General features: G+C 43.5%; 3 protein-coding genes and 2 long non-coding RNA genes across 10 annotated transcripts; 3 read left to right on the forward strand and 2 right to left on the reverse strand.

Moving 5' to 3' along the window:
• Positions 1 to 37,000: 37,000 nt before the first annotated feature.
• CKAP4 (cytoskeleton associated protein 4) lies at positions 37,001 to 46,785 on the reverse strand. Its single transcript, XM_023257399.2, has 2 exons — positions 46,168 to 46,785; positions 37,001 to 39,480 (listed from the first exon to the last, which is right to left on the reverse strand). Exons 1-2 carry the CDS (start codon positions 46,603 to 46,605, stop codon positions 38,158 to 38,160), a joined length of 1,761 nt encoding a protein of 586 aa, XP_023113167.2. The 5' UTR covers positions 46,606 to 46,785; the 3' UTR covers positions 37,001 to 38,157.
• Positions 46,786 to 47,419: 634 nt separating this feature from the next.
• Positions 47,420 to 48,559, forward strand: LOC109501766. Its single transcript, XR_006601059.1, has 2 exons — positions 47,420 to 47,961; positions 48,068 to 48,559. It is a non-coding gene; the product is annotated as an uncharacterized LOC109501766 (long non-coding RNA).
• Positions 48,560 to 83,817: 35,258 nt separating this feature from the next.
• TCP11L2 (t-complex 11 like 2) lies at positions 83,818 to 125,227 on the forward strand. 2 transcript variants are annotated; one of them, XM_006933990.5, is made up of 10 exons: positions 83,818 to 83,957; positions 92,602 to 92,786; positions 95,451 to 95,586; positions 99,215 to 99,335; positions 100,662 to 100,882; positions 103,035 to 103,171; positions 113,982 to 114,166; positions 114,362 to 114,543; positions 116,903 to 117,075; positions 122,777 to 125,227. In XM_006933990.5, exons 2-10 carry the CDS (start codon positions 92,630 to 92,632, stop codon positions 123,016 to 123,018), a joined length of 1,554 nt encoding a protein of 517 aa, XP_006934052.2. In that variant the 5' UTR covers positions 83,818 to 83,957; positions 92,602 to 92,629; the 3' UTR covers positions 123,019 to 125,227. The 2 variants fall into 2 exon arrangements, with proteins under 2 accessions (XP_006934052.2, XP_019691003.1); XM_019835444.3 differs by lacking the exons at positions 114,362 to 114,543; positions 122,777 to 125,227.
• Positions 125,228 to 128,285: 3,058 nt separating this feature from the next.
• LOC123386718 lies at positions 128,286 to 132,582 on the reverse strand. Its single transcript, XR_006601062.1, has 2 exons — positions 132,444 to 132,582; positions 128,286 to 129,798 (listed from the first exon to the last, which is right to left on the reverse strand). It is a non-coding gene; the product is annotated as an uncharacterized LOC123386718 (long non-coding RNA).
• On the forward strand, positions 132,465 to 236,079 carry POLR3B (RNA polymerase III subunit B). 5 transcript variants are annotated; one of them, XM_003989200.6, is made up of 28 exons: positions 132,465 to 132,597; positions 135,377 to 135,409; positions 137,981 to 138,037; positions 138,229 to 138,293; positions 141,042 to 141,117; positions 144,214 to 144,314; positions 146,619 to 146,710; positions 147,851 to 147,968; positions 150,048 to 150,156; positions 158,181 to 158,303; positions 163,072 to 163,191; positions 165,735 to 165,869; positions 174,699 to 174,860; positions 177,550 to 177,750; positions 179,543 to 179,705; positions 180,859 to 181,012; positions 184,569 to 184,643; positions 185,210 to 185,308; positions 189,938 to 190,065; positions 198,010 to 198,219; positions 200,535 to 200,693; positions 202,392 to 202,509; positions 204,393 to 204,535; positions 222,404 to 222,507; positions 223,091 to 223,257; positions 226,795 to 226,908; positions 229,813 to 229,986; positions 235,316 to 236,079. In XM_003989200.6, exons 1-28 carry the CDS (start codon positions 132,526 to 132,528, stop codon positions 235,419 to 235,421), a joined length of 3,378 nt encoding a protein of 1,125 aa, XP_003989249.3. In that variant the 5' UTR covers positions 132,465 to 132,525; the 3' UTR covers positions 235,422 to 236,079. The 5 variants fall into 5 exon arrangements, with proteins under 5 accessions (XP_003989249.3, XP_023113169.1, XP_044918197.1 ...); XM_045062262.1 differs by lacking the exon at positions 132,465 to 132,597 and adding an exon at positions 132,773 to 133,006; XM_045062264.1 differs by lacking the exon at positions 132,465 to 132,597 and adding an exon at positions 133,078 to 133,330.
• Positions 236,080 to 259,619: the final 23,540 nt, after the last annotated feature.

Raw genomic sequence — 259,619 nt, forward strand, 5'->3', positions numbered from 1 at the left:
AATTATGAGTCATCGGTCTTGATGGAGTATTAGACACCCTTTACTAAGTGCACTTAAGAAGAGTTTGTGGTGTGGGATGCCTGGGTGGCTCATTCGGTTGAATGTCCAACTCTTGAATTTGGCTTAGGTCATGATCCCAGGGATGTGGGATCAAGCCCCTCGTCAGGCTTTGCATGGAACATGGAGCCTGCTTGAGATTCTCTCTCTCTCTTCCTCTACCCCTCTTCCCTACTCACGCTCCTTGCTCTGCCTCGCTCAAAAATAAAAATAAAATATTGTTTTTCCAAAAGAAGAGTTTGTGATAATATCTCAAGTGCTTTTCGTAGTTACAGAAAATACAATTATCTGTACTCCACGATCCCAATGACATTCAAACACATTTTGGACAGACAAAAAGGACGCAGGAAAATATGACATAAGGGCCTCGGTCTCTGCCCTTGGCTCTTAGTTTTAGACTAGTGAAGATGTCATTCTTCTTTCCCTATTTTCCAGGTTTTCAGTTATAAGTATGGATCACTTTTGTAATAAAGAGGAAGCACCTAGGTGTCATGTCCAAGGAAACCTGACTTCCAGAATTCCCATCTCCGACAATGAGGACGTGGAACTAGAGCATGCTGGGAAAACTGGGAAATTGGCCCTGCCGAACAGCGGGGTCAACAGTCATGTCCGGGGGGAAGCAGCCACTCTGGGACTAAGGCTCAAAGGGGAAAGCAGAGTGGACGACAGGAGCACGTGCAAGGGAGAAGGATGTGTTTGGGGAGATGGATGTTTGCGGTGAGAAAGGGCGCGGGGCTGGACGAGCGTGGGCAGCTGCAATAACACACACAGCAGGTAGACGGGCATTGACGGAGCACCTGCCTTGTGCTACTGTTTTCTTATCGAGCATTTCCAATGGACAGAGCGCTGTTCATTCACCTTATCTCACGTAACCCTCACTACGAGTCCGCACACAGGTAAAGAAGATAACTGATATGGGGACACCTGGGTGGCTCAGTCCGTTAAGTATTGGCCTCCTGGTTTCGGCCCAGGTCATGATCTCAGGGCCCGTGAGATCATGGGATCAAGCCCTGCATCCGGCTCCATGCTGGCAGCTTGGAGCCTGCTTGGGATTCTCTCTCCCTCTCTCTCTCTTACTGCTCCTCCCCTACTCACGCATTCTCTCTCCCTCAAAATAAATAAACTTTAAAGATTTTTTTAAAAAGGTAACTGGTATGAAATCACCGTAGAGGTGGGAAACACCTGAGAGTTGATCGGCACCAGGGATTTCCGGAACTAACTGTGTATCACAAACTCTGGGGTGATACTTTTTAAAAGTAGGTGATGTCATCCGGCCGCTCAGCTAGCAGAGTGGACGGGCTGAGGCTCGAACCTTCGTGTAACCACTATGCCACACGGTCTTTGCAGGCTATGACATAGGAGCCGCAGCAAGCACTGATTCCCCGGGGTTGCTGTCGTGAAAGAGACCCCCCTGTCCCCAGTAATCCCCGGACCCAGCACCTCAAGCCTGATCTCGCCAGCGGTCCTGAGGTTTTCTTGTGTGTTTGTGAATCCCTACACACACGATAAGCTCATGGTTGTGGGATATTACAGTCAGGAGACAGCTTAGAGATGACGTAGTTCAACCCTCTCTTTGACAAATGAAGACACTGACACCCAGGGAGGTCAAGGGACTTGCCCAAGGTGACACAGCCAAGCCCCAAGTCTGTCTTAGCTCTGCTGGGACGAGAACACAAATGCTTTGGCTTCAAGCCCACTTTCCATTTTTCCCTCCCTACGCTCAATTTTCCCCAGCGCCATTTCATTCTGCTAAGGAGAATCAGCAGTCCCAAATAAGCGAGAAACCAAGCTTGTTTTGTGCCCTAAAGATTTTGTTTCCAATTTTCAAGGGATTATTGCAAATGACAATAATATTAAGTTATTAAAGCAATCCCATGTAAAATGAAAAAGTCACTTCTCAGAAACCAATTCCCAAGTCATTTTTCTGAAATTAGAAGAAAAAAAGAAAGAAAGAAAACAAAACAAAACGAAGGTTAGGACAAGGCAGGAATATCACAGTCGATCCAAACTAAACACAGGTAAGGTCCAGGGCTGAGCCAAAGGAGGCCCAAATAGCCAGTTTCTTTCAATTACCCACATTTTCTATCCCCTAATTTAAATGAAGACTGTCATTTTATTGGCTGGCCACCCTTTAAGAAATTTGACCCCGTTCATTTATTCAGGTGTGTCCCCATCTCCAGCACTCCAGAGGAAAGCAGGTGGTCCAGCGACTCACTTGTTCCCCTGGGCTCCTCTGTTTATATTCAAGGAGCCACTCATTCCTCTATTCGATTACTTTTCACTTTCCGACATCCCTAAAATCCAACTTCTACCCACCACTCCAAGAGCATAAGCTTTGGAGTCAGCCTGAACTTGGGTCTTAAGCCCAGCAGGACCATAAAGTACCTGGGTAGCCTTGAATATTTGAGCTCTCTGAGCCTCTGTTTCCCAATGTATGAAATAAGGATAATAAGCGTATCCATGACCTTTGTGAGAAAGAAATAAGATGATGTGTGTAAAGTAACTAGCACATTGTTAGTGCTCGCTCAATAAATGCCGGTCTTATCCCACACAACTCTTCCTGTGACACACTTATCAATCAACCCTTTAGCTCAGGAAACCTGGCTGGTTAACCACAAAAGATTCCAGGTACTTTAAGATTTAGAGGGCACAAAGGGGAAATAGTTCCCAAAAAATAAAGGGAAAAGTAAAGTTTTCCCTTAAAAAGGAATCAGAATTAGTAAACCTAAGAAACATGAACAGAAATGGAGTTGGACAAGACCCCAGTTAAAGGCACTGAGAAGTCCTGCAGACAGAAATTGATATCTCTTGCTTAACTAAGCGATTCTTAAACTTACTTGGCCACAGAAACTTTTGACAAGTAATACCTATTAATTCCCAAAGAACCTGCGTTTTCTTAACACACATTTGGAACTGGTGTTCATTATTTTAAAAGTATTAACAGCTATCACTGGCAAGTTGACGCCTCCAGTTTAGGTATTTCAATGACTTCGTCTCCACTCACATGTACATGAGGGCCGTTGTCCATATGAGGTGGCGGTCTCTAAGGGCTCACCCAGAGTCAGCAGACAGTAAGGTAGAGTCTATCTCCAAGTCTGCCCAACTTGAAGCCCGTGACCTTTCCCCATAACTGTATGCCCTCCCAATTTTGTCTAATTTCTATCCCCTTCTCCCCAAATTGAGCCGTAGTTAGTTCTCTCTCCTTAAGTTCCACCAGCTCAAACATTTACCCAAACTCCATGATGTAGAAAGTTCTCCTTTAGTGAGCAAATACACACCATGAGCTCACGAGGCGCTGTCCAGACCTCACCTGCCTCCAGACCCTTCTTTCAGAGTATCTCATAGGCCGTGCTTCTAGAAATGCTTCATTGGAGTCTCTGTCAGAAGCCAGAGAAGAGGCCGAATTCTGGTTGTTTTCGCGTAATTGGAGTCTTGATTTTTCTTTACTGTGTGAGTGAAGTCGAAGTCGGGGACCAGGTTCTTACACAGCTCCATTTCCGGTGACGAGTACTGCACATCTCTGAGCAAATCCTCAACACTCCTCTCAAGACTTCTGACGTGCCAGCTATGAAATAAACAGGGCATTCTAGATAGGTAAGCTTTGGCATTCCCGACCAGCACTTAGGCAATGAGATAATCTGAGTTTATTTCATGCAGACTTAGGTTCTAAGGTCCAACTGCTTGGATTGGAATTCAAGCTCAACCACTTACTGGGTGACCTTGGACAAGTTGCTTAACCTCTGTTCCTCGGTTTCCTCATCTGTCAAATGGGGTTCAGTAATAAGACCCACTTTGAAGGATAAAGCAATGGGAACAAGGCCTGGCACGTGTAAGGTGTGATAATTGCTGTCATTATCAGCATGGGCCTTGTTACAAAGTGCTGCCGAGAGGTTACAAATCCCCAAATGCCCTGTTTCTGGACAGAGCCTATCTCTCACCCAAAAGTTTCGTTCACTTCTCCCCTTTCTCCCCGTTCCTCCTCTCCATTCCTCCCCACTCCCCACCCCCAGCCCCCCACTCTGAGTCTGAATCCCTCCAAGAAGAGTTTCTGAGGAGTCTTAAATGGAAGATTCCCTGCCTGAGGGTAGAGAGGCCAACCTCCCACAGCTGGACTGGGCTCACGGTGACCAGTTGAGCCACACAAGGTCAGGGGCAGCAGCAGGGTCACCCAAGATATTGAACGGGTCACCAGCCCACTCATGAAGGCCTGGCCCCTGCCTGTCCTCAAGCCTTAGGGCCTCAGGCCTATGCTGAGCCAGAGTCCCCCTGCTCTGGTGGGCTCAGCCACCTGGGCCTCACAGCACCTGGCTGCCCACAGCTACCCCCAGAAGGGGCTCACGGTGACAGGGGGATTCACTGCTGCATCTGGACCAGGGAAGAGCTGGCAGGGGGAGGAGGGACATGCGTGAGTGGGCAACTGCTAGATGAGCTAGGGATTTCTGCCACAAACAGACTCATTACAGGATGGTAACGCGCAGGCGCTGGGGAGGGAAACAGGTGAGCTCAAACAACCACACCACGGTGCCGCCTACGTGTCCCATGTCACCTAGCCCATCTGTGCCTCAGTTCCCTGAGAGGGAAAAATGAAATCATATGTGGAAGGCTCTTGGAAGGATGGTAAGCTGGCAATAAATCTTAGCTATTTTTATCAACCATTACTCCTTTATTCCTCACAACAATCCTCTTAGAGGCTATGTCCACATCCCCAGTGAGAGAACCAAGGTTCACGGAGCCCATAAGCTTTGGAGGCTGGGTTCAAATGCAGCTCTGCCCCCCGCCCCCAAGTCCATGGTTAGCAATGTCACCACCCACCCTGGGGCGTCCCACTGCCCCTCTGCCCACATTATTCTCCGGTGCAGACAAAAGCTCTACAGTCTGTCAGTGCAGCCAGCATCTGGGATGTGCGGGGCACCGGCCACGGGGCCAGGGAAGCAATGGGAAGGAATCGACATCGTGTCTACCCTGGTGGAGCTTAGGGTCTGTGACCGAGACAGAAACCGATCGAACCAACAGGAGCGAGGGCGTGTTGAACTCCAGCTTTGACCTAATTCAGACAAACTAATTGAACAAAAGGAACGATTCAGTTCTTCAGTCACGCGAGCCAAGTGCCCAACAACCAGCGCGGCCAGTGGCTACCAGACTGGTCCCCACATACATGGAGCGTTTTCATCTGAATTCACGGAGTCTTCTGTCGGAGAGCATTGCTCAAGAGGAAAGGAGCCAAAGCTCTGATCTCCGGGGGCTCAGACACAAAGAACCGGCCTGGGGAAGTGGCATCGGAGCTGGAAATGAAGGATGAGGGGAAATCCAGTGGTGAAGAAGCTTGGGGAAAGGGCAGGAAAGCAAGCTAGGTGGGGGCAAGAGCGCTCATAAAAGCCTGTGATGGGAGGGAACCATGAGACTAGGGTGCGAGAGAGGAAGTACTGTGGTTAAGAACAGCAGCTCCAAGGGGCTGGCTGCCTGGGTTTGAGTCCCAGTCCTCGTCTTCCCAGCTCTTGCTGTGGGCTCTTGGACAAGTGACTTGACTTCTCTGTGCCTTCCTTTCCTCCCCTGTAAAGCGAGGATAACAACAGTACTTCCTGCCCAGCATTGTCCTGAGGACTGAAAGAGCCTGGCACATGTTTAGTGCTGTTGTTTATGTGTTTGCTATCGTTGTTATTATTATTATTGGTATTATTATTCCCGGCACAAGATGAGATTGGGAGAGATAGGCAGGAGTCAGGCTGTGCGGGCTTGTGGGCCATGGGAAGAATGTTGGTCTGTATCCTAAAAGCAAGGGGAAGCCTGAAGGGTTTTTTGAAATAATTATTTAAATCTTTATTTATTTATTTTGAGGGGGAGAGAGAGAGAGAGAGACAGCGGGGGAGGAAGAGAAAGAGAATCCCAAGCAGGCTCCGCACTGTCAGTGCAGAGCCCAACGCGGGACTTAAACCAACCAATCAACTGTGAGATCACGACCTGAGCTGAAACCAAGAGTCTGATGCCGAACCGACTGAGCCACCCAGGTACCCCAAGCCTGAAGGGTTTTAAACAGAGGGCAGAGGGTGGCTGTGGGCAACGAAGAATCCCAGCCCATGTGAATGTGGCAGCCGGGCACGGGAATGTGGGACAATACCTCCAGGCCTTGCAATTTTCCAGAAGAGGCTGAAAATCCAGGCTTTTGTATGTAAAACACCCTAACTTTTTTAAAAGCAGGCCTCTTACTCTCAAATTTTTAAATGTCTTGCGGGACAAACCAACCACCTGCTGGGACCTCTGGTCTACCCACAATCTGCAGATCCCCAAACCCCAATAAGCCAAAGCCTGTAACTAAAGCCCCATCACCTGGTGAGCCAACTGGCTCCAGGAAGAAACCAATAGATTGCCTGGAACAAAAGTGGCACATCAAAAGAGTCGCCAAATGAAACCTGAACCAAACTGCTACACCGTGGGGCTAGAGGCCCTCGGGGCCTGACTACAAAGGGCCCAGTGGTAAAAGTGTGCATTAACAGCACAGCCTTTTTATTTTCACTTTTTAACCTTTTGGTGGTAAAAAAGAAAACTGTAGGAAAGCCAATATTCTCTTCTCTCTGAGGTTGTTAAACTAATGTATGATCGGCCCTTCCATTGAGTTCATCCGTCCTTCCCTTCAAAAAATACAGGGAGCAGGTGTTCATTTGGGAGGTCTGTGGTTCGTGTCATTTCCTGGTGCCTGGTTACAAAACAAAACCACCTAATCAGGACATGGCATAGGGTGGGAGAAAGAGAGGGCGTAAAGAGGAAAGACTGGTGTGATGAAGAAAAACTCGAATGAAAGCCTTAGGTCTGAGCAAAAATTGGGTATTTTGGGTTCTCACTCTGGAGATCTAAACCTTCACGAGAGTAAAGAAACATCTGATGGTCTCTAGCATCTTATTAAGTGCCTCCTTCCCCGTGCAATCCCTCAGTCCGGAAGGAAAGATGGGCCTTGGGTTCCTCGGGGAACACTTGATGAACACCAGGAAAGTGGAAACTGAAGACAGAGGCTTCGAGCACTTCCTCCAAGGGTCGAGCCAGGGAAACATCAATGAGGAAACACTGGATTGCTCTCTCCACAGAGTGGGAACTTTATGGGATGAAGTATGCCAGTTTGGCCTGGCACTGAATCGAGCCGGAGATTGGAGCTGAGGCTGAAGGCTGCCAGCCTCCTTTCCAACCTTCCCCAGCGCCCCCACACCTCCTGTAGAGGACAGAAGGGTGGGTTATGGGCTGGCTTATGGGGCCCATACGTCACGCTCCAGCTTTGAGAGCAGAAGAGGAGAAAGGGTCGTGATAGAGAGACACACACACAGCATGTTTCCAGATCTGCGGTCAGGGGCATCTAAATTAGATTAGGGCAGAGTTGCTAACCCGTGGTCTGTAGATTGAAGTTAAGGGCTCCCTGGAAAGCATAAGAGACTCTTAAAAAATGAGAACAAACTGAGGGCTGATGGGGGGTGGGAGGGAGGGGAGGGTAGATGATGGGTATTGAAGACAGCATCTTCTGGGATGAGCCCTGGGTGTTGTATGGAAACCAATTTGACAATAAATTTCATATATTTAAAAAAAAAAGGGCTCTCTGGACTTGGACGAGAAAAAAAAATTATCTGATTTTCACTAACCTCTAACTGAAATGAAGCATGCCTTTCTATTATGAGTGGAGGCAACAAACCACAGCGGTATTAGCCGTACCTGTGACCTTTCCACAAGTTGAAATCACAGATACTCTAATATCACATTTCATTTGTGGCAGAAACCTTGAAAGAACACCTATGTGCATCATTCCAGCGAAACCATGGTAGTGATTAGACTCGCTGCCGGGTCTTGTTATAAAATACATTAATAAAGAAGCACGTATATGACTATATCACTATTTCATTTTTTAAAAATAGGTTCCAAGGCATAAAAAGATTAACAGTCCCTGGGCTAAGTGATGCAGGTGTGGTCTTTTGAAGGCCTGGTTGCTTAAATTTATTTATGCACTTATTTATTTGTTTGTTTGTTTTTAAAAATTTATTTATTTTGATTTTTTTGTTTTTTAATTTTTTTTTTTTTTTTTTTGTAATTTACATCCAAATTAATTAGCATATAGTGCAACAATGATTTCAGGAGTAGATTCCTTAATGCCCCTTCCCCATTTGGTCCATCCCCCCTCCCACCACCCCTCCCGTAACCCTCAGTTTGTTCTCCATATTTATGAGTCTCTTCTGTTTTGTCCCCCTCCCTGATTTTATATTATTTTTGCTTCCCTTCCCTCATGTTCATCTGTTTTGTCTCTTAAAGTCCTCATATGAGTGAAGTCGTATGATATTTATTTATTTTGAGATAAAGAAAGAGAGCAAAGCAGGGGAGAGAGAGGTAAAGAGAGGAGAGACCGAATCCCAAGCAGGCTCCACGCCATCAGAGTGGAGCCCATCGCGGGGCTGGAACCCACAAACCCAGAGATCGTGACCTGATCCGAGATCAACAGTCAGATGCCTAGCCAACTGAACCACCCAGGCTCCCCTTAAATTTAAAGGGCATGAATTTAAAGAGCAGGCAAAGGACAGGGGTAAGGGAAAGGCATCTCGAGCTAAGGAACAGCATTTGGGAGAGCACATGTTTTTCAGACACTGTAACTATTTGGTGGGAAGAGTTGAGGGGTCAAGAGGTGGACAGTGTGACTGGAAGCCCCTTTGGCTTGGGCCTCACCATCACAGAGGGCCCCAAATTCAGGCTCCTGACCCTGATCATCAAATGAGATTCTATGACCTTGGAAATTTTTTTGCATGTGTTGAAAGTATTCATTAACCAAAACATTTAAAAATGTACCACAATTTTCCCAACCTTATTTTGACATGTCCTCATTTTTCTTTTTTTAAATTTTTTTGTTTTAACGTCATACAAGTGACATAACTAGTATACCACTCATTTGCTGACTTCCCTGCCAACATCCAACCCCTTTCTCCTTGCAATAGTAGCTCAGATTTCTTTTGGAGAACCACCCCTCCACAACTGTTAGAAATGGGGAGGGCAAATGACCCAGACCTGGCCAACCAGATCATAGAATCCCTAAGCCACAGTGATTGATTTAGATGTAAGCCTATCACAATAACTCCATCCCTCTGGTCTTGTAGGGATTGTTTCAGGAATGGATACTCACCCAAGACGGTCCAATTGGAGTAAATCTTGGGATTTGTATAAGCACCACTGCCAAAAGAGTGCCTTTACTAGGCAGGATTGGACCTAGAAAGATTTAAGCCTAGAGTAGGTAGCTAATGTGGTTATCCTACTACCATATAAAGTCCAAGAATGAAGCCAAAGATGGGAAAGCAGAGTCAGGAGATGGACAGAGGTAGGATTCTGGTGATAGCACTCTGGATAAAGCTGGACCAAATCTATTCTGAACTTCTCAGTTAAATAAACTAATCAACTCCTTTTGTTTGTTTCTTTGTTTTGATCTTGTGCTGGTTGAGTTGGGTTTTCTGGAAACTGTAACCAAAAGAGTCTTAAGGGATACAATCAGACCTGATTTGAGAATGGACATGCCATCTGCTGGGAGAGGAATGATCAAGGCCATCCTGCACTGGACGTGAGAGGACCCAGGGTTTCAAAATTGAAGACTACTAATTCACTTTCCCTGGGTAAGGCTGCAATAACAGCCGGCCCCAGCTTCCAATGGCCTAGGATGACAATTTACTTCCCACATTGCTTGTTGACTGTAGGCTGAGTCTGGCTTTGTGGCTCCACTCCAAATCACTTCTCCATCCCAGGATCCAGGCCGGGGAGTAGCTCCTAACTTGGTTTCATGGCAGAAAGTAACAGAACAGTAACTGAACCACACAGTGCCTCTTAAAGCTTCTTCCCATTGGGGTCATATCTGTCATGCCTGCCCATACGCCACTGGCCAAAGCAAGTTATGGCCAATTCCAGTACCAATGGAAGAAACACTGGATACCGTGTGGCAATGGGTGGGGATGTGTAATCCTCTTACGAGAAAATCAGTGACTAACTGGAACCGTAATAAGATACACTGCCAAGACTTTGGGGGTGGTTTGGTTCAAGCACCTCATTACTCAGAGAGGAAACTGAGGCCCGGTTTAGTTAAGCAGCTCACTCACAGTCACATGGGTCACCAGTGGCAGAGCATGGATGAGGACCCCGGTCTCCCGGCTCCCAGACTAGAGCTCTCCCCTGGACCCCGGCTGCTCTCCTGAAGCTCTGCTTTGGCAAGTGAGGAGAGAATGTCCACAGTCCTCTCTGTCCGCCTCCATTCACTCACACAGTATATCTCCCAGCAGAGAGCTGGCTGATAGGGCCAAAGAGAAAGTTCTCCAGAATCTTTATTTGAGCTTGTTTCTCCCTGGCGTCCAGTAAGAAAAGAAAGCTGGTGGGCGGTGATCGAACAGAGCCTTGGAAGCAAATGTAAGAAATTATGATTCTGCAACATATTTGGATTTGGATTTGGAATTGGGGATTTGGGGCTCCTTCCTTTTATTCTGATTTTTTTTTTAACCAGCTTCTAATCCCACAGAGAATAAAAAATACCGGTTAACTGAATATCTAGAAGGTATCAGGCACTGATAGATCTGAAACATACGTAACCTTTGTTACATCATAATTTCTCTGGTAATTTGGAATTTTTAAAAATATTTCTCAAATGCTTCTCTTCCCTCTCTATCCCCTTTTCTAAACACTCCTGAGAATACACAAAATGTAAGAGAAGCCCTGTTATCATGTGGGACTACTATCTAGACTTTTGCTCCGCCAAATATTCCATAAAATATATTTCAAGCTTTTAGTATATAAACTGATTACAGACGCTAAGGATTTTGGAGAAGTCACAGTCTGAAAAACCCATCCACCTTGACTCAACCAGGTCTGAGCTTCAGATCTGGGCAGAGCATTTCGGTTTGTGTTTAGCCTCCCAATGTCCTGACATTCCACTGGACCCAGTGACCTGCATCCTGTCCCAGAACTATTCCCAGTAGGAATTCCCTCAATGGAGTGAGGGGACCCTCTATACCCCAGGCTAAATGGACGAGCCAGGCAGGAGCCTTCACCAGTCTCCCTAGTGGGACCTCTAAGGCTCTGATCCAGAAAGATAGAGTATACTAACTGTCAGTAGTGGTTGCTATTACCACTGAGGAAACGGATGAATTCTACACTCTTCACTGGCCCTCACTGTACCCTCTCCCCTGCCTCCCTCTTCCTGCTCTCATCCCTGTGACTTTACCACCTCTCTATTCCTTTCTCCCAGAATCGCCATGGATTCTCCAAGGGGCTCTCTTTACCAGATTTCTTCATTACCTCGTACATTAGCTTATCCAACCCTCCAGATAAACTCTGTGTGACAGACGCTGTTATCTTCACGATGCAGAGGAGAAAAGTGAGTCTCGGAAAAGCAGATGATCGATTGAGGCCATCTGGTTGTGGAACCAGCATTTGAAACCACATCTGCCGGACTCCAAAGCCACAGACGCTGAAGTCCATTCATTCCCAACTATGACAGAGTACCTACCATGTCCAAGTCCCGTGTGGCACTAGAAATAAATGGTGGATAAGACCAAGCCCTCGTGCAGCTTGTTCAAAACTCACTCGACAAACATTGTCTAAGCTCCTTTCGTGTGCCTAGGCCAGAGTAGTTTACAATCTACTAGTAAATGTGGAAAAATTCACAGGGCACTGACAGTGTGATTTGCTAAGTGCCGCAATACGGGCGAATAAGGGGTAGGTGAGAACAGAGAGGGGGAGTGAGAGACACAATACCTACCACTTGTCTAGGACTGGTTTTGACAAACCTTGGGGCCCACCCAACCCCACTCCCTCTAAATCTAATTAATCATCCCCTTGCTGGATAGCTCATCAAAAGCAGGGACCTGCAGGGATTTATGATATACCGGCCTTTGTCCTGTTCTTTGCAGCTCTAAGAGATGCATCGGAGCAGTGCCTTAGGCCAGAATCAATTTCCATCCAAGCAGACACGTGGATACTTGCAGTTTAATAATGAGGGGGTGCTGGGAGAAAGCCTGAGACGGTTCTGGAGAAGTCCAGAGCTGGTTCTGCAGTCCATTACTGATGGTGAGTGAGAAATGAGGTCAGCTTCCTGACGGCAAGGCCCAGGAGAAGCCGCGAAATACCACAGAACCCCCATTCTCTGTGGTCCCCAGGACACGGCCTCTAAAAATAGACACGCGATACCACTGGATCTGCTGTAGATTTCACAACTGCTGGCCCAGCACAAAATGTTTGGCTTTGGCCAAGGCAGGACGCAATGAAAACCAGCCGGGAAGCTTAGCATGACCGAGATCCACATTCACCAGGACAACAGCCACCCCTCTGTCCATCAGGCCTTGACCATGCAGCTAAGTCACCCACTGCCCTAAGCCCTTGTTCAACTTGCTCTGCAACTTACAGAAAACTTGCCTTGCACGCCAGGGACTTTCTAAAACATTTCGTGTCAGGGACGCTGGGGGCAGAGGTACTTTGTGGAAGTTTGCCCTGAGAACTAGAAAGTTAGTGAGAAATGTCCATGATTTCGGTGGAAGGGGAAACACAACTGCAAGCGTGGGATGTGGGTGGGATGGGATAAGAAAACATTTTAAAGAGAAAATAATTACAAACACATGAGATGGAGAAAGGGCATGGCCCGGGCTCGAAATGTGCAAGAAAAGAAAACGAAAACAAGAAAACACTTGGCATTGTATGTGTGGATTTAAAACCAATTGTAAAGTTGACAAGTCCACTCTACAGGCAGATATCTATTTCTATAATTTATGAGAGAGTATTCACTGAGTAAGTAGCATGTGCCAGAAGCTGCCCTCGACCTTTTGTATGTATCGTTCCGTTTAGTCCTCACGCCAACTCTGCGGGGCAGACACTGAGACTATTCCCATTTTTTAGATAAGGAAATCGATCTGCAGCCCTTAAAGCTGGAACAGAGCTTAGCAATCATCTTCAGCAGTGGTTAGTAGCTGACCCGTATATCAGAACTACCTAGGAAACCCTGCAGAATCCGGAGCCCTATTCTAGACACCACCACCCCCAGTCAGAATGAGAATAAGAATGGGTCCAGGGATCTGTGTTTACAGAGCACCCCAACTGGTTCTCACATACAGCCTGCTCTGGAATCCACTTACCAATCCAACTGACCTCTTTGTTTTCTAGACTAGAAAATCGAAGCCCAGAGTGTTCTGATGGCGTGCCCAACATAACCAGTCAGCTGGTAGCAGATCCGGGACTGGAAGAGCCCAAAGCTTGGAATACGTCACTCTTGCCAACACATCATACATTCCTCACCGGAATTGTACGTGGGGAGGAGGTGGTTTCCTCCTCTCCCACCAAATCACTACACTTACCACTGCGTTCACCCAACTCTTGCCTAAACCTTTCAACTGAACTCAGTGTAGTTAAAGTTTCACTGAGCACTTGCTATGAGCTGCACACTGTATGGGTGCTAAGAATCCCATGATGAATGACACGATCATGGAATCTTGCCCTCATAGGGTAGAACATCTTTTTTTTAATGTTTATTTATTTATTTTGAGAGAGGGAGAGCACACACAAGCAGGGGAGGGGAAGGGAGAGAATCGCAGATGGGCTCCACACAGTCAGCACAGAGCCCGATTTGGGAACTGTGAGATCATGACCTGAGTCAAAACCAAGAGTGGGACGCTTAACTGATTGAGCCTCCCAGGCACTCCCAGAAAGAACATCTTTAAAATGTAACAGCTTACTGAATAAACTGGAATCAGCCAAAAGCAATTTTATTTTCTCATCATTGCCCCTTCAGAACCACTCTATCTTCCCATTCCCTGGAAATCCTAGACATCTTAGATGGATTCTATAGCTATTCTGGTCAGTCTTTGGTGTTAAAGGACAGCCTTATGCTTCCAGTAACTTTCAAAGTCCCATTCGGTCTAATGACAAAGCTCCAACCTCTCATCCAGTTAACAGTTTCTCCCCACTGTGGACTTGGGACTGGCTCAGGCTCAGAAGCTGCAGGGGAGGAGGGGGTTGTGTGTGCTCCTTTGCTGGTTCTTGTCTTTCTCCCTAGCTCATTATGCTTCTTTAGGCTCCTCAGGGAGGGGTGGGGAAGGGAAAGGGGCAAGGGGCTCAGGAATCAGTAAGCAGAAATGGGAAAGGTAAAGAGGTGAGGTCTTATGGAGCCAAGGTCATCTCTACTAGCAGAATTCATACCAAGGTCCAATCTCTGGTTCTTTTCCTCCAAGGACTTCCTCCCCACTCCCTTCTGCCAGTGATGGAATTGGCCTCCTACAATTCCCTGATGAGGACCATGCCTCTCCCTGCTGACCTCTCAAGCCCTGACTTCTGCTATCCTATTCACAGATCCTTTGCTGGGGTCACCTTGTACCTTGCAAGGGATCTCTTGGGTGGGGACCCCTTTCAAAATGACACAAGTCTTGGTCTCCTTCCTGGGACCATATCCTGGTCCCCATTGCCATTGGGAGGACTGTTCACACCAGCATATGGTCCACCTTCCTATCTTTCTCATCAAGGCAGCTCCCGTGGGCCCCTCTCTAGACCCTCCAGTCATGAATTGTACACCAGTCACCGAATCCTTTCAATGCCAGGGATTTTTCCAACTGATTCTCAGAAGTCCTCTTCGTCCAGCTTGGAGGAAGGGAAGAGAGGCACGCGCCTCCCTTCCCCCACTCTGAATATGTATTCTCCAGTGTCTCTCAATCTGATCCTCCCCACCCCACCCCATTGTATGTCCTCTATGTGGCTGATAAGCTAAGAATTCTTTTCAATAAAAACTGATTTCACAATCTCTTAGCATGTACTAAACAGATGGTCTCCACTTTTAGGATTTTGCCAAAACACCAAAAGTCAAACTAAACATCCTGTGACACAAGAAATTATGAATTCAGGGTACCAAGGGAACATAACAGTAAAGGCATTTGAGGCCAGCCCACTTTACCCAGTCCTGAGGAGGTCAATTACCAGTTCCTGCTTTTCTAGAGCCTTTCCAGAGGGCAAGTGAGCAGCTCTTTGTTACGGCTCACAATTCAACCATTCACTTCACCATACTATAGTATATATTTGACACCATTCATGTGTGGATGTTGTACTTCTGTCCCTGGAGGTAGTCTAGGACATCTAGAATGATGAGGATGTGGATGTTGCCAAGGACAGTGATGATGTCAATTAACAATAATGATAATGATTAGGGGTGAAGGAGCAAAGGGAAATTATTAGTTTTTCCCTCTTATCTTTTCTATTAAGACACTGTCCAGCCTTCTAGATCAACTCAAAAATCTATCACTTCCACCAATAACCATTCCAAAGATGTGACATATTTTATCGAGTACTTTCTGTGTGTTAAACAATCTATTGTAGTGGCCAGCCTCCAAGACAGTCCCCAGTAATCTTTGCCTTGTGGTATTCACACCTTTGTGCAGTCTCTGTCCTCACTGAATAGGGCTGAACTATGTTGCCAAAAGAATATTGTAGAAATGATCATGTGTGACATCTGAAGCTAAGTCATTTAAAGAAAAAAAAAACCCACAATTTCCACCTGGCTGTATCTTTGAACATTCATTCACTCATTAGAAAGCCAGCTGCCATGTTGTGAGGGCACCAGGCAGCCTTCTGGAGAGGTCCATGTGGTGAAGAATGGAGGTCTCTTGCCCACAGCCACGCTGACTGCCAGCCATGTGCACGAGCCTTCTGAGAACTGGATTCTCCAGCTTTAGTTAAGCCTTCACATGACTGCAGTCCCAGCTAACACTTTGACTTTAACCTTACAAGAGACCCTGAACCAGAATGAGAGACTCTTTGCGCCCAAGGTAAACAGCTCTCAAGTGCTTACTCACAGACACTGTGTAAGATAATAAATGCTCATTGCTGTTTTAAGCTTATAAGTTTTGGGGAAATTTGTGGCATAGCAAGAGATAACCAATATAACATGATGGTTAAAAGCAGGGCCTGCATTTACATTGCGTGCGCTCAAATCTCACCTATATTAATCATGACTGTGTGATTTTGAACAAATCATTCAATGTCACTGAGCCTCAGTTTCTTCTGAAAAGTAAGGAAACAATGATAGTTGCTTCCTAGACTTTTAAGAAGATCAGATTAAATGTGCCTGTAACACAGACAGTCCAGGGACTGGCGTGACGAAGGCCCCAAATAAATATTAGCTATTATTTTTAAACTCCTCAAAAGCTTTCCTGACATGCCACATAAAATGAGCCCTGCCTTCCCTGAATGCTGAGAGTATTTGCTTTTGTGTTTGCAAAAAACAGAAAGGGAATGGGGGTGGAGAAAACATCATCCGAGCATGAGTCACTATCCTGCGGACCTGCATGTATTATCACAGTTGATCTTTGCACAGTCCTCGGGGTAAGGGACTTGAAGCTTAGGCAGGTAAGTCATGTTCAACCTAGTATTTTTCCATGTGTGGCTTGTCCAGCAGATGGATGAGGCTAGCCTACCAGACATCCATTTGCGTGAGGGACCAGGGAACCCCATTGGGGGAGCAGAAATTTAGCCAATTAAAGATGATCATAAATCCTTTGGTACTCCACCCACTGAGAGGTGGGATCTATTTCCCCTGAATCTGGGCTGGTCCGTGACTGTTTCTGACAAATAGAGTATGGTGGAAGCGACACTGCTCCAATTCTAGATCTAGCCTCTGAAGAAGACTCACAACTTCTTCTTTGGTCTCTTGGAGCCTCCGGATCAGACCAGCCATCAGACAAATGCCACCTAGTGATTCTAGTTAATACCATGTGAGCAGCAGAACCGCCCAGCAGAGCCCTGGCCAAATACCTCTGTACAATTTTATGAGATATAATAGAATATTGTTGTTTTAAGCCACTGAGTTTTGAGGTAGTTTATTTTGCCACGTAAGAGGTGGGACATCTGGGGTCCACTTATTCCTAAGTGCCTATGGATGGAATTCAGGAAGTCTATAAATTTAGAGAAGAAAAAATTATACCTTTATTTATACAACCTATAACTCAAAAATAGCATCATATTTTGATTTAGAATGTAGGCAGAAAACTACAGTAGGTATCAGCTACATCTATGACTTTGACACTGAGAAGGGATTTATAGGCGTTTCCCAACTGTCGGATGGGTTCATGGTGCACGTACACACACACACACACACACACACACACACACAGTGTAAGAATGCTGGAAGAAAGAGTAGAAACACACAAGCGAGAGCCCAGGGCAATGGGCCAGTGTTACATGGTTGAGTCTGAGCATAAGGCTGTATTCACAAACTGTCTCTGACTCAAGCCTGAGCACTGGAATCAGGGAGCCTGCATTGAAAGTGGACCAACAGGCTGTTTTACTGAAATAATGGGGAGACTGAGTCCCAAGTGGCCCTGACGCAGCAGCTCAAGCAGACAAGTCAACAAGAGCCAGGGAAGAAAGGACAGTGTGGCCAACATCTCCAGACCTCTGAAAGGGATCCTGTGAACACAGGCTTGATTCTTCTTGGAGCTATTCAGAAAGGGTTGGGGATAATCGTGAACCTATCTATAGTTCCACAAAGTACAAGGGGGGAAAGAGTAAAGATATTTTGGGGGCACAATTTGGCGATACCATTTTTCCCCCACGTTGAAATGGCTTTGAAAACATGGCTTGTATGACATAGGCAAAATGATCACCGTTTGGCAGGGACTCAACAAGAGTCAGACCAGAAGAGATTGAGGTGATCAGTGGCAGAACCGGGATTCAGATTCATGTCTGCCTGGCTCCAGAGCCCACATTATTTTGGCCAAGTTGGCCCAGTGTCCCCTCCTATCACTCCTTCTCAAGGTTTCTTGGTTTTGGTAACACATCTTGAGTTCCCAAACACCTGTGTCACTGCTCATATGTTCCCTCTGCTGATCATTCTCCCCCAGTTCCTCCTACCCCCACTTGCACTCTTGAAAATCCTTTCCCTCATTCCATCAGAAGAGTTTACCATTCTCTTCTCTGTGTCTCCGTAACCCTTCATTCAGTATAGACTATCACATTGTGAGATTTGACCTCTTTGTCTCCCTGCTAGATTGCTAATAGAATTATTAATAATAATAGCCAACATTTACTGAACACTTACTAGGTTCTATTCCAAAGACCTAAGATTTAAGTCATTTAATAACAGCCCTACAAGAAAGGCACTACTATTATCCCTATTTTCCAGACACAGAAACTAAAACATAGAGCTAAACCAACTTGCCCAAGGACACTCAGCTACCAGAGGGCAGATCTGGGATTTGAGCCCATGTCTACCTGACTCCCCACCTCACATTCTTCACCTCTAGGTTATAAGGCAGAGACCATGTCATATCATTCTCTGCTTTCTCTGCACCCAACACAGGATCTGGCCCTCAGTGTAGACTCCATAAGTAACCACTGGATGAACGATGGCATAAACACATCATCTTTGCTTGTGTACTGCTTCATCCAGCTCCAGGTCTGTTGCCTAGAGCATGGGAACATGGCCACTGATGTCGTTGATTGACTGATCAACGAAATAAGTCGGTTTTCAGCTCTGTGCCTTGTGACAGTGGGGCAGGAACACTGAAAGGAAATCATCCTTCCAGACAAGAATTGTTAGAACTCTTAATTCTGGAGTCTCTGTTCTTCCCTGGGATCATCATCACCAAAAATACTTTTGAAAAGCCTAACCAGGGGTGCCTGGGTGGCTCAGTCAATTAAGCATCCGACACTTGATTTCGGCTCAGGTCATGATCTCACAGTTTGTGAGTTCGAGCCCCGCCTCGGGCTTTGCGCTGACAGGGCAGAGCCTGCTTAGGATTCTCTCCCTCGCTCTCTTCCCCTCCCCCACTTGCTTTCTCTCTCTCTCTCTCTCCCCCCTCCCTCCCTCCCCTCCCCTCAAAATAAATAAATAAACTTTATTAAAAAAAAAAAAAGAAAGAAAAGAAAAAAAGCCTAACAGAACCCAAACCCCTGCCAAGTTCTTGGACTCCCTGATGTCCTGGGGAGCCCAGAGAGCAGAGCGAGAAGCAACTGAACGCGCAGTCCGTGGCGCTCATGCTACACTTATTTTCCAAACCAGACCCAGAGGCCTGGTCTTGAAGCAAGCCAAAACTCATAAAAGGCAGGCTTAGCGTTCTTGAGCCACGACTTCAATAAAACAATAATCATAATGAGTTGAAAGAATCGCTGCTTCTAGGCCATTATTTATGAGTCCCTGGGCCAGCCAGGCGGGTTCGGTGTGAACCCTTTTAGGTGTCACAGGTGACAGGGAAAGGTGAGGTGTGGACACAGATAGAAAAGGAGGCCCATTTGGCTCTCCTGGCGTTGGCCTTTTCTGGCTTTGCTGGAGGTGTTGGTCCCAGCCTGAGCCACATGGCAGCCCACTTTCCCTAACCTGTTTTTCATCACCCACTGTGGTCCCAGGAGAGCCTTTTTACCTGCCAGGTGCACGGCTGAAGCGGGCGCGGGGAGAGGAACGGAGAGGCCCAGAGGAGAGAGAACGTCGGGGTGTGCAATCTGAGTTTATTTTGAAATAAAACGAGATAAGCCGTGGAGTTAAATTAAATAATAGCTATAAAAGGCCCAGCCCAGGACCTGGCACAGCATTAAATGCTAAGAAGCTACGAGTTCCCCTTTCCTCTGCTAATCACAGAGCCATTGGCTCTGGCAAGACCTGTTCCGGGAACGTGCCTGACACACGACAAAACACACTGCGTTATTGTCCCAGTCGGGGCTAACATTTCAGCCAGTGTGCCCATACCAGTTTTTGTACAGTAAGTTTCCATCCCAGTTGGATCGTGCCTGTGCCTACTGGTTATGGCATATTTTGAACATTACAACCCGTTTTCAAATACATACACTTTGAGTCTCTACCACATGCCAGAACCCGGTCAAACAGCAGTGAAAGACTGGGTGAAAAGAAAAATTGAAAATGTCTTCTCTCTGGGCGCCTGGGTGGCTCAGTTGGTTAAGCGTCCGACTTCAGCTCAGGTCATGATCTCGCAGTTCGTGAGTTCGAGCCCCCCCACCGGGCTCTGTGCTGACGGTTCAGAGCCTGGAGCCTGCTTCAGATTCTGTGTCTCCCTCTCTCTCTCCCTCTCTGCCTTTCCCCTGCTTGCACTCTGTGTGTGTGTCTCTCTCTCAAAAATAAATAAACGTTTTAAAAAACTTTTAAATGTCTTCTCTCCTATGGCACTTACATTCCAATGTGAGAGACCAGCAATATAAAGTAGTGTATGTAATATGTCATTGGCTAGATGGTGATAAATGCTATGAAGAAAAAGTGGAAAAGGCATAGCAAGTCTAGGACTGCCATTTTTGCAATTTTTCTTGAAATGTACACACGTAAGGAGAAGTGAGCAAGTCATAAGAGTTCAGCTCAACACATTTTCTTAAAGTGAACCTACCCATGCAGCCTGCACCCAGATCGAGGCACGAAACACGACCAGCGCGTACGGGGTTCCTTCCAGTTGTCAGAGACAACTTCCCTGAGATGTGGGAGCCACTGGGGATGCTGAGCACGTGTGACCAGCTCTCTGCCTCCTGGATTTGAGGTAAGACTGTACTTCTCTGCTTCCTGTCAGGGACAGCCATTCCTTTGCTTCTGGGGGCAGAAGTGACCAAGGTCACTTCTCCAGGGCCCCTACCATGCTGTGGTGATTGAGGAATCTGTGTTGCCATGGAGCCTCCATCAGTCTGGGCCCCAAGGGACTCGTGAACAGCACACCCTTGCCAACCCCCAGTGGGTATGTAGCATGGGCACAAATAAATCATTCTTGGGCGAACCCCTGAGATCAGGAGCTTCTTTGTTACCTCGGCGTAATGAACCCACCCTGACCAATAGTGAAGGTGACCTCTCAGGAGAGATCTCAGGAGACAAAGGAGCAAGCCTTCCAAAATCCTAGGGGAAGAGACAGCCAGGGATGGCGAATTCAAAGAATCTAAAACAAGGGTGCGTGTGAGGAGTGAGGAAGAGTGTCTCAGGATGGAACCCCCCAGAAGCGAAAATTTGAGACAGGAATTTGAAAGTGGCGGATTTGTTTGGCAGTTGATCCCAGAAACCCTGAGAAGGGAATGAGGAAGTGAGACAGGGAAGGAGAGGAAGCCATTAGAGGGAGGCGTCTTTCATGAACAGGTTGCCCCTGGGGCTCCGTTTCACTGGGAACCTCTGAGAGATGGTGCAGAATGTGCCCCAGAGCTGTCCCCCCCCCCCGGGGGGTGAAGGGACTGAGGTGCTCATTCGTCAACATTGGCCAATGGCAGAGGCTGGTCCCCAAGTGTTAGCTCCCAGGCAAGCCAGTAGGCGGGGCTGTAGACGCCCGTGGGGTGCCTCAGGCATGAGGTGGGACGGGAAGTGACAGGGCCAACGGGCAGGACACGAAGAGCATCTGCAACAAAGAGTGAGGAGGCCAATGTGGCCGGAGAACCAGCATAGGTATATAGACACGTGTAAATTACAGGAACCACCCAAAAGCCACTGGCAACATCCCCAGACTAAACAAATTGTTCCGGCTCTTACTCCCTCATCAGGACTCCGCAACCCTCTCCTACCTGCTATCCCGCCTCCGGCCTCCCCTGGTCTAATCCATCCTTCATATGCAACCAAAGTGGCCTCTAAAACATGAGAGGCTGTTTTAATTTTTTTTAATTTTTTTTTTCAACGTTTATTTATTTTTTGGGACAGAGAGAGAGACAGAGCATGAACGGGGGGAGGGGCAGAGAGAGAGGGAGACACAGAATCGGAAACAGGCTCCAGGCTCTGAGCCATCAGCCCAGAGCCCGACGCGGGGCTCGAACTCCCGGACCGCGAGATCGTGACCTGGCTGAAGTCGGACGCTTAACCGACTGCGCCACCCAGGCGCCCCCATGAGAGGCTGTTTTATATGAAAGTGACACATCCCTGCACAAAATCCTTCAGTGGTGTTTCCCATTTCTGTCAGGACAAGCTCTGAGCTCTTGGGGTTGGCAGACAAAGCCCTGTGGGAGCTGGCCCTGCCCGTCTCAAAAACTCGTCTCCTCCGCCCTCCATCTCCAGCCGCATCGGAAGGCTGAGCAACCCCCACTGCCCCAGTTCCCTCCACCTCCCTCCACCCGGTCAACTCTTATTCATTCATTCAGCAAACACTTATTCCGGGCATACAGTGCACCAAGCAAGCTATAAATTATCAGACCGAGTCCTCCTATGCACAATGAAGCCTATCGGGGGGTGGGAGGTGGGGCTGGGGCACAGCCCAATCATAAAAAAGAGTAAATGAAAAAGACAATCAAATAATAGTAAATGCAGTGAAACAAAAATAAGTGTTACGTGACACAAAGTGATGATTCCAAGTGGAAGTGTTGTGGCAATTTTGACTGAATGGTCAGGGAAGCCTCCTGAGGAGGTGATATGTGACGTGGCTAGTCTGAATGACAAGAGGTTGTCAGCCAGGTAAGAACCAAGGCAGTGTGTTCTAAGCAGAGGAGTGACAAGTGCAAAGGCCCTGAGGTAGGAAGGCATTTGGAGTGTTAGCATAACTGAAAGAAGTCCAGTATGGTGAAGTGTACAAGCCAAGGGGGTAGGTAGGAGATGTGCGTGGAAGGCAGGGGCCAGGCCATCATGGAGGGCTTTTCTGGCCATGGGAGTGCTGGACTTAGTCTTACCATCTTCTGTTCAGGTGACACCTCTCTGTGCTTCTCTTTCTGTCCTGTGGAGAAGGTGAAGGAAGGAGGGGCCCCTTCTCCTAGCACCCCTTTCATACCATAAATAATCCTTGACTCAGAGATCCTAACAGTTGGATTGCTTCAGGCACTTAGTCCTGGCCTTACCTCTTCCTGGCCGTGTGGCTTTAGGCAAGTTATTCAACCTCTTTGCGCCTCGAATTTCTCCATAAATTTTTGTTCTATCCTCTGAGTGGTATTGAATTAACTCAGCCTTGTAGGTAAATTGGGAGAAAAATGTATGGTTTTTCGTCCATTTCATTGGGAGAAAACTATACATTTTTCTCCCCTCCCTTCCCCCGGAAGAGCGTGTTTTGAGTCCTTCCTTTGTAGTCGTTAAGAACCTGAGTTCTGAAGTCAGACGGCACTGATGTTGCATCTGGGTTCACTGCTTGCCTGAGCAACTTATTTAATTTCTGTGAGCCTTGGTCTTCTTAGTTGTACAATGCAGCTTATATTTGGCCCTACTGCATAGTGTTTGGGGAATGATTTTGTGAAGTAAAGTCTTTAATCATTTACCATAGTCTTAGCACAAAGTGAGGCTCAGTCTATAGTTTCTATAATTTCTTAACCAATCCTGCTGACCCTGCCTGGGCTTGGGCCGTCTCACTGCCTCCCTTCTAACAAGGCTAAGACATGCATCGCAAGGACCCCCAGCCACCCTCAAAAGTTCACCCTCACATTCTGGTGCAGTGGAAAGACAGGAAGGGGGCCCTAAACCAGGAACTGAGTCCCGTCTCTGTCAGTGACCAGCTCTCCAACTTAAAGCAAGTCCCCTCTGTCCTCTGGGTTTCGCCACATGACTTAAGGCAACTGCCTTTCAAAGGGGTCTGTGGAAGACATGGTCCCCATGTGGCAGATGTGGTCCCCCAAAGATGTTCACATCCTAATCCCTCTAAATAGGTCACCTCCCTTTGCAAAAAGGACTTGGCAAATGTGATTAAGTTAAAGGCCGGAGATGGGGAGATTATTCCAGATTACCTAGGGGAGTCCAGTTGATTACATGTCCTTAGAAGAGTTAGAGAAAGAGATGCAGTGACAAAAGCCAAGTCTCAGCGTGATGCCCTGTGGGTCTGCAGATACCACACTGCTGGCTTTGCAGGTGGAGGAAGCGGCCATGAGCCAAGGACTCTGAGTGGCCTCTAGAAGCTGGAAAAGGCCAGGAAGCAGATTCCCCTCCAGAGCCTCCAGAAGGAACACAGCTCTGCCAATACCACGATTTCAGCCCACTGAAACCAATTTCAGAATCGGACTGCCAGAACCCTAAGAGAATAAGTTTGCGCTGTTCTCAGGCACTAAGGTTGTGGTCATTTGTCACAGCGGCCGTAAGAAACCGATGCACAGCCCATCTGGGTAGGTTCTTCTAAAACCCCTCTCTGCCTGCCATTTATCCCGCCCCGACCTCTAACATTCAAGGTGAGTGACCTGGCATGCCAGCAGGTAGTTCAAAATCGAGCAGGGGGAGAAGTATAAACACAGGGCTTTATTACCCAGGGGCCAGGGTCACTGAACCTTCAGTAGACCACAGCCGGATGTCACCAAAACTGAACCTGGAGCTTCAGGATCACAGCTCCCCAGGACACCCAGGGCCTGAAGAAGGTCAAGGAACTTAATGATCTTTCCAATAAATACACGTTATGCTTTCCACCCTTACTCAGAACCAAAAGATTTTGTCCCGGCCAGATCCAGCCTGGCGGAAAACAGGACCATCCACAGGAATTTAGCATAGTCGTGGCTATTGCACATCCAACGTGAAAAGCGCTAAGAAATAAAAAACACAACAGCTTCTTTTCAACCATCACCCGCAGTACACTCACCCTCTGCCATTACCCTGTGTTATTGTTGGGTTCGTGTGTTTTTCTTTTTCCTCCATAAACAATGTAAGTTGCCTTTGCTTTTGAGAAAGTTCCTTGGATAAAATGCCGAAAAGGCGGGGGTGGGGGGAGCTTTCTCAGGATCCCTCCCCATGGTTTAAAACTGCTAGGCTCCAGGTTTTTCTACAGAGAAGTTCCATAAACATTCTGCCACGCAGAGGGCTCTCACCCAGCATCAGGAGCATTGACCTTGGCAGCCAGACGGGCCACCGGGGCACCTGCTGAAGGCAGCCCTCTCTTGCACTGAGCAGAAGCTGAAGCTGTAGGCAGAAGGGACCAGGATGGGCCCTGGCAGGGGGGCAGGGCGGAAATGAGACCTGGGGGCGGGGTCTAGGGGACCCCTAGGGCTTAATGGGACACACCTGTTAGAAACAGCCTCATCAGGGAGCCCTCTAGTCAGCTGGGTAGTTCCGGAAGCCCACAGACTTTGAAAATGTGGACCAAGAAAGAGAAATAATAAAGAAGAGGGGAGTCTAGTGTGAGGACAAGGGACGGTGGGTTGGTGGAAGTGGGTGGAAAAGGAAGAAAAGGAATGGGAAAGAGAGAGAGAGTGGAAGGAAGAAAGGGAGGGAGGGGGGAGGGAGGAGAGAGAAATGTAGTGTAGGGATTATACATATTAGTTTTCAGAATGTACGGCTGGGAAAAAGATTCACCCCCCACTCCCAAACTCTGACGTATTCTGAGAGATTCAGTGGTCTGTGTCGCCCAAAGTCTTCTCTTTCCTAGGACCCTGGGGCAGGGGCAGCCAGCCCCTCTCTTCCTAGCTCACCCTCCATTGCACCCTCCAGGCTTGGTTGGGAGCCCCCTGCCTCTAACTGCTCAAATGTGCCCGCCCTCTGGAATAGGCTGACCAGACCCCACCATAGCAAGCTGCTAGGTCAACCGACAGTGTTAAATGCCTGGTGGAGGATTTGGGACCCAGCTAGCTTGTAGCTGACGGGTAGCTGGGGAGAGAGGCTTGAAAGGAACATTGGAAGGTAATGAAACTGGTGATCCCTGGCTGGGTGGATTACAGAAAAGGTAAAAGGAAAAAGCGTGGAGGACAGGAGAATTTTGTGACGTTCTGTAAGGAGAAGAAAGGGATGACCAAAGGGAGGGCTAGATACAGAGCCTTTACAAAACCAGACTGCCCGGCTTTATCGTCCCCATTTTCATTCTGGAAAACATAAAAAAAAATGATAAGATGAAAGTGACTCATAATCCTGCCATCAAGAGATACATTTTTTTTTTTATTTAAAAAAATTTTTTTTCGACGTTTATTTATTTTTGGGACAGAGAGAGACAGAGCATGAACGGGGGAGGGGCAGAGAGAGAGAGGGAGACACAGAATCGGAAACAGGTTCCAGGCTCCGAGCCATCAGCCCAGAGCCCGACGCGGGGCTCGAACTCACGGACCGCGAGATCGTGACCTGGCTGAAGTCGGACGCTTAACCGACTGCGCCACCCAGGCGCCCCAAGAGATACATTTTTTAAACAACCTTACTGAGAATAATTGACACACATAAAGGGCATGTTTAAAGTGTACCATTTAGTAGGTTCCATTGGACGTCTACAACTGCAAAACCACCGCCACAATCGGGCAATGATCCTTTCCGTCAGCCCACAGAGTTTTCTCCCACCCTGTTACAACCCCTCCCTTCTGCTCCCTTCACATTCCATCTCCTGTGTTGGCTTACTAGCTATAATTTGACTCTTGGCGTTGTGATTTTAGCGGATGCTCTAGGGTTCCTAACATACATCTTGAACTTACCACAGCCTTCCTCCAGGTGGGATTTTTTTTTTTTTTACATACGTCAGCCTCTGTAATATATGCACGTATGCGTACATGTAGAGATAACTTAAAAATAAAATCATTAGCTGACTAAGATTTAAATTAAAAAAAAAGAAAATCAAATCTTTAAAAAAACAAAGAAATGAGTTAAAGCAAAAAAACAAGAACACCAATAAAAATGTCATAAGCATGTGTTATGTGCTTAATATATAGTTGTTTCCAACAGATGGGTAAAGCCAGTCCCTGCTCCCCACATTAGCCTGACACAGAAGTGAGGATAGTAATTTTTTTAAATGTACTTTCCTTGTGGGATATTTCCCCCTCTGGATACATTAGTTTCTGTAATGTAGATATGAATGCATATATTTCAAAAATCTGTAACAGGCGCCTACTTACAATGTGCTAAGCACTTTAATCTTCCTGAATACTGTGAGGTAGGTCCTGTTATAATCACTCCCATTTTTCAGGTGAGGAACAGAGGCCACAAAGGTTAGGTAACTTGCCCTGAGTCACACGCCCGGACGGTGGAGCTCCAGAGTCTGTGCGTCTAGCCGCTGGACTGTCCCGCCCCCACTAGCTCCAGGAAGTCCAAGGGTAGTAGCAGAGTGAGGCAAGATGTCCACAAGCCAACGGGAATAACCTGGAAAATGGGAGGCATGGTAGGAGACTCCCGAACAAGGCTCACCTACCCAGATTTACACTTTCACAGCTGGCTTTTGGGTGAGGCTGGCAGTGTTAGAGGCCAATGGAGATACATAAAAACCAAACCACCAAAAATACCCATTCATCTTTTTTTTCTTTAATTTTTTTTTCAACATTTTATTTTATTTTTGGGACAGAGAGAGACAGAGCATGAACGGGCGAGGGGCAGAGAGAGAGAGAGGGAGACACAGAATCGGAAACAGGCTCCAGGCTCTGAGCCATCAGCCCAGAGCCCGACGCGGGGCTCGAACTCACGGACCGCGAGATCGTGACCTGGCTGAAGTCGGACGCTTAACCGACTGTGCCACCCAGGCGCCCCCCCATTCATCTCTTAAAGACAAGCTAGGCCCCTAGTGCTCTCTTAAGCACTCACAGCGCTCTCACTGTCCCTGGCTTCCGGGGCATCCACTCTAATGACTCCAACAGAAAAAGACCCTGTCCAAAGCCAGTGGGGAGCCCCAGGACCCGGATGGGGCTTCCAAAGCATAACAAGGCATGTTCGTGGGAGCCGGGCTGAGCCAGAAAGGGGTTTGCCAGCGGGCTTCATCTTGTATCCCTGTCAAGGGGCACCCCAAAGCTACCACAGCCTTGCATCAAGCCATTTCTGGAAGGAATTTCCATCAAGAAACAAATGTAGAGATGGGCAAACCACCAGTGTGTAACTTTAATTGCTTCTTTGGGATTACGCATCTGCCCCAACAAGGGCCCAAGCAGACTATGATGTTGGATTCCAAACTATTTGGGGTGGTTTGACACACCGCCCATCTAGAGCACGTGACCCTAAGAGTTTAAGGCTCCTCCTCCCCACCCCTGCTGGATTTGCTTAGAGAGATTTGAGCCCCTGCAGTAGAAAATTCCAAGCTGCACACACCATCACCCCATCCCTCATTCCTTTCTCCCCCTCCACTCTCCACCCCCGCCCCCCGCCTTCTGGTTTCTGCCTTACATAAATCTATTAGGAGTTCTTGGCCAACTCACTCCAATTCTCTCCGGACAGGATTGCAGAACCTTAGAGCTAGAAGGGGCCATCAGGAAAAATCAGGCCAAGCTTATTCTGCACACCAATGCTACGTCCAAGCAGAGTCTGGACTAGAACCCCCAGCTCCCAGGACCAATTTCTCCTCTGTCCTCTGTGCTACACTGCCCTCTTCTGGCAGTGGAAGGAAATTAATTGCCTTTTTGGTGTGTGCCTCATTTTCAAGACTGTCGGGATGCTCTGACCCACCTCCGCAGGGCCGACTTTCTCTGCAGACTGACTCCAGGGCTTGAGGTTCTAGGCTGTGCCTCTCTTGGCAAATATCACTCACTCTCTCTTGCACCCTCCTTACCTCAGGGAGCCCGGTCCTCCCGGGGAAGGATGGGAGGAGGGTAGACATCCGAGCAAGGAGGTAAGGAAGCACCGTGGAACAGGGGCCAGGCTAAGGAGAGGGACTGCCCTGGGCCTTGGTTCTTGGCTAGAAGACACCCTGTTCTTGGCGGGAGAAACCATGCTGCCCGATGGCAGAACCCAAAGATCTCGTCTGATGGAAAACTGTGAAGTCACAGGCCTTAAAAGAGATTCACAAAGAGCCCGAAATTTCCGTTTCTCAGGGTCAGGATTTCTATTCGGTCATCTCATACCCTGCAAAGATCAAAATTCCAAATGCCTTTGACAGCCAGACAACTGTCCTCAATGGATGGAGAAGCAGCGGTGTGTGCATGGTGGGAATCGTGAGAATCCACAAGACACAGGCCCACCTGAAGGTGCCCACACTCAAATTCTAAACACACATTCTGCTGGCCAACTACAGGCAGGCTCGTGTCACAAACCTCATAGTTTCAACGCCCTGCCTTCCAGTCAGTTTTAAGTGATATTTACTGAGCTCCTTATTATGTGGTGGGCACTGCTCTAAGCACTTTAACTTAGTAACTATTTGAGCCTCACCCAACTCTATGAGGTGGGTGTTCTCATTAGCATCATCCCCATTTATAATGAGAAACTGAGGCATGGAGCACTGCAGTAACTTTCCCTATGTCAGACCGAAAGTTAGGTTAGGATTTGGACTCAGTCTGGCTCCAGAACCCCACCCCTAACCACCAGTATTATATACACAGTAAAAATATATGGAGTTGTAGCCTTGGACATTATGGAGTGCCAAGTTTCTCTCTATAGAAAAGGGGGTGTGATTTTTAGTGGACTGAGAGACAGACAAATGTGAGTCTGAATCCCGGTCCTACTGACTATGTGACCCCAGGGCAAGTTACTGAAGCTCTGTTAGCTGTAGCAACAAGGTCAACAAATCAAAGATGGCCATTATTACTACCTAAAATGATTGCCAGGATTAAGTGAGATAGTATGTGTTCAACCTGACTTGTGATATAAAACACAGAGGGGCGCCTGGGTGGCGCAGAGGGTTAAGCGTCCGACTTCAGCCAGGTCACGATCTCGCGGTCCGTGAGTTCGAGCCCCGCGTCGGGCTCTGGGCTGATGGCTCAGAGCCTGGAGCTTGTTTCCGATTCTGTGTCTCCCTCTCTCTCTGCCCCTCCCCCATTCATGCTCTGTCTCTCTCTGTCCCAAAAAAAAAAAAAAAAAAAAAAAAAAAAAAAAAAAAAAAAACGTTGAAAAAAAAACACAGATACACAACAATGGATGACTACTACTTATGTTAACCACTAAGCGTACAACCCTGGGCTGAGCTGCTGTAAGGGCCAGTGCCTGCCTTTCTGGGCTAGCTGGACATGGGAAGGATAAAGGCCCTTCTACTAACAAGAATCCAATTAGCAAAATCCTTGATCATTATCTAAGTTTTCAGAGGGAGCTAATCAGAGGGAGAGTGGACACATTACAAAGTTGTTTGTGTCATATAGTAATACATTCGTTGGTCTTTTGAATAGTGGGTTTTCTTGGTGTATTTCAATGGTGCAACTGGATTTATCCCTCCTTTCTGAAACACAACAGCTAAAAAAAAAAAAAAAAAAAAAGTTCCTGTAATCCCAATTTAGACACCAGATGGCGCTAAATTCTCATTTCAAGTGGCATCTCTGGCTCCCACAGCCCCCAGAACTACTGATTTGGGGCGACTCCACAGCCGAAAGTTGAAGAGTTTGAGCTACCCCCGATTTCTGGCTGGTGCATCCAGCCATCTTCTAAGAGTCAACAGTCCATATAAGGTTATATGAGACATCAGCCCAGCCCGGCTGACCTCCCCAGTGACAAAATCTAACAAATCACTTGCCCCACCCCAAAAAGAAAGGGAAGATTTGAGCACCCTGTGCATGCCAGGACCATCCCAGCAAATGAGAAAGAAAGACCTATGTTCCCGAGTTTCTAAGAGTGACCTATGTTCCTAAGTTCTAAGTGGGAGAGTAAGCATCTTAACGCCGGGATGTACCCGGTTGCTAACAGGCATTTCAACAGAACATCACCAGGTATTTAAACACAGGCCACGGTTTCCCCATAGCTCATTGCCCAACAGGTACTGCCCCTGGGTGTTGATGAACAACAAGCTCAGCACGCCAAGGTGCCACTCCCCTTCCACCCAGAATGCAGTTCACTGCCTGCAGGAGCTCAGCTGTCCTGATCCTTTGCTTGCTCTGGGCATTTTGGAAATTTGCTTAGGCTTGGGATGGAGCCTAAACAAATACCGGGAGAGAAGAGAAGGAAGTAAGCCCTGCCTTCTTGTTAGCTTGAGAGCAGGTGGGGGGTGGGGAAGGGAGCAATGTTCTCTCTCTCAGATTCAGCCTCCCCATCTGTACAATAAAGGAGTTGGATTGAAACCCCTTTTCAGCCTTTGCTAATACCCGCCACAAGTTATGAGTGAGGAACATTCACTGTTATGAAAAGGAATCACTGGTATGAAAAGGAATTAATAAAACTGAAATAGAGCACTTCGTGAAGTATATGGAGGTCACTGTGTTCTGATTTATGCTATTTTAAACAATAAAAAATGTGACTTTTCCCCCCGTATTTTTCCCCCACCCTTTTTTTCACTTTTTTTTTTTTACATTTATTTATTTTTGAGAGACAGAGCACAAGCGGGGGAGGGGCAGAGAGAGAGGGAGACACAGAATCTGAAGCAGGCTCCAGGCTTTGAGCTGTCAGCACAGAGCTGGATGCAGAGCTCGAACTCACAAACTGTGAGTTCATGACCTGAGCCAAAGTCGGACGCTTAACCAACTGAGCCACCCAGGCGCCCCGTTCCCCACCCTCCCGCCCGCCTTTTGAAAGGTTTTAATTACAAAATATTTTTGGCATACAAAAATGAACCAAGAAAACGGGGAGATGGAGACATACATGATAAACAAATGTAGCAAAGTGTTCCTTGGGCTAAGGTGTACTCACTGGACAATTCTTTCAACTTTTCTGTTGGAATTTTCATAATAAAATGTTGAGAGAGGAAAGGCACTAAGAATAAGATCATGAACACCCAAGTAGCCCCTACTTAGCCTAAGAAATCAAACAACATGAGTATGGATATTCTGTCTCCTGGTCATTTCTTGATAATTTACTATATGATTATTTTACAGGGTTTCTTAATTTTACATGCAAGTTTTCATACTGTGTATTTTCACTGAAGCTCTTCTTCTTTCAGCATTTCAGTTGAAAGATTCATCTGCACTGATGTGCAGGATTCTAATTTATTCATGTTTATTATTGTTCTGAGGTCCATTGTATGAGCAAGTGACAGCGTCATTATTACATCCATTATTGATCAGGATGCCAGACCTTTTAGGTGTTTCTGATTTTTTTAGTCATAAGCTATTATGTCCATTCTTTACATGGCTCCATGTCACCCTGTATACATATGAAAGGTGGCACCACAGTATGGCATTCTGTGTAGTAAAAAGCATGGCCTGTGGAGCTTCAGGCACAGATGGATCCAGGTGTTCCAAGTATGTCATCAGGAACCTGTCTGTTACCATGTCTATGCTCCACTTTCTTCTATGCTGGCTTCATTCTCAGGGGTCTCTCTGTATAAGGTGGCCCCTGGTGGCACTGGGCTTATGTCCTGCCAGCTAGGCAACCCCAATAGACAGAGGGCACTCCTTTCTAGAAAGTCCCCGCAGTAGTCAGCAGGTCAGATGATCACCGGTGTTCATCTTGAACAAATCGGCCTAGGAAAACGGGATTTCTCATTGGCCAAAACTGGGTCATGTGCTTGTGATAGTCATTCTTCTCTGAGCCAAATGGACTCAGAGTGGGGTAGAGGTGATTCTCTAGAGAAAACTAGGGGAATTATTACCAGTCAAAGGATGACTGGATGCTGGGCAGACCGCAACCAAGGTGGAGGACTACGTCAGTCCCTCCCACAGGCACATGTCACACTACATGTGATTACGTACCGTGTCCCCTGTTTGGCTGGGACCCGCATCTTTCATCCCGCCTCCCAGAGCAGATGCAGCTCATACCCAGTACATAATAGTCACTCGCAGAACCAATCCCTTGACCAAACTCAGCCTGCAGAGGGGCAAGGGCAGTCGAACCCTCTGCCTCTGTGGTTTTCATCTTCTCTCCTGTGGACCCAGCCTGAGAGGCGAGCGGAAGAGCCTGCACACCATGCCGCACCCTCCCTTTTCTCTCGGAGTCACTGAGCAGCAAGACGGAGATCCCAGAATGCACTGTCCAGTTCAGAAGTCCACGTGTACTCAAACATCTGCTGGCTATTGAACACCTATGTGCCACACAATTTTCTATATCCAGCAGGGGCAAGATTTATCAGAATAGGAATGTGTCCAGCCTTCTGTGACTATACGAAGAACAGGTGTACATTTTAATAGGGTGGATTTTATGTATGGTATGTGAATTATATCTTAATAAACGTGATTTTTTTAAGGAATAACAAGGGTGATATGGCATGATTTATATGAAATTCATAAATGGGCAAAAGTAGCCTATGGTGATAGCAGCCAGAATAGTAGCTATCTTTGGGGGTTATTGACTGCAGGGCACAGGAAGTTTCTGGAGTGCTGGAAATGTTGTATACCTTGATCTGGTAGTTCGTATGTGATGTGACATGTGGAGAGCTTCATTCAGCTGTGTACTTCGGACGTGCATGCCGGAAAGTGCCTGAAAGCACGCACGCTGTCCTTCAATGAAAAGTAAACTCCCCCAGATGCTAGGTGTTTTTAAGTGGGGAAAAGAAACCAGTCTACAGTAGTACTTCAGAGCACAGGTTTTTAACTTAGACCACTGGGTTCTAAATCTGTCCACTTACCAGCTGTAACTAGTAAGTATCTGGAACAAGATACCTAACCTCTCTGTGCCTCAGTTTCTCCACCTGGAAAATGGGGATAACAATAGTACTTTCCCTAATGACTGCTGTAACAGTTGAATGAGTTTGTCCTTACATACCCTCAGAACAGTGGTTCTGAGTAAGTACTCAATAAATGTTTGTTATTTTTATTGTGACTGATGTGGACGAAGCACAGTGATATCATTGTGGATGCAGAGATAAAAGACACAACCCAGTCATCCGTGGAGTGCAACATCCAGTGGGAAGACAGACAAAAAAGCAGTCACAATGCAGAGGGAGGAGCCCTTTCATAGCGAGGAGCCTGGAACGTAAGAGCCTGTAGGAAAATCTCCCAAATTCAGCCTGGGGTTCAGGTGCAGGGAGGTGGGAGCTCTGAGTAGAAGAAGAGTGTGCAAAGGCACTGAGGTGAGGAATGGTTCCATGGATCGGTGCACCTACCAGCAGAGTACATGGAAGATAGGCTGGATGGCAGGGAGAGAGCAGTCAGAAAGCTCTTTCTCAGCCACACCAGGGAGCTGGAATTTTCCTCCGGAAGCCAAAGAGAAGACACTGAAGGATTTAGTGGAGAAGGGTCATAGGCAGATGTGCTTTTGAGAAAGATCACGCTGGTCACCCATAGGGAATTGCTTGAATGGGAGCCAGGCTGGAGACAGAGAGGCCACTTGAGCTGTTCCTGTCCCTCAGGACATGTACCGCCATTTGCACACTTATATCCGTTTCCTTCCATATTTACTGTTGGTCTCCTCCCAACTGGATCATGAGAATCCTGAAAGCAGGAAGCCTATCTTTTTTTTTTTTTTTAAAGAGAGAGAGAGAGAGCGAGCAAGTGGGAGAGGGGCAGAGAGAGAGGGAGACAGAATCTCAGAATCCCAAGCAGGCTCCACGCCGGCAGCACAGATCATGACCTGAGCCGAAGTCAAGAGTCAGATACTTAACCGACTGAGCCACCCAGGTGCCCCGGAAGCCTGTCTGTCTTGTTCTCAGTCATCTCCTTGGTGTCTGGCAGAGAGCCGTACTCTCTGAAAGTTGTTGAATGACTACTGAATGCACACCTGATGTTCCTGTTTCCAGTTAATACGCAGGGGCGCAGTGAGGGCCCTGCTGGAATTCAGACATCATCCGGTGATGGACTGGAGAGGAGGCTAGGAGAAGTGGGATGGGGCGGCTGTGTCAGGGCTTCAACAGGAGTGGATGTGGAGAGGCAGGGAGACAGGGATCCCCTGAGCTTCTGGCTCAAGCAATTGCAGGGAGCAGTGGCCCCACTTACTCCTGGGGGAAATCATGACTTCTATTTGGAACCCACGAGATGTCTGGTGGGGGGGGGGGTGCCCAAATGTTACTGGAAAAACAGATCGATGATTTGGAGGCATGCTTTGAGGAGGACACAGGGTGATTTCAAAATATTTAGCCACTGGTAAAGCATGGGTGCCCGCTCATCAGAACTAATGCCGGTCATGGGGCTGGTCCCTCAGGACCCTGCTGTGCCAGGGTGTTAACCTATTCGTTGCTGGACTGTATGCCTAGCGGTCCCTAGAGAGAGAATTGAGAGCTCAGGGCCACAGCTATTTACCAAGCAGCACAGAGCTATTTCAGTCTTTTAGCTTTAGGTATGACTGCGCATGAGCGAGCCCCCAGAGCCCTCACTGTGTACCAGATGCTGTGCTAAGCTATACCCTCTCCCCCCGTGCCTTCATCCCGCCGTCACAACCACCCTGTGAGTCGTCCTTCCCAGTCTCAGGGATCAGTGTGCTGACAGTCTTGCCTGGGGAATTTCACCGCAGCCTCTTACCCTGGTGCTGGATCATCTGCAGTCTAATCGATACCGTCAATAACTTGTGCCTATTCCCTGTACAAAGGCTAGTAGGGCAACCGGTTTACTGAAGGTGAGAACCTCTACCCATGAAGGCATTCCAAGAGACTTCCCACTGGCCTGTGGGAACCCTGTTCTAACCATCCCAGCTGAACCCAGGCAGAACTAGGCAATTCCCCTCTGCGCCCCATCATACCTGCTATAGCACCTGTAATTCCCTGGGATGTCTACCAGTTTACATGCCCATCGCCCCCATTGAGCTGTAGGCCCTTTGGCCTATAGGCCCGGATCCAGACAAGGATCCGGTCACGTGCATCCTGAATTCACGTAGCAGAACGTCTAGCTGTGGGGTCAGTAATGTCCACTGAAGGAATGAGCAGGCGTGTGAGCAAGACTGAATTGTGATTGTTGTCTGGGACAAAATCTGCCTCCAGCTGCCCCACCATCAGGAGTATGTGAATTTGTAATACATTTTTTATTTTCACCACCTGAATTTAAATTCGGTTACTTCTCTGACCCTCTGTAGAGGTTTTCTACTACAATATTAAATAAGCATCTATTAAACCACTACACGGTCTGAGATTAAAGACTGAAGAAATGATGGCAAGAGGAAGACGAAGAAAATGCCTGATACAAGAGACCAACCTGAAAAGAAACCAGGACTTAATTTTCTCCATGCATGGAAATTCAGCACCGTCCCCAAATGAAGGCAAAACTAGTTATTAAACTAGTTATACCTTGCAACTCTCCTGTTTTAAAATAAAATCACAAACTCTTCTGTTTTAAAATAAAACTACAAACTGGGGTGCCGGGGTGGCTTTGTCAGTTGAGCACCCAATTCTTGATTTCAGCTCAGGTCACAATCCCAGGGTTGTGGATGGAGCCCTGCATGAGGCTCCGCATGGAGCATAGAGCCTGCCTGAGAGTCTCTCTCTGCCTCTACCACTCATGCTGTCTCTAAAAAAAAATAATAAATTAAATTACAAATTATTTCTAACACCAATAAAGGGTCCATCCTGATTTGCAAACTGCTTTGGAAAAGCATCAGCAGAGTTGATGCTGTGCTGCCTGAGACCCAGAATGACTGACAAAGAAGTTCAGGGAGGAGGGGACCTCCAGGCAGAAAGGACAAGAGACCACATAGGCACTCAGGTCCTCATCTCCCTCTGTACCCTGGGTGGAAGAGAAAGGAGCCCCTGCAGCCCCTGGTTCTGCAACAGCAGCTGCACGGGTCAGCTGGCCCTGCACTGGTGCTGGTGGGGGTGGCGTTCACAGGTTAAGAGCAGGACTGGGTTCAAATCCCAGCCCTACCACTTCCTAGCTAATGATCTTATGTGATGCTTCCCAGCCTGCTGCTCCTCTGTCAAATGGGGAACGATACTGCCTGCCTTCGGGGAATTTAGAAGGAAGAAACAGGGACCTGTTAAGGGCTTGGCATGATGCACAGCACACAGGTACTCCATAAACAGCATCTGATATTAGGTAGGAGGTGGAGAGCAACCTGGGAAGGAAACCCGGGGGCTGAAGGTCACTAAGATGGTCTAAGACCATGGTTGTCAGGCCTGGCTGCACTTTACAATCCGACGGGGGCCTCGGAAATGCTAGTGCCAGCCCTCTTTACACGTACCGTTGAATCAGAATCCCAGGGGGCAGGCCCAGGCTTGGTTTCAAGTTCCCAGAAGATTCTATCAGGGAGTCGGGGTCGAGACCCTCTGCTGTGACTAAAAGTTAGAGTCAAGCAGTGACCTACAACCAAACCTGCTAACAGTCAATCAAAAGTTATGTGCCCAGGCCTAAGAATGAAGCACTCTTGGTTTCAGAATTGAAACAAAGCCTTACAACTGAAAACTTCCCTATCTTTCTAATTAGTGTATCAGAACTGCTAAATCCTCAGAAAGCAACCACTCCAGAAAAGTCATAACAAAGCTCAAGTGTTTATTAAGAATTAAAAATACTGTAAATAAGCCATACAGTTCATTTCACAGTAAACTAAACAAACCTTTTTTTTCTCTGAATTTTTTTTTTCCTTTTTTCTTTTCTGAAGGGCAAGACAGCCGTTAAAGAACAGTACAGCTCGAAGGTAAAGGGAAACAGCAAAAAACTACAGAAAATGCACACCTTCCTCACTGACAGATGGGGGTCTGCCCTGACAGCAAACCTCTTCGCGGACACTGTGGTAAAATAAAAACATTTGGCCTCCATTCCCTGGGGAGACGGCCCAGGCCTTTGTGGACAGCTCTCAGACACATTTCCCGAAAGGATCCAAGGAGTCCCCTTTCTCGGGATTCTCAACCTGCGCGTTATGTGGGGACCCTACCAAGGGATGACACAGGTCGGCCACGGGGGAACTCCGTGGGCTGTTGTGCCTTCACATTCAGAACCATCTGGATTCTTTGCATAGTTACCTTTGAGATCACAGGATGATTCAGGAATGGAAAAGACACCCCACGCCACTGGAGGGGACCGTCAAGTCAAGCAGCTGGTTCTTTTCAACCTAAAGCCCGAGGGGCTTGCTCCCCTCCCAATGGAGAGCTGACACTTGTGAAGCTTAGCCAGTTTAAAGTGGAAGACGAGAAGTGAGTGACAGCTCATGAAAACTTCGGCCAGAAATATTAAAAAAAAAAAAGGAAAAGCAATTTTCCTTAAAGACAATTAGAAAGAAAAGTGCCTCCTCCCCCCACTTTTTTTCCTTGAAATCTGCCAGCCAGGCAGGGTTTTCTGAGGTTACAGTTAATCTGCTTCTGTTAATCCTCAGTTGAAGCCATTCCTCTCTGACACGAGAAACATCCCTTCTAAAAGGCGCCCCTGATTTGCAGGGGCTGGGCCTTCGGCAAACCAACGAAAAGCAGAAGCCGAAAACTTGAGAAACCAACGGTGTGTGGTAATGATCGTAAATAAATTAAGCAGGCATGAGAATAGAAAATGCCTTGGTGTTCGGGGGAGTGTCCACTGCTTTTTAAGAGGGGACAAGAAGATGGTGGGGGGGGGGGGCAGGACACGTGGGAGAAAACAACACAGTTTTTGGTCATGAGAAACTGGACTTTAAATCCGCGCCCTGCAGACACAACTCGCTTAGACTTTTTCATGAATCTTTTCCACTTTCACAAACAACCTATCCAGGTCATTCCTCAGGTCATCTAGCAAGCCCTTGGCTGATTCCAAGTTGTTCTCGTTGGTTTCTATTTTCACCGAGTAGGCGACCAAACTGTCCACGGCAGTCCTGAGCATCCTCAAGTCTGATTCCACTTGGCTGACTGAGGCTTTGAGGTTGTCTAGAGAAGAGAGTCTGTCCAGGAAGTCCTGAGGAGGCAAGGGGGCCGCCCGGGCCGGGTCCCGCCCCAGCAGCGTGTGCACCTGCTCTTGCACCTTCTGGAGAGCCTCCACAGTGCTGGGGAGCTCGCCCATGCTTCTCTTCAGCTCCTCCACGTCGCCGTAGAGCGAGAGCTGGGCCTCGCCCAGGCTCCTCACCGTGCTGGCCAGGCCGCCCGCGTCATCCTCCGAGGGGCCCAGGCCGGCCACGCGCTCCTGCAGGGCGGCCAGGCGCCGCTCCTGCTCCTCGCTCTTGGCCAGCAGGGCCTCCAGGCTCTCGCTGTGCCGCGCAGAGGCCGTCTGCACGGCATCCACTCCGTCTTCCACGGTTTGGAGCCTGGAGTCCAATCCCTGACTCTTTTCCTGGAGCGCTTCTAAGGCATCAGAGTTTTTGTAAACCCCTTCTTCCGGCCTGAGGGCCTCAGTTTCCAGGTGGCGCAGCTCCTCCTTGAGTCTCCTGATCTCCTCAGGGAGGCGGGAGGTGGCCTCCTCCGACTGGAGAACCTTCTCCGTGAGGGCCTGCAAGGTGAGGTGCTCCGAATTGGCTGCCTCCTGGAATTTCTGCTGCTCCTGTTTGAGGCTCACCAGCTCCTTGACCTCTGTGTAGACGTCAGATTCCAAGGTCTGGAGGGTGCTTCTCAAGGCCTCGATGTCCTTCTCTCTGGACTTCACAGAGGACTGGATTTCCTTCACAACTTCCTTCAAGGCTTTCAGATCCTGCTTGTACCCCTCGGAGTTTTCCAGAGAGGCGACCTTCGCCTTCACATCGTTGATTTCCTTCTGGCTCCTCTTCTGGACGTCGGTAAAGATGGCAATGTTGTCGTTGATGGACTTGGTGAGCTCTGTCAGCCTTTCCTCCACCGTGTTCTCGAGAGACGTGAAGTCCCGCTCCCGGGCATCCTTCACCACGTGAATGCCATCAGAGAGGTCTTTGAGAATCTCATTCTGGAGCTTCTGCAGAACTTCACTGATCCGGTTAATCTCACTCTCCCCTTGCTTCACAGCTTTCTCCGTGAGGTCTTGTTTATGCTGGGAGCTCCTCAAGATGGACTCAAAAGTCCCAAATGTAGCTTGAAGAGACAGCACCTGCAACCAAAATCCAGATGTTAACTACTGAGAAGAGCTGAGAAGTTTTATGCAACAGGCTATATTTCTTTTTGTCTGCCCAGCTTCCAGGTCCCTCTTCTGGAACAGAACGATAATTGTCCTTGGAGAAACTTCCTTCCACGCATAGTCCACATGGTTCGGACGCCAACCTGAAGGCCCGTTCCAAGTGCTCCAGAGATGGTTTGTAACCAGCCTGACCAATCGGCACTTTCCGTCTACCTACCCCTCCTTCCCTTCCGAAGCCACAGTGATTAGCCCAGGGATAGGCGTGTGGCCTAAGGCAGGCCAGCAAGTCAATTCCATGACTTCTGTTAAAACTACTAGTAAAGAGAGGCACCTGGGTGGCTCAGTCGGTTAGGTGTTTGACTCTTGATTTCGGCTCAGGTCACGATCTCACAGTTTGTGAGATAGAGCCCTTCCGGCTCTGCACTGACAGTGCAAAGCCTGTTTGGGATTCTCTCTCTCCTTCTCTCTGCCCCACCCCAATTCACACGCACTCTCTCTGTCTCTCTCTCTCTCAAAATAAATAAATAAACTTTAAAAAAAAACAAAACAGTGGTAAAGAAAGCCTTTTTCTGCTGGGATTGCTAGCCATAGGATGAGGAAAGCCTGGAGAGGCTCAGACCACACACAAAGTAGGCCAGTTTATGAGTCAAGGAAGGCAGAACTAGAGACAGCAAGTTCAAGTTCTGAAGACACAATCTGAATCTCTGAATACAGCTACACCTTTAGGAGTCTGCTTTTGAACTTCTTAGTTTAAGCCAATAAATTCTCTCTCTCTCTCTCTCACCCTCCCTCCCCCTTTCAGCCAGTTAGGCTGAGTTTCTGGCTCTTGGAACTGAAAGAGTCTTGCAACTTATCACAGGAAAAAAGCGGAGGCACATGGGAGACAGTGGGCTGGGAGGCAAGAGACGACGGCACAGGCACCTTCTAGCTGGGGGTCCTGACCAAGTCACTGTCCTCACCCGAAAAAATGACTGTGGATCAGGTGATTCCTCAGCATTCTCAGAATTTGTGAGCACATTATGATCCCATGTGTCATGACACACTCGTTCTAAATAAATTCTCTCCTAAACAAAGTCTGACCTGGGAGCCACTCCAGGGAGCGGTTTCATGCACCAAGGCTGACCACGTAAGGACCACTGACCTGGGCTTCATCCTGACGTGGTGCAAAGTGCCACCCAGGACATTTTATTGCAAAAAAAGAAAAAAAAAAAAAAAAAAAAGGAATCTGAATCTCTCAAGTCTCCAGTTCTAACCACCAATTCACAGGAAACGTGCAAGAGGAAAACACAACATGAGGATGCAATCAGCCAAACCCACAACAGATCACCAGGACCTTCAATAATTAAATGGCATTTTTAAAGGCAGAAAGACAGGAAACTGTTACACATTAAAAGAAATTTAGGAGATTTATCATCCAAATGTAATGTGTGGACTTGTACAGATCCTGATTCAAACAAAGCAAGACGTTTTTGAGAGAGTCAGGGAAATCGGATTTTGAACTGGGTATCAGATGAGAATCAAGAATGACCAGTAACTTTGTTAGGTATGATATACTGTGCTTTGCCAAAAGGAAAGGGAAAAGAAGGAGCTCTTATTTGTTAGAAATAAATCCTAAAGTACTCTAGGGGAACTAATGTGTCAGCCAAAATTAGATCCTGGTTCCACATCCACCGCGTCTGCCAGAGCAACGTGGGCCTTTCAGAGGGCTGAGACCTGAACTGCCAGCTTTTTCTGCAGGCTCGCACCTGCCTGTGTCCACTGGATCTTCTGAGTAAGGACAGGCCAGCCTTTCTGCCCAGCCTACGGTCACTCAGCAGACCTGGGCTATTTCCCAAGGCCCAGAGCATCTGAGAACAAGAGAGACCAGGGGGACAGCCGACAAGGGGTGGAAGAGACGGCTTCAGCGTCACCCTGCTCTGACTCCAGCCCAAAAACGACAAAACAAAATGGGAGGGAAGGGGAGGGGAAAAAATGAAACGAGACGAGCAAAAGAATGAGCATTATTAAAACTGGGGTTCATTACATTGATCTCTTCTGTTTAGGCCTAAATACCTCCACGGTAAGAAGTTAAAACATAAAATAGCATGGGCCTCTGGAACCAGACTGCCTATGTTCAAATCTTAGCTTGGACACTTCCTAGCTGTGTGATCTTGGGCAAGTTATTTAGCACATCTGTGCCTTAGTTTCCTCGGCTGCTGGATGGGAACAAAAATAGCACCTGACTCATAGGCTCGTTTTGCAAGGATTAGGTGAATTAATATACACATAGAGCTTCAATTGTGCCGAACACATAGTAAATGATCGACAAACAGCAGATATGGTCTTCATTATTGTTTAATCTTTCTTCTGGAAGTAGCTCAGAAGTCTGGAGATTCTGAGACCATCCTTAGCCCAATGCCAAAGGGAAACACTATAGAAATGAGAACAGGACACCTGGGCTCTAGTCCCAGCCCCACTTATAACCAGCTCTGTGAGCACGAGTAAGTCACATTCACTTTCCAGGTCCCAAGCTCCTCGTCTATTAACAAATAGGTTTCTAAAGTCCCTTGTGGCTTCCAACGGTCTGTGATTTTAACACAGATTAGAATCCAGTTCTCAGGGACTCCAGAATACTAGACAATTTCCCTGTTAAAACAAATATGACCTGAGCCATAAAGGGCACTTTGAGAAGGTACGGGAGAGAGATCACCTCTGAAACTAAGTTATTCATTCAATCACAGTACCTGCCGGTTCTACACAGCACTCAGAAAAGAGGCATGAACGGGTGAGCACAGTACCTGCAACGTAGCAGGCGTTCATTCAGTGTTTTCAGTGTTTTCTGAATGAATCAGGATTTAATTAATCGAGCAAAGCCTGATGAAGAAGGAGCTGGTCCATTTCCCCTCTGATCCCTGTCACCCCTAACCTGGGCTGACTCTTTGCAAATGGCCAGGAAGCGGACTAGATCAGAAATCATGGCGGAAACCAAACCCCCCAACCTCCAACACTATAAAAAGAACACAGAAATCGCCTCCCCTCCCGATGGTGCTGTGCGCTGTTCATCTTTACATGCAAAGACCCCATTATAATCAAGATGCAATGATGCATCTGTTCCCCCAACATATGCGGGGTGTCCACTACACGGTGGGCAAGACACCAGAGAAAAGTAATGGCTAGAAGAGGATCCCTGCACTCAAGGAGCTCACAGCACGAGGGGAGACGGTGGTAGCTGACCTTCAACGAGGCACTTACTGTGTACCAAAAACTATGCAAAGTACTTCCGAGACATCATCTCATTCCACCCTCATAATAACCTCCTGAGTTGGTGGCTCCCACTGATCTCCAGTTTACAAATGAGGAGACTGGGAAGCGGTCATGTTGAGCCATCAAACTCCCAGAATGGGTGACTTCACCACTGAGCTCTTAACCTCCAGGGATGAGCCAGAGCAGAGGCGTGTCCCAAGTGCACCGAGGGCCCAGACGCTGCCTCCGCCAGAAGCCCGGACTCCTGCAGAGTCAAAATGAGAAACAAAGAAATACAACCAGAGGACTCCGTCTTCTACAAACAGCCACTCCTCTCATCCAGCTGTCCCTCGGAGGCCCGTTCCTGCAAGCACCTTACGCCACCCCGGATCTGCCAGGGCAACACTGGCCCTTCAGGGCCTCAGACTGAACCTCCAACATTTCTGAAGTCCCCGCTCAGTCTTCCATGGAAGGACAGACCAGCTTCTCTGCCCAGGCTCCAGGCATCCGGCAGGGCACGTGCAGACGGAGACGAGGTGGGCACCCACTACACAGAGTAGAGGGCTTCAGGTCACACTGCTCTGACTCCAATCCCAGTTCCAATACTTAAGGTCTGCACGTGACCCTGAACGGTAACACGACCGCTCCAGGTCCAGCGGGTCCATCTGTGAAACGGTGCTAATAAAAGGGACCTGCTTCAGAGGGTGGCTGGGAAGCACTTAAAAGGATGCCTAGCCCACAATGGGGCCACCTGGGCGCCTCAGTCGGTTAAGCGTCCAGCTCTTGGGTTCAGTTCAGGTCACGATCTCGCAGTTCCCTGCATCTGGCTCTGCGCTGGCAGCGTGGAGCCTTCTGCCTGCTTGGGATTCTCTCTCTCCCTTTCCCTCTGCTCCTCCCCCACTTGCACTGTCTCTCTCTCTCTCTCTCTCTCTCTCTCTCAAAATAAATAAATAAACTTTAAAATAAAAACGGACGCCTAACCCATACCAAATACTACTTATGAATAATAATATTGCAGGTCTACATTCCTGCAAAGGACCAAACCCCACCCCACACGGAGCATCATACAAAGTTACAAAGGGGCTCACACTTAGGTTGTCAGAGCAGCCAGCACTACTCTCCTCAGAGCAAAGGAACTTCTTCACTGGCCGCCTCAGAGGTGCGGACAGAAATGGCCACACACCGTGTCAAATCCTAATACTGTTCTGGGCACATTCTGAGTTCCACATCACTGGAAGCAGCCTCAGCTGAAGACCTACTACGAACCTGGCAAGGCATGGGAAAGACAACAAGATGAACAAACGGTTGAGGGTGTTGCAGGAGCTAACTGCAGGAGGAACCCTAGCCCTGCCACTTACTAGCCGGGAGACCTTGGCGTTACTCTGCCTCCTGGGTCTCACGCTCCTCATCTGTGCAAGGGGAGCATCCTAGTGCTCACCTCTTGGAGCTGCTGTGAGGGTCAAAAGACAGGAGTACCCAATAAATACGAGGCCTACATGCTAAATGAAAAAGAAAGGTCACTGTTTCAAGAGCCTACGGCCAGGTGGATTCTTAAAACTCTGGACAGAGCCCTCCCCTCCCTGTGTAGATGAGAAAACTGAGCCCCAAAGAGGAAAGTCATCTGCATACAGCTTCCATAAGAGGAGAGGTGGGAGCCGGAAGGGAAGGGAAGGAAAGGAAAGAGGGAGAGGCAGGGGAGAAGCAGAGAGAAAGAAGCCCAATGTCTTCAACATCGATTCAAGACCTCAATTTCATCTGGGCCTCAGCTTCTCTCTCCCGTCCTGCTACAGGCCAGGTAGCCACTGCTGTCCCAACATACTCAAGATAGAACCTCCTGCCTGTGTCTTCATTCCTTGTCTCAACAGTTATTGACCACCAGCTAGATCTAGACTGGCACCACCTTGGCCACTGGGCATACGGGCCTAGGCAAACTCTACACACTCTCTCCTTCGGAACTCGGAACTCACACAACGGTGACCCTCAACTGAGACCCACTTATGTGCTGCTTCGCAAAACCGGATTTGTCTACTGTACCTCTGTACCCCCCACAGGGCCAACACGCAGCCCTATCACTATCAGACTTCAATAAATATTGTGATGGATTGGTAAGTGGGTGGATGAAAGAGAGGAAGCAGAGGCCAGTGATTATCCTCCAGCAGTTTGTCTGCTTCTTAAGAATGACTTGACGTTCAGGATAGGCAAAGCAGCGCTGCCTACTTAAATCCCTACAGAAAGTCACCTCCCTTGGCCTGCAGCATCGAGCAGGCTGACTCATTCCAGTTGCTCTGCCAGTCTTAAGAGGAAATTCCTAGTCCTGCATACTCCACAAAAGTCGATAGCAACTTGGCAGGGCAGGCAGCATGCTGGGAAAAGGAGGCAGCAGTTCCGGGCTCAGAAGTGGTGGCGGGATTTTTTGTTTCGATCATACAACTAACTTTCATTGAGCGGTGACATTAGTGGAGGCCGGAGGAGGAGGTAGGAGGCCAAGAGAGCTGCACTTGGTGTGGAAAAACACAGACAGGGTGGAACGTGAGAAGCTTTGTGGTGAAAGTTGGGTCCATCCACACCTGAGAGAGGCCTCTGTGGACCCCCCCACTGGGCAGTGGCCTAGGCATTCTCATGCAGTTTGCCACTCACCAGCTGGGATCTTTATCAATTCGCTTAATCTCTCTAAACCTCAATTTTCTGGTCTGGAAAAAGGAGTCAAAACTGCTAGTCCTCCCTCCCAGCCAGGGTGGCTATGATGATTAGATAATGAGTAAGCCCTCTTAACATCATGTAAATGTGTCTTGTGATATTACTCACCAGTACCCTCTAGTATTTTGGGCCTTTCCTTTCCTCTAAAGCTGGTATATGCTATTTCAAAGGCCCACATGGAGACATTGGTCCACTAAAAGGCAAGGGGCCTGAAGATATGTAATATTTCATTTGAACTTTGCAAATGAGTATGATTACTTGTTTCTCCTTCCCCGGAGTCTGGATCTATTAAAACCTGGCTCAGACGTCTCCCACGGGGAGAGCCCAGGTGTGGCCTTGCCCGAGGCTTCCAGGGATGCGCTGGCGTCCCTTCCAACCTCCTTTTCAGATAACTGCCCATTCAGCGGTTCCTAATCCAAAAAGAATGGGCTCCCCAGAGCCCGGCGGCTTCCTTACAGGTCACCGCTAATGCCCTGTGACAGGCCCTTGGCCCACCCTGGCTCGTTGGCCTGACCATCCTCGCAGCGGCCCATCCCTCGGGGCCCATTCCTCCGCGGCCATTAACAAAGAGGGTCTGGGGACCGCCCGGGAACGGGGGGGCGGGGGGGGGAGGGACCGGGGACGGGGCATCCCCGGCCGGGGCCGGCCGTGGAGAGGGCCCCGCTCAGGCACCGAGGCCTGGGCAGAGCCAGGGGCCCGGCCGTGGCTCGGGGGCCGCGGGTGGGGGCCCGGGGTACCCACCTTCTGCTCGACGCCCTGCAAGCCCTGGCCCAGCTCCTCCCTCTGCCGGGAGAAGTCCTGGTGGCCGCGCCGGACCTGCTGGACCTCCTCCAGGACGTGGTGGACACACCAGCCCGAGAAGGCGGCCGCCGCCACCAGGGCGAGGTAGAAGAGAAAGTTGAGCGCCCGGCCGAGCCTGCGCGAGCAGGACGCCGAGGACGAGGCGGCGGCGGCGGCGGCGGACTTGCCGCCGCGGTGGCCGCCCTTGCCGTGCGCCTGGTTCTGCGGATGCTGCGGCGGGTGCTGCTGCGGGTGCGGCGCGGGCGGCGGCGGCTGCTGCGGCGCCGGCGGCGGCTTCTTCGCCACGTCATCCGCGCCGCCCGACGGGTGGGCGCCCTTCTCCGAGGGGCTCGCGGCGCCGTGGCCGCCCTTGGAGCCCCTTTGTTTGGCCGAGGGCATGGCGGGCGCGGCGGCGGGTGAGGCCGCGGACTGCGAGGCGAGCGAGCGGGGCGCGCGGCCCGGGAACTTCCTCGGGCTCCCCCGGGGCTGGGCGAGCGGCACGCGGGCGCTGCTGGCGTCGGAGCGGCCGAGAGAGAGCCGGCGGGCGGGCGCGCGAGAAAGGAGGCCGGACGAGGGAGGAAGGAGGAGGGGGCCTGCCTCCGCCGCCGCCGCCGCCGCGGCGCCGACCCCGCCTCCCGAGAAGGAAGGCCGGGAGAGCCGAGCCGGGAGAGCCTGCCACGCACGCGGGGGCCGGCACGGCCCCTCCCCCTGCCGCCACGACCCCAAGGAGGGGGCCGAGCCGGGGGCGGCGCGGCGGGGTCCACGCGGCGGGGGTGGGGGTGGCTACGAGGCCCCGGGTGGGAGGGCCGGGGCGAGGGTGGTGGCCGAGCGCGGTCCGGGGCGGCTGGTGGGAGGGGGGCGGGTGTCCCGGCGGGGTCTACGGAGGCCGGGGCAGGCGACTGAAGTGGCCGAGTGGGAGGGGGCAAGAGGCGCGGACGTAGGGAGGGCGGCTGGCCTGGGTCTTGCTGAGGCGGGGACCGGGAATCGAGGTGGCCAAAGGGAGGAGCGCAGGGCTGGGTCGACCGGCGGCCGAGACTGGCTACTGAGCAGGGGCCACGAGGGCCCCAGGGATAGGCGGCTGAAGTGGCGGTGGTCCAGGAGGATCGGCGGGGAGGAGAGCCGGGGATGAGCTTTTTTGCCTTGGGCCGAGTTCGAGACCCCCTTCCTTCGACCTATTCCGAGAGAGGAAATGAAGCGGGGGGCGGGGGGGGGGTGCGGAGGGGGGCTCCCGGGAGCCGGGTCCCTGGGAGTGGGAGTAAGGAGGTGGAACGGACACCTCCGGAACTTTGCCCCTGGGAGTTGGGGAAATCCCGCCTCCCCATCCATCCCATCCTCTAAACCCGCCACGGGGTTGGGCCTTGACTCTTTCCTGGAGATTGAAGGCGGAGGCAGAAGGAGCTGTCGAGAAACCAGTTGGCTCTGCAGAGGCACGTTTAGGGAGAGTTAGCAAAGATTCTTGAACTGCGGGAAGTCTATTCAGGGAAACATCCCACTTAGCATCCCACTTAGCCTGGTCAGCCCATGTCCATGCTGTTTACTTTTTTTTCTGAAGTCCTTTGCACCCCCATTTTCTCTTTAGGGTTCCTGCAGTCTGTCCATAGCCCAACTACGGACGGGCTCTGTGCTGTGCCCTGGGGAAGTCTGCAGGGAGGAAGATGGGGGCTGCCACCCCTAGTCTGGTAGAAAGAAAGAAAACACATCTCGGCATTTAACAACTTAAATGTGTACTTAAAACCTCACAAACAGCCTTGTCAGGTAAGATTATTTTACCCCTTTTATAGGAAGGAAACTGAGCCCCCACCCCAGCTGATTGGATCAAGGTCACAGAGCCATGACTTGAACCTGGATCTCTTTCTTCCAGAGCCCATGCTGCTTTGGAGTGGGAAGGAAAGGAGAGGGAGCAGGGAAGTTAAGCAACTTGCCTGCTCTCGCTGAGGCTAGTTGGTGCTGGAGCAAGGACAGAACGCCACTGCTTTCCCCCCTGAAGCTGGTGGCTGCTGTATGCCTGGCACTGTGTGTGCCTGACGGTGCTGTAGGAACACTGTTTCCTCTGCCAATTTTGTTTTTAAAATAACATTCCTTGTCCTTAAGGCCTAGTTCAAATGCCACTTCTTTCATGATGCCTTCCCTATGACACCGCCTCTCGTGACACTTAGAGACGGCTAATAGTTGCAAGAAGAGGCATTATATATATTTATATATAATTATATAGTTCAATATAACAAACCTGTGTGGAGGATCCACTCTGTGCCAGACAGACGTCTACAAACTAGCCTCCCCTCCTTGAGGACAAGAAGCAACCATTGCTTCTACTTCTCTTTGTATCTCACCGTATAAAGTGCTTTCAAAAATCTCTAGTGAACCGATGAACACATGGGCCTGCCCTCAAGGGGCCTGAATTGCATTTGGAGGAATGTGCAGAAACACTTCAAGGGCCAAATTATGTACTTGAAAAAATAAATGTAAAGGGAGCTTGGAAAGCATACCATGGGGCTGTAGGTACATGGGGGAAATCTTCTGGGGCAGAAAGGTCTGAGCAAAGCTGTGAAGAATGGATTTGCATAGACAGAGCAGGGAGGGTATTTCTGTGGCGGAAACGGGGTGAGCCCAGGATCCCAATCTGATATGAAGGGAGTGTGTCACGATAATAGGGAAGAAGAAGAGGAGTTGGGTGGAATGGGTCCAAATTGCAGAGGTCAGTAGAAGCCAGGCAGGCAGGCAGAAGAGGCATAGTAGTGTGGGAGGCCAGAGTAAATTACAGCAGGTTCTGAACTAGAAATATAATCATCTGCCCCAGACAGAGGAGCACCCACTCCAGCTAAATACAAGGAGTGATAGTAGGGCTCTCCTAGTTCAAAAGAGCACATGACCTAGGAGCGGGGAAAGGAGATGGCAGAGACTTACTCATCAGAAGGTGCTAGAAAAGCCTTGTTTAAAAACTGTTCGACTGAGTTCAGCTTGTGTTTAAAACCTCTAGCATGCAAAAAAGCAATCCTCCTCCTTCAAGCACTCATCCATTAGGGCAGGGCAATGATAACCTTCAAAGGAGCTCTGGGGACCCAGCCCCACCTTGGCCTGGCAGGCAGGAACGCTGCCCTTTTGACCTTAGTTCTGCCACCTTGAAGAACTTGACCTTGAGAAGTATACTTACCCTTCTCTGTGGATTTCAAGGTCAGCTCTTTGCATCTCTAAAGACCTTTCTTATTCTATTACTTTATTTCCTAGAGAAAAACAGGCATCTGATATCAGAAATAATTGTATATTTTTTTAAGTTGATACAGACCTTAGGCCAGAAAGCATGGAAGGTTTCTCAATTTTCTGCCTCTGCAGAGCACCGGAAGCAAAGCAGGTGGGGGAGGGGAGTGTTACTATTTTCAGCGTTTCCCTCTTCACCCTTTCCTCTGGGAGGCAGTAAAGTATAATAGTTAAGACACAGGCTCCGAGGGGCATCTGGGTGGCTCAGTTGGTCGAGCGTCCAACTCTTGATTTAGGCTCAGGTCATGATCGCCCAGTTCATGGGTTCGAGCCCTCCATGGGGCTCTGCTGGCAGCATGGAGCCCGCTTGGGATACTCTCCCCCTCTCTCTCTAGCCTTTCCCTGCTCGCTGTCTCTCTCTCTATCTTAAAATAAATAAATAAACTTAAAAAAAAAAAAAAAGACACCAGCTCCGAAATAGACTGACTTGGTTTCCAATTCAGCTCCATGACTGACTGGAGAGTGTGACCTTTCTGAACCTCTGTGTCTTCATCTGTGAGAGGTGGGTAATAAAAACGACCTCACCAGGTTGCTGTGAGGGTTAAAGGAGAGACACCATATGATATTAGGCACATAGCAGGGCTCAGTGGCTAATACAACTTGCAGTGTCACTGAGCAAAAGTAGAGCTGTATAGAGCTTCTATGTCTAGATTTCAACCGTTTTCTTTCATCACTATTTCTTGGCACCCCCAGCACCTTATAGACCACAGTCTCTGATGTGTTTGACTTGAGAAAGCGGGCAGTGTTTTCCTCTGAAGCGTGGCTCCACCGTGGTGTTTGGCGAACCCAGAGATCAGTGCGTAGTCGTGGACGTGCGTCTTTTAGGGCCAGAAGGCGGCAGCGGTTCTTGGAGATTTCCGTCCTCCTACCCTATTTTCTGAATCAGCACAGCATGCATTTAAAGGAAGTCTCCCTTCTCCTTTGCCTCCTGCTTTTGTTTACCTCTATCCCTTGTCCTCTTCTTCCCCCCCTAAAGCATATTGGATGGTCAGGAACGTGGGTGGGGAAGAGGAGGAGGAGCTGGAGACATCTCTTCCTTTCCCCCAGCTTGTGCGAAGACACTTCTGAACACCCTCCGACTGCATGGACCATGCATTCTAAGATAGAGATTTGCAGGCCCGCAGCCCTCTTGGTTGTCTGCATTTTGGTTGGAATGCCTAAGGAGAAAGCCCTACCACTTACTGTTGATTGCCTCTTGGTTCCAGGTTGACAAGAAGCCCCCTGAAGCTAGGACAGGTGCCTGAGTGCCCTGCAAACAGGGTGTGAGTTAGAGGTGGGGGCCTCCTGCCTAGTTGGCTCTGGAGTGCTAGGACACAGCCTCAGCAGTTCCCACCCTCAGGAGCTCCCCAACTCCAAACGCTCTAGCCCTATGCCGCAGGGGAGTTCTTTCTTGGAGCTCACAGCACTGTGCGTGGCGTATGGACCACAGGCTTCACCTCACTGAGTCCCAGTTTTGTGGAACATAACCGTAGCACCTACCTTATAGAGGCGATGTGAACATTAAGTCGATTTTCTCCTCCACCCCTGCTCCACTCAGTCTCCCTCGTCCCAGCAGGGACATCCATCCAGTTATTTAGGAATCATTCCTTGACTCTTTCTTTGTCTCTCACCCATCCCCGCCCCCAACATCCAGTGCAATATATTAGTAAACCTTGTTGGCTTTACCTTCGAAATACATCCAGCGTCTTCCGCTTCTCACCACCTGCGCCACTGCCACTGATCCAAGTCGCCACCAGCTCACACTGGCCCCCCTGCCAAAGGACCCGTTGCCCGTGGTCTGTTTTCAAACCAAGAGCCAGAGCAGTCCCTGAAAACATAAGCCGGGTCATGTCACAGCTCTCTCTAAAACCCCCCAATGACGTTTCATGTCAGTCAGAGTAAAAGGCAACATTTTTGCAATGACCTCCACAGCCCCACGATAGGGCTGCTGCTGCCTCTCCGATGTGAACCCCTCTTAGCCCGTGGATCACTGACGTACAGCCACAGCAGCCTCTTTATCACCCCTCAATATGCCAGTATGTTCCTATCATGGGGCCTTCATAATGTCAGAACCTGCGTCTGATGAACTTTACCCCCAGGTATCCCCATGGTGGTGTCCTCCGTCACCTCAATTCAAATGTCACCTGTAGGTGAGTTCGTCTTTGACCATCTCATGGGCAATAACAACTGCCCCACCCGAGACACTGTTCGTCCGTCTTCCCTGTTTTTTCTCTGACAAACTACATATTTGCTTCTTTCTTTATTACCGCCTGCCTCTTCTCATCAGAGTGGAAGTTCCGTGCATGAAAACTTTACTTAGCTCACTCTTGTGTCCCCTATTACCTAGAACACAATGTCCGGCACATAGTAGGAGCTCAATAAATGTTATGAATTTCACATGAGTAAAATCCCTCCATGTAGGGCCTTCCCTTTCATAAGGACCACAAGGAGGGACAGTGGAGGGGAGGAACCCAGTGAGGAGTGACCTCGTAGAATGTCAATATCATTATGATGATCTCAGGAATGGTGGAGGGAGCGGTGATGATGATGGCAACGATGACGACGGCAATGGTGAGAGGGATGACAGAGAGAGTGGTTGCTAACACCGTTAGGCTGCAGGGTACCTGCCATATCACAGCAAGTTCACATTTACTGATCACTTACTGTGTGCCGGGCGTTATGCCAGGGGCTTAACATGTATGACCGCCTTCCATTCTCAGTGAGCCTTTGATGGAGGAGCCACAGTTCACCAATGAGGGTGGGCAACTTGGACAGGGTGACACAACTTGAGAATGGCAGGAATCATGGCTAGATTATTGAGAGCTCACACTCCCATTTAGCACATGAATGTATAGACAGATAAGAAAACAAACCTAGTCTGATGGAGTAATTTATCCAAGGCCTTCGGCTAAAATCCACATGTTTAATAAGCATCATGAATCTTGAACTGGGAAGGAGAGGACAGGGCTATATCACTGGTTATTCACCGCCACAACGGCTCCCTCTCACCATGCTGCTCGTGGATGTGTTTCACCCCTTAGGTGTGCTGTAGGGGAAAAAAATAAAAATTGAAATGAAATGAAATGAAATGAAATGAAATGAAATGAAATGAAATGAAATGAAAATTATATATGTATGAATCCTTCACAATCTGACCCTTGCTTCTCACTCTAGCCTCATTTCTCCCTCAAATCCCTTCCTATTCTCTGCAGCCAGACTGAGCTCTCCTACAGTTGCCCTAATTTGCCATATTCTCTAAGGAACACAGCTTCCTTGACCCTTTTCCTGCACCCCCACCCCCAGCCTGCATACAATGTCCCTCCCTGGTGCTTCTCCAGTTCCTAGAGGGTCATAGCACCTACCACAATGTATGGTGATTGCCTGTTTATGTGCTGTCATCCACACTAGAGCTTTCAGGACGGAGACTAATCTGTTCCTTTTCTTATCCCTCTGCCAGGCGGCTTGCCTGGATTGTAGGAGGCACTCAAAACATGCTGGATGGATAATTGCATGGATATGACAGTATGTAACGTACAATGCCTTCTGATTCTCAGCATCCTGCACTGTCAGACTACCCACTCTTCAGGGGGTGAAATGTTGGGAGTGTCTCAAAGTCTTGAAAGTTTAGTAGAAGTGGGTAATATGTGCAAATGCAGTGTCTTATGATAGGTTCAGACAGCATGTTACAAATGTATGTTGCTAAGTTAGCCAGATAAATATAAGAGGCGCATGGCTATGATGGATTTCTAAGTAAACAGGATAGAAGAGTTGCTGTAAAAACCCAGACCCGCAGAGAACATTTTCATTCCTGCCCCAGTCTTGCTCAAGAATCTACCACACCTCCGTATCACAAAGCGCAGGACAAGGAGTGGGGGGCGGGGAATGAGGGTATGGGAGCTACACCTCCCCTCCCAGCCAGGATTCTATTCGACCCACCTCTCCCTGCCCCACAGCCACCTCCAAGCCTTTGTTCTTTGTTCAAGCTCTTCTCCCCGGCCTTCCAATCTGGAAGTCCCAGCAGCCTCCTTCTAAGGAAAATCTAGTCCCTGACCACCTGTCCCCTGCCCCCATCAGTCCCTCCATCATTTGGGCTCCTCAGAATGAGAGAGAGTGGTAAGGATACAGATTGGGTTTGATCCTATCTGGAAAACATACTAGGGTGTATGGTGCTGGAAAGTTACCTAACTCGTCCTCAGTTTCCTCATTTATAGAGTAAGATGAATGCTTTGCAGGATTCATGGGAGATAACACATATGAAAAAGACCATTATAACTGTAAGCTTCATATACATAATCATCATTCGTGTGTGCCAACTAAATAAAGCTAGCCTTTCTATAATTCCGAGCCTAGCTGGATATTTTCAGCAATAGAAAAAAACCTAAAATACCATCCATAAACTGTGGCTTATAGTACCAATGGCCTAGGGTTGCGGTAAGATTTCAGCGAAATAATATCGCTAAAGCACCCAGCATGCTCTGTTTCAGCAGAATGGAGATTAGTATGTAATTAGTGCAATATCCTATCCCTACCAGGCCCTGAGTCTCTAGAGGGCAAAACCTTGTCTGTCTCATTTCACTACACCATGCTTAGTGCTATTGATGCATAGGTAACTGACCCAAAAAGTATTATTTTCTTCTGATTCATCCCTTGAACAAATCTGAGCATCTGACCTAGGCAAGGGGGCTACAGCAATGATGAAGCAGTTCAAAATCCCCATCCTTGTCGAGTTTTCATGCCAGCAAGGGAAGCCAGGTAATAGCACATCAGTAAAATACAGTATGCCAGATGGTGCTAAGGGGGGAGGGGAGGGAAGTAAAGTGGAGAAAGGGAAACAAGAGGGCTGTGGGATTGGGGTTGCTATTTTATGTTATTTTATTTTATTTTATTTTATTTTTAAATTTTTTTTAACGTTTATTTATTTTTGAGACAGAGAGAGACAGAACATGAACAGGGGAGGGGCAGAGAGAGAGGGAGACACAGAATCCGAAACAGGCTCCAGGCTCTGAGCCATCAGCCCAGAGCCCGACATGGGGCTCGAACTCACGGACCGTGAGATCATGACCTGAGCCGAAGTCGGACGCTTAACCGACCGAGCCACCCAGGCGCCCCGGGGTTGCTATTTTAGATCAGTTGGCCAAAGGGATCTCACTGAGAAGATGACATTGGCGTAAAGACCCGAAGGAAGTAAGGGAGCCAGCCATGCAAATATCTGGAAGAAGAGCCTTCCAGGTAGAGAAAAGAGTGATTGCAAAGGCCCTGAGGTGCATCTGAGCAGAGAGGAAGCAAGTGTAGCTAGGATGAGTGAATAGTTCATCCAGCAAGTATTTATGGAGCCCCTACTCTTTGGGGAATAAACAAATGAGCACAATGTCTGGCACATAGTCAGCTCTTAGCACATGTTACTGTTTTCATCACTGTCGTTATCACTATTTTCTCTGGATCTCTCCCACCGTCACCACTTGGGAGTATCCAGCCCCAAACCTGGCACCTAATAAGAGCTCAGTAACTGCCTAGTGAACTGAATCTCACTGTCCTGTGCAGGCTGGGTCCCTAACCATTAACACCCAGTTATCCCTTGAAATTGAACGGTACCAGAGACTTATTGTTTCCTTACATTGGCCTTTTGCTCTGAAAATCCTTAGGTCTTAAAACGATACCAGAACTGTATGTAAATGCAGTATTCTATTGCTTTGGTTGAATTCCTCAACCTGCAAAAAGGTAGGGAGGGGAGTCCAGTAGTTGAGATTCTGTGACTTCTGATAAGCCCTGGGCCGCTTCATTTCATAGGGACCCCTTAGGGGAACAGCACGGTCCGGGTTTATCAGCTTTGGGCTATCACATGGGACCCAGCGGCCAGAACTAGGTGCCTGCTGTTTACAACCCAGATGAGCCTCGGAAAAGATTTCACCTAGAAGGGGGTGGATGAGAGTGAGGCCACTAGGTGCTCCCCGGAAGCTTTCACACACAATGATCATCACAGTAATTCAGGAGACCTGTCCAGCACGTGGAAGAGATTGAGTCAGTAATGAACTAATGAACTCCCCTCTGAACCTCTGTCAGCCAGGAGATTTCAAGTCTCTTGGAAAGGCAGATCCTTAATGACTCAAGTCCCTCTTGCTCCAATAAGCCTAGGTCCTATTGTTCTTTCTTCAAGTGAAAGAAATCCCACCCTTCTTTTGACCTATTTGTCAGAAGTGAAGGGGGAGCAGACAAGCACTCCACTCGAAGGAAACTTTCAATTCAGTTGCAACACGACTTCGGTGCATTCATCTCCCGCCCAGCCACCCACTCAGAAGCTCAAGCCCCTCTATCATCCAGAAACTTTCAAGACCCCACCTTAAAATCCTGTGCTTTTAGGGTATGACCGGTGTACCAAGCAGAAGTGCCCTTCTTCCGTTGTCACAGTGTTACCTCTCATTCCCAAATACACCCTCCCCGTTGGCAGGCTGGCTTGCTTCTCCATCTCTCTCTCTCTCTCTCTCTCTCTGTCTCTGTCTCCTCTCGGGTACCATGCAAGTTTCTCTCTTTTTTTTTTTAATGTTTATATTTATTTATTTTGAGAGAGAGAGAGAGAGCAGGGGAAGGAGGGACAGAGAGAGAGGGAGAGAGAATCCCAAGCAGGCTCCGCACCATCACTGACACGGGACTCAATCCCATGAACTGTGGGATCATGACCTGAGCTGAAATCAAGAGTCGGCCACTTAACCGACTGAGCCACCCAGGTGCCCCACCATGCAACTTTCTATCTTCTAGACTGAATAAGTTTGTTCTTCCTTCCCACCTACCAAATCTGCTCTTCCAGGAAGAGAGCACTGGCTTAAGAGTAAGAAAGTCACTTTAGAGAAAAGTAAGACCTGGGCCCAGTGTGTTTTCATGATCGACTTAAAGTCACATAGCTTATTCCTATCAAGAGTTAGGGTTTAAGACACATGCTTCTGATTCCAAACTCCTCTCCCTTTCTCCCCATCCTCACTGCCTCTTGGATGGGTGGCCTCCAAAGAATACCGATTAGCCTCCTAATTAGCATTCCTCCAAGGAGTACTAATTAGCACCCAAAAATAAATATTTGGTGTCAACTTATATGCAGGGCAGCATGGAAAACTGTTTTCAAGTGAGTGCTTATAGAGAGGCCGGTTCCAAAGTACTTGTCAAACAGAAGTGATATCAATAAATATTTGTCAAATCGCTGAATGAATACCGATGGTATGAAGTTAAGGCAGGTGGATCTTCGGAGAAGTGATGGCATTTTCCATTCTGGAGAAAGGAGATTCTTTCTCTGTAAACAGATTTGCGTGAGAATTTTCTTTCATAAAAGTGACTCTGCCTGCCTTATTTGCACAACAGCCATCCTTGGTTTATGCTGCCCAGGAGCTGGAGTTATCGTTGCTACTGAGCCAAAATGGCCTACATACAGTGAAGCCAGATTTTGCCTTTGCCAAGTTTATGAAGGCAAGACCCTTGGGAAGTCCAAAGCTTCTCTACATTTCTCTAAGGAAGGAGGGTTTGTCTCCAAAAAGGTATAGCTTCTGGGAAGGCTGCTGAAACGTCTGGAACTAAAGGCCACTTGGACCTCTCTTTGTTTCTCATCCTGACATGTATTTGCATGTTTTCTCTAGAAATATCTTGCATCAGTTCATCTCAAAGGCAGCCATGAGGCAGGCCTGGCATGGGCCAAAGGCTTGGTCAAGAGGAAGACAGGAGACTTAATTAAAATGTCAGGTGCTGAGCCAGGCATTTTATACTTGATTTCCCACTGATTCATCACAATCCTATGAGGTAACTATTAAGTTTGTTTAGGACAGAAAAATAAGATTCAGAGAAGACCAGTGATCTGCCCCAATCACACAGCCTGCAAATGGCATAAATGGGATTAAAACCTGTGTCTGCCTGAGTCCAGAGTCCATGCTCCTTCTACTCTCTCTCAGAGGCTTCCTGGACCTACAGTTCAATTGCGCTTGGCATTGACACCTCCCTCAGTCTGCTCCCTATTCATCTGACTAGCTTTATCCCCTGAAGTTTCCCATATCAGCAGTGCCCAGGGAGCTTTTTAAAAACTAGGTAAACCCTAGTCTCATATCAACCTACCAATGGAAGAGCCTAAACATGGGTACTTCTTTAAAGCTGCCTGGTCAACAGGTATGTCCATCCCTGGTTAAGAATCATTGCAATATATTGGGGCACCCGGGTGGCTCAGTCGGTTAAGCGCCCGACTTCAGCTCAGGTCATGATCTCATGAGTTCAAGCCCTGTGTCAGTCTCTGGGCTGACACCTGCTTCAGATTCTGTGTCTCCCTTGCTCGTGCTCTCTCTCTCTCTCTCTCTCTCTCTCAACAATAAATAAAATTTAAAAAGAATTTTAATAAAAAAAAAGAATCAATGCACTATACGGACCCTTTATTCCAGAAAACCTCTACCCCACGCCCATATATGCCCATACTTCTCTCTTCCTCACCATTTTCCATACATAGTCCTTAAATTCAGCAAATCCAGTTTCCCTTCGACAACCCCCACCTCACCTCTCCAGCGAGCAAAATTCATTCTGTCATCTCTACAAATCAACGGAGAAGGGAAGACTTCATTAAGTCCAATGTTGGCAAAAAAAAAAAAAAAAAAAAAAAAAAAGACCCATTTAGATGCTCAGCTCACCCACACACTACAATAAATTACAAATAAATTAAATCATTCAATACAAAGTTTCAAGCCTAGAAAAACAGGAGATAAATAAAATGAATATTAGCTTAGAATTTGGGTAGGGGAAATGGAATTGTAAGCATGAGAGAAAAAGTTTTTATTAAAGGGAAAGTGGATCCGATTTAACTACACAAAAATGTAAAGCTACCTATTAAAGAAGAAGGATAGCATATAGGAAGAATTTTTGCTGTAAATATGACAGACAAAAGTTAGTAATATTATCTTCTAAAAAGACAGAGCTCTGAAGATGGGAAACTATCTTGTTTGGTCTTGTATTTCCCGTGTCTGTAGACACTTGGCCTATAGTAAGGTCGCAGGTTTTTTTTTTACCCCAACACCCAGGGTTTGTTGTCTCACCGCTTCGAAGAATGAAGAGGAGGACACACAATAAAATGAGCAGCAGGCAAGAGTTTATTAGAGTTTAAGAAAGAATAGAATGAAAGGTCTCTTTGCAGAGAGGTCGTTCGAAGGTGAATACTAGGCACTAGGCACTAGGCACTAGGCAAGGGACCTTGTTTTATAAGGTTTTGGTCAACCCTCCCTCCCCTTTCCCCTTGTTCCTTCTCACGTCCTACACTTATTGACTCGATTGAGCTCTAGGTGCTGGGTTGTCCATTCCTGACTGGCTCAATTCCATTGTATGAGGGGCGGTCTATGGCCATATCCTTCCTTGTGGGGCATGCGTTTTATGGTCTACTTATTTTTAGTCAGGTCTTTTGTCAAATTCCTGAGGGAAACCTGAGGGGGAGTAGGTGGGGCCTGTTACATTCTTAAGAGGAACCTTACACCAGAGGGGGTTTGGCCGGAGTCAGACACTCCCAGCCTTGTTCCAAAATATGTGTTTTTCCCCACCCAGGGACATCAGGTCCTAACCTTTCCCTCTCTGCCTGCTGAATCCTATCTTTTTCTATCATAGTAGTACTTGTTGAAGAAGAGATTTTTTTTTAACCTAAAACCTCAGGAAATTGAGTGAAAAAAAGAAGACATAAAAATCAGTCACAGAAGAAGAAATATGATTATTCAACACAAGGGAGCATATTGCAGACCTCACTTGTGATATGAGAAATAGAAGTATTTAAAATACTGATGGGCTATTATTTTTGTCTAAGAAATTAGCTGAGATTTTTTTTTAACTATAAAATATAATACTAAGGCGAGTAGGATGAAATAGCCCTTTAATGCTGTCATTGATTCAGCCACTTAGAAGACTCGTAGAAATGGGAACCAGGTTCTGATAGTATTGAGATGGGCACTGTAATGGGAATTACTGGTTTTGTCTGACCAGAAACTCAACCTCCCCCTTCTGACAGACCCCATGACCCTCAGACAATGCACCTATCCTGGTCAGCCTTCACTGGGATTCTTCAAACCAGCCCTGTCTGGAAGAGAAGCCCTTTTTCCCCTCTGGACATAGACATGATTGAGGACATGATTCTGGAAGCTGCCAGTAGTCTCTTGTAATATGGAAGGAGTATATCTATAGTAGGAAAAAAATAGGTTGGTTTGCAGGGAATCCTGTTAGCATTAGACTCCCCGGTCCCCGTCATTCCTGAGGTCATTTTCTGTGTCTGGGCTCTTCTCACAGGGTAGTGACCTGAGTCCATCATCTCTCCCACCCTTAGTGTACCAGAGTAGGCTCTTTCTGGCTTTCAGGCCCATGGAAGTCTGAAAACACTGCAGATCGGTGCTTCTAACCACCCCCCGCCCCTGCCGCAGCCCCTATCCAAGGGCCAGTTGTTACACATTTACCAGCACATCACTTTCCTTTAAGGTACCTGGGCTGGATTTTCTGTCACTAGCAATCCAGAGAATATTGGGCAATGCAGCCAGAGACGCTGAAACCCAAATCCCACCTGAGACTTTTATCTCCAGTTTACAAATGGAAAACCCTCCCCAGGCAGTCCCCAAGGGACACAAAAGCCACAGGGAGTTTTATTTTTATTTTTAGCTGGGCTTTAGGCTGTGCATGAAGCTGTTCTGCAAGATCACAGCTAGACACTTAGGATATTGGGTAAGCCATTTTGCAAGGAAAGGTGACACAGTGCATATCTATCCATGCTGGATGAGATGCAGCCACAGAGAAACAGATCCCAAGAGAAAGTCCATTTGCCTCTGAACCCAGCAAGGAGTCCGGGAAGGAGCCAAGGAGGATCCCAAGCCTGCTTGCCACAGGGAAGAAAAGAGAGAAAAATAACTAAATAAATATAAATATAAATAGATAATAAAAAAGCCCATCCAGACCTCCTCCTGGAATTCATGCTCTGGGTCAGGTTTCTCTCAGACTATATTCAACAGATTGGCCGAAAAAAGAGAACGATCTCCATCTCCAGACTTTTTTCTGCCTGGTGCCTCTGCCCACCAGCAAACATCACCCAATGAGTGCCTGGGCCTCTGGTTAATCACATTCCGCCTTCACCTGATGCCTACAAAACTCTTTTGACGGTAAGTGGGAGCATTACAACTGTTGATGCCTTCTACATCAGCGACTTCATTTCTAAGAATTGTTTCTAAAGAAATTATACAAAATAGAGGAAAGGGTTTGGGTACAGACTTGTTTATTACTGAATTATTTAGAATGTGGGGGGGGGGGGTGGCGGGGAGAAAAGCCTGAAATCCACACAAATGTCTGACAATAGGAGAATGACTAAGTAAATTACAATACGCAATCAGAATGCATCACAGTCATTAAAAATGTTTTGAAAGGATTATAATAATATGGAAAAAAATCTTACATTAACTAAGTAAAAATTAAGATTTAAATTTTGTATTCGGAATGGCAATACAAAAAGAGAAAAGGCCAAACTAAATTGTGCATTGACTGAAAACTGGAAAGGTGCTCTAAAGCATTAACTGTGGTTTTCTTCTTTGGGTAGTGAAACTATCAAAGGTTTTTAGTTCTGCTTTTGCCTATATTTTCCAAGCTGTTTAATAAACGTACAGACAAATAGATACCACTTAGTATGTCTCAGTGTTTATCCTGGGCCAGGCCTACTACATAGCACATTTCACAGATTATTTTGTTTAAATCTCCCAACAACTCTCTGAGGTGGGTACTTTCATTATCTCCATTTTACAAATGAAGAAACTGAGGCTCAGATAACTTAATTATCTTGCCCAAAGTCATACAGCTGATAGCCAGGGTTTTAAGCCTGGTCTGTTTGATTTCAGAGCCAAAGCATCTTACCCACCCCACTCTCCTCGATAAGAGAAGAAAATAGATAAATAATTTACATACAACTATATATGGAAATATAGATATTAAACTTCTTTTAAGCAGTAGATCCATTCTTCAAGGTTAATTCAAGACTGATCTCCTTTGTGAGAATTTCTACTTCCTGCCCCTAAGCTCTTACGCTGATGTTTGCTCCCTCCGTTACTCTTACGCTGTCCTACATTATTGGCAGTCTTTCCACACATAGCATTTAAACCTCAGGTAGACCAGAAAGCCTGAGTGAAGGAAAAGCATCTTCTCCTCACTCTGGTTCTTTTCTCCTTTCCTACCTCCTTCATTTTGCACCATACACTTCAGCTGTGATCCCTCTGCATGGTAAGACAAAATAAGCTAGGACTGGGGCGCCTGGGTGGCTCAGTCGGTTGAGCGTCCGACTTCGGCTCAGGTCATGATCTCACAGCCTGTTGGTTCAAGTGCCGCATCGGGCTCTGTGTCTGATAGCTCAGAGCCTGGAGCCTGCTTCAGTTTCTGTGTCTCCCTCTCTCTCTGCCCTTTCCCATACAGCTCTGTCTCTCTCTCTCTCTCTCTCTCTCTCTCTCTCTCAAAAATGAATAAACGTTTAAAAAAATAATAAAACAAAATAAAATCACTGTAACTAAAAAAAAAAAAAAAAATGAGCTAAGACTCCCAAATTTGTGTCTAAAGGGAAGTTGGGAAGCCTTACCCAAGATTTCCACTTACTTTTGTAAGTTGACTTTGTTATGGCTTGTTGCTGCCTCCAACTCCTGGCTCCACTGCCCCAGTTCATTCAGAAAATGGTCTCATCTTTGCTGTCCCTGACCCAGGTGGAAACTCAACCCCTTGCTCATTTCTACAGTGAACCCACACTACAGGCCTATCTGAACATGTAGACTTTATCAAGGATGTTGGAGGGCAAGGACAGGCTTACACTGTTGCAACTCGAACAACTTCAATATGAATATTAAACATCCCTATGAAAACAAAACAAAACAAAACAAAACAAAACAAAACAAAACGCTTTGGCTACCAGGCCCTGGAGAAGTACTATTTATTGTCTGCTTTGCTCTATGAGTATCTCACGTAATCCTCTCCCTTCCTCCCATTGCTTTCCTACCCCACCCTCCCCCCACACCCCACTCCACACTCCTCCATAATGCACAGCTATCCTGCTCACTCAAGCCCCAAGCTCCAGACTCAGCTCAACCTTTCCAGGTGCCCCACCAAACAAAAGAACCTTTCACTGAAACTGAATCCACTCTGCTTGGACTGTTGTGCTGCTGGACAGCAAACATTTTACCCTCCTCTATTACTCTCACATATATAAATTTCATTGAGAATCTGCTTTGTGCCGGATGCTGAAGATACACAAAATTGGAAAAATACACAAACGATAATCCTTAAGAACTCAATGATTAAGTTCCTTAAGAACTCACAGCTTATAGAACAGGTAACCACCATACCAGACCATTGGTGCTATAACTGAAGAAGACGCAAAGGGTCGTGGGGCTCAAGGGGAGGGTGCATCCTGTAAATCTGGGCCTCTTAAAGAAGTGAGAGCCAGACATGAAGGAGTCTTAAGTTCTGAGTTCCTTTCTCTAGCCACGGGTTCAGCTGATGTTCCTCACATTTATTTCCCTTCCAAAAGCTTCTCTTGGGCTGTGGCTGCCATGATTCTTTCCACTGCAATACACATCATACAGCAATTTATGACAGACACTAATCCAACAGCCCTGACTTGCCCTTAACTCCAATTTGAAATGTGCAGCACATTAGCCCTGCACCATCTCTGCCGCACCCTGCCGGGTACCATGGGCACCTGCAAGACCACCTGGTGGGTTGAACAACAGAGGATATTGAGGATTCGTCCAAAGAAAGTCAACATGCGCTACATGTTCACTCAGTCAAGTCAATTTTCAACCTAAGTTTCCTGTTTCCTGTTCTCCCCTCTTCAGAACCAAATGCAAACCAGAGCTCTTCTCTCAGATTCTTTAAAAGCAAAGGGGGACGAGGGAGGGCCAGTGATCTCTGTTATCACAAAGGAGGCTGCCTGTCTTGACACTAGTTTCAAAAGTTCGTTTACAAAATACTGTGACTGAGCTTTATTTTAGCCCTTGCTTGAATTTTAAGCATTGAACATCTGGCTGTCAAGACACTCAAGCTGCTTATCATAGAAGTTCTAATATTTGTGGAACCGTGGGATGTGCTATTTATTGTGCATGCTCATTACAATATCAGGTCTAATCCTCATAATCAACTTACGGGATAAGGGGCATGTCTTTTCTTTAAAAAAAAAAAAAATTGAAGCTCTCAGCATTTTCCCAAGAACACGGGGCTGACAAGTAGAAGGGCTGTGAGTTTTGAAGCCCGCCTCATTGGAGTCTAAACTCACGGTATCGCTCACATGCATTCATCAATGGAAATAAGAATCATAATGATTTTGAGGTCTCTTTTCCTAGTAATTCGAAACGGAAAACCAAATATGTCATCTTTTAAGGGAATAATCAGGATTTGCATTTACCCTAGCATAATATACTGCTATTAAGTTCAAAGTTCAAGTCGTAATTATTGTTGTATTCTGGGTTGAGATATTTTAAATTGTTTTTTTTTTAATTACAAAAGAGATATATGCTCATTGTAAAATTTAAAACTTTATGAAGTGGGGCACCTGGGTGGCTCAGTTGGTTAAGCATCCAACTTTGGTTCAGGTCATGATCTCATGTTTCATGAGTTCGAGCCCTGCATCGGGATCTGTGCTGACAGGTCAGAGCCTGGAGCCTGCTTCAGATTCTGTGTCTCCCTTTCTCTCTACCCCTCCCCTGCTCACACTCTATCTCTCTCTATCTCAAAAAAAAAAAAAAAAACTTTAAGAAGTATAAAGTTAAATATAAATGTCAATAGCCCACAAAAATTTGAATAAACACTTCACCAAAGGAGATCTATAAATGGGAAATAAGTATATGAAACATGTACATTGTTAATCATCGAAGAAATGAAACTTTAAGCCATCCATTAGAAGAGCTAAAATTTAAAACAATTTTTTTTAACGTTTATTTATTTTTGAGACAGAGAGAGACAGAGCATGAACGGGGGAGGGGCAGAGAGAGAGGGAGACACAGAATCGGAAGCAGGCTCCAGGCTCTGAGCCATCAGCCCAGAGCCCCACGCGGGGCTCGAACTCACGGACCGTGAGATCGTGACCTGAGCTGAAGTCGGACGCCCAACCGACAGAGCCACCCAGGCGCCCCTAAAACAATTTTTTTTAACGTTTATTCATTTTTTGAGAGACAGAGAGAAACAGAGCATGAGTGGGGGAGGGGCAGAGAGCGAGGGAGACACAGAATCTGATGCAGGCTCCAGGCTCTGAACTGACAGCACAGAGCCCAACATGGGGCTCGAACTCACGGACCATGAGATCTTGACTTGAGCCGAAGTCAGATACTTAACCGACTGAGCCACCCAGGCATCCCAAAGAGCTAAAATTTTAAAGTCTGATCATGCCAGATACTGGCAAAGATATAGACAAACAGAAATGCTCATACAGTGCTGGCAGGATGTAAAATGGTGCAACCACTTTGGAAACCAATTTTTCAGGTTATTAAAAAATTAAACCTACACCTACCATATGATCTAGACAGTCCACTCCTATGTATTTACACAAGGGAAATGAAAGCATATGAAAACACAAAGACTGGTACACAAATTTTCCTAGTGGGTTTTTTGTTTGTTTTCTGGGTTTTTTTATAATAGCCCCAAGCTATTAATAATCCAAATGTCCATCAGCAGGTGAGTGATAAGCAAATTGTGAAACATCCATACAATGTAATGCTATTGAGTATTAAAAGGAATTAATTATTGATATACTTAACAATGTGGATTAATCTCTAATTTTGTTCAATGAAAGAAGCAAGGCAAAAAACAAGACATATTGCATGATTCCATTTATGTAAAATTCTGGGAAATGCAAACCTTTAGTGACAGAAAGCAGCAAATCCGTGGTTTCCTGGGGATGGGGGACAGGGAAGAATGGCAGGGAGGGCTTACAAAGGGATGTGAGGAAAACTTTTGAGGGCAATGGATATTTTCACTATTTGGATTGTGGTGATGGATTCACAGTTGTATATGTATGTCAAAACTTATTAAATTGTACATTTTAAATATGTGCAGCTCATCGTATGCCAATTATACCTCAATAAAATGGTTACACACACATACACACACACACACACACACACACACACACACACACACTCACTCACAATTAATAGCCCCCAAACCCTCTCTTGAAATTACCACTAATATCAATTTTATCATCATCTTTCTAGAGATTTGCATAGCAAGAATCATATTATACACTATTTTACAACTGGCTTTTTTCACTTGGACTTTTTTTTCACATGAGTGTTCATGAAGCTACTTCATTCTTTTAAATGGTTTCTCAGTCATCCAATACTTGGATGTTTTGTGATAGCATACAGGCTCTCTATTTGTGGACATTTAAGTGACTTCCAGCTTTTTCTAGAGATTTTTTTGTTTAATCAAGACAGTTATTTCCAGAGTTATGAACACCTGACTTAGAAGCTTCCTGCTCTTGAAAACCGTCCCTTGCTGGTGGTCTCTCCTGCTCCACCCCACCAGCCAGCAACCAAGCTGTTCTGGCCTACTTGCTCCACCTGGTGGGCAGTGTAGGAACTGGGCAAGGCTTATTATTTCTCCTGTGCGAGCGGTTCTCCTGGACTCGTTTGCCCTTCTGAAATCCATCTGGCCCTGAATGCCACAGTGATCTTTCTAAACACAAATCTAATTCTCTCAGTCTCCTCCTGAAAACTCATCAACTAAAATTAGCCTGAGCCCCTTATCAGAACATACAAAGTGTTACTACTCTGGCCCCTGCCCAGCTTTTCAGCCTCAATTTCGGTAACTCCCCTCCTGGCACTTTGTACTCCAGAAACACATAATCAGCTGTGGTTCTCTAAATACACAGTGCCGCTTTCTACACCCACATCTTTGTACCTGCTATTTGCTCTCCCTGGAGTGCCACTGTGCCTTCTCCTGTCCAATAGGTGCTTGGTAAACTTCTTTTCACCTTCAAAACCATACTTACTAGTCCCTTGCCTCTCTGCAGTCTTTTCTGTTCCCTCCACATGGAGTTGATCACTTCTTCCAACTGTGCCTGGTATATACATCCAATTCCACGCCTATAACATTTTAGTATAGTTACCTATTTGTATGTTTGCCTCCTGCACCAAACTGGCTCCCTCACTAAACTTGAGAACCACAACTATCTCTTGGTCACCGTGCATCTTTCACGGTGCACAGAACAAAGGAAGGGAGGCTTAATAAGCAGACACTAATAAAATGAACTGACCACATCTGCAGCCTAAAGGGAGTGGTGTCGAGTGCTTCTTTTTCTCACGAATGTAGAGTCTGCCAAAGTTAGGATGCCATTGGTTGGGCCACAAAGTCCAGAGGCTGAGACCAGTCAGAGGGACCACACACTCTAATCTTTACCAAATACATTGTCAAGTGATATCCACCACTTGGTTAAGCCCGAAGATCCTTGGAACTATCCTGAACCTAGCATTCCTCATTCAGTACTTGGGGAACAAACAATGGGGTATGGTTTGCAGTTTACAGCCTGGTGCCTTTGGCTGCCACAGGGAAACTGTTCCAGTAAATGCAGAGTTTCCTGACTTTTTTTTCTTACGCCCCCAGGAGAGAAACTATGGGGCCATCATGACACCCCCATGTGCCTCATTTGAGATCCAAAGGAAGACGTTTCTTTCTTTTACTCATTCATTCAACAAATATTTATTAAGTGCATCCATGGTTTTAGGCACCATTCTAGGCTTTTAGGATACGTAAGGAACAAAACAATAATCCCTGCCCTTTTGGAGCTTAATGCTAATGGAAAAAGAAAGACAATACTAAAAACATAATAAGTAAGTGCATTTCATAGTGCACATAACTGGAAGTTAAGTGTTGGGGGAAAAGGAAGAGTCAAGCAGGTCGTGGAGTACTCTCTATGAAGCTACTGATGGCAAAATGAGTGAGCAAACAGAATACCTCTGGAGGTCCTGTATGGGAGATGATTTCCTCACTGTGTATGTTCATTTGAGTGGGATTTCTGTTCCTCAGAGCTGAAAGCATCCTAACTAAACTGAAGTAGCCACTCTGGCATGCACTCTTTAAGACGAATGATCTTCCACAAGTCCCGCCTGTTTCCTGGACACAGAAAAAGAATTACAAGGCGATGCCAGAGTCTCAGGTCCCACTTGGGGATTTTCCTGAGGGTCTCTGATGACCCTGTGTTCCTACTCATTCAATTATATCCATCCCAGTTAATCTCTTTCTTGCTGTGAGACATGGAAGTCAGAGAGCTGCACCTCAAAGTATACCCCCAGGACAAGATAAAAGGTTCGAGATTCACACTCATTGGCTATTCAGAGGCATGCTCCATCCACAGGGACCAGGCCACCAGCAAGACCCCATCTCCCAGCACCGTCTCCAGCCTGAATAATTGTCACAGCCTCTTGACTGGCGTCCCTGCTTCCCTCCTGCCCAGCCATACCTGGTTATCCTCCCAGCAGCCAGCGTGGTTCTTTTAAAACATCTGCAACAACCTACCCCTTCTCTCCAACTTCTTATCACTTACTTATCCCTTTCTTATCCCTTCTCTCTCACTTCTTATCACTTACAGGCTGTGTGTGATCTGGCTTGGGTTAGCTCTAACCTCATGTCCCACCCCTGACCCTTTCCTTACCAGTCACTCTTCCTTAAGTATGCCAGCATGCTTCCATATCAGGTCTTTTGCATTTGTTATTCCCCCTACCTAGAACATTCTTCCTTCAGACACCTGCAGGCTTATGCCCTCACTTCCTTCAGATTTCTGTTCAAATATAAGTTTAGCATTAAGGCCTTGCCTGACCAAGCTCCCTAACATAGCATGCCACACCCGTCTGTCCATCTACTTACCCTGCTTCATTTTTCACCATAGCACTTGTCACACCTGAAATTATCATATGGATCCATTTATTTCTGTGCCCCCTTCCTCCTCTACTAAAATATGAGCTCCTTGAGGACAATGACTTTGCCTACTTCATTCACTGCTTGGCTCTCCAGATACAAACAGCGCCTGGCACACAGCAGGTGCTCCATAAAAGTTTGCTGAATAAATTAATGATAACTCGCCTGACTCTACCTCACTCGGTGGCCAAGTAGGACATGCACATAAAGACACACATCCCTTTAAAGCCCCTTCTTCCTTTCCACTCCTCTTCTGAGTCTTAACAATATTTTTAGGAAAGCCTGCTTCCCATCTTCTCTTTTCATTCCCTTGAAGAAAATAAGATATAACCCTTTCAAGAGTCATGTCTGATTAGAATCTGATTAGTGCTACAGTTATTGTGTTGCACACTAACAGAACTGTCTCCTGGATACCAAGCTGTGTGGGAACTGATAAAGCCAGACCTCGTGGGGCCTGAAGCATGAGCAACCAAGGTCAGGGAGGGAGGATGGCTTCCACCTCAGCATGGAGCCCAAACAGAAAGTTCAGAAGCTTCAGAAGCATACAGAGTTAATCTACTTGGCATGGATCCTGGCTGTCCTATGGCTTACAGGCAGAGGTGGCCAACCATCTCGGTGAGCATTGGATGTAGACACTCGGGAATCTGAGTAGGAGGGGACAAGCGGGATTAGTGCTGTGTGGCGTCTGTAGGCTCAGAGGCACATTTTGCTGCTCAGGAATATCTGGGCGATGCTTTAAAGGAGATTCATTTCCGGCAACACAGTTGGGAGGCCCCCATGCTGTCATAATTTAAGTACAAGAAGGAAGTGTGACATCATTTTCCACTCCCAAGCTTGTGAGGGCTGGGACTCTAGGCCTATACCTTTAAAAAAAAAAAAAAAGTGCAGAGTTGGAGATCAGAGTTAGATTTAAAAGCGAACCAGATAAATCAAGCTTCAAAGTCATGGAAAAGGTCAAGAAGACTTTAGTAAATATGCCCCCAAATTCTGCTACCACCTCAGTTTTTCTTTCTTTAAATTAGCTTTTTCCTTCACACATAAACATGTTGGAGAAGTTGTTGCAAAAACTCTACTCATTCTTTTTCAGTTTTATTTCATTGCTGGCATTGTATTTTTTTTTTCAATATAACCAATTGCCGTTTTGAAGACATTATTGCTTGAACAGTGTTTTGTGAGTCACCTAAGGAACTTTAACTAGATATCCTTGTAAAGTATCCATTGAAAATTTTTGGAACATTCACCCGTTTACAAATCAAAACTGCTCAACAGTAAGTTGTTTGTTTGAGCACTGATATCTACTATGAGCAGAATGATCTTGGTTAATCCATTTGCTGTGGCCCAGAAACTTCTGCCTTTGGAGAAGAGAAAGTCAGAGAAGGGAGGAGTGTGAAAGGATGGGCTGAGGGGTGACCCTTGTCTGTTTGGAACAACACCATCAATCTTCTCCAGGAAAGTGGTTGTTAATTGGACAGTAGCCATGATAAAGACCATTAATTCTGACTGATGGCATCTGGTGAATTAAGAGCACTTTTGTTCTTTCAGCATTTGGAAGTATCTCTTCCAACTGCTCCAAACTGCTTCAAACCAAATATCACCTAGTTAATAGAAAAGTAGCAAATTAGCAAAATATGCACACGAGTGTGTGTGTGTGTGTGTGTGTGTGTGTGTGTGTGTGTGTGTTGAGGGAAGCAAGCTTATTCATTTTATCATCCCTCCTTGAAAGTCTACGGTGGCCAGAGTAGTTCTGGAAGAGTTGACAGTGGAAGGGTGGGGTGTGGTTATAAAAGTAAGTCAAACTTGCTCCTTACTTTGAAGACAGGAAAAATTCAGAGGAGAAAAGAACATGAATAAGAATAAACTCATAAAGGATGCTGTAAGTAACACTTAAGGTCACTTTCACACCTGAGATTTTATTATCCTGTTCGTTTATCTGTCAACAAATACGTATTCAGATCACCTAAGGGAAATTGAAACAGGGGCCCACTGGGCAGAACAAAGAAGGTGTAATTACTTCCAAGTGTGGGGCTGTAAAACGTTATAATGCAGATGGCATCTAAGTTGAATCTTAAATGGTGAGTAGAATTTTGGGAAGTAAATTTGTGGGCTCAGTGGCCCTGCAAGAAGTATGGAGAAGCTTGGCCACAAATTCAAGGATCAATGGGTGGCTTGATGTCCCTAAAGCATAAGCGGGGTTTGTGGTAGTTTCAAATTGTGTCTACAGGGGTGCCTGGATGGCTCATTCGGTTAAGCATCTGACTCTTGACTTTGGTTCAGATCATCGTGATCTCAGGGTTCATGAGTTTGAGCCCCACATCAGGCTTTGCACTGACAGCACAGAGCCTGCTTGTGATTCTATCTCCCTCTCTCTCTGTCCCTCCCCTCCTTGCTCTCTATCTCTCTCTCTCAAAAAAAATAAATTAAATAAATAAAATAAAATATGTCTACAAATTCTTCAAAGCCCCTCCCACGGTAGGCCTAAGCATGTTATATATTATATATTGTGTATGCTATATGTTATTATATATAATGTAAAATGAAGGCATATAGTATAGTTATATTATTACATAGTATATATATTTATCATATATCATATATAATAAATGAAAGTATATAATTATATTATACATAATACATTACATATAATAAATGATATATTTGTGTTTGTAAATATATGCATAAATATATCACTCATTTTATATATTGTGTATAATAAATGAAGGTATATATAAAATTATATATATATATGAAATAAGTGAAATAATGAAATATGAAATATATATATATGAAATAAGTCAAGGTAAAACCAACTATTCCAAATCGAAATAACAGCTTACATCTTACTGTCATAAAGTCCAAGTGGGTATTTCTGACCAGAAGGCAGTCAGGGACCGAGGGTCCTTCCATCTTGTGATTCCTCTCTTCTAGGCTTCCACATTATCTGCACAGTCCATGTATGGGGAGAGTGGTGTTTAAGAGCCAGTCTAGGGGCACCTGGGTGGCTCTGTCAGTTAAGCATCCAACTTCAGCTCAGGTCACGATCTCACGCTCTGAGAGTTCGAGCCACGTGTCGGGCTCTGTGCTGACAGGTCAGAGCCTGGACCCTGCTTCAGATTCTGTGTCTCCCTCTCTCTGCCCCTCCCCCACTCACGCTCTGTCTCTGTCTCTCAAAAATGAGTAAAGTGTTAAAAAAAATTAAGAGTCAGTTTAGAAAGTGGCACACATCACTCCCCTCCATTCTATTGACCAGAACTCAGTCACGTGTCAATATCTAACCATAAGGGAGGATGTGCAACAGGGGGAAAAGAAAATGGATATGCATGGTTTGTCAATTTCTGGTGCATGTTCATATTACCTACATTTCACTTTGCTTTTGTGGGATTTCTGGGTAATTAGGTATTATTATTTCTATTTTTTTTAACTTTTATTTATTTTTGAGACAGGGAGAGACAGAGCATGAACGGGGGAGGGTCAGAGAGAGAGGGAGACACAGAATCTAAAACAGGCCCCAGGCTCTGAACTGTCAGCACAGAGTCGGACACGGGGCTCGAACTCACGGACCGCGAGATCATGCCCTGAGCCAAAGCTGGGTGCCTAACCGACTGAGCCACCCAGGCACCCCTATTATTTCTATTTTATAGGTAGAGTAGCTCAGATTCTATAAGATTAAGCAGCCTGCCTAAAATCATGTAACTAATAGATAAGACTACAATTCAAATCTAGGTTTATTTTAATAAATCCAGACTCTTTTATGCTAATTTCTCTTGTGCCAATTTCTCCTACCCCTGCTATTCCCTAAAGGAAATATTTAGATTGTTCTGCGTCTTTATAAGTAGTTATAACTGTTTGAAACACTGCTTGATCAAACATCAGTTTTCACAAAGTTCTGTGTAGTCCTAACTGGTCCCTAATCTTTCTTGGTTTGCCTAACATTTATTTCAGCTTATCCTAGCTCCAGAAAATCTATCTATCTAGATTTTCCTCAAGAACCTCTACATTCAGCATTCATGTATCTTTTGTTCTTCTTTAATGGGACAACCAGATTTTTTCCAGTTTAAACAGATAACGGAATACACTTCCTTCTTCAATTTCACAATTAGCTCTCCAATCCCTCTGATTAACTTGAATACTTCCTGGTTTTCTTTTTCTTTTTTTTTAAGTTTATTTATTTATTTTGAGAGAGAGAGAGAAAGCGTGAGCAGCGGAGGGACAGAGAAAGGGAGAGAATCCCACACAGGCTCCATGCAGAGCCCAATGCGGAGCTTGATCCCACAAACTGTGAGATCATGACCTGAGCCAAAATCAAGAGTCAGATGCTTAACCAACTGAGCCATCCATGCGCCCTGAATATTTCCTGTTTTTCAAGCAAAACAAAAAGAAGACAAGAACAGTTATAAAGCTTATCAGAGTTAATTCTCCTCTTAATCATTGATCTTTCATCAACTAGCTTTCTGCCCTCCCAACCAATATTTAGAAGTTTTGCCTCTAAGGTCATCTCATTGATCACTATGCACAGCACTGAATGCCTGCTATGTGACGGGCATTGTGTAAGAGAATACAGACTGATATAAAGATAGATTATTATCTGACAGAGGGTTTGGGGCAAACATCAGCATCACTTACTGCAGGCTTCAATGCACCGCAGGAGTACCTCCTGTCCTCTTAACATCTGAAGAGAGGCGCACTTGGATGAGGGCACAACTCAATGTGCTTCAGAAGAAGAACCCCCATCCCAGGTTCTTATGGAGCAGGCATGGCAATGACCATATTCAGAAGACACAGGGTGGTCTCAGCCATGGCCACCAGGCAGTCTGCGTGTAGGAGGTGGCTGTTCAGAAGACCACCAATAAACACCAGTAGCCCAGGTAGACCTAAAGCTCTAGTGAAATTAAGCACAACCTCTCCTGCTCGTGAAGAAGAACACCTCAAATACCAATCAGTTCACAATCAAGCAACATGGGATGAGCATCCCAGTTCAGTAACTGGATATTCAAACTGCCTGTCTCCATACTTATAAAGATGAATTGGAGGGGTGACTGGATGGCTCAGTCGGTTGAGCGTCCGACTCTTGATTCCAGCTCAGGTCATGATCTCATAGTTTGTGAGTTCGAGCCCCGCATCAGGCTCTGTACTGACAGTGTAGAGCCTGCTTGGGATTCTCTCTCTTCCTCTCTTTCTGTCCCTCCCATGCTTTCTCTCTATTTCTCTCAAAATAAATAAAAATAAACTTAGATGAACTGATTACAGTCCTTAAACACAAGGAATTCACGGTCTAAAATGAGTGACTTTCATGTAATCAAATCATTGCAAGGCACATGTGATTGATACACGCTTTAAAAGTTTGCCTGAAGTCTGTTTTTCCATCTAGTGGTGTTTAGCAAGATTTCTTGGGTGACAATATTGCTAACAGGCTGAGGCGGTGTTTTCTTCACAGAGAGAGCAGATGTGCCTAAAGGCCCAGCGAATCATGCAAATGAGTGAAGTCAGCCACATGAGAGCCCCAGGGTCTGTGGCATGCAAATTCTGACAAAGTGTATCTGGGGGCTGAAACCCACTCCTTACAAGGCCCTCTACACCAGGCTTTTTTCAGTTCTGGGCCCGCGCAGAAATCTCTCAGCATGTCTGCCTCGATCTAGAAAATGCAGTGAACTGCTCATCTCATTTAGCAGGAACGATGAACCTCCCAGTCTGCATGTGGCACCAGAGTGAGCCCTTTACTGCCATTTTTGAAAACCGTAAAAACACCCTTGAAATAGTTTAAACCAATCCACGTTTTTAGCTAAGCAATACCAAGTGTCTTCCACGTCAGTTAGGCCGACTTCAACCAAATTTTTCTACAGTAAATTTAACCCAAATAATGTGTCTATGGGCTTGCATCCAATCCATTGAGTTAACTTGAGAACTTTTTAAAAAAGATTTTTATTGTTCATTTATTTGTGAGAGACACAGAGACAGAGTGCAAGTGGGGGAGGGGCAGGGGGAGAGAGACACAGAACCAGAAACCAGCTCCAGGCTCTGAGCTGTCAGCACAGAGCCCGACATGAGGCTCAGACTCACCAACGAACCATGAGATCACGACCTGAGCTGAAGTCAGACACTTAACCGACTGAGCCACCTGGGTGCCCCAGCTTGAGAACTTCTTATCCCTGTCCCTCCTTAGGTACCACTTTCTCTGGGGAACCCTGCCTGGTCCTCAGCTCTGCACTGTATGCTCCCCCATGGAGGCCTAGATTGACCTTTATTTGTGAAGGGACAATTTTCAAAAAGTTAAAAACGTGACTGTATAAAATGGCAGAAACATAAGGTTTAAAAAAAAGTATTCATTTTATTAATTAAAGGGGTAGCCAGTAAAATGATAAAGCCGATTTAAGGAGCATTTGAGCAACAGAGGTTTACATAAGTCATCACAAAGGCATTAAAAAAAAAATCTTAGAACAAGGTAAGTGGGTTAGGTACCAAGTTGGCTAATGTCTTATAGGGCAATAAGCAGGAACCTCTAGGGTCATCTCTTCTATGGAACAGAAATCATTTCATTCGTATTGGTAATAGACAAAAATCATCTGTGTTGTTATCAGTTTTCAACAAATTAATGTCTTCTTTTCCAAAATTGTAAAATATCTGAACTAATAGTAAATAGAAAGTCCAAAAAAGGTACACAGTGCTAGCAAATCGGTTAATCCTAGAATGGGTCTGCTCTACCACAACAGCACTATATTGAAAAGACATCCAATAATCTGTTTGACTTATTTCTTTTTTAATTTTTTTAACATTTCTTTATTTTTGAGAGACAGAGACAGAGCACGAATGGGGGAGGGGCAGAGAGAGAGGGAGACACAGAATGGGAAGCAGGCTCCAGGCTCTGAGCTGTCAGCACAGAGCCCGATGCAGGGTGTGAACTCTCAAACTGTGAGATCATGACCTGAGCTGAAGTCGGACGCTTAACCAGCTAAGCTACCCACGCGCCCCTTGTTTTGCCTATTGCTAAGGTTTTGGACAATGTTTGGGTACATATCTACATTTGGGGGGAATTGTTCTTCATATAGTGTGTATTATTATTAGCTACAAAGAGCAGTTGCTAACCTCTACTGAGCACCAACTGTACCAGGCATGTGCATTTTCTCACGTGCTTAATACGAAGGAAAAGGCATCACTACTCACCCGTTTCACAGATGACACTGAAACTTAGCCAAATTAACCTGCCCCAAATCACTCAGCTTGTGAAGAGCGGGCATTAGAACCCTGATCTGCCTATTTGACTCTACATCTGTGCTCTTAGCCGCTCATACCTGTTCATAAAATAGCCCATTTATTTACCTGTATTTTCCTCTGGACTGTGAGTTTCATGAGAGCAAAGATCATGGTTTCTTGTTCATTGATATTTTCCTTGCACCTATTGATATCTAGCATATAGTAAGCACTCAATAAGTATTTCTTAAAATTAAATAGTACATGTAAACGCAGAGAATCAGATTCCAATGCTAATACATTTTTCATCAGCTCTTTCACCCTTCTCTTGTAATTAAAATATCAGTTACAGTCCTTATTTTCACCTTTTATTCTCATCAGTAATAATGTCCAGAACAATGGTTGGGGTGAAGTGCTTAACCGATATAGTCTTTATTCATTTATAGAATTGTTTATAAAACAAGCATTTGTTGAGTGCTTCCTACATGCCAGGCTTTCACTAGGCATGGTATAAATTGCTCCCCCACTAAAATGTAGCTTTATGAAATAGAATTGTGTCTTTTTCATTTAACTTTTTTTTTTTAATCTCCAGTACCTGGCAGAGAGACTAAGGCATACTAGGCACTTAATCAGTAGTTGCTGATTGAATAAATGAATAAGTGTTGAAAGAGGGATCACTGCAAGCCCTAGGCATCTTCCTGGGTTATTTCTTGTGTGTCCCAATTAGCAAATATCCATCTAGAATGTAATTCCCCTAATAAAATGCCATTAGATGTTAACTTTTAAAAGTATAAATGATTCTTTCTTACCTTTAATGAAATTTACCAAACTGTTCATCTGGTTTTTTCTCTGCTTGCTCAGAGATCCTTTCTCTTCCCTTCCCCTGCTCTGCTGTGTGTCTTGGGAGCAGGTGGGCAGGGGGAGGGGGGGGAGGGATCCTGGATACCCCATTTCCCAGCCTCCCTTGCTAACTGGCTCCAGGCTAGGTTTGGCTAATGGTGGTCCTGGAGGGAGATAAGAAGGTGAGAAGAAAGGAGACACCTCTACTCCCGCCCCTCCACCCGTCCCTCCTCCTCCCCTCAACCCTCAACCACCAACCATTGGAGGAAACCTCTCCAGTGGTGGCTTATCTCCTCTAGAGTTCTACCTTCTCCTCAGTCCCTCCTTCTGTGATCTCCCCTCCCACTGGGCGGCCCCAACGCCCAGGCTCTGTTTTTGTCCCTTTGCTCCTTTAGCTCTAGGGGTGGATGTAGCTTCCCACTGATTCTATAATATGGGTTGTTTCACCATTCCATAAGAGGACTTTTAGCTCTTCCTGTGTATAATTTCTGCTGCCTATGGAAGTCCCTCAATTGAACTAAGTGGAATAGACTTGTTTTTCTGAAAGGATCCTGACTTACTGGTCTACTGTGTAGAGAATAGCAATATTCACATTGATATGTGAATATTGAGTGATTTGTTAGGCTCTCTCATTAGCTAAGTAAATGGCTCCTGTAACCACCAACTTGGTGGATTCAAATTAGTTCCTTGGCATAGTTTTAAATTATCACATCTCATACCTTTAAGTTGCTCAGGACCAATTAAACCTGTAAATATTATAGCAGCAAATAAAAGAGTGTAATGACAGTAGCTATAGTTTATTGATCCATACAATGTACCTGGCACTCTACTCAACTCTTTATACATATTATCTCTTTTAATTCTCCGACAAACTGTGGGGTATGTGTTCTAGTCAAGATGCCTAATGGCAAATAATAGACACCTACTTTGAATAGACATCTCAAATGCTCCTTGGTAGTTCATGGAGTTTAGATGAAGGCTGAAAAACCAGGCTTGAGAAAGAACTGAAGGATATCACCCACAACTAAGACCACACCACAGGATGATCTGCTAAGGACTATCATTTGGGATGCTGGGCCACCAAAATAACAAACGGCCCCCACAATATCATTGTCCCCACTTTACACCTGTGTAAAGATAGAGACATATGTATAATGAATGCCACAACATGGCTATAAGCCCTCTGGTCTGCCTGAATCCAAAGCACTCCCTCTTTCCACCATACTACATTTGTTTTTTTATATATGGTTAGTTTGTACCTTAATTGATTTGCTCTTGAAAGTTTTGATCTACATAAACTTGTAAATTTTTAAAATTTTTTAACTTACAAATATAACCACTATAGCCTTCCTTTAAATAAGTAATTCGGTTTCAGCATTAATATCTATGTGTACACAGTTATGTTGTACTCAGCTTTTTAGGATTTGCTGATTATGTACATGCAGGTGAACTTGTAACATAAACAATGTCATGGCCAGGAATGCCTTATAATTGTCCTTTACTCCAGATTTTTCTTGTACTATATATATATATATGAAGCAGATTCATATATATGTATGAGAGAAACATAAACAGCTTCATATTTTAGGAGAGTTGGCAGCAATCCATTCTCCTTGCTTTCTGGAAAACACAAGCACCCTTCTAGAGTAATGGAATGTGATTATAAATACTTCAGGCACTTAGTTGATACAGAGCTGGTATGCTTGTTGACATGTCGTTATGGAAATTAGATAATTATGTCACCAATGGGTAATACGTCGCATGTGATACTGCACGCGCGTGTGTGTGTATGTATACGTGCATGTTTGTAGAGTAGCCATGAAATGAGTTCTGGTTTCTATTCTTGACCTGCCAATTCAGTGAGTCACTGAATATCTCTCTGGTCAGTCATAAACCCTCAGTGCCCTCATGTAATACCTTCCAGTAGGACACAAAGGAACTCGGGTAAAAGCTACAGACATCAGAATGTCCAGGGCTCTCATTTTTTCATCCTCAAAAGGTAGTATAATTATTTAAGACTCATACCACTTTGGGAAAGAATGCCTGTCCAGTTTACCATCAAAAGAAGAAAAGCCTTAGAGGTCACATGTTGGGGCACAATATGCATTTTTAAATGAAAGTAAACTCCATGTACCTGGACTATCTAAGAATTGGACTTGAAGGGAAAACCCTAAAAAGTAGTAATTTTTACTTTCACAGCAGAAATAATTTTGACATACCATAGTGAGGGGCCTTTTGTAAATATATTCCTTTCTATAGTTGATATGAAAAGTTCCATATCTTATCACGACTTTTAAAAATATGAATAAGATAAATATGTATTGGGTAGTGTTCATAGCTCACCACCACTAAGGTATATTTAAGAGGACATACAATGATCATCGTATAGCTGTGTGAATTATAGAGCAAAGAGTGAATAAATACATTCTCAGTGTAAAAGAAATAAGCCATTGGTATGTATATAGAATAAATCAGGAACATCTCCCAACTTACTTCCTAAACAGTTTGGAGGGTAACTTTTTAGTCCATTTCCATGCATTTAATAAATACAGAATAGACACATGTTCTCTCACATACAAGCTCTCCCTTAAGCAGAAATGGTATCAATCCCACAATCATTGTTCTATAACTCATGTCTTTATGTTAAACAGTCTGTGTAAGGAGACACATCTCTTAATCCTTTCCTTCATGTCTCCTGGGTTTTGCCTCTTACTTTAGAAGTTCTTCCTGTACCCCACTGGTATTCCAATTTATTTTTAAAGTGGGGGCGTGAGTGTTCATCTGTGGTTGAATGGACTAGGCAGGCACTTAGAGAGTGACAGCCTGCTGGCCCAGAGGTGGGGCAAAGACAGTGGCTGTCTTGGCCAGGGCTCTGTGCCAATACCTCTTTGGTTTCTCAAAGGTGCTCCTTAGAGCCTCACCTCACCTAGGCCCCTCCCACTCCCTGCCCAGCCTTGTCTTCAGTCCTGGTCCTCACTCTCTTTGCTTTCCAGGGGACAGCAGTGGTTTCCAGGTAAGTGAAGGGGGCCCATGGAGGGTGAACAGGAATGCTTTTCCTTTTAGTATGTGAGAGGAGAGGGTCTGGGTCTGTATCTAGATGTGAGGGTGCAAGCAATGAATGCAATGAATGCAAGTGAGAAGCAACCTCCAATTTTATACTGATTCAGTTCAGAGAAGTCAGGGGGAGAACTGTTTCTGGTGCTTTGGAAACTTAATCAAGCACCAACATTTTGATAAACCATCAAAACTGCTCAATGATCTAAATCTCCTTTATCTATAAGACCAAAAGAAAAAGAATGACAAAAGTCGATGAGAAGATGTGGTCAAATTTTGAACATTTAGTCACCAGTTTATATCAATCAAATTGTTTTTTCTTCTTTCTACTTTCTACTGTCTTTCCCCCCAACCCTTACTGCTTTTTAGTCCTTCCCAGCACCTTAGGCTGGAGAGGGGAAAGCGGGGCTCTGACTGAGCGGTGGCTCAGTCAGATGAGCGTCTGACTTTGGCTCATGATCTCACAGTTTGTGGGTTCGGGCCCCGCGTTGGGCTCTGTGCTGACAGCTCAGAGTCTGGAGCCTGCTTCATGTTCTATGTTTCCCTTTCTCTCTGCCTCTTCCCCACTCACACTGTCTGTCTCTCAAAAATAAATAAACATTAAAAAAAATTTTTTGAAAGATGGACAGGGGAGAGAAAAAGAGATGGGATTCCATGTAATCAATTTTTCTACTACAATGGAGTCATATCTTATGTGAGGAGGTTAGTTTCCAAAGGGAGAACCTAAGGTCAAAATCAGGAGCAGTCAAAATTATCTTTCATGGGTCCTTTGGTGGGCCAGTTTTGTTTTGTTTTGTTTTGTTTTGTTTTGTTTTGTTTGCCTGTGGCATTGAAACAGATATGTTTCTTCAACTGAGCACTACAGAAAATAATTGATTTGCATTTGGGAACAGGTGAATGGGAAGTAAGTACCTTTAAACTCTAGACTGATGTTCCATGGGGTGAAATCAGGACCAGCTACATAATTTGCAAGGTCCACTGCAAAATGAAAATGCGGGCTCTTTATTGAAAAATTGTGAAGAATTTCAAGATGGCAGCAGCAGAGCATTAAACTAAGTATAGGGCTCTTCCAAGTGTAGAGCTTTGTGCATCGGCACAGTTTGAGACACCCAGGAAGCCAGCCCTGGGTAAAAAGCTTGGAACCTAATGTGAAGCTTGGAAACTGAGATCAACTCAGGAAGAGAAGCCTCACGACTCCCATGGAGAGAACAAGGGGCAAAATCACTGCCAGTGTTCAAATTATTCTGTCCTGCGCCCTGCACCCTGTCCTATCTGAGCACATATAGTTGAATTTACATGATGCTCAGTCAGCACAAGATGCAGAGCCACAATACAAGGTAAATGGTTGAGACGTTGCAAGTCCATATTAAAATTACATTTGGGGATTTTCTGATTTTTTTCAAGGACTCACTATAATTTAAAACTCAGATTTAAGATGTGTAAAAAGAAAATGAGTATTTCTATGTCTCCACCTAGCAATAATTTTCATCAGCCCTTAGTCATGTGCCAAAGGCAACAGAACAGATTTAGACTATTGTGTAATTTGTAGGTGACAAACCAACTGCATTACTATGAACTTTCCAAGTTGTTCCAAAAGGAACGTTAGAAAAAATCAGGTGTGAAAATAAAAAATGTAATTTACTAAAGAGGTTGCCTCTGACCTTTTTTTTCCAGAAGGTCGTGAACATAACCTGAGCAAGGAGAATTTTATTCTATGACTGCCTGAACTCTCTGAGCAAGAATGTGAAACAAGGCTCAATTTGAATTTTTTTTTTTTCCAACGTTTATTTATTTTTGGGACAGAGAGAGACAGAGCATGAACGGGGGAGGGGCAGAGAGAGAGGGAGACACAGAATCAGAAACAGGCTCCAGGCTCCGAGCCATCAGCCCAGAGCCTGACGTGGGGCTCGAACTCCGGGACCGCGAGATCGGGACCTGGCTGAAGTCGGACGCTTAACCGACTGCGCCACCCAGGCGCCCCAAAACAAGGCTCATTTTGAAGGGAACTGCCTAATATTTTATAGTACTATATTTTTTCAAAGTGTCTTTTATGTACAAGCCAGTATGAGGGCAGCTGGCCAGGTAATTGACCAAAAGGTTTCCAGAGAGCAAGTTATTTAATGTCAAAGTAGCAGTAGATTGTGCTTCCAGGATATTTCCTCTCTGAGCTTGGGTCTCTGATGTTACCCCGCCCTTTCTACCTTAAGGTTCTCACCCCAGCACATGCCGAAACTTGACTCATCTGCTTTGACAAAAAATTGCTTCCTTGTGGCTTTGAGAATTATGTATTTGAGCTTTAAAATAAGTGCCAAGCCTAGGGTCAGGCAGCTGGTCGCCCAGGTAGACTGGACAACTTTCCTGACTCATGCTCACCTGCTCCAAGTTATGTAAAAACACAAAAACAACACTCATCAAGCACCTATCAAGCTAACAAAAGAAGCAAAACCACAATGCGTCATTGTCACAGTGCCCAAAAATTGGGAAAATGTTTTTGGTTAATCTATTGTGGAGTTTTTAGGTGGTGATGGCGGTTGTTGAGTAGCGGTTACTATTTGGCAAGAATCGAAATCAGAGGCTTCTGTCATCCTGACTGCTGATTCCAACAAACAATATAAAAATGAGCATGTTCACAAGAATGAATCTATGGGTGGCAACAGCATTCTCTCCTTAATCTCTTGGTTTGTATCAAGTTATATAATTTAGAAGAAGGGAGGAGAGAGTGGCATAAGGAGACACAAATACAAGTTTATAGATTTCAGCCAAGTTTGTTCAGAGTGATTTGTCTAATAATTTCAATAACTAACACTGACTAGACTTACTGTGTACAGCTCTACGCACTTCACATGCTTTATCTTGTTCCATCTTCACCATAACCGGATGAGATAGTTATCATTGTTATCCGTTGACCAAGATCTCACGGGTAGTTAAGTCAGAGCCAGGGTTGAACCCAAAACAAGTCCATGTTGTAACACCAAATTATTCCATCTAGGATAAATGGCCTTTTTTTTTTTCTTTACATTTATTTGTTTATTTTTGACGGGGGAGGGGCGGAAGGGCAGACAGAGAGAGAGAGAGAGAATCCAATCGGTTTGTTTATTTTTGAGTGGGGGGAGAAAGAGGGAGGAGGGGCCGAGAGAGAGAATCCCAAGCAGGCCCTTTGCTGTCAGCACAGAGCTGGTCCCTGGGCTCAATCTGGTGAGATCATGACCTGAGCCAAAATCAAGAGTCAGAAGCTTAGCCGCTTAGCCCACTGAGCAGCCCAGGAGCCCCAAGGATAACTTTCTATCCTCCTTTAAAATGTTGCTTGTCTGGTTCAGTTTTGCCTCCACAATTCGGACATGATTTCAGCACGAAATTGAAATACTTCAGCCTATGCAAAATTCACTGCATGACACTATATCCCAAGCAATGCCAATTTACAGAAGACACAGTGGTTTTTATGGCTGCGGTTGGGGGAATGTTGTTTCTGTACATCCTGAAGCACATCCACAAGAACTAAACAGAGCCCACCCTGGGACTGTTTATTTACAGTAACCCTTGTCGAACAGAGAGGTGCTGCCAAGCACTCTAGAGGAAGTGAGATGCTTTATCTTTTGCGTGCACACGAAGTTTACGTCTTCAGAGAGCCTGGGTGGGTGTGACTCCCAAAAGCTAATCTTTCAGTCCAACCATATGCAAATCTGGGCCGGTGTTTATGTGGAGGTGCAGACACAAACGTAGGTGACACGGCTGGTTGCTGACGCGCATGGGAGCGCACTTGCCCTGTTGTCTATTGGCTTGTGCTGTGCGGAAGGCGTGATGGTGGGCACCCAATCTGGATCGCCCCGTCTAGATGAGGGGTGTTCGAGTAGAAGTTCCACCCCGCGAGGGTAGCTAGTACCATTATCCACGCAGGTGCGCCCAGGGGCCAAAACAGTCCTGCGCTTCTCGGGAGGAACCACTAGTAGATCAGCGCGCAGCCTCGCCCCGCCCCAACACCCCGCTCCGCCCCGCCCCGGACTCCCCTTCCTAGGCCCCGCCCCCCAGCTCCCGACAGCCCCGCCTCCATCTCCGGGAGCTCCCAGTGGCACGGCTGCCCCAGTTCCGTAAACACTTTTCTCCCCGCCCCTAGCAGTTCCCCGGACTGCACCACTTGAAGCCCGTGGGGGGGGGCCCGTTTCCTCTGGCATGCAAAACACCGTCAACCCAAGCTCTTCTCGACCTCTTTCATGCGAACGTGAGGAAAAATGTTCGGTAGTAAATCAAATCTGTCAGAGCTCTGCTATCGGAGCCTGAAATGACTTGGATTTCCCCCTCTCCCGTGGTCCGTCTTCCCCCTCTCGCGGGTTACACTGCTACGCCTAGGCTGACTCTTCGAAGTCCCTCCCGGCCCTTTAAATACCGCGTGGGGGGGAGGGGGGCGGGGAGGTTGGGGGTTGTTGGACTGGTGAGTTTTCGAGGTGTTTGAGCGGTGTTCGGTGAGGGGACACCCAGAGATCCTTGATCCAGGCTCACTCAGTCGCCTTTCTCCTCCGCCTGTCTCCGCGCCAGACCCGGTGCGTATCCATCCCGGGGGAGGGGGTCGCGGGTTCTGAGGTGCCGGACCCGGGTCGGTGGACGAGGACATCTCGCCACAGGGCAGCCGAGGGCCTCCCCCAACCCACCTCGGAACTCTGTCCTGGGACGCCGGTGCCAGGGGGCGTTAAAGTCCCGCTTCTTGCTCCCCCCCATCTCCTTGTTTGACCTCAAACCGCCATCCCGCGTGGGAGCGGGGAGCGGGTACAGAGTGGCCGCGGCGGGTGTCAGGGTGGCCGCGGGCTTCGGGCCCCGGAGGCTGCGAGGTCGCGGCCCCTTGGCCGCCGTTTACAACCTGCTGGATCCGTGCCAGCGACCGCGCTGCTAACAGCTTTCCACCATCCGGGCCCCGGGAAGGTGCCCGCCTCGCCTGCGACCCCCTGCCCATCTGGGGTGGGCGAGCCGGGCCGCGGTGGGGGCTGGGCGCGGCTCGAAGCGTGTGTTTGGGGTTTGTTGCCGGGGTTTCCCAGGCACTCTGCTCGGCCTTCGCCGTCCCCTCCCCCAAGGGTTTGTTTTGACAGGAAGCGTGCTGCTGGAGGGGAGGGGGGGGCTGGAGGATTGGCCTGGGGGTGTGCAGACTCCTGGGGCGTCCCTCTAGGGTCAGTTGGGGGAAGAGGCGGGAGATGCCAGTCGGGTCCGGGCTCGAACCCCTGGCCTCTCGGGGATGGCTTGTGCTTCCCCAAACTGCTCCTCTGGGTGGCTCCACGGGGTGGGTGGACGGACAGCGCAGATTGGAGGTGGCACGTGGACGAGCATGGTTACGTGTTTTCGTTAGTATTTGGAAAAGCTGTTCCATTAAAGGAGCGATTTCACAATGATCTAAAGTTTCCTTTTAAAATAAAAGTATTCAAATGCAAAAATCTAGTCAACATAGCAGTGATTGACAAATTAGGGTAGAGATGTGGAAACAGGCGTCAACAGTGGTACCCAAATGACTGAAGTTTGGGAAATAATTATCTTAGGTGGTTGTTCTGTTACATTAACCTTGAGAAACCAGACAAGTTGTCCTTGTCCCCAGTGGGCCCCTCAGCCCCCAAGATCCCTATGGGCCCCATGGTCTCCAGCCCAGCCAGAGACCTTGCTCTTTGCTACCGTAACCAGGTTATCGCTGTGGTTCCCACTTTAGGAGGCTCCGTGCCTGCCTTTTCCTCTTGCCTCCAGGGGTTTCATCCATCATTCTGGCAGCCGGTGGAGGTTGCCTCACATGCGGTGGCCCAGGGCTGAAGATACCCAGTCACATGTGGAAGCAGCTTCAATGCCATTTTGTGAGGGGTTGGGGCCCCCAGAGGAGGAAGCACAGGTACTAAAACAGGCCAGCCAGGGGTGTGAGGAAAAGTGTTTCCAAGTGTGAAAAGTGCCTAGAAATCCTTCCCCCGATGCTGTAATGTTATGTGTTGCGTGAACATCTGTTTTCTTAGACAATGACTGGCTTGTTGGCTTTTATCTAGCTCTTTGTTGGCTCTAATTTGATGAAGACCAGCATTCTGTAGCTGAATGGAGCAGGAACCTATCTCTCTGCTCTGTGGTTTATGCCTTGCTGCATATGAATAACTTTTTAGCACTGCTGGCTGGGCCTGGTTCTAAAGCAGCGTTTTGCAGAAGATGGAGATGTTCCTTACCATCTACAATTTTTTTTTTTCCGTCAGAACCCAGTCTTATTCCTCTGACTCCTTGCCCTTTACTACACGTATGTGAATGCCTGTCTTTGCATTTGACCTTGATCTGGCCTTCAAGGATGACATCCACTAGATAGTTGGTGAAATTTCTCATTTCCACCACCCAACCTTGACCGGATGGTCTCCATTCCTCATACAGGGCGTTGTTGGAAAATCTGTGTAGTTCACCTCAAAATGTTTTTGATACTAGTTGTAAGCAGTTAAGACTTCTTTTTTTTTTTTTTTCAACGTTTTTATTTATTTTGGGGACAGAGAGAGACAGAGCATGAACGGGGGAGGGGCAGAGAGAGAGGGAGACACAGAATCGGAAACAGGCTCCAGGCTCCGAGCCATCAGCCCAGAGCCTGACGCGGGGCTCGAACTCACGGACCGCGAGATCGTGACCTGGCTGAAGTCGGACGCTTAACCGACTGCGCCACCTAGGCGCCCCGAGACTTCTGATGATATTTGAGTTTTAACTAGGGATTTTGCAGTGCTTAAAGAACGGCTCCCTGATAGAGGATTTTCCTTTCCTCTAGTGGGGTGGTTGAGAATTGTTTTGGATAATAGACTCTTTCTGTGATGCCCTTCATGGTATAGCACTTTGAGCAGCCACCCCGGGGTAAGGTCAGCTCGTTACCACATATGTAAGTGTCCACGTGGTGTTGGGTAGATCGATTTGGCAGACTGAGAATGGAAAGAATGAACAACACATTACATTTTGTCCAGCCATCCTAGAGTGGTAGAAAGCATGGGCTTTAGGGATCCATGGCCTCGATTAGAGTTGTGCCTCTGCCAGTGCTGTGACCCCTACAGCAAGTAATTTAACTTCTCTGAGCCTCGGGTTCTTATATATAAAATAGGGGTAATAGCAATACCTTAGCTAGCAAGGTTATAATGAAGATTCAAGGAGATAAAACACTTCAAATGCTTATGGGGGCTGGGACATAATAAGCACACAATAGCTATTAGCTCTGATTGTTATTATTTGTTATCAATGAGCATTAAGAGAATGGAAAAACACGCTGTAAACCTTGCTTTAAGCTCCGGAACTGTAAGTCTCTGCTGGTTTGAATTATTGGTGCCTGGAAAATGTGTTTGGAATTGGAAAGGGGAGACAGCCCTTCCTGTAAGCAGCTTAAAATTTAGTGGGGAGCCAGTTATGTAAACAGCAACTATAGTACTTCAAGTGACTGCATAATGGGAATATGAGCAATGTGAGTGAGGCAGGAGAGAAGGAAAACCTAAGTGGTAATATGAATAGGAGTGTGGCCAAATTTGTTCATCAACGATATTCCTTGAGCTCTCCCTCTATCCCAGGAAGTGTTCCTAGCTCTAGTTGGCTGATTTAGATGGAGTGGGGATATCAGGGAAGGCCACTTTGAAGTTGTAACATTTAATTTCAAATCTGAATGACAACAAGGAGCCAATCACGTGGAGATCGGGGAGAACATGCCGGGGCGGGGTGTGGGGGGCACGGGATGCGGAGAGACTCTAGCAGGTGCAAATGTTCCAGAATGGGGAGTTTGGCAGGTCTGAGGAACCTGAAGAAAGCCATTGTGTCTGTGGCAGGAAGGGTTAGGGGGAGAGTGATACGGGATGAGGTGGGTAGAGGCCGGATCACAGAGGAATATAAACCATTGCCAGGAAACTTCTTAAGAAAAGGGAAACCACCTGGAGATGAGCTCTTAAAAGGGATGATTTATGTTGCCTCTTCTGAAGGGCTCTGGCCTATTTCCTGTTTTATTCTCTAGGCACTGTTCAAGAAGGACATTGGGACAAGTCTGTCTAGAAGAGCTTTTGTAATAGAGTGGTATCTAAGCTATCCCAGCGGTGGGAACAATCAAAATCTAAAAACTGCAGGAGCCCAGACTGTTCTGAATTAGACTTGAAGTTTTGGTTTAGTACTTCTCTTTTAATTTTCCGCTTGGAAATAATTTCAGACTTACGGAAAAAGTTGTAAGAACTGTACAAAGAACTCCCTATCATCTACCTTTTAATCATAATCACCTGTTAACATGTTGCTGCAGTGTTTTATTGTTTTCTCTTTTTCTCTCTCGTTAAATTAGTTGAGAGAAAGTTGCAAACATCATGGCCTTTAATTCCTAAATATATAATCACAGTACATGTATCAACTTTAGTAAATTAACATTGTTACACAGACAGTAGGTTCAGGTATTGTTACCTGCTGTCATTTGACCCAGTAATAGCATTTTTTCCCCCTCTGGTACAGGATCCAGTCTGGGATCATCTGTTACACTCGATTGTCAAGTCTCTTTTCATCCGGAACATGTCCTCAGCCTTTCTTTGTTTTTATGACATTGACATGTTTGGAAATCATAATCTCTTCTAGTGGTAATAAAATAATAGTTGGCTGTCAAGCACTCACTAGGAGCTCAAGTACTTGACATAGACTATTTCAGTTCATCTTCACAACAATTCTACGAGGCAGATGTATTAATATCCCCACTTTGCAAATGGCAAACCGGAGTTCCCTCTCTCCAGTCAGTAAATATCAAGCATCAGGATCAAGAACCCAGACCACCTGGCTCCAGAGCCAGTGTTCTTGCCTCTTGGACGTGGCCATTTGCGTTGTCACTGGTGGATCTTTATAATCCTGAACCCATGCAGGACCATTTGCAGATGAGTTTGCTACAAAAAGGAAATAAAGAAGTGAAGTTGGTAGTGTGGACACAGGCTAAGGAATCAACCCATTTCGCCTCCATCTGTGGTGGGACATAGGACTGTCCCCTTCAGGTTCTTGCACCCATTTCCCTCCTCTCTAAAATGTCAGTGACCATATTGCCATTCATTCAACAACAAATGTTTAAGTGTCTGCTGCATCCCAGTCATTGGTCTTGGAAGGAGTTCCATAATATTGAATTTATTATTATTAAATGAAGAACAGTGCAATGAAAAATGTGATTATTCTCCTTGATGGTGACCCACTGTAGTATTGGAGGCTGTGCTTGGAGTTATACTCTGCTTTCACCTTTGACTTTACCTTTGGCCAGTAAGTAAATCCTGCAGGTAGGATGAGATGTGGTGTTTCTGAAAAGCTGTGTGGTTTGCTTGTAATTCCCAGTGGTGCAGTTTAAGTAGATCTAAGTTTGTCGGTGTGAGAAGCATTACCTCTCTTAAAGAAATAGACTGGTTTTATTATCACTGTTGTAAGAATCCAAAATAGTTTTTAAAGCAGTCTAATTACCCTCAAGGCCTTTTGAGTCAAGTAGCTTTGTCCCCAGATGACTTATATGGAAACCCGAGACCAAGAAAAGTAAGAACAGATGTGAAGGAACTTGCAGAAGACCATTTACACTGGGATGGGCCATTTGCTTTTAGCTTTTGTATTTCAGACAAGCGCGAAAGTTCTGTCCTGGGTTAGCTAGCAGTGTTATTGTATCATCATGGGATAAAACAGTTCTCCCCTCTAGAGTAGTTTTTAATGCCTGAAATGATGATGATAGTAACAAGAAAAAATGCAAATAATACTAATAATAGTCATCATCTGTATCCAGTTTTCTCTGTGTCAGCCACTGTTCCAAGCACTCTACATATACTGACTAAATGAAGTCTCACGCTTGCCCTATGCATTAGGTGTTATTAGTATGCCTTAAGAAAACAGAAGTTTCCTTATAGAATAATAATGGCCATTTGGGCTTCAAAGAAAAGCTTCTCCTTGGATGCACTAAAGCCCATTTGTGCTGTGGAGGCTTCTGCCAACCAAACAAGAGTTTCTAAACATTTTGAAGCTTTTATTTTGTGTTTTCTGTTGCATCCCCTGTGCCAGAAACTCTACTTCCAGTGAATTGTTGGAAGGAAGCATAGTTGCACATTAAGTATGTCTGCTGTAAGCACATTTAATGTCTGAGAACTTCCGGTGAAGCTTCATGGAACTCTGGGTTTATAGCATTTTAGCAATTCCTAGTTGAAAGGGACCTTATAGCCAGCCCAACCTGCTCAGAAAAATGAGGTGAAGAGAGCCGATGTGATGTGCGTAAAGTCACACAGCAAATTAATGACAGACCCAAGCCTCAGACTCTAGACTTATAACTCCTAGCCTACATCTTTTTATTTTTGAACCTTTGTACTTTGCTGCCTTGTTAAACATAATTAAGGAACCTACAAAGTGTGCTGTTCGGCTGGAGTAGAAAAATGAAATGGACAGTTATAACTATTAACCTAGTTCATAAATTCCAATGGATGAAAGCTTTTATTCACCTTCACTTGGAAAAACAGCCAAAGTGAAGGAAAATTAAGAGCAGAGCATACAGAGCACAGTTGTTATAGTGGAATGACTGCAAAAAATAATAAGATGGAAACCAAGTTTAAGATAAATAAGAGCGTGGCCAGGACCAGGGAATATGGAGTCTTACACCTAATAAAGAAAGTTTAGGTGGTAGGTTCCCTGCTCCAGTGCTGGAACTTTCACAGTACAAGGCCTGCAAGTGTGTGATATCAGTTTGCGAATGTTCTGGTTGAAGCTGTACCAAATGGGATTCAATGATTCCGATTCAGCTGACACCAAGTGAATACTTGTCACGTACTTGACACTGGCGATGGACGAGACACAGTCCCTGCCTTATTAAGGAGAGTCAGAAGTAGCCATGGGAGGGAAATAACTGTACAAGGGACTCGACTCTGTGGTGGAGGTACGGGACGTGTGTTGCAGATGTACAAAGAAGAGTGTCTGTCATTCAGTCTGGCCAGAGGGTAAAGGCTTCCTGAGGAAGGTAGCATTTTCAAGAAATGCCATCAGTGAGACATAAAATGTTGGCAGAGAAAGAGAGAGAGAGAAATCTAGAGGGAAGGGCAAGTATTCCATTTAGGATTGGGGTTTGGTGGCAGTGGAAGAGTTAGGGCAATCCCTTTCTTCCGTCCTCTATTCCCTTCCCCCCAGCAGATGGGAATTAAAGCTCGAATAGAAATGGGGCGCCTGGGTGGTTGGTCAGGCATCCGACTTCTGCTCAGGTTATGGTCTCACAGTTTGTGAGCTCGAGCCCTGCATTGGGTTCTCCACTCTCAGCACAGACCCTGCTTTGGATCCTTTCTCCTTCTCTCTCTGCCCCTTCTCTCTCTCTCTCTCTCTCTCTCTCTCTCTCTCTCTCTCTCTCTCTCTCCTCTCCGTCAAAAATAAACATTAAAAAAACAAAAAGCTCAAGTAGAATCTAGCTTGCCTGTGGTAAAGGAGGTTATTTCCCCACCGGAGTTGCAAGGGTCCAGGTTATCTTACAGCCTGTGTTCGTGGTAGTTGGCGTTGGGACCCTAGGATAAGGCAACTATCTCTACATGGTAGCTTCCTGGCGGCTTCACTCAACTCCTGGCACAGTCAGCCTCCAATCAGCGCTTTTCTGTTTGTGAAAATGATGGGCCGGGCAAGGGCACACTTTTACAACTGGCAGGACTGAAGAAAGTTGTTTAAGGGAGGCCAGGGGCAAATGCCCTTGGGCATTTGACCTTTTAATAAGTGCCTCTCAGGTTCATCCTTGTCTCTGTTACCACACACGGGATAAAAAAAATGGCACCATGTCTCTCAACAAGGGCTAGATTCCCCCATAGTCCCATGCGGCCTCTCCTTGTGCTTCAGCAATGCCTTGTTTCCCCTTTTCTCATGTTCTGGCCTCTGCCACACACAGGTGTAGGTGACTGGACTTCAGAGACAGAGGAGTAGGACCCTGTCTCTTTCATTCACCGTTACCTTTCCCTGTGCTGCTACACAGTGCGCACTCAACATATATAAGGAATCATTTGAAGAAACTGCTCAGGATTTCCAGACATACTGTGTGCAGCCGTGGTTTCAAGTTCTTGCAGCTTTCAAAGCTCTGTATACCTCATTGCCTGGGCTGGTTCAGATTTAAAGAGACTCAGTGAATCCTTACTATCATTATTGTCTATTCAGGATTTGAGGTGCCTTCCTCCTCGGGCCCAAGTTTCCTCTCTGTTTCAGCTAACGCCACCCATATCAGAGCCAGTGCCTGCTGGGCTTTAGTTGAGCCTCCTGGGCTTAGGCCAGGGTATCCCATGTGCCCAGGATCCCCTTTCTAGAGGGTGACTGGGCCCAAGTGCCCTGCCTTTTGTCTGGGAGGCGATCTGATGTTCCAGAACAGCACTGGATGTAGATAGAGTGAAGGGACTGGTTTTATGGCATGGTAAGTCCCCTTGTCCCGAAGTCTGTTCCACCGACCTGTGAATCAGGATCTTTGATGCCTGTTTGTTCATGGGGTGGTAGTGGGTCCGTAGTCGGCTGTCAAATGCAGACCCAGGGTCAGGCTTTAGTCTTTATATGATGGCAGTCCATGAGAAAATGGAGAACGTGCAGACTTGCCAGCCAGAGATTTTAATTAGTCTTCTCCCTTCCCCAAGGGGCTCATAAGGAACCAAAGAGGCTGATTTCAAAACTATTTTATTTAAAACAAAGCCAAAGGAACAGTAAGAATAGCTAAAATTTGAGTGCCATGCTAAGTACTTTATTAAGATTAATTCTATTTAATCTTCAAGACTGAACCCTATAAATTCAGTCTTTCAGCCCAGTTTTACTCATGAGGTAGGTGGGTAAGTAAGTGACTTTCCCAAGGGCACATGGCAAAAGACAGCACCAGCTTCTAACCTAGGTGGTCTGTCCCCAGTGCCCCATCCTCTCATACTCTTAACTTGCCATGTTTTAGCAACCCAGGAAGAGAGAGATTGTGTGTCTTCTGTACACTTCTAAGGGATCTGTTATTGCTGAGAGCTGCTCCTCATTCACACTGCATATGTCCTGAGTAAGTTCCCACTCAGGGCTATGGGGTCCCTTTTCTGGAAGGCAGTCTTGGTGGCCTGGCCGGGCTGCTATGGGAAAGGAGAGGTTATCTTCTGGGGCCTTTCCAACACTGTGACACATGTGGGCAAAGCCGTCTATGTTGGAAGAAGCATCCGTGATGCTAGTGGAAGCCCCACAGAGTGTTGACACGGGGTCTGTTTGTCTATGCAGGTGTTATCCCACACTCGCGTGACACAAAATGCCCTTCAATGGTGAGAAGCAATGTGTGGGTGAAGATCAGCCAAGCGATTCAGACTCTTCCCGGTTTTCCGAAAGCATGGCTTCCCTCAGTGACTCCGAGTGCTCCAGGCAGAGTTTTACGAGCGACTCTTCCAGCAAATCCAGCTCTCCTGCTTGTAAGCTGACGGGGAGCAGGGGCTAGGGGTGGCCGAGGGGAGGTGGTTCTAGACACGTGTGCTGGATTTTAAAACTCCTAAACGAATGAGAGCAAAGTATAGACTCCCCCGGTTTCTAGATGTACCATAATAGCACTGCAAAGGCAGAAGTAAGTAGCCACTAACGTTTACCACCTAACCATTTTTATTTTCATTACAGTCTCTGATATGCTTTGCTTTGACTATAAATCAGGTCCATAAACCCCACCTGTCTTTTCTCGTAAGCAGTGGAAAGCCACTCCCTCTTGGGATCACTTCTTGGACACATTCAAGGATAAATTCAAATTGGTCTTCTCTAATCATTGCCGATTTAAATGAAAGGAAACTTGCCCCAATTCAAGGGTCAGGCAGGAAGTGAAATAATCTAAAGGGTTTCCTACTGATTGCAAAAACTGTTGTGCAAATCACCCCAGAAAAGTAGCCACGAGGAGAATTACTACACTAGGGGCGTAAGAAAGAGTTCAAAAAGTGGCCACAGTGCAGGAGACGTCTTTTTCCCCTTTTGTGTGTGACAGCTCTAAAGGTGTGTAAAGCCAGCGTTTTTTCTTTCTCTTCTTTAGCTTTTTAATTGACATCTTGTATAGGAAATGTAACATCTTAAAAGACAAAGCAAATGCAGAAAGAAACAACAACATAATCAAATGCCCACTTCAAAAAGTTTGTTCATTTGTGTTTAAATTTGTGCAATCTCATTTTTAAAACATGTGGAAAGTACACAAGTGTAGAGAAAAGAAGATTTTGCCTATATCACCCAAAAGTGACAGCTGGCAGCACTTTGTCACATTCATTTTTCACATTGACACATGTGTATATGTAGGTGTAGACTGTTTTCACTTAGAATTATAATTAAAACGTTTACCTATGAGGATATACTTTTAAAACATTTAGGGGTGCCTGGGTGGCTCAGTTAGTTAAGTGTCTGACTCTTGATCTCTGCTCAGGTCATGATCTCACGGTTCATGGGGTTGAGCCCCATGTCGGGTTCCACATTGAGCTTGGAGACTGCTTAAGATTCTCTCCCTCTGTCCCTCTCCTCTGCTCACTCTCTCTCTCTCTAAAATTAAAAAAAAAAAAAATTTTTAATTAAAAAAATGTAAATTACTTCATCAAATGACTATATAATAAATTTATTTAATCATTGATTTATCATTGGACATTTAGTTAATTTCCTTTTTTTTTTTTTTTTTTTTTTGGCTGTTACAAATAGTGCTTTATGGTACATAAAGCCTTTCCAGGAATTCCTTTGGATACAATTGGATTATTGGACCCCAGAGTACAGACATTTTTGAGAAGAATCTTAATGAGCCAGAGGATTGGGAAAAGAATTAACTAGCAGTCACCCAGCTTTCTGTGCTTTTTGTCATTTTTTATATTATATATATGGGGTTGATGCCTCCCACAGGGTATCTAGGCATCTTGACGAGGAACTTCGCTAATTCCATATATCACCTTTTTTTCCTCTTCTTCCCCCTCTTCTTCCTCAGGGTCTTCCTCTTCTTCCTCCTTCTCCTCTTCTTCTAGAAATTATTTTAGGTAGCAATATATTGCCAGTCAGTATTGTTTTTTGAGGAAATGATTTTGAAGTAATTGAAGCTAAGAGTTCCAATAGTGATTTTTAAAAGACATGACTTATTAGAACAATTTTCTAGAATAATCTTTAGAAATAATCAGAATAATTCTTTATTTACTACTTCTGACTGAAAAGTAGATTATCCAGTTTACCAGATTAATTTTATTTTAATCATCTACATTTATTAAGTTCTTACTATGTTCTTCTTTACTAATCACCTCAAGACAGCCCTGTGAAGAGATATGTTATACCTAGTGAAGTCGAATGATAACAACCAATTGGTAAAAATTGGAGCCAAACCCAAGCATTATGCTATACCACCTATACTTTTAGAAGTTATAGTTGTTTTTTGTTTTTTTTTTAATTTTTTTTAACGTTTATTTATTTTTGAGACAGAGAGAGACAGAGCATGAACAGGGGAGGGTCAGAGAGAGAGGGAGACACAGAATCGGAAACAGGCTCCAGGCTCTGAGCTGTCAGCACAGAGCCCGACGCGGGGCTCGAACTCACGGACCGCGAGATCGTGACCTGAGGCGGGGCTCGAGCTCACGGACCGCGAGATCGTGACCTGAGCCGAAGTCGGACGCTCAACCGACTGAGCCACCCAGGCGCCCCTAGAAGTTATAGTTTTAAGAAATCAGTTATTTCATTTTGAATGTGCTTAAATTAATGAGTTATGAATTACAGAATAAAAGTAGTCTTATCAAGTTCCTGCAGAGTACATGTAATAAATGCAGATATCAATAGGTACTAAAATATAGGGTGATTTAATAAAAGAAAGGTAACTTATAATAGCTTCTATTAATAAGATAGTCTCTAAAACACTTGAGAATTTTTTTATCAATAGAGTAACTGAAACTATCAAAGGAGTTCTTAAATTTTTGAAGTCTTAAGTAGTAAGTAAGCAGAGGAACCTACCCAATTTAGTATGTATTCTTCTTACTTGTAAAACCCTGCATGTGTATGTTGGGATAACTTACACTCTGTCTGCATTCGGAGGCTTCACTGGATGACAACTTTTCCGTGACATGAACTGGATTTCGTTTTTCTTTCAGCAACAAGCCCTCCCAGGGTAGTAACATTTGACGAAGTGATGGCTGCAGCAAGGAACTTATCAAACATGACACTTGCTCATGAAATTGCTGTAAATGAGAACTTTCAATTGAAACAAGATGCCCTCCCTGAGAACAGGTAACCCGGAGGCATTTGTGTGTGTAAACTGAGCTGCAGATTCTCACACATACACACACATACACACACGTTCACACTGATTCCTAGAAGTCTTGTAAATATCCACTGAGAGTAAACATTGGTTAGTTCTCTAACACGGTCTTATACTTGTTTTCAAAACCCTCCTCTAGGGTACATGTTACCCATAATTTTAGAACTCAGTGTGTACGTCACTTTCTGTGGAAAGCGTTTCCTGACACTCCTGAGCATACCAGACCACATTAAATCCCCTTCCTAAGGACTCCTGTTGCCCCTTCTGCCTCCCTTTGTTAATAAGTCTTTATGTTCAGTTTCTGTCTCTCCCATGTGACCAAAACACCGTAATGGAAGGACTATGTCTATATCATTTGGGGCTCTATCCCCATTGCCTAGCAGAATGCCTGACATACAGTACGTGCTCAAGAAATGTTTGCAGATTGACTTATTAAAAACTGATATTCAGGTTGTAAAAGATAAGTCAATGTAGCTGAGCTGCCGAAGTGCTAAGAACAGATGATCCAGAAGCGTCTGGTGGTAGGAATCACAACTACATGGGCACCCCTGGTTAACCTCAGTCCCCGCCCCCTCCCCAAAACCCGGGGACCTTTAGTTAGAGCCACACCCTATATCCTACCTCAACCTCTCTGACTTTGTTGGCTCATAAATCCCCTGGGACAGAGAAGAGAAAAGGCTTGAGGCCATAACTACAGGTAAGTCATCTTTAGAGGCAAAGTTAGCTCGTGAATAATGGTATTAAATCTTCAACCTCACAGTATCATTTATAAATCCAGAGGCATTCCTATCAGTTAAGACAGCATGTAATATTTGATTCTATTTAGAGATTTTATGCTTATTTGTTTTAAAGCAGGAAAAATAGGAAACATAATAACTTTCCTTCTTTAAAATCCAGATTGTAGTCCTCCTGCTCCTGAGGACATTATTCATAATAATCACTAATATTTTTTAAGATTACTGGCCAAAATAGGTATATCTGTTTGGTTTTCTATGGTAATTGCATTTCACCACGATCCTTCATACCACTCTACTGCTACACCCCCAGGCCAGGCCACCGTCATTGTCTGACCTCTACTCTTTCAGTCCTAATTGGCTGCACTGTCTCCGTCCTTAGCCCCCCATAGTCCATCCTCTCCATTCACATGGTAGCCAGAAGGGTTCTGAAGGGTTAATTCTGAAGGGTTACAACATTCTGAAGGGTTAATCAGAGAAGGTCATTTCTTTGCTTAAAATCCTTCAGTGGTTTTCTATTACACTTAGAATAAGAAACCCAAACTTCTGCAAACCCATATGTTTGGCAGAAAGTATGGCAGCAAGGCTCCACTTCCTGACCACGTCTCTTACTCCTGTCCCTCCTGCCTGCTGCACTTCTGCCAAACTGGCTTCCTTGCTGACCTCGGAGTATACTGGCTTGATCCTGTCCCAGGAACTTTGTCCTTCTTCTTTCTTCTTTTTTAATGGTGTTCCCCTAGATTTGCACTGGCTGCTTTTTTTCTCCTCATTCAAGTCTCAACTGAAAGGTCACTGTGCTAGAGAAGCGTTCTTCAACCTCCCGGTGAAGGCAGCACCCTCTCCATCACTGTGTACCACACTGTCTTATTCTGTCTTCCTCATGGTTCTGAAATTGCCTTATTCATTTTTAATGTGTTTTGTTTTTGTCTTTCTGTCCCTGCTAACAGATAAGCTTTTTGAGAACAGACAACTTTCTTTTTTACTACAGTAACCGCAGCACCCAAAACAGGGCCTGGCACATATTGGATGTCATATAAACATTTATTGACTGACTAATAAAAATGAATGCTTGAAGTTTACAGTGTGGGAGTATTTGTGCTTTAAATTCAAAAGCTGTGAATACAGGCCATAGCAAAAGCAGTTGAGGATCAGGCAGACTCTGGATTTGAATCCTGGCTCTGCTGAGACCATTTCTGAGCCTCACGTTCCCCAAGAATGTGATGGGGACTAAAACGCTTCAAATGCGTGCTCACGGGCATCCGAGCGCCTGGACCATAAGGATTTTGATACTCTGGGAAATAGGAATACCTCTCTCCTTCCTTTTCTGCCTTAGCTGGAAAATGTGAGCAAGGAAAGCAAAATGCAAAGTTAGGACAACTAACTTTATTTAAAAATAAAATAGCATGTTATGAGCTGTTGATTTTTCAGATGGCTTTTTACAAATGGCCAAGTTGTTACCTTTTAAAATGTGGCTGACTCTCATATTCTGCTAAATATTGTCTTTGGGGGAAAAGACTTGGCAAAATATGTCTGATTTCTGATACCTAGCAAGAATGCTTGTAAATGATTTGATTGATCTCATTCCCCTCCCCCGCCCACCCTATCATCCTCCAGAAAATTAAAAAGCTAAAAAATATCTTTCAGCATTTAGGAAACCTTACATTTAAACTCTGATGTCCCTGCAGGAGCTATAAAGTTATAGCTCTTCCTTGGTCGATCCATTCAAGCCACGTACATAAGGCTGGTAAAGTCAAGAGTGAAAGTCCATCCCAGCAGTGTTTGCCTTTCTCATTGTTCTGAAGTTGCTCAGGAGGGTCAACACTAGAAATAGCATTTATGCTGAGTAAATCTAGTCAGGAAACTAGAATAAGTTTTAACATTTAAAGTTGCTGAGTAGAATATAGCATTTGCAGTTATGGAAGCAATTTTAACTCACACTCCTCAGAAAGCTGATTTTAATGTCTCATAGCATTATTGTATGTTTAGCTATTTGTACTCTAAAAAGGAAAAATAAGGACATGTGCATAACTATGAAGTTATTAATTCATTTATCATGCCTTCATCAAACACTCACTGTATGCCAGGTACCGTGCTAGGTACAGTGGCAGGTACTTAGAAGAAGTTACAGCCTCTGCCTGGGAGAGATGTGTGCCCTGTAGAGGATGGAGACACCTAAGTAAGTACAGTGCAGGGAAATATGTGATTTTCCTAAAACTGTTGCCAAATGGTGTAGGAGTTCAGTAGGGATGTGTATTTAAATGTGCACCTATTTTAGTGCAGTGACATAAGGGGTGAGGCAAAGTGGCCACCTATTCTATTGTGAGCTCTTCCTGGGAAGGTTCCTATTCCAGCAGTGTGGTCTGGCTAACTTTAAATGGGACATCTAAGCTGCGGTTGGCAGCCTGTCCCATGCATGTCTCCTTGGGGCCAACCTGTTCTATTCCGTGCAATGAAACTTTAGCTGTTGAGGGAAGAGCAACTTTTCCATATCTCAGACCAAAAATCTAGAACACGTCTAAAGATCCAAAGAGCAGCTGGGCAAGGTATGGCATCTCCTTAAAGTACAATTTTAAGAACTTACTGAAAGCTGTAGCAAGAAGGCATTTTTAAAGTCGAGGGGAAACTCCTAGGACAGGATGTTAAATGACACAAGTGTATACTATACCTATAGATTATTCTCAACTATATAAAAACATGCATTGAACAAGGGAAATATGTCAAAAGATTAAGATGAGATTATGGGCCATTTTTATTCTCTGGTTTTTTTTTCTTAATTTTGTAAGATTTCTACAATGAGCACGTTTCTTTCATAATCAGGAAAAATAGTGCTTATTTTTAAAAACAATTCATTTCCTTCCTGTAGCTTGGCCAGTCGAGTGAAGCACATTGTCCACCAGGCCTTCTGGGACGTCTTGCAGTCAGAACTGAATGCCGAGCCTCCGGAGTATGAACATGCCATCAAACTGTTTGAAGAAATCAGAGAGGCAAGTTGATGTTGTCTGTATTAGTTAGTAATTCTTTTCCCCGAAGACTGTTTTTGCGTCCTTCAAAGGGTGCTGGAGATTCTTTTTGGAAAACTGAGTAAGTCCGGTCACTGGAAGGGTGTTTTCCGAAGTCTGGTCACTGGAAGGGTGTTTTCCGAAGTGCACTTCCCGGGGCGGGGTGGAGGCAAGGGAACTCTGGCGGTGGAAGGAGCAAGTGCAGGGTGACGCTTAGCACACAGAGTGGTTGGTCACAGCAAGTCAAGAGCACAGACTCAGGAGCTAGAAACCTGGTTTAGCAATGGGTTTAGCAACAGCTTTCCAATCCTTCAGTCTTAGCGTTCTGAGAATTGTAAGAATTAAATGGTAGGGCGGAGTTTTAGTGAACATTCACGAAGCCCTTGCTCTATACCGTACGCTAGATTATCCATTTATCGTTACCATAATGCTGTGAGGTAGTTACCACTGTTACTCTTACTGAATAAAAGGGAGCTGAGTTCCCTCACTTGCCCACGGTTACCCAGCTTTGAGGGATGGAGAGGGATTGGAACTGAAGTGCTCGGGCTCAGAGCCCGTCCTCCTAACCATGTGCTGTGTGTGTAAGCACAGTGTCTGCTGTGTGGTGAATACTCAGGATAGGTTGCCTAAGGAATATATAATAAATATCTTATATGTAAAATATACTAACGTAGCCCATGGGGTGTTTCCATCTGCTCTTCTTTAATTTTTTTTTAATGTTTATTTATTTTTGAGAGAGAGAGAGGCAGAGTGTGAGTAGGAGAGGGGCAGAGAGGGAGGGAGGCACAGAATCCGAAGCAGGCTCCAGGCTCCAGGTTCCGAGCTGTCAGCACAGAGCCTGATGCAGCGCTCGAACCCACAAGCCGTGAGAGTGAGATCATAACCTGAGCCGAAGTTGGACACTTAAGCAAGTGAGCCACCCAGGCGCCCCTCATTTGCTCTTTTTTAAAGGGTTCTTTGGAGCCATGATCTGCAACTTATTCCTTCCTTACGTGGTTTATTTGTAAACTTTTTGAAGTTATTTCAGTAATACTGCTTCCTTGCCAGTTGCTCTCATTCTGGTAGTTTCAGTAACTTCCCATGAGTAGTGGCAAGTTGGAGGGGGGCTTTAATGCAGAAGGTAGAACTTGCTTTTTAGATTTGAGACACTGGAGTGCTCCTCTGACCCACCACCAGTCAGTGTAGACTTCTGTGGCACCCAGGGCATTAAAATATGGACAAGGAGCTTGGTCTTCTAGACACTGAAATAAAAAATGACAACCCTTATTCACGTAAGAATGCCGGTAACTTTTCTTTCCTTTCCCTGTGTAGATTCTCCTTTCTTTTCTGACTCCTGGCGGCAACCGGCTTCGCAACCAGATATGTGAAGTTTTAGACACAGACCTAATCAGGCAGCAGGCTGAGCACAGTGCTGTTGACATCCAAGGCCTGGCCAACTATGTCATCAGTATCATGGGAAAGCTCTGTGCTCCTGTGCGAGATGACGACATCAGAGAGCTGAAGGCTACCAACGACATCGTGGAGGTGCTGAGGTTAGCACTTTCCCTGCTTGCATTTTCTTTCTTTTTGTTTGTTTGTTTATTTATTTATTTTTGAGAGAGCGAGCACAAGATGGGGAGAGAGAGGGGGAGACAGAGAATCCAAAGCAGGCTCCAGGCTCCGAGCTATCAACGCAGAGCCCAACCCAGGGCTTGAACCCACAAACTGTGAGATCATGTCCTGAGCCTAAGTCAGACGCTTAACCGATTGAGCCAGACAGGTGCTCACGGCTTGCATTTTCTGAGAGTACCTTTCAGTTCATTCAAAAGGGAAGTGTGGGAATTGAGGAACACAGAATAATTTCTGGTCTTCCAAAGGAATCCTTGACCCTAGAAGAAACCAGAGAAGCAAGGAGCAAGTCAGTCATTTGCCCTGAACATAGAATTTTCAGATAGAATGACCTAACAAAGTTGTTAGTTGGTGTGGGGCGGGGGGGGGGGGGGGGCCCTGGAGATGCAGTGAGGAAAAAGACAGATACAGTCTCTGACCAGGGAGTTTACAGTCCAATGGGAAAACAGACCTCGGACAAGGAATTACAATTGTGGTACGTGCTATGGGAGGGGATGTACAGGGGATTAACAGAGCTTCTAGCAGAGGGACCTAATCCAGTTAAGGATCTAGGAAGAGGTCTTTATGAGTTAGGGTAATGGTAGCTGCTATGACACATAACCCCTGAACTCTTGGTGATTTAACAAGTATAAGTTTCTCATGTCACAGTCTGAAGCAGGGGTTCTTGGTCAGGCAGCTTTCCACATGTTATTTGGGGACCCAGGTTCCTTCTATCCTTGATCCCATTGTTGCCCAAGGCCCTTGGAGTCCTGTACATTCAGCTAGTGAATGGGAAAGAGATCGGGGAAGGCATACCCAGTGTTCAACCTCTTCAGCCCAGAAGAGACAGATTCCACTGACTGTAACCAGTCCTGTGGTCCCACCTAGTTTGAAGGAGGCCTGGGAAACGTGGTTGCTGTCTGGAAATACATTTCCCTAGCCACAAATATACACTGTGGAAAAAGAGCACAGACCTTTGGTGGTCACCTAACCATTTCTGCCACTGCTTCCCTGAGGAAATGAGGTATACTTTAAAATTGTAAGGGTCTAATTCTGGCTGTATAAACAATAACTTCTTTGTGATCCCAGAGGAAAGACGAGTCTATAATAGTTTTCACCAATGAGAGGAACTCCCCCCACCCCCGCCTTTTTTTTTTTTTTTTGAATACAGCCACGTTGAAAATTAAGTTTTATGTAATAGTATTGGAAAGGTAGGAGGAGGAAACTGGTATGCGTAGAGCAGGTAACTTACGTTATTAACTGGGGCAAGTCGATAACCTCTCAAAGTCACACTTTACTCCATCGGTGAAATGGGCTGTATGTGCCCGTAGAGTTGTGTTCAGCTCTGGCATACAGTGACTCTTCAGTTGCAGAATCCATGCTCTGAGTTACCTTATTACCCACGTGTGGTATCACATCTGTGGTCTTCATCTTGGTCATCTATCGAGCACCTACTGGGGACCACTGTTCCCTCCATGATGCGTTCATAACCTCATCGACTCTCTAGAACATCCCTCCGAGACTGATCTTGTCTCTTCTTGCACAGATGAGGAAACTTGCACGGAGAGATTGAGTAACTTATGCCTGGCCACAGAGCTGGTCAGTTGCAATGCTGCATTTGAGCCCAGGCATGCCCAATTCGAAACTGAAGTGTTTTTCCCCTGTGCCTTACTTCCCTGTCCTTTTTCTTCTTTTCTCCCCACCCCACCCGCGTTCCTTAGGAGGAAAAACCAAGTACACTATGTACAGACTCCTTAAAAGTTTAGGGCTTTCCAGTGAAAATTCCTTCTTGATTTGTCTCATTGTTAAGACTCATTGCTTATGCTTTCTACTGTCTACCAGTTCGCTGCTGGGTGTAATGGATCAGCTGGAGGTATTGTATTTGCTAAAGCAAATACTCTTGAGATCTGTGAAGAATAAATTTGGGATGCATGTGTAATGCCTTCTATGAAAAGTGACCTTGCCAATGGCAGTTGGAATTTCAAAACCATTTGGGGGGTGTTTATATTTTCCAGCCTATAAAATAGATCGCAGTTAATGAATTTCAGCTTAATTTCTTAATCACCTCTTTAACTATTTTCACTCTAAAATTTTTAGACAAATATTTCATGTCCTGGACCTCATGAAAATGGACATGGTCAATTTTACAATTAGGAGTCTTAGACCACATCTTCAACGCCAGTTGGTGGATTATGAGAGAACCAAGTTCCAAGAAATTTTAGAAGAAACTCCAAGTAAGTACAATATAATGTGTATATGTTGAAACTAAGTGGAAATATGATGCGTTATATTTTGGTATCTTAAGGAGTGTCACTAAAGAATTTTGACTTTTCTGTTAAACATTTTTGTAACTTCTAAAATCGACATCACAAATTTATAGCTGTTTGCTGTGTCTCAAGCACTATTCATTTCTTCATGTATTAAAAAATATATATTTATTGAGCACTTGCTGTGCCCCAGATACTAGGATTGCTGTGGATCCCAGTTGCTGTGGATACCGCAGTGAACAAAACAATGTCGTGACCCCTGGGGAGCTGACATTCTAGTAGGCATGACAGACAAACAAATAAGCATGTATTGTCAGATGTGTTAAGTGCTATGAAGAAAAGTAGGAAAAAGGGCAGATAGCAATGGGGCAGGAGTGGGGGAGGTGGTGGTTTTTAAGACAAGGTAGACTGAGATGAGAAGACCTCTCTAAGAAGGAACGTTTGAGCAGAGTTTGCAAAGGGAAGAGGAAGGGGCATATGAAGATGTGAGAAAAGAACATTCCAGCCAGAGGGAGCTGCAGGTACGAAGGCGCTGAGACAGAAGCGTGTGTGTGAAGTTGGACAGACACACCACAGATAGTGTGGCTGGAGTAGAGCAGGCAGGGAGAGAGTGGGCGGAGACGAGGCCAAGAGGTAGACAGAGGCAGGTCATCCAGAACCTTGCTGGGAAATGAGAGCTTGGAGTTTATTGCAAGTGTTGACAGGAAGTCATTGGAGAGTTTTGGGCAGGGGAGCAACATGTGATTTGCATTTTTAAAGACCGCCCTGGCTCCCGGGTAGAGAGAGAATAGATGGTACTTGAGCAGAGAGGGAAACAGGGGCACCACGTAGGCGGTATTGTGGCTGCATGTGCAAGAAATAATGGTTCACCTGGCAGTGGTGGAAGTAGTGAGACGGGGTCGGATTCCGGATGTGTTTTGAAAGTTGAACAAGACGATTTGCTGGAAGTTGGATGAGGAGAAAGGAGAGGAGGTGATGATGCTAAGGTTTTCGCGTGAGCAGTAGGGTGAACAGTGATGGTTGTTAGTGGGGTGGGCAACTAGGGGAAGGCAGGTAAGGAGAGGGTATGGGATCGGGGTTCAGGTTCACGTATATGAACCTTGAGATCTTAATGGCATCAACATGGGCATGTCAGGTAGGTGTTTGGATATAAAGGACTAGAGTTCAGGGGAATGGTGGGTACTAGGGATATACATTCAGGACTCACCAGTATATTTGTGATAGATCAAGCCACAAAACTGAATAATAGTTAACATGAATAAAATGCTTTCTATATGCCAAGCACTTTACCTGTATTAACTAATTTGATCTTTGTGACAACTTCAGGAAACTACCCCCCATTTTATAGATGAGGAAACTGAGACACAGAGAGGTTAGATCACTTGCCTCCATAACACAGCTTGTAAGTTATGGAGCTGGGACTCACCCAGGTGGTCTGCGTGCACTGTTCATACTCTTATCCACAGTGTTGCACTGGGTGAAATTACCTGGGAGTGAGTGTAGATACTGAAGGGGCCTGACCTGGAACTCTAGAGCATCTAGAGATCGACAAGAGCAGACGGATCCAGCAAAAGAGACTGGGAACGAGTAGAGCTCAAGAGGAAGGGATGGAACCAGCAACGGTGACTGTGAAAGAGCAGCCAGAGAAGTGAAGGAAGCCAGGAGCAGGTGATGTTCTGTAGGACAAGTGAAGAAAGCGTTCAGACAGTGAAGGCATGATCTGCTATGTCATGTGTTGCTAAGTGGTCAAGAAAGATGAGGCCAGGGCTTGACCATGGGTATGACTGTATGAGAATCCATTATAACCTTGATGGGAGCAGTTGCAATGGACTGGTGGGCATTAAAGTTGGACTGGAAGAGGGGTCAAGAGAGACTGGGAGGAGAGAAAGTAGTACCTCAATGAATCCTCACAGTTACTCAGTTAAGTAGGTACTGTTAGACCCCTTATTTCACAGGGGAGGAAACTGAGATGCCAGATGGTGCACAGCTGGTAAAAGGCTGGCTGACTGATTCCTTCATTGGCAGACTCTTAACGCTGGCTTCTGGGCTGTAATTAATCACAATATAAGGCCGTTAGGTGACCCACCCACCTCATCCCACCCCTCTTGGACGGAGCTGTCCTGTTAAGATAGTCAGTAGGGTAGTCTTAATTGTGAACAAAGCCAAACAAGTGCCACTTTTAAAGGGACTCCAAGAGCCTGAAGCATCTCCAGGGAAGAGGGCATGGGTTACGAAGGGTCACATGAGGAGCCGTCCATGAAGCTGTGTGTATTCTGCTTGGTAACGGGATGCGCCTGGGCGGTGAGCATTGCCTTCCCTGTTGGTATTGAATCAGGGACTTACGGTTAAGTTCTGCAGGGCAGACTAGGATCCACGGAGGGGAGTAGCAGGCAGCCAGTTTTGACATTTATAGCAGCTACAGCTGTTTTAAATTTGGAATGGGCCTCTCTAGTACTAATAGTACTCAGTGCCAGCTATCATTTTGTTGAGCACTTATTATATGCTAGGTCCTTACTATGTGCCAACACTCTGATTAGCCCATTCAAGCCTCACAATAGCCCTGTGAAACTGGTACTATTATCACTCACTGTTTACAGATGAAGAGATTGAAGTTAAGGTACTTACCCCAGGTCACTGCTGAAGCCTGGATAACCCAGACATGTCTCTGCCCCAAAGCTTGTACGCTCAACCTCTACGCAGCACTGCCTCTCTTCAAATGAGACACTGACCGCCTTTGGGGGATCTCCAGAGGGAGCGCTAGCACTGAGTGGTGGATATGACTAGATGACTTCCAACCATCCTTCCACAACAAAAATTCTGTGACTTCAGGGCTGTATTGTTTTAGCTCTAAAGGGAGAGAGGGATTAGTGGAAACAGAACCCTGCGTAGAACCTGAATCTGAAACCTGAACTACGGTAACTATGTTCATAGCAGTGTTTTCCTTTCCAGCACGTTACTAGTTGGTTTCATTTGTATGCCTGTGTACATGTGTGTGCAAATGTCTCCATGTCTCGAATCAAGATAGCTTGTCATTTGGAGCGAATTCCTTAATATTGGGTTGAATGACAGTTTTGATCATCTTAAATGATTTGTTTCTGTCCTTAAAACTCAGGCTTAGTGACCTGCATTTGTACGTTTCACATTGACTTGGATATTTCCAGAGATTTAAGAATAGAATATATCCAGTTGTGCATATAGGTCATTATTGTCCAGCTCTAAATATGTTCCCAGAGAAATCAAGAGTCCAGGAAGCAGAGTGCATGTCAGCTGTTAATTATATCCTCAAGTCACTTTGCCAAAAGTCGGCCACTGTGCCCTAATATCAAAATAAGAGCCTCACAGGAACATGCAGAAGGACAGAAGAGTTGGATTTTTGTGTGTATGTGATTTTTATAAAATAATTATTGGAAAGTTAATAGAGAGGAGTACTGTAGATTTCTGAACTGATTTCAGAAAAGAGTTTATTTTGCCAACAGAGAGATTTTATGTAATTGCCTGGTTTACAAGTCTTAGGCACTGATTGGTCACATGTACAACATCAACAAGATGACCACATCAGGTCCAACAACTAAATTACCCGTGGAAAGAGTAACAGATTACCCCGAGGGGGCCAGGCCACAGGTAATTTCTAAGATACTCAGCAAGAAAAGGTTTTTATTTATTTAGATAATATCTTATATCTGATAAAATATTCTCATAGAACTTCATTTCATGTGATTCTTTCAAAAATCCTACGAGACGTAAATATTTTTCAAAAACCCATGAAACTGCATTGTGATTGTCTTTGCCTGGCACACAAGGCAGTCAAGGACTAATAATGGAACATTCTGAAGATGAGCCAACTGATGCTGAGCGATGGCCTGCCCAAACACAAGAGCTCCTAATAAGTAGTGGAGCGCGGACTGGAAGCCAAGTCTCCCGCGTCCAAGCCAAGATTTAACCAAGCTGCTGCTTTGGCTGCTTTCTTTGGATTTTTCACTTTTGTGTTACATCAACTGGGTTGTATGGCAAGCAACAGAAACTAACTCTGGCTGACTTGGCAAAAAAGGAAGCGAATGGAAGGACGGGGGCAGTTCACAAAAAAAGCTAAAATACCTGAGCCTGAACAAGGCCAGAAACCAGGAGAGCATCAGGAATCTGGGCAGAAAAAAATAAGGGAAAGTTCCCAGCTCCATCATCAGAACCGTTACCGTGTACTTTAAAATGGGCTAGCCTTGGGGCGCCTGGGTGACTCAGTCGGTTAGGTGTCCGATTTCAGCTCTGGTCATGATCTCGTGGTTTGTGGGTTTGAGCCCCAAGTCAGGCTCTGTGCTGAGGCTGGAGGCTGCTTCAGATTCCGTGTCTCCCTCTCTGCCCCTCCCCCACTCACACTCTGTGTGTGTGTGTGTGTGTGTGTGTGTGTGTGTGTGTGTGTGTCTGTCAAAAATAAATAAACATTAAAAAAATTAAAAATTAAAGAAAGAAAGAAAATAAAATGGCCCATCCTTGAATGCTGTAGTCACCCTTCAGGTCCCAGGAAAGTCTGATGGGCATGTGATTCCGCTAGGCCAACCCCAGGGGGTCAGGGGGCTTTCCTGGTCAGGGGCCTCTTAATTGATATTCACAAAAGAAAGCATGGAAAGAGGGAAAATGATTTCTCAAAGAAATCAGTACCAAGGGACACCTGGTTGTCTCAGTCTGCAGAGCATGTGACTTTTGATCTGGAGGTTGTGAGTTCAAGCCCCATGTTGGGTGTGGAGCCTACTTAAAAAAAGAAAGAAGGAAATCAGTACCAAAAGAAGGGAGGTGAGGTGTTGATAGGCATAAAAGAGCAGGTGTCATGGATAAGGGAACTATATTCTTCTAACTGAAAATCGGGGTAGTTAATCTGAATATTTTCCAGAATACTGAAAAGGGGAGCGATCTTTGCACAACGTCGGGGGCTCCCATTCACATATTCTGCACCATTCTCTTAGTTTATGAGAATACTGCCTGCTCAGAATTGTACAGGCCATCCCCCAAATCCAGGATGTGGAGTTGTTGCCTTTTTAGGGGTCACTCAGAGTTCAATCTCAGGTACCAGATTTCATGCTTAGCTACCATATTAGAAGTCAGCAGACTTCAAGGAATTGTATTCCTTGAAGAATCTATGTATGACTACGCTCGATACATTCATCTTGGAAAACTCAAATACTAAACTCATTCATACTAAACGGGGAGGTTTTACAGGACATTCCCCTGACTACTATTTCTAGTACTAAATAGCGCAATCAATGGCTCTTACATAATGTAAATATTTGTATGTGTGTTTAGTGTTGATGAAGCTGTATGCGACTTCAACCTGCATTTACTAGGGTTAGATTCAGTGACTTAGTTGGCCAATCCATAACCTATATCCCTTTTTTAAACTTCATTGGAGTATGCTATTCATGCAATAAAAAATGTGCCCACTTTAAGTGTGTAGTTCTGAGTTTTGACAAAAGAATATGCTCCTATAACTACAACTACAAACAAAATATAAAACATTTCTGTCATTCAAAAAGGACCCTCTTGACCCTTGTAGTCAACCTCCCCCATAAAGGTAGACACTGATAAAACTTTCATTATTGTAGATCAGCTTCGCCTCTTTTAGAACTTCATATTAAGTGGAACGACACTCTGTGTTCACTTTCTTCTCCAACTTCTTTTACTAAACTAGTAAGATGTTTGAGATTCATCCATGTTGTGTATGTATCAATAGTTTGTATTACTGAGAAGTATCCTGTTATATGATTATACCATACTTTGTCCATGTACCTGTTGATGGACATTTGCATTGTTTCTGGTCCTAGGCTACTATGAATAAAGCTGCTGTGAACGTTTGTGTACCAGTCTTTGTGTGTGCACATGTTTCCATTTCTCTTGTGTAAACACCTAGGAGTTGAATGGCTGGGTCATTATGTTAAATATGTGGTTAACTTTATAAGAAACTGGTAGTTATTTTCCAAAGTGGTTGTACTGTTTTATACTCGCCATCAATGTATGATAGTTCCAACTGCTTTACATTTTCACCAACACTAGGTATTATCAGTCTCTTAAATTTGACCCTTTATAGAGGGTGTGAAAGTAGTATCTCATTGTCGTTCTAAGATACATTTCACGGATGATGAATGATGTTAAGCATCTTTTCATATGCAAATAGCCATTTATCTTTTTATGTGAAGTGTCCATTCAAATCTTTTGCCCCGTTTTTAAATTTGGTTGTCTTCTTATTGAATTGAAGAGCTCTCAATATATTCTGGAAACAAATCCTTTGTCAGATATATGTATGTGTTATGAAAATTTCCGCCATCTGTGTGTGGCTCGCCTTTTTCATCTTCTTAACACTAACCTTTGAAAAAAGAGAAGTTTTTAATTTTGATGAAGTCCAGATTATAACATTTTATTTTATTTGTGGACTTAACGGTGTGTCTACAAAATCTTTAGGTATCCCAAGGTCATAAAGATTTTTTTGAATATTTTCTTCTAGAAGGTCTATAGTTTTAGGCTTAGGAATCATTTCAAGGTAATGTATTTCAAGGTTCACATTTTTCCATAGGTGTATCTACTTCTAGCACCATTTACTGGAAAAAGACTATCTTTTCTCTCTTAACTGCTTTGGCAACTTTGTTGAAAATCAATTGACTATACATTTGTGGGTCTGTTTCTAAACTTTTTATTCTTTTTTTTAATTGAGGTATAATTTGCCTACCATAACATTAATTTTTTTAAAGTGTTTAGTTCAGTGGTTTTTAGCATAAGGTTATACAACCATCAGTATTTAATTCCAAAAGATTTTCATCACCTTATGAAGAAACCCCATACTCACTACCAGCTTCCCATTCCTCCCTTCCCTTAGCCTTTGACAACCACTGGACTACTTTCTGTCTCTAATCTCTGGATTTGCCAATTATGGACATTTCATATAAATCACATCATACAATGTGTGGCTTTTTTGTGTCTGACTTCTCTTAGTATAGTATATTCAAGATTTACCTATGTTGTAGCACATATCACTTTTTTAAATGTTTGTTTGAGAGAGAGAGTGTGCACACAGGAGGGAAAGAGAAAGAGGGAGAGAGAGAAATCCCAAGCAGGTTCTGCTCTATCAGTACAGAGCCTGATATGGGACTCTTCTCCCACGAACGGTGAGATCATGACCTGAGCCGAAATCAAGAGTCGATGCTTCACCAACTGAGCCATCCAGGCGCCCCTTTACTTCATTTTTTTTTTAATTGGATTCTATCCTATTCTGTTGATCTATATGTTTTCTCCTGGCCAGTACTACACAATCCTGATATTGAGGCTAAGTCTTGAAATCAGGCAGTGTTAGAGTTCTATCTTTGTTCTTCTTTTTCAAAATTGTTTTGTCTATTACAGGTCCTTTGAATTTCATATGCTTTTTTAACTAGTTTATCAGTTTCTGCAAAACTGCCAGCTGGGATGGTGACTGGAATTATGTTGAATTGACATCTTAATATTAGTGAGTCTACTAGTTTGTGAACTAGGTATCTCAAATCTAATTTGTTTCAGCAATACATTTTATTTTTTATTTTAAAAACAATTTTTTTTAATGTTTATTTTTGAGAGAGAGACAGAGACAGAGTGAGAGCGGGGGAGGGGCAGAGAGACAGAGAGAGAGGGAGGTATAGAATCCGAAGCAGGCTCCAGGCTCTGAGCTGTCAGCACAGAGCCCGATGCGGGGCTTGAGCTCACGAACTGTGAGATCATGACCTGAGCCGAAGTCGGACGCCCAACTGACTGAGCCAGCCAGGTGCCCCTGTTTCAGCAATACATTTAGTTTTGGTGTATCAGTCTTGTACTTACTTTGTTAAATTTAATCTCATTTATTTTATGTTCTTTGATGGTGTTATAGATGGTATTTTGTAAGATTTTTATTTTCTAGTATATAGAAATGTAATTGGCTTTTGAATATGCACTTTGCATACTGAGAACTTGCTAAATTCACTTCTTAATTCTAGTAGTTTTTTTGGAATATTCCTTAGGGTTTTCTGTATCTATAATCACACTGACTGCAAATAAAGACAGCTTTACTTCTTTTTAAAAACCTGTGTGCCTTTTATTTCTTTTTCTTGCCTTATTGCACTGACTAGGACATCCAATCAGATGTGCAATAGTAGTCTTGAGAGAGGGCATCTTTGCTTTTCTAGGGGAAGAATGTTCATCGTTTGACTCTTAAGTATGATATATGTCATACTTAAGCCATGTCAGCTGCAGCTTCTCATAGATGTCCTTTTCTGTATTGAGGAAGCTCTGTTTCTAGTTTGCTGAGAACTTTTATCTAAATAGGTCACATGTTAAATTTGGTCACATGCTGTTTCTGTATGCTGAAGTGATCATTTTTTCTCCTTTATTATGATAATGTGCTGAATTACAGTGATTGATATTTTTCTTGTTTTTAAAATTTGTTTATTTATTTTGAGAGAGAGAGAGAGTGCGAGTTGGGGAGGGGCAGAGAGAGAGGGGGGGAGAGAGAATCCCAAGCAGGCTCAGTGCAGAGATCTCACGAAACTGTGAGATCATGACCTAAGCCAAAACCAACAGTCAGATGCTCATCCGACTGAGCCACCCAGGCGCCCCCAATATTTTTCTAATGTTAAACCAAGTTTGCAATCCTGAGATGTTTATCCCACCCCTTATTTACGGTGTATTACTTTGCCTTACTAATACTTTACCTTGCTAGTGCTTTCTTAAGGATTGTTGCATCTATATTTTTAGAAAGAGATCATTCTGTAATTTTCTTGTAATGCCTTTGCCTGGTTTTGGTATCAGGGCAAAGCTGGCCTCATAAAATGAATTGAGAAGTATTCCCTTTTCTGCTGAGTTTACAAGAAACACCTTGCACTGTGGGCATCAGTAAACATTTTACTGGATGATGGTGGGAAAGGAAAGATTGCTGCAGGCCTGGAAGACCAATCAACTTGTCAGTCTGAAGGAGACTGAGCCATTCCCTAAGCCACGGTTACTTCCAGAGATGCTGAAATAAACTGGAAACCTACTGGGTCTCTCATGCCAGACACAGAGAGCAGAGGTTTTTGAGCACCCACCGTGTATTGGTGGAAAGTGAAGTCAGGTGCTGTGTGCCTGGGCCTCCATGGATCCTGGGAAATTCTTAGGCAAATGTGCCTGTAAAGCCATTGCTTGTTCTTATGTTCCTCCCTCCTAGTAGACTAAGAGCTTCTTGGGTGCAGGGAACATATTCACTCATCTGAATCCCTAACATTAAGTACGGTACCTAGTGTATAGTAGGTGCTCAGTTATCATTGGATAAATGAGTAAATGGAGAGAATTGCTGCCCACATGAAAAACCAAGGGTACAAGTGTCTCCTGGGGTTGACCTTGCTTTTGGAGCCACATAGAATGGTCTGTGTACTAGCTTGTGGGAGTGATAACTCAGCAGATCCCTTAGAGGAAACCTGATGATGCTTCACTCTAAACTCATGTCCTTTCTGTTTTACCAGTCATACTCCATTCTGGCAGTGGACTAGATCACCTGAGGTGTTTAAACACAGATGCCTGAGCCCCATCTCAGACTGATTAAATCAGAATCTCCAGGAGCTGTGTGCAAGATCTTTTTTTTTTTCTTTTTAGAGCTCCCCAGGTGATTCTAAAATCAGCCACGATTTGAGAAGCACTAGGGTACACTGTTGCTTTTGTTTGAGATAACTAAAAGGGCTTTTAAATGTGTCAGCTGTAAATGATTAAGAGTGCAGTATAAATGCTTATTAATGCCACATTGTAATTATACCCATGAAGATTTCCTCTCTCTCTCTCAACCACCCCCCCCCCCCCACCTTGGATATCTTTTAAGTAAAAGACTGCATGTCCTTTACATCTTTATGAACAGAATTTGAAAAACCCAGAACATTTGCCAACTGAGGAGACACAAAGTTGCAAAGTTCTGGGGTGGTGGTGTTCTAGTGTGGCAAACACAGCTGCTCATAAATTACCTCTGTTCAGGCGCTGGGTCTGAGGAAGAATTTCAGGGTCATTATTCTTTATTTCATTCTCTGGTGCTTTAAAAGAAAAAATCCACACCTGTGTTCATACTGCATTTTTTTTTTTTAAAAGCAGTTTCCACCTTATAAATTCTACTAAATATACAGTGTTATAAGAAATGTGGTATAAAAAGCCAATTGTTTCTACTGGGAAACCTTAGAACTGGGTTGAAAGTAAAGTGCATGCATGTGCATTTTGGGAAAGGCATAGCTCTAAATCAGACACTCAGGGGGTCCAGGACCCAAACATGTTTAATAATCAATGCCTTTAGTCTAAATACCTTCTCTGCACAAAATTCAAGATTGCGTGTGAGTTGGCTCCTGCCTGCCCATCCAATACCACCTGCTACCAGTCTCTTCCCCCTGGTTTTCTGTGGACCAGCAATCAGATTTGCCTGTAGCATCCAGAATGTGCCATATTCTGTCACTTTTCTGGTGTTTTCTATGGGCCATTCGCCTGTCCTGGAGTGACAGCTCTGTCCTCTGTCTTGTATCTTCAGGCGTCAGTCCAGAGCTCTTCCTTAGAGTCTGTCCTGGACAACCTCTGCTCTCTCCACTTCCATGTGCCTTCTAGCATTTATCATATCTGCTGTAATTGTTAGTTCACAGCTCCGTCTCCCCATCTGGACTCTAAGTTCCTCAAGGGCTGTGCCTGTCTCTTCATTCGTGGCCAGTTCCTAACGTAACGTCTGTCATGTAGAATGCACACATGGAGGGATCTGTCAGCTGTAGGACAAATAATGTGGCCTCTTCACTTTCAGGTGCTCTTGATCAAACTACAGGATGGATAAAAGAATCTGTAAATGAACTGCTTTCTCTTTCTGAGACGGCTTTAACTCCTGGGGCTGAAAATAGCTCTAAGCCAAGCCTGAGCCCTACACTGGTGCTAAATAACAGTTATTTAAAACTGTTGCAGTGGGATTATCAGAAGAAAGAATTACCAGAGGTGAGTGATTTTTTTTTTCTTCCCTCAAGTCTTCCAATATTTTAATTCTTAAGCTAGTCTGTCTAGTGTTGCGTGTGGTTTAATGACTTTCCTGAAATCAGATGAAATGGGAGTTTGGATGTAACATTGCTTGTTTTACATTTTCATGGTATTGAGCTTCCCTTTCTATTTTTACATTTAAAATAAATATGCTAGACACTCATGACAGATGGAGCACGTCTTCAGGAACTGACAGAAAAGCTGAATCAATTGAAAATTATTGCCTGCCTGTCCCTAATTACCAACAATATGGTGGGTGCTCTTACAGAAGGCCTTCCTGAGCTTGCAAACAGGTTAAAAAGGATTTCAGCTGTTCTACTCGAAGGCATGAACAAAGAGTAAGTTCCAATTTTATCTGCTCCTCCCCGTCTTAAGGCTCTGCACGTGTTTCAGAGATGGCGCATAACCCTGGACGTCTGCGTGTGATATTCAGGACCGTGCTTTAGGGAAGCTTCTCTTACGACTTCTTTTTCTAGAATTTCTTTTGATATCTCTGAAGGCTTCGATGTCCTTTCATAGGGGAGGGAGAGGTCCTTTCCATGACAAGTGCCAGGGTGAGTGTCCCGTTTCCACTTGGGACGGGCATGGACAAGAGCTCTTCTTGGACAGCGCTGTGAACCAAACCCACAGAAACCAGAATGCCGAGCTCAGTGTTGAGAAGGCCCTGCAGGGAGGCTTTCCTATTCAGTTCTGACTCCGTCGTCTTTCTGCAGTGAAATGGTTACCGACTTCACTGATCCAGCCTGCTGTCAAGTCTTCAGGAGTAGTGACCTCCTGTCCTTCAGAGACACTACACAAGCCCAGGGAAGGACTTGTTTTCGCTAAATTCATTTCCCAGTGTCAAACCTTCATTGAACACTAGGATTCCATTTAGATTTTGCATTTAGATCTTCCTGGTGGGAATCCTATCCAAGTCAGAAAATTCCTAGTCTTAGTCAATGATCACATGTTTTCAAGGCCTTACGTTCTTCCTTCCTGTCTTTGAAGGGAGATGCACCTATCCTGCTGCCCATTACTCAGAAAGCACGTAAATTACCTGATAAAATCCCAGAATATCAAGAGCCAAAAGGAGCCCGAGTGGTTACAGCATCCCGAGTGCTCAGAGAGAAAGATTTACCTTAGCTGCATAGTGAGGAAAGGGGAAACCAAGGCCCTGCCCTTTCTGCTGCTTCTGTGCTAAGCATCCAGGCTCATATACTTCACATTCCAGGACCCAAGACCTGTAATGAAGAGAAACCTCCTCTGGGCTTGCAGCTGGTCTTACCTTGGCGTTTCCCCATACCGGGTAACTTACTTTCCAGGAATTTTTATTTATTCGAGAACCCACAATGCTGCTCAAATATTAATATAAAGCATATAGCAAAGTGGTTACTGAGAAGTCAGGCTTCAGGTCAGACAGACCAGAGTTTAAGTCCAAGCTCTGCTATTGACTTGTTAGGTGCCCTTGAACAAGTTCCCAAATCACTCTGAGCCTCGTTTTCTCATTTGTAAAAAGAGATAACTGTGCCTGCTTACAAATGTGAGACATTAAGATGATTCCTTGTGATGTACTTAGGGCAGGTGTCTGGCCCATGGCAAGTACTTGGACAATGTTCACTGTCAAGGGCCTGTTGTCAAAGCATCTCCTATATACATGCTTTGCCTCTCTGATCGCTTTGTTTTGTTGAATCTCCCACCTCCACCTCCGTTCTCTCACCCTTTAATTCCAAGTTTGCACGTAGTTATCTTAAAGACCTTTTCTAGGGGTGACTGGGTGGCTCGCTTGCTTGAGCATCCAGCCCTTGATTTCAGCTCAGGTCATGATCTCATGGTTGTGAGATTGAGCCCTGCGACAGGCCTCCATGCTGCGTGTGGAGCCTGCTTGGGATTCTCTCGCTCCTTCTCCCTCTGCCCTTACCTGAGTTGCATTCTCTCATGCTCTCTCTCTCTCTTAAAAAATAAAAAACAAAGACCATTTCTGGGCAGCAAGAGACCATTTTTAATGATCATTCCTCAATAGTGTGGACCCAACACATGCCCTTTCTCATTACTTTTTTTTTTTTTTTTTTTTTTTTTACTTTTTAAGTAACCCCCTACCAATTACTGTTTATGATTTTCTGGACTCTATGTATTTGGGATTTTTGGTTGGTTACTTGAAAGTAACAGTAGGAAGGAGCTTCTTATCTTTGATCATGAGAGGTCAAGAATTTTAGGTAATTTGTCATTATGGTACTAACCTCTGAATATCTTCATTTCTTGTTTTTGATTGGTGTTATAGATGGACTGTTCAGGCATGGATAAAGGAATTGACTTTACCTCATTGTATAAGCATAGATTTAACAACAACAAATCTATGAATAAATCCACTCAGACCCAAGGGTTTATTCTAAGGAGTAAATAGGTAATTTCTTTTCCTTTTTGATGGTCCTGCATGAAAATGAGGATGCAGACTTCTTTTCAGGGAGCAACTTCTCTGAATGCTTTCCCAACTAAACACTACCTACAGAATTGAGTGCTTTAACCATTTAAAAAATCTGCTACATACAAAGGTTGGTGTTTAGGAGAAGTTACCATATTCTAAGTTCGTGCTAATGTAGGTACTTATTGTCTGTATAAATGAAAAGTGATGGGCATTTGAAACAAGTTGGTATATTAAAAATAAATAAAAACTAATGAACAGAAAAAGTGTTACTGATGCAATTTTGTTTTGTTTTTTAGGACCTTTAACTTGAAGGAAGTCCTGAATTCTATCGGTGTTCAGACTTGTGTTGAGGTTAACAAGGCCCTGGTGGAGAGAGGTTTATCCATTTTAAATGCTGAGGTCCAAGCTAATCTTATAGGTCAATTTTCAAGCATTGAAGAGGAGGACAATCCTATCTGGTCCTTGATTGGTGGGTCCTCATGTTTTTATTGGTTTCTACTTCGATTCCAATTTGCTTTAACTTTATGGTTTTGACTAGTGTCAAGTGTCTGTTATGTTTTAGGCATAAACAGATTACCCGTTCCTTTGGGAGAATACATATTAAAAATATAAAGAAGGAATTTGTACTTTCAAAGGTTTGGGACTCACCGCTTCTTCTGCGTGTATATGTAATAGAGTGGGGGGGGGGGGTTGTTCCAGGGCCTTCTATCTTACTATCCAACCAATAGATTTTTTTTTTTCAATATATGAAGTTTATTGTCAAATTGGTTTCCATACAACACCCAGTGCTCATCCCAACAGGTGCCCTCCTCAATACCCATCACCCACCCTCCCCTCCCTCCCACCCCCCATCAACCCTCAGTTTATTCTCAGTTTTTAAGAGTCTCTTATGCTTTGGCTCTCTTCCACTCTAACCTCTTTTTTTTTTTTCCTTCCCCCCCCCCCCCCCCGCCACCCATGGGTTTCTGTTAAGTTTCTCAGGATCCACATAAGAGTGAAACCATATGGTATCTGTCTTTCTCTGTATGGCTTATTTCACTTAGCATCACACTCTCCAGTTCCATCCACGTTGCTACAAAGGGCCGTATTTCATTGTTTCTCATTGCCATGTAGTACTCCACTGTGTATATAAACCACAATTTCTTTATCCATTCATCAGTTGATGGACATTTAGGCTCTTTCCATAATTTGGCTATTGTTGAGAGTGCTGCTATAAACATTGGGGTACAAGTGCCCCTATGCATCAGTACTCCTGTATCCCTTGGGTAAATTCCTAGCCAATAGATTTTTATGGAGAAAATAACATAATGCTACCAGTAGTGTTAAAATCCTAGATCAGTGCAACAATCCAAACCTGGCAATATATTCACAGAAAGCAGGTACCAGTTCTTCTGTGAGCTAGGCTAAGTGAGCTGAGGCCTCTTTTTTGGGTCAGGCTTGAAAGAGACAACGAGTAAATGAGTAAAGAGGCTATGGAGCTGGCAGGCATGATTTGGGGCTTTTTTTTTTTTTTTTTTTTTGTACTTGATTGCCAGGCAAGTGACTTTCAGTGTCAGATCGTGTTGGTGAGTTGGGAAAATGGAGAACGCATCAGTGAGGACTCTTTCTGTGACCTGTGACAGAAGTGAACTAGCTTGAGCAAGACGGAAGTGTATTGTCTCATATAACCAACAAGAGCAGAGCAGGACTGGCTACCTATACAGCTTAGTCGGAGCTCAGACCGTGTCACTGGCATTGGTTTCCCCACCTCCATCCCTCCGCACTGCCCCCTTTGGGCTGGCTGTCTTCACAGATAGACTCTTTCCATCCTAGCAAGACACCTTCAGCTCTAGCCTGCATCTTTCCACCTTGGAGTCCAGAGAAAAACAAGGTGTTCGCTTCCCTGTTAACTCAAAGAACGACCCCAGAAATGAGTCTCATTAGCTCCACTTGGCATGACTGTACGTCATGTCATGTTCTTGAATCCGTCACGGTGGTCGGAGGGGAAGGAACTTGAGCCTGAGACGTGTGTTCATTTCCTAGAACCAGAGTGAGTCCACTTTCTTTGTAACACCTGGTCTGAGAGTAGGGAAGAGATGATTTCCCCCAAACAGAATCCAGGTGCTATGGCCATAAGGAGGGGGGAGAGGAGGATGTGGGGCACAAAGCAAGTGTCTGCTACAGAGAGCGAAGAACAAAGACCAGGAGGAGGAAAAGAGCACAGAATGGGAGCATACTAACATCTTAGGACTAATTTGCAAGTTTTCAAAGTACAACACTGACTTCCCTAAGCACACAAATACTTGTTATTATTTATTTGAGGCTCTCACATAGTTTCTCTCATCCTTACCCACTAGGGACATGGAATGCTGGGATCTAGGCCCCTCAAAGCTCAAGGCTTCAACCCCTCCCCAGAAAGGAGCAGTGCTGGGGAGCAGCCCCGTGGGCTACTGGGAGGTGACTGTGGATGGCAGTGACAGACACAGCATAGCCGCAGCCACCTGTGGCTGAGCCCTTCCCCGCCGACTCGTGTCTGTCCTCACAGCCCGTGGTCTCCAGCAGAACAGCCAATACCTGGGAGGTTGTGTTCCTGGGAGGAAAAGGGGCAGGCTGTCTGCAGTCTCTTCCACGTGCTGCTAGCCCCCACTGGTGTGCAGGCCTCGTGAGGGTGGGACGCGTGTCTCTCCTCTGCTGTATCCCTGTACCAGGCTGGACTCAGAGATGACATTTCATAAGTACAGTTGACCCTTGAACAACACACGTTCGAACTGAGCAGGCCCCCTTACATACAAATTTTCTTTAATAAATACAGTACAGCACTGGAAACGTATTTTCTCTCCCTTAGGATTTTCTTTTTTTATAAACTTTTTAAAAATGTTTATTTATTTTTGAGACAATGCAAGAGACAGAGTGCAAGCAGTGGAGGGGCAGACAGAGGGAGACACAGAATCCGAAGCGGGCTCCAGGCCCTGAGCTGTCAGCACAGAGCCCGACGCGAGGCTCGAACTCACGAACCGTGAGATCATGACCTGAGCCGAAGTCGGACGCTTAACCGCCTGAGCCACTCAGGCACCCCTCCCTTAGGATTTTCTTAACATTTTCTATTCTCCAGCTTATTTTATTGTAAGAACAAAGTGTATAATACATATACAAAATACATGTTAGTCAACTATGTTATCAGTAAAGTTTCTGGTCAACAGTAGGCTATTAGTAGTTGGGCTTTTGGGGAGTCAAAAGTTAGATGCCTAGTTTTGACTCCATGGTGGGGGAGGGTCAGTGCCTTTCATCCCCATGTTCAAGGATCCAACTGTTTTGTGGAAGGGGTGAGGGCACTGGGGACTGAGACTGGGTGAATGTCTCTCATGTAACCAGCTGGTTGCAGACTAGGGACTCTCCCTGAGCCAGTCTTACTCTGGAGCTCATATTCTTAACTCCTCCTGGAGGGCATTCCAGTCAGAACTGGAGCCCTGCTACTGGTTGGCATGATGGCCAAAGCATCCAGGTGTCCTCTGTGCCCTTGCTTTGGATAAGGGAAGTACTTGTAGTTTCAGAAGGGAGAGGGAAGCTGGGATGCCCCAGCTGGATGGCCCCACCCCACGGTGGCCTCTTAATATCCAGTAAAGCACCTTTTTTTTTTTTTTCACTCAGCTATCCCCAGTCCAACTTTCCTTCTCTTTTGCAAATGCTCTTTTGCATTTTTCATAAAAAATGAAAGCATTTTTTAACCTCAAAGTAGCATCGCCTAGCAACTCAGCTGACTCACGTCAAGGTCTCTCCTTCAATCCTGGAAGCCAAGGGCACGCCTTTGGCAGGGACTTGGTTTGGCTGCTCCTAAGTGGACAGACGCTTCTGTCATTTTCGTCTTGGCCTCAAAACTGACTCGTCCATAGAGGAGACAGAGCCACTTGTCAGCATAATAACAATTTTGAAAGAGTCTTACTCTTTCAGCAATCTTTCAGGAAGGTGTTCAGACTCTATCTGTGTTGAAAACAGACCTGGGCTTCTAAGAGTTAGGTCTAACGGGAAATTTATTACCCAACTGACTCTTAATTTTCTGCTTGCAGAAGAGCTGGAGTAAATTAAGCACTCAGAGGAATCCTGGGCACATAAGAAGGACCAGTCACCCATGGATTTCCTCCCCTGTTCCCAATATCCGTAGTCTGCCCTCTTTTGTTCTTGAGTGATGCGCTCTTTATTTACAATGGCATACAGCTCCCACTGTGTTCTTAGCCTTTTATAAAGATAATTAGTAAAGTTTTCTTTCAAGCCAGCTTTTTTTCAAATGCGTATGGAAACCAGATAAAAATTATTTATAGATTACCTGCCATGGAGACTATTTGCATGCTTGGAGCCATCTCCGTTTTTTTAAAGTAATTTTCAATTATGCAAGTGATACACGAATGGTTTCTTCTTGTTGACAAATTACAGGTCAGGCCGAGTCCTCTTTGATTGCCTTCGCCCACCCCGGTCCTCCCTGACTCTGTTGTTTTCAGTTGGGTGTATTCACCTTTACGGAGATTTTTCATTTCATTCTCACCTCGACTCAGGCAGCATCTGTGATGTGCCTGCCACATGCCAGACCAGGGATATCAAGATCCCTCACCCTCAGAGAGCTCCCCATCTAAGAAGGGAGAGAGACACACGTTCCCAAGTAACAGTAATATAGCATGATTATCTGACAGATGTTAGGGAAAGCCATGGAAAGGAGGTAACTTTAGGCTTGGCGTTGAAGGATGCTTTGGCCTTTGGGCAGAGATGAGGAGAGAGGGAAGAGCAGTCTAGTAAGAGAAAACAGTTCTGGCTAAGACAAGGACATGGGACATTGGGACTTAGAGTTCTAGGTCAGATCCGGTTGCAATATGTGACTTTTGGGAGAAGTGTTTGGAGATAAGAGTTTCATTCATGTCATCGTTGTCCATATTCGATGGACTGTGTTCTCCTTAGCAAACTTTCCTTTGTGAAGTTTCTGTTTCCACGGCCAAAGAAAGTCCTCGGGGCAGCGTGGCCTGTGGCGGATCTGGTTGGTCCGGCATTATTTGCCTGATACTGTTGCAGCCCAATTTATTTATGCATTCACATCCTTTTGTAAAGTCACCTCACACGCAGATGCATCGAAGCAATGGATTAGGAGGACAGAGAAGATGGCCGACTGGAGTGCCAGTTGGGGCAGCCACTCCTCGGTGCCTCTAGATGGTTGGTCATAGGTGGGGTAACCGTATAATTTATTGTCCAAACCAGGACGCTTTTTAGAGCACTCTTGTTAATTATGCCAGGACAACAGGTGTGAACTTTGACTGTTCTGGGAAATCCTGGAAGTGTGGTCCCCCTTGGCATGTGGTATTTCGGGTGCCCAAGTTTGCCTGACTTCTAGATCTTTCTAGAGGAACCAGAAGTTTGGATTTCTATGTGAAATTCCCTGATTTTAAATGGTTTCTGTTTTTAAAAAAACACTGTGTGGGGCCAAGCTGGCAGAGCTAGTTTACAAACTTAGCTGTTGTGTACATAACTAAAATTATGGACATTAGGTATTGAGTTTTTGTAAAAGAGGCCCCGTCTTGCTCTAAAAGTGTCCTGCATTTTTTTTGTCAGTTAGCCATTGCTGTGTAACAAGCCACTTCAAACTCTGTATTTTAAAACAACACAAATAGTGTTGCTCACAGGTCTGTGGGACAACTAAGTAGTTCATCTGGTCTTGGGGGCTTGCACAGGTGTATTCAGACAGCTATGGCTTGGCTAGGTTGCTCTGCTGGTCTTGGCTGGACTCTCTCAAGTGTGACAGGTTGTTGGCTGTAGGTTGGTCTAGGATGGCCTCGGATGGAACAGCTGGGCTTCCTTCGATGTGGTCTCTCATGCAGCCCCGGCTTGTTCACGTGCAGTGGTGGGTGGAGAGAACAGATGTGGACCGTGGCTCTTGGAGCCTCTGCCTGGAACTAGCATACCAACACTTCTACCGCATTCTCTATCAGCCAGAACAATCTATAAGGCCTCCTCAGTTCAAGACATGGGGAAACGGTCTCCAGCCTTCCATGGAAGAGCTGCAAAACTAACTTGTAAAGGGCATGGATACAGGGAGGGCAAAGAATTGGGAATATTAATTGCAATCTACCTACCATAATCACTATTCTCATTTCCTTTTAAAAACTCATATTCTTTAATAAAGCGTCAGATAAAGATATTTTATTTTTCTCCAGATAAACGAATCCAACTATACATGAAAAGCCTACTTTGTCTTCCAAGTCCTCAAAAATGCATGCCTCCCGTGCCAGGAGGCCTTGCTATCATTCAGCAGGAGCTAGAAGTGCTAGGCTCTCAATATGCAAACATTGTGAATCTCAACAAGCAAGTGTATGGACCATTTTATGCAAATATACTTCGAAAGCTGCTCTTCGGTGAGGAAGCCATGGGAAAGGCTGATGCTTCATCTGCTAACTAAAGAGGAACTGACATTGGATGCGAGGTTGGAAATCTAGCACTTTGGTACCCAGTCTGTTTCCACCAGTGGCATTACAGATGTGGCACATCCTCAGTCCTGCTTGTGGTGCAGCGTTAGCCTGAATTTGTGTAATCCAGTAATATTAGCATTGCAGAAGACATGCACATCATAGAGACCCTATTCATGCATCATTTTCAAGTTCAAAAGAGATGTTTTTAATGGACAGAAAGCAATTTATAATTAATTATATTACCTATATAATACTTGTAAATGTTTTAAGCGTTTATATGTGGCTTGTTCATTCAACCTTTAAGGAGTTGTATTTCCTCACTTGTCACTATCAAATCTAATGATTTTTAATTTTGTTACAACTTCTTAAAAGGGTTGCAAGTCATGAGAATAACCAAGGGGACTGATGTTCTGAATAAATGATGTGACATAAGCATAATTGTATTTGAAATGTACGATTAAATTTTATTAATGTGTAACAAAAACTTACATAGTAAGTTTATAAAGCCCAGAAATGTACCAAATCACATTTTATATTACCAATTGCCAGTATTTGTCTAGAATTTAAATTTATTAAAGACATTTTAAAGCTATGTACACATTTTAGGTAAAACCTGTATTGTTCATTTAGTGAAAATATATTTTAAAAAATCCCTTCTAAAATTTTATTCTAGAGGTTGGTTTCTGCCTGTAACTTACCCTGCTCTCTGAGAGAAACAAGTTTTGCACAAATATATTAGTGAATGTCCTTGCATTTCTCAGGCCATTGGTAAGGTTTATATAAGATGTTAATATTTTTATGTAAGGCAGGAGTGGTTTGAATTGGTTTATTTAGAATAAGAAGGGAAGTTAACAGTAAACGAGATCGCCAGGAGATCCCCCGTTGTCAGTGAAGTTCACATGCGAAAATGAAATAGTTGAAGTTTGGATTTTTTTAACCATATAACTTGTTAGCAAATGCCTCCTGTGCTGATTAGATTCTTACCCCGCTATGACCAAGATGCTCTTCTAAGCATCACTATCATTTGACATTCTTGAGCATTAAGTCAAAAGTTTGCCAAGCTGTCACTGGTTGTCATTGGGGTTTTGGAGAAATCTGCTTGTCCGAGAATTACATACTTCTTCTAAAATGTTAAGGGAAGCACTACAGTCTGGGCAGACTCCATCTAGAAAGTACTTTATTCCCATAAAACACCTTTGGATTATTTTGTTTTCTAAGGACCCACTGAATCTTAGTAGTCTGGTAGGGAAGAGTGGGTAGGAGGTCAAAAGGAGGGAGTACTCTTTTTTACCTTACCTCCTTTTCCTCACTCTGACCTCCACCATTATGGTGTTACTTAATCATTTGGTAAAGTTCTAGGACATGATTGTGTGAATAAATTATCTCCAATCTTTACATGTTGGAGGGATCTGCCAAAACTTGAGGAAATTTTGAAAGTCTTTTTTTTTTTTCTCACAATGACCAATATATACATCTGCCATTCTACCCATCTAAGCAGCTGTTATGAGTAGAATTTTCCTGAAGAGCACATCACTGGTCTTACCCATTTCCCCCTGTCGTCTTCCTGTATTTCCCTTCTGCCCATGTTTTCCTGTGCTTAGAAACCATAAGGTGCTGAAAACAAATTTTTTTTTTCATTTTCTCTTAAGTCAAGGTAGTTTTCAATTGTGTTCACTTTGGAGCGTGGGTGGCAGAGGGTTCTGACGTGGAAAAGTAATGTGTAGTGTGACTTTTTGTTGCTTTCCGAGGTAAACCACGTACTTAACAGGAAGACTGAGTGGTGTACTTTTTTATTATCAGAATGGAACCCAGCTGGTATTCTTGTATACTTGACTATACTGCAATTGCCAGCGGGAAAACAATGTGCAGACATTTTTAAAAATGCATTTAAAATGAAGGGCATTCTGCTGCTTTTTCTTTTTCTTTCTTTCTTTTTTTAAGTCCCAAGGTAAATCTCAATGTCTCAAGTCTGGATTTAGGCAACTACATTTATTAGGATTTTTAAAAGCATATCCCTTAGCATGTTGTGTTCTTTTTTTGTGTTTTACTTAAATGTTTACTTCTGAGGTTTTCTTAACATGGTCTTGTTTTGTAATGTCAATTTTATTAAAACACCATATACACATTTTCATTCTTCTGCTAAAACATGTATTGTGTGCACTAGTTAAATTTTAAAACATTAAAAATTATTTGAAGATAGCCAGTGTCTCTTTGTTTTTTGTATTTTTTTTATTTTTTGAGAGAGTGAGGGTGAGCGAGAGAGAATGAGTGGGGGAGGGGCAGAGAGCGAGGGGACAGAGGATCTGAAGTGGGCACTGTGCTGACAGCAGAGACCCTGACACACAGTTCAAACTCACAAACTGTGAGATCATGACCTGAGTTGAAGTCTGATACTTAACTGACTGAGCCACCCAGGTGCCCTCTTTGTTTTCTTTTTTTTTTTTTCTAATTTTTTTTTCAACGTTTTTTATTTATTTTTGGGACAGAGAGAGACAGAGCATGAACAGGGGAGGGGCAGAGAGAGGAGACACAGAATCGGAAACAGGCTCCAGGCTCCGAGCCATCAGCCCAGAGCCTGACACGGGGCTCGAACTCACGGACCGCGAGATCGTGACCTGGCTGAAGTCGGACGCTCAACCAACTGCGCCACCCAGGTGCCCCTGTTTTCTAAACCACCTTTGGGTAGCTCAGGGCTGGAATATTGCACAGTCTTTACTGTGGTTCTTCTAGAATGATTGTTCTGGTGATTGTCAGAACCTTACAGAGATCAGGTCATGTTCACTCAGTCAGGAAATATACTGAGCATATACTGTATGACCAGAAGTATCCTAAGTGTTGTGTGATCCACAGATGACTAGATAGACACCGTCCTCAAGAAGCTTATAATCTAGGAAGAAGGACAGACTCATGAACAAAGTATCATAAAGATGAAAACAAGTACATACAGTGCTAGAGTAAATACCATCCCATTCTATTCCATGGAGATCATTCTTGAGCTACAACAAGATGGGTCAGGAATGGCCAGGAGGCTAAGAAAGGGGAAGGCACAATAAGTCAAGTGCATGGTGAATATAGTGGGGTGGAGAAATGGCAAGCCAATGACTAGCATATGGTAGAAGAGTGGAGGTGAGGAGAGGTGAAACAAGAGAGGTAAAAAGGTTCTGGGATGTTATGCTAAAATTTTTGGGGTTTGTCCTGAAATAGATAAAGAATCAGAATCTTTTGAAATAAGAGAGGGTTGTGTTTTAGAAATTATGTATTTGGAAATTATGTTTTGGAAAGATTACCCTGGCAAAGAACACTTGCTGTTGGTGCGGGAATATTCCTCTGTGTGGAGTGTGAATACATATATGCACTCGCACGTGAACACATGGCATAAGCAATGGAAATGGACCCAGGCCTGCTGAAGCAGAAAGGGAGCTTACTGCATAGGTATTGAGGACCTGATGGAATCGTCCTAATCTGGGGAGTCGGGCTTGGAAAATGGGTAGGAACCAAGGCAATGCAAGCTGCAGGACTCTAGCCAAGCTGGATGCAGTCCTATGGCTTCAGAGATTTATTTCTCTACTGTCCTTGCTTCTTTGCCTAATTTGCTCAAGATTCAAAGTCCCAGGTATGAACAAGCTGTTAGAAGAATCTAGGCCAAGTTCCCAGGCTCTGATTTGCAGGAGATGGAAGGAGTGAGTAGCTGACCCTTGGACTCCCATGGTCCCATCAAGGTCACCCAACTAGAGATTGCTTCCAAATGGGAAAGAGTTGTTGAGGAGCAGAAAGAGAAAAAAAAAATCCATAAAATATACATTTGTGAGGGCTTTAAAATTTGGATGTGAGAAATGTGTGTGACCACCCACCCAATCCCACACTGCCTCTGAGAATAATGCTAAAAGATGATTCAAGGAAGGGCAGCGGCATGTGAAGTCGACCATTATTGGTGTGTGTGTAGATGAACTGCCAAACGAATAGCTCCCAGGTCTCAGTGGCCTCATATACCCACATTTCTCAAATTATAGTTCAAAGCAGGGGTAGGGTGGTGGGCTGGGGGAGGTGCTACTCCATTCAGTAGTAGAAGAAGCCCAACTTCCAACCGTCTTGTGACTGCTGTCCCCTAGCTCTTCAAAGTCTCCATTCCCTCAGAAGATAAGGAAAGAAAAGGATTGTTCACTTTTACTCATGGTTCATTGGCCACAACTCTATCATGCGGACTCATCTAACTGCAAGGGAGGCAAGATTATGTCAAGGAAGAAGAGGCTGATATGTTGGTAAGCATTAGCAATCTCTACCTCTGGTCCCTCCAGCTTTCTTAAATAAGCCCCATGAATCTTCTTTTCATGAAAATAGGTTTAAAACCATGTGCCCATTCTCATCTTTTAATAGTAGTTCTCCAGAGCGCCATGTTGAGAGGATTTTGAAGCCAGATCCATGGTGAGCAGTAAAGAGTTCTGTGCCTGGTTGGCAAAGTATGCCATGGGTGTGGAGTGCGCCACCTTTGTGCAACATATTTTTATTTCTAACTCAAACCCTTCTCGAGACTAAAGTTCAACCTGTTCCACCTCTGGGGATGTTAAGTTCCAAAATTTTCTACTCATGGCTTAGTAAAAGTAGCATGGGACTGAGAATCACAAGACCGGAGTTTGAATTCATTTCGTCTACTTAATAGCTCTATGAACTCAAGCCAGTTTTTTAAATCTCCTTGAGCCTCTGTTTCCTACCCCACCTCACAAGAGATGTTGTGAGAATCAAATGAGATAATGTATTCAAAATCATCTGCAAACTCTGAAGCATAATGTAGTCAGAATACATTAAAATAACTGTAATTTATTAGTCCTAAATCTCTTTCAAGCTTCAGGAGGTTTTAGTATTGTGAGATGTGATGGTCAGGTACTTAAGTACACAAGAGCAGAAATTGTCATACCTCATCAGAACCATGGTTCATTAAGCCCAAGATTGTCATTGGCAGAGAAACTCAAGGGTATGTAGAAGGCTGCAGTTATTGTCCTTAGTGTCAACTGCAAAGGAAAGTGACAAACCCAACATGTTCTTATTTTACTTGGTAATCACTAATGACTTTATCCTCCATGATTTAATCTAACCTTTTAGAAAGTACGTTTGTTATTACTGACTTGCGTCTTCTTGTTCTCTATTTTTGGGGTGAAGCTTTATCTTGTTCATTTCTAAGTTTATGCATCTTTCAGATTTCAAGGGAAGGAACCGAGGGATTTATTGCAAAGCTTTAAAAAGAAGAAAGAAAACACAGGAATCTGTCTCACCAGCTGCACTTGCAGGCTTGATGGAGGATCTGAATATAATTCTTTATTTTTTATTATTTACAGAGTGTGGGTGGGAAGAGAGAGAGAGAGAGAAAGAGGGAGAATCCCATGACCCTGAGATCATGACCTGAGCTGAAATCAAGAGTTGGACACTCAAATGACTGAACCACCCAGGTGCCCTTCATTCTTTTTTCTTTCAAGTAAAATAATAGCCACTGAGCACTTACCATATGGCAAGGAATACCCTAAGCGCTTCATACACATGATCTCCTATAACTGCACAACACCCTGTAGGGCAGGCTTTATCTTTATTTCTATAGATGCAAATGAAGCTCAGATTAGCTACAGAAGTTGTCCAAGGTTACAGAGCTGGTGGGTGTCTTTAAACCCACCAGAGTCTAACCCTGGAATGTGTGTGCTAAAACCTTTTGCTATATTGGTTTCTCTAGGTCATCTGATCAAAAGTATTTCTCACTGTTGTGATGCTACCAAATGCTTCCTTGGTGTTTTACTTCACTACTTCTTTATGCGGCCGCCCTCCCTTTTGGTACCTCTTAATTAATAACGTCCCAGGAGAGAAGTGATTGGGTCTAATTGCCATTAGTCAGTACAGACACTCCTCTTCCCTACTCTCCTGCACTGGGTAGGGGCCACGTCAGCTCCCCTACATGGCTGTCTTTGGCAGGTTCCTGACCCAATCAATTCTTACAGCATGGTTGGGTCCCATGACACAATGCAAGGCTGTTTCAGAGAAGGGCTTTGTGGGCATGTCAGGCAGCAAAAGGCTTCAGACCATCCACCCTTGCTCAAAACGTAAGCTGTTTTTTCTGATTACAGTAGAGGTTTCAGCCCGTGTTCACCCTCACCTTGCTGTTTATGAAATGATGGGCTTCACAGAAGCCCTCTTTGCCCTTGCCTTTTCAGACTGAAGAGCCCATATTCTTTCTCCAACATTGTTCTAGCCTTTTCTAGTTCTATTGTGAATTTACTCAAGTTTGGAAACCAGGATCACACATGTTTTCTCCCAGTCTGGATGCATCAAGGTTTTGAAGACAGGATAATCCTTTTTTGTTTACAGTGTCTTCATGTTGAAGCCTCTCAGAATAAGGTCTTATTTCTTTAACATGGCATAAGGGCTAACAATGGCCCAGTCCCAATGGATCTTTCTAGTGTCACCTACAGACACTTCCTTATAGACAAGCCCTATGGAGATCACACTCAATTGCCAGAATGTGGTCCTATGTAAAGTCCTCAAGCCATTGGTCATGCTGTTTTCCTCTGCTTGAAATATCTTCTGCCACTCCATCCATCCAGGGTGCTATTATGATAGGGCAATTGAAAGCATGTCAGATAATTATGGATTTAAATTCTAGCTCTGCTTGGCGAATTTCTTAATCCCTGTGAACCTTAGTCTCTTCACCTGTCAAGTGGAGATAATCATACTTACCTCCCTGCGGTTGATCATTAAATCAGAGAATGCACACGAAGTGGTTATTCCAATGCCTAGCAAAGAGTAAATGCTCAGTCAGTAAAGGGAAGCCCAGCTTGGACACCTCTGCTTCCCTTTCTTTTGCTGTCCTTTAACCAATGCCCCTTTTTCTTTATCCACTTCTCCACCGCATCAGTCACCTTCTCATCTGGCTACCGCAACACTATATACTTAATTGATGGTACAATATTCCAAGATGTCAGCCATTTTTCTTTCTGCGATTTCCCTTCCCCAAATGCCCAGCCTTCTATTCAAACCACGAATCTTTTTGTACTAATATCTCAGGAAAAGAATGTGACAGCAGAAAACAGAAGAGTCAGGAGACTGTTCCTGGCTTTTTGGTTTTTAAAATTCAGTTCCCTAGGGAATCAGAAGTCATGGGTTGACCTGGGGGCAAGTGCTGATACCTGGTTGGGGTGAGAGAGGGGAGGCAGGGGTAATAAGGGAAGGATTGCAAGGATTGTAGCAGCTGTGGTCTAAGCGCCCCAACACCACTCAGCGTCAGCTGTTGCCAGTGTGACTCTGGGTTCACTGCTACCTGATTCATCTCTTTTCAAGAGAAACAAACAAACAAATCAAGGTTTGTTTTTTTTTAATGTGAAATACAATATCAAGTTTATTATCACTCACTACATTATTTTCTTTCAAATAATTTATTCAACAAAAATTTATTCAGGGGCAAACAGTGAGTTAGAACCTGGGAGTGCAAAGACAGACAAGATGGTTTCTGTTCCAGGAGCTCCTGGTGTAAAGAATTAGATGCATAAACATAGGATATGGTATCAAGTGGTATGTCTTATGTTAAAGAGTGATTTCCAAAGTGTGATCACTGGGCCAGCAGCAGCAGCATCACCTGGGAACTTACTGTAAATGCAAATTTGCAGGCCCTGGCCCAAACCCGCCTAATATGCAAGCTGAGGTTGTTTTAACAATCTCTCCAGGTGATTCAGATGCATGCTAAAATTGGAAAATCACTTTGAGAATGAAAAGCCAAGAGGACTTTGGAGCAGTAAGCCAACACATCTGAGCCAACCTTGAGATCTCTGCCATCTAAAAATCACTTCAGAGTCCCTTCCAGCCTAGATTCTAAATAGGTTGCTCTCTGGTAATTCACAAGGATGATACAAAAGTATATGTGTCATTTTAAGCAAACACATAAGATCTTCAAGAATGGGGTTTTTAATTAACCTTTAAAATTTTTCTTTCCCTTCTCCTACTTTCAGATTTCAGCACAATACTTTGGAGATACAGGCACTGAAATTTACTTGAAGCAGCTAATTTGGAAATTAACCTCGTGAAAGAGTTATACAGTCACGATGGGAAAATGGCATTTGTGTATTTACAAATTTTCATAATTTACTGTGGCAAAATATACAGAAAAGTTAACCATTTTTTAAAAAGTTTTATTTATTTATTTTTGAGAGAGAAGGTGAGAGTGAGCAAACTAGTGGGGTAGGAGCAGAGAGAGAATCCCAAACAGGCTGCCAGCACAGAGCCCGATGTGGGGCTTGAATTCAGGAACCACAAGATCATGACTTGAGCCAAAATCAAGACAGATGATTAACCTACTGTGCCACCCAGGTGCATTAAAACCATTTTTAAGGGTGCAGTTCAGTGTCCTTAGGTACATTCATGATGTTGTACAACCATCACCACTGCTCCATTCCATAATTTTTGCATCTTCCCAAACTGAAACTGTGCACCAATTATACAATTGTTGATATCTTTTGCCTTGTTCTCTTCCAATGGGAGTTTTTTCTATTGATCTGAGTTCATTCTAAAGTACGGCTATCAATCCTTTGTCTTCTTCCAACTCATGGGCTCTATTCATGGTGAATTTTAAAAATATGTTCAGAAAATTCTGCATTTTCATGGAATAATAAAACTGTGGTTACAATTATATTATCAAATCTATGAATATTTTCCTTTAGAATTTCTGTGTTGCTGTCCTTGAAGGCTTTCACAACCTCAATCTTATGAATACACTTAATCCATAGAGGATTTACTTAGATGTTTTTTTCTAAATGGATAATCAGCTATTCTGACATCATTTATTGGATAACTTGTCTTTGCCTACTGATTTAAAATGTCATATTTTCATACTAAATTTTTCTGCGTCCTGATCTTTTCTCTAGTCCTTCGAGAATATAACAAAGCCTTAATTACCGTCCTGTTATGCTCTACTCTCCAGGGAGTTAAATCCTCCTCACTTTATGTCATTTTGATGGTTGTATAATATCCCATCACACGCACATAATTTTTTAAGCCAACCTCTTAATACTAAGCATTTGTTAAATTTCCTATTTTCCAATACCATACAACCTGTAGTTTTGGATTGGATTAAACAAAAATCTCTGCAGCCGTGGCTCAAGTTGTGCAAATTACCCGTTTACCCTTTTCTCTGAACTGTTTAAACAATTAGAACGAATACGCTTTACTGGTCTGAAATATGGGATAATTGGCACCGAATCCGTCCCCTGGTCAACATTATCCGACAGAGACTTCCAAGTAACACCAGGGGGCGCAGTTTCCCAGCTCCGCCTCAGCCACATCCGGGTTCCACCGCAGGTTCGGGTCGGGAGCAGGCGGAACGTTTCTATCACGCCACCAATTAACCTGCGCGGCGGGGACCATTTAGGCCTTCGCGCACCGCTCTTACCGGGCGCTGCGGTTTGCTTGGGGCAGCCGAAAGCGGGCGTGGCGGCTCTGCTGGCTTCTCCCTTCTTCGTGACCAGCACAGCATGGACGTGCTTGCGGAAGAGTTTGGGAACCTGACGCCGGAGCAACTGGCTGCACCCATCTCTACTGTAGAGGTGAGGGCTGGGCACGCGGAGAGCGGAAGGGGCCGGGAGCGTCCGCAGGAGGCGTTGCCCGTAGAGCTCGCGTGGCGGAGGGGGCGGGGGGGAGGGGCGTCGGCGGCTTCTGCGCATGCTCAGCGCGACGGAGCGGGTCTCTTCCGGAGCGGGCCACCGAGTGCACGTGGAGGGGCAGAGCTCGGAGGAGCGGAGCAGCGCCCCGCGCTCGCGGCCTTCGGCTGGGGTGGGGGTGGGGGCCCTTAAGGGTTCGTGTGTGTCAGGGAAGGATTGGCCCTCGCTCCCACCTAGTGGGACGTAGTGCACGCTCCCGGGTTAGAGGAGACACCGAGGTCCAGGGAGCTTAGGCCACCTTCGTGGGGTCCCCACATTTGCCGGTGGTGGTGAAACCAAATTGTCTGAATCCCAGGCTAGTAATCCTTTTAACTTGGAATTCAAGTTTGGGCTTTAGGAGTATTTGAAACGCCCTGGAAATTTACTCACAACACTTCGAAAAAGGAAATTGTGTATTTTGGGGAATAGCCCCGTACCTTTCGTGAGTTAATCAGAAGTTAGGGATAACTGCCCTCCAGTGAGCTGTCTAGAGAAGTTCAGCTGTGGACGTAGTCTTATTTTCTGGAAAACCACATGTAAACCCTCTGGGCCTCAGAGGCTTTACCGTCATGGAATGGGGGAAATGGAGAAATCGTGAAGGGAAGGCTTTCAGGTAGAGGAACGGGACACTTGAATATCGGTAGGTGACATAGTAGGTCAGACCGCCTGATGTTTTCGAGGAACTACGGTAGTATTAGAGTGAAGAAAAGTGGAGGAAGAGAGATGAAAAATAGGTCGGCGAGGGTCCTGATTATGAAAGGTTTTGATTTTTCATAGACCTCCGAAGGAGCTATGAAATGCTATTGAAGGGATTAAGCCGGAGAGTGACATGATCGGTGAATCTATTGGATTGTAATCTTTTCTTTATATTTATTTGACAGATTAATGAGGTTAATTATGACTAGTCTATCAGATTCAATACATGAGTGCCTACAACACACTGATGATCATCAGGCAATACTGGATTTTTAACTCTTTAAGAGTTAATAGTAAGAGCCAGCATTTACTGACCACTTGCTATGTGGCAGGCTCTGTTTAAGCCTAATATGCATTGTGTTATTGATTTTCTGAAATAAGCACTATTTTCACCCCATTTTGCCAATGAAAGACTTTGGAGGCCCAGAGAGGTTACATGATTAATCCAGTGTCAGAATGCTGTTAAGTAGCTGATCTGGATTTTGGACTCTGCCAGTCTGATTTTAGTCTTCATCCTTAAGGTGAAAAGACTGCCTTTTCAGAGATCTGAAGGAATAAGCTTAGAGGATTTGTAAATCTTGCCTGACTTCGCACAGCTGTGAAGGGACCAGAACCACAGTTCCAGGCTTCTGATTCAGGAATAAAAATTCCTCTTCCTGACCCCCTGTGTCCAATCCACCATCACATCTTTCGGCTCCTGCCTAGTAAACCCATTCAAGTCTGAAGCTTCATTTCTGCTATTGTCCAATCTGGAACCACTGTCCTGTCCTACTTCCTAGGCTGCCAACTTGTCTCACTCCAACCTGCTCTCTGCTCTGTAGCCAGAGCCATTAGTTTAAATGATCATATTGCTTCCTTGGTTAAAATTCTTCAATCTCTGCCCTGTGCTCTTAGGGCAAAATCTAACGTCTTGACCATGTTTATAAGGCTGTCCTCAGTCGGGTCACTATTTACTTCTTCAGCCTCTTTTCCCACCACTTTCTCCATCCTGCCCTGAGATCTTTCTACTCTACTTTGGATTTTTCTCTCATTCCTCATTATAGATTTACATACAACAAAATGTACAGATACCAAGTGTTCAGTTACATTTGTTTTGACAGTTATGTATACCCAAACAACTACCACTCAGTACAAGATCTAGAACATTTCCATCACCCTAGAAAGTTCCCTTGTGAACCCTTTTGAGTTTATAACCCAAGCACCTTTACTTATTTATTTATTTAAGACAGAGAAAAGGAGAAGGGGGAGGGGAGAGAATGAATGAATCCCAAGCAGGCTCCATGCCCAACGCAGGGCTTGATCCCAAGACCCTGGGATCGTGACCTGGGCCGAAATCAAGAGTAGGATGCCCAACTGACTGAATCACCCAGGCACCCCTCCCCCAAGTGTACTTTTTGATTTCTGTCATCATAGATTAGTTTTGCCTGACTCCCTTCTTTTTGTTAGTAGACTAACTTTTTTTAGAGTAGTTTTTGGGCCACAGCAAAATTGAGAGGAAGATACAGATCTATATACTCCACAAATCCCCTGCCCCCACATCTCTTTTTTGAAGAATGTTTTTTACTTTCTCCAGGTTGTTTGCTTCCCTCCCTGAGCACTCCCTGCCACCCCTTTTTGCTGGACCTGTCTTTTGCTCAGGAGGTGTCCTGAGGATAAAATAAAGTGTGAAGAATGCTTGGATCATCAAGAGATTAAAGTATATTCTGTTTAAGAAACCTGTGGTGTATGTGTGTGTGTGTGTGTGTGTGTGTGTGTATGTGTGTGTGTGTGTGTATATATACATACATATACACATGTACGTATATATATATATTTGTATGTGCATACACATATATGATTTCCATAAAAGTGGTTAAAATTTTTAAATTGTTCATTTTGATTTATTTTCTTTTTCTTTGATAAAGTAAGTCATTTTTGGTATATTAAAATAACTTGTAAAAATATTGTGATTGCAGCCACAGAGTTCTGATATTCTTGTTTTGCTTCACAGGAAAAATGGAGGCTGCTTCCAGCATTTTTAAAGGTAATTGTGTAATATTTAATACTAGTGGTTATTTTTCAGATGAAAAAGGGCAAATTCATCTTTTTTCAAAGATTAAATGTTTATCATCAACTAATAATTTTTGACTTTGCACAACTATGTGATTTGCTATATTTTGGAAATACAAGGAATTAGACCATGACTTAACCTATGTCTAAGGCGCTAGTTGGGTGAGTGGTAATCTAATTTTAGAGAAAGGCTGTAGTATATGCAGTAGCACAGTGGTGTTGGCAAAAGTGGTGATGCTCCAGGTGGTCAGAGAAGGTCTCCCAAAGGAGGTGAGACATAAACCACATCTCAGGAGGACAGGATTTAAGCAAGCAAAAAAGGTATAATACCGAGAGCATGCCTTGATAAAAGTGCTCAAGTGGAGCCTCCATGGCATCTGTAGGGACCAATGACCAGTCTGTTTGGCTGGAACAGATGAGTGGATAGTCACAGAGACTGCTGAATATAAGGTAGTCTAGGATCTAATTCAATTTTCAAGAGCTTATGCTAAGAAGTAAGGGGTACCACAATGATAGATCATTTGACACCCACTAGGATGGCAGTGATCAAAAAGAAAGGTAACAAGTGTTGATGAGGATGTGGGGAACTTGGAAGTCTCCTGGTGGGAATGTAAAATGTTGCAACTGCTTTGGACAACAGCCTGGCAGGTCCTCAAATGGCTAAACAGAGTTACCATGTGATCCAGCAATTTTCCTTATTTACTCAAGAGAAATGAAAACACATTTTCACACAAAAACTTGTACACAAATGTTCATAGTGGCCAAAAAATGGACACAACCCAAATGACCATCAACTGATGGATGGATAAATAATATGGTTTATCCATACGGTGGACTATTATTTGGCCGTAAGAAATCAAGTGCTGGTTTACTACAGCGTGGATGGGTGTTGAAAGCATGTTAAATGAAAGAATGGAGACTTGAAAAATGAGTAGAGTCTTATTTGACTTAGTTCTGTATTACAGGCAGAAGGGAGAGTGCTGGGAGGGGATGCGGGGGAAGCTGTCAGGGTCGGAATTCTGACCAGGTTTGAAAGCCATGTTAAGGACTTTGGCTTTTCTTCTAACAGCAATAGGAAGCTATCTGAGAGGTTTTAAGAAGAGTGACCAAGAATGAAATAAAGCTGTAATAAGGTCAAGGGAAACCTTTTTTTAGTTATAAATCTTTTGTTTTTTTTTAAAGAAACTATAAGCAGAGGAGAAAGGGTGATATTTATCATTCAAAAAAAAGAGGACACAATTGGTGGCACAAGGTCCAAGAAGAGATAGAGGGTTCCATACAGACATAAGACTTGTTATTTCATTCATTCATTCATTCATTCATCCATTTATTCAAAGTTGGGATTCTCCTTTACTCACACCACCTTGACATTTATTTGTCCAAGAATAAAGGTATGATGATTTTAGTATATAACTGGAGACAGGAACACAAAGCTTATGAGGCTGCCAGTGCTGTTGGTCAACAGAATCAAGGCTCTGTTCTTGGGCTGGGATGGCAACTGTGAAGAGGGACAAACATACTTAGTTTTGTACAAGTACCGGATTGGGTGTGTTTGACTTCATAGCATTGCTTTACGAAGATAAAAATTACCTTTTGAGTTTTAGTTGATGAGTCTGTAAGGTGGCCTTGATTTTTTTATAGTGGTGGTGTAATATCCAGAATGAGGGAGGCAGTGGCCTCATGGTGTGCTGGTCATACTGTTGAGAACATTGTCCATGAGTTCAGGGTGCCCGTGTTAGGAGGAACACTGACCAACTGGAGCATGCCCAGGAGCAGGCCATCTGCTGCCGAAGGGTCTGGAAAGCGTGCATGTGAGACATAGTTGAATAGTTCCTGTTTGGCCTGGACATGACATCATGAAGGAGAGATAAAGTAAATAAACAGACTGTCGAGAGCAGGCCTTTCTCTCCAGAAGGACAGTTAAGTCCAAGGGCTGGGAACTGGAGGAAGGCAGACCTCAGATCAACATAAGGTTGAATTTCTTCCCCCAATAATTAGGACTGCTTCTGAATGGGATGGTTTCTTTGTAAACCAGTGAGATCCCAAAAAGGAAGTGTAATTAAAGCAAAGGCTCTATGATTATGTGTTAGGAATGTTCTAGCAGTCCTGAACTCAATTGTGCTTGAAGATTAATATTAAAAAAAGAGAATACATACTGTCCTTTTAAATTCTAACATTTTGGAGTCTTTGTTATTGTTTCAGTGTTTTCAGTAGCAGGAGATGTAGTATCTCTGCAAATTCAAAGTATGCAGAGAAAATCTTGCCTTATTTGTTAGCTTGTGGAGAGTCGTTAGGTATATTCAGATATTCCTATCTTGAATTCCAAGTGTCAGGCTGATTCTCAAGGAGGAAAATTTGAGGGGTATTAGTAGGATGGGGGAGAGATGGAATGAGGACACATACATGTTAAGTTCTAAGTGAAATTCATGGATTTTTTTTTTCTGTCTTTGGTTTTGAGAAAAATCTGAAGAACATCTGTGGTTAGAGTCGGTAACATAGGGTGTTAATTTGTCACTAACCTACTTTATATTTTTTGTCTGTTTAGGTGAAAGGCCTCGTGAAACAGCATATAGATTCATTCAACTATTTCATTAATGTGGAGGTAAGCAGCAGGGCCTAGAAGTAGAGAGAGGGGCGCCTGGTTGGCTCAGTTGGTGGAACATGCGGCTTCTGATCTCAGGGTCATGAGTTGGAGCCCCATGTTGGATATGGAGCCTACTTAAAAAAAAAAAAAGTAGAGAGGAGAATTGATTTAAGCTAGAGACATTCCTAATGGTGTTCTTTTCCCTACAGATAAAGAAGATAATGAAAGCCAATGAAAAGGTTACAAGTGATGCTGACCCCATGTGGTACTTGAAGTAAGGAATCAACTACTGTTGATTTGCTACTTTGATTACGTCTAACATTTTTTAAAGTGAATGTGGTTGTTACCAAAACTGTATGAAAATAACTCTCCTTATCTGTTTAATAAGAAGGTAATTATCAAGTGCTCAGTTTTGAATCAGTAAACTAATTATAACAAGTAGAGTTATGGTTGAGAAGTACTGAAACTATTAAGGTTTAAACATTTTTTAGAACAATATTGAACTGCAAGAAAAATTACCGAAGTAATACAGAGTTCCATATTATCCTGCGCGCAGCCTATGCTGATATTAACATCATACAGAACCATACCATCATTAGCAAACCCAGGAAATTAGCACTGATAATAATACTGTCAACTAATCTGCATGTCTTATTTCCAGTTTTCCCGCTCAAGTCTTTTTTTCAGGCCCAGGATTCCATCCAGGGCTCTACGTGATGATTAGTTCTCAGGTCTCTCCTTAGTCTCCCCAAGCCTGTGACTGTTCCTCACACTTCCTTGGTCTTTTATCACCTTGTCACTTTTGAAGAATTTTGATCCATCGTTCTGTAGGAAGCTCTTCAGTCTGAGTTTGTATGATGTTTGCTCATGATTCGATTGGGTTGTGCATTTTTGGCACAGAAGTAACGTTTCGTGCCATTCTCACTGCATCATAGCAGGGTACAGGTGTCAGTATATTTTACTATCGGTGGTTTTAACTTTTTACTTGATTAAGATGGCATATGCAGGTTCGTCTGCTATAAAGTTACTATTTTTCTTTTTGTAATAAGTGCCTTAGGGGGAGATCCTTTGATTGATACTATGCAAATACCTACTAACTTTAGCCTGCAAGGACGGGTCTTACAAGTTATTGCTGTGTATTTGCCTGTTGGTGAGGATTTCTTGCTATCGTTCCTTATCCAGTAATACTGGAATTCTGTTGTAAGGAAGAGCTTTTTCTTCCCTTTATTTATCTCTTTAACTTTATTTATATTAATGTGAACTCTTGTACATTTTAATCTATGGATCATAATCCAGCAGTATCATTGTGTTGCTTAACTTGTCCCAGCTTTGCCCAAGGGAGAGGCTTCAGGTTGATTTCCACGTCCTTTTGGCACACTGCTGCTCGTTTTCAAGCACTCCTCTACTTTCTGGCACCATGAGATGTGGTTGATCTGGTATTTTCCCTGTCTTAGCCTGGAATCCACTATTTTCCCAAGAAGCCCTACTCTCTTTTTTTTGGATAATAGTGTTTAAAAACCAAGATAGGGATACTAAAGCCTTGGTAGGCAGAGTAAGGAAATATATGTGTATATACTAACCTATGCATCCACACATCAATATTTCTATGTCTTACTCATTTTTACATATATTTTTAAAATCCCACGGTACGAACACCTCCTGTTTCAGTCCACCTCTGCAGAACTCATTCTAACTAACCTCTTTCCTTATTTGTAACTTGTATGTCTAAAATGAGAAACCTGGCTCTCACTGACCACTCTATTTTTACTTATTTATTCAATCCTAGAATATACGTAGTTTCAGAATAGCTAACTCATACCTCTGTGAGAATAAAATTTAATTAGAGTACAATATCCGTGTATTGCTTTTTTGTCTTTATCTTTACAATGTCCAAGCAACATGCTGTTTCCAAAGCTACTTAGATTTGTCATTTCCTTTCTCACCTTCTCAGGGCAGTTACTTACGCATTTGTAAGGCAGGAAGCTTTGTTTTCCATTTTGGCTCCCCTTCTGCATCCTGGTAGGTTTTAATTACGCATTTAACTTTTGGAGTATGTGGAACATGGTTGTAAGAGTGAGAGCTATATAAAAAAGTATTTTCGGGGAATTGTCACTCCCTTCCCAGTTCTTTCCACACTGTTGCCAGACTCCCAGTAGGTAACCAATCTCCTTAGTTTCTGTTTTCTTCCTGTGTTTCTTTTGCCATAATGAGCATATACAGGTGGTCCCTGACTTACAGTGCTTTAACGTAAGATTTTTTCAACTTAACAATGGTGTGAAAGCTATACGCATTCGTAGAAGTTGTACTTTGAATTTTGAATTTTGATCTTTTCCCAGGTTAGCAACATGCAGTACAATCCCGTCTTGTGATGCTGGGCGGCGACAGCCACGGCTCCCAGTCGGCCCTGCAGTCACCAGGGTCAACAACGATACATTTACGATCCTTCTGTTTTTCACTTTCTGTACATATTCAATGAATTCCATGAGATATTTAACATCATATTTTAAAACAGGCTCTGTGTTCTATGATTTTGCCCAAATGTAAGCTAATGTAATTTTTCTGAGCACGTTTAAGATAGGCTAAGCTAAGCTATGATGGTTGGTAGGTTATGTATATTAAATGAATTTTCAACTTAACAATCTTTTCAACTTATGTTGGGTTTATTGGGCTGTAGCCTGATTGTAAGTCAAGGAAGAGCTGTATCTTTTTTCCTCTTATAACCTCTTCTTTCTTATATGAATAATAGCTCTTTTCATTAAATAATCATCTTTAGGGAGCTATCTTTCCAGTATTTTTTAAAAAGAGATTTATAGTAATTTCTTTAAAAATACTCTGATAGTATTTTCCTTCCTTTGTAGAACTGTACGTACTATCACTTCAAGATCTCCCAATTATAATTTTTAATTTGTTCTTAGCAAGATAAGTATTTGTCAAAGTGTAATCTTTGCATTTGGGAGGAAAATAGCTTGTTTATATGTTCGTTGAAAAGCTGTAACTGGTAATGGAATAATTTGCTTTTCAGATATCTTAATATCTATGTCGGGCTCCCTGATGTTGAAGAAAGCTTCAATGTAACTAGACCGGTATCCCCCCATGAGGTAATTATCTACCTTACCATGATTGAATTTGTTTGCCTTAACTCAGAGTCTGTGCCCTTAACATATGTTCTTGAAATGACTTTAGAATAGGGGAAAATATCTCTTATGAGACAAAGCTAACCAAAATAAATTAGCACTTGTATAATACTATATTAGGAAACAATTCTGCAGTGTTTAGTTTTTCATTTAATCCTAGTTAATCTATGCTGTCATATAGGTATGTCTCCTGTTCGTGTCCTATTCTGAGCTTTTGGGCAGCCTTCCCCCTGCCCGCACTTGTTCCCTGCCCCAGCCAGCCACTTGTGCCTGGTACCATGTGCTGTCCATCTGCACAGGTGACTGAGCACATGTTTTGAGGGTCAGCAAGCATTGTGTTAGGCAGAGGAGACCAAGGACAGGGGCTCACACACCATTAGAAGAGACAGGTGGGTAGGAAGAAAATTTAATTACCGGGATTTTAGCAGAGCTACAAACAAAGGGTTGTGGAACAGGTCTGTTGGCTTTTAACACATTCTACATTCTTTTTGAAATTCTTCTACTTGGTGTCCATAATTGGGAATTGATTCAGGAAAGAAAATGATTTTTGTAGATTTATCTAGTTTGTGTTGATGTAGAACTAAAATGTAAAGCAACTAGGGAAAGTAGCAGAGTAATCTTCATTAAACAAGTAAGTTAGAAAGTTAGGGTTGTTGTCTGAGCATTGTTAAACAGGAAGTACGATCAAGTAACCAGATATTTCACACAGGTAAATTTTGTTACTTAATCACCGAGTTTTGAGTGTCAGTTGAACATTTGTCTTGTGCCTCAGCATTGAGAGATATACAAAAGAAATGAGACCCTCTCCTTCCTCAAGGAGCGCGTACACTTGTGGAGAGCGTAAACTAACGAAATACTTGAAACAGACACCAGGGCTTGCACACTTGACTGCCTGGAAGGGTAAGATAGGTACAGTAAGTGAAGTTGTGTTGAGGTTTGGAATGTTGGAAAATGTGTGCACCAGTATGGCTTTCCCCGCTTCCCCATTCCTTCTCCATTTGCTGGAGTTTTCTAATTATTTTAGAACTAGGCAGCCAATTAGCAAATTCCACGTCCTTTTCTGAACTACATCACTGAGCGTGAGAAGAGAGAAGGCAAAGTAGTTTGAAGTAGTTCGAGAAGCCTGAGGCTGCAGTTGTCATAATTTTTCTTCCTGATGTTGGAGAAAACATACGGGCATTATTGCAGTAAGAGAGAAAGGGCATGAAGATTCTCGGAGGGATTTTGATCCTTGGAGAGATGGGGAGAGTCAGAGAGCAGGTGGGTGGGCAGCCAGGGCACCCACAGCAGGAGTGGGGGGGGGGGGCGCTGCTGCAGAGCCCCCAGCACAGCCCAGTCCTGTGATAACAGAGAGGCTGAGGGCGGCAGAGGGAGCTCACGGGAGTAGTTTGGGGCCTGTGGAGAAGGTCCCTGTGTTTACCACATCTGTTGAATTTCATTTCCATTTGAAGGAGAGGAGTTTGTTAAAACACACACATGTTTACGTATCATGGGTGTTACATTAGATTTTAAAAATTTTTTTTTTTTCAACGTTTATTTATTTTTGGGACAGAGAGAGACAGCGCATGAACGGGGGAGGGGCAGAGAGAGAGGGAGACACAGAATCGGAAACAGGCTCCAGGCTCTGAGCCATCAGCCCAGAGCCTGACGCGGGGCTCGAACTCACGGACCGCGAGATCTTGACCTGGCTGAAGTCGGACACTTAACCGACTGCGCCACCCAGGCGCCCCGTAGATTTTTAATAAAAATGAGATTCTGTCTGTAAGGTAGCCTGTTCCAGGAACTATTCTAAAAATATGTATTTATACCCTTGGGAATTAAAATGATTCGCATTCCCTTTGTACGTAGGAGGAGACCAAGGTGCAGAACTGAAGTGGTACAGCCAGTGTTTGGGCATAGACGGCAGGGTGCACACTCTGAGCCTCTAGGCCACACCGCCTTTGGAGTGGCCTGAAGGAGACAGCTCAATCTAATTAAATATAAAATACTCATCAGTAATAAGGGTATCTAATATTTTTGGATCTCAGGCATTGGGAAAGAAAGGCAGAAAAAGTTTAAACCTAACTGTCTTTGGTTCACTTGAAGCCAGAGGGAGGATTCAGTACCATGAATTGTATGGTTGACGTTCAGAGAGATTCTCTTTTTGAGAGTACAAGCCACCTGATCACCATCAGTAAAACAGGGAAGTCGTTGAAGATTTGGTGGAGTGTGCCGTGTCTGACTATGTGGTCATGGCTCAGAGAGGGGCTGAAGATTTGGTGGGGTGTGCCATGTCAGGGCATTTAGTGAGTCATCACCTTGTCAAACTAAGGCACACACCAGTAATCTCCAGAGTTCCCCAAATGATTCAGAAATTGTAATATGATGTGATGAACGATTTGTGCTATAAGATACCACTTGTTAAGGAATTTTGTGAACAGGGGTGCCTGGGTGGCTCAGTTGGTTGGGTGTCCGACTTTGGCTCAGGTCATGATCTCACCGTCGGTGGGTGTGAGCCCTGCATTGGGCTCTGTGCTGACAGCTCAGAGCCTGAAGCATGCTTCAGATTCTGTGTCTCCCTCTCTCTCTGCCCCTCCCTCGCTCAAGCTCTGTCTCTCTCTCTCAAAAATAAATAAATACTAAAAAAAATTCAAAAACAAAAGAATTTCGTGATACAGTTAGTTTCTGTATGTGTATACTTTAGGTATCATACTGGTTGTTAACCACATTGGTAACTACATTGATTAATTTCCATGGACCCAGTTGTCAAGGAACAGTCTGCTTCAAAGATGGGGAGCAGACTGATGATGGCATCAGATAGTGAGAAGAAAGTCAGTACCAGATTTATTGTTCCATTTTTGGGCTGTTAGGGCAGAGATGCTGTGGGGATGTCTAGATCAGTGGCCAACATCGTTCCTTATGGAGAAGGTAGGCTCCTCACTCCCAGTGCCCTTAAGGCAACACATGGAACAGACCCAGTTCAGCATAGGCCATACTGCTGCCAGAGACGGAGTTCTTGGAAGCTTCAGGACTCTTTGATTTCCAGGGAGAAGGAGCACTGACTGTCTGATTCTCTTTCAGTGCCGTCTGCGGGACATGACGTACTCTGCCCCCATCACAGTGGATATTGAATATACCCGAGGCAGCCAAAGAATCATCCGTAATGCCTTACCCATTGGCAGGTGAGAAATGACATCTGAGTTAGAGCCACACTACCTGCATTCTAGCCCTATGGGGTGACCTTGAGCAAGTACTACAGTTCCCTTTGCCCCATTTCCTCATGTGAAAAATGTGGGAAATGGTGTCTGCTCCATGAGAGTCTTTTCTGGGGATCCAGTGAGTCAGCCCAAGCAGAGCACTCGAGCAGTGTCCAGTGCAATGCTGTGGTTGTTGTTGTTTTTAATTGTGAGGTCTTTTCTGTAAAGCTAAGGAAAATGCTTTCATTTCCTTCTGAAATCCAGGCTGTTAGGGAACCATTAGATAAGATAGCATTTCCCTATAACTAGGGAAATATACTGACTCATCTGTAGAAATGGGCAAAACCCACAATATTGGGAATTTGATAATGGTGTCGGACTTTAAACTTGGTGCAAACCCTTCCTGGCCAGGTGTTTTTTTCACCCTTCAGAAGTGATAAAGGCATGATAAATATCCACAGTTTCAGTGAATATGCACCATTTGTTGGTCACTTGTGATACACTCTGCTGGGTAGTCCAGTAAATAGAAGATACTTAGATACAACTCCTATTGGCTGTCTTCATTCCCAGCTGCCCAGGAAGGCAGGCTTGAATAGCTGTGGTACCATTTGGTATGTGCTCCGGAGTAATGGAAACACACAGGTTTAACAAATCCTTCCCCCATAGTGCCCTAAAGGAAGGGGCTCTTTGTGTTGCTTCTGTCCTCACTCTTCAGTTAGGGAAATAAGTTGGGATATTAGAATATTAATCTTTGTTTTAGCAGGACTGTTTATCAGTGTTAAGACCTTTCCTCTTTCTCATATACAGACCATAGTGTGTCCAGTTAAATCTTGGATCATTAATAAATTATTACCCAGATTGAATATGGTGAAGGGAAGACTAGAGAGACAGGAGCAAAGCGTAACTAGTACAATTTAGGATTTAAATCACAGTTAAGAGGAGGCAAGGAAGGGCATGCATGTAACTAGTGTTTGGTGGACACCTGCCATGTGCCGGACTCCGGGGTAGAAGATAGCATTTTTTGCATTCCTTAAAGTGACCTTTGTGAATTAGAGTGCTCGTATGTTCCATGCACTGTCTGCATTACAGACATTACCTTGTGTAAGTGTTGTGTGGGGTTTGTTTGAGCTAAAAAGATTTCCATTTAATCCAAGTACATCAAATAGCACATGAGAACATTTGCCACAAAGCAACCCCCCCATTCCTCCTCCCCCAATCTCATTCCCAACCTCGTGACCATTTCTCTTATTCTGGTGGTCATTCCAGCCAGATCTTTAAACGCTGTGTTTATACCTTTATTTCTTGGTATGTCAACTTTAGACACTATTTATTACAAATTCTGAATTTCTCTGTTTTAGCCTGAAAATATCCTTAAGTGGACCTCTTTCTGAATGGTGACTTCACAGAACGCACAAATTAGCTTGATGGGGACTTTCGACACTTTGCACATGCCCCTCCGCTGTCCTCTGTAAATTGCAGGTGTGCAGCTATCTGACCAGTCATCTTCCCTTGTTGGCAAGCGGCCTTTTCTTCTCTCTGGCTTTTAAATCTTTGTCTTTGATGATTGTATCTTGACTGCTGTGTGTTTTGATGTGGCTTTCCTTTTATGTATTCTGAGTAGATAGGATTGTGTGAGTTTATGGCTTTCATACATTTTTGAAAGTCCGTAGCCACTATGCTCTCTTTGAATAGGACATCTTGCCCATTGTGTGTGTTTTCTCCATCTAGAATCTGATTAGATGCCTGTGAGACCTCTTCACTCTGTCCTTCCCTCTTATGCTCTGTGATACATTTCTTCCCTCTGTCTTTCTGAAATATGTTCGCAATAATTTCTTCAGTTCTCTTAATTCAATAATTCTGTCTGCAGCAGTGGCAGATCTATTATTCAGCCTATTCATAGGTTTTTGAATTAATATTTTTCATGTAGAAGTCTTGTTTAGTTCTTTCTTAAGATTGCCTGGTAAGTCCTGATAGTCTCTCGTTTCTTACTTTGATTCATTGTGGTATTTCTGCATAACAAATGAGGGTCCCTTTGTTGACCTTGAGTGAAGAGTTGCTGCCCTTTCTGAAGACCAAAGTCTGTCTGCAAAGTTTAAGGAAAGCCAACTTTGGAGTTTTTGTTATCTGAACTAGAAGAGCAATTATCTGAGGAAATACTTCATTTCACTTGGCTCTTGATGTAACTACCCCTCCTCTGCCTTTTCCAAACTGTGAAAGACGAAAGCAGACCCATTGGTGACATTTTGCCAGTGACAGTCTTTATGTGATATTTTCTTTTACTTTCAACAGAATGCCCATAATGCTGCGTAGTTCAAACTGTGTTCTTACAGGGAAGACGCCAGCAGAATTTGCCAAACTGAATGAATGTCCTTTAGATCCAGGTATGTGTGATTCCTTGGATTGGCTCCTGCTCTCCCACCCTTTTTTGGGCTTGCTTTTGCTGTTGGCTTTAACATTTTTTCTGAAAAACAATACCCACCTGAACTTGGACAAAACTGTGTTCACAGAACGTCTGGAAATTTGGCCCCAACTTTTTTCTGAGGTCAACATTTCTAAAAGGAGTACTGTCCCCTCTTTGATTACAGGTTTGAAACTTTAACACTCCAACATGTGTTTTATTGTTACGGTTTGTCAGACTTTTGTCTCTGCCCCATGGTTTCTTTTGGTATGCGTAGAAATTTAAGAATAATCTTATGAAGTTACTTGTTTAGCTAGGTGGAAAAAAGTTCACTTCAGCCTATTTTAAATGCAATAAAGGGGCAAAAACCAAAAGTCTTTTGTTAAAATTTAAAAAAATTACATGTTTGTACTCATTTCTAGGCAGTTTATTTTGTAAAGTTTCAAGCTTAGCACTTAACAAAAAAATATTTAATTCCTTAATTCACGTTGATTTAATTTGTAGTTGCTTTACTCTATTCCTTTAAAGTTACACTGGTGTAGAATCATAGAAGATTTTGAAAGAGGTTAACAAAGATCATGACTTTCCTAGACTATAACAAAATGGTGCATAAGTCAATATATTGCTTTTTTTGTTTATATTCTGAAATTAAAATGAAGTCCACTTTATTTTATTCTGAATTGTATGCAAAAAAAGCTATGATAATATTCTATGGGTTTTATTGAGTATAGAAATTTTAGGAAACATAATCTCAGTCTACTGTTGTCACTGATTTGTTAGAAAAGGTAGGGCAATTTTGAATTTATATTGAAGATTGTTGCTTATTTCTGTGCTTAAGAAATCTGAAGACTATTTAACACATTTTTTTCATTCACCTCTTGTGTCTGTCAGATGCTGATAATATGTATGCCAGTAAGATCTGTTCCTTGTCTTCAAGTTTATTTTCTTGTAGCGCATTTTTATAAAATCATTTGCTGATATGGTCATCAGTTCATAAAACGGTATCAGCAAACCCCTTCTAATTGAGTGTTGGTCAGTGCCATGGAGCAGAAGGTGACAGTTGTTACTGAATCACACTGTCAGAAGAACAGGTGGTGAAACTTTTCTTGTTTCCTTTTGGCAGGTGGCTACTTCATCGTTAAAGGAGTAGAAAAAGTGATTCTAATCCAAGAGCAGCTATCTAAGAACAGGATCATTGTGGAGGCTGACAGGAAAGGGGCTGTTGGTGCTTCAGTTACCAGGTACGGAAAGCAGGGATGGCATTAACGGAATTATCAGTATTTCTTAACATCAGATGATTGTCTTTCAGGACAGAGGTAGCCGGTTATGTCTGGTAACAGGCAGCAAAATACTTATCTAACTGTTCAGTTTATTGTGTGAGGCTGTAAGCATGGAGTATTGATTTAAAATTTTTAGCAATGAAAAGTGTGTAAGACCGTGGTCGAAAGGCCACTAGTTATTTTATTCTAGTTGAATTTTGTTGCATTAAAGGAACTTTGGAAAAAGAAATATAAAACCACTCTTCAGTTTTCCATGTTGTTTTTACTCTTTGATCATTCTACATGTATATTCCTACATGGAATACAATCAGAGATTACTTTATATTTAATATTTTTTGGATTCTGTCATGGACTTAACATCTTATTGTTAATGTTCTTAACCAGCCTCTTTCACAGCATACTCCTTTTCCTACAGCAGCATCTCTTGTGTCCTGTAATTTCTTTTCACTAATTTATTATCACTGGTAACTTGAAATTTGCAAATTAATGAGTTTTGGGAATAAAAAATATCATAGCATAGTTATGATGTCCGTATACAATAGTTTGTCTTCTGATGACCTGTAATGAATTGCTTAACTCAGACTTTGTGCCCCCTTTCTGATGGAGAGGCAGCTGACAATAAGTGGCCGTTTATTGAGCAGTCAGTAGGAGCCAGGCAGAGTAATGGTGCTCTACATTATTTGTCCCCTCAGCCCTCCAAGATAAGTGAGCTTATCTCCATTTTACTGCTGAGTAACAGGCCTTGGGCTCAGGGTCCTACTGATCAGAAGAGGTAGCCAGCATTTGAACCCAGATCTAATAATTCTGCAACCCATGTCTTTCTATTTTACTACTTTTTGGAACCAGGGATTTGGGATTTGAATCCCAGAGTTGTTCAGTAGCTGTGAGGCACTTGGGTGGGCAGTTACACATCTTCTCTCTAAGCCTTTGTTTCCTCATACGTGATTTGGAGACACTACTTCAAAGTAAGTATTAGTATGTAGGATATGAGAGCCAGTGTAAGTGGGGTGGGTATGTAGCATCACATGTACGTAGCAGGTGATCAGTAGGAGTTACTATTGTGACTATTAAGCTTGGAGCTGTTACTGGTTTTTTTAATGTTTATTTTTGAGAGAGAGAGAGTGCAAGCTGGGAGAGGCAGAGGGAGAGGGAGACACGGAAGCTGAAGCAGGCTCTAGGCTCCAAGCTGTCAGCACAGAGCCCAGTGTGGGGCTCAAGCCTGCAAACTGCAAGATCATGATTTAAGCTGAAGTTGGACGCTTAACGTCGACTGAGCCACCCAGGCGTCCCTGGTTTGGGTTTTTAAAAAAAATTTTTTTAATTGTTTTAAAATTTATTTTCTTTGAGAGAGAGAGCGCATGCACGCATGTGAGTGAGTGAAGGACAAAAAGGGAGGGAGGGAGGAAGAGAGTGAGAATCCCAAGAAGCCTTGTATTGTCAGCACAGAACCTAGCACAGGGCTCAAACCCATGAACCATGAGATCATGACCTGAGCCGAAACCAAGAGTCGGATGCTTAACCGACTGAGCCACCCAGGTGTGCCAGAAATGTTTTTAGATCCATTCGTAATTTTGTAGTTAATAGAGATACCAATAAAAAGGGATTTCTTAGCTTCTTTTGGCTTCAATGTATATAATAAGAGTGTAAATATATTTTATTGAATTGTTGATTTAAACACTCCTAGTACATAGGGGCTCATTTTGAGGTTTATCTTTGGAAATGTATAAAATTGCTCATGAATGTACCCCACACTGAATCAAAGCAATTCAGGTGGAATCAAAATGAAGTAAATCAGAATGAATTGGTGAGTGTCACTCGTTGACCCACAACACTTTCACCATAATCTCAAAGCTAAAGAAACATCGTAGTAGATTTTAAATATTTGTGGAAGTGGCGAGTTGTGCATTGTTAAAAGGCATCTGTTGGGAAGGACCTTACAGATGGTTATTGATTGGTGAACCTTATTGATCATTGCTGTTGCATGTGACTAGCTTGAAACCAGGCAGGGACACAGTTTAACCAACTTTTGTTTCCCTGTAGCTCTACCCATGAGAAAAAAAGCAGAACCAATATGGCTGTAAAGCAAGGTCGATTTTATTTGCGGCACAATACTTTGTCAGAGGATATTCCCATTGTAATCATATTTAAGGTAAGGCTGCAGGTACCTACTGGAAATTGTAAGGAGTCTTTCTCTGGTTTGTTTTCATACCTAATTAGAAATTTGGAGGATAAAGAGTTCTAAGAATAGAAAGATTTGTGGCATAGATAAATTGTCAGGTGTGTAATATATTTTAAATTGAAAGCTACTAAGATCAGGATTCAGATATTAAAAAATACTATTTTTTAGTAGCTACACAATTAAAAATTTTAAGGGTGTAAAGTGAGAAGTAAACCTTCCACCCACCCATACCTAACCACCTAGTTGTTCTACCCAGGAACACCACTGTTACTGGTTTCTTGTGCATCTTTCTAAAGACAGTCTATGCCTGTACTAGCACATGAGTACATGGTAGAGTTTTGTTCTGTTTTTTACTTGCATACATTGCACAGCATTTTTCATTTAGCTTGTTTTCTTTTTTGTAACTTCTGTCTTGGAGATTGTGTTATTAGTTGGTACAGAGCTACCACATTCTGTTTGACAAACTATTCTATCATGGCTGTACCACAGTTTAATCATCCCTCCATCGGTGGATACACACATCTCTTGCTGTTATAGAAATGCTGTAGTATCATGTTATACAGGGGCAGGGGTATCTGTAGGCTGAATTCCTAGCAGTAGACTTTTCTAGGTCAAAGAGTTTAAGTTTTTTTTTTTGTTTTTTGTTTTTAGTGTTTATTTTTGAGAGACAAAGAATGTGCATGTGGGAAAGGCAGAGAGAGAGGGAAAGGGAACAGAGGATCTGAAGCGGGCTCCACTTCTCACTGACAGCAAAGAGTTGGATGGTGGGGCTGGAACCCACAAACCGTGAGATCACAACCTGAACCGAAGTCAGACATTTAACCAACTGAGCCACCCAGGCGCCCCCCCAAGTTTGTTTTTTTGTGGACTCGGGAGTCTGGTGTGTTGCTACATAAATATGAATTTTAAAATTGATTTTTTTCAGCTTGTTTATGAACTGGTGACATAGAATCCAAAAGACATTTTCACACAGAAATTATGTTTAAATGGTATATACTTGTGACCGCACAGCAGCCCGTTTAACCTGCTCTGGGACCTAATGTTCCCCACATTTTATGAACACTTGTAGTATTAGTCACCAAGCGAAATTTAAAAATACCATCATGTGATACAGTTGACCCTCAGCATTTGTGAATTTTGCACTTGTCAGTTATACGTGCTGAAATTTATTTGTGACCCTGAAATCATCACTGGTGGTGGTTTTACAGTTATTCACAGACATGCACAGGCTCAGAGCAGTGACAAATTTGAGTCCCCAAGCTCTATGTTCCCAGCTGAGGTCGAAGAAGGTGACATTCTGCCTTCTTGTTTCCACTCTCCAGCTGTAAACAGGAGCCCTTACCATGGTCTCTTTAGTGCCATGTTTTTTCACATTTTTGTGTTTTTGGGGGAGGGGGGATTTTGCTGTTTAAAGTGGCCCCCAAGCCAGGGGCTGAAGTGATGTCTATCTTTTCAAAGCACAAGAAGGCCATGATGTGCCTTATGGAGAAAACACATGTGTCAGATAAGCTGCGTTCAGGCATGAGTTAAGTGCTGTTGGCCGTGAGCTCAGTGCTAATGAGTCAACAACATACATTGAATAAGGTGTCCTTAAGGAGAAAGCCATGTCAAACAAGGTTCTGTATTGATGGGTGGAGGAAAACCTAACCAGAGGCCCGCAGGACACAAGTGCATTTCCCATTGGTGCGGTGCTTCAGTGTTCTCTCATTCAGGGTTTGCAGTGCCTCCGGAGAGCACAGCAGCCCAGGAGACCCGTGCCCAACTGTGTATGGGCCAGAAGTGAATCCTGACTAGGGCTGATCGAAATGAAGAGTTCAGTTTGAGTCAGTACTGAAGAGATCTTGAGAGTGGGGACGTGGGGTGATTTTAGGGGTTGATAACACTTGTTTCTCATTTAGAGTTAACTCACTTTGGAGTTAAATGTTCCTGCTCAGCAGTTGTTAACGATATCTGAAACCTTTTGGGGGCTGCAAGGGGAGAAAATAGAGAGCCTCTGAGATGGAGGTAACTAAGCTGGTTAAAAAGGAAAAAAGCATTTGGGTATACACCTCAGAGGAGTAAGAGAGGACTTGAACTTGTCTTGTTGGACTTGTGACCCGGCCAGGGCCCAGGAGGCGGGGAGACGGGCCCCTTCCTGTCAGGCTCTAGTTGGTCTCTGGGAGGGATGCCCCGGGCTATACCTGGGTATTGATCAGCTGGGTTCTCTAACTCAGGAAATAACTGCATTCTGAATGCAATTACATGGAGAGGACTGTAGGAGATTTTTTTAATGTTTAGTGCAACTTAATGTGTTGATAAGTTCTCTGAGATGCTGGCATTTATTTTCCTTTTAGGACAGTGATGATTGACGATGATGATCACAGTAGCAGTACCATTATATTGTGGGGGGGGGGGGGCAAAGAGAAGTCTTAAATGTGCTTTTCATTATATTTCTTCAAGGTTTATATTTTTAAAGCATGGAAGTAATTTTGGCATTTCTTGTAAGGATCCCCTAGTACCCTGCAGTGTCTTGTGTCCATAGCGGTGGTTAGTGGGTAAAGAGAATTTCATCTGACTGTGTAGAATTACATCTCCAGCAGAGGGCAGTGTGTTCCTATGCATCAAAGGACTTTTATGGATGTTTTAGAGGCTTAAAGATGCGTAGGACTGCATTCCTTAGACCAGAAATTACAAATTAATTCTAATGCTCATAGTCTTTTATCATTCACATGGAAAATACATCACTAGACACGTGGACACATTAAAATCAGAAAACCTTTATTAAATGCTTTTTTGGCTAGGTAACAAAATTTTGATAAGACCGTTTCTTTCAAATTTGTTGATTATGTTGCAAATGTGTATGTGTATTTAGAGCCAACTTAAATCCTTTTTAAAATGGGCCTATGAGTTAGCAATATGCATTTTTAGGTAATGTGTAGTTGAGATTATACAACAGTTCTTGAATTGTACAAATTTAGAAAGCCACTGAGAAGCAGAATTCCATTTTCAGCTACACTTTTTTTCAGACCCTTTTTCCTTTGCTTTTGTAATATATACATGGGTTTTATTTTATTTTTTCTGCTTCACTTACCAGTGAATTGTGAATAGCTATCTGTATCTGTAAATACAGAGCTACATCATTATTTCTGGTAGGCATTGTACAGAAGTGTGGGTGGTATAATCTATTTAACCAGTTTCTTGTAGGACAACATTCAGGTGCCATTTTTTCCAAGTTTTCCATCTTATGCACAGCCCTGAGTATTCTTCCACATACGTGTTTGTGCATGTTGCTGAATATTTTGTGAGACTGAACTCCTGGGAATGAATTATATGTGTTTTTAAAAAACTCGGTGCATGTTGCCAAACTTTCTTCCTGAAATGTAACCTTGTATTCTCATCAGCCATGTGTAAGAATTGAAACAACCAATTAAAATTTTTCTGTTTGAATAAACTAAATACATTGGTTGCAGGTAGTCACATTTTGTGGTCTCCCTCTAGAGGGATGTTTTAAAAGCCTGATGGGACCTTGTTTGATAACTTCTAAAACTTTTCCATCTGGGGAGCAGCACGGAATTTGGGAGAGCTTAGCACCAGACAGACATAGGCCTAATTCCCACTTCTCCACTTGTTAGCTCTGTGACCTCCAGACAGATTTCCCAGTCTCCCTGAATCTTGGATAACTCCCCTATAAAGTGAAAATTTCACCTGAGAGGGTTGTTGTGAAGAGCAAAGGAAATCACGCGTATTTTGAAAAGTGGATGGCCTAGAAAGAAGATACTGTTTCTCTTGCCTTCGCTCTCCTTATGCAGGAGCAAAATAAACTGGGCGACCAGGAAAGTCACATCATTTCTCTTTTTGTGTTGTGTGGCCCTAACACAGACCTTGACAGTCATTAGGACTTGATGGTTGTTGATTGTAACCAACAATTGGCTAAAAGTGACAGAAGCAGCAGGGTTTCCAGGTTTCATGCTGGGTCTGAATATGATGGCTAAAGCTTTTAAGACCTAGATCAGCCTTATTTATGGACTTGAATCGCTACAAAGGTTCTCCTGCCCATGAATCTTTTCCCCCTTTACATTTTGTATTCCCAAGTATTCAGCAGTTGCACTGTGATGGCATCTGTAGTCTGAAAGTTTTTACAGAAAAGATCAGATTTCAAGGGAGCTGGGCATTGTTTCTTGGAAACCAACTTACATTAAAATTGTTGATCTTTGAAGAGAAAAAAACGGCAGAGTGAAAGAGGGCTATTACAGTTCTTTTATCTGCTAAGACCACTTTGAGTAATAATAGATTGATTTCTGTCTAAAGAAAGATTAGAGACTTCTGAATATTAGGTATTTGAAGGACTTAATCCCTTCCCATCTTTCACATGATATATTTCAGCATATCCCCATCAGTGGGCAGGTTTTTCTCTTCCGCTCATTAGCGTCTGTCTTTAAACGTCACACTTGTAGTCACACTTCGCGGCCATCCAAGGAGATTTCATGCCGCTGTTTAAAGAGCATAGTCTCTTACTTTTGTTCATCTTATTGCTGATGGCCAGACTGGGTGACCTGCTGAAACGTATTGTCTCTGCTAATTGTTCATAAGGTCATTATGTACCACTTATTTCTGACTTATCAGGTGAAATGATTTCAGATATCTGGAGTACAAAGAGTTCCATATATAAAAGCTAGTTTTCAGATGTCTAAATTATGTCTGTGAAGCAAAATGGTTGGGCATTTTGCTATCGTTTCCATAGCAATACGCCATTTATTTGTAGCTGTGACATCCCAAGGCTAAACAGTCACAAAATCAGTTTGGTCTTTGGAGCTAGAGCGCTTTTGATGATGACCTGAGTTATCACCCTGTGGTTCAGAGACCCAGTATAGGAAGAGTTTAGTCCTTGTAGAGCAAAGCTTTGCCACTGATGATTCTTTCTGCACATATGGTGTCACTTACCATGTGCTTGGCATATCTTCACTTCATGGCTTAGAAATATTTGGAGGGCCTAAGCAGTCTGTTTAGATCCATGTTAGAACACTTGAAAATTTTATGCAGTTATCAAATTACCGCTTAGATTCAGCCTGGGGACAACTTGAAGCAAAAATTCATAATAATGTCAAATGAGGAAGGACTTTTTCATTATTATTAAACACCAAAATGGGTGATGAAGTATATAGTCTCTCCCATTTGGAGATTTCTAAACTAAAAATTAATTATTAAAATAATCCAGGTGGCCTTAGTTGAGAAGATTTAGATGTTGACATGCCTAAAGAAAGGGGGTGGGTGGATCCAGAAAGCTACTGCCAGTTCAGCTCCAAGATTCTTTTTCTGTCCCAGTGAGACCTTGTCCTGCTGTATTATCTGGACGTACTAGGTTTAGCATCTGCCCATATAGCTCTCTTTTAGTGTTTGCACTTTCCTCTGAGAGGGTAGTGTATTAGTTACAAAGTTTTATTATCAAAGATTTTAGAGAAGGGTGATTGGATTCTACTGCAAATTAGTTGCCCTAGTATTGTTTTTCTTATATTTTTATTCCATTGAAATCCACATAACATTCTTTTTTTAAAAAATTGTTTTATTTATTTACTTTAGAGCGTGCATGTGTGAGCACAGGGGAGGAGCAGAGAGAGAGAGAGAGAGAGAGAGAGAGAGAGAGAGAGAGAGAGAGAGAGAGAGAATCCCAAGCAAACTCCATGCTGTCAGTGTGGAGCCTGATGCAAGGCTTGATCTCCTGAACTGTGAGATCGTGACCTGAGCCAAAACCAAGAGTTGATGCTCAGGCTACTGAGCCACCCGGGTGCCCCAGAACCCGATAATATTATTTTGAGATTGACAAGTGGAAGTTAATTTATGTTCTGATTAGCTTTTCACAGAGAAATAGTCTCTTCTGGTATCTCTGGCTGGCTTCTTGCAGACCAAGGAGGAAACGTATACAGCTGTCCGTACGGGCCATAGCTGTCAGAGCACATGCACTCAGTGCTTGTTCAAAGGATAATCTAGGGTCTTGTTTTTGTTTCATTTGTTTAAAAATTAGAAGTGATCATTTTCGAGGATTGCTCTCCTTTAATCCATGAAGTGCTGAGTGTCTTAACGAATTTATGTAATTTTTAAACAGTGGAGTTTATGCCTAGCATCGACGTGAACAAATGCATCATTTTAATTAGAGATAAAAGGACATGAAAATCAAAGTATACAAAAGAGATTTGTGTCCTGAGAGCATCTTTATTGTTCACTAAACAAAAAAATGTTTGGATGAAACAAGTTACATGTTTAAAAAGGTTTTTTTTGTAAGTTTCAGTAGTGAATCTAATGCCAAAAGTTGGTCTGTTAGTTTTTGTGCAAATTCAGCATAGTTTCTGTCGTCAGAGATTTGGCAGTTGCTTGCCTGGGTGGCTCAGGCTCAGGGTCTTTCATGAGTCAAGATGTCAGCCAGGGCTGAAGTCATCAAAGGCTGGGCTGGGGCGTGGGAAGGTCTGCCTTCATGGTGGCTCCTCCACATCAGACCTTTCCATAGATGGCTCCGGTGTCTTCATGACACTACACGCGGCTAGCTTCTCTACCCACCCCCCCACCCCCACCCCAGAGGAACACTCTAAGAGAAAGAGCAAGCCAAAGGCTGCAGTGCTGTTTCTAACCAGGCTCCGAAGTTGTACTCTGTGGCTTCCACCTTTTTTTCTGTAGAAGCGAGTCATTAAGTTTAGCCCACACTCAAAGAGGAGAATTAGTTTTTTACCTTTCGTAGAGAGGGTCAAAGAATTGGCGAACCTTTTCTAAACCGCTCCGATTTGCCTCAGAGGGGGGACATAGCATATATTTAGCTCCCCGCCCCCCAAAAGCTTCGAACTTCCGGTAAGTTGACATCTGATCCTAAAGCATCCAGATGGAATTTCTGAATGAGAGATTACTCAGAGTCAAACGGAGGACTGTAGAATTTTGAATCTTCTTGTTACAGAAATGAAGAAAACTGAGGTGGACAAGGTGACGGGACGGTAGTGGTTGTAAGGTCTGTCTTTGACCTTGCTTTAGGATGGACACCTGAGATCCCTTGACCTAGAGAGGTGCCCTCTCTGTTGTACTCCGGCGCGTGTTCTCGATGTTCCTTACTGGAACTTGAGATTCAGTTTTCCCTTTCTCCCTCGTGTGTGGAGAACTAGGAACCAGAGCATCGAATCCTCACTAGATAGTTATTCCTGGTTCTGTTTTCTCTGCATAGCTAAAGGAAGAATTTTAATGCAAACATAACTTTTCCCCTAACTTCTAAGAAGCAGATTCTTTCTCCGCCAAGAGAGGTGTAGTGAGATTATGCTCTATTTCTTGATGTGGCAGAATTCCAGGCAAGTGTGTGAAGGAGTGAGCCTTCGTGCCATATGGAATCTACAAAGACCTGTGCTGCCGGCTGCCACCTTGAAACACTTAAGAGAAGCGGGTTTCCTAAACCTCTTGAGTGTGTTTTTAGTGTTTTAAAAAAACCTCTTTTTAAACTTGCGTAAAGGATAGCTTGATATCTCCAGACTAGTGAGGTAAAACATCCTTTAAGAAAAATCCCTTTAGCCTAAATGTGAACGATTTGACAGTTCTCAGAAAAATTAGTCTTGTGACAAAATTAATTGGGGTTCTGTTTGTTTTCAGCGATGTGTATTTTCTGATTAGTGCCCTTTGGCTGTTTTGGGGTTTTTGTTTTTTGTTTTTGTTTTCAGTTTGTTTTTGTAATCGTGACCAGTGTCTCCACTATACCTTCCTACCTCCTTTTTTCATGATGAAACTCCTAGGCTATTTAAACATTTTAGAAGATGACACACATGCAAAAAGTGCTTGAGAATGTTTGTTTTCGTCTTCCGAATCAAAATTTCTGTTTTCAGGTTCTTCTGCAGCTTGTGCTATGGCTGCCAATGCCAGATGGCACCGTTTCTGAGAAAAGAGCTAGCTTTTGCTTAGAAGTAATACCCACAAACAATGCCGAATTAGCATAAGCAAATGTCAGTGAGTTAACACAAAGCCAACACTCTTTCTATCTTTTCTTTCCTTCCTAGGCCATGGGTGTGGAGAGTGACCAGGAAATTGTACAGATGATTGGAACAGAGGAGCACGTGATGGCTGCATTTGGGCCCAGTCTGGAAGAGTGCCAGAAAGCTCAGATTTTCACACAGATGCAGGTGTGTCTTTTCATGTCGTCCTTTGCTATGAAAGGGAATTGGAGATTTAATGCTGCCCATGGATAAAGCATCGGATGCAGTCACTTCTTGGGGTGTAGGTGTGGGAGGGTGGTGGGGAGGACCAGTAGAGAAGCTTCTTTGACTTGTGCTTTAGGAATTGGAAGAAGGAATTTGCCTTGACAGATTATCAGCCTGTGGTGTCTAACTTGGAAGGGGGATATGTGGCCAAGAGGCTTTTGTTCTGATATAATAGCAAGTGTGCTTTTTTCATTTATTTGCCTAAATGATTTATGATTTTGAACTACAACAACTCCAGTGTAGAAGACTTTTTTTTCCCTCAGTTCTCCTCAATTTCCCTTTTATTCCCTACTTCCAGTTGCTTTCAGTGTCCAGTGTGGTCTGAATCCCTTTTTCTGAATTCCCAGTGTCATCAGCAAGAAAATTCAAGATCAGAAACCCTTTACCAGGGTAGAACTCTGTAGAGCCTTCATCGACCTGCTAAGGAATTCCTAGTTGGAACCTGGGGATTTTAGGACACAACACTCAAAGATGAAGACAGGGAGATATATATGCTAAACATAATAAAATGAATTATACTTCCTGCCCTGGTGGCAGGGAGCCCTAATGCCCACATTTAGAATGTTTAGTCCCACATTTGTAAAGTACTTTGCTCCATGTAAAGTGGTGGCCTTACTCATAGCCCTGGGAGGCAGGGATTCCCTGCTATCGAAGCACAACAGACTGTTCTTACGTATCCATACGTACATTGTCTGTTCTGTGGGTTGCTTTCAACAAGGTGTAAATTCCAGGCTGTTTTTTCCTTGTTACCCAGGATGCTTGTAGAGGTAGCATTTTCCCACTTACATCTGTTAGTGTGTGTTGATGTTTTCTTAGAGCCAGAAAAACATTCAAGAAGGTTGATCGTTGTATGTCAGTGTATATATAATCCCAAGGCACAAACCAGTAGGGATTATTATTACTGCCTTCCTCTTTTTATGCAGTTAAGTAATAGCTCCAGTTATTGGGCAGGTGGCATCAGGAGAAGTTGTTTGGATCTAGGAGGTTCTATCTGTGGTCTTTATTGAAAACGAAATATTTAGTGTTCATGAATCTTTGTTTCCAACTGGAATTGTACTGTACAAGGGTTCCAAGAACATGAAGAGGAAACGTTAAGAAACAGCCAGGAGTTGGCTCAATGTGGGGAGACACGCTCTCTCCTTCAAAGCTACGAAATGCTGAGGAAGAGCAGTTTACCTTAATGGTAGTTCAGCGGATTCAGTGAGATCTGTGAATATTCATTTTATAACAGATAGCATCATTATTGCTCAGATAACCCTGTAACACCATGGTGTGGCTTGTGTGAAAAGGCTAAATAGTGGGTTGCAAAATCATTTATTTTTTTTAAATAGGTGCTGACAGAAAGTTAGCTAACTGAATGAGAAAAGTTCAGTTAAAGGTGAGGGGAATATACAAACAGGGGGTGTAAGGTTGACATGGTTTGTACTCTGTGTGCTGGATTAGAACATTGAATAATTATTCGCAGCTAATAAGAGGCTATAGAGAAATGCATACTCCGAAATGGTTGGTAAGTTGAACACGAGTTCGGGCAGTGTGGCTATTTGTTATTCTAAGTGAACATGGAGCAGATCTGCAGTGTATTCTTCTCTAATAGAACTTTTGACAACATGGCATTTAGTGGATTGCTAAACCACCTGCGTTGTGTTTGTGTTTAATGCCTCCCTTCTCAGTCTCTCCTCCATTCCTTCTGCCCACAGAGCCTTTTGCTGGGCCTTGGTCACGGACGTTTTCTATCATCCTTGTCAAGGGCTGTGGTATAGAGAGAAGAAATTATTAGCCTTTTGGAGGATAGGATGCACTTGGGGGTGTCATCTTGGCCTGTTCGTGACCAGACTGGGCTCTTACCCCAACCCTCACTATGAACCCTTGGCAACATTATTAATTATTTTAGGGAAGAGCTGACTTTTGCTATATAGAAGGGATACTGGGCTCCCCTGTGTTCCTCTGTTTTTCTCTCAAAGTGAAGGATCTTTAGCCTCTTTCCCAAGGGAACTGGAAGACCAAAATTTAATGAGGACAGCTTAGTTTAGGGAAGACTGAACTGCCTGTCTCTTGGCAGTTCCCACTGACTGTGGGCTTGCTTTCATTAGTTACTCGGTCCCCACTTGCTGCTAGGTCCCTGCAGCAAGGCTTGGCACAGTCTTAGTTTATCATCTGCTCTAACGGATGTTTAACTGAGAAGATCCTGGGTCTGATGTCCCGATCTCACCACGGAGGAGTTCTGTTCAGTTCCTGGCCCTGAACCAGTCAGTGAGAATCAAAGAAAAAGATGACACAACGTCTAGTTGGAGAGACATACCCATAAATAGACAATCAAATTACGGTGTGGTCTGAAGTGGAAAGAAAGCACTTAGTTCTTCATCCATAAGGAATTCAAGTAGAGAAAAAGGAGTGGGGTTAGGAAGGCTTCAGAGAGGAAGTGATACCTGAGCTAAGTTTTGAAGCACAGAAAAGAAATTTCCCAGACATTCAACTGGGGACAGGAATTTCGAGGTAAAGAATCAGGAATCCTAGCCCTCTCTTCTAATGGAAAGCCAATTTAAAAAAACAAACAAACAGAAAAGTGTGTTCATTTGTTGCTACAGAATAATAAGAACCACATCATCTTCTTCTTGAAGAACTTTTCATTATGGGAAAACCTCAACACATACAAAGTATACAGATAAGTATTATGAATCCTCATGTGCCCACCACACAGCTTTGATAATTACAAAACGCTTTGACATTCTTGTTTCATGTAAATGTCTACCTACTCCTCACCAGTTATTTGATTAGTTTTTAATACTTCATTTTTATATGTACATTTCAGCATACATAAATTCTAAGTCTTAACTGCACAATTGTGCATAATTTTTATCAGATGTAGAATATTTTTCCATTACCCTGGAAAGTTCCTTCATGCCCCTTCTTAGCTACTTTTTACCTCTGTCCTCTGATTTTCTTCCCCACTGTTCTGATTTTTCACCACAGATTAATTTTGCCTGTTCTAGAACTTTATAGGTGGAATTATGCAGTATGTACTTTTCTGTGGCCAGTTTCTTTTGCTGAGCGTACTGGCTGATATTCATCCAAGTTGCTTTTATGTCATTTATCCACGCAGTTCCATTTTATTACTGAATAGCATTCCATTGTATGAATATACCACAGTTTATTTTTTCCTGTTGATGGGCACTTGGTTGTTTCACTCGGGATGAATAAAGCTGCTGTATGCATTCCTGTACAAGCCTTTGCCTGGACACTTCAGCATTTCTCTTGGATAAGTACCTACAAATAGGATTGTTGGATCAAAGAGCCATTGTGAATATAACTTTTTATAAAGTTGGAACTGCCACACCTTTTTCCCAAGCAGTTGTACCATTTTGCAGTCCCACCCCCCAGTGTGAGAGTTCCGATTGCTCCGCGTCCTCACCAACATTTGGTCTTGTCAGTCCTTTTAATTTTAGCCATTCTACTAGGCGTTTAGTGGTGTCTGTACCATTGTGGTTTTAATATGTGTTTCCCTGATGACTACTGATGTTTAACACTTTTTCATGGACTTACTGACTGACTTTCTTGGTGAAGTATGTCCAAATATTTTGCTCGTTTTCCTCGTTGAGTTGTCTTTTTAGTATTGAACTTAAAAGTCCTTTAAAAAACATTCTGGATATAAATCCCTTGACAGATTTATGTATCATAACTTTTTTTTTTTTTTGGTTTGACTTACAGTTATTGATTTCTGTCCTGTGTAAAGAAATTTCTCTTACTCCAAGGGCAAGAATATGGTTCTAGTATTTATGCTTATGTCTAAAATCCACTTAAACTAACAATTTTTTTATTTGTTGTGAGGTAGAGGTCAGAGTTAATTTTTTACTTTGTAGCTGCTTAATTGTTTCAACACCATTTGTGGAAAAGATTTTCCCTTGCGGATTGAATTGCTTTGGTACTTTTGTCAAAAATCATCTGACCATGAAAGCATGGGTTTATTTCTGGATGTATTTTCTTCCATTGATCTATTTGTCCTTATGCCAGTATCACACTGCCTTGAGTACCATAGCTTTCTAATCAAAAGTAGGTAATGTAAATCTTCCAACTTTCCTTTTTCAAGAGCACTTTAGCTATTCTAGGTCTTTTGCATTTCCAAGTAAATTGTAGAATCAATAGATTTTTGGTCAGTTTGGAGAGAATTGTAACAGTAAGCCATCTTAACACTATTAAACCTTCCTAGTCCATGAAAATGACATAACCCTCCATTTACTTAGGCTTTGTTTTCTCCCAGCAATGCTTTGTCGCTTTCAGGATAGAGGTCTTAACATGATGTGCTTCCTTTTTGAGGGAAAAGAGGCACAGCTCCAGAATGTTAACTGTGGACAGTGGTTCTCTCTGGGAGGAGGATTGGTGGCTGCTTCATATACATAATGCATGTGTGTATATACGCATAATCTGTTCATTTGTATATTCTAAATTTCCTACAGTGATCATGTATCAATTTTGTAATAAGAAAACTATAAAATAAGGGAACCAGTGTATTGGACAGCATATAATGCTTTTTGTCATTGATCCATGACAAATGTTGATTTTTGACTAAACCTCATGCAGCATTCTCTATAACCAGAATCCTTGTCTTTTTGCTTATAGTGTTATGTATGGGTTGGTGTTTAATAAATTTCCTCTAGTGGTGTCATTCAAACATCATTATATTCTGTTTTTATAGGCGTTAAAATATATAGGGAACAAAGTAAGGAGGCAAAGGATGTGGGGAGGTGGACCAAAGAAGACCAAAATAGAGGAGGCAAGAGAACTCCTGGCTTCTACCATCCTGACGCACGTCCCAGTGAGTAGACTGAACAAGTCTAAGCTGTGGTCATTGTGGGGTCCTTGTGTTGAAGAATTTTGAATACAAGTTTACATTAATTAAAATCTGGTTCTGTAAGAAAAGAGAGACTCTGAAAAGGACTGGACTGCCCCTGTGGAAATAATCTCCCATTATCAGTGGTTTATTTGTACTTTGGGAATGTTAGCTGTATTCCATCATTATCATCCTGTTTACTCTCTTGTGGTTCTTTTGATCTAAAATTACAGTTTTTTATATTCATACCTATATTAGTGCTGCTACTAGATTTCATGGTTTTGAAGGGCAGAGATGGTGTTAGATGTTTTTTTTTTAAATTTTCACATATATTTCGTATATATATTTCATACATATATATACACATACATATGTGTGTGTGTATATATATATGATACACATATATATATATATATGTTTTTATTTATTTTTGAGAGAGAGACAGAATGTGAACGGGGAAGGGGCAAACAGAGGAGGAGACACAGAATCCGAAGCAGGCTCCAGGCTCTGAGCTGTCAGCACAGAGCCTGACGTGGGGCTTGAACTTACGACCCATGAAATCATAACCTGAGCTGAAGTTGGACGCTTGACCAACTGAGCCACCCAGGAGCCCTGATGGTATTAGATGTTTTCAAATGAAGCAAGCTTATAGGGCCTTGCTCACTTATTCTTTTTATTGTAAAATACATATCAAAATTTACCATCTTTAAGTATACAGTTCTGTGGCATTAAGTACATTCTCACCGTTGTGCTACCATTACCATCATAGATACTTTTTTAAAATACTAGATGGTTTATCTCCTAGACCTTGAATTTAATTTAATTTGATTTGATTTTAAGTTTATTTATCTTGAGAGAGAGCATGCAAGTAGGCTTTGCGCTAATAGTGATATGGGGCTCAAACTCACAAACCGTGAGATCATGACCCGAGCTGAAATCAAGTGTTGGACACTTAACTGATTGAGCCAGCCAGGTGCCCCATAGACCATGAATTTTAGAGTTCACATTGTCCAGCCCCCTTTACTTACAGTACAGATTCTCCAGTCCAGACAAGCTGGATGGTTTGTCTTGCCACCCAGCTGGTTAGTAGAGAGCTAGAATCCATCTTTTGGCCTTGGAACTTGTGCTTAATGCAGTTGACCCTTGAATAAGACGGGTTTAAACTGTATGGGTCTACAGAGAAAGACAGATACCATATGTTTTTACTCTTATGTGGGTCCTGAGAAACTTAACAGGAACCCATGGGGGAGGGGAAGGGAAGGAAAAAAAAAAAGGTTAGAGTGGGAGAGAGCCAAAGCATAAGAGACTTAAAAAATGAGAACAACTGAGGGCTGATGGGGGGTGGGAGGGAGGGAAGGGTGGGTGATGGGTATTGAACAGCACATCTTTTGGGATGAGCACTGGGTGTTATGTGGAAACCAATTTGATAATAAATTTCATATATTTAAAAAATAAAATAAAAAATAAAATAAACTGCATGGGTCCCCTTATATGTGTTGTTTTTTTCTTTCACTAAGTACAGTGCAGTACCATAAATATATTTTCTCTTCCTTAAGATTTTCTTAGTCACATTTTTTTCCCCTCTTATTTTATTGTAAGAATAAAGTATGTAACAATCAAAATATGTGTTGACTGTTTATGTTATCAATAAGGCTTCTGGTAAACAGTAGGCTATTAGTAGTTAAGTTTTGGGGAGGTAAAATTTGTACATGGACTTTCAACTGTGCAAGGAGTCGATGCCCCACATGCCTATGTTGTTTAAAGGCCAGTTGTATTTACTTTTTATTAATTTACCATTAAACAGAGATTGGCCATGAGGGATGTGGGCCATGAGGGAGTAATCATTCCTCTCCATTTACTATAACGTTACCCTTTCTAAGTGATAGAATTATTTATTAGACATTCTTACTAACCAAATACTGTAGTCTGGCTTATAATGAGTGTATTGTTCATGTGTATTATTCACAAATGATCTAATTCTAGGGTTACATACTCTCCCTTCAGGAACTGATCATAAAGGAAAGTCAAGGGATCTGTGGAAGTGGACAGTGACCACCGAAATACATTCAGATTGGATATTCTTATTTTAAAACACCTTGTTGGCTAAATAATATACAGATCTCTGATCTGTATATTATACAGATTATACAGATCTCTGATTCTGCCAGACAGACTAATTCAAAGAATTAGAAAATTCTTAATATCAAAACTAGGTCTCAATAGAATTTTAAATTCTGGATGACCATTTAAAAGTCAGGACAGCTACAGTGAGTGTCTCTGGCTCCCCACTGCTTTTCCAGGCAGCCTCTCTGTCTCCAGCAGAGACAGAGACAGTCTCTTGGACTGCCTCAGTGCCTCAGGACCCAGAGAAAGGAAGTGGTAACTGCGAGTCCATGGGCCAGCCCAGGGAGGGTGGTGGGCTCCACCTCTTTGAGGGAATGGCATGAAATGTACGGGGAAGGAAGGAAGGAGTTGATAGTGGCTAATGTGCATTGTCTCAGAAATTTTCTCTAACTCCTAAATTACAGGTTAAAGAATTCAACTTCCGAGCAAAATGTATCTACACTGCAGTGATGGTGCGAAGAGTGATTCTGGCCCAAGGAGATAACAAAGTGGACGACAGAGACTATTATGGTAACAAGCGATTGGAGTTGGCAGGACAGGTGATTTAATTACTTTATGTCAGCAGGCCTGAGCTTCAGGTGTAGGTGTGGGGTTCAAGGTTTTTCAAAGCATTAATGCTTACTCAGAATCCCAGTATTAAATAAAAATGGAGCCTCTCTGGCCGAGGTGAGGTATAAGGGCTTATTTCTCTACCTGCTGTCTCTTTCCCCGCCTCTCCTCTGGGGGATTCGTAAAAGTTTGCTCTGTAGCACAAAGTGTAGACTCTAGCGGGGTCCCTGATGATCTTGCCCCAGTGTACCTTTCTAGCCCTGTCTCATGCCAAGGCAGGCCACTTACATCTTCCCAAACACTCCATGATGCTCTTTCATCCTTCCACACCTTTGAGTTCTGCCTTCTGCCTAAGTTGCCCCTCTCCCGTGTCCCTTTACCCTCCCCCAACTGAGGCGCTGCTATCCATTCTTCATTCTTGGAGTCACCCTCTTTGAAACCTTCTGTGAACCCCAGGAGAAGTTAGTTGCTCTGTCTTCCAAATGCCAGACACTTTGTTCAGGTCTTTATTTATATGCTAAAGTCTGCATAATTCTTTACCTGCAAGCTTCTTCCCCCCGCCCTAGACAGTAAGCTCACTGGGGACAAGAATACTTTATATTCATCTTTCTAATTCCCCTGTAAAGTGCTAGGCACCAGAGATGCATTGGTGAGTGACACTCTCTGAGGCACCTGGTCTCAAGAGTGCATTTTGGTAGGGGAGACAGTGAACAAGTAAACAGCAAAGAAATGAGATGATATTAAACAGTCATATGTGTTTAAAGAAAACCCCAAATAGGCTAATGTTAGAGAGTTGGGGTGTTGGTGGAGGAAAGGCATGTTACTTTAGTCAGCATGATTAGGAAAGATCTCTTTGAAAAAAGTGCTGTATTTTAAGCTGAGCCCTCAGACATGCCTCTGCGAATTGAATGAGAAGAAACTAGTCTCAGGCAACCTTGGGAACTGCATTCCAGCAATAGCCCTTTGCACATGTGTACAGCCCTGCACAGTTCCAGCACCAGGGGGCTGGAGGAGGATCAGGGCAGCTGGAGTGCATGAGGCAGTGGGGCTGGGGGGTGGGGGGCGCAGGGAGGGTGCAGAGGACATTGGAGAACTAGTCTGTGGGCCATGGAAGGGGTTTTGGATTTCGTTTTCCTTGTAGTGGGAAACCACTGGAGAATTATAATCACGGAAGTGACATGATCTGATTTTTATTTTAGAAAGCGCTGATATGGAAACGAACAGGCCAGGAATGAGCCAGTTAAGAGGCTGTGACAGTATTGCATGTGACAGATGTTGGTGGCTAGGATAACAGATACTACAACTAAAACTTTAAAAGTAGGATTAAAAAGTGATAGCAGTTTTAGGTTTTGGAAGAAGGTTAGTGTCTGGACTGCTGGGGAAGTTCTGTGTGGTTAATGGTTGATGCTAGCAGGTGGGTTTTCCGCCACCTTCAGATTGACCTCTGTTCAGGGTATCATGGGTATCCCCACCACCATCAGTCCCAATTTTTAGTTATTTAATTGGCAAAAATCATGCTGTTAAATGAGTTCATTAAAAAAATGTTGATTGTTTAGAAGCATAAGTAATGGAGTCAGGAGAGGAGAGACTATCCTGTTGCTTAAAAAATTAGAATTAAAAAGAGAGTTCCCGTGTGCAAGAAAACATTGCTTTATAAACAATGTAAAGACATAAAAGGCATTGTGTTGGCAAAAATGTGTAAAAACAATAGCTGCTAATTTCACACCCCATGGGATGAGGGAGTATAAATGTGCTTCAGCTTTAGATAACAGAGCTGGATCCACTGGCCAAGTGGGTTCACAGAGCTTTCCCTCCGTCTCTCTGCCACCAGAGGGCTGGCAGGCCAGCCGCCAGTAGAGGTGTTAGCAAAACCTACCGATTTCAGGCTTAATCTTTTCACCTACCTTTTCTTTTTCGGTAATGTGTTCATTATTTGCTGAGCATTACTCTATTCTTTGTCTGCAAATTTTTTGTTTCTAATGCAGCTCGCTTTGTATGGGTGAGATATGGAACGGCACCAAAAATCCGGCACCCTGGAAAGCCAGGGATTTCCACCCTGTGACAAAAGAATGCCGTCTTGACTTCAGAGATTGCCTAATCCCAGCTGTTCTGATAATGTAATTAAGGCTGCCTAATGTCTTTAATTTTGCAACCAGTTTGTGTGAAAAGGAGAATTTGGCACTCTGAAGGCTTAACACTAAATAGCAATCTCAAGACGCCTAATTAGAATTCTCTGACATTAAGCTAATTGGTGAAACTGTATTTCAGCAGCTTAACTTCTTTATTAATTTTTTTTAGCATTTTCATTGAAAATCAATTGATGAGCTGTCAGCATTTTTTCCTTAAATATAATTTGCTCTTTAGTGTTCCTGTCGCAAGCTGGCTGGAAGGCCTAATACTAGCAATGAAAGGTGTTGAATATTATCACCAGCGTTTCATCTCTTTTAATCATTTTACTCTTGACCTAGATAATGTGGCTTATTGTGTGATTTGGCCTTGTAGTTTCCTACTGCCCTGTGAACTGGAGAACGTAATTTCTCTTAAACCAAAAATCTAGAGGGGGAGAAATTTAATGAGGCAGTAGTTCTGTGGAGTGTGCTCTTAATGTTTTACTTGTTTAGGACAAGAGGCGTTTCCTTGCGTTTGAATCGGGGGGCTATGGCGAATTCAGCTGGGATCCAAGAAACTTTGTCATAATTTGAGACACAAAAGTCTAAGTGTAAAGGACTAATTAAAATAGAGCTGAGCCTTTGTGGTTTAGGTTAAGGGCATTTGCTTCTGTTCAGGAGGCTTATTCAAGTTCCTTTTGCCAGTTTCCACAGGAAGTTGCTGCAATGGGCCTCTTCATCCTGCTCACCCCTCTGCACCTGCTTCCATTCCCATATTCTTTCCATGAGTGAAGCTGCTGGGTCTGAGTTGAAGAAAGGATTAAGCTCTCAGAGGAGGAAGTTTTCTTTTTAGAACACTTCTGACATGGTACATTCAAGTCCAAGGTCCTGGCTTTCCTCTCTGCAAAGTTGATTTTAGTAGAAAAGTGGAAGGACATGTCCTAACTTAAGGGGGAAAAGCATAAAATCACATTCCACTTTGGAAATTCTTCAGCAGTTAGCTCGAGGAGAAAACTCATTTGCTTTGAATATCTTCTTCATTATGAGTCCAGAAGCTACCTATGGGTTATAAACATTCAAGAATATAGTCAGTATGGAACTTGGATAATCTTTAGCTTACATGGTTTCGCTGAGTTCAGAATTCCCACTTCAGTAAATAGTGTATATATGATGCCCCCATGATATTACTTTAATGTTTTTTTAGGTGACTTAGATTACAAAGACATCAAGCTTTTTTCTTTCTCTGTAAAGGAAAAAAAAAATGCCTACAAAAGGGAGAAAAAGAAACTAACTCAATTAATTGTACAGAGGCACTGAAGTGTTTGTAGTATCTATTATATTTGATTGTTGAAGAAGCGTACCTGCTGTTTGTTTGTAGTGAGCCACCAGTTTAGTTTTGGGAACTTTTTATAGATGGTATTCTGGTTATCTGTTGCTGTGTTGCATGCTATCCCAAAACTGTGGCTTAAATTAACAACCATTTCATTATACCTCACAGTTTTGTGGGTCAGGAATTCAGGCAGGATTTGGCTGTGTGATTCTTTTGTTTTACATGGTGTTGATGGAGGTCAGTTGGTGGTACTCTGCTATAGGGTGTGGGAAGGGTGGAAGGCTGGTCTTGGCTAGGGCCTGACCTTTCCAGTGTTGTGGCAATGGAGTGGCTCAGGGCTCCAAACGAATGTTTCCTGTGAACAAGGCACAACCAGTACAGCCTTAATGACCTAGTCTTCAGCTTCGTTTATTTCTACCCGATTGGGAAAAATCGGTTACAACCTCCACCCAGATTTGGGGCAGTGGGAAGATTTGGGCCACACTTCTCAATGTGTAGTTCAGGGGTCACCCAGAGATTTGTAAGTTTACATACATAATTGGGGTTTCCTCCCTGTGGTTCTGTCATTTTCCCCTTTCCAGCTGTTGTGGTAGCACAGATCTTTTTTCTCTGGGTCTTCAATCCAGTAAGACTTTGGGTCTCTCTCTGAGTTTTAGCTTCTCAACGTAGCTTTGACCCTTCTTACCAATGTGGCCTCCCCTTAACTGAAAAGCCTTAACAACGGGAAATGCACCCAGTGCCATTCACTTTTGAGACATGTTGGCTTTCCTCCAGTTTCTGCCTGCTTTTAGACGCTCTTCAGTGGCCTCAGATAGTTTTGATATTTTGTCTGGAGTTTATAACTATTAGCAGATGAGCCCATCTGATAGGAGCTTCTCTACCAATTCTGGAAACAGAACTGTTCTTGTCTGTTCTTATGACTTCCTATTACATCCCATTGACTTGGTTTCTGTGGTTATACTATTTCAGATAGTTACCATGGCTTCATATCATTTAATACTTTATTATGTAATTTTTAACATGAAAATAAAAATGTTACATAAAGTTTTGAAGGGTACAAGTAAAATCAACACCCTCAGAGCCACTCTCTGACTTAATAATTCTTAATAATCAACCGTTAATACCGTTCCGTTAACCGGTGTATTTCTTCCTTACTCTGTTTCTCTTTTCCCCTTATCCTGAATTTTTGTACTTTTTTTTATTATATCATCTGAATTTTTAATTTAAAAAATGTAATATATATTATTAAAGTATAAGTTTTGCTTATTTTTGAGTTTTGTAAAAATAGATTCATACCATGTACCTTTTTCTGGAACATTTTCTTCATTCAAACATCGTTCTTAAGATCTGTATTGTTGGGTGTTACTGTACTTCCAGTTTTGTATTATATTCCATTGTATATATGGAATATGATATGATATAGATGATAAATAACACTTTATCCATTCTACCAGTCAAGGCCTTTGTATGATTTCCCTTTTTAAAAAATATTAACATTCATACTTATTTTTTCAGGTGCCCATATGCAAGAGTTTCTACAAATAGGATTGCCAAATCCTAGAGTCAAGTTAAATCTTCAGTTTAACTGGAGAATGTCAAACTAGTTTCCCAAGTATTTGTACATTATACCGTATATGAGTTCCTGATCATCTCCATTCTATGCCTTAGTATCAAACTTTAAAATTTTTGTGGTATTAATTTGCATTTCCTTTATTACGAATGAGGTTGAGCCTCTTTTACGTATGCTTATTGACCATTCCTGTTTTTCCCTCTTTGAAATGCTTTTTGGGTTGTTTGCATTTTCCTTATTGATTTAGAATTTATTTATTTATTTTTTGTAATTCTAGGTTTTGCTGGTGGTTTCCTCATGGTGACTTTCAACTATATATTCCTCTCTATTTCTCTCCTTTAAATTTCTTTTAAACCAGGAATTAAATTGAGAAGCTAGATCAAATTCAAGTTCTTTTTTTTTTTTTGGCTAGAATGCCATTGTACAGTTTGCTGTTATATCCTATCAGGAAGAATATGACTTGTTGTATCTATATTTGGTGCCATGGGAATTGATCACTGGGAATTTGATCCCATGGTGCCATGAGAATTGATCATTGGGATCTTTCTCTCATGTGAGAGAGAGAAATTCCAGGGAAATATCCAGTATTTGGGACCCTGATTCATCTGTGAAGTTCCCCATCAACTTTTCTCCTGATGGTTTTATTTAACAGCTGATGATGATTATTCCATTATGCATTGTTTAATTAGGGCATGGAAAATAGTGATACTTTTTCTGCTTATTTTAGCTAGAATTTTTCAATAAAGAATACTTTTCAGTATCATCTCTTTGGTTTCCCTGAGACATAATTTATATGGAAAAGGCAGAATTAAATGCTTGCTGGATTTTTTTTTAGCCAGTTTACAGAGTATTAATTTAGCTCTCTAGTTACCTCCACAGATGAAGGGTTGTTTTTTTTTCTTTCTATCATCATAAACTTAGGAATTTTAACATTTCAACTTAAGTGTTAGAATTACTGTCTCCATTAAAAAATAATAATAAAAAGCCTGCTAGTTTTTGATAGAGATTGCATTTGAATTTATAGATTTGGGGGAGAATTGACATCTAAATACTGAGTCTTCTAATCCATGAACATAGTATATCTCTGCTATTGAGATTCTCTTAATGTCTCTCAGCTTTTTGTATACTAACCTTGTATCTTACAAGCTTGCTAAACTCATTGGTTCTAGTAGGTTTTTGTTTTTTTTTTTAAGACTCTTCGGGATATTTTTTTATATGGACATACATGGTATCTGCAAGTAATAACAGTTTTCCTTTCCAACACTTACATGTTTTTTTTCTTGCCCTAGTGTACTGAATGGTACCGCCAATACAGTGTTGAGTAGGAGTGGTAAGAATGGGTATTCTGTCCTCTTCCCCAATTTTATAAAGCAAAGCTTTCAGTTTCCTGCTCTTCCCAGTGGTATCTGGCCCCTGCCATGTACGAGTGCAGAATCCTTGACCCAGGCATGTTTCCTGCTCCTCTCCCAGGGAAAGATGGTTTGGCTTCTCCTCCTCTTTCCTCTGGCCTTGTACCTTTTCCTGGAATTGGTGACCAGAGGGTTTGCTGGCCTCCCTCCAGCGGTAGAATGCTGTTGCTTGTTACTAGATATAAGACTTAGGGTGGGAGCAGGGGGGCTTTCCTCTCCACCCTTAGGGACAGATGACTTTTGCTTCTGTCCTTCTCTCAGTGCAGGTCACCTTTGCCCGGAACTATTGGCAGGAGGGTTTCCTGACTTCTCCAGTGACTTAAAGATTTTGCTTCATGTGAGAGAAAGTCCAGGGAAATCAGGTTTTATTGCTTGTTCCAGTGAAGGAATCTTTCTCTGGTCTTTTGCTTTACTTCAGTCTTCCATGAGCATTCCACAGCAAAGAACTTGGGTGTATGGATCCTCTTGTAGGTCTGAGGCTCAGAAGGCATCTAAGCTTCCATGGTAGCCCACATTTGGCTTGTAAGAAGTCCTTAAAATTTTGACTGATTTCTTCTTCTGTGGCAGACTTCATCTCTGTCATGTGTCCCATCTCCCTTGGGAGAGACTGTTACTCTTTGTATTCAGCTCACCTGGGTGCCTTGCAGCCTTACCTCTCTGTTGAACCCCAGAAATGTATGACTTTGTAGTTGATTTATCTGTTTTTGTTATTAGAGTGGAAAAGTATGTTGTCGTGTGACTTTCTGCATCCTACTGGATGTGGAATTTGCAAACTTTCTTAAGCTCTCGACTCCCTCCAAATCCTAGCTTTCCTTCCACCTCTGCTATTCATCTCTTCCATGAAATCATTCATTAATCCTGTTTTCCAATAATCTTACTTAAGGGATTAAACACTTTTTTTTTTTTCTAGCATTGGCTGAACTGTGTCGTTTTGGACTTTACTTTGGTCTCTGTTGCCTTTACATCCTTCTCTGCTTATGTAGACTTATGCCCAGACCATTGGTCTGATGATTGGTGTGAGTGTGTGGTCCAGTTTTCACTGGTCTGGAGAGGAATGAGTAAAGATGGATGATGTGAGTTTTATCAAACAAATTGTATTTACTTTTTTGTGTTTTTCTCTTGAGATTATTTGCTCTGCCATTTTTGATGTTAAAATGTGTTTTTGAAAATGAGATGATGTCAGTACATGGGTGTTTTTTATTTTATAACCTTTTTATTGAGAAACATTACAGACAGAAAAATGCATAAAACATAAATTCCAGCTTAATAAATTGTTATAAAACAAATAGCTTTGTAAATAACACTCAGATTGAAAAATAAAATTTCAACACTTTAGAAGGTCCCCACCCCCAACATATCCCTACTTGATTGAAATCCTCCCCCTCCAAGGTAAGACCCTTAGCCTGATTTTTTTTCTGTAGAGTTTGGCCATCAAATTCTAGTTCAATTTTTGCTGGTTTTGAACTTTATGTAATGGAATCATACTATATATGTATGTGGCTTCTTTCACTCAATACTATGCTTTTAGGATCCAGCCGTGACTTTGTGGTTATTTTTTGTTCATTTTCATTGCTCTATAGTGTTCCATTATTTCGAGTATGCTGCAATTTGTCCAACTAAATTATAACTTGTTTGACTTCAAGTTTATAGCTCATACAAATAATGCTGTGAATATCTCCTGTACTGATGCACATTTCTGTAGGGCTGTGGTTCTCAAGGTGCCCTTCCCCCACCAGCAGCTCCCGGCATCTCCTGGGAACTTGTTAGAAATGCAAATTCTTGGACCTATTGAATTAGAAACTGTAGGGGTGGGGCCAGCAATTTGTGTTTTAACAATCCTTGAGCGTGATTACCATGCATGCAGAAGTTTGAGAAGCACTGCTGTGGGGGTGTACCTGGGGAGGAACTGAGGGGGCTTAGGGAAGACTAGGTTAATGAATGGAAAACTGTCCTCCAAGTAGTTGTAGCAATTTACATTTTTACCAGGGATATAGGAGAGGTCCAAAAGGCACCACATTTTTTGGTGTTGTGAGACTTTTTAATGGTAATTCTTCTCTGCCACTCCCCTTTTGGGTTTTAATTATCTTTATCTGTAAAATTGAAACTTAGGTCACTGATCAGTGAAATCTAAAAGTCTGGAAGTGACTGGTCTAAATGAAATATATTTGAGTACAGAAATTTTGTCATCATTTTTGCTTTACTCCCAGTGCCTAGCATAGTGATAAGCGCATAGAAAAGTACATATTTATCCAGTTGAATTTTAAAATATTTTTTCATTGTTCAGCAGTTTCTCTGTCTCTTTTTTAAAAAGTTTAATAAGGACCTAAAGTTTATCATACAGACTAGCAATGCATTTTGAAAGTTCACTGTATACTTTTTTTTTTTTTTTTTTTTTTTTTTAGCTTTTATCACTCCTTTTTGAAGATTTGTTCAAAAAATTTAATTCTGAAATGAAGAAGATTGCAGACCAGGTGATTCCTAAGCAAAGAGCTGCCCAGTTCGATGTTGTGAAACACATGCGTCAGGACCAGATCACCAATGGCATGGTGAATGCCATTTCCACCGTAAGTCTCCACGCATTTGTTGAGGCTTTTGTAACTTATTTATACCTCTGTTCAGTGGAATGGAAACTGAAAGTACTTCGGGAATGTAGGTGAAAAAATAACGTTTATATTTGGAGGATGTTTACAAATCACACATTTTTGACCTTGAAAGACAGTCCATAGTTTAAATGTTATCACTAGGAATCTTGTTACTGTGTAACTTTATTGCCAAATTATAGTCTATGTTCTATAAGGCCGTAAGAAAATAGACTCTTACATAGAGGAAAAATCTTTTAGTTTAACTGAGAATAGCCCTTCTTTTAAAGGATACTTCTTCCCCTTGTTTTCTGTAATAAAACTGATATATTGCAAGTAGGTTTATTAATGACAGTTTTTGTCCAAAACAATACAAAATGTTTCATTTCATTGTAGGTTTATGTTCCTCGTAGGGCTATCAGCTGTTCCTCACATGAGTGATGAATTCAGGCCTCGGCAGCTGCTGTGTATTCAGGGCCCCTGGCTGTTCATAAAGGGTTATCAGATAGGTTTTTGCTCCCTTTCTTAAAGCATAACAACTATAGGTCTATCTGATGAAGTCTAGTTGTGTTTTGTATGCCAGACATAAAATTAGTTTTATAGATGGGAGTTTGCCCCGACAAAAGGATAATGTGCTAGAACACGTCGATTCCCTTAACAATGACAGAATTAGTGGCAGACTTGCTTCAGTTCTTGTCTTTAGAAACTAGCAGACGGGTCTGTGTGAACCGTCCTTGCCGTGACAGCTACCTCTAACTTGACACGAACTGGGCCTTTGTGCCTATTTAGGCACATTAAACTCTTGTGGCCCGAACTTGTGTGAAAGTAGCTCCCTGGACATTTGAAGAGAAGCCTCCAAAGAGCACTTGAACGCACATCAGTTAGAATTACTTTTCCTCGCTTTCTGACCCATGATTTTCAGGTCCTGATAGCTTTATGGAGTAGTTCTTTTACCCCTTAGGGACACGGCTCTACCTCCCAGAGATAGCCTGCTTATTTGAAAAAGCCTTGTTGTAGGTGTACCCCAGTCTGTAGGCAGCCAGAAAAACTTGTGTTCTCTTCCTAAATTCTGTGTTACTGTAAGTAGAATATTTGCAACAAATACGTTTTCTCAAAAGAGCAATTTTTAGTCTCCTTGTCTGTTTCTCTCCTCTCCCTTCTTGTAATACTCACGCAGAAGACTAGAACAAATCCTCTTGTTGGACACCTTGGCTTCACTTCCCATCTACTTCCCGTTTGCCAGCAGCTGCTGCCTTATTTTAGCTCTGTGTGGAATATTTATTTACCTTCCTCACACCTACTCTCTGGGCATCAGTCCATTTGCTAGTTTACCCTCATTCAGAGCAGAAAAGGAGTTCACTGATGAAGCAATGCAAAAACTTGTGGAATAAATGTGTTTGCTCTGTTTCTTTGCTTTGTAAAATGTACAGAGCTTCTTCCTAGAATTTAACTCTTTTCCATGTTACCAAGAACTCAAAGTTTCTGCAGTGATAGATCTTTACTGTAATGATGATTAAACATTAGTTCGTGAGGGAACTGCCCCAGAGTCACACATTTTAATTCAAACAGATCACCTTATCTCCTTCTGAAACTCTAGCAGTTTTTCTCCGTTAGAGTTTTTAGCTTGGGATCTGTGAGCTCCCCTGTAAGTGAAATGTTTTAAAATTTTGTGTTCATGGTCCTACATGCATTTTTCCCAAGAGAAAAGACACAGCTTTCATCAGATTCTCAAAAGAAAAATGAAGACTCACCGTTTAGCAGATGTAGTCCTTTCTTTTGACTCAGATTATTGAATCAGTGATTTTTTTGACATTTTCTACTTTACTTTCCTACGCATACTCTTTTCTACTGCTAGTTCATGTTACCATGAATTGAAAATTTAATTATTGCTAACCTTCATCTTTAAATTATCTTTCAGAATATTTAATGTATATGTTTATTTGCTACAACTATAAGGTGATAGATTTAATATGATTCAGTATATTGAATGCAAAGGAGATAAACTAAATTTAATGTTGAAGATTTATTTCCTGTGAATCTATTTTAAAATTGACATGACAGCCACAGAGGATACATAATATTTCTTCATATGAATATATATGCAGTTTTTAGCCTTGATTAAGAAGCTTACAGTTTATTCATTATCCCTGATAACTGCTATTGGAGTCATTTTTCTGGTCCTTTTCTATTAGTATATTTTCCTCTAATTAAGACAGATTTTGGAAGACATCCAAATAATGACACATTCCAACATGAAATTATCTCTTTGAGCTTCCAGCTACTTTTACCTTAAAATATGTGTAGAAATTGCCAGTGTTCTGTTAATTAGCTTATTGCTTCCAGTGGAAGTCTCTGGTTGAACTGGCTTGCCAGGATATAATTAGTTCTTCAGACAATAACTGCTATGACATGGTAAGGCTGATACATCACAGCATTCTGGCCTGGTTGCTAGACATAGGTGATATTCATTAAATCCCTAGAGAAATCCTAGGGCGTGACCAGGCTAAATTTTCATTTCAGTTGTGATATTTTGATTCCTGAATATGCACTGTGGCTCTCCTTTCACAAATAGTTCCTGTGATGAACTTCTTAGAGGGGCTGGAAAGTGTCAGGCAACATACAAACGGATCAGGGGTGGCCTTAGGTCTTTTTATATATTTATTTTCTTCTACAGGGAAATTGGTCCCTAAAGAGATTTAAAATGGACCGCCAGGGTGTGACTCAAGTGCTGTCTCGCTTGTCGTATATATCCGCACTGGGCATGATGACAAGAATCTCTTCTCAGTTTGAAAAAACAAGAAAAGTGAGTGGTCCTCGATCCCTCCAGCCATCTCAGTGGGGAATGCTGTGTCCTTCGGACACTCCTGAAGGAGAGGTAAGGGATCTAACGAGTCTCTGCTGTGTCAGAGGTAATATCTGTTGGTGGTGTTCTAATTCTGCCCCTGTTCCCCCCCAGGCCATATCCTTTTTTTGGGTCAGTCACTCTCTGGCAGAGAAAAAATTGATGCAGGCTGTCAGGACGACATCAGCGTCATTCCAAAACCAGTACCTACAGAGGCATTCGATTTAGTACCTCACCTAAATAGAAATATGATCCCAATTTTCTTGTTTTAGCTTATCCCAAGAATCAAACCATGCAATGAAGAGGGGATGAGAATGTGAGGGAAAATTGGGAGGCCCATCATCTTTATTCACGAGGATCTCTTTTTATAAACAACTCCTTATTTTCCTTAGGTGTGCTTGGCGGGCATCAGGTTTTTGCCAGGGCAGCCAACAGGGAGCACAGAACCAAGCAGCTTAAATAGGTTTGCTCCCCCAGCATCACCATTTCTGCATCACGGCCCTTTCTCCTTCATGCTGACCATTGTTGGTTTTACCCGATTCTGTTCGTTGTGAACTGTGAGTTTCCGGAAGAAAGAACCTCGTCAGGTTCACATTCTACCACGAGTTCCTAGCACAGAGCCTTGTCCACAGTAGAGGCCCCTTAGATATATGCTGAATGAATAAATACATTAGTTATTACATGTAAAAGATGTAAGTTCCAAAGAGTAGGAATTTGTTATGACTTGGGAGAGGTGAAAATAGAAGGCCAGGCAGAGTTACAATTCTTTAGAAAATTATCATCTGTCTCCTAATTTATCTTAAACCCTATGGAAATGCACACTACAATTATGCAGCTTGTCACATTTGCATAACTTCTACTTCTTGAGCTTTGGAGCACTGAATTTCCCGGAGATGGCTTCAGCTAACTTGTGCATCACTGTAGCAGATGGTTTTGAAGAATGGAAGACAACCTTTACATGTCCCATGTCTCAACTGTTTTTTTTTTCTTACTTGCTGTGTTATGTCCTTGTTCATATTTCATCTTAGATTTTTGGGGGGTTGTGTAAAAATTCAAAAATATTTTATTTACTTTTCATTTTGAAGAAACTTCAGATGTACACAAAAGTTGCAAAATTGGTACAAAGAATTTCCATAACCCCTCACCTAGATTGTTCAGTTATCAGCCTGATGAAATTAAAATTGATAACAGTATTGTAATCTAAAGATTACAGAATACATTACAGATTATAGAATCTATACCTTATTCAAATCTTGCCACATCCCACCAATGTCTTTTTGCTGACCCAGGATCACCCACTGCTTTAGGTTGCCATGTCTCCTTAATCTCTACTCTGGAGCATTTCTTCGGTCTTGTCTTTGCCTTTTATGACCAAGAAGCTTCTCATGAACCATGAGATCATGACCTGAGCCAAAACCAGGAGTTCGATGCTTAGCCCACTAAGTCACCCGGGTGCCCCATCCTTTACTGTTTTTAGACAGTGTCCTCTTAATGACTGTGACGTTCCGTTGTCTGGGAACAACAACTTATGTAGTCAGCTTTTTTTGAGGATGCATTAAACAATGCCATCATTATTTGCCATTTTAAATAGTACTTCGCTGAGCACTTCTGTGGCTAAATCTAGGTTTATATCCTTGCTTATTACTTTAGGGTAAATTCCTCTGGATATACGTTTTTAAGCCTTTTGTATCATCCCCAAAGTGTCCCCTACAAGGCTGTACTGCTTTATGTTGCTGCCAGCAAAGCGGTGAGCTATTTTCAGACACAAACGGTACTTTGTATTACTAATGGTCATTCTTAGAAATGACTGTCCTTTGCTTTTTAGGCATGTGGTTTGGTTAAAAACTTGGCCCTTATGACACACATCACAACTGACATGGAAGATGGACCCATTGTTAAATTAGCCAGTAACCTGGGAGTAGAAGACGTGAATTTATTATGTGGGGAAGAGCTCTCTTATCCAAATGTGTTTCTTGTCTTCCTCAATGGTGAGTGTATCACAGAGACCTGTTGATCCTGATCAGTCTCTGGGTGGGGAGTAGGAGGGAAGCCATTATTATCCAGGTATTTAAAGGACAAAGGTACTTCAATTCTGGGCCCAGGGGCCTTAATTTAAAGGTAGAAAAAAGTTAACAGAAGTAGTCTAACCCACTGGCCGGGGCATCAGGTGCTGAGGATCCCAGGCCAGAGCTAAAGGTAACGTTGCAGACACTGGCTGCGTCCTGCCCTTCCACAGATAACTGCTAGGCCAAAGTGGAAAAGGCTCAACATGGCCTCTTTAAGTTCAAGTTAAATACCTGAGACATTCTGCAGAAACAGATCAGCCCTGACAGCACGTTGACTTCTATTCAGCCACTCAGTGATGGATTGTCAGCAGCCTGTCGCCAGAGGTCCCTTTTTTTCTGCTCGTGTTCCATTTGCTTCTTTCATCCCCTCTGAGTCCTCCAGAGCCTTGGCAGCAAGCGTGCCTCATCCTTGTGATTTGGTGGCCTGGGTACCTGTCCCGCCACACATCCTGCAGGCTCGTTCTGACCGCCTAGCTCCCGTGCTCTTCTCCCCTTTCCTTCTGTTCAGGGGGCATTAGTCCTTCACTGTGTGGGCAGGTGAGAAGCAAAACAGGGCTGTTCAGTACATCCCAGCGACCGACGCCGAGAGAGCTCTTCCTCTGCAGTGTCGCCCGGGCCCTCTCTGCATCCTCACGCTGACCCCGGGGTGCAGAGTCCATCCTCCTCATTGCACAGATGACGATGATGGAAGAGTGGTTAGTAGGAGCCGGGCAGAGCTCGAAGCGCTTTACGTAGGATCAGGTTCACATTACTTAATCCTCACATCAACCCTTTGGAAGGGATAGAGCCAGTGTTCAAACCCAGGGAGTCTGGACCTCGGATTCATGCCCTCAGCGTGGTGCTGACCAGTGAGGAAAAGGAGGCTAACTTTTGCTACTTCAGCAGGCACGGGGCAGGGCTGCCCTGAGCTGCTCCGCTGTGCTGCTTTCCTACAGCCTATGGACCGGCTGCCTCAGTCAGGAACTGAATTTGCAAATGACTACTCAGTGCTGTTTATCGTCTTTATCAGGTAGATATTTCAAATCAGTATAGATCTGTTTTTCTGCCTGTTGTAAATTTTTCTCTTTCTGCTCAGGTAACATCCTGGGTGTCATTCGGGACCACAAGAAGCTAGTGAACACGTTTCGACTGATGCGAAGAGCAGGATATGTCAATGAATTTGTTTCCATCTCGACAAATCTCACAGATCGATGTGTCTATATTTCCTCTGATGGGGGAAGGTTGTGCAGGTATAAGTTGCTAAAAAGAGTTTTTTAAGTTTACTTCTGAAAGAAATACACTTGTTTTTGTTTTTGAATCCACTTCAACCTGTTTCATTGTCGAGATAAACTTAATTCAGTTAGCAGACCCCTCATGAATATGCATCTGGGTACTGAGGATTCAAAGATTAACAGGAATCTGTCTCTGCCCTCAGCGAGCTCAGTCTGTGGGCAAAGGCAGAAATAAATACTAATAACAACCAACCACGCTAATAATAATGCTAGCTCGCTGTTACTTAGCATTTTATTAGATACGCTATGTGTAAGGCTTTAACTACATTCCACCCTGTGGGTTGGATTATTGTTTTCTTTTTTTTTTTTAATGTTTTTTTTTTTAATGTTTATTTATTTTTGAGACAGAGAGAGACAGAGCATGAAGGAGGGAGGGTCAGAGAAAGGGAGACACAGAATCCGAAACAGGCTCCGGGCTCTGAGCTGTCAGCACAGAGCCCGACGCAGGGCTCGAACTCATGGACCGCGAGATCATGACCTGAGCTGAAGTCGGCCGCTCAACCGACTGAGCCACCCAGGTGCCCCAATTATTGTTTTCATTTAACCAATGAGGAACTGAGTTTTAGGGAGAGTAGATAACTTACCCAAAGCTAGATGGTGGCGGGGTCTGTTTTTCACTTGAAAGTCCTCACAATTCATTTGACTCCAACAATCATGATTTTTACCCACTGTATTCTGTTGCTATGAACTGAACTTTAAAGGATGAGTGGGATTGTGTTCCTTGGATGAAGGAGGAAAGGAGAAATGCTGAGGAATGGCAAGAATAAAAAACGTGGAGGCATGAGGAAGTAGCATTAGGCCCAGTAGAAAGTAGGTGCCTTAAGCCATTCAGTACATCTTAAGGGCCTGTTCTTCACGGGTACTGGCCAGGAGGTGGGGGCACAAAGACGACTATGACAGGGTATCTGGTCTTTGGGGGATATTCGGGGACATCAGCTGAGGATGTTACCTTATTCATAAGCCTCTGTGTTTTACTGTGGCCCTTCATTGTGGACCTCAGGTAGTGTTAGGGCACAAGTTAGTGAGCCAGCAATGGTTGGAGTGGTGAGAAGGGCTTGGGCTTTGAAGTCTGTCACAGCTGAGACTGGGCTGCCATTGTCTGTCCAGCATCCAACTTCTTCCAGTTACCCTCCTCATTTTCCTTTGGAGACTGCTCCTCCCTCTTCTTGGGATGGTCTGTCAGGTACCCTCTCCTGCTCAGCCACAGGTCAGGCACATGACCCAGGTAGACCAGTCACACTCTCTCCTCAGAGGATTTGGATCTCAGATAGAATAGCTCAAGGAAGAAGTGGTTGGAACTGATTCATCCTGATGGCAACACATGCAAGAGACTGCCTGTTACTCCTTCCGTCCTGGATCCTTAGGGTCCGTCGTGAGGCTGGGCATTTCACCATTTTTTCCCCCTAATTTTAGAGCATGAGTGAGGGAGAGAAGGGCAGAAGGGGAGAAGGGGAAAGAGAAAGAGAATATATCTTAAGCAGACTCCATGCTCAGTGTGGAGCCTGACATGGGGCTCAATCCCATGACCCTGCGATCACTACCTGAGTCAAAATCCAGAGTTGGACACTCAAACAACTGAGCCACCCACCACCCACACTCCCCTTTTTTGGGGATTCTTAATCCTTCTAGTAAATTCTTACACTTCCAGTAAATTGCTTTAAATTTTTTGTTTTGTTTTAGTAAGTTCCATTTTTGTGTAAATGAGCCAGAATTGGTTTCTCTTCTTTGCAACCAAAGAACCTGAGGTGATGGACATACCTGAGTTTGAATCCTGACTTCCTACTTACTGACTTGGTGGCTCTGACTTTATTACTTCCCGTGGCTGAAAAAATGTAAATAATAATAATGCCTCCCTAGGATTATCCCAAGAGCTGACTGATAGAAGGTATGGTAAGTGCCTTGTAGGTGCCAGGCTCACATTAGATGCTTATTTGTAGCTATTAACATATTCAATCAGGGGTAGGGAAAACCATGACATTTTCTTAGGTCATTCTGTTTGAGGAGTTTTCTCTTTCCTTACATGCAGTGTATTATGAAATAGTCTGAAAGAAATGAATTCTTTTTTTAGTAGTCATTTTATAATGGCATGACGTAGAGCTGGCAGGATGAACGTGTAAAGTTTATCGAGTGAGTAGAAAGTGAGGGAGGGGCGCCTGGGTGGCTCAGTCGGTTAAGCGTCCAACTTCAGCTCAGGTCATGATCTCACGCCCTGTGAGTTCGAGCCCCGCATCGGGCTCTGTGCTGACAGCTCAGAGCCCGGAGCCTGCTTCGGATTCTGTGTCTCCCTCTTTCTCTGCCCCAACCCTGTTCATGCTCTGTCTCTCTCTCTCTGTCAAAAATAAATTAACATTTTTTTTAAAAAGTGGTTTTTTTTAATAAAATTAAAACAAAAAGAAAGTGAGGGAGCGGAGTGTGACCCTTGCCCTGCACCCGTGTCCGTCCTCACTTGGGCGTCTCTCCGCCTGAGCTCCATGCAGCCCTCGAATGAGGTGGCAGCGTCTCAGCTTCCCTCCCCGGAAGCCAGGATTTCGAGGTAATGTTGATTTCCATGAAAAGTTCACTCAGTTCATTGCTCAGCGACTTGTGTTCCCCTTTTGTAATTGTGTAGCTCTTCTTCTTAACTGTTTAAAAGTGCTCATTAGTCCTCCAGTAGCTATTTGGACTTTCGGGTAGGGCGCACAAGTGTCTGGGGGTGGCTCACTCCCCGCTGTAAGAGCTGCTTATCCAAATAGCGACAGCCCTTGACGTTTCGGTGCCGCGTGCCATCCTTTGTGTCGGCGTCTCCTCGTGGTGGCGAAGCCCTCGGAGGCAAATCACCCCTGACAGTTACAGGTTAATCTACCAGAACGTGGAAGCCAAAAGCTTTCTCTACCTTACACCCATTCTCTCGTTAAGAAGCTCTGTTTTCTTTAAACGTGTAGCCCCTCTTTCGGTTCGTGTGTAGCTTTACGTGACCTGCCAGCGTAGCCCAGCGGTGTCTGTCCAAAATGGAGCCACTCTGAACAGCTGATGTTCATCAGACCTTTGCTACAGAATGCCATTGTTGTCCTCAGTGACAGTTCTCTGCTGCCGACCTCTTGGGTGGTAGATCACATATTCCTATGTGAAATCTTAGGAAATGCCTTTGGTCTGATGCATCTACACGGTTTTTAAAACCAAGACATTAAAGATTTGTTTCCTCTTTCAATCTTACTGAGTATTGTTTTTGCCTTGCCTTTTCATTTAAAACTAAGTATTTCCTAAGACACTTGGGGGAAATACGGTGTGTATATATATGTGTGCACATGCACATATACACACATGGGCTGGTGTGTGTGTCTTTTTGTGTATATGTGGGAGAGAAAATAGGCCTCTGTGCCCTTCACACGTGCAAAGACTACCCGGTGTCCTCAGGCAGTCCAGAAATCAGGTTGATTATATCTCTAGCTTCCTTCATTTTACTGTAGTAAATTTCCTTGCTGACTTAATTCTCCTCTTGAACTACTGTGAATTTGTTATTTTTTTTCCATTCCAGACCCTACATAATTGTTAAGAAACAGAAGCCTGCAGTCACAAATAAACATATGGAAGAGCTGGCTCAGGGGTACAGGTAAATGGCCAAAAGCAAAACTTCTCAATCTCCTTGATACTCATGTATATATGATTTAATCAGCGGTGGCATTTTTTGATCTGAGCTTTTCAGAAAAGTATGTTTTCATTTATAGTCTCTTAATTCCTCTCTACTAAATGTTTCAGCCTTTTAAAACCTATTCCTCTCTATGTGAATTTGCTTAGACTTTGTAAAATATTAGCAGTTTATATTGTGAGGACCACAGGGTGTTGGTGTAAATTAGCACACTGTGAAGTAACAGGGATATGTTGATTTACACATGGTGGGTCTCTCATCACAGGAGCTTTTTAAAGTCCTAGGAGATATTTTCAGAAGTGGGGGCCAGATTGACAAGTGTCATAGATGTTTTACTGTTTTTATTTCAGTGATTTGTGATCACTGTATGATCCAAGAATAACATGTTTCAGGCATCCCAACATAGTGACACTTTCTGGGAGAGAAAGATGCCTTGGGTGTAAATGAAAGCCAGCATCCTCCATTATCGCATGTAAAACACTGCAGTGAAATGCTGTTCAGTCATGTACATGTCACCAATATTTTCCCAGGAATTTTGAAGATTTCTTACATGAGAGTCTGGTTGAATATTTAGATGTGAATGAAGAAAATGATTGTAACATCGCACTCTATGAACATACAATTAATAAGTAAGTAGGATCCATAACAGCCATAATTAAAACCTGTTCTGATTATAGAAAGAGCTTTCTTTTCATCTTTTCTGTTGTGTTCCCTCTTAGTAGGAACTGTTAGAAGTATACTGTCTTATAATAAAGCCTTACCCATCCTTTATCCCACTGTAAGAATATCACACCAGCTGCTAACAGTCTTTAGATTTCATTATCTTTCCATTCATTTTACACTTAGTGTGTATTTTTTGAAAGGAATTGCTTCTCTGATTTTGATATTTGATTACTGTCAAAATTGAACTAAGAGGTCAGGCTACGTTAAAGATGTATTTCTCTCTTCTAGAGAGGACACCTGAATTCTTGTCAGTGCAGGAATTCCAGACGTTATATGTTCTAAGGATGTCTCTAAACTTATGTGCAATATTAACAAAAAAACGGTACTATGTTCACAATGTTTCAAAAATAGTGATATTTTTAGAAGCATCTGTTCTCTTTAGAGGACATTAGAGGACATTCCTAGAACTTCCTGTCTGATGCCCAGGACTGATGATACTGCTTACCTGAAACTGGAATTTTCTCAGTTATATTGTTTAATAGGTAGGAGTTTATTACTGGCACCTGATAACTATTTACGTCTTCAGTCAAGAAAGTACTTTTCTGTTTTCTGCCACCAGATGAAATGTACCACTCCCTTTTTGTCTTATTGTGGTTTAGTAAATAATGCTTTTCAGTCGGAATCTTTATTCCTTAAAGGCGTGACTGTCTCAAAGTACTATTTTTATAGTGTCATGTGAAGACGGAGTGGACATAGAGGAGAACCGTTCTGTAGTAACCCCTGTAGAGAACTGTTCTGTAGTAACCCTGTGAACAGCAGCGCGTCCTTGTCGCTCAGCCTCCACTGCTCTCCTCAGCACCCACATCCAGCGCCGTAGCTCGTCATGTCGACCTCTGCCATATCCCTGCAGTCTGACCTCTTTTCCCCACCTGCACCTACCATGCCAGTCCAGGCTGCTGCCATTACCTGCCCGGGGCCTCGCAAAAGGCTCCTGACTCTATGGCACTACTTCCCACACAGTCTGTTCTTAATAGATGAAAGTGGTCTTTTCCCGACTCTTCTCAAACCCCCAGCGGCTTTCCCTCTCCCTTGGAAGTCCTTGCAGAGGCTTCAAGTTCCTGCACCATCTGCCTGCCCCACCTGGTGCCTGCAGCATCCTCTCCTCCCCCTCCTCCCTCACTCTGTTTAACCACACTGGGCTCTTCACACCTCAGGCATGCTTCTGCCTCAGTACCTTTGCGCTGGCCGTTCCCTCGTCTGGAACACTCATACCCCGCATGGCTCACTCTTTCAGCTCCCCCAGGTCTTCTCTCGGGTGTCACCTTCTCCGTGCTTTTTCCTGATGACCCCATTTAGAATAGAAACCTCTCCTCTGTGCACACCCCTCTTCACTGCTTTATTTTTCTCGTGCTTATTACCTTACAATAAAATCTGTGAAATGTGTATTTTATTGATTTATCTGTGTATTTATCTTTCCACTAGAAGCTTCACAAAGGCAGGGATTTTTCTCTGTCTTGTTTGCTGTGATAAGGGAATGCAGCCATTAGAATCAGTACTACCCAATCACCAAGCTGACCCATACATCAAATTCATTTTATTTTAAAAATAGAAAAAAATTGACATCCTGTAATTCATACTTACGATTTTTTTTTAAGTGTAGACAAGCATAAAGTAAAAAGAATGAATCTCCTTCCTTCCCCATCCCACCAAACTCCAGCCTCCAGATGTAATCAGTGCTAATGGTTTAATGTACTCTTTCAGATTTTTTTCGAAGGGAATACAAACATACCTACACGGTCACTCACAGTGTATGGGACCAAGGCAGCATAGTTTATGTTTAAACTTGATTTAAACCTACCATCATTACCAACTTCATCATTCTGAACATTTTTTTATATTAGCATATGTATATATACCTATATAAATATATTACTTTAGTTTCTTTATATTACATTGACTACACATAAATAGTTTATTTAACCTGTTGTTGAATATTTAGGCTGTTTTCTGACTTTTCTGCTGTTGCAAACAACAGGTTACAGAATCTTGATTTGAGCTAAATTTAAGGCCGTTATGCACATTGACTAGAAAGTCTCCTATTTCCTGTTCAGGACAGAAGATTGTGGTGGTTTTAATTTCAAATAATAGTATTCCTTTTTGTTTTATAGAAGTCAAAATCAGAGCATTTGACTTTGAATAATTATCAGAAGATACATGATCTTAGATGTATTGTTATGAAAAGGTCTTTACCTTCTTCATTTTCAGCTTCAATCTGCATAGTTTTTATTTACACGAAGAAATTGGCCCATATTTCAAATTGGCCAATATTTAAACAAAACTGTACATTTAAAACAAACTGTTATTGTAAGCCATAAAATGTCATTATAAGCAGTTTCTCTTTTAAATAAAACAAAACAAAACCTAGAGCCCTTTCCGTCTCTGCCGACAAAGGCCTAACATGTCTGAGAGAGTTGGGGTTCTGCCAGGTCATAAGGTCAAAACTGTGTTCTTCAAACCAAGAGCCACATGGAAAGCATTCTCTCCAACCAAGCTAGGAACATAATTCATATGTGTACTGGAGAAAAAAAAAAAAAACAAAAAACCCATGATGGATGACTGGATAAGTGGGAAATCTTTTGCCATGTGCATTGCAACTAATTTTCCACAATGGGTTGGCCTATTTTGGAAATCACTTCACAGGTACTATAAACCATTGACATTATTTTTTTTTTCTTAGTTTATTTATTTTTTGAGAGAGAGAGCAGGGGAGGGGCAGAGAGAGAAGGAGAGAGTATCCCAAGCAGGCTCCACGCTGTCAGTGCAGAGCACGATGTGGGGTTCAAACTCAGGAACCAGGAGATCATGACCCGAGCTGAAATCAAGAGGCAGATGCTTGGGCGCCTGGGTGGCACAGTCGGTTAAGCGTCCGACTTCAGCCAGGTCACGATCTCGCGGTCCGTGGGTTCGAGCCCCGCGTCAGGCTCTGGGCTGATGGCTCAGAGCCTGGAGCCTGTTTCCGATTCTGTGTCTCCCTCTCTCTCTGCCCCTCCCCCATTCATGCTCTGTCTCTCTCTGTCCCAAAAATAAATTAAAAAAAAAAAAAACAAAAACAACATTGAAAAGAGGCAGATGCTTAACCCACTGAGCCACCCAGGTGCCCCAGCCATTGAAATGACTAAAATTATGTCTTAGAAATGCTTGAGGAAGGAATAGAGGATCAGCAAAGACCACAGACACTGGATGTGATGTCTGTTACTTTCAGCAAGACCCAGAAACAATCTGGCTACCCTTTCCTTTTAAAATACCTGAGCTGCTGTATCATTTAGCCAAAACTGGTATTTTTGCAAAAATGTGTTATAAAAGTAACGAAGATTCTAACACCTACTAGATAAAATCTTCCTTTGTGTCCAGTACCTACAGCTCAGCTGTCCAATAAAAAAATGTCATGCAAGCCCATATATCTACATTTTCCAGTAGCCACTCTGAAAAAGAAACAGATGAAGTTAATCTTAGTAACTGTATTTGACCCAGTATATCTAAAATGTTGTCATATCAACATGTAATCAATATAAAAATATTGAGATTTTATGTATTTTTTTCCTTATTATAAGTCTTCAAAATCTGGTGTGCATTTAACGCACATCTCAGTTTGAAGGCTAGATGTTCATTGGAAATACCTGATCTGGTTTCATAACATTTACATTTGAAAAAGTAGACTCACAAGTGTAAGTTGTTACAAACATAACTCAGAGGTTTTGAACAACTGAACTGAGTTATTTAAATTTGAGTTTTTAAAATTTAAAGTAATTGAAATTAAGTAAAATGAAAAATCCCATTCCTTAGTTATACTAATCTAACTGAACAAGTGCTGAACAGCCACACTTACCTGGTGGTTGTGGTGTTGGTCCCCTTACATCTTATAGTAACTTCTTCAGCAGGATCTATTCCTCTTGAAAATGGTCATACAACTTTGTCATTGATACAAGTTGGAAAAGGGCAGAAGAGCAACGCACTCAGCCATGTGGATATTTTTGGTATTGCATTTTGATATGCCTAATATAGTGATTTCTTTATAAGGGTTATTGTTATTAGTATGTAATAATGTTTTATTTTCTTACAGGGGTATTTTGTACTATCTCCCTTCTCTTACATTTCTATAAGTAATAAGTTTCTATTACTAAAAAACATAATTCATTTTATTATATTTTATTTTTATCAGTTTTACTAGCAGCAAACATTGAGGTTTTATATAAATTACATGTATTTATGTGTAAATTTTTATATTCATATAGACTTATAAATTTTATTATCTAGGTCCTTGGAGGACTTTTGTTTTTATTTGAGAGAGAATGAACGAGCAGGGGAGAGGGGCAGAGGGAGAGAGAGAATCTCAAGCAAGCCTCACGCTCAGTGTAGAGCCTGATGTGGGGCTCGACCCCAGAATCATGACCTAAGCTGAAATCAAGAGTCAGACGCTGAACTGACTAAGCCACCCAGGCACCCCCATTGGGACCTTGATAGTAATATTTTTATACTCTTTAAGAGCTATTTGTTCTAGTTCTTGGTGTCTTAGATGTCTAATTTTTAATTAACAGAGATACCACCCACTTGGAGATTGAGCCCTTCACTCTTCTTGGCGTTTGTGCTGGCCTCATCCCATACCCTCATCATAACCAGTCCCCAAGAAACACATACCAATGTGCCATGGGGAAACAAGCCATGGGTAAGATTTCCTTCTTGAACTTGGTTGCAAATACTTGGAAAAAGGCTTAAATCTTTATCCTTACTCCAGTAGTATGAAATGTTTGGTTAAGTCAGACATTGCTAATTCCTGAGTGTTACTGACCTCAGAGGGTTGCCTGTGAACTCCGCAGGGCTTACAGGTGCCCCGCCATGTTTGAAGCATAAACAGAAATAGAGGAAACCTCTCTGAACTTGTTCCTTTGACCAAACAAGGAGATATATAATAGATGTCACAGAATGACAAGGCAGTAAACATGAAGAGAAAAGCTCTATAAAATGTCAGTTGTGAACCAGAAGAAATGGAAGAAAGAGCAGAAAAACACAAAGTGGAGGGAAGAGAGGGAGGAAGAGAGCCGAAGATGCATGGTATATATTAGAATGTGCTAGTGATGGTCAGGGTGACAGTCATTGCACCCATTACATCCTCATCCTTGCTCCCATAGCTTCTGAAACACCAGTTCATGTCATACAAATTTCTGAATTCGTTTTTCTTCCATTTTCTTTCCTCTCTCCTCCATGTATCTATTAATTTATCTGCTCTCCATCCATAACACTTGTTGAACATCGTGTGTAGACCAGACAGTGAGTCTGGGACCTGAACATGGAGAGGTGAGACAGAGCCCTGTCCTCAAGGTGTTCACAGTCTAGTAGGAGAGCCCAAGAAGAACAACTATAATTCAAGATATGTGATAGGTGCTGGAGTTGACCAACAGCTGGAATCTTAGGGAATGAGAGCTGAAAGGTCACTAGAGGTTAGAGAGTAGGTTGTTTCCGAAGAATAGAACTGAACCAGGTCTTGAAAGACCCTGAGTATTTTTCACAGGCATGAAAATAGAAGCAAGCGTGGCATGGGGCATCTTGGTGCTTTGGTATGGGTGTTTAGCCTAATATGGGTATGGTGGCATACTGGCAGGGGCACCACATATTAACGATTTTGGGTTTTATCTTGAAGGTGATATGGCAAAGATACCAGGCCAAAACAAGAAAAAGTTTTGCTTATAAATTTTTTCTGAAATGTTTCTTAAAAATCATTTAAAAATGTTTTCTAAATCCTAGTGAGTTTAATAAGTTCTATTTTCATTTATGTCTGTGACATCAATATGGTATGTCATTTCTGGTTTAAAGTATGATACAAGGAGCTTCGTAAAGAAACTGAAAGGTTTTTGCATTGCCTTTGAGTAACCACCAGAAAGCATTTAGCTTCCCAGTTGCCAGCAATCAGCTGCAACTGACTGTAGCTTGACAATTAAGGAATCCTATATCTCATCCCAGATAATGTATGTTTCTTTTCGAGTTTTTATATTGCGCTTTGGTTGGCAAAACATGTTGTCCTGCAATCATTTACCTGAATGACGTAATGCCTGGACAGTTCAGAATAATTCCCAGTGGGAAAATCTAAGCCGAGGCTCATCAATTTCGCCTTTCCCATTCATCCTCAGCAGCAGTGTAGGCTGATTTCCCGCTTGTGCTTGTGACTTGCTAACAAGTTGAAATATACAGTACTGAACCTTGTGTGTCATGAAAGGGCTATCACTTCTATTGGGTTTACCAAACCATTTTGTTTCATGATGTGAATCCTGGCTGAAACAATACACCTTTTGTGTAGAACCTTCAGCAGAATTAACGGAAGACTAATCACTTCATCGCTAATGCCACTCTTTGCTTGTGTTTGAACATTGAAACAGAAAGGGCTACGAATCTATCTCCACTTGGTGAATCTTTTTTTTTTTTTTTAAATAAAGAAGAGACTTGAAGGGAAGAAATAATATTTTTATTTTTGTAACTCGTCTCCCTACCAGGAAAAAAAAAAAAAAAAAGCCTTTATTTTGTGGCCATGAGTATCTGCAACGTTTGGTTAGTTACCACACACAGTTAAGCAGGATCAGTGTGTACAGAAAGCCAATTCAGTGTCTGTAGAGTTCTTTTGTAGTTTTCTGTGTGAAGGTTTTTTTTCTCGTTTTGTTTTGAGTGTCATTTGCAATTCATTGTCTGTGTTTTCTGAGGTTGGTGTATTCAGCTGCTCTGACCCTGGGTCCTGCACATTTAGCTCCTTGGATACAATCCTCTGACGTTACTGCTGACGCTAGGAAGACAAAAGCCACTGAATATCTTAAGTAATAAAAAAAAAAAAAAGCCTTTGTTACTGTTTGTTATTATAAAACACCTGACTGGGAAGAAAAGCATCAAGATAAAAGTACATTCAGAGTTGGCACATTACATGGCCACGTTTCTCTTCGGACACTGAAATAGCTGTAGAAGTACCAAGCTAGGTCTAGATGAAAACTCCCAAAAGGAACAAGGCCAGCAGAGGGAGAAGACCCACAGCAGAGGCCCAGGTCTGTAAAGCAGACCTAGCACTTTGAGTTGGACTTCTCGGAGTCATTTTAATTCCATGCAGTCTCGGCTGCTGGTAACTAAAAGTCGTGCTATCCCATTTTAAGTAGGAGCCATTGCTGAAGACTGTATACATCTCAGGGATTCTGTGTGAATGTTCTAAAGTATTATTTTAGTGCCGTTCATCCGTTAGTCCATATGGATAGTGGAAGACAGTAGCCCAGAATTAACACACTACATATTCTAGCCAACCTGGAAGATTTGCTGTCTACTTTTCACTACCAACCGTCTGCCCCCAGTGAACAGAGTGAGAAAATGAGAGAAAGTCATTTTTCTGTCACTACCAAGGAGACCAAGATGAGCACAAAGCACAGACTGAAAGCCTCACCTTGTACATAAGAGAAAGCTCACTTTAGTCGTGAAACCCCAGCAGAGGTGTTTCTTAAATCTAAGGTTCTTTAAGTTGTTAATAAAGTACAGGTTTCCACACACCATCTTATCGTGCTACTAAGAAAGACCTAACCTTCCATGAATATGGCTCTGTTGTGACAAGGTTCCGAGCAAGAAGCCAGGTAGACGTGTGTGGAATTGGCGAGGGTGACCTGGGTCACTCAGCGCTCCAAGTGAAGGCTGTGTGTCGGAGCTGCATTGTACGTACTCCCTGGAACCAGACGCCAGTCCACGAGTCACGCTTTCATATCCTGCCTGTTTTATTAATTGGCAATCCGCTAGGGGAACACTTTCTCCTAGTTAAAGGGATCTTTCAGTCACTATCAGCTCAGTTCATGAATATGCATCACACACCTCCCCTAGGCCCAGTCTCTTCCCAGCCCTCCTTCACCTCCAAATTGCTCGGACTTTTTATCTATTTATTTATTAGCTCAGGAAGTAGCTTCTGTTTTAGTTTTTGTTTTCAGTAGATGCTGTTCCAGAGCAGATAGCTCCCTCTCTTGTATTCCCCACTTCACAGTAGAGTTAGAGTGGGTTGTCCTAGAAGTAGCCTAGAAGATTTTGAGATCTTAGAAATACATAATATACAAAGATCCTCATAAAATTTTGTTTCATTCTACATCTTCCTCTACATTGCATTCAACTTTCGGTTTGATTTTCTTTTTTTAGAATATTTATTCTTTATCAATTTGGTGGGTACAGAATGAAAAGACGTCTTGACCAAATTATCCCTGACAATCGTATTTAGAATTTCACTGTTCAAAAAAAATTTATTTAAATCCTTGTCAGTATTTCAGATGTAAGATTGTATGATGTTTCCTGAGACTAGAATGCTAATAATGAATACTTAATGGAGATAAAATTAAACTGTCGTCCGGTTTGTAGGGTTAGCTTTGGAGGCAGAACAGGTGACAATGCAGAGGTCAAGGGATGTATGTTTGTGTTACTGCTAATATTAGTAGTATTGTTAATGAATGATGCCGCTTACTGACTACTCAGATGATTTATATGCATTTCTTTTAATCATAATAATAATCCTGTCAGATCTAATACGTACCTTTTGTGTTTCTGACAAGGAAACAGACTCCCACTTTGGTTGAGTAACTTCTAAAAGGTTACGTTATATCTTCTGTGCAATGTTATCTATAAAACTTAACTAAAATTCTTCTCAACTGAAACTATCTTATTTCCTCACTTTTTCCTCTTCACTGCAGACCATGATCAAGGTGGCTTCTCTGCTAGACTGTAGGATATAAGCGCCTTCGAGACAAGATTATGTCTGTGTTATTTATTACTGTATCCTTGGTGCCTAGCATAGTGCCAGCTCAGTAGGTATAGTAAGATACACAATCTGAGGCAGGCTGCAGGCTCTGAGCTGTCAGCATAGAGCCCAACGTGGGGCTCAAACACAAGCCCTAAGATCATGACCTGAGCCAAAGCTGGACACTTAACTGACTGAGCCACCCAGGCGTCCCAAAAGTCTTCATGACTTTGAATGACCTAAGATTTCTTAGAATTCAAAAAGTGCAGGCTGTGAAGAAGAAAAAAATTAATCATTTGGACTTTCTCAAAATTAAACTTCTGCTCTATGAAAGATCTTAATCCACAGAATGGGAGGAAGTATTTGCAATATAGATATATAACATCAGATAAAGGATTTGTATCCAGTATATATAAAGAACTCTTCAGTGACAAGACAGTTCAGTTAAAAGATGGCAAAAAAAAAAAAAAAAAAAAAACCAGATACTTCACAAAGGGTAATAGTAATAGGAATGACCAGTAAGTTCATGAAAGTATATTCGTTGTTACTAGTCATCAGATAAATGTAAATTAAAACTGAGACACCACAACATGCTTATTAGCACAACTAACATGGGAAAGACATATTAAGTGTCAGGATGCAGAGCAGCTAAGAAGCACATACAGTGTTGGTGTGAACATAAATGGTATAACTCTTTGGGAAATTATTAAGTAGTTTTTTAGGTTAACCTTACCAAATCCCACTGCTCTGTATTTACCCAAGAGAAGTGAACAAAGTCTTGTGCATGAATGTTAATAGCAGCTTTATTCACAAGTGCCCCAAACTGGAAACAAGGCCAGTGTCCATCAGCAGGTGAATGGGTAAATAAACTGTTTATATGTGCAGCAGAATACTTCCCAGCAATAATGAAGAGTGAATATGATACAGCCACATGGATGGACCTTGGAGTCATTATGCTAAGTGAAAGCAGCAGCAAAAGAGTGTCCCTGCTGCATGATTCCCTTTGTATAAAATTCTAGAAAGTGCGAGCTATAATGATAAACAGCAGTGGTTGCCTGGGGTCATGGATAGGGAGGGATCTTTTTTGGGAGTGTCGGAAGTGTTCTGGATCCTGATTGTTGTGGTGATTTTACAGAGGCATAAATCTGTCAGAACTCCTCAATACTTACACTTTAAATGATAAAGTTTGTTGGTTTTAATAATGTTCTCAAATAAAAAGAAACTGGACAAAGGAAGACAGAAAACATAAATTCATTAAACTTCATTTTATGTTTTTCAGTATGTATTTCCTTATATTCTCCTAAGCTACATGTATCTTTACCTACCTTTTTTCATCCTACCTTAAAACATGTCCTCACTGTTTTAACCTACATCTACATACTTTGCTGTGCCAACCTGCAACTTAGGGAAGTTATGGTCAAGAAAATGCGATTTTGTAAGAAAGATTATGTCCTGGGTAATGAGGAAATGAGACTGTAGTTAGGGCAAAATGGAGCAGTGGGAGGGAGAACCCAGCTTCTGGTCTCCTTGCATTAGTTACTACGTAGACGCAATGCCCTTTTTAAGGAAGCTGAAAACAGTAAGAGGCATCCTATTTTGAGCCTGTGCTTCACCAGACCAGTCTTTTCATTTCTGCATGACATTTTCTCAAAAAGCTTACTTATTGGCAAAATAGTCATCAGGCTTTTTATAAAAATTATAGAGTGTGATGGCATTTTGAAGTTTTATGATAGAGAAGTCATAGTTTATAAATCCTGTTTTAACCAACACACCCATCAGTGCTGTTAAAAATGTATATACACATGTGCTCCTACAAATTCTTCAAAAAGCATTTAAGGAGAATTTCTAATGAGATCATAAGCACCAGACATTTGCTAAACCATTTTGCTGTTCATCCATTCAGTGGTCAGGTCGGTTGTAATGCCTGAGAATTATGTTCTGGGCCTGGTAGCACAATTTATAGCGGGATCTCATCTCTTTCACCATTGTTTGGGGGTGCAGCCATCAATGCCTTCCCTGCTGCATAATAATGCTTGTCTCAGGTTTCAGAAGACGGGTTTGGCAGCCTGGTGGGACATTGCCTGAACCCTTGTCTCAAGCTGGGTGGAGGATACAATTGGAGCTGAAATCTCAACATAAATTTTAAACGATTTCATGTAAAAGGACAAACTTATTGTCAGTGAACTTTACCACGATCCAGGCAACAGTGATTTTATTTCTGAAACAGTGATCCATTACCAGGTATCCTGCCCAGTTTATTAGTTGGCACTAAAATAACATAAGTTAATTGGCAGTTTAGTGGAAACTCAACAAAAAGCTCATGAGATTCAGTTTAACTATTTTTTTCAGCTGAATCTTGATAAGTTTTCTAGAGATTTAAGTGCAAATATTTATTATAAAAATATGCAATTCAGTTTTGTTTACTGACACTTACTGAGCCTCTATAGTGAGCCCTGAAGGTTTCATGATTTCTTTCAATAGTAATCGTCAAGGAGTCCCATATCATTTTTGCTGCGTGAATATGTTATTTTCATCCCTGAATTGAAATCACCATTGATTTCATGACATGAGTACAGAGGAAAAGGTGAAGGAAATAATGAGTTTTGATATCTGCTCACCTTAGAGCTTAACTCCATTAAATGGCACATGGGCATCTTGGGACATGTGGGTATTGAGGATGTGTCCCTATGCAAGCATGTGAAAGAGAAAAAGTGACTTAAGCTACCTTCTTAGCCACTCAAGGGAAAAGAAGAGACACCTGGGTTCTCCCCAGTTAAAGAGGCTCAGTAACCCACACATAAGTTCAGGAGTAGGGCAAGTGTGAGTCCCCATTTTAAGGTCTCTGAGTAGGAGCAACTATGTATTCACAAGACCATGAGAGTGAAACCCTTTTTTGGTGCAAGTCTCTGAACCTTAGTGAGCCCCTACGGGGGAAAGGGACAAAGAATAACATCCTAACTTCACTTCCAGTTGACAGGAACAACTTCCAAGGTCCCAACAGGTGGAAAGTCTGATTGCTAAGGACAGAAAAGCCTGTATCTGTTTGGACAGGACCTTGGATTTCTTAGAGGAAGGGGCCACCATGCCTTTCCCCGTTTTATCTCCCCTGCGTGGGTATAGAGTAGTTGTGTGTTCATTGCTTAGTAAATGAAGAGTTAAACAAATGGGTAAATCCACTCTTCTCTGCTTTCACTTTCCTCCTTTTCGTTCCTTCCTTTCTTTTCCTCCGTTTTCTCTTTTCTTTTTCATTTAGAACTTTTCTAATGGTTGATTAATTTTTATGAAACGTATCCTTACCTGTCAGCACTCGGCAGTGGTTTCTAATTACCTTCTCATCCCAGTAGCTGGAACTGTATCCATAACATGCTAGAACTGAGTCTAAGAAATGTGGATTACCTATGAAACCAGTAGAGACTGGTTCCTCAGTGGGGTTAGGTTGGTATACTTTGGGTGTGATTTTTCCTCTTTGTAGGACTTTTTTTTTTAAGATTTATTTTTGAAGTGGCAGTTGGGGGGAGTGGGGGCGGAGAACAGAAGATCTGAAGTGGGCTCCCCACTAACAGCAGTGAGCCGGATGGAGGGCTCGAACCCACGAACCATAAGATCACGACCCGAGCTGAAGTCAGATGTTCAATAAACTGAGCCACCCAGGCACCCATGCAAATATTTCCTCTTTTATAGGACTTTTAACCTTATGGAGAAAAATTGCTTTTAAAAGTCCTTAGCCACTATGATGGTATTATTGCTTTTGAAATGTTTAACCTGAAGGTTTTCTTCATTTTAGTGAAATTAATACCTTTTTTTAATCTCGGTACACATGGCTACCTAATTATTTTACATAATAGGATGTGCACTTTGTTTTGTCCAATATCAATGAAGGTACCATTGGATACAACCAGCGGAACAGAATCGATACTCTCATGTATCTGCTAGCATATCCACAAAAACCCATGGTTAAAACAAAGACCATTGAGTTGATAGAATTTGAGAAACTGCCAGCTGGACAGAATGCAACAGTTGCCGTGATGAGTTACAGCGGCTATGATATCGAAGATGCCCTTGTTTTAAACAAGGCTTCCTTGGACAGAGGTAAGTGGGTCTACAGAGCTCACGATGTGCAGAATTAGGTATAATAAGGATAATCAGCTAAAAGTCACCTGGTGTCAAAATGTTAATGTCAGTTTCAAGTGATTTGAATTTTGTAACATACAAGCAGGAGGTGGTTAGGTTTCAGTGTTGACTTTTTTAACGAATATTACATAGAGGTAATTTGTTAAATGTATTATTAAGTGTATCTTTGTTGTTGTTATTTTACTTTATTGGGGACTTGAGAGAATTCCTCAACAGAAAACATGCAAGAATTTGTTTATTTCCTAGCAAGAATTATAATAAATGAAAAACGGTTTTTGGATATATCTAGTTAGTCAACAACAAACTGAGAAAGCCACAGCAATATGTCTGTGTTAAAGGGTTTTTTAATTGTATGTCTCAACCCCATAATGTTAGACCTTTTTGCTAGCAAAATGCTAAAAGTTAAAAATACCCATGCACAGACCCCCGACCTACCAGTTCCTGTGCAATCTTTTTGTCACTTTTCTGACAGTTTACTTTTGCAAGTCACTGCTCATGGTTTGTTAGCTGTCACCTGACCTGAAGTCTGACTCCTCTCTTCATAATCTCTCTCTTTTTCCTCCCTGGCATACTCACTCTGCCTTCCCCTTTACTCTCTGTAGTTGCTAGGCAGCCGTAATAGCACTCCTAGACATGTGTCTTTGGCATTAATGTTGGCTGCACTTAATTTATGCCTCTTTTTTTTCCTCCAGATGACAACAGCCATGCTTTAAAACTAGATGTTTTCCTTTCTGATTAACTGGTAACGTTTATGTGGAAATCTGAAGACTTTGTGATATCTGTCAGAAACTCTGCAACACCATTTAATGATCTGAGTTTACTGTCCTCTAGCTTTTAAGCTATCACCTGTAAATAAAATGTCCATTCACACTTGGAGGAAAACGCTTCTTGATTTCAGGCAGCTCAGATTCCCACTGCACTCTAACACGTTGCAGTTAATGGCCAGTGTACGGAATTTCAAGATCATGTAATGTTTCCAAAGCAGCTGGCTCGCTGAGCGGAGTTTATTATGGCCACACACAATTTACCAGGAGCCATAATGACTGAGACCTTTCTCGGAGACATACTAACATCCTCATCTCCTGTCCAGATGTCGAAATTTGTTACTTCATCGCACGGTCACCTTCATATTTTAAAAGTTACATCCGAGCACGGAGGCTTTATTTAGAAACCCACTTTTTCCTGATTTTCTAAACCCACGTTCTTAGATTTCTTATTAAGAGTTCTGCCTTTGGTGGAGAGTCGTAAGTGAAGGATTTTACAGCCATGCATTTATTTCGTCAGTAATAGCTGACATTTAATCCTGAGGTGTCTCCCTATTTAAGTAAACTCTGACATGGCTCAGTATATGCTAGGGCGATTAGAGAGAGAATGCAGTTTAGAATAACTGCTTGGCCAAAGGGAGAAAAGAAAAGAAATGCAGTCACAGAATCTTGGGTGACTCTACAGCAGATGGGTCTTCTTGAGGGATTCAGTGCGGGAAGTTTTTCCTCCACCTAAGGGTTTCCTTCTGTTCCTTTTGCTTGTCTTTCATAATGCTTATTTAGATTGTCGGTTGGTGTCAGGACTTTTCCCTCATTCACTAGATAAATGTGATCCAAAAGTATAATCAGAGTAAACTCTCATCTTCGGGGCACAGGCAAATGATTTCTCCTGTTAAAATTATTTGCGGCTTCTTTTCATTTTCTCTCCTCTCTGGAGAAAAATTAATCTTTTTGTGCCCTTGTTTGGGACTTCCTCTGAGTGCCAAAATTGGAAAAAGGAAAACTTTTCAGAGAAGGTTAGCAGAAGTTATGCACCAGAAGGGTGTGTGGGAAGAATCTTGGTTGATCAGTAGACATGGTGTGTTTCCACACTGCCACCCAGCTGGCTGGGCGACCTAGGCCACGTGACTTCCCTGGACCTCATTTTGTAGCACTTGTAACACTGTACATAGAGCAGCTAAGCGAGGTGGTCTCTGGGGCCCTTTCCGGTTCCCATATTCTGTGGCTCTGTGCCCTGAAAGAATCACAGTGATGTTCAGGTTTCTCTCACCTTTCTCCATCATGACAGGATGTATTCCATGCTGGAACATGGTTGTAGAGGTTCCAGTGTTTATGTGGATAGTAGGTGTTAGAGAGTTTCTGAGCCAGTTCTTTGGATTATCAGGTTGCTATTTGGCCCATCCCAGATGACCCAAATGTAGAGCAAGTTGTGGGTCGTTCAGTAACACAAATACATGTTTTCTCATAGTCGTGTTGGTGGTTCTGACCCCCAGTTTGGTTTCATTTTAGGCTTTGGGCGCTGCCTTGTATATAAAAATGCTAAGTGTACATTGAAGCGCTATACCAATCAGACTTTTGATAAAGTGATGGGGCCGATGTTGGACGCTGCTACGCGGAAACCCATCTGGCGACACGAAATTTTAGATGCGGATGGTATCTGTTCTCCAGGTAAGAGCCCTTTTTAAAAACAATTTAAATGTATACTCTTTGCAACATGAAAGTTATGCATCAGTATTTCTGAACATTTGGTAACAGGGAAGAAAAAAATAACAACTTACAAAACCACTTTCCTAACTCAAACGGTGTGGTCATTTTTGATGAATTTCCCTTCTAGTCTATTTTTCTACGCATATATTTTTACATAGTAGTAGTTCTATTCCAGTTATACTTTTCTGCTTAAAATTTTGAAGCACAGAAAAGCCACTTTAAGGAAATGTTTAAAACAAAATGCTTTAAGAGTGTAAATGCCATTTCCCTGCATCTACACTGGCGTTTTTCATCATTTGTGCATCTAACATGCAGACTGACTTGAGACTCTTCTTCCCCCAAAAGTGTGACTCCGTAATAATTACAAACTCGCAGTGAATTTTGTTGATGCCACCGCAGCCCCTGCCCTTGAGTCTTACAGTCCAGCGTGGGAGGCTGACAGTGACCAGAGGATCACATGTAAACATATGTCACATCATAGCCAGGCTAAGGAACCCTATAAAGATCTGTGAGGGCATTTAATAGCAAGAGGATCTGACCTAGGCAGGAAGCGCAGGCTCGCCTTCCCTAACGAAGGGCGCTGAGATCTGGAGGATGTGTGCAGTTAACTAGTAAGTAGGGGAGCGGAGTGTGTCCTGAGCTGTGGTGTCCTGTAGCTATAGATGGTTAAAGGTTCTGAAAGGCCGGTGCGGCTCAAACAGGGAGAGGACAGGGGAGGGCAGTAAACAAGAATCTAGAGAGAGGAAGAGCAGGAGGTGGGGCAGGTCCCAGACACAGGCCTTGCATCATGATGCTGTTTTCATCACCATCCTAAAAGCAACACTACAGTCAGGTACGCATTTTGAAATGATCGGTGTGACCACAGCGTGGAGAGAAGAATAGAAAGGGGCCAAAACAGAGGGAGACCCAGCGAGAGCTCTGGCAGCAGAGCAGGAGAGCGGGGCCACAGCGAGGCGGAAAGATGGGCTGTGGTGGGGACATTGCTGGGAGGGCAGAGCCACGTGATTTGTCACGATGGTGCCTGGGTGGTGGGTACTTGCATCTGCTGTGGTGCCCACAGCCGCGTGGCGCACGGCTTCCTCTCCTCCTGGCTGCGTTTCTTTCTCGGAGAATTTTGCTCACTGTTAACCTGGGTTTTGTGGCAGAGAGCTAGCACCGTGACAATACTATAGAGTAGTCGGCCTTGGAGCTTACCAGGAAAAGATGCAAAGAAAGGTGAGAATAGCAGGAAAATCAAAGAAGTATTTTGATTGCCTCGTCGTCCAAGTTGAGTTGGCAATGAGTGAGTACTAGGTGAAATAACTTAATGAAAGTAAGTGGCCCAGACTTGTTCTGACACCCCAAGATATATAAAATTGCCATTTATTTTTTTTTTAATTTCTTTTTTTTTTTTTTAAATTGCCATTTATTGACATGAAGTTTCTCCTGTTAGTTTGGTTCTTTAAACCAGTTTCTTGATTTTTTTACACACTGATTTTCAAATGGGCTGCCACAATTACTGACGAGCCCTGTTGAACTCTGGCTCATACCATATCGACCTTTTCCTTCCTTGTCTGCATTTCATGGACCAATCTAATCACCTAGTTCCATGCCCCAATAATGTGTGCATTCCACAGAGGTGGTAGCGATTGGACTGTAACACCCTTGTCTTTTTCTTAGGTGAGAAGGTAGAAAACAAACAAGTGCTTGTCAATAAGTCCATGCCCACAGTAACTCAGATTCCTCTGGAAGGAAGTAATGTTCCACAGCAGCCACAGTATAAGGATGTGCCCATCACGTATGTATTGGTTTCACCTTGGAAATACCTAGAAAGATTAAAAAAAAAAAAAAAAAAGGAGAGAGAGAGAGAGAAAGGCTAGGGGAAATTAGAAGTTAGCTCTTGGAGGGTTGGAGAATAGAAATTACAATTGGGGGTAATAATAGTTGTCATGAAGACAGCGTGGCGTGGAAGATAAAACCAAGCTGTGGAATCATGTAGGCCTCCCACCCTGGGTTTGAGTTGTGGGCCAAATAGGCAGGACTTCCAGGTAGAGGGAACAGTGAGGTGAAGGCCCCTTGGGCAAAAAAGCGCGCAGATTTAGAGGACCAGTGTAGCCTGCTGGGGCTAGGTTGTACAGTACTTGGGAATTCCTTCGGTAGAGAGTGATAGGATCAGATGTGTGTTAAATAAGTAAATTAAACACACTGGCCACAGTGTGGCATCACTACTGCACGGGACTATAGCTGGGTTCAGTACTGGTCATGTGGTATGTCACCTTATGTGGATGAAGCACTCACACCTTGGCCTCAGGTTTTTCATCTGTGCAATGAAAGAGTTACACTCATTAATCTCCAGATGTCTCAAATACAGTGAAATTGGAGACTTCATGAGATGAGCCATGGGCCAGTGATAGCAACCACACTCTGACATAAAAACAAAACCGGAAGAAGTAACAAGATGCTTAGTCTAGCCGGGGTGATTGGAGTTAACTGAACTCTTGAGGTGGGGGTCTGGGGTCACACGGGAGAGCTGGGTTCCTGGGCCCTGGAAGGTAGTTCAGCAGACCCGTTCTGACCCACAGCTGAGCCCTGCTCCCGGCCAGTCACTGTGCCACTTGTATTGGAAACACAGCTGAAGTGAACCACGACCCTTCCCTGAAAGGAACCACACATAGTTAGCGGAGGCCTGCACAAAAAAGAAGTCCAGTGAATATCCTGATCATAGTGACTTCATTGAGAGCTTTCTCTGTACCGGTTATGGTTGTGGGCAGTTTACCTGTGTTAGTTCACTTGTTCTGGCCACCACTCCATGAACCAAGTGCTCCTAATAGCCTTGTTCAAAAGACACAGAAACTGAGGCACAGAGAGGTAAAGTAATTTACCAAGGTCACACAGCTGCAAGCAGCAGAGTCAACATTTGAACTCCCACAGTTTGGCTTCAGAGCCCAGCTCCTGCCCTCTGTGCTAAATGCTGCAGTGCTGTGTGTGCCGTGGATTTGTCTGTGGGGTGAGTGGGAGTGCAGAGGAGAAACTGGGCTCTCCACTTAGGGGAGGGGTGGGGGCCCTTGCCCCGAATACTACAAAACAAAAAGCTGTTTTAGGGTGAGAAAGGTGGTTATGCTAGCTGGTTTTCATCTTGTCCTGGAGGAGGAGATCTTTTTTCTTCTTCAGAACTCGCGTCCCCTCCTCCTGGGTTCTGCATTTAATCTAGTCTTTTAGGGACCTGACTCTCTCATTTTCTCTTCTGTCCTTCCATGTCTTCAGCCAGCTTTCTGTCGACTCCTTCCCCACAGGCTAGAAAGTGTGCTCCCATATTTCTTATCTTGAAAAGAAAACGAAACCTTCCTCAGGGCTCTGCGATCCTTCCAGGCTGCCAAGCATCCTGTTTCTTTGTCTGCCATGAGGGAGTAGCGTGGGAATGGTGTGTGCGGTGTGGGTTAAGTTGCCTTACGCCTGCCTCTCACAGTGTTTCCTAAAGGTTAGCCATCTCAGACAAAGACTGGAAAAGGGAAACGGTAACCTTTGGACTTAATGTTGAAAAATGAAAGGCACGTTTCAGAGTCCAAAATGGCAGGGTCAAAACATTCTGTGGTTGATCTTAAGTAAAATACGGTCTGTGGGTGATAGGTTCACAAAGGGCAGTTTGAAAACTCTGTTTTAGTGACTTGCTGTTAACATTAGCTACAAAGGGGCTACGGATTCATATATCGAAAAAGTGATGATCTCTTCAAATGCTGAAGATGCTTTTCTGATCAAAATGCTGCTGAGGCAGACGAGGCGTCCGGAGATTGGAGACAAGTTCAGCAGCCGCCACGGGCAAAAAGGTAAATTGTGTCGCTCCCCGATTTGTTTACAAAACTGAAAATAGTATTTGTTAACCACGTAGATAAGAAATGTGTAACTTTCCCCTGTTAAAAAAAATATACAGTGTGTTGGAAAAATCATTACATTGTTAGCCAGATTTATGCTGGTTTTATTTCTTAGACTTTGCTGTTTTTACTTTAATAGCATTGAAAAATGTACCATAAGGTTGCTTCTCTTTGCCATTTATTTCATTTTTTTGCAGCTGCTCCACCCAAAATTATAATTACGAATACACTCTAGACGACGTACCTCCTAAGATACAGGTAGACGTTCAGAAAATAAATAGCAGCACCTCTTTTTTGTGGAAGGTGCGTATGTGTTCCGCTGTCTGTCGGGTCCTAGTACCGTAGGGCGTCAGCACGAGCAGACCGCTCAGAATGGTCTGCGCCTGTGTTTAACGGTGAGCAGCCTGTGTGAGGTTCCCAGCTGGGGGGCTGTGGAGCTGAAATAGAACGCGGGTGTCCGGATCCCAGCGCAGCGCCCTCCCCGTCTGCTGCAGGTGGCCCCTCGCCTAGATATGTTTCTCCATGTGGTCCCGCTGGTGAGCCCTGCTCTTCCTGGGAGGTTACTGCTGAGTCTTCACGCGGTTGTGGCTCCGCAGTGTCTTGTTTTCGTATCTTCAAGAAACAGAGCACTGTGTCACTACTGATTAACTTGCTTTCTGTAGGCTCCCTCTTAGGTACGCATACCCGCATACCCTTGGCGGTTCAAATGGGAACGTTTGCCCTGGGGGTCGAAATTGGGCCGTGTCTGCCACTTAACTAGTTGAAGAGCAGCAGCAGCAGCTAACACTTTTGTGGCACTAACTGTGTGCCCAGCAGCGTTCTCAGCACTTCACACACACCGACTCGCTGGCTTCTCTCTCACACAGTCCTGAGAGGCCGCTGCTGTTTTTGTAGATGAGGAAACAGAGGCACAGTGACCTGAGTAGCTTGCCCAGTGTCCCCAGTTGGTGGCGGAGTTGGTTTTCGAACCCTGGCAGTCTGGCTCCGGAGTCCGTGCTCCTGACTGACATCCCTGCTGTCCTGAGCGTTAAGCACTTGGCATAGTCCCTGGCACACGGTGGGTGCTCAGGAAGAAACGGCAGTGACCACTGACATTGGCTCTTTTGCATTCTGCTCTCCAGCTTTGTGTCTCCTCTTTACTCCTAAATTCCTAGTGCCATGTCCTCGTGGTTTTAACTGATGGGCTTAAAGATAATGGCATATTCTCGCTGATCTCAACTTTTATTTGCCACACAAGTATATAAAATATTACAATTCATTTACTCAAATGAATCCAGCCATAGTTGTCATTCCTTCCATCAGTGAAACTGTTCCAGACTAACACTGTTTTTCAGTTGACAGACACGAGATTGTTTTAGGCTGTCAGTGTTTTGTTTAAAAAAAAAAAAAAGATTTTATCCATGTGAATTTGACACTTCTAATTCATACGGTTCCCTAAAATGCTAACTCTTAATACCTTTTGAGTGTTTGTAAACACTTCTTGAGATTCTAGTGTTTTCCAGTAATTAGCAGTGAAAATCAACTTCTCTGTATTGAAACTATTTCTCCCTCTCTCTTGGTTTAGGCAATTGCTGAGATACACTACTAAGTCATTCTGGAGTAACCATAATCTTATTTGTAGCCTCTATTTTTCTTGACCTGTTCCCTGGACTGGGACAAAGCTTGAAACTCTTCTTATAAAATACTGGCACTGGACACTTTATAAGAATGCACACTGTAAGAGAAGGTCTCCATTTTCTGAATCAGCTTACAAACTTCAAATATCCCAAATCCTCATGTTTTATTCCACCAGAGTGTTGTGCAAAGAGAGGAAGGCTGGCAAACATTTCAGTTATTATCCACTGTGTTCTAACTCCACTAAACTTCTTGAAGACAGGGATCACATTCTTAGATTCTTATAAAGCCTGATAGAGCCACTCTCATGGAGGGTACCTGATAGGTGTGTGGTAATGGTTAAATATGTGAATGAATCGAAATCGGGAAATGAAAAGGGACAGATTCTGCACTCTTGATGGATTGATTTTACTCAGTTTTTAATCTATACATAGTATGTGAGTATGTGTGTGTATAGTATAGTCAAAGCAGTACTTTTGAAAATGAGAAACACACTTGATTAGTAAGCTCCTGTAAATACAGACCTCTACAGGTGCAAGTAATGTCAGTGAGTCTTTCTGCTGTAACATTTTTTCAAACTAATAATATGATAGGGATAATGTTCATTGACAGAAGTGGTTTCCAGCCTGAAGTGATGTGAAACTGCAGATTTTGGAGATCGGTTGAACCTTACTGGGGCTTGACTTGTACATCTCTATGAAATGGGAAGAAGCCCTCCTGGGGTTAGGTGACCTTTCACTTGCAGTGAGGAGTTTATCTTGCTAGTGTTCTTTTCCAGATGGCTTTTAATCCAAGGATGAAAACCTTCTGATTAGCCTAGATTCCCTTGATACTCCCTTGTCTTACAGCTTCATCAGATTTATTGAAAAGATTGGGGGGAAATGGACAAACAAAACATAGGTAGTTTAAGCCTTAAGAGAGTAGTGGAGGGAATGATGTAGAACGCTTAACATAATTTTTGTTTCTTTTAAGTGTAGTTTTTTAATCAAGTAATAAATGCACGTGGTTTAAAAGATCAAATAGTACAAAAAAGGGGGTTTTGAACTGAAAAACATCTGTCCCTGCCTTTTCTCCAATTCTTCCCAGAAGAGATTTCTTCTCATTTTTATTCTTCTATTTTGAAATCATATTTTTAAATATTTTTTATTTATTTATTTTGAGAGAGAGAGAGTGGGGGTGGCACAGAGAGAGAGAGAGAGAGAGAGAGAGAGAGAATCCCGATCCGGCCCCAGTACGGGGCTCAAACCCACGAATCATGAGATCATGACCTGAGCTGAAATTGGATGCTTAACCGACTGAGCCACCCAGGCGCTGCTCGAAATAACATTTTTAAACAGCTATTTATGTTATTCATCCATGTTTGCTATTACCCATTGATTTTCTGTTACGATGGATAGGAGGAGCTGGAACTTGGCTGTCTTTCCTTTCACTCCCCACCTCCATTCCCTGCACAGGTTTATCGTAATGTTAGGTTACTTATTTCAATTGTATTATTACAACTATATAAATGTTGTTCACCCACAAACCAAGTAGTTGAGGGCATTTTCTTTATGGTCTAACTTTATTTTTTCAGAAATTAACAATCTTTTTCTATTTTGCTTGATTTTCTGATTTCTGTTTCCATTCTTCTATACCATCAATAGTCTCTCAACACAATTTTCCACATGATCAGTTGTCTGTTAGGACCATTTTTCTCCCCAGAAGACCTTCTCTGTAGCACCCCCATTCTTCCTGCCCCAGTCTGTGGTGTTTTTCCTCTGAGCCCCAGCTTTCTAGCCAGTGTCTTAAGAACTGATCGCCACAGGTCTCAGGAGTTTTGGGCAGAACCTGGCTCAGGGCCGCGAGGAGCCTCATCTTCTGTGCTCCAGAAATGTTTTCAAGAAAGGGTAGGAAGCACTCTGTGCTGGTTTGCTTTAATCCCATATCACAGACCAAGGACTTACACAACAGAAAACGTATTGCCTCACAGTTCTGGAAGCTGAAGTCCAAGGTCAGTGTATTGGCAGGTTTGGTTTCTCCTGAGACCCCTTTCCGTGGCTTGCAGGTGGCCACTTTGTCCTATGTCCTCACACGGCCTTTTCTCTGTGCAACTACCTCCTCATGTCTCTCTCTCTTCTTAAAAGGACACCAGCCATATTGGATGAGGGTCCACCCCATGACCTTATTTAGCCTTAGTTACCTCTGTAAAGACCCTGTCTCTAAACAGGATCACATTCTGAGGTATCCTGGATGATCTAGGCATGGGGGACACAGTCCATAACACACTCTAGTGGCAGTCATTTGTGAAATTCCCATCTGAGCCCCCTGTTTCTTGGCTCATCCTATGTCATCCCGCCACCACCTGCCCCCACCACAGTGGAATAGTCTGTTCGTTAAATTGCTGAGAAAGGATGGCAAGAAGTAACTTTTGTAAGATCATGTATATCTGAACATGTTCTATACTCCTAGCTGATTTATACCCTGGTTGGTTATAGAATTCTCGATTGAAAAAATTCTTTTCTCTAAGGATCCTGACAACATTGCTGTATTATCTACATTCCACGTTACATTATTTTTCCTGATCTGTGTGTGTGTGTGCGCGTGCGTGCACAAGTGTGCTGTTTCTCTCTCTCTTCCCCTTCCTCCCATCCCCTTCCCCTGAAGTTTTTACTATCTTCTGTTCTTGGAATTCTAAAATTTTCATTCCTTGTCCTAGGAAGTCAGGTACCTTCTTATTCTGGAAGTTCAAGTTCCTTCAATTTTCAGATATTTTCTTATTTTATTGATAATCTTCCTTCATCATTTTCCTTGTACTCTCATTGTCCATTTCCTTCTCTTGTTTTTCTTTCTAGGATTTGATTGGCTTTATTTTCCATATTTTTTTTTCATGTTTGTTTATTTTTGAGAGACAGAGCGTGAGCAGGGGAGAGGCAGAGAGAGAGAGGGAGACACAGAATCCAAAGCAGACTCCAGTCTCTGACCTGTCAGCACAGAGCCCGACATGGGGCTGGAACCTACGAACTGTCAAATCACGATCTGAGCCAAAGTCAGATGCCCAACTGACTAAACCACCCAGGCACCCCAATTTTCCAGATTTTTTAAAACCTATTGTATTTTAATTTCTAATCAAAAATATTAATTTATAGTCTTTCTTATAGCCATGAGTATATATTTTTAGTATTATATTCATTTTTAGTTTTAGTTGTTTGTTTTCCTTTTCAACTGTGTTCTGTTCCTAATTGTCTGTACTCCTTGAGGGGTTTCTTCCCCCTTCTCATTTGTTGTTGGGAAATTTTCTCTAATACCCGAAATGTCCATGAACCCTAAAAAGCAATTGGAAGCTTTATGGCCCAGGAATAGAATTTGTTGACTGGTGGACATCACTATAGGGGAATCAGGCAGTGAGCCATGATTATTGCCGGTGCCAATTTCTATTAGGATCTTTCTAACTTTTGCTAGAAGGTTGGAGCTGGGAATGAAGGTCACGACAGCACTTAAGACCATCAGCTGCCCTTCAGGGAGCCAGGTAGGGGCAGGGGCTGGGACCCACTATTTAGTGCACAGACTTTGATTTAATTCCTCTGTATCAGGCTGGTACCTTACCCTACCATCTGCTGGGCTTGCTGCCCTGGGGTGTCAGGGCATTGTGGTTCAATTCTTAAGGAAGGGTTGGGGGAGAATTGTGGTTTCTGGCTATTCAGGGTAGGGAATAAAAAGTCAGGGGCTCCTAGGTGACTCAGTAGATTAAGCACCTGACTTTGGCCCAGGTCATGTTCTCACAGTTCGTGGGTTCAAGCTCCGCGTCGAGCTCTGTGCTGACGCTCACAGCCTGGAGTCTGCTTTGGATTCTGTGTCTCCCTCTCTCTCTGCCCCTTCCCTGCTTTCTCTCTCTCTCTCTCTCTCTCTCTCTCTCTCTCTCTCTCTCTCTCTCTCTCTCAAAAATTAATTAAAGAAGAAAGTAAAGAGCTGATGATGTCTTATATAGACATTTATTTTTACAAGTATTTATTAAGTATCTTCTAAGTGGTGCTATTCTAAGCCCTGGTAACAAGAAGTGAACAAAAGACAAAATTGCAACCTTGTAACCTTGTGGGGCTTCCATTCTTGTGGGCAAGAGAGGTAAGGATACGTATTGAGATAAAACAAAAGGGGACAATAGGAAGCATGTGGGGGGAAGGCATGTGGTTAAGAGTTGAAATTTTAGGTAAAATGGCTGGGGTGCTGCACCTTATTGAAAAGATGGCAGTGGGAAAGTAAGGGAGCACACCCTCCCTGGCCAGAGAGCATTGTAGGCAAGAGGAAGGCCTGAGGCTAGAGGCTGGCATGGCTGGAGCAGAACTAGTGAGCCCAGAGCAGTCAAAGCCATGCCGTGAACTTTGGCTTTTCCTCCGAGCAAGGTGGACAGCTGCTGGAGGAGTCTGAGCAGATGAGAACTATGATCTGACTTACTCTGGCTCCAGTGATGAAAACACAAAGCTGTAGGGGACAAGGGAAGGCGTGGTACCAGCCGAATGCTATTACCGTAGCACAGGCGGGGTTGGTGGTGAGTGGGGAAAGCGTGATGATGGGGAAACAGTGAGGAGGGGTCAGTTGAGGCACCTTTTAAATTCCAGCACCCACTGGAATTGTTGCTGGGTGCGGTGACTGAGCCTCACACCTCCTCCCGCTCTTCACAGTACTTTGTGTCTCTGTTTCCAGAGCCTTCCAAGGAGTGGGGGTGAGGGCTGAGCCAGTTCTCCGCTCCACCCTCTTCTGCAGGCACTTGGGTTTACCTTGCTCCTTGTGTTCACCATTTACTGCTCTTCACTCGTCAGTTCTCACAACAGAATTCTTATCTCTTGCCTGTTGTTTTTCTTAAAGGTCTGGACCTTAATTTTTGTCAACTTTCATATTAGGTTTAGAGAGGACGTGGAGATAAACAGATGTGTCCCAGCTGCCATGTTGACTGGAAACCCCTGTGTCTGTTATCTGGGAAAGCTCAACACGGGAGTGCCTGGTGTCCTTGGTTTTCTTCCCTGCACTTGACAGAACTGAAGTTAAGGGCTCGCTTCGGCAGCACATGTACCTTAGAACAGAAGTAAAAATTGTGTCTAACTTACTTTAACACCCAGTGAGAAGGATATTTAGAGCACCAACCTTGTATCTGGTGTCCAGAGCTTCTTGTTTTGATTGGCTATTTTAATCATTCCAGAGATTGAAAACTGACTTAAAAATGTTCAAAGCTCACACACTCAGAATTATGGCATAAATGTAACAGTCGTTAGAGAGGATACTAATTGCATTCTCTCAACTCTTAATTATCTGAGAATAGCTTATCTTTTGCCTGGGTTATTAACTGTAGTCCAAAAGCCCTGAGGCATGAGCAAGCTCAGTACCTTCAGGAGACAGAATGAAGACTGTTCTGGCCAGTGAAGCTTGAGGAGGAGGAAGCACAGGAGGGGGGGGGGGGCACGCCCCACAGGAACTTGTTCCACGTGGACCGTGGACCGGGAGCCGGTTGGGCTGTTGGGTGGTGAGCAGAAGAGAGGCATGAGGAGATCTAACTGCCAGTCCTAGAGGTCACCTTGGATTCCCATGGAGAGCAGATTGAGGAGGGGGAGGAGGGAAGCAGGTGGTCGGTGGTCCAAGCAGAGAGGATGGCTGTGTGTGCTCAGGAGGAGCACCGGACGGAGGGAAGTGATAGACTCCGGGTGTGCTCCGAAGGTCCAGCCAGCAGGACTTGCTGGTGGCCAAGGTTTTGGGGGAGGAAGGGCAGAAACTGAGGGAGAGGATGAGGTCTGCGCAACTGCTGATGTTTACCAAGCAAGGAAGACTAGGAACGAGGTGTTCAGAGTTAGGCAGGGGTTGAAAGTTTGGGCTTCAGGTCTGAAATGTTTAGGAGACTCTAAGTGAAGATGGTAGGTGGGTACTTGGGATAGGTTAAGGCAAGACATAAAATTTGGGAGTCATTTGCATGTAAATTTATAGCACTTTTTATCTTCTGCCTATTAATAATTTGTAAGCATTTTCATTCCCCCCCTTTAACCTTTACAGATCTAGTTCATGTTGTTACTTCTACTCTATAGAACCAGAACGTGGAGACTCAGGCGAGTAGTTTGCCTACTTCAGCTCAGTGCTGGCAGAGCCAGGATTTGAATCCGGGTTTTTGATCTGAGTACATTTCCCATTCTGTTAAAGGTGGCTCCTGTCTCTTCTGATATCCCACTACCACTCTGCTCCCAAGATTGCCATAGTCTCTAGGAATCCCCCCTTGGGAGAGACAACCTTTTCTTGAAACTGAAATCTAATATTTCTTACAGCTTTTGTGTATCTCCTCCTTAAGGTGGTCATTTTCTCAAAACTCCCATTCTTGGATAAGCAGTTTTGCAGGGCTCGCCTCTACCACCAGTTTGGAGTAAATACTGTCCCCACAAACTTTATTCCAGAAATGTCTGCCAAACCCCCATCTTAAGACATACTCCTAGCGTAAAGCTGTATTTTTCAGGAATCCCTTCCTATCCAGGATCAACTCATTATAAAACACTGTCCCCATTTCTTTCTTTAATCAGTCCTCTGGCCAGGCTCTCATGGCCTTGGTTAAAATTCTGTCAAGAATTTGAGCAGATATGAAAGGAAGTATTGAGCCCTCAACTTTGAGCATTTTCCTGATTCCTCTGGCTAGCTGTGACAGAGCCAGCAAAGAGGGAAGCCGAGGGACAGTGAGGACAGTGAGCTGGTTTGGAACATTCACGTGCAGCAGGCACAGCTGGTGGCGTCTGTGAGGAGCCATACGACCCAGCCCTTAGTGTGGGGTCCAGGGAGGAACAGCAGGAGGTCTAGAACAGCTGGATGTTGGCGAGTGAGACGTCATGAACAGGATGGAGAAGGCAGTCCACGGCCTCAGCTGTGGTCGTCTGTCATTGTCATGAAAGGAGCTGGTGGAGGTTCAGTAGTATGTGAATCTTCAGGACATGTGTCGCACCAGGATCCCTGCATTGATTCGTTTGCCTTTTGGCCCAGACACATGCCGGAGTAAGAGCAGTGTTAGCTGGGCTTCCTTTTCACTATGTTCAGGCAGGATCGCTTGGAAATTGTATCTTTTCCTTTGTAGGAAGGAAGCTGACACATGTGTATTCTGTATGAGAAAATGTAAAGATCGTTTGATTTAATGTACCTTTATGCCCATTTCTGTTTTCCTCCTGCATTTAGAGCATTTTAGTTGTTATCTTTGGTGTTCAGAGAGCAAAATGTAACCCTGCAGATGGCCTGATTTTTGTCCTTTGTTAGTAGTTAACTTCTACAGAGCTGTTGTTATTTCAGCAAGGATTCTTTCAGTACACGTGTAGTGTGTCGATCGTATTTCTGCCCCTGTTGCTTCCCATAATTTCCTCTCTGACAATTAGAGGAGCCTTCAAAGTCTAGTTTCACAGAACCTGAGTGTCTATCCTGCTCGAGCCTGATCAGTTTTAAGGTGGTGGGGTAATGAGTAGCTAAATGAAACAAATGTGTGGTGGAGGCTGTACCGTAGTAGCATGCTGTGTGTTGTAACCGAGCTCACGGAGAAGATTGAAGAGGACAGAGCGGGCGGTGAGCTGCGGCAGGCGTGTCAGCACCGAGTAGTCAGTTGGGAATCCGCACCAGTGCCGTGCGATAAGCAGACAGTGAGGTAGCTGATACGAGAAGGCCCACGAAGAATCAGTGTTGGAGCAGGAGCTGTTAGAAATGCGACAGCCTCAGCAAACGGTGTTGCCTTCTGTGACCTCCGGAGTGGAGGAATACTAAGCCGAGAGCCACATGTGGGGAAGGAGAAGTATTTCACGAAGGCAGAGGAGGCAGGATTCGCTCACAGCACACTCTTTAGATAAGGGAATTCCAATAGTCTTCTAATGAGAAATTCAAAGAATGTTAATGAAGTACAGCCTTCCTTTGGGTCTTTGGGAAGCCTGTTATATGTCTCCTCACTAAATGCCACTGAGTCAGCGCCCCCTCCCTGCCACCCCCCCCCCCTCCGGCCAAGAGCTGGGTCTTGAATCAAGAAGCTCTAGAGCAGTGCATTCTTTACTAAAATTGCAAAATACGAATTTGTTGTACTTGTTTACAAAAGAAGGACACTTTTATTTAGTCTGTTTTAATCTCAGTTGGGGAGAAGTTTTAAAACCCTGAAGTTTTGTTCTCTTTTCCAAGTATTCTAGATTTGTAGATGCCGTAGAAGGACTTGGCAGAGTGATGCTGCATGGGGCAAAAGAGAGTAGAACGTGGTTCTGGAATGTTCTTTATGTTTTCTCATCATAGTCTTCATCAGTAGAGTTGAAGATAGAAAAAGACGTTCACATATACTGTGATTGGCGTCTTGTTTAAAACAAGAGTTTTTGGGGCGCCTGGGTGGCGCAGTTGGTTAAGCGTCCGACTTCAGCCAGGTCACGATCTCACGGTCCGTGAGTTCGAGCCCCACGTCGGGCTCTGGGCTGATGGCTCAGAGCCTGGAGCCTGTTTCTGATTCTGTGTCTCCCTCTCTCTCTGCCCCTCCCCCATTCATGCTCTGTCTCTCTCTGTCCCAAAAATAAATAAACGTTGAAAAAAAAAATTTTAAAACAAGAGTTTTTATTAAAATCAAAATTACGTATTTAAGTCTCTTGAACTTTGGTATGTATGTTATATATGAAGGGAACTCATCCAAGGCAGACATTTTTATCTTGAGCTTTGTGTTTTCTGATGGTTACTGCATTTATTAGAAGGACACGGGCACCTGGGTGGCTCGGTTGAGTGTCTGACTTCAGCTTCGGTCTTGATCTCATGGTTCATGGGTTCGAGCCCTGCATCGGGCTCTGTGCTGACAGCTCACAGCCTGGAGCCTGCTTCAGATTCTGTGTCTCCCTTTCTCTCTGCCCCTCCCCTGCTCATGTGCTGTTGCTGTCTCTGTCTCTGTCTCTCTCTCTCTCTCTCTCTCAAAAATAAACATTTAAAAAAAATTTTAAAAAAAGAAAGGGCAAGCACATTTCCCCCTTTAAAAAAAAAAAATTAACAGAAATTATTTGTTAGCCTAGGGAGTTCCCAAGTTGAGTATCCTTTCAGTGTACAGGCAAACCAAATTATTATATTTCCAGATTTCCTCCTACTTTTGCTGCCGTTCACAACGAGGGAGGAAAAGTGGACTCCTTTGATGTGGGGGGGGGGGGGGGAAGCAATATATCACTTCCCTGAAAGAACATTTCTCAGTCTCTCATGTGAAAAAGGATTAGCACCTCCAACAAAGGTCCTGTAGATCACAGAATTGGGCAGCAATACCAAATAGTATTCCTGAGGAGAGGAAAAACTGTATTTGAGCAAGAGTGTTTGTCCTGGCAAACAGAAGCTTTTTAATAACTGCAAATCTGAGATAATGGCCTGCGCTCCTCGGAATCTCCCCCTAAATCCTCAGACAGCCAGTTTAAACAGAGCAAAGCCAACCTTTGTTTTAAAATAGAAGTATAGTCTTATCAAAGTACAGTGTTTTCATGGACTGGTTCAGAGTATCTTTGGTTCATAAGGATCACATATTTACAGATAAAACGGTTTGCAAGAGTCCTCTGTGACCCTCGCCTGTCAGCAGCAGTTCTGTTACAAAGCCACTCGCTTCTCTATTTTGCGTTAATAAAAGTTACTCATCAACTTGCTGAATTAACGTATTAAGATTTTGGTTGAATGTGTATTAGAAGAAAAAAAAACTACCCTGACTTCCCAACACATTACAGAATCCTTGTACAGTTGGGAGAAAGAGGCTGTGGGAAGTAAGAACATGTCAATTCTTGAGTGGCAGAAAAGCTGAGAGGAAAGTTCGTTGGTTAAACAAGCTTTGGTTAAAAACTTTGCTTTTTCCGGGTCTTAATTTATGTCCTTTTTCTGGATTCTGTTTTCTAATACCAAGAGAATGAAAACACTCTGATTGAAAATAATAATAATAGTACCTTGTACACATGTAGCACTTGAGGCCGCCTAAAATCCTCTCTGCCAGACTGAAGCTTCAAAGTCTGGATGTCTTTGGCTCCCTACTTTGCTTGATCCTGCTTGAATGAAAGATTCTAAGTGGGAGGGGAGAAGGAGGCCGAAGGAGCTAACAGTGTGAGCCCCAGAACGAGGTGTAGGATGCCAAGTGACCCTTCAGAATTTTGGTCTGAAAACAAATTCTGGGAGCTCTTAGTTTAATGCTAGAAATCAGGATTATTTTATCCACATGGACCCCTTAATTGTAAGATTTTATTTCATTTGCTTTCTTAAGAACAAATTTTGGTCTTGGGTCGCTAGCTAGTAACCCTCTGACCTTTCAGTAAATATCCAACTAAAGCTTTGAAATTAGGGTGTTTAGTGTTTTATGGCCCAGAATAAAAATCTCCAATTCTGTTTCCAAATAGTGTAGCCTCAACACATTTTATTAAGCTCTTGACACATTGAGCCGTGTGTATTTTGTAAAGTTCCTATGGTTATTGTTTTACAATAGCTGCTTCCAGAAGCATTGTAAGGGTTTCAATTAATCAGCCCTTTGTGTGCTTCAGACTATGCAAATTTATCACATCAAACCATTCAACTGCTCATGGGAAAGCCGTGTAAAAACTGTATTGTCTTCTAGCGCCTCCTCTCATTTAGAGTGATGTTTTAATAAGAAAGCTAATCAAGTTTTCTTATGCATTATTTATCTGTTAAGATGTAAGGAAGAGCCAAATTAAAATTATGTCAACTGGGATATGGCAGGAGATGTGATAGATCTGGAAGTGATTCAACGGCAAAACAAAGCTAATATGATTCAACAGTTTTTGTCTCCTCCCCTCCCCCTGGGGATTATTTAAGGTGGTGGTGTGAAAAATAAAAGAAGGTTAATTCAGTAACTGGAAAGGAGGGAAGGAAGAAAGGAGGAGCCACCTGTGTTAGCCTTTATGTTTCGATTTAAAGATTCACATTTCTGAATATACAAAGGCTTATCGAGATGAGTTTATTCAAAGCAAAAACGCGTTTTACTTGATACAAATGGTCAAACTGGAAAGCATCCCCGCTGCTCACCCCCCCTTTCATCACTTAGTAAACCATTTCGCTCTGGAAGTCTGCAGCCCGGGGCCTGTGAGTTGTAAAGTTGGTAGGGGACACCATCCTGATGATGTCAGATGATCTCAACAGCCCAGCCGAGTGAGCTCCTTTTCGGCCCCTTCATCCAGTTAGTGCCACAGCTACTGCTCCTTCTATTCATTAGGCTGGTCTCCTCTGCTTTGCTAGTTTGCTTCCTGCTGAGAGTAATTAGGTTTCTTATATAATAATAATTCCTTGTGTTTAGATGCTGCCTTTCTCTAAGGACCTTAAAGTACCTCTCAGACATTAGTTCATCTGGTCTTCTAACACAATTGCCTCATGAGATAGGTGCTAATTATTCCCATTACAAAGACCAAACAACCAAGGCTCACCAGAAAGTGGTGCTTTCCCTCCCACAGGAACACTGTATTGCTTGAACCTCAGGGAGTCAAAGGAAGGTCCCCTGATTCCTTGATATTCTGCCTTGATCTGAGAGTCCAGGGGGTGATGAGCCCTTTGCGGATGGAACCCTCTCCTCCCCGCCTCCCCAAGTCTGCAAACCTCATTAATACCAAGTAATACCATTACTTCTCTACAAAACACCAACACTTTTCTTACACTGGGACAGATAAAGAAAAATCACAGCAGCACTTCACCCCGCCTTAGTGCTGAGAGCGTTAAACTCTGCAGAATAAATAGCTTATCTAAGAGGTGAGTACGCACAGAAGGTCAAAGTAGATCATTTTAGCCTCTGATTAGTATTATTTCAGCAGAACCCACTGCCCAATGTACTCTGCATCATTTAGAACATGAGAATGTCTCCAGCTGAATTGTATAAATGTTCTCATTTTCAATATTCAGTCACTGAAATCTGTACGGGACACCTGTCTGTGGGGTTGAGTCCTGAGCCCCCTCCTGCCACCTCTGACACAACCCTCATCCGGAACATATGCTTGGTAACTGAGGGACAGGATCCTCTTTCCTCCCTCAGGAAAGGAAGGGTCCTAAGATACCAGCCTCAGAGTGGCCTACATCATCCAAAAGTGCTTACACGAGACAGTAGACTTACTAATAAAAGTTAAAGCAAGGGGGACCTGGGTGGCTCAGTTGAGTGTCTGACTCTTCATTTTGCCTCAGGTCATGGTGCCAGGGTTGTGGGATCGAGCCCCGCTTCCATGCACATGCTGCACCCCCCCCCCCGTCAAATCAAAAAATATTTTTTTTTTAATTAAAACAGTGAAGCAGAGCGTGATGTTCAAGTGAGACCTGGTTATCAACAAAATAGAAAATGATTTGTTAATCCGTTCTCAACACACTGAAGTCACATCAAAAAGAGCCCTCAGGGCTCCTGAGTCACTCAGTGGGTTAAGTGTCCGATTCTCAATTTCGGCTCAAGCCATGATCTCAGTTTGTGAGTTCAAGCCCCACATTGGGCTCTGTGCTGATGGTTCAGAGTCTGTGATTCTCTCTCTCAAAATAAATAAAAAAAAAAAAAAGCAGCTCTTGAATTAAAAATGTCATTACACTTTTCTCCTGCCAGTTCTATTCCCTTTCCTGTCTTGACATGGTACTAGAATGCTTTTGTTTTTCCTTATCTTTTGTTTTATCTTTTATTTTTTTCTATTTGAATTAAGAATGGTCCATTACACTAAAACTAGTTTTTAAAAAAAGAAGCCAAAAATGACTTGTGAACAAGTCATTTGCTGTTTATAATTAGAAATACTTTCTAATAATGATTCATTGGATTAACTCAACTTTCGTGGGGCAAACCTATTCTTAAAATGATTTATATGTTGTTCTGCAAGGCTACGGAAATAGAAATAACAAATTGGCGTAAGATCCTCCAGTGCTTAGGGGGTGGCACACAGACAACTGTGACAGTGGGTCCCCAGGTTTGCCTTTCCTGCATGGCTTGGGGGTCAGACTTGTGGGTTTAGACTCCCTAACTTCTTCACCTTTACATTTGAAATTAATATTGATGTTGATGGAATAATACATCACCGATCGGGTATCTGTGGAACCGTTGTGCTCTGACATTGTGTTCTAGTTTCTCCCTGTTACCTATTTTCAGCTCCTAAAAGGTCTGGAGTGTAGGCTGGGGTCTACTTCCCAGTTGGCCCCTGTGAGTCCATTACACATTCCGGGCCCTGTTAAACTGGTGCATTTGCATTTCGCTGCCAGGAGGTTGTGCTATAAACAATGGGGTTAAGACACCAGCGTGAGCCAGGGGATGAAATTTTATTTTAAAATCTGAAATGCTGTGTAAGCATTTAAGGTAGGAATCGGTAATTGTTTCAACAACAGCTTCCATTAGATATGGTTTATTTGTAGTCCATCGTCTTTTCAAGGATCCAGGGGAGTGTTAACACACTGGAGCGGACTGCATATCATTTACATTTTTAAACTAGCATTAAGGGAAAGTGCCCATAACTTCTTAAGAGTTCTAAATGTTGGGAGAAATGTTATGCCTCCATCCTCAGAGAAAATAGTTTTAATGTTTCATTTGAAAATAAGACAAGAAACCTTCCTTTGCTTTGATGAAGGATTGGAATAATTCTGAAGCTGAGAAGCACCTTTTTAAAAAAAAGAAAAGTCTGGTTCTAAGCCTGCGAGCTCTCTTCTCCCCGCCCCTAATGAATTCCGTAAAATACAAACTTTTAAAAATCATCTGTCTCATTTGAGATTCAAGATCATCAAATTCTGTCTAAATATTTTGTTTTAACTTCTAAGCTCATTATGGTTTCTTTGTGTTAACTTGTATTAAAATCTGTCAGCTATGACTGGTCTCATAAGCACAGTCAGCGGACCAGAATAAGTTAATTATTTACTTGTGTCACTAGTGCTCTTCATCTAATGAAATGCACAGCTGTGTTAGATCTGCAGTTGGATGTGTAGCTTCCATTGTTCCGCGAGTCAGCAGAGGGTAGAAGCCCCAGTGATGGAGAGCCCTCAGTTCTTTCTGCTGTTCTGGCTTTCTGTGTCGATTTCATGGATCTTTTATCATTCACTTTCACACAAAACAAACAACACAGGGCTGTCTGCTATGGGAACCATCTTGGCATATAAAAGGGTTTTCAGAGCCTAAAGTAATTTTAAGTTAGCTAAGATTTAATTTTTGGCTTACAGGTGCCCTTGATTTGGATGTGGCCAAAGCAGTTCCTATAATGGGATGGAAAAAAAAAAAAAAACCCAAAGTTACTTACATGTATTTTTAAATGCAGGGTCAAAAAGGGGCTGATATAATTACTTCCCAAAAAGGGAAACCGGCACTACATTTTAATCAGGTTTCAAGCAAAGTTATTAGAGATTCAGATTTCAGGGGAAGGAGCATTGCTTTTGTTTTCATAGCTAAGTTAAGTTGGCTTGATTAACCGTGTCAACTAAAACTAAAAATACCAAAATGCAAATCACCTCTCTCCTCACCCTCCCCCCCATTATAAGTATTCCCTGCTTCCTCCAGAGCTGCTCTACCTCCTGCCCCTCACTCCCACCTCCTCATGTTGCTGGGGGTGGGGGGGGGGGGCAGTGGACTCCGGCTCCCCCCTGTGAACTGCTACTGAAGGGTGCTGAGGTCTTCCTTTGGTTTTGTTTTGAAGGGAGATAGCCAAACCCTCCACCTCCTCACCAGCCAAAGTGACATTCTCTCCAGAGCACATCCCAGGACCGGCCTCTGCAGGAACTGCCATTTTTAACATTTTGTTCGCTGCTACACAATGTTGTTGTCGGTGCACCTAGATTTACAATTTGATCTCTTTCAGAGTAGATTTCCCAGTAGCCCAAGTGTTTGTCAGATAATTTCAGTGTGGACAAGATGGATTTTTGAAGGGAAGGAAGAAGGGGTCACACACTCTGCTTGATTTAAATTCTAAGACCTCGTAGTTGAATTTGAAATAAACTGAACTGAATGTTCCTGTTCTTCATGTAGGAAAGCATACGTTCTTTATAATAAACAGTACAGTTTCAACCAAAAAGCCAATTATGGTACCTACGTGCTCTAGAATTCAATACCACAAACCTAATTACCATATTGTAGGCAGCCGCTGGAAATCGGGATATTAATAACCAATACTGAAAGCACATGGCTTTCTTTTTCTTTAGACTTTAGCTTTTGGTGATTAGGACGCATCACAAAAATTTTATTTCAAAATAGTTGGAGTAATTATGTAGAAATCAAACAGGAATAAAGAATTTCTTGGAGAGCAGTTTCTGTGCAGTAGGTGCACATACTTGATAACTTTATATACAAGGGAAAGGGAATTTTATCTTAGTGAGTGTGAAAGGACTTTATTTCTCCATCCAATGCCATTGTACACTAGTTTTCCAATTTCAAATCGTGTAGGTTGAGGTTAACAATCTAAAAGATGCCCCATCCCTCTTACCAGGAAAATGAAATCAGAGGAATTAAGCAACAAAATCCTCTACAGGTTGGAATAATACGAAGAGAGTAATAAAATAATGTAAGAGACCATCAGTAGTGTGCATAGAACTGGTAGGTTTTTGTTCTGTTTTCATTCTTAGAATTACGTTTCTAATTCCAGTCTTTTCTTCCAAGAATGATCTGGCATTTAATTTTCTTGTTCAACTTTACAGCTTCAATCAAAGATCATTTTCCTAATGTGTTGTAAGTGGTAGGAATTAAAATTCCTTAGGGCAGGTTAGGCTCAGCCAGGGAAGCCCTGGCAAAAACTAGCCCCTCAGCCAGTGCTCTGGGTGCCCTATTAGCAAGTCAGCCTCACACAGATCCTCCTTATCACAGTTTTTTAAAACCACAACGTGAACACACCTGTCAGACAGGTAGTTCTGTGTTTGGCGGAGGAGTCGGATTCCTGTGATTTGGCGGTGGGAGGTAGCAGATCGCAGACTAGCTGACCAGGAGCGAAATCGCTGTTGACTTGAAGCTTCAGGGGCGGAGGTGGGGCCGGGGCCCAGCGGAGTTGTCGCACTTGGGTCTCTGTGGCGGGAGAGGTTGGGCGAGCAGCCTGACAGCACCAGCGGGTGTCGTGCCAGCAGGCCAGTCCCCAGGCTGCGATGCTGTCTGCGAGGACGGCCGTTTTCAAATTGTATCATCTGGCAAGATGGTTGGAAATGGCTCTTGTGACTCTTGATGGAGACCATGCAGAAGGCTGTAGAGATAGCGATGGGGAGCTGCCGGTTAAGCACTGCAGTCTTCTTTTCTGCTGATGTGCTTTACATGGCATGGGATCTTCTCTCCCCCAGGTGTTTGTGGCTTGATCGTCCCTCAGGAAGACATGCCGTTTTGTGATTCTGGCATTTGTCCGGACATCATCATGAACCCACATGGCTTCCCATCGCGAATGACGGTCAGTACGTTTTTCAGAGGTACTGCTTTTTAGGAAGAAGGCAGGAGTGGGTTCGTAGGGAGTGTTGGCCGTGAGAGCCTGGAAGTTATTTTTAGAAAGGGCCCTTTGACCCTTTTGCCAAATGAAGAGGTTCCTAGCTCCTGACAGTGCTAGGTTACCCTCCTCTAGAGAGGGAGTGCAAAGCATGCCGGCCCTTCCTTCAAGAGCAGTCTTCTGGGGAATGCACGTGCCCCTCAGCAAAAAGAACCTCTTGTGTTAACCTTACTGTATCTCCCTTCCATGGTTATTGTTTTGCAATCCTGGCTCCACCACTTACCGGCTGTGCAGCTTGGGAAAGCTTCTCAGCCTCTCTGTGCTTCAGTTCCCTCATGTGTACATTGAGGGAAAGAACAGTGCCGATCTCGTGGGGCTTTTGGGGGCATAAACTTGGATCCCACGCGTCAGGCTTTTCCAAGCGTCACACGTGGGAGAGTGGTAACTATTCACTGCCGTCTCACAGCTGTTTGGGGAAGTAGGCCACAGCTAAACAGACAGAATTCCTATACCCCAGGAAGCTGGCCACTAAGGCTGTTCGACCCCACAGGTGGGAAAGCTGATCGAGCTGCTGGCCGGCAAGGCCGGGGTGCTGGACGGCAGGTTCCACTACGGCACTGCGTTTGGAGGCAGTAAAGTGAAGGACGTGTGTGAAGACCTCGTCCGCCATGGTTATAACTACTTGGGGAAAGACTATGTTACATCTGGCATCACAGGGTAAGTGTGTTTTTAGACATTTTAAAGAAAAGCGTGATTTTATTAGAGTAAGAGGTAAGAGCCCTTGTGGTACACCTTAGGATAAGTTTTACTCTTTTAAGAAATCGGACACAAGAAAATCTGAATTTGTGATGGAGGGGTTAGCTTAAAGCCACAGTGGTAATCGTCTTGCAATATATGAGTGGATCAGATCAACATGCTGCTCATTTTAAACTTGCTCACAGTAGAAGTCAGATATATCTCAGTAAAACAGTGCTGGGGGGAGGAAATCCAGATCAGAAAACTGACAAGTTAAGGAGTGCTGTTCTTACTGGTGAGGCTATCATTTTAAAAGTAGAAGAGAGTTCATTTACCAAAATAGGATATCGATACAACTTTTAATTATTAGTTGTACATGATGCATAACCACTGAACTTTCTCTGCATTAACAGGATGAGTATCAGGTAATTAGTGCTCTGACAGTGCTCTGATAATTAGTGCTCTGAGTCCTAGCATTTGTGTATTCGTTCACGATGTGTGCTAGGTACTAGGTATATAATGGGAAACAAAATAAACACGGTCCTTGAAGTAGGGAGCCGACCACTAAAATTTGTTACTAGACTTACTGCAAAAATATGACAAAAGGTAACTTCTTAGCAGGACCTACCCTGACTTCCCAATTTAAAACTTACACCTCACTGTACTGCCCATTTTCTACTTGAAATTTCTCTGTCGCGTTCATCATTATCAGACACCCCATGTAATAATGCTGCCTAATACTGTTACCTGTCTCCTCCGTGAGAGCAGGGCTTGTCTGTTTTGTTGACTGTTTTATTTCCAATGCCTGCACACAGCAGGTGCTCCATAAAGATTTTGTCAGTAAAGGAACCGAGAACAAATCAGTACAAATAGCTCTCACCAAAATGAAGGGAAAGAATGGGTTAGGAGATGTCTCTGAGGGGGTGGGTGATACAGAGGATGAGAAGGGAAGACCATGTGAAGAGTGTGTTTCCTGCAGAGGAGAAGTGGGTTTGACATCTTCCAAGGGACAGACCTCCGCTCACCTGAGGTGAGTTTGCGGAAGGGAAAGCGCCTTCTCCTGGGCTGAGCACTGGCTCCTCCTGTTACCCTGGGGCAAACAGGCTCTTGAAACTTGACTCACACATCCTTTTAAAGGATCAAATTAGCTGCTTAAGTTAAGACACACATTGTGTTTTACGCCAGATAAAACTCTGGGACATGGTGTTTATACTGTTTTTCTGAGGCTTCACCCCGCTTGAACACAAGTGAAACTGGGTGTGGAGGCGTGCGTAAGGACCCACGGCTTGATTTGTGCTGCATGTAGATCGGCCAGATAGGATTACAATGGCTGGAATGTGTATCTTTTGAAAATATTGAGTGCTTTCTAAAATGATCTATCCGAACTGTGATAACATAGATTTCCCTAGGTGTATCGTGCCCGAGATGTTCTAGAAAATCGTATTACAGGAAGAGAATAATGGTCCATTTCCAAAGTGATGCACTGAAGGTAGCTGACGTCCACTTCAAAAATTACAGTTGTCAGGACGAAACTGATGGTCTTGGTCTTTGTTCCTCGTCCATAAATAATGGAGTTGACCAGAAACTGTGCAGATCCAATGAATGGATTTGATGGGCCTTCTAAACATCATTTTACTAACAGATTTGGATGGGTTATGCTCTGCTTCTGATAGATTACTTCAGGTTCTGTCTACACCGTCTTCCCCTATGCCCCAGCTAGTGTTTTCATGTGTTTGCCATTCATCTCAAGAGGCAGAGTTTGAGAAACATTAGTTTAGCTTATTGGTTGAAAGTTCTCCAAAGGGCTTGCGAATACATTCACCCACCAGCTTCACCCCTTGCCACATCCTTGAGATAACCAGGAGGGAAAATTGTGCACGGCTCTCTTCATTTGGGGATGGGGTGGCATGAGGTGACAGAGTTCCATAAATTCTGCCACGAGCAACCATGATGTGGAGGATTGGAACCTTGACTCTCAGAGCTGGAAAGAACCTTGGTCTGACCCCCTTGTTGGACAACTAGGAAGACTGAGGTAAAGAGGTCATGTAATTACTGGGTGACAGAGCTGGGACAGGAGTGGTGTCTCCGGACACCCCGTCCATTGTGTCCTGCACCCCACTTACCTGGCTGTCCTTAAGCCAGTGCGGTGGCCAGACAGCTAGAAAAGCCTATGGCGCTGAAAGTGGTGGAAGACAAGCCAAGCAGGAGGGACCAAGAGCTTTGATGGAACCTCTGCCACACAGCTCGCTGCCTTTGCTCTTCCCACTCGCACATCGTGCCGTGGCCCAACGTACGGGGTTCAAGACGGGCCAGCGTGGCGGGGAGCGCCCTGGATCTGCCTCAGCCCGTTCCGCAGCTCTGATAAACCTCTCAGACCCTCTGTGCCTGTTTCTTCATTTTAAAAATAAGCCCCCTTTCTTCTGAGGACGTTCTGGGACAGTTCACATTGTTCAGAGGCTTTAATCCCCTGCCTGCTATTGCTCCAAACTACAGAAAAAAGGTTTCTCCTGTCAAAGCACTGAAATGTTGGCTGTCCTTTACAGCTTTCACTATAGTTTTTCGAAGGATGCATCGAGTCAGCTGTATTTTAACAGACGTTTACTGAGCGCCAGTTATGTGCCAGACAGGGTTAGTAGTGCTGGAGCCACAGTGGCAGAGGAGACCAAGTGCTTATCCTGAGGAGTTTACTTCAGGTGGGGAAGACAGGCAATAATCAGGGAAATACTAAATGTGGATTATAATACCAAGTGGTAATCCGTGCTCTGAAGAAGCAAAGCCAAGGTAAGCGTTGAGATAGCATAGGGGCACGGTGATGGGGTGGGAGCAGGACTCCTCTTTAGATAAGGTGGTGAGGGAAAGGAAAGTCTTTGAGGAGGTGAGATGCTTGACAGCCATGTGAATACCTGGTGGAAGAATGTTTTAGGCAGAGGAAAGAGTAAATGCGAAGGCCCCGAGGCAGACAGGCTTCCTACATTTGAGGAGCAATGAAGAGGCCGGTGTTACTGGAGTGGAATGAGCAATGGGGAAAGGCAACAGGAAATGAGTCAGAGGTGGGCAAGAACCAGATTATGTTAGACCTTATTGCTGTGTTACACAATTTGGATGATACAGATTAGTGCTGAGATTTACACTTTGGAAGGAATCACTCTGGTTTGTCTGTGAAAAGAAGATCGTTAAGGGATATGAGCAGAAGCAGGGCCTGTGTGCAAGAGTCCAGGCAAGAAAAGGTAGCAGCCTGATGAGGGCGAGGACAGTGAAGGAGGGACCTTCCTCTACATGCTTTTTCATAGTCTAAGGTTTTATTTCTTAACTAAACAGTGTGTCTTCTAACGTATCCAGGGTATTTTTATATTTCCAGATCTTGCCTTTTCATTCAGGGCACAATGAAAATCATTCTCTCCCACTCATTCATAAACCTGGTCTGAAGCAAGGCCCTGCCATTGAGGGGTCCTGGAAAAGGCTATCTGTTGTTAGCCCAAACTTGGTTTCTTAGCCCAAAACTCTGACCTTTTCTTTCAGCGAGCCCTTAGAAGCATACATCTATTTTGGCCCCGTGTACTATCAGAAACTGAAGCACATGGTGCTGGATAAGATGCATGCCCGGGCGCGGGGCCCACGAGCTGTTCTCACCAGGTAAGAGAAAAGCATTCACAAAAAGAATTTCTAATGCAGTCGAGTCTACCTTGCGTTGCCCAGATACAGCAATAAGCTGACTCGGTGAAGTTCCTCTTTCCCTGAGATGTCAAAATTTGGAGTGCTGGGCATCAGCAAAAGTCATATATGTCTGGTTAGCATGAAAAAATAGCAGCCGATTAAAAATCGTTTCATAGGCACAAGAGCAGACCCATTGTAGGTCTTGCCAGTAGTCGCCTAACATGCTCATTGACCTTGTACCTGTTTGCAAACGTGGTCTCATTCAAAAAGGTTCATATATAAGAACGTAGACACACTTACACATCATAGATACACACGTGGATACTCCTGTGGGCTGCCATGTGTACACAGAAAACACATACGTACTTTGTTTGGGAGCCCAAGCCACAACTCATTTCTTAAAATTTCTGTTATTGGAGCATAAGGCACCTGTACTTGCCTGCTCATTCGAATAAGCTCCAGGAGGTCCACCTGTGCCCCATTCGCCAGCGCATCCTCAGTTCCAAGCACAGTGTCTGCGTGTTGATGAACGGGTATAATTGTTGGGAAGAAATTGCAGGTACTGTTTCACGTGTTCTTAGTGCTTAGTTCTTAGTATTACATTGCTTGTACTATATCACGTGTACTTAGTACTAGTTGGAGAAGCATAGTCCAGGGCAGTAGTTCTCAACCACAAGCAAGTTTACCTCCCGGGGAGATTTGACAATGTCTGAAGACATCTTGGAATGTCACAACCAGATGGGACAGGGGGGAAACTACTGGCATCCAGTGGGTGGAGGCCAGGAATAATGCTACATACCTAGCAATGCACAGGGCAGCTCCCACCACAAAGAATTACCCAGTTCAGCATGGTTCTCATGCCAACATCGAGGAATCCTGGGCCAGGAGAGGGAACACGGGCCTTGAAGCCAGAGAGACATGGACGTAAACTCAACTCCACCTTGTGGCTCTGCCACAAGCCTCAGACACATCACTTAGCTTCTCGCAGCTTCAGTTTTTCTCCTACGTGAAGTGGCGACACTAATGCCCATTTCACGGCGTGCTGGTGAATGTCAGAGGTTTGAATATAGAATATATGTATAGTGCCCATCGATGGGGGATGCTCAGGAAATATCCAGTTCCCTGCCTGCCTTCACTGATCACGGCATAGATGTTACAATAGGGACAGGACCGGCGATGAAACAACTAGTATGTGAATTTACTTTTTGAGACCAAGGGAGGGGGGTGGAGGGCTAAATCCCATGATGCAGATGCATATGGCTGTTGAAATGATAGACATGTGTGCTCAAAATTGCAGAAGAGGGAAGAGAAGTTGAGATTCTCAGGACATCAATGATCCCAGCAGTGAGACCCTGCTTGGGTTGGGTGTATCTCTCCCTGAGTGCGGTCCCTCCAGAGCCTTCATTTCAGTTATAACATCTAAGATCGATTCCAGAGTAACAAGTGTCAAAACGGTTTTTGCTTCGTTGTGTAAAAAACTTACTACTTTAGTACTTTAGTGCATTCCGTGGGAAGACTGCCAAGAGTGCATTTACCCATTCCTAGTCCCTTATCTCACTTGGTTTATTTCAAGTCTGGGTTCTGCTCATGTATGATCCGGCCACCTTGTTCAGTGGTCAGGGAGAGAGGGACCCTCCTACCCCAGGTATTCTGTCAGCAGGTAAAGACGTACATAAGTTGTGCTCAGTAAGGAAGTTTCTACTAATGGTGTGTTCATGTAGACTATTTGTTTCATTTAGACTTACTGTTTGTCAGTTTTTTATATGTAAATTGTCTTTGAACAAATAATCTACAACTCAAGTCTAGTTCCTAATGTAACCTTTAGCAACAACATAAGGTAAAATTTGAGCACATGTTGGCCCCGCTCAGTTTACCTTTCTCTTTGGAAAATCGGTGGCAACGGTAAAAAGTAAAAGATGCTGTGGGATAGAGCAAACAAGGTTTGTGGTCCACTCCTGCTTAAGGAGTGTCACCCCGAAATCAGCCAGCCAGGGAGATAGCTCACTTTTTCTTTTTTAGACATTGTGGCGTCACTACCTGGGTGGGGTTGCCTGTGTGGTTTCAGAATCCCCCAGGTGTATCTCTGAGTCCTAGATTCTTAACTTTTTCAAAGTATTCTCAAGCACAGCAGATACATCAGCCCCAGGGAATCCATTCAGGGGACTCCTAGCTCCCAGCTGAAGTGCCCCCTCTAAGGAGGAATAGAGTGTTTTCATACCTGAAGGGGACACACAGGACTTTCCCTGTCTCTGGGGAACTTCCCTTCTGGCTCAGGCACTCTGTCCTCCCAGATGATTCCTCATCTAGTCCAAATTTTATAAAACTCCATTTGCTTCTTTCCATGTTCGTTTCTTAATAACCTGGAGCTGCTTCTCCCTGGAGCCCTGGCAGGAACTACTGGGGACCCAGGTTTCTTCCACAGTCTGTTGTGCTTAGTTTCTCACTTTGAAATAACAGAACTGAAATACCCCTGAAAATACTCAAAAGACCATCTTCCTGACCTGAGGACTGTGCTATCCTAACAATAACGATATCGCGATGGTGGTAGGAGTGGTAGCTCTGCTGCTTTATGTGATTATATATTAACTTACTATATCATATAATATTACACAATTATTTTTTATTATCACTCAGTTATAATAACAGTAGCAATCCCTAATATTACATCTCCTCTCATTTAAGGCTCTTTGGGAGCCTTAAATTTTACATTTTGCCAATGCGGCTGAGAGGCAAGCTAAGCCCCCAACTCCAGGTCACCGTCTAGTAAGTGATTTGGACCCAGGCGAACCCTCCTCTGAAGCCTTGTGCTCTCCGCCAGCGTGTGATGCGGCCCCTCTGTTTGTTTAATGTAAAAATGACACGTTTGTCTAACTTGTTTCAAAGGCAGCCCACCGAAGGTCGATCTCGTGATGGCGGTTTGCGTCTTGGAGAGATGGAACGTGACTGTTTAATCGGTTATGGAGCCAGTATGCTTTTACTAGAGAGACTAATGATTTCAAGTGATGCCTTTGAGGTGGATGTCTGTGGGCAGTGTGGACTTCTGGGGTATTCTGGCTGGTAAGTGGATACCATATGTCTCTCACACCCCTTGCCTCTTAAATCACAGCTCAAGAATTGACCCTGGAGCACACCCACATATTCTCCAACCTTCCCCATCCATGCATTCCTAGAATTGGGGATTTTATATGTACCTATTTAGTTTGTCTACCTCATGTTCCGCTTTCTACGCCACTAGAGGTTAAGGGCCCAAGGAGTATAGACTTTGTTTTCTTAATGTTATCTCGAACGCTTTTTTTTTAAGTTTGCTTATTATTTTTTTTCAGAGAGAGTTGGGGGTGGGGGGCGCACAGAGGGAGAGAGAGAATCCCACGCAGGCTCCACACTGTCAGTGCAGAGCCAATGTGGAGCTCAAACTCACGAACTGTGAGATCGTCACCTGAGCTGAAATCAAGAGTCGGTTGCTACTCAGGTACCCCTCAAACACCTTTTATAACACTATTTGCCTCTAAAAAATCCTAGCAGATTCACTGTTAGTTATGAGAATTATAACATTTTATAACTAGAAACTTTTTTTTATTTTCTTAAGATTTATTTATTTTTGAGAGAGCGCAAGCTGGGAAGGGGCAGAGAGAGGAGGGGAGGACAGAAGATTCGAAGCGAGCTCCACGTGGGACTTGAACTCGTGAGCCATGAGGTCAGGACCTGAGCCAAAGTCAGATGCTCAGCCGACCGAGCCACCCCGGTGCCCCTGTAACTAGAAACATTAGAGAACGTGTGTTGAACAGCCTTATTCAACCTCAGGCCCAAAGAGCCGTGTGTGTTGTTCCACGTTCTATGGCAAATTGGGGACAGGCAGGACCAGGACCTGGTACCCTGACACCTGTTTGTGTGCTCTCTGCATAGCAAACTGCTACACACTTGGGACTGAATTCCGTGATGGCAGCAACGAGGTCTGTCTCAGTCATTCATTCAACAGCTTGAGGCTGCTAAGTGCCAGATACTCTCTGGGCCCCAGAATATGGGGGTGAATAAGACCAGTGAATGGCTGCTCACAAGGAACTTATCTCCTAGTTCCTTCTAACTGCATTCTCTCTTGTTTATACCTCCTGCAGCCTGGGGTCTGGTGGTTGCTTAGTGAAAAACAATTGCTAAATGATAACTAACCCTGCATATGGAGGATAGCGAATAGATAAAGTATGTGAATCATGAAATATGTCATTTCTGTGCAGAGTTGAGGACACAAAGTCCAGCTTAAAAGATGAAACTATGTATTTTTTGGTCTTTCCTCTTCATAAATGTTCCACTCTCCTGCCAAGGAACAACTGGTCTGCTTCGGGCCAGTCCCGACCCGGAGCCCCGACTTACCTTGTAGGTAGGAGAGCCCGTAGCTTGCCGGTCTTGGCTTGCTTTTCTGTCAGAGACGAGGTCTCACGAGGTCCAAAGCACGTGCTGCAGGAACAGGAGACAGTCTTTACTCCCTTTTTTTTTTTTTTTTAATTTTTTTTTTTTAACGTTTATTTTTGAGACAGAGAGAGACAGAGCATGAATGGGGGAGGGTCAGAGAGAGGGAGACACAGAATCTGAAGCAGGCTCCAGGCTCTGAGCCATCAGCCCAGAGCCCGACGCGGGGCTCGAACTCACGGACCACGAGATCGTGACCTGAGCCGAAGTCGGACACGTAACCGACTGAGCCACCCAGGCGCCCCAGGGACAGTCTTTACTCCCTTGTCACCCCTCACCTTCACTCCCAGAGCCCCTTTTCCCTAGGGAGGTGCTGTCCCCTGGGAGATAGAATTGGGCCCAAGTGAGTTCCAGGGATACCTGGGCCACCTTTGCCCCACTGAGTCTCCCCTAAAAGCAGGGACTTCTTGCTATCCTAAGCCTCCAGTCTCTTTGTTATTCTGAATAAAGCCAATCAAGAGTCAGAGTGAGGGGCATCTTAGGACGTAGTATATATACCTTGCTAGGTTAATGACAAAACCTTTTAGCCAGTTATTTTATGGTTTTTGGTGTAGAGAAGTTGATGAGACTTGTCTGTGAAGAAATCACTTCATTTAAAAACAGACACAGGAGGTGGCCGTTTGCAGCTCTTTCCCTTCCTGAGGGTGCAGAAATGGGTGACATTATTAATCTAAACATAAGCCTGGCTCTTTCTTATATTGGTGACTCGGGGTGGGGCGGGGGGGTTGTCTCAATTCTGAGACGTCTGTTCATCTTCTGAAATGCATATTGAATTTGCTTTTTATTGTCCTGGCTGTGTAACAACAGCCACACAAATGTAGTAGGAAGCTCCCTGGGACCAATTCCACTATGCTGAAATCTTCCAATTTGGCACAAGGATTTTTATGTAATTTACTTTGAAAAAACGGTACAGAAGAGTCACTTTATTAACAATAGGGATCATGAAACTTCAAAAAGAATTTCCAGGGCGCCTGGGTGGCTCAGTCGGTTAGGCATCCAACTCTTGATTTCGGCTTAGATCATGATCTTGTGGTTCATAGGATCAAGCCCTGTGTCGGGCTCTGCAGTGACAGTGTGTGGCCTGCTTGGGATTTTCTTTCTCCCTCTCCCTCTGCCCCTCCCCCGCTCACTCATTTGATCTCTCAAAGTAAACTTAAAAAAAAAATTTCCTTTCCTTTTCCATCCTCTCTGCTTTTTTTCCTGTGCCCACCACCTAAGAGAGAAAGAGAGCAGTAGACCAGATTCACTCACAGACTTTGAAAACCTTCCCGTCTCTTTCACTGAATATTCAGGGAAACTAATGAAAGCAATTATTGATCTCAATATTATTCTGTTTAATTCTTCTTTCCTGCTTCATTTCTGTCTCATCTAGACATCATGCGATGGCAGTGCCTGATTTCGAAGCTCAGGTGTTCCTTGTGTATCTTAATAGCGATCCTTTGAAAAGGGGCTAAATCAGGTTACACGCCTTAAGGTCTTTCCTGTAATTAAACAGACCTGGATATGCTGTGTGTCTGATTTTGAGTGGCCTGCTTGTCCCCTTGTTGCCAACAGAAAAAAATCCTACCCCAGTGTGGTCGTCTAGCAGCCTCCGCGTGTGCCGCGCTCTGGCAGAGGAGCATAATGATGCCGTGGCTTTGCCATCATTACCTGCCCGTGCGTGCGGGCTGTGCGGGAGGGGGCACGGCATGTGTGGGAGGCAGTCGTTCTTTAATGAACGGCACAATGAAGGCTGAGTAATTAGAGCAGTTCAGAACCTCGAAACTGGCCTTTTGTCAGTGATTTGCACATTAGTAAGGCATTGCTATGGGGATGTTTACAGCAAGACTGTTGTTCTGCAGAAGACACGAAGGGCATAAGTCACAAAAGAGAGGCCTGGAAGGAAAACAGAAAAAAGAAAATCCCTATTAAGATAATTAGCTCATAGAGGACATTTTACTGGACAGCGATTTCTCCTGTGAAGCCACAGCCACCTCCCCCTTTTGCCGCCTTTGCCCTAAGTGAGTTTACGTAACTGTTGTTTGTGTCAAGTTTCTTCCTTTTGAAATTGTTCAGACACAGGGTAAGGTAATATAATAGCTTTTAATTTATATATGTGTATAAATATATGCATTTATATATGCACATACATACATGCATAGGAGCATTTTAAGTGATGGAGAAATATTTAATAATAGAAAAGATTAGTGGGTTTTCTGGGTTATGAACCAGCAAGTATGGAAGTTCTGAACAGATAAGCCTGGGTTGAAGTCACAGAGTGACCTAGAATCAGCAAGAAGTTGCTGCAGTTAAATCCATTTCTCCAATTTAATTAAAGCATCCACATGATGCCTGAATAAATGAGGTCAGCCAGGCACATTAAAAACATAGTTCTTAAACAATAATGTATTGGGGCGCCTGGGTGGCTCAGTTAAGTGTTCGACTCTTGGTTTCAGCTCAGGTCATGATTTCGCGGCTTTGTGGGTTCAAGCCCCACATGAGGGGCAAGGCAGAGCCTGCTTGGGGTTTTCTCTCTCTCCCTCTCTCTTTGCCCCGCCCCAACTTGTGCTGTTTCTGTCTCAAAATAAATAAACTTAAAAAAAAAATGTATTAAGGAGGTCTTTAGAAAAAAAATGTTGTTACATATGACTTTGGGGGCTTCATATATTTCCTGAAACCCATCCGATGACCTCTTTGGGACCAGGCTGTTGAGCAAACTTCTTTTTTGACTCCAGAGTGTGTCCTGAACACCTTTATATTTCAACAAGTATGAGTGTACATCATCACGATTAATGACTGCCCAGTATTCTCCTGTGTAAATGTCCTGTAACTACAAACCAGTCCCTCTTGGACAGTCTCCTGCTTTGTGCTGTTATAAACCGTGAACGTTCTCATGCGCTCATCTTTGCCACTTGGCGATGAATCAAATAATATGCACGTTTACACTTGTACTCATATTGCCTTACTGCCTTCCACTATGGCCCTTCCTGCTCACGATGGAGTCCCCTCCAGTTCCTAGTCAGCACTGAATCCTCTAAGCCTCAGTCCATGTTCATCTCTTGCACTCATTTACCCACTCTGTTGACTGCCCCAGACCCTTGAGGTACAGGATGAAGTCCTGTGTTCATCTGAAACCTCAGAAGATAGTTCACTTTCTTCCTGGGGACTCTTCATCATTTGTAGCCATTGATTTAAAACCTAGGTTTAGTGAACTAGCTCTTCCTGAAGGAAGAGAAAAGACAGCCCTCCTTGGCATCGCAGGCATGTTGATTAGGAGCACGGGCTGTTGTAGGGATCAGTTGGGAATACGTGCACACAGGGAGAGAACGTTGTAAGTACAGTAGCTTCTTCTACTGATAGAACCAAACTTGAAGAGCGCTGGAAAAATAAATCGCATTGGATTGGACACCACATTCCATATGAAAGTCTTATCTTCCCCATCACACTTCCAAGTGTCTCAGGGACAGATCAAATTGTAATTGTTGAGCATCTTGCCGTGAATAGTACAGTAATAGATTTTTATCAAATACATGGAGATTGAATCGATTTAAAAAGCTTTCCACAATGCCAAAGTCTAAATCTGAATAACTTCGAGATGGCTCAGATTTCTGGGCCTCATTCAAAATAAGTAAATAGGCAGATGTTTTGCATTTTAAAGAGAATGGTCTAGAAGCATAGTAGTAACTGATTAAAATTGCATGCTTTTAAAACTGCAGGAGTGATACTTGTTTTGGTTTTTTTCTTTTGCTTCCTTGGATGCTGCTTTTCGGGAGGTGGGGTCGGGGGGCACATATCTGCACATATTTGATAGCAAGACTGAACCCTGACAAACAGAATAGAACTGATGGGATGGTGGTAGACTTTTGTAGAGAAACTTTGCACTTCTACACGCAGGCCTTGGTTTCTGAGTCCCCGTCCCTCTAACACATGCGGACTTGGGTTTCAGGTGCCATTACTGCAAGTCCTCGTGCCACGTGTCCTCCCTCCGCATCCCGTATGCCTGCAAGCTGCTCTTCCAGGAGCTGCAGTCCATGAACATCATCCCCGGCTGAAACTGTCCAAATATAACGAGTGAGGATGGAAACGGTGATTATTTAAAGAGAACAATCGCTATGTCTGACACAGTGGAAAGCAGAGGGGATTGAGGATCCTGCTCCTGTGAACAATTCCTTTGAATGTTCTCCCTCAAAAAAACAAAAACAGATGGAGAGGCTTTCTTACACTGAAGACTGACTCCGTGGCCTTGGGCCCTGGGAAGGACACCACCAGTATGGACTGGGATGCAGTCTCTTTGTTCCTGTACTGAATTTGATTCACAAGTGGACGTGACCTAAAAGATAAACTTTTATTTACGTTCTGGTATCTTGCAATCAACTCATTAGACTTTCCTCCTTAAAAAGAACATTTTGGGTTAATATTCCCCACAGTGCCTTCCCGGCTAACAGAACTCAAGACTCTATGACACCTGTAGGATCTGAAGTCTGTTGGAACAGTTGGCATGGCCTCTGTCGAGAGGGCTGATTAGGAACAGTGTGTGAAGGGAGAGGACAAGTGTGAAGGGGGGAAGGTCGAGAGCAGCGGATGAAGGGATGGCTCTCTTACCTGCTACTGTTGTGGGCATCTCCCCAACTGTTGAGTCTTGCCTTTAGATGCCCACACATTTTCATCTTGGTGAAATGTAATAAATGTATTCCTACCATCTTAAACTTACCAAGGAGGTCCCCTTCTCTTATGGACCCAAATGCTCTTCTTTTGAACCTCCATGATCATACTATGCAACAATATTTGTTGAACCCCTGAAAATAAGCCTATGGGTGCTTTGTGATTCATTTGTGCCTTCCATTCCTGCCAGGATGTTAGCCGTCCATTTTCTTTTTAATCTGACAACCTTCTTCACCCTTATTTCCTTCCAGTCTGTTCTGAGTCTCTCTGCCCTGAAGGCAGGGAAACAAGGATTGTTTATAAAATAAGTCAGAAAAGCTTTCAGTAATGGTCTAGGGCTCCATCCGTGGCATGTCACACTGAAGATGTTTCATAGAATGTTAGTAGGTACCATGTGCCAATAAGAAACAAGTGTCAGATAAGGTTGGGAAACTGGATGTAAGTTAAACGTATCCGGAACTTCCTCAGAGCCTTTACCAAGCTCTCGGACTCTCCAAAGGAGGGATGTGCCAGGAGCCAGGCTAGTCACTGACTTGAGAACCCAGCCTGGACAGCACTTTGTCTGCTTTACAGTGAAAAGCTCTAATTCTGGTGTAAAAGTCCTAGAGGCTTTACGGTCAAAGCAGAAGGGATGAGGACACACAGTAGGTGAGTGGGCCTTCTCAGCCCTCACCACATGCCTCCAGTCATTTCAGGGGCTCCATAGGTGTTACAGGGGCAGAGAGCTTTGAATGCTGGGTCGTTGGTTTCCTTTCTACTTCTTAAAATTGACACTCCTTAAAGATTGCTGTACTAGATGCTGTTATGCGCTGCGGTACGAAACCCGAATTGTACCTTGTGGGCTGTTTAAGGGGTTTTCTAGAGTGATTTTGACCATTTCCCATGATGGGACAACTCCACTTACCGACTTCGCCGGGAACACTGTTGCCTTCCAGTGTGTGGCACACCATTTTGGGGAACACTCGGGGCCGGTGTGGGAAGAGCCCTTGTGTGCTTGGTACAGGCCCGAGCACGCCATTTATCATTCCGTGCCCGCCATGTGTGAGGCAAGGTACGGAGGATAAAAAGAGGGCAGGCGACGGCCTCCACCTGGTGCTCAGAAACCAGTGAAGGAGGCGGAGACTTCAGCCCTGCAGTCAGTGCTGGGAGTTAACCCCAGCAGTGCTGAGGGTGTTCCTGAGGCAAGATGATCACCTGTGCTTTGGAGACTTGAAAACACTTGACAAATGTGAGTATTCCCTTTATACAGCCAAAGAAACTGAGGCACCAAGTGGCTGAGTCCCCCAGCGCCCCACCTCTAATGGGGGAATAGGATGGGCCTTGGGACCAGGCTTCCTGACTCTGAGCGCATTGTTTGGGATTCAGCTGTGATTCTGATTTTCAGTCACCAAATGGGACATTTTATTCAAGTGCCACTGAATGATTGTATTTCTTAAACATCTTTTTTTCCCCCAAAACAATTCCAGGCAATTCTGATCCTTCTGAGGGCAATCGCCTATCCTTTTAGGAAATTCTCTGTTCTCTAACAAAGATCTAGAAAGTGTGGGTTCCAAACAGAGACCTCCTTAGAGGAAAAAATTGTGTCGGGTTGATATTTCAAAATCCAGCAGATTCTACCCTTGAATAGGTGTTTGACTCTGAGAAACACTGTAATTGAAAGTGGTCGGAATTGCTGAGTTAGCCCTGCTGGAGTTCTGTTTCTTACAGCTATTCGTAAGTTCCTTGTTTTAACAACTACCAATTAGATTTCTATTTCCAGTAATGACAGAGTAAACTTTGACAGGCCACCCTCAAAGCCTGTTTTCCCTCGAGGCTTTGCCATGTTGGAAGGGGCACAAGGATGAGGGGCTGAAAACCACATGAGAGCCACTAAGAGGCCGCAGCCCTGACCTGAGCTTTCGCAGAGTCCAAGAGCTGGAGAGACGAAGCTGTGAGCTCAGAGTTGCCAGGACACCAGAACAAGAAAGGCCAAGATCCTAAATAGAAAGCAAGCTCATTGAGGTGAGCCCAAACTTCTGTACCACTTTTCCCCTTGTATTAGTCTATTTAGACTGTCACAACAGAACACCACAGACTGGGTGGCTTACACATTTATTTTCTCGCAGTTCTGGAGGCTTAAGTCCAAGATCAAGGTGCTGACAGGTTGGGTTTCTGGTGAGGACTCTGTTCTTTCCTGGCTACAGACGGTCACTTTCCCACTGTGTCCTCTGGTATGTGCTAAGAGAACAAGTGAGCCCTGATGTCTCTTCCACTCCTTGAAAGAATGCCCATCCTGTCAAATTAGGGCTCTTGTGACCTCATTTAACATTAATTGCCACCCTAAAGGCTCTATCTCCAAACAGTTACATGGGAATTTGGGGCTTCCACATATGAATTTGAAGGGGGGGAAGGGGGGACACGGTTCAGTCTGTAATACCCCTCAAGTCATTTGCCAACTCATAATGCACAGGTTGAAATGCTAGCAGTATGTGTTCAAGCTGAATGTGTCCAGAACTTCCACTCCCAGATGGATATACGCTCAGCAGAAATGTATCCATATATGTCATCAGTAGGCACAATGTTCCAAAATGTTCCTCATAGCATCATTTGTGATGGCCCAAGTTTATAAATAACCCTGGCCCATTGACAACAGAATAAATTTTGGTATGTTCGCACCATGGAACACTAGCCAGCAATGAAAAAACTGTTACACTATCACAGATACATCTCACAACTGTAATATTGGATTAAAAAAAGGTTGAACACAAAACAATACATATTGGTTCCATTTAAGTTCAAAAATTGACAAAACTAATCTAAGATCTAAGAAATCATGATAACAGTTCCTGTGCAGAGTGGGTGGCTAGTGACTGGTGCAGGAAAGGGGCTTCTGGGTGCTGGTAATGTATTTTTTTTTTTTTTTTTTTTTTGGCTCGAGTGTTCTTTACATGACTGTTTATGAAAATTCATTGAGCTATATACATTCCGGGTTTTTCGTTTTTCTAAATATGTTACACTTTTAAGTTTTAAAAAAGGACACACATTCTAAACCTGTGTTTGTCTCTTATACAGCGTAATAGCTGTATAAGACTTAATGGCTTTGTCGTCCCAGATAGAACATATTGTATTCTTTTAATTCTCTCATCTTCAAAGTGGGAACGATAGCAGTGCTGAGACCTAGGGTCATTTTTAAGATTACATGAGATAGTAAATCTAAAGGGCTCAGCACAGGGCCTGGCCCACGACAGGTGTTCACAGACTTTTGTTATGTTATCATTGACCATACTCCCTTCACAGCACTGCTGGGACCGTCCTTCTGTACGGCTTCGTCAGGAATGAGGACAGGCAAACACCGGGTCCGCTTTGGAAGAGAGAGTTTGGAAACTAGGAATAAGTGCAGAAACTTTTCGGTTTTGCAAAACCTATTTGAGAAAGCCTCCATGTTTGGTGGCGATAGGAAGGAAGGAGGGTGGGGGATCAGAGAACGCGCACTTCCCCGGAACAGCCATTTAGCACAGACATCAAAGTGAGGCCTGTCGTCGGCGCGGGGAGTCCCGGAATCGCTTCCCGAAGCCCTCAGAACCAGTTCTCAAAACGCTTCCATGTGGTGAGAGTCAAGAAAAGGATTTAAAAAAAGAAAGAAGAAAAAGGCCTTGATTGGGTGCTACATAATGAGATAGTTTTCAGCTGCTCCAGAGCATTTGGGGCCGACACCTCCATTTGCAGTAATGAGTCACATGAGAACGAGCACATCAGGGCCGGTGGCTGGGCCTGGCCGCTTCTCGGCCGACTGAGTAACAGAGAAGCCGGTTTCTGAGAGACCTGTAAATAATTTGTGAAACGGATGGTCAGAAAAGTGATGGTAAAAGTAGCACCTCTTTACCATCCATATTTACTCCAGATGTGTCTTGAAAACAGTTTATTTCATTTGCTGACCAAAAGTTGGGTTTTTACTACATCAGTCCCATAGGGCCAAGGTTGATGGGAAATTAAAGTCAAGCTTTAAAGAGACAGTTTTTGAATGGGAAAAACAAACAAATGGTGGCAATCCAGAAGTATATTCTGTGTGTTGCCGAAACCAAGCCACCAATCTGGATTTCAGATGTAGGCTCCAGAAGCAATTACAAGATTTGCTTCATGCACATCAAATTTATTGTGATCAAGGTATCATGGCAGAGAATTTCAGAACAACCTGAAACTCACATTTTCACTCCCAAGTCCCACTCAGACCGTGGTCAAAAGAGTTCAAGGGTTCTCAAGTCAAGGTGATAGCTCTTGTTCCATGCGCAATAAATTTTAAGTCTGGTTGACTCCCAATCGTTCACGTTAATGGGGGCAAGGAACCATTTGAACAAATTAAAACAGATGATAGATCCAGGTTCTTTTGTTTTGGATGCTGGGGTGAAGCTTACGTTCACGTTCTTAATACAACTTGAGTGGAGGTTTGGTGCATTTGCTGTGCTTGAAACAGTGGCTTCTATGAATACTGTATTTGAAGAAAGTGGGGTAAGAGTGTCCTTTGCAGTTAAGTAATGATGACAGACCTCAGAGAGTCAGGTAGCCTAACAACTACTGGGAGGTTCTAGGCCAGTGGCTCTCAAACAGTGGTCCTGGACTGGCAGCATCAGCATCACCTGGGAATTTGCTAGAAATTTGGGTGCAACCCAGCAATCTCTTTAACAAGTCCTCCAGGTGGTTGCAACAGAGGCTTCCTGTCGTAAGCAAGCTACATGATGAGTTTTGCATCCATCCCATCCTTGGAGCCAGCCTTTGGATGTTTAGGGGTACCAAAGAACCCCCCTCTTGGGAACTAGCTGCCCGCTTCCCTGTCTTTCTTGCTGGTGGTCCACTCCTCTTTACACGGTATGTTGTACTGGACTGTTCCTCCTACAGGCTGTAGCCTGGAGCTTTCCGTTATCCCTTCTGTAGCTCTCCCGCAGAGCTGCCGACCAGTCCCACAAAGATAGCTCACATCAAAAGTGGTCTTTCTGAAATCACTCCTCGGAAAGCTGCAACATCTGTCTCTGTCCCGGCTGGTCGTTGCAGTCTGCCAACCAGGTCCTTGCCTGTTCGGAAGCAAAAGAGTCAGCAGAGATGCCCTTGGTGCCGCAAGGCTTCCTTAGGGTCTGCAGGGGTAGTCCGGTGCTGTGATTTTCCAACTCTTTGCAGATGCTGTGCCTGCAAGAGTGGGGAGCCCCAAGAGCAACTTATCTGCTACCCTGAAAATGAACGGGTGGGGGTGTTATCAACAGAGACAGAAGCCACTCTGCCCTGTGTTGTGCACATGTGAATGCAACAGAGGCACTGCCATGCCTTGGGCTAGAGCTGGGAGGCCCAAGTCTTCTCTAATATTGGGTCTCAGTCTTCTTAGGCACTCAGTAGGGTGTAACCTCCCTATCTGCCTCATCCACTTCACGCAAGCCTGGGTAAGAACAGTACCTACCCCATAGGTTTTCTGTGGCAAGTAATGAGTTAGTTCAGGTGAACAGGGCCTTAGAATGGAGAGCACAGCCCCAAGGTAAACAAACCCTCAGTAAAGGTTACCTTTCCTCTACTTATATTTGTAAACACCAAACTAAACCAGAGTTTCTCAACCTTGGCACTATTAACATTCTGGGCCAAGTAATATTTTTGTGTCAGCCACTGTCCCGTGGATGTCGAGCAGTGCCTCTGGCCTCCACCCACTAGGTGCTAGTAACACCCCCTAGTCATGACAATCCGAATGCCTCCAGACATTGCCAAATGTCTCCTACAGTTGAGAACCCCGGAACCAGACAATGCTAATGAGAGTGGTTTAAATTGCAAAGTCAAGGAGAACAATTCTAGCTTCAATTTCCGGTTTAGTTCCTGGACTGGTTCTCAGTAAATGGATAGCTGCTGTGCTTTTGGATAACCGAGGCATTCTACGAACAAATGTTAGCATGACACAGCCCTTGTTTTTTCTTCAATGTACCAGTTGTAAGTGGCGTAAGATAAAACTGATGACCATCATATTGGCCATCATGTTAAATAAGTGTCATCCCTGTTTTAAAATGTGCTTTTATACATTTGATGATAATGTTAAAATTACTAACAAATAAGGTAGTTGTCATTTCCATTTTTACCCATGTTTGCCTGATGTTGTTTGAGATCTAACCTATTTTTTTTTTTTTTTTTGTCAAAGACGCACCCTGATTTTCACCATTTACCCCATCAAACCAACTTCGCATCTGCCTGCCTACAAAGATGGCAGGGACTGTTCTGTCCTCAGTCCACCCCAAAGCCAAAGACTCTGCCATCCTTTGAATGGGGTGCTAAGGCCCTAGAAGTCAGTGGGGTGAAAAGCCCCCTCCCAGCAAGCTGACCTACCGCCCACACTTTAAGGTGACAGCAGTAGGGTCCCCCGAGCAGCAATCTCAGCAGCAGCAACTGTCTTTCTGAGTTACTGGACAATTTCCTTCATCATTCCTCTGGGTCCTGCATACCCCAAGTAGGGCTACAATCCATCAGGACCTGAAATATATCAACGCTGGTCCAGAAAATGAAACAGAAGGCTGTTTGTGATTCATTACCTGCTCTGCCTGCAGGGAGAGTTACTCTAATTACCGTGCTCCATGTCAGATGTTACAGAAATCTAGGAGTAAATATTTATAGAGGTTGAGACAGGCACAGTTCTGAGAGTACAGATGTTGTAGGACTTTTTAAGTAGTCAGGGATGTAAATACACATACATGTGCTTCTATTCTGTGTCTGGATCCCCTTAGGCAGTTCCCTAATCATTCATGGCAGGCGACTCTGCTAAACCTGAATTTGGCCTCAGACCCTTGAACGCCAAGCTCAGCCAGCCATAACCCACCAACCAGGAGGCAAGAGTGTACCACGGTCGAAAGCAAGGACTGCAGTCCTTCAAATCCTGCCTACCTTCAAATCCTGGCCCTACGATCTACTGGCTAGATGATCTTGGACGTCTTATTTAGCTTCAGTTTCCTCATCTGTGAAAAATGAGGTGATAATAGTACCTACTCATAGGGCTGATTTAGTCTGTTCATGTGACCCCCACAGTAAGTGTTCAATATATATCCGCTATCATGTGTGTACCTTTGGTCACAGTGGAGACTGGGTTGAAGGGTGTGGTCGACTCGAGGTAAAGCCATGGCCAGTCTTGGAAAATGAACAACTGATTCACCCAGTACGGAGTTAGGAGTACAGTCTCTACGTGTGAAGGAAATTCAGAGCATGCATATGGCATCGCTGGCCTTCCCGTCCAGCATCCCTGCTCCCTCGAGTTACCAGATTGTGTATATACATTTACATTCGGCAGTGTGCATTGAACCCCACGTTAACATCTCCCGCATAAGAATCCGATGACCTGCGTAAGAAAGAATTTGTGTATGAAGGAATCTTTGGCTTATGTGCAAAGGAAAAAGTCTCCCTTGGAAAAATGCAGGCCTTACACATTTCGCAGACCTTTGTGTCCACAGAAACAGTCACTGGCAATTAGGCAGCCGCTGAAAGATCAGAGACAGGAGCCCGCACATGAAACAGAGGCAGCGCCTGAAGATCGCCGCCTTCTATCTCTGAGTTATGGGCGGCCAAGGTTGCCTCCCCCTGGGCCCAATATGCTCTGAGCTTTTCCTGCTGTGGACGGAGGCCCCAGGGACTTTTATGCACCCCAGTTTTCATGCAGCTTACTGATCCCTTTTTCACATGAATGAAAAACGCCTTTGATTTTGAATACTCACGTCTGTTTTGTGTAACACTTAACTGATGTGCCAGAATCATTCTGTACCTTAAAGGGGGTCTTGCACTGGGTTATTAAAATCAGTCCTTCTGTGAAGAGTCACTTTGTTCACTTAAAGGATAACCACCCTGCCTTTCTTAATGATGCTCATCTCGTTAAACCTGGATTAGAGAAAAGAGGCAAGCAGACCAGCAGTCGGAACCCGGCCAGAGCCCATCCATGAGTTGGTCCAGCCACAGGAGAGGCTTCAAAGAAATATTATTATCTGCTGATCAGCTGATCTGGAGTCATCTAAGCCTTTCAGACCTGCTTTCCTTTGGGAACCCTGCTTTAGAGCATTAATTCCAGTTACAATCCTGATAAGCCAATAGAGATCTTGACCCTGTGGGTTCACTTCATTTGTTCAGATGGCATAATGTGCTGTTTCATTATCTGTGGAATTCTCCATCTCTAGAGAGGTCCATGGAGTTAAACCATTAATCCATTCAATGAACATTCTCTGTTTCTTCTAGGAGGAAGCCATTCTAAGTCCTGAGAATGAAGTCATGAATCAAATGCTCAAAATTGGGAGGGAAGACAGAAGCTACAGTGCAAGAGGTGGGGGTGGGGGAGAGGCTGCCATTCACATATGTAACTTTGGCAAGTTCAACTACATGTTCATCACTGGAAAAGAAGAGGAAGGGTAGTATTTAAACAAGGCTGGCAACTCTGCTCTCACCTCCACTCTCCTTTTAAGTCTAGATAGTCCTGCCTCTCACAGTGTGAAAATCTCTGCCGTAATGTGAGTCTCTAGAGTTCACACAACTGTGGGTACTGGTCTTGTATTTTGTACGTTTTGGGTCCTAAATTTAAGATACTGCCTTATTGGGTGCTCAGCCAAAGAAATAGCCAACTCTTCCAGTGCTGAGTGGCTTAAGTTGTCTTCAAGAGTAATTTTAACTTATGGGGTTTTCGCTTTAAATGCTTTTCGTAGAAGCTAATGCCTCAGTGAGACTAGATTCCTCTATCTTAACAGCCGAAGGGAAGCCAGTCTGTGACATCATAAAATGGGAGCTTCTGAGCAGTCAGGACAGCTTTCCCAGAGGAAGCAACTGCCAGAGCTGGCTTTGGAAGAGTGAGTGGACATTAAACAATGAATGGAAAGTCTGGGGTGGGACTGGTGGGGAGGAGGAGGAGGAGGATGACAATGATGACCATGGTTGGAGACAGCAAGGAACTAGAACTGACAGGACTTTGGAAGTCAGAGAAAGAAAGGAATCAAGGAGGAGCTCTGAAGTCCTGGCTTGGACACCCGAGTGGGTAGTGAACCACCAAGATGAGCAACAGGCAGAAAACCAGTGATGACAGAGGAATGATGTGTGCCATTTGGAGCACACTGAGTTGGGTGCCTGTGAGACACCAGAGTCAGCCATGTGACTGGAGATGAGAGGCAGGGGCTTCCATGGCAGAGTGGGAAGTCGCCGGTGATAAAAGGCATTGGAATGAGTGTGTCACCACCCCCCAGAGATGCACAGAAGGAAGAGGGCCAGAGATGGAACTTCAGAGACACCAACAAGCATGGATGGGCATGGAGAGAAGTAGGAGCAGCAAACGAAAGCCAAAAACAACAGTGTTCAGCAACCCAAAGAAGGGTTTTGAAGGAGGAGTGGGGATCCAGAGTGGGGCACCAGGGAGACAGAAAGAGGAAGTCTGAAGGCATCCACAAAGGGGCTGAGCATGTGCAGAGGTGGAGGGTGAGTGAAAGGTGGCAGTTTAATAGGGTGCCATGGAGCCCCTGGTCTCCCTCCTACTCAGTGGTCCACAGAGGCCAACACCAAGAGAACACCCCTGACCTCTAAAGAGCCTCTGATATGAATGTTTTAACGCCCTTTCCAAGAGTTTTCTCTCCATCAGTCAGCCTCAAGTCCCCACTGTCAGACTCCTGCAGGCAGGTCTCCTGGGAGAATGCTTTAACTAATTAACGAATGAACACCCTGATCAATGTCATGACTGATGAGATTAGCTAACTTGTCTTCTCAAGTCCCTAAGGGGATTCACAGAGATCAGGAGGAAGAGGTGAGGGCACTAATTGAGGAACAAAGCAGGAAGACTCTGCTAGGGGTCTCCTTCCCACCCACCCCGCCTCCACTCCTAGAGCGGGGGCTCTTGGATTCAGGATCAAGGGAGCAGGGAGGGAGATAATGAGAACATGGTGTCCTCCCCACAAGTCCCATGGTTTTGAGTCTGACCAACTTGATCAATCTTGCTAGAGGAGGAAATTTAGATTGCGCTATGGACTAGCCCCTTTGTATAACATCCCACCACCCAACCCTGTTAGGTAGGCATTATTCTCCCCCATTTTATTCCCCTCTAACCAGATATGATGGGAAGGATGTCTTAATACAAATTAGTATTCTAGATTTTTTTCTATATATAGTTACACAAATGCACACACACACACATGCATGCACAATCTATTGTTTGAACTTGAATCATGGAAAATTCCACATATCTACAAGACTGGAGGAAAGAGCATAGTGGACCTCCATGTACCCATCACTCAGTTTCAATAGTTATTAATTCATTACTGATTTTGTATCTGTAACCATCCACTTTCCCCTCCTAGGTTGTTGGGAAGGAAATCATGGATTTACAAATATCATTTCACCCACAAATGTTTCAAAGTGTACCACTAAAAGGACTCTCTTTAAAAACCATAATCAGGGTACCATTGTCATGCTAAATAACAAGTGACAATAATCTCTTTTTATCCTTAAATCTCCAGTTAGTGTTCAGATTTCCCAATTGTCTCATAAATATTTTTCCCAGGTATTTTAATTGGAATCCAAATAGTTCATATTAGTCAATGTTTTTTAAGTCTCTTATAATCTATGCTGGTCCCATGTCCCTATCTCTTTTTTCATTCACAATTCATTTAAGAGCCAGAACATTTGCTCTCTAGTTTCCCATAATGCGGACTTGGCCGATTGTATCTCCCTAGTATAGTTTAACATGCTTCTCTGTACTCTGCATCTTCTGTAACTTTGCAGTTAGATCTAAAGGCTTGATTGGATTCAAGTTTGATTTTTGTAACAAGATTTACTCATAAGTGGCTGTGGTCATCCAGTTGGAGGCACATATATCTTGTCTCTCTTTCTAGGATGTCAGCAGCCACTGATGCCCCATGCTCCATTTCTTCAGCAGAGGTTGCAAAATGGTGATATGCTGATTCTATCACTTCTTCATTTATTAGTTAGGATACACCTGTTTAGAGGAACTCCCCTTCATCAGCTGTTTCACTACCCAGAGATATATTTTCATTTAGTGAAGGCTGGGTAAGTGCTTGCTTCTTTTCCTTTACCCACCAGTTCTCAAAATTATGAGTTGTTTCCCTAGCATCCTTTCAGTGAGACCAATGAGATACCAGTGAGGGGACCAGTGAGCTTTTGAAGGGTATTATTATGAACCCATAAATTAAGCCTATTTCATGTGTCCCGATCCATTGCAATTATTGTCTTTCTGAGGCTCAAACTGTCCCATCTTTGGCCAAAAGAAACTATTCAAGTTTGCTCTGAGTCCTTTGGATAGAAACCCAGGAGCCCTTGAAAACTTCTTTGCTTTGAGGTATGCCATGATGTTCCAGTCTCCTATTGTACATTTCCTATCCCAGGACTGAACTTCAACGATTTCTCCAAGGAGCACCATCTTCTTTTTGTGAAAAATGATATTTCAAGACCACAGTCCAAGAATGCTGATTACTACTGAGTAGGTAATTGTTTCTAGGTCTTTTTGCTGGTTAAAGATAAGCGAGAAGGGGCAGGAGAGAGAGAGAAGGGGAGAGAGGAAGAAAGGAAGGGAGAGTATATCATGAGTTCATGCTATTACTTTCAATTCAGGACTACAAGGTTTCTTAATTTCATCAACAATACATCTATTTCCACACCCAACTCCCTAATTCCCAGTTCCTAACAACACCATAATTAGTATCCCAGAATGCCTGCACTACAGTCTCTGACTAGCAATACCAACAACAATACGACTACTGAAGAGAATTTAATATTCTTGTGGTTTTAATCTTTATACAGTACATGTCACTAGGGATATATAGTCAAATTACTAGTTGAACAGTAATTTAGAATTGTTTTCCGTGAGGTTTCTGCTGATAACATATAAAGTTAGGCTCAGTTATTTCATTTTGGCTTTTAGGAATTTTTAATTTCATTTCATTTTATATTAAGTCTTGATTTTTTTCCTGTTCTCTATAACAATTTAAAATTTTTATGTTTGTATTTTCATTGTTTTTAAGATGTAGACATATATCCTCCAGAAAGAGAAACATACTACATATACTTTTCCAACTTGATTCTTTGACCTGATGTTATATCCATGCGACCCCTCCATAGTATACGGAGCAAATGGGTCTGTCAGTGGGACCAGATATTCCATAGTATTTTGTAGCTTGCCTTTTATCACCTAGTTCTCCAGGAGCTGCTTTTCCCCATCCCCCAAATGTCTTAGAAATACGATCAGATGCCCACTAGCTTTATGGGGAAGTCCTCATGGCAATACTTCTCAGGCTTTTGGTTTCATCCATCAGTGAAAGACTACACATACATGGTCCACCTATTTTAGGTCAAATAACACAGAGTGTTAACAAGTTTTGTAAACAAAAAAAACAATATTTTAAACTATTCCCACTTGTTTTAAATCTGTGAAAGGGATGATTTTGTCATTTTTTAACCCAGGATTTATATGCAGCTTGATGATGAATGGCTGGAGATCAAAGTGAGAGTCTCCATCAGTCTTGTCTTGTTTTTTCTCAACTATTACTTTTCACTCAGAAAATCTTAAACTCACATGTATTCAGTAGTTCTGATCGTTCTGGATGCTCATTGTGGAAAGTGTTTCTATTACTGCCTTGAACCACTTCAAAACTTAGCAACTTAAGACAGTAATTTATTTCTCATGACTCTGTGGGTCAGGAACCTGTGCGGGCTTGGCCAGGCAGTTCTGCAGCTCCATGCCCTGTGGGTCCAGCTGGTGGCTGGTCTGGGCTAGACGGCCCAAGAAGGCCCCACTCACATGCCTTTATGGGAAGTTAGGAGTGAAGCTTTGGGGAGAGAGGGCCCAGGTTTGAATCCCAGCTCTGCCAGTTGTTACTATATGCATGGACCATTGGATAGATGACCAGAGTCAACCAGTCATGGATCATATTCTGAGAACTCCTGCCTCTGCATGACTTGGTATAAGAATCCTTGGAATAGGGGGAGCATCTGGTTGGTTCAGTTGGTTAAGCATCCGACTTCGGCTCAGGTCCTGATCTCATGGCTCATAAGTTTGAGACCTACATCGGGCTCTGTGCTGTCAGCAGAGGGCCCACTTCAGATCCTCTGTCTCCTCTCTGCCCTTCTCTCTCTCTCTCTCTCTCTCTCTCTCTCTCTCTCTCTCTCTCTCTCAAAAGTAAATATACATCAAGAAAAAAAAAGAGTCCTTGAAGTAGCTTGGGGTTTGGGGGTCAGGAGTGAGGATAAGGCCCAACTTTCACAAACTTCTTAAAGATATTTGTGACCATAAAAATTTTGAACTATTGATGTAAAGAAAGCACACCTTCGTTAACCATTCTGAATTGGCAACCTTGTAGAGGGTTCCTGAAAGAGGATATACCAGAGATTATAATCTGTGATGTAAAAGGAAGTTAAAATCGGATGCTTTGGGGTCCTCTATCTTTTTTTTTTTTTTCTTTTTGACTAAAGCCCCAAGGTGAGGAAAATAGAGTATCTTCACTTCCTAAGTCAAAGTGCTAGACCCTCTATGCAGGGCATGCTGAGATGATGAAGCCTGTTCTGTCAACTTCAGGAATCACCCACCTCTATTCACAAAGGAAGGTGGAGAGGTCACGGGGGAAGGATTTCTTTGGAGAGAAGAATTGGGTTGTTTTGGCATTTTCCCTTACCCTCACCTACAAGGGATACTGGGGGAGGGAAATTCTTTCCTCCCTTCAGCCCAAAAGAGAGGAACTTCAAGGGTGCCCAACAGGGGTCAAATCTGAAGCCTGACACAGGCCTAAGAAAACAAAAGAGAGGCTGAAGTCATTGGACTGAGAAAGTGGAGAGGGACAGGGCTGTGCATGTTCACCGATGACAGGGACAGGGATGCGTGAGTTTCCCCAAGGACCAAGTGGACTCACAGAAGGAGGCTGCCTCATGCTATTGTAATGGGGACACCAGGCAAGAGAATTGCTTGTGCAAATCCAAGAGAGCTAGAGAAGGATTGTATTAGTTAGGATTTAGTTTGCTACAAGTGAGAGAAAATTTCTCTTAAGAATTAAAAGAGAAAGGAGTTAATTTCTCTCAAGCAAATGTAAGCAGGCCAGGGTTGGTATGGTGGTTCAAGTCATTAGGGATCCAGGATCCTTTGGTCTCGTTCTGCTGTACTCAACACATAGCTTGTACCAGACGGCCCAACATGATTGTTCTAGCTCCATCCATTCCCTCTGCATTGCAGCCAGCTATGAGGAAGGAGAAAAGCAGTCTCCCCAAATCTGAGGACAAGTCCCAGGAATTGCACACATGACTCTCACTAACATACTATTGGTGAGAACGTGGTTATAGGCCACGTCCAGCTACAAGGCTGGGAAATTTCATTACTCTAAGTTGTCATGTGTTCAGCTAGTTGGGGACTCTATTTCTGAGGAAGGGGGGTAAAACTGATATTGGGGAGTAATTAGTAGTCCCTGTCACATTGGTAGACTGCCCACAATTGAGAACTGAGTTGTAAAAGGCTGGGCATATGAGAGACATTACCCGGGTCAAAAGGAATTACAGGAAGTTCCCCGCAAGGGCATTACCTAACACATTCTCATAGTGCCATGTGACAGACAGAATCAGCAGCAGTGCAGATGATAATTAAACTCACCATGTAGGGCTGTGCCTCCTTTTCACCAAATTGTCTCTCCCAGCAGACCTCAAGTCAGAATTCATGATCCATAAGTGGCAGTGGAACCAGTAAAGTAGAGACAATAAAAGCCCCCTTTGCTCTACTCCAGGCTTGGGTCCAGACCAAAGTGAAGAAGGGAAAGAACTGTAATTAGTAAATTAGGTAAGAGCTTGGATTTTTTAATTATTATTCTGCACTTTTACTTATTTATTTATTAACAATTTAAGTTTATTTATTTTTGAGAAAGAGGCAGCAGAGGAGGGGCAAAGAGAGAGGGAAAAAGAATCCCAAGCAGGCCAGGATGGGTCTTGAGCTCACGAACCATGAGATCAGGACCTGAGCTGAAACCAAGAGCCTGATGCTTAACCAATTGAGCCACTCAGGTGCTCCTATTCTGTACTTTTAAATCACTAAAACAAGACTTGCTGTTATTTTTTTTTTAATTTTTTTAATGTTTATTTTTTTGAGAGAGAGAGAGACAGAGTACAAATAAGGGAAGGACAGAGAGAGACAGAGACACAGAATCTGAAGCAGACTCCAGGCTCCAAGCTGTCAGCACAGAACCCACCACGGGGCTGGAACTCATGAACCACAAGATCATGACCTGAGCTGAAGTCGGACGCTTAACTGACCGAGCCACCCAGGCGCCCCAAGACTTGCTGTTCTTATAGATGCCTGGAAGACTTTTAAAAAAATCTAACAGTGGCAGTTCCTCAAAAATTTGAACATAGAGTTACCATATAACCCAGTAATTTTGCTCCTAGCTATGTGTGTACACAAAAGAATTGAAAACAGGTGTCCACACAAAAAACTGTCTATGAATGTTCCCAGCAGCATTATTCATAATAGCCAAGAAGTGGAAACAACCCAAATGTCTATCAACTAATGAATGGATATGCAAATCATGGTATATCCATACAATGGAATATTATTCAGCCATAAAAGGAATGAAGTACTGAGAAAACTTGAAAATATTGTGCTAAGTGAAAAAAAGCCAAACACAAAGGTCACATATTGTATAATTCCATTTATATGAGATGTCCAATAGGCAGAGCGCAGAGACAATTGATTAGTGGTTGCCAGGGATTGGGGGCATTGGCAAGTAACTGGGGAGTGACTTCTAATGAGTATGGATTTTCTTTCTGAGATGATGAAAATGTTTTGGGGTTAGATAGTGGTGATTGTTGCTAAAACTCGTGAATATACCAAAAACCACTGAATCACACACCTTAGAAGCGTAAGTTTTGTGGTATTTGAATTATATCTCAAGTTTTTAAAATTTTTAATCTAATACCAGTGAGAAAGTTATTAATCCTGCCTGAGATTTCACCTGGAGCTGGGGCAAGAACTAGTGCACGGTCATACCTGAAGGGACAATGGGAGAAAGAGTTGTTTTTTAATTGTACTCATGAGAGCCCAGTCCCTTCTATATAATGGTTACATTTGTGAGAGCTTATCTAGGATCCTTTACATGAAAAACATGTGATCAGAGTGGTAGGAAGGATTAGGGGACTTCAGGTTCAGCTCCCACATGTAAAGAGCTTAGAGTCTGTCATTCCCATTCTTACATTAAGCAAAAACTGAGTCACCTGAAAATCTACTTTTTTTTTTTGAACCCAGCAGAGAACGAAGTCTGCAGGCAGACCGCTGTAACAAAGATGGTTGTAAACACCAGAAATTTATCTCGCAGTTCTGGAGGCTGAAAGTCTGAGATCAGTGCCAGTGTGGGCAGGTTCTGGTGAGAGCCCTCTTCCAGGTTGCAGACTGCCACTTCTCACTGGGTCCTCACACGGGGTGGAAAGAGGGCAAGTGAGCTGAGTCCCTTCTTTAAGGGCACTAATCTCACTCACGAAAGTTCCACCTTCACAACCTAATAGACTCCCAAAGGCCTACCTCCTAACATCAACACATTGGATGTTAGAGTTTTAACATATAATTGGGGGGGGGGGGTGGAGATCAATGCAAATATTCAGTCTATAACAGCAGAGCAAACTGCCACCTTGAAATCTAGAGAAACAGGAAAATCCAGAGACACATCTAAGATCTGCTTACCTGGAGCAGAAGCTGCTGGAGCCATAAACCAATAGGAAAATTTAAAGGTAATTTTGATGAATTTCTAGAGAGTGAGTGTAGACTAGCCTGAAAGTGAGAAACTTTGGGGGCCTTCAGTTTTAGGGGGGCTTCACACTTTTGTGGGCTTTACCTTCCATAACTCCATCAGGTTATCAGATGAAGATGTTATAAAATCTCCTAATGACTCTGGCAGGGGCAGGGGAAGAGTAACCATTGTTACTCAACCCAGAGCGTTGCCCATAACAAAGACTATGCTCCAGGGAAAAAACCTACATCAGAGCCTCATCCCACCTGGGGGAAAGGCATAGCTCCCCCTTCAGCCCCCTCTAACCTCCAGTCTCACTTAGGGAGGAAAATCTATGCCAGTAGAGAATCACTTGTGAAGGTCATAGGCCAGAGGCATAACTCACATGAATGCTGAGCTCTCAATGAGGTCACAGTATGTTCTTCCCTCACATTTTACCACCTCTCCAACAGGGCTCCAGTAGAGTAACTGGAATTATTAGAAAGAGCTGCAAGATACATACCAACTTTCACTTCACAGATGAGGAGTACTTAGGGAAGCCCAAAGTCAAGAGAGAAGATAAATGGCACCTGTAGCTACAGGAAACATTAAACAGAGTCCACCTCCTAGCCAGAAATACATAATCCTCACACTAAAGGCTCAGTCCCTGTTACTTAATACAATATGTCTGGATTTCAACCAAAAATTCCAAGACACACCAAAGGCAAGAAAAAAGTCTGAAGAGATCAAGCATCAGAACCAGACTCTGATATGACACAGATGTTGGAATTATCAGGCAGAGATTTTAAGATAACCATGATTCATGTTAAAAGCTCTAATGGGAGGGCTGCCTGGGTGACTCAGTCAGTTAAGCTTCTGACTCTTGATTTAGGCTCAGGTCATGATCTTACAGTTTGTGAGTTCAACCCCTGAATCCGGCTCTGTGCTGATGGCGCAGAGCCTGCTTGGGATTCTCTCTCTCTCTCTCTCTCTCTCTCTCTCTCTCTCTCTCTGTCTCCCTCCATCTCTCTCTCCCTCTCTCTCTGTCTCCCTTCCCTACTTGCTCTCTATCTCTCTCTCAAAATAAATAACTTAAAAATAAAAGAGGCTCTAATGGGAAAAGTAGGCAACATGCAAGAAGAGATGGGAAATATAAGAGAGATAGAAATTCTAAGAAAGAATCAGGAGGAAATGCTAGAGATAAGAAACACTAACATCAATTAAGATTGCTTTTGATGGGCTCATAAGTGGACTCAACATGGCCAAGGAAAGAATCAGTAAGCTTGAAAATGGGTCAATAGAAACTTCCCAAATAGAAATGCAAAGACAAAACAAAGAACCAGAACAGAACATCTAAGAACTATGAAACAATCTCACAATTTTGAAATGTGTACCAGACGTGTAATTGGAATATCAGAAGAAGAAAGAACAGAGCTAAAGAAATATTTGAAATAATGCCAAGAACTTTCCACAATTAATGACAGACATCAAATCACAGATCCAAAAATCTTGGGGAACAAGCAGAATGAATACCAAAAAAAAAATGACACCTGGGCCTATCATACTCAAATTACAGAAAACTAAAGAGTGAATCTGGAAAGAATCCAGAATGGAAAAAAAAGACCTTACTCACAGAGGATAAGAACTACAGTCAACTTCTCACCAGAAACCAAGCAAGCAGGAGGAAAGCGGAATGAAATGTCAAAGATGTTGAAAGAGAAAAGCCACCAACCTAGAATTCTATATTCTGCAAAATTATCCCTCAATAGTGAAGAAGAAATAGGCTTTCTCAAACAAATAAAAATTGAGGGAATATGTGGCTTGCCAGACCAGCCCTATATGAAATATTAAACTATTTTCTTCCAGCAGTGCCTGGGTGGCTCAGTCAGTTGAACATCTGACTTCAGCTCAGGTCATGATCTCACAGTCTGTGAGTTTGAGCCCCACACCAGGCTCTCTGCTATCATCAAGGAGCCCACTTCAGATCCTCTGTCTCTCTCTATATATATATATCTCCCCAACTCGTGCTCTCTCTCTCAAAAGAAAAAATAAACATTTAAAAAATATGTTCTTCCAGCAGAAGAAAATTGTACAGGACAGAAACTTGCATCCATACAAAGAAGGAAGAATAAATGAAGGTAAAAGAAAATCTCCTATTTTTATTTTTCTTCATCTTAAGAATTACTGTTTAAAGTAATAATAATGATATATTGGGTGGTTATAACATATGAATGAGTGAAGTAAATGGCAGCAGTATCCTTGGGGTGAGTGAGATGAATTCAGAGTACTCTGTTAGAATGTGCCTTCCCTGTACAGGAGCTACACAGTGTGACTTGAATGTGGACTGCACTTGGTTAAAATGTGTTTTGGAAACACTAGGGCAACTGTAAAAAGTTTAAAAAGAAATATAATTAATATTATAATAGAGGAGATGAAATGAAACCTTATAAAATGCTCAGTTAAAACCAGATAAGGCAGAAGAAAAAGAAACAGAACAAATGCAATGAACAGACTACAGTTATAAATGTGTTATTAATCTAGCTCTGCCAATAATCAGTTTTAATATGAATTGTCTAAATATACCAATTAAGAGAGAAATTGTCAGAGTAGATTAAAAAAAAAAAGACCCAACTGTATGTTGTAAGAAACTTGCCTTAAATGTAAAGATTCAGATAGATTAAAAATAAATGATCTGGTCCTGATATTGTCACTGTCTAGCTCTGTGTTCTTAAATATACCTAGTATCTTTTTTTTTTAATGTTTTTTTATTTTATTTATTTATTTATTTATTTATTTAACGTTTATTCATTTTTGAGAGACAGAGAGAGACAGAGTATGAGCAGGGAAGGGGCAGAGAGAGAGGGAGACACAGAATCTGAAGCAGGCTCCAGGCTCTGAGCTGTCAGCACAGAGCCCGCCTCGGGGCTCGAACCCACAAACCATGAGATCATGACCTGAGCTGAAATCGGACGCTCAACCGACTGAGCCACCCAGGCACCCCATAATGTTTTTTATTTTTGAAAGAGACAGAGACAGAATGCGAGTGGGTTAGGGGCAGAGAGAGAGGGAGACACAGAATCCGAAGCAGGCTCCAAGCTCTGAGCTGTCAGCACAGAGCCCAACGTGGGGCTCGAACTCACAAACTGTGAGATCATGACCTGAGCCAAAGTCGGACGCTCAACCGACTGAGCCACCCAGGCTCCCTAAATATACCTAATATCTTTAAAATAAGTTTCCTGTTTTTTTCTTAAGCTATCTTGCAAACCACTACTCTATAGAAGAATGCAATCTGCAAAGACAAGAAAATGTTTACACACATCATAAAGACAAAAACAATGAAACTAACACTGTATGTTAATTATACTTGAAGAAAGAAAGGGGGGGAGGAAGGAAGGAAGGAGGAAGGAAATGAAGGAGGAAATGAGAGAAAGAAGGAAGGAAGGAAATTGTCTCTGCAAAGAGCATTGAGTCAGCTTGGGAGTACATATACCTTCCTATAAAAATTGTATATCCTATGAAGTGTAACATGACTAGCTAAAAAACAAAAAATGCATAGTGTGGAAGGTTTCATCTGATTATTTGGAGCACCTGAGAAATAGGACAGAAGGAAGCATAAAGGTTGCCATGTTTTTAGCATAGCTACCAGGGAGGGGAAAATAATGGGATGGAAAAGATATACTATTCTAACAGTATCCAAAAGAAAGATGTAGGCACCTGGGTGGCTCAGTCCATTGAGTTTCTGACTCTTGATTTTGGCTCAGGTCATGATCCTAGGGTCATGGAATGGAGCCTGCTCAAGATTCTCTCCCTCTACCTCTCTCCCCCACTTGTGTGCTCTCTCTGTCTCAAAAAGAAAGAAAAGAAAGATATAGTAGCTATATTAATTTCAAACAAAACAGGTTTCAGGACAAGGAAAATTATCAGGAAGAATATGAGACAGATAATAATACAGGAGTCTGTTGTCTAAGAATACAAAACAATCCTTAATGTGAAGGCACCTAACAAGAAAGCATCAAAATACATAAATCAAACACTGATAGGACTGAGTGGGAAATAGACAAATTCACTGTTACAGTTTGTTTGATCAGTACCCCTGTTTCCGGTAACTGATAAATAAAGCAGACAGAAAATCATAAGGACATGTGGCTTGAACAGCATTATCAATCACCTCAACCTATTTGACATTTCTAGAGTACTCCATCCAACAAGAGCGGAATATGCATTCTTCTCAAACTTATGTGGAACATTCACCCAAGACCACATTCTGGACCATAACACATAACTTAACAAAATAGGCTTGGTATCTTCATGAAGAAACTGCAATACTCTGATAAAAGAAAGCAAAGAAGATCTAGATAAATGAAGAGATATTCCATGCTCATGGATTAGAAACTCAGTATCGTTAAGATGTCCATTTTCCCAGCTTAATTTATAGATGCAATGCAATCCTAATCCAAATCCTAGGAAGTTATTTTGTAGATATAACCAAAATTCATTCTAACATTTATAGTGGAAAGGCAAAACATCTAGAGTAGCCAAAACAATCTTAAAAAAGAAGAACAAAATTGGGGAACTCACCTACCCAATTTCAAGACATACTGTAAATCTCAGTAATCAAGAGAGTGTGGTATTGGTGAAAGAATAGACACGTTAATTCATGGAACAAATTAGGAAACCCAGAAATAGGCTTACACAGATAGAGTCAACTTATCTTTGACAAAAAAGGAAAGGAGATCCAGTAGAGCAAAAACAATCTTTTTAACAAATGGCGCTGGGACAACAGGATGTCCACATGCAAACAAAAATGAACCTAGACCCAGATTTACACTTTTCACAAAATGTAACTCAAACTGAATTACAGACCTAAATGTAAATTTCAAAACCAAAAACATCTAGAAGAAAACAGGAGAAAATCTACGTTTGGCAATGAGTTTCCAGACACAACACTAAACTCGTGAGCCATGAAAGAAAATTTATTAAAATTGAAAAATCTGCTTTGTGAAAGACAAACCACAGACTGGAAGAAAATATTTGCAAAACACACATCTGATAAAAGGCTTGTGTTCAGCATATGCAAGGAATTCATAAGCTCCATCATAAGAAAACAACTCAATTTAAAATGAGCAGAAGAGGGGCGCCTGGGTGGCGCAGTCGGTTAAGCGTCCGACTTCAGCCAGGTCACGATCTCGCGGTCCGTGAGTTCGAGCCCTGCGTCGGGCTCTGGGCTGATGGCTCAGAGCCTGGAGCCTGTTTCCGATTGTGTGTCTCCCTCTCTCTCTGCCCCTCCCCCGTTCATGCTCTGTCTCTCTCTGTCCCAAAAATAAAAATAAAAACGTTGAAAAAAAATTAAAAAAAAAATAAAATAAAATGAGCAGAAGATCTGAGCAGACACCTCAACAAAGACACATAGATGTCAAATAAGCATATGAAAAGATGCTCAACATCATTTGTCATTAGTAAGTTGCAAAATAAAACAACAATGAGATGCTAGTACACACCTTTAGAATGGCAAGACTCCTAGCTGACAATATAAATCACTGGTGAGGGTATGAAGCAACGGGACTTCTCATTCATTGCTAGTGGAAATGCAAAATGGTACAGCTACTTTGGAAGACAGTCTGGCAGTTTCTTACAAAACTAAGCATAGTCCTACCATTCTATCCAGCAACTGTGCTGCTAGAGATTCATCCACTGTATTCGAAAACTTGTGCACACACAAAAATCTGCATAGGAATGTTTATAGCACCTTTATTCAGAATTACCAGAAAAGGGAAGCCACCACGATGTCCTTCAATAGGTGAATGGATAATCAAACCATGGCACATACATACAGTGGGACATTATTCAGCAATCAAAAGAAATGAACAATCCAAGCCATAAAAGACATGGATGAATCTTAATTATATATTACTAAGTGGAAGAGTCTACAAAAGGCAAAACACTTTGATCAAAAAAAAGTGGTAAAAACATTGGTGGTTGTGAGAGGTTTGGGGGAAATGGAGGAAGTGACACTGGAGACTTCTTTAGGGTGAAGAAATTATTGTATATGATACTGTAATAGTGAATGAATGATATCATGCAATTGTCAAAACCCACAGAACTTTATAGCACAAAGAGTGAGCTTTAACGTATGTAAAATTTAAAAAAAAAAATCATTTAAGGGGGATCCCAGGATAGAATGTAGAATGTGACAAAAGAAGCCTAACTGTTTTACACATGTATGAAGCAACTTCATTGAGGGGGGTGGAAGGAAAAGGTGCTGACCTAAGTAACTTTGGAAATTAGTAGTTTTATGATTATAGGCACAAGAAAGTGTACATAAGCCCTGTACTCTAGCTGATAAAGTTGTTCCCTATGGGGGTATGGGATAACAATTCTGGTGCCACTATACATATACACTGGATTTGAACAATAAGTAAATGGTAGTTTATGGTGGGGGCCAGGATCCTCACTATTTGAGTGGGAAGGGCAAGAGGGAGGGCCAAGAGAACCCTAAAGAGACAGGACTACTAAATGTAATATGTATCTTGAATGGGATTCTGAAATCAGAAAAGGACATTAGGTCAACGCTAAGGAAATCTGGATTAAGTACCAACTTTAGTTAATCATGAATCAATTTTGGTCGGTTAACTGAGTATACTATATTAGTGTTAGCTGTTAATAATAAGGAGATGTGGAGTGTATGTAAACTCTCTGTATGATCTTTGCAATAGTTCTGTAAATTTAAGTTGTCCTAAAATAAAAGTTTACATTTAAAAAAAATTGTAGAGAGTTCCTTTGAACTGTAATTAGAATGATTTAAGTTTATATTTCATCTATGTATTCTGGTAAAATAATAAGTGAAACAATAATAGTGAATGCTAAAATTTTGAAGAAAGGATTGGAGAAAATTACAAT

The sequence above is a fragment of the Felis catus genome, chromosome B4 (genome assembly GCF_018350175.1).
Source record: "Felis catus isolate Fca126 chromosome B4, F.catus_Fca126_mat1.0, whole genome shotgun sequence".
NCBI lineage: Eukaryota > Metazoa > Chordata > Mammalia > Carnivora > Felidae > Felis > Felis catus.

Coding starts and splice junctions, on each gene's coding strand:
- CKAP4 (XM_023257399.2), bottom strand. CDS start 46,605: ATGCCCTCGGCCAAACAAAGGGGCTCCAAGGGCGGCCACGGCGCCGCG. Junction 39,481..46,167: donor TGCAGGGCGTCGAGCAGAAG/GTGGGTACCCCG, acceptor TTTTGGTTGCAG/GTGCTGTCTCTTCAAGCTAC.
- TCP11L2 (XM_006933990.5), top strand. CDS start 92,630: ATGCCCTTCAATGGTGAGAAGCAATGTGTGGGTGAAGATCAGCCAAGC. Junction 95,587..99,214: donor GATGCCCTCCCTGAGAACAG/GTAACCCGGAGG, acceptor TCCTTCCTGTAG/CTTGGCCAGTCGAGTGAAGC. Junction 100,883..103,034: donor GACATCGTGGAGGTGCTGAG/GTTAGCACTTTC, acceptor TAAAATTTTTAG/ACAAATATTTCATGTCCTGG.
- POLR3B (XM_003989200.6), top strand. CDS start 132,526: ATGGACGTGCTTGCGGAAGAGTTTGGGAACCTGACGCCGGAGCAACTG. Junction 147,969..150,047: donor GTTGGTGCTTCAGTTACCAG/GTACGGAAAGCA, acceptor GTTTCCCTGTAG/CTCTACCCATGAGAAAAAAA. Junction 165,870..174,698: donor GATTGGAGTTGGCAGGACAG/GTGATTTAATTA, acceptor TTTTTTTTTTAG/CTTTTATCACTCCTTTTTGA.